This window comes from Dryobates pubescens, chromosome 6 (genome assembly GCF_014839835.1).
Source record: "Dryobates pubescens isolate bDryPub1 chromosome 6, bDryPub1.pri, whole genome shotgun sequence".
In the NCBI taxonomy this organism is placed as follows: domain Eukaryota; kingdom Metazoa; phylum Chordata; class Aves; order Piciformes; family Picidae; genus Dryobates; species Dryobates pubescens.
This window is the reverse complement of record NC_071617.1, coordinates 34,348,538-34,612,581: the sequence shown is the minus strand read 5'-3', so window position 1 is coordinate 34,612,581 and position 264,044 is coordinate 34,348,538. Positions and strand designations below refer to the sequence as shown.

General features: G+C 38.9%; 1 protein-coding gene across 1 annotated transcript; it reads right to left on the bottom strand.

Annotated features, from left to right (window-relative positions):
• Positions 1–25,824: 25,824 nt before the first annotated feature.
• On the bottom strand, positions 25,825–219,403 carry CHRM3 (cholinergic receptor muscarinic 3). Its single transcript, XM_054162488.1, has 3 exons — positions 219,291–219,403; positions 152,937–153,039; positions 25,825–27,737 (listed from the first exon to the last, which is right to left on the bottom strand). The coding sequence occupies exons 2-3, from the start codon at positions 153,032–153,034 to the stop codon at positions 25,916–25,918; spliced, it is 1,920 nt and encodes a 639-aa protein (XP_054018463.1). The 5' UTR covers positions 153,035–153,039; positions 219,291–219,403; the 3' UTR covers positions 25,825–25,915.
• Between the last annotated feature and the right edge of the window lie 44,641 nt (positions 219,404–264,044).

Here is a 264,044-nt window from a genome sequence, read left to right as displayed (position 1 = left end):
ACTTCTGCATCTTTCAAAAATCACTGCATGTTCCCAAGTTTCCCCTTCTTGGCTCCTTCTCTGATACCTCCTTTAGTATACCCTCAAACTAGTTTCTGTCCCAAAGCCTCAGTTATTTGTTCTTCCGCTTCTTGGTTCTTGTTTTTACTGTAAAAGAGTTGTATTTTTCTGTTAAAATTATATGAAATAATTCATACCTGGAAATTAATGTGAAAAAACTGCAGGGTATGGTAACAGGACTGTTGAGAAGTTATAGTGTTTTCAAGTGTCATTTGGGTTTAACAGGGAAGAAGACTGTGAAAAAATGACAATCTTTTACTGCCAGGGCAGAAAGAAACAGATTACATAGGCTAGAGCTTATTAGTTTTTGGCTGAGTGGAACCTGAAGAACAGCAATATGTAAAGAGAAATATTTTTCCAATGAAAGCACTTGTACTGGGGACACCCCTCCACCCCCCTGCCCCCCATCTTTCTTTATGTCAATGGCCCACATAAAGGATGCACAGTCTCAGAGACCCAAAGCCCTGTAGTGTGTTTCAGGGAACCTACTTAGTCACACACCAAGGCTGCGGTGAGGTGAAAGCTCTTGCAAATGACAACTTATTGTCCCTCCATGTTAAGCAAAACCTGTCTACATCCAACAACCAAAAATCCTGAAGCTTGAGATTACATTTCAACAGATTCCAGTTTCTGAGGCAGGTGTGTCTGTATACTTGGCATTCTCAGTATCAGGTCCTTCAGCCCAAGAGCAACTTTCTAACCAAGAAGGAAACATGTAAACACAAGACTTAGCAGTGATTAAACACACATGAAACATAGTGAGGGTCCAGTTCCCTGCTAAAGAACGGCATGAGCTGGGGAAATGGGAGGCAGCCCCTGCCTGCTTGCCGAGACTGGGGCATGGCCAATCAGCACGGGGAGTTGCAAAGGGTGGAAATGAAAGCCATCAAAGGGGACTCTGGATCACTCAGCAGCATGGATGCAAACGTAGAACTTGCCTCCCAGCCTTTGCTCTGAGAGTTGGCAGGATGCTGTAGGAGGATGCAATAAGATGCATGTATTTGCTCAGAGTGGAAAACTATGAGAAGGTACTGACCCCTTACGATTCACTCCTAGATGTTCTGCCTTTGAAGAGAACACCGGAGAAACAATCTTAAGTAGTTCTGTTACAGGTTTTCTTTTTCATTGTTCACGGAGTTGTAGGGATGTCTTGGAGAGTGACGCTCTGCTTGCCATTGCACTCTCAAATGGGCGTGCAGTGCCACCTACTTGTTGCTGCTGAGGTTCGCAGAAAACTTGTTCTTTAATAGGCTATTAGAGAATTAGTGAATTAAAGATTCATTTCGTTTGTAGACAGGGAGGGGGATGGAGTGCTTCCTCTTCCCTCTTTTCCCCAGGAATATGTTATTCCAACATCATTTGGTTATAGACTATTTCAAAGTTTAACCATTTTATTCAAAATTTAGAAGGCATAAACTCCATTTTTATGTAAACAGCACAGAAAAGCACCAAATATCTATCAAACAGTTAAGAAGTGATGCTTGAGAAAAGCAGTTATTACGGATGTAATTAACTACAGGAAAAATAATTTGCCCCTATATATGTCAAGATCTCATGGAAATAAGAGCAAGAAGTAGCTTATGCTGCAGTCCAGGAGTGTAAGTATGCATATAAGTGTCAGCAACAGTAACAGAGTGGACTGGGGTTGCTCCTGCAGTTAACAGACATTCTTCAATTCATATCTGGATTACAGAACAGTAATGGTATGGTCAGCTTCGGAGCAGGTATGATATAACCATAAAAATACCTTGCCTGGCTGCTTTCTGATTCTTAAAGTCATGGTTTGGCTTCTCACAGTTACATGGGAAGCTTTTTCTCTTTCTGTAGATCTGTATCTCAAGTACTTATGTGGTAATGTAAACTTTCACCTAACCAAATCAAAGCCAATCCAAATGAAAACAAACATGATTCTAGCACTTAGAGCTGAAGAGCAGAATTTTAAACCACAAACATCAAAAGCTTATAAATTCAAATATTAATTAAATAACTCCTCCTACCTCCTGTCTTTCTTTATAGATAAATATGTAAATAAATAAACAGTATTAATGCACAACTTTGCCTTGTGTATCATGGAAACTGATTTCATGTCTTGGATCATAGCACTTTCCTTTCACAGAATAGGTCTCCTTGTGTATTTACAGCCTTTCCCAAAGAAGTGGTTTTGTGCAGGTCTATATATTGCCCTCTGGGTGAACTCTATAGCACATAATAGGTTGGAACAGTGGTGCATAATATCAGCACAAATTCAGGTCCTTTTATATATGAATAAGGGCTAATATTTTATAATCAGGGTTTTCAGTTACATCTGATCTTTAGATTTTTCTTTGATAGTTGAATTCTTGGAAGGTGAGTATCAGAAGGTGTCTAAGTAACACAGGTCAGCTTCCTGCAAAAGCCCTCTGCAGGTGTCTGGATGAAATCTGTTAGAAACCTCACCATGCTAAACATATATCTATATATAATATATCTATATTATTTATTGGTATATTCAACAGAATTCTGTTTGTTTGTTTGGGTTTTTTGTTTGATTGGTTGGGGTTTTTTAAGTGAACAATGTAAAGACATCCTTAAAAATGCTTTCAGGATCACCTGTTGTGTTAGAACATCTTTGTGTTTTGCGTGAGAACAGTGGATGGCACTGTTGGCTTACAGGTAGAGAACCATCTCGTAAATTATAAAACCTACACAGATTTTAGGATCAGATGTATATTGATTTATGTTTGCCCAGCACTTTCAGAATTTGCTGTATTTAAGCAAATCTACCTAAAGTCTATTTCTATGCTGAAATCAAAACTGCTGATTAATTCTGGTGTTCTGCAGGAAATATGCAATAGAAACTGTTTGGACACATATGTTAGACTGAAAAAAGTCATCCCTACATTCATTGCAAGTAACATACAAGATCTTGAAACACTGACATGACTGATTTTACCTTTTCAGACTCTAAGCACACAGCATGAAGACTTGGTTTACTGAAATCTTGTACAAATGACACATTTTTTAAACCTATAGGGACTTCAGGGACTTATCATCTCATTCAGGCTCTGGTGACTCTGTTTATGAGAGCTCTTAAACATTCTGAGCATCTTTGAAACAAAGGATCCAAAAAGGATGTTGCTGGGAAAGCGTGCTTTGGTCAGGTATGCAGACAGGTGATGCAAACCCAGTGAGAAGACAATTGTCTTCACCGGAGCACAGCATGCAGAGCTTTTTTTAATGCTTGGCAGCATTTATTCTGCACTGCAGCTCAAGCGCTACATGCAGTAGGGAGTTGGGGATCCCACAATTTTTACTTCTTCAGATCATATGCTTGGCAGAAGGTTAAGGACCTGCCAGGCACATTTGCTGTAGGTATATAGACTGAAGCTTGTATATTTCACAATGGGGTTAATTCTATTAAAAATAAGTGCACTTGAAGGTCATGCCTACATTTTGAATATAAACAAAATCCTAGTCTCAGTGTCAAACTTTATTGACTCTGCACAGTGAATATAGTCTTGCAAGCTTTGTAAGCTTGCTCAGAAGAGAAAGATGAAGACTCTCATCTCTGTGTGATGGGTGGATGGACCAAACACATGGTGTTCTGAGGTGTATTGTGCCTGTGTCGTGAGCTTTGCTGCATGATCTGCAATCAAGTCAGCCAAGGGATCCTCTCCTGAGTGAGACTTGTGTATTGTGTCAATGGCACTGGAAATGTGTAAGCAAAGCTAAACTTACCTTCTTATGGCACTTATCCGCAGGTGTCCTACGTGTGTGACTATGTGGAGCTAAATCAGGAAGTCTAGAAGATTTTAGTAGGCTGTCTGCATTATGATTCTGAGTGTAAGAGAAATAACAGCCTGAGGGTATGAATCATTATGTGCTAAATAGACTAGAAAGATTCTCACTGAATTCAATAGGGTGCCTTTGCCCTCAGCCCTAAATTCCAGCAGGAATGGAAAGGGAACCAAATCCAGAGGGAACACTTCTTCCTTTCCTTCCTTTCTTCCCTCTTTTCCTCTTTCTTTCCCATTAAGATTTCTGCAAAGACATTCATGTTGTTACATTTCATTGAAATCGAAATTTTAAAAATATCTGCTATTTTGAGAAAAAAAATTTTTGGTTTAAACTGAGTGCTGTGACTCTAATATACTAGTCAAGGTCCTAAAAAGTGGAATGCAGACAGAGATTGAATAAAGGTGTGGGGTTTATGTGTTTGTTTGGGTTTTTTTGTTTCATTCACTTGCCTGGCCCAGGAGATCACTTTGCCCCTCTTGGATTAAAAATAATGTCAGTTAAAATAGCACCTAAGGGACTTGGGTTTTCTACCTCAAAGGTCTTAAAGCAATATTTTATCCTGACAGAAAATGTATTTCTGGCATGTCTGTTGCATCTCCACACTTATTTTCTAGGCACTCACTGTTGCCATGGCTACGGTATCTATACTCTGAAAAATTGTACTAAATAAATAAATAAAACTCCCTCTTTCAGAGTAAAGGAAAATTGTATTTGTTCTGTGTATGTGATAAGTAGTTTTCTGCACCAGGCATATTTTAATAGTAAAACCAGTTTTCAATTAAGATAACTTTGTTTAAAGTCCAGGTTTATTCCCACAAATTTGAAGATGAAATACACTGAGTCTGTCTAGACAACAATCAAGCTCATGGCTGGACACTGCTGGCATAATAAGTAGCACTGAAACCCTGAAATATATCAGGATTCAGTGTCTCTCCTCACTACCCTGTGAAGGGAAATCTTCCCCAGACATGTGTTACTTTTTTATGCAGAAGGGACAACTCTTACTCCATGAAGATCAAACATTTCAAGACGCAGGTGGCAAAAGATTTCTTTAATGAAGTAACACAGGCAATGGAGACAGAGTCTATGATGTAGCTCCATTATACATGGAGAGAGTCAGCTTCAGGAATACAATTAAAATGGCGTGTTTCTAAATGTAACCTTGAAATAATCATGCTAACAAGATGATTTTGCTTGAAGCCAACTCTTCTAGCCTCAGGGACTGAAAATAAATAGCACAGATTTTTAATTCTCTTACTACTGAGTTCTATAAAGCTAATGCAGCTATGGAGTGACAAAAAATATTTTTATTTAAGTTTCAGGAAAGCATTGTGCTTTATCACACAAGGCAGACACTCCCCACCACCTCACTTTTGTGAAACTCAGTGTGCTCTCCTTGTCCTGTCTTCCTTCCCTTAGAGCTACTTATTGAAGTACTTTATTTGATTCCCACAGCCAAATTCTCATCTCAGTTGTGCTGTCAGTAAACAAATTCCTTTACTGTGGTGCACAGGCATCACTACAAGTACGGTGTACAGACCAAACAACTTTTTTTTTTTTCACTTGTTACCATTCTTCTCAAAAATGTTCAGAGGAAGCCTGCTTACATCACTGTGTGGCAATGTTTCTATAAGGTTAAACTTTGGCTTCCATGGTGCTTGTATAGATTTCTTCCTTTAGGAAATGCAATAGCTCCTCTGACTGGTCATGTATAAACACTGTTGCCCTGGGTATTTTCATGAATGTCTGACTGAAAGATTTCATTTCTTTTTGGCAAGAGCAAGCCTACTTGCAAATGCAATTTAGTGAGGTTTAATGACCCTTAATGGGAAGGTCGTGAGTTCAAGCCTGCAGTGGGCACTAGTGTCCTCCCTACTCTAGTCATGAGGTCTGTGGTGACAGGTTGGACTCGATGATCTTTGAGGTCTCTTCCAACCTTAGTGATACTGAATTATACTGAATTACTAGATTAATCAGTGGCACCAAACTGCTCGCAGAGCATCTCCCAGACATCCCAGACATACGTTTCCCACATCTGATAGGACTTTTCCCAAGGCACATGCCATTTGTCAAGGAAGAGTGTGATGTTGCCCCTTAGCAAAACCTGTTCTGTTAATGCACGTGTAACGACGTTTCTAATGCTTTGTGAGTAGGAGTGCCTAGCCTTAGTAGACACAAATATGCATTAAATGATACCATAGGCTTTTGAGCTACCCTGCACAAAAATGTGTGTGTGTGTATATATATATATACACATGCACAAAATTTTCCAAATATGATTAAAAAATGAATACCTTTTCTTTTTAAAAACATATTTTTTACCTTGCAGCTCTCTGTTAATCAGAGGAAGTAAAAACAAACCAAACCAACCAACCACAACAACAACAACAAACACAAAACAAAACAACCAACAGAAAAATCACTGTTGTGGTAATATTAACACTGAGAAGTCCACAATACCTAGGACCAAAGAATGTGTTATAAAGCTGAAAAGAAACATTTAGAGAGGATGGAATTGCTATAGGTGGTGAACACGTTCAGGGGAAAACTGCATTATCTGCCCAAGAGCCTTTCTGAGCTCAATACTACAGACTACTTCCAGCTGATTGGTGATTTTTGTTTCTTCTGGACAAACTGCAAGTTCTTGCCTTCTGGTATAAGCAAGAATACAAGACCCAGAGCTTTTTTAAAAGCAGTCTTTCACCTTCCCTGTGATAACCAATATGCCTTTTCTTTTGCCTGACTTTTTTTTATTTTTGGGCTTTTTGTTTCATTTTGTTTTTTTTTCCCCAAAAAGTTTAAAGCACTGCCTTCCTCACCTTTGCTATGCAGCATTTCTGCAGGCTGTTGGGAGACTGCTGTTGGGTCCACACTGTCCTCTAAGTCCAAAAACTTGGGATATTCAGCACTATATTCTCTAGTATTTCCTCAGGACCACAAATTCTGATTTTCTACAGCTTTCTGGGGTTTTCCTACAGACACATATTACAGAGTACTTTGTACAGAGAGCTGCACTCCTGCTCAGTGATTTTAATAGAAGGAACACCACTGTATTTCTTACTAGGAAAATCTCATCCCTGCACTTTAGTCCCCAGCAAGGACCACAGTCTCTTATTTCTTCCTTCACAAAACATCTATTGTACAACCTCCAAAGAGCTGCATCACTGTGTCCCTACTAACCTGGCATGCATAACTACATTCACTTCCTTGATTTAGGATTCTGTACAAGCTGCTTCACTTCTGTGAGATGTCATGTATTAAACTGGAACCATCTTTGAGACCACAATAGCCCTGCACCACCTCCCACGTAACTACTGTCAGCAATTAACTAACCTGTATGTTTATGAGATTAAAGGATCTGGTTTCTCTTAGTAGGTCAGTTTACTCTGTTGTAATTAGCCTTATCCTCTTCTTGCATTTAGTCTCACACCAAAGCCCCAGAGCTTAGTATCACCCAGACTTTGTAACTGATCAGATTTGTACCCTAGTGGTGTACCTGGAAATAGAGTATGTAAACTTGTACAACCTCTGTGTTCTACTTGTGTATATAAAAAACACTTGAAAATGGTAATTCATGCCTGAGTGTAAGAGTTGATCATAACACAAGGATGCTGAACGCGGCAGGTGAGATTCCAGAGAAACATATGCCAAGCACTACTACAGGGGAGGAAACAGCCCAGTCCTGGCAAACCTAAGATTCATGTACACTTCAAACTCATCAGTGAATGCTTGGCAAAGTAAGTGATTTTAAACTGGAGCTCCTTACAAGTATTCTAGAGAGGAAATAGCCTTAACATATGGCAATTTCTGGCATTACCATTTAACCTCACCAGTAAAATTAATGTTGAGAAGATGTTAGAAATAAGGAAAAATGTATTTTCTCAAGTGTGCAGTGTATATTTTCCTCATATGGTATGTATGTAGCTTGGGAATGTAGAGATTATGACACTGTTAATAGACAAATACATAAATTTAATACAAACATAGAAATTTGGTGTATTTCTACATTATGTAATGTTGTGTTATGCAGATAAATTAGCAAATGTCATATGATTTTACTTCAGGAGCAGTTGTCTGAGTTTCAAGGCACTGTGAGGAAGAAAAAGGGTCCAGAATATATGTTAAATTAAACTTTAATAAGAAGACACACTTATATTATTCTCAGTGTTGGGAAATATGGTAGGAAACACACAAGATTAAACATAATTAAGTCTATAATTTTGGAGGATCCTGTGTGATCATAGGCCAGTGGGATGGATCTGCTCCTCTTTCTGGAAAATTGGTCCAGTATATTTCTGAGAATTATGGACATTTGAGCACTGTTGGTGTAGAAGAGAATAGATCTGGCATTATCAAGCAGTTATCAGCTTCATGTCTGCATTTGAAATTACAAATCCTTATGTCCCACAACTGATTGTTTCCCTAATAGAAACAAGGGCAAGGTTTTTCTGTTGGTTTTTTTTTTCATTCCCTCCCCACTTCCTACTCCCATGCCCACTAATCTGATGAGTTCAGAGCTACCTAGATCTTGTAATCTGGTAGAATCAGATAAACTAGATTATGGCACAGTGAGATCTCTGTGTATACCAGTAAATTAGAATTGATACACCTGGAAGGAAGGGAATTTCCAAACACAGACCAAGACTTTATCATAAAGTGAGTTATTAAATAGAAATTTGTATCATAGAATTTAATTACAAAAATGATATTTCTCATTTCCTTGTCTAATGGCATCATGCCTGTCCACCTCTCAGTTTTCAGTAGTCCATGCTATTTCTCCTTAGGAAATTCCTCTGCTCATTGGCTCCTCTTAGCCATCCAGTGCCAGGTAAGCATATTCACAGTGTACCACAGCTGAATGACCTACCTTCACTTTATCTAGCAAAGCTAGCTAGGTATGAGAAAGGTCTGATTTGAAAGCAAATATGCCATCAGCAAAGTTTATGGATTTGCTTGATCATAGTCATACCTTAACTGAAGCCATCTAGCTTTCAATCTAGAGGTTGCCTGGAACAAGTAACTGCTGACCTGCCTACTGTAGAGTGCCAGGCTTATTTGTGCCTATGGGAGCATTTGCAACAGCAATTTAAGAACACAAACCAATAGGAATTGCTTCTGGTTTGGGTAAGCAGGGTTTTTCACTCTCTACAACCTATGGCAAGATGAATCCTAGCTTTAAATTTGAAATACCTGCAATGGCTATACTAATCTGAGCTAGATGCAAAGAAGCCTCCTGTAGTCGATTTAAGACAGCTTCTTTCATGAAGGCCTCTATTAGGTGTCCTCATTAGATAAAGCATTCTGTTACAATACAAATTAAGTTCTCCTAAAGCGTAAAGCATACATAATGCAACAATTTACATCACAGTTTACACCCTCAGTTCTTTGAACACCCTAGTGGATTTTAGCTGGAATTGATTGGTGTGTATTCTGTGTAATCAAAGGCTGCATCATGATCCCAAGCAGCTTCTTCTGTACTGCCAGCTAAGCTATTTGATTCAGTGATCCTCAAGCTTCACATATTGCTAACAGAACAAACAAACAAACAAACAACAACAACAACAACAAAACCAGCGCTGCTTATACCCATTCTTACTGCTGTTGTCTTCAAAATCAGATGGAGATATAAAACCTTGGCTGCAATCCCTGATACTGAGTAATTTATTACTTACCTCCTCTCATTGTATAATTCTTGACTGTATTATTATACATTCCCCAGAAGTTAAACAACACCAATAAGTTATTTGATGGGCTGGACAGATGGGCAGAGTCCAACAGCATGAGATTTAACATATCTAAGTGCTGGGTTCTACACATTGGCCACAACGACCCCATGCAGTGCTACAGGCTGGGGTCAGAGTGGCTGGAGAGTGGCCAGGCAGAAAGAGACCTGGGGATACTGGTTGACAGTAGGCTGAACATGACCCAGCAGCGTGCCCAGGTGGCTGAGAAGGCCAATGGCATCTTGGCCTCTATCAGCAATAGTGTGGCCAGCAGGAGCAGGGAAGTCATTCTGTCCATGTACTCAGCACTGGTTAGGCCACACCTTGAGTACTGTGTCCAGTTCTGGGCTCTTCAATTCAAGAAAGATGTTGAGTTGCTGGAATGCATCCAGAGAAGGGTAACAAACCTGGTGAGGGGTCTGCAGCACAAGCCCTATGAGGAGAGGCTGAAGGAGCTGGGGTTGTTTAGCCTGGAGAGGAGGAGGCTCAGGGGAGACCTTATTGCTGTCTACAACTACCTGAAGGGAGGCTGTAGCCAGGTGGGAGTTGGTCTCTTCTCCCAGGCAACCAGAACCAGAACAAGAGGACACAGTCTCAAGTTGCACCAGGGGAGGTTTAGGCTGGATGTTAGGAAGAAGTTCTTCATAGAAAGAGTGATTGGCCATTGGAATGGGTTGCCCAGGGAGGTGGTGGAGGCACCATCACTGGAGTGTTTAAGAGGACACTGGCTGGGGCGCTTGGTTCCATAGTTTAGTTGATTAGATAGTGTTGGATGATAAATTGGACTTGATGATCTCAAAGGTCTTTTCCAACCTGGTCAGTTCAATTCAATTCAATTCAATTCAATTCAATTCTAATTGCTAGGGATTTCACATTGATCTACCAGTCATGATTTTATCTCTGTAAGTATTGTTCCTTATGACAGAATAACAGTTTGTGTAGTCTATATACATACATAAAGATAGCATACACTTGTTGCTGACAATAACAGATTCCAACCTAAACCAGTTCCTTCTTTATGAGAGAATGGCTGCAGAAGAGCCAGGTCTTTTTGTGCATTGGGTGCCATCTGAGCTGGCAGTTGTTCTGTGAAGCAAGGCATCTCCCATTCTGATTATTGGGCTTTAATTTTACCTTGCAATTTGGAACCGCTGTTGTACCATCACTGTTCTGTTTTACAGAAAGCAGCTTCATGTTCCATGAAGAGTGTCCCAGGCATCTTCAGAGAAAAAGAAAGAAGTCAAAACTTCTCAGGATTAATTCATTTCAGTGAAGTCTTATTCACAGTATAACTAAGTATCACAGTATAACTAAGGTTGGAAGAGACCCCAAGGATCATCAAGTCCAATTCCTCAACTCCCTGCCTTTTGACTGTCCTGCCTTTTGACTGTCCTGCCTTTGACTCTACCAGCTTAAAATATCTCAGGATTATTAAATATTTTTGTCCTGTTTCTGTCACTTCACAAAAATAGTAGATGAACTGATAGCATATATAACTTGCCCATAATTTGTCTAATCCATTGGTTTATCCCTTCTATCACCAGTATTAGGCTGCTGTGTAAGACCTAAAATACCTGGAAGCCAGTTTAAAAAGACAGTTTTTGAAGACAGAAATCATATGCAGATTACATGATCTGGCAGTCAGGTAACTGCCTTCTGATAGGTGTAATGAAGAGGGTTATTGATTTATTATTATAAAAATTTGAAATATGAAATATAAGTTGTATTTATATTCAAAATTATTAATAACCATTTCTCAACATTTATATGCAGATTCTAGTACACAGTTGTGAATATATTGTCCCTAAACTGGTACAGTAACAATTTTGAACCCAATTAGAAAAACACAAAACTAGTTATTCAATTAAGACCAAAGGTTGCAATTCGGCCATTTATCCACCAGATGGCGACTTAACAAGACGTTTGGCAGCTACTTTCACAGCTATGAGATAGTGTGTCAGGCATGTACAATCAATGAACCTTTCAAGAGACTTCAGTCAATTACGATCACTAATTATGACTCCAGGCACTGCTGGGAGACTGCTTATACCATAGGTTGCAATACCACGTGAGCTAAGTGCAGGTATTTAAACAGAAGCTTAGCTGGTGCTAAACACATGAACACTGAAAAGATACAGTGTTACTTGCTTGCAGCTTAACTAGCTGCTAAACTACGGCTATGCTGGCTTGCCGCAGAGACTGACTCCGGGGAAAAGTGGACCCAGTGGGGCTGCTGTGGCTGGTTGCTGCTGAAGCTCAGGGGCTTCAGGGATGGTCTCCAGAGAGGGCTTCAGAGCTGGCTCCAGGGATGGTCCCTCTGGACCTGGCAGTGGGGGCAGCTTTCTCCTCCTGCAGCAGCCAGGGTGGGGTGTGTGGTGGGGGTTTGTGAGGTGTAGACTTCTGTTGATCGGGCAGGTTCCCTTGGACGGACTTGGGAGGCTCCCTTGGGGTATGGTTCCCTCCTGGAGCTGCTAGTGAGTGTGGCAGGGGGTAGGCAGCGCAAAGCCACACAGCTTTTCCCCTGGCTCAGGTTAAAATGAGCAAGCGGCCGATTCTTGTTGGAGACTGCTTCGCCGTTTCTAGAGTTACAAGGCAGTCCTTAGTGAAACTGTACAGGATGCTCACAAGTGCTCCTATCTCTGAATTGCCCTGGGTCAGCTTTTGACTCAGAGGGCTGTGGAGTGGCATGGGTGGTGGCTCCCTTCTCCTGCACCTGTGGGGTCACACAGGATGTGGCTGAGCACAATTCCTGCTTTGTGAGCTGGCACACAAAGGCTGCTTTGGCTCGCAGGTCTGTGGATTATGCCTGTAGCAGATGCTTGAAACTGCTGAGGTTCAGACTAGTTCCCTCCCCATAAATCAAATCTTTCCGAAGGGGTCTCAATCCCTTTAAGGCACGGTGGCAGCTTTTTCATACCAGCAGGACTGGGAGATACAATGCTAGGCTGTGGTAAAGAGAAGCGAAGGACTCTTTGAAGGCTTCTGGATAAACTGAAGCTTGGCAGATCTTCCTGGGTTGCTGGCTTCTCTCCAGACTGCAGAGGCCAGTAGTAGGTGTGCATATAGATGGGGCTTAATAGCCAAAGCAATAGCTTAACAGCAAGAGCAAAGAGTGACTTGTTTACAATTTGAGGAATGCTGATACATTACTCAGCCTTGAATTTGGCCAGTGGTCAACCTTGATTAGACCATTCAGCCTATGAACAAGCGTGTGGCTAGAATTATTCCCAAACCTGGAAGGAGCATGGGCATAGCATGAACATCCCATCAGGTAGGTATGTGGTATTGTTTACCCCAAAGAAGGCAGGTTGGGTTGTTTACCGTGCTGGCCAATGTCATGGCCTTTTGTTTACTTGGCTCTGGGCTGAGCACCCACTCCAGAAAGAAAGGGGAAGGGGGGATGTAATCAAAACATGTTGGAATAAGTTTTGGCAGTTTCTGGGGCATAATTCTGGGCACAGGCACCCTTTATGACAATAGGTTAACTGTTGTTATACCTAACCAATGAGCCTGGGTGGTTTTCTAGAAACTACTTAGCAGCAGCTGACAAATTTGCCTATGAACCTGTTCTCTGGAGGAGGAAGGGAGAGATGTTTGATGGCTTTTATGGCTCTCTTCTTCTTTTGTCTGCTTGGTAAAGAACATTCCCAACAAGGTTAACAATACCCTGTAGGTAGAGAAAGGTTTCTGGCAAAGAATTTCAGAATCTTCACAGCCTGGCACTCACAGTGAAAAAGTTAAAAGTACTGTTTCCACAGCTTCCATAGCCTTTTATTATAAAAGACAGGAGAAGTAAGATGCAAGTATTTAATTTCTACAATACGTTGATAATTAATAAATCCAATGGACTCTTGCTACCAAATTGTATTTATTTGCCATATCAGAGCCACAAGTCTATGTAATTAAGTGATAGTGCAAATCCTTGCTGAAGCAACTGCAAGAAAGTGGGTGAAATTTGAAGGAACAGACTGAGTAATATGCCCTCAGATTATTTTTGAGTAGCATTAGGAGCTGCATTACTTTTTCTTTGACCCCCAACTGAATGGAAGAGACAGAAAAATTGCTGGGAAACATTTTCAATAAGCCAACGACTTCCTGTGTTTTCTCACTGACTTACTACTTCACAGCAGAATATGTAGCTTCAGAGTAGATACAAACAACTAAGATCTACATCTAGTTGCACTAAGCAGCACACTGAAAACCTCAGGTTTATATCAGATGGATGACAGAAAAGCTGAAAAATCAGCATATGGATATTTGCACACTGAAGCAGAAGTAAATTTCCATTTTAAAAGCCTCACCAGGAGATGGCTGAAGAAAGGGATTAGTGCTTTTATATTTTCCTCTTGTATCAGTCAGATGTATTTAGCTGCCAAAGTGGCAGACATTACTCTGGTTACAAGCCATGGGGACAGATTTTATTTAATAAAACATCAGCACAGAACCTTTTGCATTAAGAAGGATTGAGGATGTTCAGAGAATTAGCAATGAATAGGTTTTAAGAAATTGTATTAGGGCTTCTGAACTGGAGCTGGACTACACGGTTTTCAGATGCATGTATCAGAAGTTTGCTTTAGTCTCAATCCTGAGTTACTTTAAAATACCTTCAAAACCTTTAAATCTTTAAAACCTTAATTCAGGATTTTAATTTATAGCTACAACTGGTTTGGCCCTAGTTGAGGCACCTGGTGTTTGAATGCAGCAGCAATGATTTCCATGACATAGGGCTGGCATACCAGCCCATTTCCCAGCTACACAAGCTGCTGTGAGGAGGTCCCAGACTCACAGGAAACAGCAACCAGCAGCAGCCTCCACATTGCAGCTGACGCTTCTGTAACCTCCATTTCCTTTTCCTCTCCTTTTCCCTCCTTTCTCCTCCCCTTCCCTCCCCTCTCCTTTCTTTTTCCTTTCCTTTTCTTTCTCTTCCTCCCTTCATCTCCCCCTTCCTCCCTCCCTTCCTCTCTCTTACAGTGTGAATGGGTTAGTTTGTATCAGCTGAAAAGGCATTCTTCATCTGGGTGGAGAGTTAATGGTTTCAGGTGGTGACCAGTAACTGTCAGTGTGTCTTGTGACCCTCCCAAGCTGGCCCCAATCTCCAGAAATGTCACCCTCAGCCACTTGCTTCATCCAGCTGCGCTCTGGCTGCCTGAGTTTTTCTGTGATCCACAGTTCATATTCATTCCCAAAATGTGACAATAAAGCTATTCCATCCTGGAATGCAAGGAAGGACGATAGAGGGGTAAAATTTGATAACGATCAAAAAGAAAGGCTCATCACAATCAGATATCAAAAGGACACCCAACAAGAAAACAGTCTGCCTTTGTAGTAACTGTACAAAGCAAACAAACCCACTTCACAACAGACATTTTTTTCCCCCTTTGACGTGTGGTCGATGTCCAGGGTCTGCCTTTTGATTTTTAGAATTTGTGTATCTCATCTAATACTCACTTCAGGTGCCATTGTATAAAGCAAAATTTATTGTTTCTAGCTCTCTGTACTGTCAATATTAACTTCCATATTTATGTTCCTCAGAGAAGGAAAAGAAATTGAATCATCACGGGAAACTCCTCCATCTAATCCTCAGTTACTCCTGTTTTACAGTGGCTGTAGATTATTGTATTTCACAGCAACAAGTGCTGCTTGACATAGAGAAAATACATTTGCCCTCTGTTCCACACCTAGCCTTTGGGTTGGACTGAGGGAAAAGCTTGACACAACCACTCCATATGGCTGAGACTTAGAAGTACTAAAATGAAGTAAAAAATATACACTGGATATAAAGACAGTGTGACAGGAAAATGAGAACAACTTTCATGTTTTTATTGCTGCCTTAGAAGCAATTGATAAACAGTACACTTCATATATAAATGAGCATGTGTCAATATATGACAACAAAAATAAATTACAGTGACATAGTATTTAACTTTACAAGGTTGTACAAAATTTCCAAATATGAATAGATTTCAACTTAAAAATTTGAAATAAGTTAAAACTGTTCTGAAGACCTGAAAAATATACATACAATTTCACTCAATCACATAATTTACAGTATGATTTTTCTTAAGCTGTTTAGTTTTACACATCCATATTTTTTTTGACTGTATTAGCGGAATACATCCTGTTATATGCAGCTTTACTATGCTGGGATAGTGAAAGGGGTTCCCTGAGGGCACAGAACAGGCTTTGAGTGTTTATATTTAAAGTAATTTGATTACATTTATTAACTAGAAATACAAACCCAAAGCATTATTTATCTGTTCTATAAAAAGAGACTGATTTATCTGCTCTTGCTGTAATTTCCATTGATGCTAATGAGAATTTTGAAGAAGGCTTAGCAGTAGGACTGAGCTAAACTAAGTCTGTTCAGCCAGGATGAATTAGACACATTATTTAATGAAATATTTGAAGAGTATTTGTTTTGTGTTACATTTTAGTACAGGCTACATAGATAGTCATGGCTATGCACTGAGATACTTGCTTCCATAAATAATAGGAAAATGTACTTCTTATGATACTTTAAACTTAACCAGATGGATTATGTATTGGTATATTTAACACCTAAATTATATGTACTTGAATAATTTATTGAATTTTATGAAGACAAAACATTGGACCAAACCTTCTTGTCTGAGAGCACATGATAATTGAGAATGTCGAGGGTCTAATTCAAGCTGTAAAACAAGGTAAGGTGGAGGAGATTCATAATGCAGCTGGATTGCTCTCAGTACCTTCGACTGTCTTAATCTAAAGCTGGTCAAAAGCCTTTGGGCTTGCTAATTCACAAAGCATTAGTAAGGAAACAGACTTGAGAGATTTGAACTAACTGGCATGTGAGAAAACTGCTCAATTGTAAAAATACAGGAAGACACTTGTGCAGCCAGAGGTGAGTCTTAAACTGTCTGTGATAAATTTGATAAGACAGGAAAAAGAAATCTGAGATCTCAGTTTGAGCAAATACATTGTCTCTTTTCTGAACATGCTAAAATATCTATCAGAATACATCATCAGTAATCTGCAGCTTTACCCCAAGCAAATAAATATTATATGTACATCATTGAAAAGAGAAAGAAGGTAAAAAAAAAAAAAGTAGTCATAAATGGGCCAGATGAGCAATCCCTCATTTCCATTTCTCTCTAATGCCATTGGGAATAAAGGCCACTGCAGTTTACAATTAAGCTGGAAAAAATTTTAGAAGCCACTATTTTAGTTGCGTGAATATGCTGTCATTGGACAGCAGGGAGGAGGAAGGGAACTGTAAAGAGATACATGGCCACTGATGGCTCGTTATGCATGCTCTATGTTCTCCCAGAGTATTTCTTAGTAGGCTCACTTCTGGTGAAAGGAGGGTGTGGGCCAAGCAGGCAGAGGTCTGGGATGAAGAGGGGAGGCCACACCGTGCAGCCCTATGCGATGCAGAGGTCAGGCTGCCTTTTACCTGGCTTGGAAGAAAAGGCGCATTTCAGAAGCACAGTGGGACTCTTCCCATCAGCTGGATGTTGAGCTTGGATGAGCTCCCAAAAAAGGCTGGTGTTGCTGCTGCTAAGAGAGCACAGAGCAATTTCACCAACTGTGTCAGTAAGTGAATTGATAGCAGCCAAAGAATATTGTGGCACAAGAACGGAGTCAAAATTTTCTCCTACAAATCTGCATCTAAAGAGTCCTACCACACTGAGGGAATGACAGTTTCCCCAAAGGAAAGCATTTACATGAGGAAGACTTTCAAACACTTCCTCTACATTGATCTGTGTTCTGCCACTGTACTGAGTTCAGGGAGGGAAAAAAGAACATATCTCAAAAGTTCAAGCAACATCTAGTGGTTATGTAAACCTTACCTCACCAACTGCTTGGCACACAGTGCATTATTTTATGATCAGATACGACTTTTATATCACATAATTTACTTTTTATCTTAACTAGCAAGCCATTCTATGGTCAGCAACTAAAGAAATGACTTTATCAGCTTATATTAATGCAATTGTTATCAGGGGCATACAGGGTAAAAGTTGTTTGTAGATTACAATAATATATTGCAAGGAAAGTTCCACAGGGGAAGGTGACACCTGATTAGGATTATGTGGTGAGTTATGAAAAAAAAAAGGTTAAAGCATCTTGGCAGGAGAAAATCTCTCAAGAGCACAATGTTCCAGTGTGATACTTCAGTGGGAGCCAAGTTTTGACAGCACATTTTGGAATAATACCCATGCAGTAAAAGGAGAAATGTTAGTGCTTGTAGGACATGTGACCTGGGCAAACATGTTCATTTTTCTGCCAACACATGGCCATCCAACTTCTGCCCTCAGGATTGCAGTGCTGCTCATGATTCCAGGGGAGGACACCTACAAAAGCTTTGGAGCCTTTCTCTTCATGTCAACTCTTACTCTTGTCTTTATTATCTTAGAAATGGAAGGTTCCCTTAAAATATTGCTACCAAGGAAAACAATTCCTCTCCACCACCTACCTCTACTCTTCTAATTAATGTGCTAGTGTTTTGCAAAGCACCATCAGTAGGAGCTAGAACAAATCATTCTTTCCAAGAGTTTACCAGTACACAGAATTTAATTAGTTAGCAGGACTGCTACACAGTAAGGTAGCTCTTAGCCAAAACAAAGGCCAGTTGGCCAACAATTTAAACATTTTGTATAGTAATGGAATGGATGGCTTCAACCACAGAAATAGATATCAGACTTTGAGTGAATGCTTAAGCACTATTTTCTGTTTTTTAATGAAGCAGAAGGTGATGGTCTCCTTTCTACTGCTTCCAAATTATTTAATCAGTTTATTCAGTTCCAGTGGTTTTGGATGAAGAAAATCAGTGTTTGATAAGGAGTAAAACTATAAATCCCTTTTAATGAAACCATTCTCTGAGCCATTTAATTATTGGATGCAATTTGCCCATGACCTTCCAAATCAAAAAGAACCAGGAAAATGTCTATTTATTTAAAATATTCAAGCCTTAAACATTTTTATCCAAATATTGTCTCTTGAACTTGTTTTGCTCCATAATCAGAGGAACGGCACTGAAAGCTTTCAAGTAATAGGAAGAGAAAAATGTATCAGGAAACACATAAAATATGTTCATCAGATTCTTGTAATGTTATCTCTATTTCTATCATGAAAATACCCACTATCTCCACATAGACACAGGAACCTTATGACTCTTGTAACAACTTGAGTGGTGTGGCCCACACCCTTACACCAGCAGGGTGGAAGAGACAGGAGCTCACTTCCAGGTTTCTGCTAGGCAGGGAGTCCCGTGACTGTTGGTGGAAGACACTGTGATCAACACTGAAGCAGGAAGAATCAGAGTACCAGCAGGGTGATAACCTAGGGATAATTCATGTGAAAAAAAGAAAGAAAAAAAGCCTTCTTCACTGACAACTTCTAATGTCTACAGATTAAAACTGCTAAACTTCTATTTAGAATTTCCTTAGTTCTTGCGGAAGGCAGTGAATAGCAACTCATGTGTTTTTTTAAGCTTTAACATTTGAATAGGCACTTTTGAGTACTGAGTATATGGATTCCAACGATCCTTTCTTATTTAGCCTGCTTATGAGAGCAGCTGTGAATCAATAGCTTTACTTTATATTTCTCCTCTAACAATGGATACTGTGTTAATATGCACCATACAGAGTATTAAAAAAATGGCATGTGCATATCAGTTTAAGGTACTGTTACATTCAGTGGTGTGGTAGTTCTTTATACTGATATAGTTTATATAGTTCCTGTCTAAGAGCAGGGAGTAAAACACATACAATTTTAAGTCTCCTCAGTTATCTATCAATAATTGTGGGGAAATGTGCAGCTACTTAATGTAGCTATACTATTTTTAAAACAAATCTGAGAGGACCCTCCCATGATATTCAGTGAAGTGTACGGGCAAAGAAGCAGCTAAAACCTGTTCTGTCCATATACACAGAGGTTTCTGTTTGGATTAGGCTATGGTCAAGAAACCACACTGATTCTGAGTAAAGGAACCAAGTATGTACTCAGAGATACTTCCATGGCCTAAACAGTGGAAAGGTTTTGTCCTAATATCAACTATAAAATAAACATTGTAAATGAAGACATGAGGCAAGCACATGGAATGTATTACTGAATCAGAAAACTTCACATCACTGGAGGAAAAAAGCTGCTTAACTCAAGCTACATCTCATTGCATATAATTTTGCAGGTACTAAAACATGGCATACTTCTGTATCAATGGTATAAGGTACTGAATATCTCTATTCAATAGATAGGTATTGAATAGGTGTATTCAACAGGTATATTCAATAGTAGGGAACTGAATCCATATGAAAAATAAAAGTAATGAGCAGAGAAAAGTACCAAGCATCAGGAAATACTGTACAGGTCTGTTTCTTGTGATATATCCACGCAATGCAAGTGCAGCACTGTGTAAGATTCAAAGTAAATTGGGTTGCCTTTTTTACCCTTATCATATTAATTAGTCTGTGCCATAATAATGATGATGATTCTTAACGTGGACTGATTAAGCCCAAATTAATGAAGGCCATTTCCTTATCCCTTTTATATCTCTAGACTAGGTAGCAATTGAGGAGTGAGTACAGCTGCCTTGTTACCCAAAAATTTCAGTTCAGAAGCCAGATAGTCTCAAGAGGACTGGATATTTTATTTCCATTAGAATGTAAAAGTTTTCCAACTTTTTGAGTATTTTAAGTAAATTAACTATGCCTTTATGAATGATTTTTAAAATAAGTTTAAGTTTTCTCTGTACAATAACATCCTGTGCTTTTCTGGTTATTAGCCCCTGTCAAGAAATGATTACCAGAGCATTTCAGACACTCTTTTATTTCAGAGAGTGTATTGAAAAACTTTTGTCCTAGGGAGAGTAAGAATTTCCTATTACATTCCTGACAAACAAATCCTGTCTTCATAGTAATGTCTAGTTATTTACTCCTAGACTGCTAAAATAGGATCTCTTCATAGGGGCCTGAGTGAGATGTCAGGCTGCTATGCCAGCAGAGTAGCTAATGGTGATGCTTGCTTTTGGCTTACAGAGTCATTCATACATTGAACTTTTTTGGGCACTGTTTACATGTGTTTATTCACCCTTATGCAAAGAGGATGTTCATGTCTATAAAAAACTTTGCCAAGTTATATAAATTGTATAGCTCCACAAGCCTGGAAAAAAGTTAGCTCTCCTCACCACAGTTGCACTGAATGGTTTTATCACCATTTTTGGAAGACCTTCTCTGAGACCAGCATCATACATCCCAGTTAAACTCAGTCAAGGCCTTATTGTTTTTAAAGATTGCACAATTCTGCCTGTGGGACTGCCAAATGAAAAGTATTTTTCCACACAACAAAAAGGGCAGAGTAATACAAGAGGATGAGAGGGAACGTTAACTTTTTCCTCTCATTTCTGAAGGGAGGAATGCTGTTCTTACCTGGAATAATACGCGCTGGTAATTTGCTTTATTTTGCTTTTATATATTAGGGACATTTGCCCCAAACTGTTGTAATAGTGTCTGGATTCCTGTACCAAAGCTGAGAAGCTGATAGTGATGTTCACATGAACATAGGAGTCTCTCTTATGTGAACTTAGAACCGGCCTTTATTTTCCTGTTTAGGAAAGCCAGTGATTTTGGTTAAGTTAGTGGAGTTAAACCTAGAGCGGTAGTGATGCAATAGCTCAGTAAGTAAAATCTCGTCATGCATTTCTAAATTTTGGGTAATGTCTGAAAAGCCAGCTCAATACACTGAAAACACCACATTCAGAAAGAAAGACAGGGCAATTGGAAAAATATGCACTAAGAAGAACAGATTTAAACACAGTTTCACTGTCCAGTTACAACTGATGACAATGTTTGCCATGGCTGACAACTTCAGCAATAAATTTGTATATACATCCGTATACATTGCTCTGGATGTGTGTGCCTCTCTCTATATGTACATGCACACTACTATGTCATACATATGTTATCCTTCTGGGATATACACAGTGCATAAAGATGTATAGCTACAATATTCATACCACACAATACATGCTGGAGTAAGCCATGAGATAAGTAGAACTTATCTAAGTGTTATCCTGTCTTACCTGTACTCCTTTCATTAAAAACCCTCTTAGAGGGCTAAGTGAAACTCCCTTGAGCCATTTTAATATTTAAAATTAGGCAAAAAAATCCTCAAGCACATTTGTGAAGGTATCTGGAGATACAACAACATTTCTTGAGGAAAATTATTACAACCAATGTTATATTTTGAATATTCAATGTAGGTGATTAAAAGTAGTCAAAATGCTGAATGCCATTGTGGCACAGGTAATGAGTTTGCCAGTTAAGATTGTGAAGACCTGTCAGTGACATCAAATACTGGGATGGTCAATCTCAGTCAAATGTGGTGCCACAGTGCATGAAATAGAATAAACATAGAAGTTCCAAACATCACTATTCATACTCGGCTCTTTCCCATAAATTGTATGACTGGATTAGCCTCATCCTGTCTGCTTATTTTAAAAGTTGAAGTACAAAAATACCCAACTATCAGACATTACAAATTAGTACTTTCCTCAATATTTATCTGGCAGCTCCTAAAAGTAGAAGTAGAACAGTGCAGAACCAACAAATGATCTATGCCTGACACAAGGAAGAAAATCTAACTACATAACTTCTTTAATTCTATGAAAAACTGAATGTTATACATGCTTCATCTATGCTTCCAGACAGACGTGCTTGGGTATAATGGGAGTCCAGTTCATGAGACCGAAGATTATGAACACCTCAGCTCCATCAGACACCTGTACATATCCCTTGGGTTAAGAAGAAGCAATCTATAAATATGTATCACTTTGACCTGCTCCCAGAAGCAAATGTAGTGGTATTTGCACGGGTAAATACATAACATATAAAAGATACATATAAAATCATGGAAGATGGAAATAAGTTCTAAAAGGGACAGTAGAGCTAAATGGGCTCAAAGAATATTGTCACCATAATGAATACAGATGTTTTTAGAAATTTTCAAATACATTAAAATATGTCATGATTCGTGAACTGGATGAAGTTCATGCTAGTGGGGGCTTGGCAGAGCATCTTTAGGGGCAGGTTGTCCCAAAATACCCAAAGAAGGTCAGGCTTGGTGAATAGACCATTTATTCTGCTACAGACCATTTCTGCCACTAAGGACCTTGGCTTATGCAGATCCTGCTCCAGTGTTAATAGGACTGAACTGTCTCTTTGCCCTCAGAATGATGCTTTCTATCATGTTCCTGACTTATTCTTCCCCAAAGTAAATGAAATATTACATCATTTGTATTTCTTAAAAGTAGTGCTGAGTCATATTGTATCTTTGTGGTCTTGCATTGTTCTTCCTTTGCAACCTCTCATGAGTGCCTGTGTTCATACACAACATATCCACATATGTGCATAAAGCTATGAGTTTCGTGTGTGCATGGATTCAAAGCAAACACAGAGACATAAAATACAAATTAATTTGATCCCAAATGTACTTACAGCCAAATTCTTCATATTTTATAGTGCATATTCCATTAAATAAATAATAACTAAATTGATCTACACTACAATATGTGTATACATACACATTTTATGATGCCTGTAAATAACATTTTAAAGCCTGTTCACACATCAAAAGACAGGTTGTTTATTTCTCTGTTAAAACAATTCAAGGGTTTAACTCTTACTATTATGTAAACAGTGGTGGCAGTTGCTTTCAAGGAAGCTTAACTTCATTAAAAAATAATAGTTTCTCATGTAAAATCAATCCTAATATACCATAAATCCCCCTGATGAACTCTGGCTTCCTTACATGCTCTCACATTTTGTGTATTAGGGGCACAGCACTACTCTAGATATCAGAAGATAATAATATGGCAATATATATATATAGACAGATATAGCGATATATTTAAATGTTAAAACATTAGGTCAACTTGAGTAATGAAGATATTTAAAATATATGATTCTTTCTAGAAAAAAAGGTTGTTAATTTTCTTCGCAACATGAATGCCTTATAAAACCTTGATTGCGTGTGGCTACCACACCAGTAAACCAGTTCTGGATATTGTTAGCTCAAAATGCACTTTCAACTTACAGATGAAGCTTTAACTTTTTTTCATGTTTTTTACTAAACTTGTACTTGCAGTAGACTTGCAATACCATTTACAAGACTACCTTTAAGTAGACATTCAAAACAACTTACGCAAGAGAATGATTTTTATGTTCAGAGTGTTTGTTTTAGTGACAAGAAAGCCAGGTATACTCAATTCATTTCTCAAGCAGACCCATATGAATCACTTTAAAAGGACACTACAGCTGAAGACTGAAGAGCAATATTTATCAACATTAAATAAAACATTTGGTGAAGTATGTATAAATATTTCTTCATATGAACATAACATGAAATTAAATAGTTCAGATACACAGACACCATTTATTATATTTCCACTGTTGTCAAAATCATCTGTAAACACCATCTCACACTGAATACAAAAGCAGCTTTAACATCAGTTCCGTGTTCACAACACTGATGCCCTTTTGTAAAAGAAGATACTTGTTTTGTTTCATTTTCAGCAAAATAAGAGTCTAAGCAATAAAAAAAGTTTTGGTCAGTTCAAAGGAGGATACAAAATTATCTTCCAACACGTAACTAAATCAGAGTTAGAACAATAGTCTGAAGTACAATTCTTTCCCCAGGGGATCTCTAACTTTTATAAATTACGTTTGGTGCAGATCACGTCACAAATACCAGGAAATACTGGTCATGTCTAAGCTATAAATATTAAAGCCCTTTTAAAATCTTCTTTATCAAAAATTGCCAGATTACAAATTGGCAAGATCACGTTTTTCGCAACACCAAATGACATGGCACTAAGCGGATTCAGGTGCACTTCTCCTGATGATTTTTGTTAAAAAATGGTTCTGGAAAAGAAATGCTTTTTAGTGAGTTTCCTTCATGTGCAAAAATAAAGCATTTCTTTTACACAAATCTTTTGCATCTGAAGATCACCTGGGCAGACAGCGCAAGCAGGGGGAGCTTCACCAACAGAAAATTACAACTTGGACTTCCATTGGAAGCCACGTGGATGCTGTGCATCGGGTCTGAGCTGGCTCTGAGGAGGGTAGTGCATCCACACGATGCAATTCAGAGCAAGGTGTCACAGCATCCATGCATGCCCTGACAGCAGTGTTGCCACCCGAGCATGAAGCAGGGCTTGTGCCAGTATCTGTATCTGCCTGGTTCCTGAGTAACTCCTTTTGAGCATCAGCACTGTGCAGCCCAGATGTGGGCTCTCATCATCCTACACTCTACAAAGGTAACTTCATACTCTGCCCTGAATGCAGCCTTCAATTCCTTTCACTGTCATATCTTTTTAAAAGGTGTGATCACTTTGGGGAGAAATACTGTGCTCAGGATTAAGGTTTTACTGTGCATGTGCCTCATTATAAATCTCTTGAGATTGTTAGGCTCACAGGCTACACTTTCATCCTCTCCATTTGAAATGTGGACACTGTGTTTTGGTTTCAGAGATAGACTTGAATTTCAGGTGGCAAATAATGAGATACATATTTAAAAAGTGATTTTCTCATTTTTTTCATTTTTGTATATTTCACTCACATGTAATTGTGATGGGAGGCTCTGTAAAACCTAGATCAATAGATCACCTCTTTCCTGGTATATGTGTATTTTAGAGGTGTGAATGTATGTTGGCATACACACACACTCACGCACACATATATACAACATGAGCTGCACACAGATACTCGGCAATCAGGAATCGGGGGTACAACTAACAATATGTCAGAAGGTAAGTAGACATGAAGCTCTGTCTGGACAAGAAGAAGCAATTTTGCAACCTATACAATGTTTCAAATAAATTCATAATCCTGTTTTGCTACATCTGAATGTGACTTGAATTGAAAGTTGTTGGATTCCTTGGAAACAGAAGAGTTGGGCTAGCTAGATGTGCTTACCTGAGATCCCAGAGTTGATATAATCAAAGAGCTGGGCAGATCTGTAATGGGATTACAACTGCTATACAGCAATTCTTGCAAATTTGTAGGAAAACTTTATTAAGTCTTTTATTCCTTAGAAAAAAGGTTGATGTTTGTAAGTTTTTGCTGAATGAAGATTTGATTCTTCTATTAAACTGGATTTATTAAAAGGATACATAAGTCTGGCAGCTGCTTTCATGTCTTGATTTTAAAATGAACGAGCACCCTGGAACCACCCTCCCACCCCAACCCATCCCGTCCCGTCCCATCCCTTCCTATCCCATCCTGTTCTGTCCCATACCACCCTGTCCTGTCCTGTCTCATCTCATCCCATCATGTTCCCGCTTTGTTATTTTTTAAAATTGTTTAAAAAATACTATTCTAGGAGGCCTCCCTAGGGATTCGCTTATGAAAAATGACAGACTGCCTTTGCTGATACTGCTGTTTGCGTCGTTTTCGCTTGTCACACTGGCACAGCAGTAACATCTTGAAAGTGTTTCTGAATGTTTTGTTACACAGTGCATAGCACATGGGGTTCACTGTGCTATTGATGTAGCAAAGCCAATACCCCAGGTTCCAGAAAGTTTTGGGAATACAGCTGCAAAAGGTGTTCACCAGAACCATGATGTTATATGGAGTCCAGGTAATTATAAAGGCAAACAAAATGGCACTGAGTGTCTGTGCTGCTTTCTTTTCTTTGATAAGTGACATACGTTTTCTCTTTGTGATCTGACTTCTGGTCTTCAAGGCAAACTTTTTTGCCAGAGTTGCTTCCTTGAAGGACAAGGGCAGGGCTGCAGATGCCTTGGTCACTGATGAGATGTCATCAGAAGTTGTGGTTGTTTCTGCTGATCCTGGCTGAATCGGAAGCTTAGAAAAGCTCTTTTGGAAATTTCCACCATCCTGAATGCTTTTGGAAGGATGCAACTTTTTAGGTTTCTTTTCTCTTGATTCTGTGTCAGATTTCTGCAGTTCATCCCCTGACTCATGCAAATCTTCTGAAGAGGGTAGTTTTGTGGAGTTGAGAATGGCGCTGTGACCAGGAAGCTTCAGCACAATTGAGTAGATTGCTCTGGTCTCTGCAGCAATGTCGTCTTCATCAGAGGAAGCTGAATTTTCAAGAGAGGCAGCAGCATCATTGTTGTTCCAGCTGTCACTGCTGCTGTGTTCTTGGTCCCCCTGGTCTGTGTTGGGTTCCCAGCTCTTCATTGTAAGCCAGAAGTGGCAGCGTCTGTATTTCCTTCTGGTGGAGCGCTTCACGCTCTGCCGTTGCAGCTCATAGCTGCTACAGCTCCGGGAGCTGCCTGTCTGGTGTATGAAGCGTGCTGCCTCTGCTTCACTGCCTGAAGCCTGTAGCCCTGCTAACTCTTTGGTGCGTTTCTCAGTCTCCTTGTAGATCCTCCAATATAAAATGCTCATAATAGTGACTGGTAAGTAAAAGGCAGCTATGGCAGTGCCAAAAGTGATGATAGGTTCACTTAGAAACTGGATGAAACATTCATCAGGAGGCACAGTCCTCTCCCCAACAAAATACTGCCAAAACAAGATGGCAGGGGCCCAGAGAACAAAAGAGACGATCCATGCCAAACCAATCATCACGGCAGCCCTTTTGGTTGTTCGTTTGGCTCTGTACGTAAGTGGTCTAGTGATGGAAAAATACCTGTCAAAACTTATGACAAGGAGATTCATGACAGAGGCATTACTGGCAACGTAGTCAATGGAGAGCCAAAGATCACAGGCCAAGTTTCCTAAAGCCCAGTGGTCCATGATGATGTATGTAGTAAAAAGATTCATGGAAATAACACCAATAATCAAATCGGCACAAGCAAGACTCAACAAGAAATAGTTGTTGACAGTTTTCAGTTGTTTGTTAACCTTAAATGCAACAATCACTAGGATGTTTCCTATGATGGTGACCAGTGCAAGGATCCCAGTGAGGAAAGCAATCAAAACTACTTGCCAGACAGTGTGTCCACCCAGAGGGTCTTTGCTTGTAGCATTTAGGGACATGTTTGTTGATTCCACAGTAGACAAAGGAAAACTCTCTGTGGTCTGAGGGAAATCATAGCTGCCAATGAGTGATGCTGCTTCATCAAGGAGTCCCAGCTCATGTGAATCTCTCTTCCAGAAGGAGCTCACATTTGAAAACACGGGCGAGGCTGAACTGTTATTTTGCATGATCATTGTGGCGCTCTGACATAGTCTGCAGCAAGGAAAAAACAAATAAAATCAAGTTAACAGGTGAATGTGGTAAATAAACAACTGTCCTCACGTTCATACGTAAAATCCCTTTAGCACTTTGATAAATGTCTTTAAAAAGCCAAGATGCCTGTGACGCATTCCAAGTCGAATGCATATGCAGCACCAGTCAGTTTACAAGTGTGAAGAATCTGTGCTTTCTTAAAGTAATCACATAGTGTTTCTTTAAAGCCATTCAGTCACAGAAGAACCAGAATCCCAGCAAAATTTGAACCCACAGTAGTATTAAAATGTACCCTAAATCTAACTCTTAATTAAAACAGTCCCTGACAGTTCTGCCCTGAACTCTGTGTCTCAACAGTCCACTATCCCACAGCCTTCAAAAACTAAATGCCAGATACATGTAGGCACAACACATTCAAGCTTGAATCACTGCTGGTCCCGTTGCTACAGTGGCACTATCAAAACATAGCCCCAGCCTCCACAGCCTCCAGCTACAGCTAACAACAAAGACATTGCCCTGTATTTTCCTTAAACTAAAGATAGAAGACAGCATCATTTCACTGTGTCAATCTGTGAGGCTGAAAAATTTCATTTTCATCTACATTTTGGCTATCTGATAAAGGTATAAAGCTCTCATTAGTAGCCTTTGCACATGCCACTATTCATTTTTCATGCATATTTTTATACTTGGACTAAGAATTTTGTATATCTAATGACTTCAAAATGTCTTTGGGGCAACACATGTTAAAATTTCCTTTGAAATTATGACCTCTAGAGTCAGGAAAAATGTTTGGCAGATGTATGTTAAAGTAATCATCAAATACTTTAGGAAAAGAGGAAAAACCATGAAAGGGTTCATGATGAAGCCCTAATCCTTTTCCCCGAATACTTCTATAAAATGAAGATGTGGTCAGAATAGGAGTTTGCATTTCCATGATTTCATTAACTTCTATGGTCAGCTGACTAGATTCATTGTAGCAAATCAATGATATCATCAAAAAAATCCATGCATGAAAAAAATCCATCACTAATAATAAATATTGAACAAAATATACTGTAAAAGAGTAACATTTTTCTTCTGTGAATCCTTCCACAGTCAATATATTATGGAATAAGATAATGGTAAGTATCACAATGCAGTGGTATTACACAAATATTTGCCTGGAAGAGGAGGCTTGGGTTCTTTGGTTAATTTCTAAGTTTGTTTTCCCTTGAACAGTACTTACTTTTGTTATCAAGCCACAAGACACTGTGGTGTAGTTTCTTTCACATATGCAGTAAACAGACCAACAATTCCTTCCCTTAGCTCATGTGCAACAGCGAACACAAACCCTCTCCACATTTTCATATCTAGCATTAATGAGAAATTATTTTTTCTCTTTATTAATAGGAAGACAAGATTTCAATAATTCTGCCTTATTCTAATCTCATTCAATCCACCTTAAATGCATTTATCACCGTATCACACAGGGTGTGAATGTAGTAATAATAGTAAATAATGCCCTGGGAAATCGCATGGTAAAATTTAACTATTTCTTGAAAGAAAAACTCAGCATTTGAAGCAATGCAAAGAATCAATAAAAACAGTGAGATTTTTACAGATTTCTAAGACAACATTGATAACATTTTCAAAATTGAAGTATATTGAAACTACAAAAAAATTGACATTCCAAGTTTTCTTTTCTCTGCAAAGTTCATATGAAAGTAATAAGCAGGTTTGCTTGAAATTTGAGACAAAAAAGACATACCAAAAATTTGTCAAGATGATCACCTAAAATTTTCAATATTTGTTACCATTTTAATTATTTCCCAAGAAAACCTAAATAAACTTTTCTGAAACAATTTCACTTTGTCTTTGGCCATCTACTAGAGAAATTGTGGGACACATCTCTTCTTTTTTTTCCCTACAATATGTAGTACTTATGCCTATGAAGCTGGAGTAGCTTAGGCCACCGACTGTGTAACATCCTCACTGATTCCTCTCACACCATTTCAAAGAAACCAAAAAAGTGAAATCTGCACAGCATGAAAGAGAGGCTTACTCTGCCTACACTAATGAAATTAAAGTCTCCAGAAAGTAATTTGCAAAAAGGCAATTCTGGATGAGAAGCATGCTATTCCATTTTTCATTCACATGCCCTTAGGCTCACTCATAGCAGCTCATTGCCTTGCCTTGACTGAAGACAACATTCATTTACATATCTATAAAATAAAGGAAATCCCACATATTCAAAAGTTACAAATGAAGGCCCATAGAAGCCCAGTGTACAGTAACTTTCTTTTGACAAACATAGCAAAACATATTCAACTTTGGCTTGCCCCTTCCAATGTGTGGGTAAAACAAATACATGGTTCACTTGTGAGTAACCACTTAGGCAAGTGTTGACCATGTTCTTGCCAGTTATTTACAGGTCAGAGTGGTTACAGTAAGAAAAAAAATCTTTGACTCAATCAGGAGTGCTGAAAGCCATCTTTCTTGCAATGCTTTACTTAGGAAGCAGACATCTGTTCCAGAGCTGTCAGGATGTGGTCAAAACCAGAATAGTATGAAAGATCTGAAATAATGATATTTGCTAAACACATGCCAGAAATTATTAATGTTATAGAGCGCAGATCTTCCTTCACTACATTAGGTACAGAGAGCAGAGGATGAAAGCCAGAAAGCTACAGAAACACACTTGTTAAACCTCTACAAGGTAATAGCCAACACAGTCAAGTATTGATTGAGAAGACTGATAGGTAAGTTTAGATGGTAATCACAGTATCACAGTATCACAGTATAACTAAGGTTGGAAGAGACCCCAAGGATCATCGAGTCCAACCAATCTCCACAGACCTCATGACTAGACCATGGCACCAAGTGCTGGACCTCAGCAATTTAAACTCCTTGGAGTTCAAAAAGGGACACCTAAGCTCATATTGACTGGACTACTTGATAAAATGGAAGTGCTAGCAGGATGATGAGTACAGTCTTTTGCTATCCTGGCTCTTCTACAAGCTCCTGTAATTGAACTGTTTAATTCAATACAAATATACTACCCGTATGGTCATCTGCATAGAAAAAAACTATCACTGCTATCACCATCATAACATAACAGATTGGTGCAACTATTTTGTCTTCTCTTTAGGAAGCCAAAGCAAATTAAATTATCCACAGTTTTCCAAAACTGTCACACATTTTGTACTTTCCCTATAGGAAGTCCTAGAGGGAAGTAACATTCTCCTGGGTTCAACAAGACAACAGCATGGTATGCAGTACAGACTGCCAGTACCTGCCCAGCAAGCTAACCTCAAAGACAAGATGACATGCAACCAAGTGGGAAAGCAGCTACAAGTATTTTGGTAAAATGAGCAGTGCAGTACAGCCTGAGTAAGGCAAATAAACTAAACTGTGTAATAAGTTTATATACCAGGATAAGAGTTTACAAATCATTGGCAAAATATGCTACATTACAATTTCAAGCCAGGGAGTAACAAATGAAACTTTTTTTAGCATGAGAATATATAATTACTTGCCTAAGATTACTGCTATGGTATTGACTGTGGTTTGGGGTTTTGTGTTCTTGTTTATGCTTTTTAATAAGTACAGGCACAGGGAATGTCTACAGGGAATTCAGGGAAGGTGTAGGTCTAGTACAGGCAATGGTTAGATAAACTTCCACATACATCCTTCTCAACGTTTCTTTGCTCCCTGCCCTATTGGAAGGACTGAAATTTTAGGTATGTCACTAAGATCCATAGGAAGGGAAGGAGAAAACAGCTATAGATATGGTCACTAATAACAATAAACAGGTATAGCACAGATTTAAAGCTCTCCCAGGCAGCCAGTACCAGAACAAGAGGACACAGTCTCAGGCTGTGCCAGGGGAGGTTCAGGCTAGATGTTAGGAAAAAGTTCTATACAGAAAGAGTGATTGCACATTGGAATGGGCTGCCTGGGGAGGTGGTGGAGTCGCCATCACTGGAGGTTTTCAGGAGAAGACTTGATGGGGTGCTTGGTGCCATGGGTTAGTTGTTTGGGTGGTGTTGGATTGGTTGATGGGTTGGACGCGGTGATCTTGAAGGTCTCTTCCAACCTGGTTTATTCTATGTATTCTATGTATTCTATGTAATTTTTGGTGTAGCCTTCATTGCACGTTGCTGTAAGTAGAATGTAGGAACAGTTCTGTCACACATTTTCACTGCATTTAATTTCTCTCTGTTTTTCTCTATTTCAGCGGTTTTGTGAATACTTCACATTCCAGGTTATCAATTATTTTTCCTTTCATGCACAACCTCCCTTTTTTTCAGAAGTCTGTTTTCTTGCTCCAAGATGCATTTTCCAGGAACTCAGACAGCACTCTATGGGCTTGGCTATATGTGAGCTCAAAACTAGCAAACTTTCACGGTTGAAGAATTTAACATCTCATCTGTTTGCACAGACAAGAAAATTGCTTACCTTATTTTCCCATTTTCCTCTGCATTGCTCTTGTAGTCTAAACAGCAGAGAACTCTATGCAGTGAACTATAAAACTGTTTTCTAAAATGAAGAAACCAAGTCTTCAGAATGCTTAATGCAGTAACCTAAAGTAGTACATGAACTTCATTCCAAAACCAGTATTTGGCAAAATGAAAATATATATGAGTTTTAGAGTTTTCCTGAAATTATTCCCAAGATTACATCACCCTTTTTTCAAACTGTATTTTTTTCCTCCAAAATACAATAAAGAGTTTTTTAAAACCTGAAATCAAAACAATGAGTATGCAAGTATTCAAAATAGCATTAATGGGTTTATATTTGTATAGCAGCTCACATCAGTTGCAGCTAGTGTAGCACAAGATACAGGATTCCTTAGGAATGTGTATGTGATAACAGCAAGTACACTGTAATTATCAGTGAACAGAAACTCAGATTTACCATGACTTACTTATACTGATGATTAGTAAAGAAGAGATTGTGCCCCTCTACTTAGCACTGGTTAGGCCACACCTTGAATACTGTTACTGGAGCATGTCCAGAGAAGGGCAGTGAAGTTGGTGAAGGGTTGGGAGGGCAAGTCTTATGAGGAGTGGCTGAAGGAGCCAGGACTATTTAGTCAGGAGAGGAGACTGAGGGAAGACCTCACTGCTCTCTACAGCTACCTAAAAGATGATAGTAGCAAGGTGGAGGTAGGTCTCTTATCCCTCTCATCCCAAATGATAGAATAAGAGGAAACAGCCTCAGGTTTTGCAAGAGAAGGATTATATTAGACTGGATTTAGAAAAAAATCTTCACTGAAAGGGTGGTCAGATGTTGGAATAGGCTGCCCAAGCAGGTGGAGAAGTCACCATCTCTGGAGGTGTTCAAAACACATATAAATATGGCACTTTGGGACATGGTTGAATGGCCATGGTAGTGTTGACTGTTGCACTTGATGATCTCAGAGGTCTTTTCCAACCTAAACAATTTTGAAATATTAAATATACTACACACAATATAGTTTTGCGTCTTTGCAGAGAGCAAATATAGAACCATAGAAATTGATCTCATTATGAAATATTCTGGCCACTGTCTTACACATTCACAGTAGATAAAAATCACTTGATACATTCTTTCATACATGTCTACATATACTTGTACATATCCACATAAGAAAATATACATGCAAATATATATATATATATACAATGTGACAAAAGTTGTAAGTTGTCAGAGTCCTGAGCATCACAATTCTTTATTTTCTATGTTTAACTGAACCTGTGTCTAATACAGGTTTAATCTTTCATCACAAAGTAATGCCTGGAATGAAAGCAAGTCAGAACATCTTGCCTTTTTTAGTGTGTATGGTCCTTACTTGTGTATGGTTCATTCTGTTCAAAGGCAGAATTGTTTATTTGCTTTTACTGGTCAAGATGTATTGATGATGGTGACAGGGAGGATGTCTAGCTGAACTTGCATGCAGATTTTTTCTGGGGACTCTCTTCATGCTTTCACTTGAGAAACAGCTAGACCAGTTGATGTATGGAAAAAGTTCTCAGGTGTCCAGAGAAGGGCAACAAGGCTGGGGAGAGGCCTCAAGCACAAGCCCTATGAGTAGAGGCTGAGGGAGCTGGGGTTGTTTAGCCTGGGGAAGAGGAGACTCAGGGGAGACCTTATTGCGCTCTACAACTACCTGAAGGAAGGCTGTAGCCAGGTGGGGGTTGGTCTCTTCTCCCAGGCAACTAGCACCTGAACAAGAGGACACAGTCTCAAGCTGTGCCAGGAGAAGTTTAGGCTCGAGGTGAGGAGAGAGTTCTTCCCAGAGAGAGAGATTGGCCATTGGAATGTGCTGCCCAGGGAGGTGGTGGAGTCACCATCCCTGGAGGTGTTCAAGAGGGTATTGGACGTGGCACTTGGTGCCATGGTTTAGTCATGAGGTCTGTGGTGACAGGTTGGACTCGATGATCTCTGAGGTCTCTTCCAACCTTGGTGACTCTGTAAGCATTTTTGTGCTTACAGGTTTGGCTATTCCAAGCTATCAGTGATTTAAATGATGAAATGATGATGAAAAGTATGCCTATATATAGATGCAGATAAAAGCACATATATCTGCAACTATATATACACATATGTGTGTATATGTATCTATGCATATGTGTCCATACACACACTCATATATCTGTGGATAAATATACACACACTTTTGTTACATTATTCCAAATAATGTTATGAGAAAGACTATTTATTTCAGTAATTAGCTATAAACTTGATATAGATAAAGCTCAATCAAACATATCCCTAAGTATGTATTGCATCTGCATACTAAAACTACCTAGATTTAATATTGACACTTTTAAATTGCTTTTGTGATTAATGAATTAGATTTGCCTGTTATTTGCTTACTATGTTGCTACAGTCAGTGTGTGAGGTCTAGCATAAGCAAACTAGGAACTACTTTCTTTAATCACAGCTGTAACTTTCATTACTTTGAGAGTGTTTAAAGAACCTAATTTACAACAGCAAGATGTCTGATATGCCTCCCTTGCTACCCTGCAGCCAGCAGAACTGAGACTCCTTCCTGGGGAGAAGAGACTAGGGGACGATACCTTCAGTTTTCCTGCTGGGATGCATAAGGACATTGCACTGGGAGTACTTGACACTACCCACCTGAAACATCCAGGAAATTCAGCATCCAAAGATGGGACATGGGATGAATTTCTTTTAAGCCTTTATTTGTCCATTACTTTCACCAAACACCTTCACTTGCACTGAGAGGCTTATGTTCATACCACCCAGCTGCACCTGCACCATCCACTGCCTTGCTTGCTTTACTGTGTGCTTTTACAGCATTTACTCTTCCATACACTTTATTTCATGCGGTAAAAACCCCTCACTGAGGGCTTTAAAATTATGCTAGAAATGTAGTTTTGAATAAGCTTATTTACACATCTACAAAAGTGAGTATAAATACTGTTACCACTAGGAGCAGGAAAGAAAAAAATCTCGGACATACTACATCTGCTGCCATTTCAAAAATCTAGATGCCCATTTCTGATTCCTTGCACTTAAGACTCCTCCATTTAAAACTGAATTTCTTACATAAACAGTATAATTCTCTTGCATAATTTTTCTGATTACACCATATATCAGAAGCAGACATCCTAGCCTGCACAAAAGGACAATGAATGTAAGATACTCACATTTACTGAGTAAGTGTTTCTGTGCTGTTTGTTATCTATTTATTCTTCAGCCTCTGTGACCGACTACTCATTCACTCCATGACTTTTACTTTCAAAATAATCCTGTCTTGAAATCCTCTAAAATGTTTCCAGGCATAAGCTTCAGAAATGAGCTACTGAATCTCAGTTGTGATATGGCCTAGGGGCAGTGAAAGTTTATCAGGTGTAGCAGCAGCAGATGTGCTGAAGGAATGGTACTTTTCTTTCTTGGACAGCTGCACTTAGTGGTTGTTGTCTGAACAATTCATAAAGAACAAAGCCAAACCTTCGAATGTCTGAGCTTTGATCTGTCTACAATTTTGAAATGCTTAATAAGAGCAGATCGGGTTCTGCTTAATTACAGTTAAATCTATGAGGTGTGTTCTTATGAAGAGAGGAAACTATTTAAATTCCAAGCAGTTTCTCTATCAGAGAGCTTTGTATTGTATTCCATCTGTCTAATTGATATTGGAGGAAATAAGCACATAGTCTGACAGTTTTACCTAGTTTGACCAACACACTGTAATTGTCCTCCTAGATGTTGTTCAATGCCAGAATACCTTGAATAGACATGGAAAAAGATTTGCCTAAAGAGGAAAAAAAATTTCAAGCCTTCTAAGAGAATTTCTCCTCTTTCACTAAAATGTCATCCTTCTCTTAAAAAAAAAAAAATAAATGAGCAAATTAATATCAGGAAGAGCTCATTACCAAAGCAAGACATAACAAGTAAATTTCACTGTATTTGTAAGCCAATCCTACTTTTAGTAAGTCTTGTGTGGATTTAAAATCCATATTTAATGTGAATATTACCCTTTAAGAACCTATACAAGGAACAAAAGATTGCATTAATAGACCTCTTTACTATCTTCAATAAAACTGCTTCAAAGTATTCAATTGATAATGTTGCAAAAATAAACACATTTTTGATTTTACCTGCAAATGCCAGTGGGGAAAACTGGAAAACTGTACAAACATTTTTCAAATATCAAAGAAGACAGACAGACAATGAGTTTCAGACAGACAATGAGTTTCAAAGAAGCTCACCTGACACACTCGTCTCAGTTTCATCTGTCTACAAGAAGAAAGGAAAATGACAAAATGCTGTGAAGCCTTGAAACCAGAAAACGGAAAATATTTCTTCCTGGAAATCCTTTTCTTGGAGGGAAAATAAATACACCAAACTAAAAGACATAAAGAAATCTCTAAACTCGGTTTTTCTTTTCTGCCTTTTCAAGAACTATGTGTTTTTCTTCCTTTGGAAAGGATTTTATTTTTTTACCAACTTCAAGACAAATCTTGGATATTTTGGACAAATGCTGCTGAAAGCAGATGAGCTCCACATTGTTATTTGCTTTGCAAAAATAATGAAAAGTGTTTGTATTTACATCAAGGTCTGGCAAAGAGCTAGCAAAGCCTCCAGTCCAGATGTCATATTTACCTGCTGTCAGGTCCTGTTATACAAAAGATGTTTAACATGCACCATTTAAATGTGTTAAATAAATAAATAAATAAATACATAAATAAAGTAATTTTGAGTCTAAGAGAATCCTAAAACGTTCCAAAATTGTACCATTTCTGACATCTACATTTTCTACTGTATTTAGGTCATTGCATGCAGCTCCTAAAAATGCTGACCACCTACTATAGCTTTTGCTGCTGATCGACAGTTTGGCAATTTTGTGTAAGATGTGATTTTAACAAGTTAGGAAACACTCTGTTAAGAGAAACTTATTGTTATTGGCTTTTGTGATTGATATATTATTGCTATCTACTGCAGCAAATCTAACACTCCCACACTGGACAGATGGTTTACTTAAAACACTGAAAGAAGAAGAAGAAAAAAAAAAGGCCTGTTGAAAGGTTTCAGCTAGAAGAGAAAAAATGTTAAGAAATAGCCATTTAGCTAAAGAAATCCATGTAGACATTTGGACACTGAAGCTATGTAGATATTTTTGTAAGAGAAATTTTGTCTCAGCACCTTATGTTTTTAAACGTATTGCCCTGCCCCCCCCAATCCTCCCATTAATTAATGTTTTAAATCAGGCAATCACAACAATGTTTTAAAGCATTTTTAGTTTGGTTCCAAGTGAAAATTGGCATAGGTGGTCAGATAATATTATTTTAAGTGTGTTTTATTTATTTAATTGTATTACAAAATGGAAATTCCTAGCATCTGAGGTTTGGGGCTATCCTTTCATACTGGTAATTTGAAATGTGCTAGGGATTTATTAGTAATAGATTCATGGCAGCAAGGTGAAGACACAAAGGAAAAATGCTTTGTTTCAGCATGTCACTGAAAATATTTCTATAAATGCTGTTTCATTATTCAACGGTAAATTTGAAGTCAATCTTTCCATCTGCTTCAAATTGCAGTTTAATAACCACTAGGTGGCACAATAGTTATTCAGAAGCAAAAGCTAGACTTTGTGACAAATTCTTAACTAGTTTCTCATAAAGCCTATGTCTCATACATGGAAATTATAAATAACCAAATTTATTTCTTGATAGGGACAGCAGCTGAAAGAAATGCATGCCATCCAAATGCTGGTCTGAATCAAAGTAACAGCCAAATTACTGAAAATTGGTTTGTGTTGCAGCCTAACCTCTTACTTTTTTGTGGAATAGACATCTTAATGTCCTGGTGGAATTCTGTAACTTAATCAAAATGGCCCAGTCCAAAGCCTGACCCCTTGCAGGCATGCTGCCAGGAATTTGTAAAGTCTCTGGGAAATCAGTGGTAGTAAGCACTGCAGTATTTAATGCATGCATGTAATTGTTCTTTACTCAGACACAGACAAGTAATTAAATAATGCTCCAATTACATTTTTTTTTAGTTTGGGTTTGGTTTTTTTTGAAAACTTGAAGAGTTGGGTTGGGGTTTTTTGCTTTTTTTATGTTACACAGAAAGATATATGAAGATATGCTGAATGAAAATGGTCCTGACAGAGAGGGAGGAGGTGCCAATGAAAAATTTATTTTGATTTATTCTTCAGAAATGCCTGTTGGTAATCTTCATGAGAGGGCCCTTTTCCTACTAGCATTTCTCTATGTTGCTAAATATTTGTTTGGATATATGCTTTTTCTTGAAATAAATTTGAAGAGTTTTAAGGTTTTGAAATATAGTCTTACAAAACCGAGTATAATTCACAAATTCACAAAGCAGTGATTTTAGTCAGTGTACAGAATGGACCTGCCACAGCAATTTACTGCAGTTACACAACACAGCATGGGTTTCTTTAAAAGCCTTTTGCCTTATGGTTGTAGGAGGTATGCAGTAAAGAAGGCACAAGGCTGAGGAGAAATGAAAGTATTCACAGTTAAGCAAGTTAAATGGGGAATTCAGGTGTACTCCTAATTCTGTCACAGTGCTTCCACATACTACAGGAGGAGTGATTTGTACAGATAATGAAAATAATATCGCTTTACCTTGAAAGGATACTGCAAAGCTGAATGTAGTAATTTACAGACCTTCCCTAACTTTTTAAAGTGTAGTCTTGCAAAACCAATGATCTCGAACTGTATCTTTGCAGGTTTTGGTCTGCATGCTCCTAAGATGTCAAAATCATTCCGTCAACAAAAAAGACCAGCTTTTAATTCAGCAACTCTATATTCATTTACTGCATGACAAGTTTTTGACTCACTAGCTAACACATGGTATTCTGCACTCTCTCCTTGTTGCTGTTTCTAAGGATTCATGAATTCTGACATTGCAAATAAAAAGATATTGAGATATAATTACATTACCTAGAAAGCTTGCTCTCCAAGTAACAGGATTTTGCTTAAAACATAGGAATGTAATGTGGACCCATTATTATTTGCATTTGCTCTTTCAAGCTTCTAATACCTGAATTCTGCAAGCCTACTACAGTCTAGGATTATCAACAAAAGATTTAAAATCAAGAGTCCTAGCTAAATTAGATGGAAAATATTTCTCCTAGCTTTGACAGGGTGGCTCAAATGGAAAGCAGAATATGTTACAGAAAGTATGTGGAAAGCTAGACCAAAGAAAACACTCACCTAAAAAGTATCTCGTGCCCCACAAGGTCAGAGGAATGTTAGTGCTTGAACTAAGAACAGGGATGAGTGATGCTGCATGTGGTTTCACCAAGTTCCACTGCCCCCCAAAAGAAATATTAATCCTTCATTAAAGAATAAGTATTTCCTTCCATTCACCTGCCTTTGTCTTCCAGCTGCCCCTCTTCTATGCTTTGTTTTGCCAGTGAACTGTATTTCCATGTTGCTGTCTATCTGACTGATTATGTTTTAGGATCAGAAAAATATTCCCTATTTGTTTGTCCTTTTTTTTTAAACCTTTCTTGGCCTGTAGTGATACATGTGGGTAAAAGCTCTTAGGACTAAGAAGTATTAATTAGGTAAGTATCTGCAGCAATCTGTGGGCAAACTTCAGATGAGGTAGACGCTGACAACACCTAGCTCCGTAGTGTGGTCAGTGTGCTGGAGGGAAGGAAAGACATCCAGAATGACCTTGACCAGGCTTGAGAGGTGGGCCCATGCCAACCTCATGAAATTCAACAGTGCTAAGCACAAGATCTTGCACCTGGGTTGAGACAATCCCAAACACAAACATAGGCTGGGCAGAGAATGAATAGAGAGCAATTCTGAGGAGAATGACTTAAGGATGCTGGTGGATGAGAAGCTCAACATGAACCAGTAATGTGTACTTGCAGCCCAGAAAACTAATTGAATCCTAGGCTACATCAAAAGAAGTATGGTCAGCAGGTCAAGGGAGATGATTCTCCCCCTGTAATTCACTCCTGGGAGACCCCACCTGGAGTACTGTGGAGTGCCCAACAAAAGAATGGCATGGAACTGCTAGAATGGGTCCAGAGGAGGGCCATGAAGATGATCAGAGGGCTGGAGCACCTCTCCTATGAAGAAAGGCTGAGAGAGCAGGGATTCTTCAGCCTAGAGAAGAACAGGCTCTGGGAAGACCTTATGGCAGTCTTCCAGTGGTTGATAGGGATCTACAGGATAGCTGGAAAGGGACTTTCAGTTTGAAATGGCATGTAGTGATAGGATGAGGGGCAATGGCTTCAAAGTGGAAGAAGTTAGTTTCACTATGAGGGTGGTGAGGCACTGGAAATGGAGTGAGTGTATAGTATCATAAGTCATCCATAGACACAAGGAAAATGCACTGTATGGATTTATCACATGACATACAAGTGGAAGGAAGTGGAGCTGGCTGCTCAAGTGGCTCTGTGCTGTAATATGGTAAGAGGCTGGTCTTCGCATTCTAACTGGCTACTTAACTATTTTTCTTCAAGTGACATACATATTTTAGAGATAACTAATTGTTTTTATGGGTCAGTTCAGAAGTGACATGCAAGTCATATAACCATGTTATTATGAAAGTGAATGTGTGACTATTGTGTCAACATTTCAAAAACCTTGGTCTTCTGGAGGTCAAAGACTATTGCATCACATAATTATTGCTAGCAATAGCCAGGCTAAACAGTAGAGGAATGTGCCTGAGCTGCTGTAGTGAAGCACAGTGTTTCTAGCAAAGTGTTGGTTTTGTTGTTGGCGGTGGTGGTTTTTGGGGTTTTTTTTACTCCATGTAGCTACAAGGATCCTGAATCCTGAGTTCTTCTGTGCACTTCAATTTACTGTTTTTAGACATACAAAAAAGAAACTACAACCGCTGCTCCCTGCTTTGCTTCCTTTAGTAATGTAGCAGAGCTCAAAGTTGCTTATACAGAAAAACTTCTATGACATAAAACCTTAATAACTCTACAGACAATGAGAAATGTCACATCAGTGGTCATCTAAGACATCATGTAGCCCTTATCATTCTGTCTACATTGTCTCAATAGTATGAGTGTTCAAAGAAGACATATTAGGACAAGTGCATTCAGGGGATATATTGTTGGCACTTGTAGCTCAAGGTTAATTTGAATTTATAACAGTAAATTGAATAGATATGAATAGGAATACAGGACTCGTGTCACTATAATATAGTCTGACCAGAAGGGCATGGTGCTGTGATGGTGTTACAGCTGGAAGCAATCTTTGTATTTGCGGTTTTTTTTGAAGATAAGGCAGCTGGTATCCCCATACTACTCTTAGGTGGATCCATAACCATAGAATCATAGAATGGTTTGGGTTGGAAGGGATCTTAAAGATCATTTCATTCCAACCACCCTGCCATGGGCAGGAACACCTACCACTAGACCAGGTTGTTCAGGGCCCCATCCAACCTGGCCTTGAACACTTCCAGGAAGGTAGCATCCACAACTTCCATGGGTAACCTGTTCCAGCATCTCACCACCCTCATGGTGAAGAATTTCTTCCTAATATTCAGTGTAAATCTACCCTTCTCAAGCACAAAGCTATTACCTGTCCTTCTATCACTACAAGCTCTAGTAAAAAGTCCCTCCCCAGCTTTCTTGTAGGCCCCCCATCAGGTACTCAAAGGCTGCTACAAAGTCTTCATGAATCCTTCTCTTCTCCAGGCTGAATAACCAACTATCTCAGCCTGTCCTCATAGAGGAGGTGCCTCTGCACTCTGATCATCATTGTGGCCCTCCTCTGAACCCACTCCAATAGTTCGATGTTCTTGTTTTGGTGGCTCCAGAATTGGACACAGTACTCCAGGTGGGGCCTCATGAGAGTAGAACAGAGGGAGAGAATCACATCCCTGAACCTGCTGGTGGTGTTTCTTTTGATGCAGACCAAGATATGGTTGACCTTCTGGGCTGCAAGTACGTGTTGCCAGCTCATGCTGAGTTTTTTATCAACCGACCCCCTCAAGTCCTCCTCCTCAAGGCTGCTCTCAAGCCATTTTCTGCACTGTCTATGTTTGTGCTTGGGATTGTCCCTGATCCATAATCACCTGCTGCTAACACCTTTCAGAGACCAAATACTTAGACCAGATGGACCTCTCTGCTTAGGACTGAACAGCCAGGGAGACAAAAAAAAAAATAATATTAGCAATTCCAAGCAGAGAAAGAAGAAAAAACACTGCTCTGGCCTCTCAATACAGGTGTTTTAAAACAATAATGTTATGTTACTTAGCATCCTTAGAACATGCATTATTTATTAATTTATATATGTTTTAAAGGTGTATTTGGGCTGCATTAGGTCAGAACAAACTACCATGTGTATGGATACCTGCAGCAGTGACAAAATTCATCATATCAGCTTTGAAACACTGCTGGGGAAAAACTAAGGTGCTAAAATGGCATCTAAGGGTGCTTTTATTATTTAGTTTGTGTGCACACCACTGAGTATGAAGTATTTAATTGAATTGCTCTATCATTAATAAAGCACACAGTAGGATTTTTTTTCCTGCATTGTGAGTTTATCATCAAAATAGTTCTGCATTTTCCTGCCATTCTCAATATTGTGTGCCAAAAATACATTTTCTAACTAAATATTTAATGAAAATTGAAGCCTTGGGGTACCTATCCATTACTGAGTAGTACCCATGAACTTTGAATAGGCACGTAGTATCCAGTGTCTCTACCCTTAATCAACAAACATGGCCCAATTTCAGAGATTCAGATTATATGCGCTTCTAATGTTGTTAGCAAAGTGATTCATACAGGAATTCCAAGATTTTGAAGGAACTAATACTAACTTAATTATTGACTCTTAATAATATTAATTGTTGTCAGAGAATTAGTAAGATTTCAAAAGGGAAAACGAATCTACAAGAGACAGTTCCGAATCACTGTCACCCTTGTATTAATATTTACCTTAGCTTTTGAAATGGAGAGTAGTGCTTACATCTCACTGAAGCCTGTTTTGAAAAGCCTTACTTTTCCAAATCAATCCCTCTTGCTAATCTTTACTGCGTTCCTAGCTGAAAATGCATTCATACAGTCAGCACCCTCCAAAGTCTGGTTTATTAGTGAATACAAATAAGCTGTGACCATGCTGGATGTGCTCTCAACTGCATGAGAAACATTCCATGTCTGCAGCTGCACCATATTCAAACTCAAAAATGAGGGTTTTGATGGCACTTGCACATTTCTGCCCTTTCATCTGTCCTTTATTACTCATTTGCTCACATGAGGAAGTGACTTTTCCTGCCAAGGTAGAGGTAAATTGTGTCAGACAAGGGCAAAAAAGAGACAGATTCATTAGTGTACTAAAGGAAACAATTTCTGTGATGCCAAGTGTCAGCAGAAATAAGCGTTTCTACTGTTTCACTCCCATGACCTTATTCAAAAAAAGCATAGAAAACCACAGAGCTGTTTGCTATTAGAAATAATTTTCAAATTGTCAGAGCTAGATGAATTGATTTTTTCACTAGAGCCCACTACTCATCAGCACTTGTTTTTCCTTTCATGGAAAAAAAAAAAAAAAAAAGAGGAAAAAATTTTATGAGAAGTAGAAACAAAAATGTGTGTTCTACTTGTAAAAATGCGTGAGTTGGGAAATAATACATGCTGACATAACTGGAAATATTGTCCTTAATCCCAATGCTGCAAGATCTCACACTGAGTGTATTTCAACACACTTATTTGCCATTTGAACTTTGGTTTTTTCCATTTGAGTAATGTACCACATTTGCAAAGCTTCTCATTCCTCATTTTGTCATGTGAAAAAAAAAAAAGATAAAAAAAAAAGATGACTAAACCAAGCTTTAATATTACTGCAGGAAGACAGACTGGAGAGATGAAAACACATGCAGGTGAGAAGGTCAGATGGAAATGGGAAGCACACCTAACCCCTAATATAAGAAGGAACAAAGAGAGATTCTTTTATCAGAGAAGGAAAATAGAAGACATTAAAAGCTCCAGCCATGACATGGTCTCTAATACAGTAGAGATTCAGGGAATGATGGGGATGTAGTTTATAGGGAGCTCACAATCAGAGATTAAGGGATTTTGCACCTTATATAGTGAACAAAATCTTAAGAGCTAGTAACACGTTTCCAAATTTCCATTACCCCACGGAGATGTATACTTGGGATTTTACTGTCTGTGTGCGTCACCAAAACCTCTAGCAGGTGTAGCCATTGTGGCTGGGTCTCAGGCGTGCTAGCTGGATTCCAAATTTCTCACGCTAACTTTGCTGTGCTTTCAGTTGCCTGAAATTTGTCCAGGTGCACTGCTTCACCAGGATGTTGTGCAGTAAATCACAATTTCACAAAGCAACTTCCCAGTACCAGCCCTCACAACACAAGTCAGAGTTCTCTTGAGACTGTCAGTGATATTTGCTAGGTTTTCTCAAGTACTCACTGAAAATTCTAGTCAGACATTAAGGCAGCCAGCAGAACAAGAGATCAAACCCAGAAGTCATGAATCTGCATAACCAAACCTCAGGTGACTGCACTTACAGTGCCCTACTCTAGTCAGAGGCAGAGAGCACCAGCCATGATCTAAAGACAAAGGTGAAGAATAAAATCAGCACTACTGACAAAACATTCAGGGATAACTGATATGCAAGTGCACAGGGTAGGATTCTGGGATGTTTCCTTCTCGCAGTAACTGAATGGATCTATGCGGTTCTCCCTTTATGACACTTCTACTTCACTATTACTCATTTTTCCTAGCTGCATCAAGTACTGGCCATTTTTGCACTCTGAGTTATAACCCTATTATCATCTTCACTTATAACTGTTTTTAAAAAAGCTCTACATCAATATTTTAGAAGAATATCTTTTTGCAAACCTAGAGAATCTACAAAAATAATTTCTCTATTAGAAGATTTTCTTCAAGGCAGATTTTTCCATTAAGTAAATGTCACTGAAATGTCCACTTTAACTGACAGAAGTGAAATACAAGCCAACTCAGACCACTTAATGGTCTAGTAGGTACATATTAGAAGCGGATGGCAACCAGCTGCTTCTTTCTTTAGGAATTAGGAAGTTAACTTATTCTTCCTAACATGTAAAGACATTTCCAAATAGCTTGACCAGCCATTTTGATGCCCTTAAACTTATAGAAAGCAATTCATAATTCAACATTTCCCAATATAAAGACCCATTCAAACACCTTCCCTGTACATATTTAAGCTCACAGTCCCCTGCGTGTGCATGTGTGTACACACAGATGCAATGCTGCATGATCAGAGAAGTCAATAGACTACACTGTTCCTGACAGGAGTCACTGTAATTCAAGTCACTTTAATCCCTCATTGTCATAAATAGGAATAAAATCAGGGAACTGTGATGTTCAAGGCCCAACTGAATTATTATGTAAGACATATTAATTCCTTCAGAAGCAAACTCCTTAAAGGTAACAGGAAATAGCTAGCAGCTATTTAATTTGACCTTTTCCTTAAAGCCAGGTAAATATCAAATCTTAGTTTACATGTCTAGATGAAATGTGATTTGAGCAATCCAAGTGGAATAGTGATACTTTCACTGCTCTTGAGCTCTGATTTGAATAGCCACTCAACAGGACCCCAATATTTTGCTTCTTCTGCTCATGTTCAATAGCATGGACATGGAGAGTGCAAGCAAACAGGTTGGGGAAATTAATACCATTCATCATTGTGAAATGTTGCTATCAAAAGGAACAATAAATTGGAACGTAGCAGCTGTTTCATGGGACTTCTCAAGATTCTTCTCTTTGTGCAATAAATCCTGAAATCTGATCTGCAAGGGATTTTGCATGGGAGAGTACCACTGGCTCTGAGTGTAAACAGTTCTGCATGTTGAAAGGCTTCTTAGACTGACTCTTCTGCCCTCATTAGGCTTCTATTAGGCAAGTCAAGTTCTTCACATATAGGCTGCTATGCACTACCACCCTCTTAATAGATTGGATGTAGGCTTTTAAATAACAAACAATCCTGATTTGCCATAAGATCTGTGCCCTAATCTTTTCTAAATATACACAAACTTGGGAGGTTCCTGTGTTATTATAACTTTCCTGAAAATGTGCATTAACCTCTCATTTTGCTTTCAGCTCATTTCTATCTATGCAAAACAGGAATAAAGACCTACTGTTCTTATTTGTGATTTATTCTAAAAGCTCATAGATGCAAATTAGTTCATAAAGTGTAAAGCAGCAAAGGATTATTTTCCACATTTCTTTTCTGTAAAAATTATATTAAATCTGGCCCATAATAAGGGACAGTATTTATATCAAAATGTACTCAAAAGGAAACAATTGTTTCAAATTATGCTTGCTTATATAGAAGTTTAGAACTGCAGTTTACAGAATGGATTCTAAAAAAATCTTTAATAAAATGCATCAAAACTGCACAAAATAGATAATGCACCAAAAGAGTTTTGGCTATTTTCCACATTTTAACTACCCCGTAGGAAAATAATGATCTGCAAGCTTGTTATTCTGTGTATGCTTGGGTGATATTTGACCTGTGTGATCCAAGATCTGGGTCAGTGTGGGATATGCATAACAAACATTTTTTTTCCTTAAAAGAACTGGTAGCATATACCCTTTTTTCTTTTTCTTTTTCTTTTTCTTCTTTTTCTTTTTTTGAGAATGGGGACAAGCAGTCACAAAGCAATTCACCACTGGACAAATACAGATTGTTTAATTCTGAACTACGTGTAGCAGTTGGGGATTAGATAGATGATAGTCTAAGTGCAGAAAACCACTTGAAAATTTTTAGTTCTGCAGCTTGGCCCTACAAATGCCCTCTGCACTGGCTGTGAGCTGAAGGTTCTTGGACCCTCACTACCATTCATACACTCTCCATGAGTCAACAGGAGCTCGCTCAGTCTGCCTAACTAATTTGATTAGTTTGCATGGAGGTCTGCTACACAGCTGTACTGCATATAAATATAAACATAAATAACACCCCCCCTGCCCCAAACTAGAGCTTAACTTTGGTTTCTTGCCTGGACTTGCCACTCTAAAGACATTTCAAGTATTGTTAAAAAATAAATTCTTGTGTATTGCTCACCAGTTGTCTGCTAACCATTTTTGACAACTTCTTAGTTTCTCACATATTTTTATATCTGTGGTTACGTTTGATGTTTGGTAGAATCATTGCAGTAACTCAGGGAAGACCATGGATTGTGCATGTGAATAATCATATTTTTATTCAGAGGAACTGTTTCTTTTGTAGTTTTGTTTTTTTCTTGGCATGAAAAGTTCAATTTCAGAAGTTGAGGAGTTTTATTATTTGGAATGGAATGGAATGGAATAGGATAGGATAGGATAGGATAGGATAGGATAGGATAGGATAGGATAGGATAGACCAGACCAGGTTGGAAGAGACCTTCAAGATCATCGTGTCCAACCCATCATCCAACAACATCTAATCAACTAAACCATGGCACCAAGCACCCTATCAAGTCTCCTCCTAAACACCTCCAGTGATGCCAACTCCACCACCTCCCTGGGCAGCCCATTCCAAAGGGCAACCACTCTCTCTATGAAGAATGTCTTCCTAACATCCAGCCTAAACCTCCCCTGGCACATCTTGATACTCCAAGAACATTTTAATTTTGACAATGTAGAAATATTTTAGTTTCAAAATATTTTGCTTTTATAATGTCATGCCATAATTATTATAATTTTTAAAAATATCAGTAGTAAGTTAATTAGTAGTCTACATAATACATTGAGATCCTTTCACATTTAAAATTTCTAAGTGCTATATTCCAGAAAGACTTCTGTTTGTTGAAAAATGCATTTGTCGGTAGGCATTGCTGTATCTGAAGCTTTCTGGCCAGCTCTATCTGTAAGGCTTATAGACACAAAGTTACCTGTTACTCCACTGAGGTGCAGGCACATTCTCATTAGGTATATTCAAAGCATGAGTTTTTCTGAGTATTTTTTAAAAGGCTTTGTATCAAGAATCAGATATTTTTCCATCAAGCAAAATTGCAGCACTGACCTAAAAGGCTTTATAGGAGGCTCAGGAGAACAAACTGAATTACCAGGAGACAGTGAGTCTCTTTTGTTCCTCTAAATGGCATACATGCCTAAACTGAAGGATCCAACAGGACTCCATCTGAAGACTCACAAGAACCATCACCAAAATAATTAAAGCTGCAACATTCCAAAGATGATATGCAGGATGCTGCCCAGTTCCATCAGGAATAGTGTGGCCAGCAGGAGCAGGGAAGTCATTCTACCCCTATACTCAGCCCTGGTTAGGCCACACTGTGTCCAGTTCTGGCCCCCTTAGTTTAAGAAAGATGTTGAGTTGCTTGAACGTGTCCAGAGAAGGGCAACAAAGCTGATGAAGGATTTGGAGCACAAGCCCTATGAGGAGAAGCTGAGGGAGCTGGGGTTACTTAGCCTGGAGAAAAGAAGGCTCAGGGGAGACCTTCTTGCTCTCTACAACTACCTGAAGGGAGGTTGTAGCCAGGTGGGAGTTGGTCTCTTCTCCCTGGCAACCAGCACCAGAACAAGAGGACACAGTCTCAAATTGCACCAGGGGAGGTTTAGCCTGGATGTTAGGAAGAAATTCTTCACAGAAAGAGTGGCCATTGGAATAGATAAAATAGATCCATATGGATTGAAAACCTTATTATAAAATTTGGCAGATTTATAACAAGCGCCATCATAGAAGTAATGGATCACCTTTTGCACCGAAGCAAAACATTACATGGCTAACCTTTCAAAGTAAGTTAATACCGCAAATACTGCAGTATTTTGGTTTTTTAACAGCACATTTTCTACAAAGGGTAGCTGCCCAGGTCCTTGAATTCCCTGCCCACTCATGCTTGGCAACCTTGCCAGCTTGCCAGCTCATGCTGTTAGAGCTCTGCTTTATATCCAGGCGGGAACTTGTTCCTCAGACTGCCACATTTCTGTTACTCCACTGCTATAAGGCACCCCTGTGCTGGTGTCTGGCTCTCTCTGTTGGTGGGAAGCAGCACAAAGCTGTCCCTTTATGGCTGCTGTGTAGCAGAAACAGGTACCTGAAGTAGAACAGGCATATCTTTACCTAAAGGATGAAGGTATAATGCCAGCATGTTATGCATGTAAGCATGACTGGAGATGGCAGGGCTGAAGTAACATGAGTCTTTTGCAGACAAGAGGGGGCAAAATTGAAAAACCCACAACCATACTTGTGCTAGCAGCACCCTGCCCTGCTTCTGTAATCTGGAAAAAAACTGATGGAAAAAAACTAGATTCAGGCAGTCTTACACTTAGGTAGGATTTGGGCCCAGTTCAAAGGTCATTGGAAGTTTCTAAGAGCGTAGAGGCAGTTACAACTGACTGCTTGGTTATGTACCTACACAGTATCTTCTCTCTCTCCCTTCCCTCCCCCCCCCCCACCCCTTTAATTCTTTGGTGCTAGGTTTAGTTTCTAAGTTTAACTAACTTCAAACTCAGCATGTTTGAAAATGTGAACAGGTATTATTAAGGTAGCAATTTATTTTGAAGGTTGATCTTATATATAACAATTCCAAAAAGTGCCAGATGATCTCCAGAGACTGCAGACTTAGTAATAATGCCCCTCATTTCACCCACTGCTTTAGTGAATAGACTTTGCAAGACATTTCTCTAACTCTAAAATAGCCCAAAACCTCAAAAAACTTGGTTAAAAATAAACCAGCTTGCTCCTAAGCAATACAAGAAGGCATCATTCCTCAGCAAAACCTATTCCTCCACAAAACTTTATCCTTCACTTTTTCAATTTGGCAGTATATATATATATATAAAAGAGATCATTAGTTTGATCCTTGCCAGGGATCAACATATAGTGCATTTATGCGCTTATATGAACATACAGACACATTCCAATTTGCTTAAACAAATCGGTTTGGGAAAGTTAAAAGTACAACATTACAGGAACAAAGAGAGGATAGCTTAAAATACTGATTATGGGAGTTAATTCTACCAAAACCACTGTAATGTATATTTGCATTTACAGAAACTCTTGGCAAGATTGCCTTTTTTCTCTCACACCACATCTTTGACTCCTGCTAACAGTAATATATTATCAGGGACAGGTTAATCAAGGCTAGGCAAATCAGTTAGGAGTGAACACATGGATGTGAGATGTCTATTCATATGCGCTCATAAATAGACAAGTCTTCTTAGTGATTATGGAATGTTCACGAAACTAGAACAGAAAGGTTATCATATTTTTTATGGCTGGCATATTTTTATTGCACTATTTATAAACACCAGTTTGTTTTGGTTTGTTTTGTTTTTCACAGACATTTTTTACAAGACACAAGTGAAATGGGAAATAACTTGGAAGAGAAGTCAACAACTCCAAAGATCTACTGCATGCAGTCATCCAACTACAGATATTCTGTAAGCAGCACAATATAAATATATCAGTAAAATTCTACTATGACATTTATTAGTTTTCTTTGTCTTTAAATGAAAGGAATAAATTCTTTGTGATGTAAGTGCTTTCCTGTAGTTCAGGTTGCTGTCTTTCCTCCTGAGGAGGCAGGCTGAACTGAGATTCCCTATTTGCTTCCTGAGAAATTGTTCCAGAGAGTACCCAAGCAGAAGTGCATCAGTTATTGAGAAATAACTAGCTTTGCTCAAAACTTGTTACTTTTCCAGTGATTGGCACCTCTCTTGGTGTGAGTATTTAATACACCTAACTCAGAGAGAGCAGCAGCTGGAACTGCATCTCCCTGCACAAATTGGAAGGCACCAGCTTTTTGCACTTTCTGTCCTTTCTGCCTTGAGCACCCATGCAAGTACTCTAATCTTGAATACAACTTCAGCAAGTCTGAGGAAGAAGCAATTTATATCCCCAAATTCCTCCTTCACACTCAGGCTTGCAATTGCCTGAGTTGTCTGATTTTACTGCCCCAGCTGTACTACTATATCAATCAGAACCTACAGTCCCCAAAATACCTTCTGCTTAAATAAATTAGGGTGCTGTAGATTTGCCATTCTCTTCTTTCATAGATATTCAACTTATCTGATAAGGATTTTATAGGCGGTAGTGGAAATCCTACATGCAAAAGCCAGAAGGTTCCTGATCCCTTTAGAGAGTGTCAAACAGTAAAGATGTTTGCTGGAAATCAAGCAATAAGAGAAGTGCTGAGAGTGACTTGCTCCCTTCACTTGAACACTCTTCAATAGCTGACAGTTTCTCCTTTCACTTTCTTCTGGCTCTGTGTCTCCATTTGTGATACCTATGGGCTCCTCAGCAGAATCTCTGAAGCTTTTCAGATCTTTTCCAACCACGGAGCTTTGCACAACGTATTGCCTGGCACAAAAAAGAACCAGCCTTATACAGCTAGTTTGGCTGGGCTTCTCCTGGTAACTGTTCCCTTGTACAGACAAAATTCTCGGACTGCAATGTATAGGTAGGTCCAATAGCTGTTTGGGAGTAAAAATGTTTACTGACAGTCTACAAAATTTTAAAAGATGTTTCAGCAGCATATACTTTGTATTTCTGTCACACTATCTCATATGACTCACCTTCGCTTGCAAGTTAAGCAACCAGAAACTAAAGGCAAGTGAAATGTGACCTCTCCTTTCCTGCAGGAACTCTGACATTCCCATATTTAATTTTGGTCCACCATTAAAATTAGACTGCAAAGACTTAGAGCAATTTGCATCTATATGAGAGAGTTATGCCATGCACTATTTCTGCAAGTTCCTTTTTAATTTCTGGCTAGGCTACAGCTGTTGCAATATTCAGAGGCAAGAAACTTCCAGGACACACTGAGTCCAGGTAAAGATAAAATTAACCCACTGCCTCATTAGTAAAATCCACCTGAAAAATTTATACTGATTTTTGCCAAGAGAATAGTCCTGAAGAAAGTCCTCGTGCAAATATTTCTACTTCTTCAAAAGTATGTATTTTAAAAAAGCCCAAATATATTATTAGCACCAAAGTTCCTAACCTGCCAGGACACTACTCAGATATTAGTTATTTGAATTAGAAAACTCTTAAATCCAAACTCATAATAAATGTATCAAATTTGGTTTTGACAGATACTTGGAATGGAATTACATAGCCAAACAATTCACTAGAAACATTAAGGTTCTTTTGTCCCATTTGCTAGTGGGAATCCTCAGAATCCTCAAGAGCAGACAAGTGAATTGTGGGCAAAAGCTAAAATAATGGAGACAAAATGGATACTGAATCATTGCCAGGGATATTGCATGGGATGACCTTCTTTAACATATTTGTGCAGGAGCAATGGGTTGTCCCTGCACAATACCAAATTGCTTTCCAGGAGCTATTTTTGGAAAACTCACTGGTGCTGGTTAGTGAAAGTTACTATGCAAGTATGTGTGTAACTGACTATGTGAAAAAAATTGCTTATGCAATTGATTTAGATTTCATTAATGGACCATTACTTGCAAATCTGACAGATACATAACCAGAGCATACATAAAAAGAAAATTAGTGGAATAAAGTAGCAAAGAATCACAAACATCACCCATTTAAGAAAGTTACTTTTACAATATTGATATACTTCATGGTCATATTAATTTGAAAGATTAATTTGAAAGATTAATTTGAAAGTTCATAATATTAACCCTGATTTTTTTAGGTTATGAATATAAATTGTTTTTATGACTTTCTTTTAATTCTGAATTTATCTTATTTTAGTAGCTGTTTAACAGGTGAACGGAAAAGTTCACAAGCAGGAATAGATTTTTGGGTTTCATAACTGATTCTACAGCATGTGACATCCCCTACCACTTTAAGCTTACTTGGGAGCTATATGCCTCACACCACTTCAGCAGTATTAATATCATATGTTGAAGCAAAAGGAGAAAGCCTTTCAAGGTTCTGAACTGAAATTTCACCATTTGAATAAAAGATGTTTACCTTAGACATCTCCATGACTCATAGCTTTATGTGCATTGATGTGATACTTCATATTGAGAAGACTGAGGGCTGAAAGATACATTGTTGGTTGTACCACCTGGTAACAGGTAGTTTTATTCCATCCAACTTGATCTGTACAAGATACTTGCAAACTAACTAAAGATTAAAGAACAATAGTAGAAAAGTTTGAGAATTAGGAGTCCTTGAGTGAAGGGAAGAGAGTGAAGAAACATATTGTTTTTGCAAAATGACAAGCACAACACTTAGCATGTTGAAGGGTACGAGAACAAGTGAGACCTTATTGTTGCAGGTTGCATCTATATCATCATGGAAATTATTCCCAGTAATGAAGCACAAGTGTCTCAATAATAATCCATAGGCTGATGGGGGGGGCTGGGGTGGGAGGGGGAGAGAGAGAACAGAAAGGGAGACTTATATATAGTGTTGTAAGAAGGATATATAATTTTATATGATCAGGAAGGAATGTTTCCTGGCACCAACTTTAGGGTAAGTCTGACTAAAGTGGCAAAGCAAGAAGTAAAGCACTGTAAAGAGGAAACTCCTATTAGCAAGGAGATGGGCTAGACGGTCCAGCAAGTTTCTATAAGTTTGTGAAAAAGTACAGTTTTTAAATTTAATCTGAAAGAAGAGTTTATTTGACACCCTGATGTTTTACAATGGAAGAATCTGGTACTAGAGAAATGAAAGGCTTGTTCTCTGCTGTTATAGACTCTAAGAACACATTTACCTTTCCAGATCAAACATGTGCATCAGGAAAAAGCTCACTTCACGACATACACACTTCAGGTTTTAAAGTGTATCATCTACTGAAGTTCACTTACCTACAATAAAAAAAGGTTTAAGAAATCTTTTGACACATGAAACACCTTTTTTCTTTTTTTTTTTTTGGTATCCTTTTGTGCTTGTAGGGTCTTGTAGGTCTCAGTTCCAATGAAAAATACTTCCTTTTTTTTTTTTAAATTCAATTATGGTTTGCTTGGAGTCATTCAAAAAGTACTCAGAACAGTAATTTGAGTGATCATTCCCACCAGTGATGACTTACTGGTCATGGACTCCATGTAACATAAAAATTCCTGTTGCTTTGAAAGCTACAGATGCAGTCTGTACCACAGGATGACCAGGATGAAACATGCAGCTCTGCTGAAATAAGAGCTCAACAGTGATAATAATGAAAGTATTTCTGTACCAGGAGTAGGGACATTTAGGCACAATTGTTTCAGCCTGTGTCTACTGATGGAAGATCTGTATGTAATAATATCTTAATTCCACACTCCCTCAATTTTTTAATTCTGAGCCTGTCTGTTTCTCCCACTTGGGGCTGAGCAACAAAATAGCTGTGCAAATCTCCTGAAAGCAAGAATAAAATATATATAATTTTATTGGACTGTTGGAAGTGGGAAGTTATTACAGTACCAGTATCACAGTACATTAGAGGTTGGAAGAGACCTCAAGAGATCACTGAGTTCAACCACCCTGCCAAATCAGTATCACTTTGGGTAGTCCACACAGGAATGCATCCAGGTGGGTTTTGAAATTTTCCAGAGAAGGAGATTCCACAACCTCCCTGGGCAGCCTGTTCCAGTGCTCTGTCACCCTCACTGTAAAGAAGTTTCTCCTCCTGTTGAGATGAAATCTTCTATGTTCAAATTTGAACCTGTTGTTTCTTGTCTTATTAGTGCACACAACCGAAAAGAGATTGGCCCCCTCCACTTGACACCCACCCCTCAGATACTAAATGCACATTCATGAGATCCCCTCTCAGTCTTCTCAAGACTAAACAGCCCCAGGGATCTCAGTCTCTCTTCATAGGGGATATGCTCAAGTCCCCTAATCATCCTTGTGGCTCTTTGTTACATTCTATGCAGCAGATCTGTCTTGAATTGGGAAGCCCAAAACTGGACACATTATTCCAGGTGTCCAGTAGAGTAGAGAGGTATAAGAACCTCCCTAGACCTGCTGGACACACTTTTCTTGATGCACTTGAGGATATCACTGGTTCTCCTGGCCACAAGGGCACATTGTAGTTCCATGGAGAACTTTCTGTCCACTAGGACTCCAGGGTTTTTCTCTGTGGAGCTGCTTTCCAGCAGGGCAACCCCTAACCTGTATTGGTGCCTGCTATTCCTCCCCAGATGCAGGACCCTGCACTCATCCTTACTAAACTTCATGAGGTTTGCCTGCACCCAGCCCTCCAGGTCTCATCAGACGGCCCCTCAGGGTGTCAGCCAACCCCCCCAGTTTTGCATCATCAGTGAACTTGCTGAGGGTACTCTTAATCCTCTTATCCAGGTCGTTGATAAAGATATTGAACAAATGTGGACCCAGTACTGATCCCTGGGGAACACCACTGGCCACAGGCATCCAAGTTGACTCTGTGCCACAGAAAACCTGCCACCACTTCATAACCCCAAGAAAGAGGTGAAGATGCTAGCTCAGAAAGGGTTGAAAGGTCTGCCATTACATCATCTCAGTCAAATGATAGCCCTCATTCCACAGTGGAATGCACACGTAAAAGCTGTAATTCTGGACAATGAAGATCACCTGTAATGTCTTCTGTGAACATGGGACATTCAGATTACATGGGTAGGACCCACACCTGAGATGTGATTTCATGTCTGAAAAAAAAATGGTGGAACTATCCAGTAAGACCAAGTGTTTTTACCTGTGCTGTAGTTCTGTTAGTCTGTCAAGACAAAGATTTAGACGACAGACTAATTTTAGTTACTAGTTGTTAAGTTCTTGTTTGGAGAGTGTAATTTAAATGACCTTTGCAAATTTAATCAAGAAAGAAATGCTCCTGCCAAGTAAAGAATAATCAATAAAAGGAAATAAAAGGTAATACTGAAACTCCAGGTGTATCAGTCCTATTTCATGCAGTTTATCTTTAAAACCAAGCCAAAACAATACCGAAGACAATTGCTAAAATGCACTTGCATTAATAAAACTACTGCATTAGTGAGAACTTTATGAGCTATTGTATTCTGTTGTAAATGACAGCTGAATACAACTATTACTATTTGCAGCCAGTCAGTAAAAAGTTTTTCTGAGTTTGTACTGATTCCAATAAGAAAACAATCTACTTAAAGGGATTACCTCTAATTGCTCATAGTATACTTGTTTCTAAATACTACGGAGATGAATTTAGAAACTAAGAAGGAAATGTGTTGAGTGTCAAGGTAAAGCCTCTATTGTGTTTTCTATCTAAAAATTATACATGCTGTTAATAGATATTGCTGTAATGACTCATTTTAAGGAAAGCATTTTAATCCCTAAGAAACCTCTGTGAACAAGAGATTTCCTGTATTAGCACAGCCACAGACAAAATTCTAAGCATTTTTTAAGTGTTGCTAGCCCTTCACTCTTACCTGCCAAGTGTTAGAAGTATGACATTACAGCCTATCTTTAATTGTTAAACTTTAATATCTTTAATTGTTAAACTTTAATATCTTTAATTGTTAATCTTTAATTGTGGTTCTTCTCAGTAAAATAAGAGATGCCTTTAATGAAAACATTTATTCCTAGTTTTCAGGTTGGTATTTCTTCTTGGTATATAGAAACCAATAATCACCAACATGTTGGCAAATACATTTTTTACTTTGTAGGCTGCATACTTAGGGCTTTATATTTATGACCAAATACTTAATAAGATTTTCTTCCTTGCAGAAAGACAATTTTTTCTTTTGTGACAATGTTTGTTGTCAGTTTGGTTAGAAACTTTGATCCCAGACATCTTTGACACATTCTCTTCACAAAGTAGAAATGGATTTATTCTACTGAAAATGACATGTCTCTTTTATCCTGGAGTATAAACAAACTGCCAGACTAATTGGAAATATCCTTCAACATGAAAGTTTAAGATTCAAAATCCCTGCAGGAATCAATTACAAGAGAAAACTAATCACAAACAGAAGGAAAAGGACAAATCTTATAAGACCATGCTGCTAATCGTGATGGCTGTTTTGTGTTGCGGTTCTTTTCCCTCTCTACAACTATCTGAAAGGAGGTCATAGACAGGTGGGGGTTGGTCTGTTCAATGAAGCAACAAGTGAAAGGATGTGAGGAAACTGTCTCAAAATTGTGCCAAGGGAAGTTCAGATTAGGTATTAGGAAACACTTCTTTACTGAAAGGGTTATCAATACAGGAATGGATTGCCCAGGAAGTGGAGGAGTCCCCACCCTTGGAGGTAATGAAAAACTGTGTAGATGTAATGCTTAGGGATGTGGTTTAGTCAAGGACTTGTCAGTGTTAGGTTGGCAGTTGGACCTGACCGTAAAGGTCTTTTCCAACCTAGGCAATTACGTGATTCTGCAGAACACTGGAATCTGCTTGTGGATACTAGTCACAAAAATATGCTCAAGATTGTTACATTTCTAATCCTCTCTGTTAAAGCACACTATTTAAAAATATTTTCTATTTATCTTAAAGTTTAGTTGCGAGAGAAAGAGGAATGTCTTTTGTTCACTAACAACAGTGTAGGGTGTTAAAATATGTGCAGGTTAGTCTACGCAGTTATGTTGACAGCAAGAGTGAAAATAATTGCTAGTGAATTACTTTTAAGACTGTCATTGTCACATGTAGCCTAAACTGTAATGGAAAACAATGAGCAGACTGATGAGATGACATTTTTTTTTCTCAGAGATTTACTAGGAGATAAAATATGTTATGAATGTAATGTTAACATTTGCCTGAATCTAGGGGAAGCTGCTGATTTCACCTGAGTTTAAATGCAATACATAAGAATTGGACCTGCAATACCTCCCAAAGGATGGTCAAACAATTCACTGGGTTTTCAGAAAGAAAAGATGGAAACCATTGATTCATCACATCAGCAGTGACTCTCTTCACTGTGAGAAGACAGCAGTTGAAGGAATGAGAATTGTTTAGTCTAGAGAAGAGGATGCTGAGAGGAGACCTTACTGTTCTCTTTGACTATCTTAAAGGAGGTTGTAGGTGGGTTTTGGTGTCTTCTCCCTAGCATCAAGCGATACCATAAGAGAAAATGGTCTCAAGTGTCACCAGGGGAGGATTAGATTGGATAGTAGGAAAATTTTCTTCACTAAAAGAGTGGTCAAGCATTAGAATAGGCTGCCCAGGATGGTGGAGGTGATGGAGTCACCCCCTCTGGAGATGTTAAAAATCATGTAAACATGGCACTCTGAGGTATGGTTGAGTGGCTATGGTGGTGTTGATGGTTGGTCTTAAGAGGTCTTTTCCAACCTTAATGATTCTATGATTCTGTGTGATTCTTCTGCAAACTGCAACCATCTTCATTGCCAATGAAGGGTAAAATACATGCTTTAAAATTCTGCTTATTGCTGAAACAGATATTAGAGGATTTTAAGTGTGTGACTCATTTCAGTAAGGTATTAGTAAAGCAAGAATAGGTCTTCAGGATATGAAATGTTTAGGGAACAGCTCACAACCTAAAATAGAAGATCTATCTCACAACATCTTACCGTTTCACATGAACATACTGCATTATTTTTTTATGGCTTTATACATTCAAAACCAAGTGTTTCTCATGCTTTGTCCTGCTGTCCTCTCCACCCAATAAACCATTCATGGTATAGAAAAGCTAGGCCTGAATATCAGCTAAAAGCATTTGAAGAGAGCTACCTGCTTTTTCCTCAGGCTTAATTGCCTTCCCTCTTTTCTTGTGAGCCAAAGCTGGATATTTTGGTTTTAGAAGTCCACAACACCTCAGAATAACACAAATCCTTGTATCCAATAGACAGTCAATTGCCTTTCAATTGGATGTGTCATCTGCACAGTTTTCACCATACTGTGTGGATTAGGTAGTAATTTTCCATGTGTAACTGGTGTCGATGTAGCAGCAATCAACGTTGTGCCCACCAAAAAGCAGTGAAAATTAAAGAAGGTACTGCTTACATCAACAGTGCTGCAGAATTTCTGGCCATTTACAGTTTCCTGTCTCAGACATGCACGTTCTGCACTAATTCCTATTGGCTCACAGCATACATATGTATATACATTTCAAACGCCAGAATACAGAGTAACAGAGGTGCCACATTTGAGTGTCAGGGACATCTTACCAACAAAAGTTGGCAAATGCACAAGAACTGAGGAATTATGGGATTCCATGACAGAATTAAATGAAAAACATAAAATATCAAGACACATATTTAATTAATCTTCAACAGGTTTCTCAGGAAGAGAATAAATGTGAGAGACTGAAAGAGAGAGGTTTGTGAGCACAAGTATATCAAGTGAAATGTTTTTCTAGACCTAATGAAACAGTATTTGTGTGGTTACTAAAAATATTCAGCAAACATCCACAACAGACACAATCTTCAGCCTTCCTACTGAATTTGTATAGGGTCTCTGCATGGGCATCACAGACCATATTCTCTGTAATAAACAAAACTAGCAATTGTTCATTCATGAGATCCAGATGGATTTGGCTTGGTATGAGGTTCCTTTGTGCATGTTTTCCTGAAAGGGACATGCATTCAAACAATAAAATTTGGTTTCTGGCTATTTTAGTATAGAACTGATAGTAGCACATGATATTTAGTATGGCTGGCTAGATTTTCTGATTATACTCAGAACTGGTTAAACGCTTTCTATTAAGAGTAAGCAAAATGAAGTTATGTGGAGAAAGTTGCTGGGGATAAATGCCAGAAACAGATAAATTTGGATGTGTTGTGAAACCTTTCTCCCTGCAATCTAGTTTAGTTGCAGTAGACACCCTGGGATTTTTCCTATGGACTTTAGCCTATACTGATGGCATAATTTGTCTGAGATTCAATTACATGGTGTCATAAATCCTGAGCACCACACGGGGGACTTACAGAACCTGTGCCCACAGCTAGTGTGGAGATGGGCATCCCACCTATGCAGAATGTGCATTATGAAGTGGAGGGCGCTTGAGAAGATAAAGAGGAAGATACTTCTGCATTCATCCAATTTAAATCTAGATCTGTATATTGAAGTCAGGGAAAAAAGCACGGCCAAGGCCACAAGTGAGAAATTAGTTCACAATCTGTGGAGAGCAGAACTGGGGAAGTCAATGTCTCAGTTCAGGGAAGTCCAATGCCTGTGGTGGTCTTTAAGCACAGTACTTCCTACCATGGACTGGCAGAGGCTCTAGAACCTAAAGCAATAGGGAGGAACAGAGCTCCAGCAGATCTGGAATATATTTTTTGGGAAAAGTGGAAAGTGATAGCAGCCAAATCCTAAGTTTTCATGCAGGTCTTAACACAGTGGAATTTCATACTCAATGCCAAAACTCAAGCATCTGCAGTAACTTCAGGCACAATTGTGCCTTCAGTGTACAACTGACTTAACACTTCTATCCAAAGGAAAACAAACTTCCTGAATCCTCCTGGTGCTTCTCCAAGACAGAAGGTGGGCAAACCTGTCGTCTCTGCTTTTGTCTGAAGTGCAGAGAAGGCATAGTTACACATTTCTGAGTTCAGGTTTCAAATGTGGAAAGACAAGTCTCCTGAGCTGTGATTAGAACTGATTAACCAGTTTAATCTTCTGAGAAACACGTATTTCACTGAATGCCTCCTGCATCCTCAAGCACACTTCCTTAAGACATTGCAATGCCTCTACAGAAGCAACAGAAGATTAAAAATAAAAAACAACCCATTGTCTAGCAAACTTAAAATGTTTCTATGCTGGCTTCATTTCCCATTATAATTATTAATTGCCACCACATTTGGGTCCTGTCCCTGACCTGGCCTAACCCTAACCTTAATGACTCAAACTCAAAGCTCAAATTTTACTGTAAAAGCTGTTTTTTCTCTACCTGGTTATTAGCAGGAGGTGCTAAATAATGCAAAACCTCCTTTATTATCATTAAATGTCAAATCTCACTTTGCAAACACAAACATAATACATTAGATTATCTAATACATCACCTAACTTTAACTGCCAGCTCTCTCTTAGTCATAACTTATTCAAAGAAAGGAGGCTATATAGAAGACATAAAAAGATTATGTCTTCTATAGACCTACAGAAAGCATGTAATGAACTGCGTAAGTGGCATATATCAATTGGCAATCCATCATACTTATGCTTGATGGTCAAAACCTCATCAAAATGTTTAAAATATTTAATGTTCTCTTTACTGCTATTATTTGAACTAACTGTGCGCTTTCACAGAAATTTAGGAACTGAACTCACAGAGCCTCTGCTTAGTTTGCTGCAAAGTGGTCACTGCAGTCTGGTAAGCAGTATTTTTTAGTATCTGATTGCAGAAACTGAAATAATGTGGCTGAAATTGTGATTCCAAAACCAAAATAGCAATACAAAACCAAACAAAAATTAATTAATTTCTCAACTGAGAATAAATCTCCTTCAAGAAAAGCCTCAAAGCAGGCATCGTAACATTCACACTGATTCTTTGAATTGCATTTTAAATTTCAAGGTAGTGTGGAGAAAAGCTTTGGAATGATAAAACAAGTTTTAAGAACTGCAAATCTCACGGACCAATTCATTTTCTCATTTATATCTGCATAAACTCTGAGCAACCACACTACAAAGTCAGGAGTCACTCCAAGCTTATGCTGATGTAAATTAGGATAAAATATAATCCATTAACCTTTCCTTAAAGAGCAGCAAAGACTTGATCAAATTAAAGAAATTACACAGTTACTTATATTTTAATACATTGTGCAAAGTTGTTATTTTATAAAAGAAAAGAGCTACCATCAATTTTCTGCTCTGCCTAGAAACCATTCAGAAGACAAGTACTAGGAACTGAAGAATAATCATTCTTCTAAGATGATCAGCCCTTGAACTCTTGAGATGAGCATGAATAGTCACAGCTAAAGACATATGAATATACACTTAGCTGTGGATATATGCACATCTACGTGCCTTTGGAAGATGGAACAAAAAGACAGTAATCCTGCTTAGCATGGCCTTGTTTGATTATCAAATTGGGTGATAAAACGACTGTTTCCCTTACACTTACTGCAACTTCCATCAGCTCTATTTTGAACAGACTAAGAATTGCTCCCTCTGATATAAATTAATACTCAGCAATGTCAAGCCTTGCCTGCATTATCAAGTATAAAATACATTTTATAGTTGCTGTGATAAAGTAATAATTAGTTTTGGTTTGTTACCAGAATCATTCATCAGTAATACATTAAGGTAGTACTGCTGCCTACAGCTCCACCCCTCCAACCACACCCTACACAGTCTCCTCCCTGAGCTGAAGTTTGCTTTCCAAACTCAGAAGCATACTCCTAAATCCCAGGTATTTGATTTTGCAGCTTTCATTTAACCAAACTGCAAGCAAGGACACCCATACAAACCCTAATGCCTTCTGCATATACTCTTTTCTGCCTTTCTCCTTCTCTCACTCACAGTTACATCAACTCTCCTGGGAAGAGAAAATTTTAAAGCTGTTATTATTATATACATGTTGTGCTGGTTTAACACAGTCTGTTCAAACAAGCAACCCCACCCCTCCCAGATCAGGAGGGAAAGTAACACAAAAAGTCCTGGCTTGACATAAGGGGTTTAATGAAAATAATAAAATGCACAAATAACCTAGCTATTTCACAGAAAAGTATAGCAGAAGCAGCAGCAGAAGCCAGTAACAAAACAACCCCAACTCCCCAAGCCCACAGCCAGCATGGCACTAAACAACCAACACCCCAAATCTGGAAACCAGAAGCAGCAACCAGAATGTGAAACCTCTCATATTATGATCCAAATTACAAGCCCCATGATGCTTTGCTCCAGCCAGCACTTTCATTTTAAAACTGGCATGACATCAGCATGGTATTGATTACTCATCAGCAGATTCAACTGAACCCATGACACTTATATAAACAACTATGCAAGCAGCTTCGGAAACATACAGTTTAAAATAATATAGCCTTTCTTTTCTAATTTTAATGGGTTATCCAATCACTGTGGAGTAATATAAGACAGGTACAACCACTGTTCTGACTATAAACAACAACAAGAAATATGGACCTTGAACCTCCTTTCATTTCCAAAACTGCACTTTCAGCTCTGGTGATAAAGAAGGACTGTTTGGTATTAACATTTTCCTTTTCTGTCTGCCAAAACAACAAAGCAGGTTATGATAGATATTTTTATGGATAAATGAACTTTCTGTCACACTGTAGCATTCAAAACCTGTGATAGCTACAGGTTGGCAAAGCAAACGAAATAGAATATAGAAACTGTACTTGAGGCTTCTAAAGAAATTTCATGGAGTTTTGTTCAAATAAAGAAAGATCCTATGGTTATTTGCATTGGCATATTCCAAGAAGAATTATTTTTTTCACTTTTAGTTATGAATTCTCTTTGGGAACACAATAGGAGATTTGGTATTTTTGTTCCTTATTTCTTTAAGCATCACGTGCAAAATTGAGAATGACAGTCCAGACTTCTATGTAATTGCCTTTTAAATGCAAAAGCTACACATGAAGAGTCTGCCACACAGAGAATACTAACGTCATTATTCATACCCTACCCTAGACAATAGTGCTTCTGGTCGCAAAAAGAGACATTACAACATCTTTAAAATTAGTTCTGATATATATTATTGGCAGTTAAAGTATAAAGCACATTTCCTGGCATGACACATGCAAGTCCTGTCTCTTCTGGCAGTGGCACTGAAGTGCTCTGTACAAACACTGCTTCAAGAAACAGAGACTTTCACTTTCTAGTGCATTATGGCTCAAAAAAAATAAAACCAAAATGACCCCGTGGATGACTTTGAAGTATTTAACTATGCTGCAGAGATTCCTGCCTCCTTACTCCAATTGATCAGATATCTGTGTAATGTCTACTCACACTTGTAGGTTAGTTTGTAACCAACAGGCATGTCAATATTTTCCTTGGAAGGCCACGGGGAGAAGACAGACTGAAGGGTCTGCAGGCATCACTCCTCCCCTGATACTGCCTCACTTCTTTTCTTGCCCTTCTCTTCCCCAGAGCCTCCTGGCAAAGGGGTTGGAAATTTACCAGCACCCTAGAGGCACTGCACTTCCAAATGTGCATGATAGCAGACAAACCCCTAATCTCGGATTAGGACCTGCAGGACCTATGTGGTGCCTTTATAACCAAATTACTATCTGCTATCTTTGATGCATTGATCCCAGTTTGTCAATAAGATCCCAGTTGTCAGTAAGTTTGGAAAGAGTTAAGCTGCTTTTGAAATACCTTAAGAGGAGCTAAATTTTGTTTCTTAAAAAAAAAATTAATTAAATCCACACTGTGCCAGTGTTGTTTCAATGCTTAGATGATTAGTTTTGACCATCAAACAACAGTACGACTGCTCTCCTTGACAGGAAATTTTTGTTTTCTTTCAAAACAAATTGAAAAATTAAAGCAGAACAAGAAGCAGTGTGGAGAGGGCACACTGGATGATGAGGCTGGGGGAGAACAAAGGGAATGAGAGCAGAAGAGGTGAGAAAGGTTTTCACATTTCAAAGGAAGTATTCTGGTCAACCTTCCTGGAACTGCTCTTTGCAGTGAAGTTGTCAAGAATCAAGGCTATGTATCAGCATGTGCAAGCCACTTCAATTTTGACATTTCCTATTTTTGCAGAGCTTTTGATATTGGAACACTAATAACGGACCTTTCAACATGAAGTTCAGCATGTAATTCTGATTTCTAGCTCTTTGAAGATCTAAAGTCTGAGTTGTTTTGAGGAATTTTTTCATTAAGGATTCTTTCCTGATTTGTACATACAAAAATGTATTTATATTTATATGCTGCATTTTCTACATACAGCTAGTCTGAGTATATTGACCTGTTTGCCATTTTTGGCTAGGCACACAACAGTCATACATTGTGATTTTAATTTACTGTAAACTTACTAACAAACTTAACTGACAACGAATAACTATATATACAAACAGTGGGAGTCAAGATGACTAGGGAGCAAAAAGCCTGCAAGAAACCATACTGATTTCTGATAAACAGTAATAGCATTAAAATCTCTTTCTATCTGGCATTTGGCTGAAAGTTGAGTATTGATTGTACTAAAGTGACTCCACAAAACCTTGCTGAGACAGGGAGTGTTAATCAAGAAAAGAAAATGAAAATCTTCAACAGGAATTTCATCTTTTCAGAAAAAGAACAGTAAGATTAATGTTCTTCTACAAGCTTTCAATTATTTCTAAATTATAAGCAGCCTTTTGACAATGAAGGAGGTGTATTATAGCACCTACTCTACATGTAAAGAAAAATATCTTTGCCAAATGAAGGAAATGTGCAAGCCTGCACTGAACACATAAGACGAAGACCATGTTGTCAAAAATGACAGAGCAAATTAACTAGTTTGATGAAACATGTGACAGCTCCCAGGATTTGCTGACTTCTTTACTTATGTAAAGTAGTCTTACAATAGCTCTTCAACAATGTCACTCTTCATAGATCATTTAAGTCATTTTCCCAAGGCACATTAATCCTTGTCTCTTTTCCGATTTCAATCATTTACCTCATTCCTATTTACTTAAGTTTACTCTTTTTTCCCCTTACCCTTGATAATTACCTACTGTTTAATGCAAGGCAGCGCTATGAATTCATGGCAATCATTTCAAGAAAAGAGAAATGTGAACCTCCACTTACATAAATATTACATGCAAACCAGCAGGCATGCTGCTGTGCTCTTGATTGCTGAGGAAGTAAGGCCATATGACAGATTTCCAAAACTGGACACATAAAGCTATGCATCTAAATGTATAAGCATAAATCTGAGCTGCTGCTTCAGAGTCACTTTGTAATTGCTGGACCTCTCAAGGCACACAGAAAGCACATGGAGTTGAAATCCTCATCCAGCTCAACTTAGGCACTGCTACCCCTATCGCCAACTCCCTTTCCCAGCTACACTGAGTTAATCTTCTACCTTCAAAGTAATATGGTGCTGGTATTTCATGTAGCAGCATAACATGTCACAATAGGAATGTACCTTCCCATTAATTCCCAAGAAAAGGTGTGGGAATACCTGGGACTTCTTTTGCAGTATTTCTGGGCCACACAGCCAGAGTACTCCTGCTTCCTGCCTCTTGACAATCATTTAACACACTAGGATCCCAATACAGCACGATTTCCTTTCAGGTTATAATTACCTTGGTTCTGGCTTTTTTCATACCTATCTCAAACAAAAGATGACTTCTTGCAAAGCAGTCATTCACAGCAATACTGTGTGGTGAAGGACTTACATTCTCCTTCTGCTTGTCTAGTATTATGTGCAAAGCAAAAAGAGAAGCTGCAGCAGAACTCCACAGACTAGAAGATGTTGTATAAAGGCTAAAAGCAAATACTGAAAATTTTTAAGCCCAAATGTAGTATTACCTCAAAATTATTCTCCATACTAGTTGCCTAGATTTATCACAAGTTCCCTTTTCTCATTCAAATGCCTCCTTTTTCAAAGCCACAAATTACTGGCTAAACTTTCTTTCCTGGTTTGTAATTATCCATAGGCTGGGAACTTCATAAAGCAATATAATTAAATGGCCTAGTTTGGAACAGCCAGGTTAACCTCATAATTCCGTACATTAAATCACAGAAAGCCTGACAACAGAGAAAGACAAAGGGGTGAGTAGATAGAAGCAGGTTTCAAATAACTCTCTCAGTATTCTTACACATTATCTTGGGTATGATCTGCATTGTTTGGCACCATAAACTGCTGTCTAAGCTGTCAGCTCGTGGCTTGGACTGCAACACTCTGTGCTGGGTTAGGAACTGGCTGGAGGGCCAAGCCCAGAGAGTGGTGGTGAATGGTGCCACATCCAGCTGGCAGCCAGTCACTAGTGGTGTGCCCCAGGGATCAGTACTGGGCCCCATCCTCTTTAACATCTTCATTGATGATCTGGATGAGGGGATTGAGTCAGTCATCAGCAAGTTTGCAGATGACACCAAGTTAGGAGCAGATGTTGGTCAGTTAGAGGGTTGAAAGGCTCTGCAGAGGGACCTCGACCAACTGGACAGATGGGCGGAGTCCAATGGCATGGCATTTAACAAGTCCAAGTGCCAGGTGCTGCACTTTGGCCACGGCAACCCCATGCAGAGCTACAGGCTGGGGTCAGAGTGGCTGGAGAGCTCCCAAACAGAGAGGGACCTGGAGGTGCTGATTGACAGCCACCTGAACATGAGCCAGCAGTGTGCCAAGGTGGCCAAGAGGGCCAATGGCATCCTGGCCTGTATTAGGAATGGTGTGGCCAGCAGGAGCAGGGAGGTCATTATGCCCCTGACCTCTGCATTGATTAGGCCACACCTTGAGTACTGTGTCCAGTTCTGGGCCCCTCAGTTTAAGAAGGACATTGAGACACTTGAACGTGTCCAGAGAAGGGCAACAAGGCTGCTGAGAGGCCTTGAGCACAAGCCCTATGAGGAGAGGCTGAGGGAGCTGGGATTGTTTAGCCTGGAGAAGAGGAGGCTCAGGGGTGACTTCATTGCCCTCTACAACTACCTGAAAGGTGGTTGTAGACAGGAAGGGGTTGGTCTCTTCTCCCAGGCAACCAGCACCAGAACAAGGGGACACAGTCTCAAGCTGCACCAGGGGAGGTTTAGACTCGAGGTGAGGAGAAAGTTCTTCACTGAGCGAGTCGTTTGTCATTGGAATGGGCTGCCCAGGGAGGTGGTGGAGTCACCGTCCCTGGAGGTGTTCAAGGGGAGATTGGACGTGGCGCTTGGTGCCATGGTCTAGTTGTGGGGTCTGTGGAGACAGATTGGACTCGATGATCCTTGGGGTCTCTTCCAATCTTAGTTATACTGTGATACTCTGATACTGTGATAAGCAACATTACTGGCTTTCCTGACAGAAATCCCAGGGCTCAGAGATCCTGCTAGTCTCTTGTTATATGAATTGCTGCTTGAAAATCAACTTCCTTAAAGAATGATGATATAGCAAACAAAGAAACTATGTTAAGAATGGTGTAGTGCTGAAGACACTTGTAGTTCTTGTCATTGCACCTACAGGGATTTGGAAATTATAACTGTGTGCTGCATTGTAGAGTGGTCTCCTGCTGTGGCTGTTCTTCCTAATGTCTCAATAAAAATGTGGGCAGCACACATTATAGCAGAAGTTGCACCAAGTGTTACATTTTTATCACTGAAACTACCACATACGTCATGACATAAGGGGTTATAATTTCGAACATCATAGAACAACTTGAAAATTAATAAAGATTTCTAAAATATTTTCCAAATAGACTAAAAGTTCAGCTCCTTGCTCAAAAATACACATTGGCTGAGGGGAGACCTCATCACTCTACAACTACCTGAAGAGAGTTTGGAGCAAGGAGGGGGCCAGCCTCTTCTTGGACAAGTGACAGGACTAGAGGATGCATCAGAGGCGTTTCAGGCTGGATGTCAGGAAATACTTCTTCACAGACAGCGTTATCAAACATTGAAATGGTCTGTCCATGGCAGCAGTGGAGTCACCATCCATGGAGGTGTTTAAGCAGTGTGTGGACCTGGTGCTTAGGGACATGGCTTAGTGTTGATCCTTCAGTGCTGGGTAGAGGGTTGGAGTGGCTGACCTTTGAGGTCTCTTCCAACTAGATGTATTCTGTGATTCTGTAAATAATTGTGCCTAAATTCCCTTGATGTGACTGTCCATAACAGGCAATTTTGACAATCTCATTTGCTTATTACATCTGTTTTGCTTATTTTGCTGTGAAATTGAGGAATTTTATTTTTCTTACACTCTAGATCACACTGCCGTATTTCACTCCTTTCTGTTATTTTCTTTTATTGCTAACTGTGCTGGGTCACACCATCCTGGGGCTGGGTTGCGAGAGCCCTGCTTCCCCCAGGGGACAAAAGAAACCTGACCCAAAGTGGATGTGTTTTATCCCTCCAGGGAGGAGGGGTCTCCCAGATCTAAGTTGTTCTGTTCTGCTTCCCCTTCCTGTGCAGCAACACTATAAAGGGGAGGGTGTGGCAGACATTTTTCCCTTTGCTCCTGCCTTGCCTGTTTGAAAGGACCAACAGCTGCTGCTGGCCTCCTGGTTCTGCCATGTGGTTGGGCTTGATCTTCTCCCTGCCGCATCCATGCTTCTCTAAAGGACTGAAATCCACATACGTCGAGGGAGATAAAAGGCCATCCAAATTGGGTTTTGTATATTCTCCTATTCATCCTTATTCCTTACCTTTGTAAATCCTTCCTGTTATTGCTATATATATATTTTGTTAAAAAATTTACTTCTCCTACTTACAAACCAACTCCAGATTATTTTTTGGTAGATTAAACTCCAGTTAAGGCTCAAACCACCACACAATAACTTAAATAAATAATAAATACAAATATGATATGAATTTTGTCTGAATACTTCAACAAAATTTCTACATAATCATTCACTTCCTGGCAGTATTTCTTTCTGGCTCAGAGAACTATTCAGATTAACTTTCCTATCTTTAAACTAATAAGATCTTACCTGTTTTCCAGCTACAGGTAGAAGAATAATGTTGGCTTGCTCAACAGACAAAACATTGACACTTGATTAAATTCTGCCACCATCCAGATAAAGCTCCAAGAAGCCTCTGATGTCTTACTGCAAAAGCACATACCTGTGCTCATCTAAAGTACTTCATACTTCAAGATGGTAAACAGATCCATTCAAGATAAAAGATTTCCATGTTAACATAATACAAATTCAACATTTTGTTGAATTTGTCGCCATTATTGTCTTCTTAGAAACTAATTTAGGGACTTTTCATAGTGAACAGAGTTCCACTGAAAAATACAGGCAATATTCTTATGGGTATCCCAGTAAACAAAGCTGAAGACATAAGCAAAATATATTTTATATAAAGATAACTATTTAAAATGGGCTTTCACAATCTACCAGGGAATTGCTAAGCGAATCAACTGTCACTGTATTTTGGCTTTCAGCTATTCTCACCATGTTGTTTAAGTATTATAATCAGTCTGCATCTCAGAGCACAAATTGTAAACTTTGTATTTACAAGGAAATGAAATGTGGGAAAATAAACAGGAAATGGTAGAGCAAACACATCCATCTGCAGAAGGAAACTGCCTCTCAGAATAAATTTGTTTAGAAATGAAAAATGGATAACAGAGTATGACACTAATGTAATTCACATTGGAAGCTAGTTAAAAGGGGAGAAAAAACACAGGTTAATTGCTTTATGTTCAAATGTATGTATCCTTTGAGAACACAAAGGCTGTAGGTATGAAAAGGGTACAAAACAATGTGCATCTGAAAGCTGACATACTTTAATTTTGGGCATTCCTGTATAATCCTTCATAATTTCCTGATTTTACAATGAGAGTTGCCTTGTATCTGTTTACTTTATACCACATCCAACTCCATTTGATATCCAACTTGACACCATGTTCCACGACATATTTAATCTCACATTGTAACTATGTGCCTCAACAACACTTGCTTCTGGGCCAGCCTCATCCATCCTTTGCCTCCAGGAATAAATTAAGTCTTGGGACTGCCTAGTGGCTTCAGAGTGGGGACGTGGGAGATTCACCCTCTGAGCTCCAGAACACATTGCAGGAAAAAGGACACTCTCGATAACACAGTCATCTCTAAACTATTGGTTTCCATCATATAATCAACCCAAAACATAAGCCTGGAAAATTAGTTAGCCTTTGTCAAGGATGGATGCCCTGAAGCACTAGGTAGGGCACAAATGCTGTCTTTATATTCAGCAGGCCTCATTTCAGTCTCTGCTGTGCATGTGCTGTCATCTTGAATTCATAGTGCCGAAACTGTATAAAAATGCTCATTCGACAACTAAAAACATTTTTACCAAATGTACTGCCAGCCTTATCCTCTTGAATTTGAGCATATAGTGTCTTTATTGAGGTAGACAATACTTGTTCAATATTGGAAACACTGCAAACACCATAATAATAAAAATAAGTAACTTTAAAAACATCAAATATGAACCTTACCTGAGGTCATTCTAACATATACCATTAATGATTAAATTATTGCAGTATTTATAGACTCAGTAAATTGCTTGTTGAAGTCCATTACCATTTTCCTTTTTATTTTTTCTGACATTTTGTCATTTATTAGTACGATGAAAGGTCCCAGAATATCTAACTGCTGTTACCTGTATCTTAATATGTTTTGACTCTTTTACGTTTATCTTAAAACCTGAGTTTTAAGTTAATGACAACATTGTTGCTTTACATTCTCAGTTGCAACCTCACCTCAATTTTGTTGTGAGTGTGTGTCTGGAAAGTGAGTGCTTTCAAGCTTCAGTGGCATACTCAATGAGCTCTCTCTTGAATTAGAACCTACATAAACAGCACTGAGTCAAACTTTAACCCACCAAGACAAGAATTACACTCTCATTCATAATCATATGAGGCCATGTCCTGTTGTGGCAGCCTTCACAGGTGGCTGCGCAGTGCTAATTTTCTGAACCCTGAAGAGGGAATGTGGGACATGAGTCACTTGAAAGAACAAGTCTTCACAGTGAGAGCTACAACAAATCCATAGCAAAGCAGCACAGAAGTGGTTCTGAAATCCTGTCAAATGCTGATTGGCATCCTGTGGTGCTTAAAAAACCTGGTTGTCTCACTGCAACTCCCAGAGCTACAAGAGAAGGAAAATCTCTTTTTCTTCAGTTTGTTCTACAAGATTTATGCTTTTTTTTTTTAATGGTTTGTTTTTCTTTTTGTTTGGTTTGGTTTTTTTCCCTTTTCCAGAACAACTCTCTGGATGGACTTGGACAATTATTTTCATTTGTCTTTGCCAGTGTCTAGCTCAAACTGGGCTAACATGGCCAGGAAAACCAAGTTATATCACTGCTGTATACCTTGCATACATACCATATAAACAAGTCCCTAGAATGTGACTAAGGAGAGCAGTCTGAATGTTGTCCCTACATGAGGACATGTCCTACAGAGGTGAGAAAACTGGCTGTCAGACCGCTGGTTGCATCCGGACAGCAGCCAGTTGTGCAGTTCCAGAATAAGCTCCTCTACCTGCTTGTCTGTCTGCATCTCAGTCTGCAGCTGAGAAGTCTTAGTTGCTTTACTCAGTCTCTCTAGCTGCTGACAACTTTTCTCTTCAATCCCAACTATGCCTTCCAGCCTCTGCCTTGTATCAGCATTAGGATTTGAGCTATTGTAGAAAAACTCCATGTCTCTATCTGGAAGGTGAAGCTGTGGTTGCGTCAGGTCACTGAGACACTAGAGTTTGGCCAAAGGAGGGAAAGGAAGGAATGGCCTAGGCTATCATACTTTTGACATTCTGAGCATTGAATGAGTCAATAGTCAAAATGAGTGGACATCTGCAAGCTTCTCCAAGATGCTGCACAGGCTTCCCTATCCCTTGGATCATCACAGCAACCAGCATCATTGCACAGGTTCCCACCATCAGGACTAGCAACAATGCAGGTCACTACTTAACAGAAAACTGTAGAACATAGCAGGGAGTATTGCATCTGAACAGTGACAGCTCAAGACTTTGAACAGATCAATCATTAATGTGATCTACTTAAAGCTTTATGGCATGACACTTATTTATTTAAACAAACTTTCCTCAAGAAATATCCAGATTGAGGACTTGGTAACCTGAAATCATCTATCTTGTTTCAAACTGAATAATAAAACTAAATATACTCTCTAAAACAAGAGTGATCAATCTTTCTGTCCAAAGACTACAGCAGCTGCATTAGCATACTCACATGCTCCTGAAACAGTTGAAAACCAGTAGTACAAGAATTACGTACATAAATGAGACAGTACTTGAAAATCCAGTAGGAAGCAGCTAATACATGTATACTGTTGTCACACTCACTTTGTGGGAGTCCCTCAGGATTTCAATCAGAGAGTTTTAAAGGTTAGGTGCTGGTATCTTCAGTTCTCAGCCTAGAAAGAAATGCTTGCAAGTTTACAGTGTCAGCTAAAAAAATGGTAACACAATTCTGAAATATTATAGGACAAAAACAGCACACTTGAAGCTAAGCCATTTCCATCTAATAATGCCACTGCCTTACTTTTTCTTACATCAATGACATTGAGCAAATGGCTCACTCCTGAAGTAATCATCGACCTTTAAAATATACTTATATATTGGAATAAATCCTTAGCTGACCTCACCCTCAGCCCACCCCACAACAGCCCAAAGCAGGGGCAGCTGGAACAGCACGTGCAGCCTGTGGACAACAGAGGCTGCAGAATTTCTGGATTGGATACATTTTCCCTCATAACTTACTCCTTCATTTTAATCACACAGCCCCTGAATCATCATTTATTTGATTGGATTTGTTTGCTTTGCTTTGTTTTTCATTTTTAAACAATTCTCAGACTAAAATCTTAAAATATGGTATATTCTACAGAATTCTTTCTCTAAATTTTTGAAAACCTGAATCCTCTTCATTTGGTTTTCTGCATTGCTTCTGCAGAAGGCCTGAGCTGTCTTAGAAGAAAGCACTACTTAAGCTTTTCTTAAAGCTTTTCAGTCAATCTCAAAGCCTTTGTGAAGGGTTACAGCCTCAGGAAGGGTTACAGCTCATTGCTAGAAAAACACCCTTTGCAACCAAATATATTCCCAAGTTTTCCCTGTTAATGAATTGAATTTACGAGCTGATAACATAAGAAGAATGTAGCAACTTAACTACAAGTTAAGGAAATCCTCCAAGAAAACACTCAGGTTACTTAGACCTTTATTAATTGTCTGTTCATAGATCTGATTAAAAGACTTTCCTGAAATATCGATGAGCAAGCATTATGGAAAATTTTATTGTAGTCTCAAATTTCCCTTTCAAAAATGGTCAGCTTTTCATCTAATGAAAATTAAATAGGATAGATTTATAAAGCAGAGTAATATAGAAAACTCAGCTGAGACCATTTGATTTTTAACAGCTTGCTCCCTTGTATCCAAGAGCTTCCATTTTAGCTTTTTGATTACTTTGGTTTGGGCTGCTCTGTACTCTTGGAACCAGGCTTATTGATTTTGTGAGAAATTCAATTTCTGGTTTTCCAACAGCCTATAAAACTGTCATTGTCCATAGAATGAAATTCTTAATGGCATTTTACATATTGGTCTTGTTTCTCCTTCCTTCATTCCCTTCACATGCCCCTAGAAATTTCCCTGAAGGCACATTTTATCTCTATACAGCCCTTCTGCACCAGCTCTCAGAACTGCCAGGATGTGATCCTGTGGCAGGCAGGAATATGGGCAAGTGCCTTTCATTGTGCAGTTTAACTTACGCAGGATCCTTCTTGTCTTGGACAGCTAAAGGAAACTGTGCTTTTGGGATCACAGAATAAGGATCAACATTTCCTCGATTTAAAATCATACCAAAGACTAGGAACAGTTTTGTTAAAACTCCTCATAAAAGCCTAAAACTCCAGATACCAAACTGGGCCTGACTGGCTCACACAGTGACAACACATGCTGTTTTCTCAGATTTTACATGACAGCCCCATCCCCAGCACAAGCAGCCCCTGCAGCAGCTCCAGTTTGAGAAGGACCTGAACTGTTTAAAGCTGCTCCAGTCATCTCAGTTCACCACTGGCTATTGCTAAGGCTGCACTTCACCTAGGACCATTTATATTAATAAATAGTGTTATGACCTATAAGGAAAGGACTGTACAAAGTTCATTGATTCCATTGGATCTCACCTGACAATACTCACAGTAGGCACTTCTTACTCTCTAGTGCATATTGACATCTCTCTTGGGTATCTCCAGCACATAAGCATTTCTAGTATTAAAGCAGGGGAAGAATATTTAGCCAATCCTGAGTCTACTAGATCATGGAATGGTTTGGGTTGAAAGAGACCTTTCAAGGTCATCTAGGTCCAACCACCCTACAGTGAGCAGAGATGTTTTCAACCAGATCAGGTTGTTAGAATCCTGTGCAATCTGACTTTAAAGGTTTCCAAGGATGAAGCATCTACCACTTCTTTGGGCAACCTGTTTCAGTGTTTCAGCTTCCTCCTCATAAAAAATGTCTTTCATGTATCTAGCATAAATCTACCCTCCTTTAGTTTTAAACCATTACCCCTTGTTCTTTCACAACAGGCCTTGCTAAAAAGACTGTTCCCATCTTTCTTATAGGCTCCCTTTAAATATTGAAAAGATTCAATAAGGCCTCTCTTCTCCAGGTTGAACTACCACAAGTTTGTCAGCCTTTCATCATAGTAGAGGTGTTCCAGCCCTTTGATCATTATTGAGGCCCTCCTCTGGACCTGCTCTAACAGGTTCACGTCTTTCGTGTGTTGAGGACGTTGGAGTTGGACACAGTACTCCAGGTGGTCTGACCGGAGTGGTGCAGAGCAGCAGAATCACCTGCCTTGACCTTCTGGCCACAACACATTCCCAAGCTTCATCCTGAAGCTTCTATCATTTTAATTTGAAATAAAAACTAGGGAAGGAAATAGGAAAGATTCAAGAATATATGGGAAATATGTCCTGTTTCAGGAAATCTGGGCACCCTAGTTCCAGCTAATTTGGAGAATATCCACAGGTTGCCATCTGTGCTCCATGCCCAGGGAAGATAGGGACCTGGCCAAGTGGACTTGGCTGGCAGTGCAACAGATGGAGAAGAAAGGATCATCTTTCCAAAGGACAGTACAGCTGCCTCTCCTGTGGGCACTCACTCCAGACCCTTGAAAGGAATTCAGCCAGAACTTCTGCCATGGACTTCACTGCAATAATTGCAACCCACCCACATTAAAAAAACCCACTGCATTAAGCACTTATCCAATCCACAGTTTAAAAGAAACTGTGTGGGAACTGGAGTCCACAGAAGCCAGCATAAATTTTCTTAGAACTTGAATGTAATAGATTCTCCATGCTATTAAGTTAGTTCTTTTATTATCATTATTATTTTTTATTGCATCAACAAAGTAAGTTTTGCAATTTTTATTCTTCTCATAACGTGTTCCTAGCTGGCAAAAGTTGGAAGGCATTCAGAAACTGGATTTCCCCCAGTTTCTGAATGCTGTCCAGCTTCTGCTAGTTAAAAAGTAAGAAGGCTTCTTCTAAATATTTGGAAAATCGTCACAAAGTCTGAAAGTTTATTAATTTATAAATTAAAATTTCCCTATTTTTATTTTAAATTTGAAAAATCAACAGAAGAGACTGAAATTCTCTATGAAAAAATTAGTTTAGCATAAAAGTAAAGAAGGAACCTCAGGTGCCTCTGTTCATGAGTAGAAGGCTGGCTGCATTCTGCAGCTGTTTAAGCAGCAGCATGCACTGAAATATGCCTCTTCTGGTATTGGTAGATGTTATAAATGGACTCTTTATAAAGCTTCTGACAACACTATCACTGAATGTTTTTTTCATATATGTTTTTAGCCTATCAGTGGAGTATTTACTGAAAGCAGGATGTATCTTCTGCCTGGGACCACATAAATCTGATTCATACACAGCTACTTGCTTCATGCTCTGCTTTAAATAAACAGAAGAAGTTTGAATGATTTTCCCCTTAAGACTTATTTCTAAGCACTCTAGGGGTGTTCCACAGATGCTGCAAGGCTGAATGTATTGACATTAACACTAAATAAAGGTGCACTTATATGCACATTTGCAAAACGTAGTGTCAGAACCACTTATGTACTGAGAAAACAAATGTGAATTTCCTTGAGTTACATTGATCCTAGCAATAGAAACAAGAAATGTAGACTCTGAAACAAGCCCCTGTATGTGTGGTTGAGACTGCTTGTTTCTCTTTTAAGTTCTTATTAACGAATTATATAACCTGAGGTTGAATCTCAGCTTTTTTTAAATTTAACCTCCTGCAATGCACAACACAAAGAGAAGTTGCCCTATGAATGGCCTGAGAAATGCCATACTATTATCCTTGGTCTCCCTGTGGCAGAGGAGGTAAGAGGAAACACAGGGTGGCAAACAGCTAGCACAATTTCCTCCACAATGAAAGCAGATCAAAGGCCCCAGACAGCCTCGGAAAATATCCTCTTTGTCCATTCTGGTTTTTAACTAGGTAGGTTGGTCTTTTTGTCCTGCAATATGCAATTCAGACAATAAATGTAAATGATGTACCCTTATTCCTCTGCAGGCATGTACTTGCTGACTCACAGGCCACTCTCTTGATAAAAATAATAACAGTTATTTTATTTAGCTTGAGTAGCAGCTCAGTTGGACAAAATTGAGTAACAATATTTATCAGCCACCTAAATGCATGGTCTACTAAAAAAAATAAATCTTAAAACACAGCTGACATCTCTAACATGTTTTTTCACCTCATGCAGAAGATTTTTATTTTATTTTTTAAAATTTAAGCCAGCTAGGGACTAAATTAGGAAAATAATTAGCTGACTCATCTGTAATCATCTTAATAATTCCTGAACAATAAGAGTAAAAATCCTTATATAGAGAGAACCTTTCAACATTGCGAAAGACCCTATGGAATAAAGAAAGAATGAGATGCTGGATCTCAAAGGCACTATACCACCATGCAGATGACTTTGTAGAAATCCATTTCTAAAATAATCTGCTATGAATATTAGAATTAGGAAGTTTGGTAAATTTATGCAACTTTATTTTAGCCTTCAAGGCATGGAATCAACATATTTCTCCAATATTTTCATTATTTTCAGATAATCTCTCTGACCAGAGCACAGATTTACCCCACTGGTTAGAGCAGATTTATCCCTGGGGTTTGGCTGTGAGTGTTTTTTTCCACTCAACTCCTGAAAAATTTGGGCCCAACTGGAAATAAACAGGCTGTGAGCTTGTAGTCTAACAGTTTTCCATAACTGATTTTGTATGGCTTCTTTATAAATGTATGAGAGAGAGAACTTGCAATGTTATGAATTTTTCTGACCATACACTATATTCTCTTCCAGAAACCCAAAGGATGTGGTTATCAACCTCTTTCACAGATAATACTACGCAGAGCTCAGCTGAACCCAGAAGAGAGCAGAGGCATTGCTTGCTTAATACAGATGGGGAAAAAAATCCTTCTGGTCCATCAGAATATATCTTATATTTTGAAGAAGGGGAAAACCAATCTAAATGATGGCATAAATGGAGACTCCTACCATTAAAGCAATACCACCATAACCAAAAAGACAAAAGTGATAGAAATGAGAAATATCTGGAGCTTTCCTTGTAAAATGGGCAAAACAACACTGCTTATTTGTGTGTTAGTTAAGAAACGCTGACATATAACACTGAATAGAGGCACAAATAATAAACATTTTGGTTGTTGTAAATTATTAAGTTCTCCCCCTACTAAATGGGATGCAGGAACGAACTTGTAACTGTTGAAAAAACAGTACTTTCAGTATTGTTCACTACTCACAGAAATTTTGCTGCTGAAAGAGAGCCCAAGAAGTTGCAGCAACAATAACCCGAACCTCCTTCCCTAGGATCCTACCTGCATATGCCTATTTTCCAGAGAGTTTGCTCTCCTTTCCCTCCTGATGGGGTATGGGCAGTTGATTACCAAGGGTGTATTATTCACTCTACTTTTGAAAGCAACACATTAAGTTTCTTCATCTATAAAGAACATAGATGTTACATAGTCTACACTAAATGTTGTTAATCTATCAGGTGTTATGCATATCTGGATTTTACAGCTATAAAACTTTCTCCTTAGGAAAGACTAGACAGAATAGTTGCTGTTTGATGTACAGGTTGGTGTTTTGACTAACGATGTCAGTATAGGCACAGTTGCAGAACTGTGGTATGGCCAAGAAAGGGAAATGAAAGTGTGCTGCAGCTGTGGAAGATGACAGGAGTAGAATGTTCACCAGATATTAGAAAAGAAGTAAAACAGCAAAATAGAAACAAAGTGGAAAACAAATTGAGGGGGTGGTCAAGAAAATATGTGATAGAAAAGAGAGAAAATATGCTCAAACCTGAAGTAGGGTTACACGTATATACTACAGAAAAAGTAGCTGTACTTCTTTTGTTGAGCAAAATATCTGCAACTGATGTCGTTCACCTGGACCTGAGCAAAGCCTTCGACACTGTCCCACACCACATCCTGATCTCCAAACTGGTGAAACATGGGTTTGATGGGTGGACCACTAGATGGATAAAGAACTGGCTTGATGGCCGCACCCAAGGAGTGGCTGTCAATGGGTCCATGTCCCAGTGAAGGCCAGTGACAAGCAGAGCCCCACAGGGATGAGTCCTGGGACCAGTCCTGTTCAGCATCAAACATGGACAGTGGCATTGAGTGCACCCTCAGCAAGTTTGCTGATGACACCAAGATGTGTGGTGCAGCAGACATGCCGGAGGGAAGGGATGCCATCCAGAGGGACCTTGACAGGCTGGAGAGGTGGGCACAAGCCAACTCATGAGGTTCAACAAGACCAAGAGCAGGGTCCTGCATCTGGGTCGAGGCAACCCCAGGCACAAATACAGGCTGGAAAGCAGCCCGGTGGACAGGAAGCTCAACATGAGCTCTCAATGTGCACTTGCAGCCCAGAAAGCCAATCAGATCCTGGGCTGCATCAAGAGAAGTGTGGCCAGCAGGTCAAGGGAGGTGATTCTCCCCCTCTGCTCAGCTCTGGTGAGACCCCACCAAGTTCTGGAGCCCCTATTACAAGAGGGATATGGACATGCTGGAACATGTCCAGAGAAGGGCCACAAGGATGATCAGAGGGCTGGAGCACCTCTCCTATGAGGACAGACTGAAAGAGTTGGGGCTGTTCAGTCTGGAGAAGAGAAGGCTCTGAGGTGACCTAATTGTGGCCTTCCAGTATCTGAAGGGGGCCTACAAGAAGGCTGGGGAGGGACTTCTCAGGATATCAGGTAGTGATAGGACTAGGGGGAGTGGAATGAAGCAGGAGGTGAGAAGGAAGTTCTTCACCATGAGAGTGGTGAAGCCTTGGAATGGGTTGTGGATGCCTCATCCCTGGAAGTGTTTAAGACCAGACTGGATGAGGCTTTGTGCAACTTGGTCCAGAGGTAGGTGTCCCTGCCCATGGCAGGGGGTCGGGGGTGCAGGGTGGTGGAAGTAGTTGATCTTTAAGGTTCCTTCCATCTCAAGACATTCTGTGATTCTATGAAGCTGAAAATTTGTAAAATGTGACCATCTAGGGAAATGAAGAAGGTCTTATGATGTTTGAAACCCTGTCATCTCATACTTTAAAAATGCTTTGAAACTCAGTAGCTTGGAACTGACTTAATTCACAGCTACAACAAAAGAGGTTTCACTTTGTTTAGAGCTGTAAATCCTTCTAATGGTATTTAACCACTTGAGAGAATGGATTATTTCCACTCAGAGCTGACAAGTACAGTAAAAGAAAAAAACAAAAAACCCAAACCCAAACCAAACAAGTTAAATTGGCTGAGCTCTGGAGGCATGAGCACTATCACGCACCTCAATGCAGCATTGAGCACACAATGTTAAGGCAGGACACCAGCCTGGGTGTGTTTATGCATTTAAAAATTCACAGACAAAGGGGAGAATTGCAACTGATGGACTGGGGTCCTTTTTTGGCATCTTTTGATGACAATGATCACAGAGATGTGTACAATGTTGCAATTAGTGACATAATAATGTAGTGGGGAATCAGGTGAGAAAACCCAATCTCTTTTAGGAGAACAATCAATAGCCCCTGAAACTGCCTTCTAAAAGAAGCCTCAGCTTCTTTTAAAGAATGTATCTTTCTGAATGTTAGAGCTGCAAATTATTTTCCCAGTTTGATGAGTTGACACAAAAACCACCAATAAAGAAAAGAAGCCCTGACTCCTCTATCTGGAACTACTGAGATGTAGGACTCTGAGTTGGATCTAGACCACAAGTAAATTTTCTTTGATCTGGACAATACCACATGTATGTGATGTCTCCCATGACTCTCTCCTTCCCAGTCTGTCTAAGAGCAGCTATGGTTTGCCATCACATTTGCTGGCTATGAAAGTATTTTGCTATGCCTGGTTTGCTCTACAGAGATGAAGCCTGTGTCCTGCTTCATGCAGAATAGCTCTTGGCAAAACCCCCCTAGACTTAGATAGAAATTAGCAAGTGAAATAGCTAAAAATCTGCTGGGTAATTCTACCTTTCACTCTTCCCCTGCTATTTAAAATGCAGCCAGTAAAAAGATGCTATTAAAAATATAGCCAGTAAAGACTCTTGGCTTGCATACAAAATCACATGCACAAGTCTGAAAAACTCGATACTCAAAGGTGAAATTTTATCACGGGCATGACCCCCTTCACTCAACCCTCAGCACAAGAAAAAGCCTCAAATGAAAAATGTGGTTAGTGGCCTGAAGCTTGGGTTTGCTGAATGAGAAAAATGGTTATTCCTTTTCAGAGAACTACCATGTTCTTTCTGTATTAGCTAAAGAGTTCTGCCTTGACATTTTTAAATTTTATTTTATTTTTTGTGGGTGCAATCACTGTAACTTATCACAGCGACAGAAGCAAACATCACAGCATTCAGATCACAGTGGATGCATCACACACTAATTGAAATGATCTCTCAGCATTGTATCTCCTGGAAATCAGTATGAATTATGTAAAAGAAATGTCATGTTCCCCCTACAAGAAATAATGCTTAATAGCCAGAGCTGGTTAGAGAAAAAAAATAATTGATAGAAGATTTTTTCATTAGAATATGTCAGACTTGAAATGTTTTGCTGGCACATAACTCTTTGATTACATCATTGGAAACATTTCAAAACAATTAATTTCCAACATATAGTATTTAATTTTGATCATACTTGCATTCGGCTGATACAATACATGTAATAAAGTATATATGATATGTTATAATAAAGAGTTTACTCCTGTATGTTTTACATATTTCATTACTTATTAAAATTCTATGTTACAGTAAGGCCACATTAATTCCAAGCAATAAAATAATTAAATGCCAGTTTTGATTGGTACACATGGAAGCCAAATATCAAAGTATCAGGTTTCCCAGAAATAACCTTTGCCCACCAGTTCCTCTGAGAACACAAGACAGGATAGGTAAGACATTTTATGAAGTCCTGTCTGAGACCTTGAATTTCCAAAGGAGAGAGGGGGAAAGAAAGAAGAAGTGAGCACGACACACTGATAGTTTGTGATCTGAAGTAAAAAAAATGTTCCTAACATCCAATCTAAATCTACTCTTCTCTAGTTAGAAGCCGTTGCCCCTCGTCCTATCACTGCAGGCCTTTGCAAACAGTCTCCATCTTTCCTGTAGACCCTCTCCAGGTACTGGAAGGCTGCTATTAGGTCTCCCAGAAGCCTCCTCTTCTTGAGGCTAAACAACCCCAGCTCCCTCAACCTGTCCTGGTAGCAGAGGTTCTCCAACCCCCGATCATTCTCGTGGCCCTCCTCTGAACCTCTTCCATCAGGTCCATGTCCTTCTTGTATCGAGGACTCCAGACCTGGATACAGTTCTCCAAGTGAGGTCTCACCAGAGCAAAGTGGCACAATCACCTCTCTAGATCTGCTGGCTACACATCTTTTGACGCAGCCCAGGATGCGACTGGCCTTCTGGGCTACAACTGCACACTGCCTGCTCATGTCCAGCTTCTCATCCATTAGCACCAACAATTCCTTTTCCACAGAGCTTCTTTCTATCCCTCATCCGCCAGTCTGTACTGATAGTGAGGACTGTTCTAGTTCAGGTGCAGAATCCTGCACTTACTCTTGTTGAACCTCATGAGGTTCACCTGGGTCCACCTCTCCAGTTTGTCCAAATCCTTCTGGATGACATCCCATCCCTCTGGTGTATCGACAGCACCACTCATCTTGGTGTCATCTTCAAACTTGCTGATGGTGCGCTTGATCCCACTGTCTATATCATTGATAAAAATATTAAACAGTACAGGTGCCAGGATGGATCCCTGAGGGATATCAGTTCTCATTGCTCTACATCTGGACTTCAAGCCAGCACCAGAACAAGACGACACAGTCTCAAGCTGCACCAGGGGAGGTTTAGGCTGGATGTTAGGAAGAAGTTCTTCACAGAAAGAATGATTTGCCACTGGAATGGGCTGCCCAGGGAGGTGGTGGAGTCACCATCACTGGAGGTGTTTAGGAAGAGACTGGATGGGGCACTTGGTGCTATGGTTTAGTTGATTAGATAGCATTGGATGGTAGGTTGAATGCAATGATCTCAAAGGTCTTTTCCAAACTGGTTAATTCTAATTATATACAGAGCTAAAGGTGGCTGTGAGTCTTGTAAAAGTATCAGAGTAAATAAATAAAATTTTGATTTAGTTCATGATTTGTAACATAATTTATGTGACTGAATCTGTGCAAGACACCTGTCTAAGCTTGGACACCCGTCTTTCTAAGGTGCTTGGAAATCATAAAACACGAGATGGGAGCCAGGCTCTTCTCAGTAATGTCCAGTGATAGGATAAGGGCCAGTGGGTGATAAGCTGCAGCATAGGAGGGTCCATGAGAACATAGGGAAAAAAATTTTTCACTGCGAGAGTGACAGAACACTGGAACTGGCTGCCCAGATTGGTTATGGAGTCTCCTCTGGAGTTACTCAAAACCCAACTGAATGCATTCCCATGTGACTTACTCTAGATGATGCTGCTCGGACAGGGGGGTTGGACTTGATCTTTCGAGGTCTCTTCTAAGCCCTAACAATCTGTGATTCATCCTGAGGTTCAACTCATTGGATTACTCTAAATGACTTGTTTTCATTTAATTGTCTTTGGTCTTGAGTCTTTTTTATGTTACTGAAAGGAAAATCTCATGCGATTTTTCCTTCCACTCACAGACAGAAGAAATTCCCTTTTAGAATGGAACAAGGGTGGCTTCAAACTAAAGGAGACCATATCGTAAAGAACAGTTGAATTTGACATTACTTGCATATACTTGCACACTCTCCTCCCATGTTTCTGTCTGAAACATGGACACAATCCATACAGAAAAACAGACCCTGAAGGACATGATTACCTGCAAATTATGCAGGTAAATATAACAAGCCCAGTTGTGCCATGACCTGCTCTTACACTTACCTGCAGTCTCAGTATTACCAAAATCAATTGCTTTTCTTCTCTGTTGGAAGAGAAGAACATTCTTAGTCAGAACATTCTCCACCACGAATGAAAGTTTTTTTTCAGAGGAGACACAGCAGATTTCTCTTCATAAATCCAGTCTTAATTTGATTGTAATTTTTGGTGCAATCATGCAGATGATGCAACTGACAAATTTTCTAAAATCTTGACAACTGCATGAATAGAATTAGTAGTAGTAATGTAGTAGTAATGAAGTGCTTACTAAGAGAAGTTATAAAGAAGCTAAGACGTCCTTCAGAGAAGGTCATGATTTCTTCTGTGAAAGGTCAGTGATATACAACTGTGCAAATATCACTCCTGTGCTGACAATGGGAAATTTGAGAATTATTTTTAGAAGAGCTGGGCCACCTTTGACACCACAGAGACATTTATTTTTGGGTACCTGCACTCATTTGAAAAGAGACTGAAATTTCCCACTTCTTTAAAAAATTAATAAGTTATGCCTTGATGTAATCTTGCTGCTTGGTCAGTCACACTGATCTCAGTCATTGTTACAGAAGATTTGACTGTAGGTCTCTAGAGTTTAGATTCACATGGAAGTAACACAAAGTGTCTTAACTCGCTTTCTATTTAGATTATATTTCTACACGAGACCCATCAATGACACCTTTTTAAGATTATTTGCCTGAAGCAGGAAATTCTCTGGGTAGGTCTTTGGAAAATTTTGATCCCTCTTCCTAAAGGCTTCTTGTTGATTGATAAGTGAATGCATTTTCCAAATATGCTTTATTACTTTTTTCACTCCTTTCCTTCCTTATTTCTGAAAGGAAGCAGTGAAGGGGAGAAATGGTCTGTAAATGAGGCACAAAAGCAGAGACTTACTGAATGATGAGAACAGACTCAAGGGGCATAATATCATCTGACCAAACAGCTCCTACTCCACCACCACCATTTTTGCACCCATCCCAGAACCAGGGGCAAGACCCTCACCAGCCAAGATACCACACAGAGGAGCTCAGCCCCAATAAGGCAGCCCAGCCAGCACCTGTGAACATTATAGGAGGGAGCATCAATCCTCTTCCTACCTTACCGGGGGGCCACCAGGCCCCCCGGCCTTTGTCACCACCACCATCACCCCATGCATACCATGGGAACTCACCAGTGGTAAGAGGAGGATCCTCCAGCCCAGATGGGCTCAGCTTAGGGCTTCTGCCTTTCCTGGGGGGGTTAAAAAGGGGAGTGGGTGGGGAGGGCCAAGTGGCCACACCTGGGGTGGGAGGACACTCCAACAGAGCCCAGGTGCTCTGGGATTTGAGGGGAAAAAGGGGCAGGTGAGGGACTTTTAGGGTGTCAGGTAATGATAGGACTAGGGGGAATGGAAAAAAAAATAGAAATGGGTAGATTCAGATTGGATTTTCAGAAGAAGTTCTTCCCCATGAGGGTGGTGAGACACTGGAATGGTTTACCCAGGGAGATGGTGGAAGCCCCATCCCTGGAGGTTTTTAAGGCCAGGCTGGATGTGTCTCTGGGCAACCTGATCTAGTGTGAGGCAGTTGGAACTGGATGATCCTTGTTATCCCCTCCAACCCCAATAATTCCACGTTTCTAAAACAATTTTGCAGTTTAGGTTGAATGTTAGGAAGAAATTCTTCACAGAAAGAGAGATTGGCCATTGGAATGGGCTGCCCAGGGAGGTGGTGGAGGCACTGTCCCTCAAAGTGTTTAAAATAGGTCTGGATGAGGCACTTAGTGCCATGGTTTAGTTGATTAGATAGTATTGGGTGATAGATTGGACTTGATCTTGAAGGTCTTTTCCAACCTGGTTAATTCTGTGATTCTGTATTAAGCTTTTCAGGTGAGCACTCTACTAGTAGAAATCAGATGGTCAGAGCTACTGCTTTCTGCATCTCTGGAGGATATAACATTGTACATTATGCTAATACAGGAATTTTCAGTGATTGTCTAGAATCCAAAGTGTAATTTTTGCCTTTATTTTGGTAAATACCATGATCCCTTCTGTGTATGTCTGCCGAGTCTTTCGTGTGAAGCATCAGGCTGTCTTCCAATTATATTTTAATTTCAGATATTGAATTTCAGTTTACATTCCTGATTTGGTTTCACCAGAACAAGCACATCTCAAAAAGTGAAATTATTGTCCCAACTCTATAAGCTTCAAATTTTTCTGGTTGAAAGAGCTGCCACTATAGTAAGGAAACAAGTCTGCAAAATAAGAGCAACACTTTGATTACAATTGAGATGCAAATTTGTCTGCTTCTTAAGACCACTTTTTTTGTCTTAGAAGTTACTGGAGAAAGACCATGACAGCTATGACTCACTACCAGCCCTCCTTTGCATTGTGGCAGAGACATGTGCACAGCGGGCCTATGAGGAACATGGTCAATAATACGGGGTAGTTAAAATGGTGGAGCTGAACTAATAACAGAGATCCTGTGGACATAAGCACTCTTGTGCTTGAGGGTAAGGAAGCTGGTTTGCATTGCAGCTACACCATGCTGGGTAACAACGAAGGCCTGAGACCAAAGCCTGAGTGCCACAACACTTTAACTGATCAGACAAATAGAAACATCACAACATTTCCATAATTCTGGACTTCACACTTAATAGCCACAACCAGTTTTGGACTGAAAATAATTTTACAAAAGTTGAGCTCCCTGGATTTGTTTTCTAGTATGTCTCAACTGAATATTATATAATACATGCAACTCTTTGTTCTCTTGGATAGCATACTGGTAATAAATAATTTATTTATCATGTAGCGTGAGTTCCTGATCCCCAGAAATTTAAAGTCAGACCTACAAAGGATAGCAGGGCTCATTTTAATTTGGTATTATGTGGTACTATACTGAGGCACAGATGTAATATTAAAAAAAAAAAGACAGTGAAGTATAAAAAGTTCATTTGTGTTTCAAATATTCCATTGTACAGAGATATTATGAAAAGCGATCAAAAAGCATAAACAGAGCAGAAGATTTGAAGAATCAGAAGTCTTCATTTTAAAATCCAGGGAAGAAATGCAAAAACTGATTAGCAAATTGAGAACAGTTTGCAAATGTGATGGACCAAACATGGAGCTGTCAGAATAAATTTTCATACAAAGATCTGAAAAAAAAAATTAAAAATCTGCTGTAGTGGGAAAGCTGTCTCACTAACTTAATATGATGTGGGAAGGCATGCTTTGGCAATTAGAGCAAGTACTGAGAGACAATCCAGGAGTATTTCCACAGGAGCAATATTAAATATATTAGCACTAAGCACCTACTTCTAAGGAACGATGTCACCTGTAATTATGATTTTCTTCTTTTTCTCAGAAAATTGTCTGACTCTCCATTAGCTTGTACCAGAATAAGTGAGGACAGAATATATCAGTCTCAAAAAATTAAAATGCCATAAGTCTTGATAATGAACAAGAGCTTATTAGGTAGTTGAGTCAGGTCTCTTATCTCTTATCCTGAATTTTTGTCCCACCTTGAAGTACCTACAAATGTCTTCTCTGAGCTGAGAGTTCTCTTGGATTTGAAATTCAGACAGACCCATCAATATATTTATATGGATAAATGAGTGCTTCTCTCTCTCCTAACTCAGCAAGAAAATCCAGGCTTTACCAGGTCCAGTAAGGTAACAGCTGTACAGCTTGCTTTTGCACAATGTCCTGGTGCTGATTCAAAGACAGAGAGAGGTGGGCTCTAGATGCTTCTCATGCTTACACAATTTGGACCTAAATCTTCTTTATTTTGACTACTCAGAACTCACAGGGCTGCTCTAGTACCTTCTACCGAGAAGTTAATTAGTCAGGGACATAAATTTATCAGAAAATAATCTAATTACTCCTCTGCCTATATAAAATTTAACATATTTTTAACTTTGATTCAAAACTTATATGATAAAGCTCCTATTATTTGTGTAAGTGGACTGTTAAACAGCTTAAATATTTTATAGCTAAGAAACTTCTTTTCCCTGTCAAATTCAAATAATTTTCACCTAGCCACGTCCATTTGGAATATTCTAGTAAGTTATTTTCAGGTTACATCCCTCAGAATCACAGCATTGCTTGGAAAGGATGTTTGGAGATCATCTAGTCCAACCCCTCTGCTAAAACAGGTTCACCTAGAGAAGGTCGCCTATGCATGTGTTCCGGTGGGTTTTGGAAGAAGACAATGACTCCACAACCTTTCTGGACAGCCTACTCCAGTGCTGTGTCTCTCTCAAAGCAAAGTTTTCCCTTGTGTTCACGTAGGACTTAAAGTCTTCCAGTTTGTGCCCACTGCTTCCTGTCCTGTTGCTAAGCACCACTGAAAAGAGTGTGTCTCTACCCTCTTGACACCCACCCTTTAGATATTTATATGCATTCATAAGATACCCTCTCAGTCTTCTCAAAGCTAAACAGCCACAGGTCTCCGCCTTTCCTTGTAAGAGAGGTGCTCCAGTCTCCTAATCACCTTTGTAGATCTCTGCTGGACTCTTTCCCATAGTTCCTGGTCTCTCACGAACTGGGGACCCCAGAACTGGACACAATACTTCAGATGTAGCCTTGCTAGAGCATAGTAGAAGGAGAGGATAATGTCCCTCGACTTGATGGCCACCTTGTCTTCTTAATTCATAGCACGATACTCCAATAAATATTTAAGTTGAAGCTAAATACCACAGGATGGTAATCCCCTTGAATCATTATGATTTTGTTTACTAAATTCCTTTGGTAAATTTGCAAATATCCATGCTGGATGATTGTAAGATATGATATAACACACCAGCAGCTGATGAAATAAGTATACAAACCAAAATGAAAGGAGATAGCAAATAATATAAAATTAAATCTAGAAGGCAGAGTTATACAGTTAGGAAAAAACCCATAGAATAGAGGTGAATAGAGTAAGATAGGATAGGATAGGATAGGATAGGATTAGGATAGGATAGGATAGGATAGGATAGGATAGGATAGGATAGGATAGGATAGGATAGGATAGGATAGGATAGGATAGGATAGAATTAACCAGGTTGGAAGAGACCTTTGAGATCATCGTGTCCAACCTATCAACCAACACTATGTAATCAAGTAAACCATGGCACCAAGTGCCCCATCAAATCTCTTCCTAAACATCTCCAGTGATGGTGATTCCACCACCTCCCTGGGCAGCCCATTCCAATGGCCAATCATTCTTTCTATGAAGAACTTCTTCCTAACATCCAGCATAAACCTCCTCTGGTGCAGCTTGAGACTGTGCAATAGCTACAATTTTTAGGAAAGACAGTATATATACAGCTGAGAAAAAACCAACCTGAATATAGCTACATGGAATATGGATATATCATCATCAAAAAGCTCTGTTCTCTTACTTTTTTTCTTTTTGTTAGACTTCCACACCTTCTCAGTTTACAGAAAGTTTCAGAAGACTTTTATTTTATCATCTGTGTGTTGCTTTGCTGGGTCTGGTAATAGTCCAACTAATGTGATGCTTGAGATATCTTTAAAATTCATAAATGTGAAAACAAACTAAAAATATGCTTGAGATTAATTTTCTACTAATGCAGTGCAGCATCTATCAGTTTGCACGTATGCTATTCAGAGTTGCTATTATCCTCTGAACAGAACAATCATTTAAGTTTAGAGATGTGATTTTTAAACTGTTCTGCTGGGTTATCTCAGTGAAATGATTTTATCTTGAGAAAAAAACAATACTGAAGCTAGGGAAAAGACATACAGCCTCCCTCTATTATTTGAGTTAAAGCCCAGCCAAGAATGACATGTGATGTTATCAGCAAGTATGACTGCTCTTCTCTGTAGGTGGCAAACAATAAGAGCATTGGCACCTTAGCAAATAAACTAATGACAATTTTCAAATGCTGTAATGGAAATTCCAGGGCAATTAAGGAAAGGTCAGTAAAGCACACACACACTGGCAAGGAGCCTAATAGTCAGAAAATAACCTGAGAAAGAAATTACAGGGGTACTACTCACTTGGAATACATTGTTGCTGAAGAAAATCATAACGTGATTTTTAAAATGTATGAATACATGCATACATCCATTTATGCATATGCATAGTTATCAGTCACAGGAATATTTCAAGGATCAGAATATTGGTTATATTTTCAAAAACAAAGGCTTCCAACATGAAACTATTTGCAATCAATTTTTAAGGCTCTGTATGCTTTTGGCAGATGTCTGCAATTGGCCAAAGAGAAAGATGGACAAAGCTAAAGTTAATAGACCCTTGATTCTTTAATTGTGGATCTAAGGATGGTGTTGGAGATCAGTGAGGAGGAAAATGACCTGGGGGTCCTAGTGGATGAAAGGTTGACCATGAGCCAGCAATGTTCTCTTGCAGCCAAGAAGGCCAATGCCTTTCTGGGGTATATTAGAAGGGGTGTGGTTAGTAGGTCAAGAGAGGTTCTCCTCCCACTCTACTCTGCCCTGGTGAGGCCTCATCTGGAATTTTGTGTCGAGTTCTGGGCCCCTCAGTTCAAGAAGGACAGGGAACTGCTTGCAAGACTCCAGCACAGAGCTGCAAAAATGATTAAGGGAGTGGAACATCTTCCTTACAGGGAGAGACTGAGAGAGCTGGGGCCCTTCTAAGAGGTGACTTCATTAATGTCTATAAATACATAAAGGGTGAGTGACAAGAGGATGGAGTCAGCCTCTTCTTGGTGATGCCCAATTACAGGACAAGGGGCAATGGGTGGAAGTTGAGGCACAGGAAGTTTCATGTAAATATGAGGAAAAAGTTTTTCACTGTGAGGGTGACAGAACACTGGAACAGGATGCCCAGGGGGTTGTGGAGTCTCCCTCTCTGGAGATATTGAAAACCTGCCTCACTGTTCCTGCATGATCTGCTCTAGGTGATCCTGCTCTGGCAGGGGGGTTGGACTAGATGATCTTTTGAGGTCCTTTCTAACCCCTAACATTCTGTGATTGTGTGATGGCAAGATTTTATACTGATTAAAGCATGCTTTGCTCTATCATACAATCATAGAATTGTGTAGTTGTTTTAGGCTACGCCTTTAAAAAATTTCACAGATCTTGAACAGAAAGTAGTTGGAATGTAAGTAGATCACTATTGGGTGTAAAGAGGAAAATAATGATAGCTCTAAACAGTCCCATTGGAGAGTTATCTACCATAAGAATTCATTTGGTAAATTCTCTCTCTTTTAGCTTCTTTGCTCTGGGTGAGATTAACTTGCTTCTGCTTTATCTTGGCTGCATTGTTTTGGCTCAGTTTAACAAAATGCCTCTCTGCTCCTTTCTCTTGTCCCTTTTGTGTGCAAGGGGATAAGGGAGGGCAGGGAGGGAGAAGCTGTTATCTTCCCCTGGTCTTTGGCCAGGGGGGTCCTTTTGCTGTTTATTAATTGTAAATACCTGTAAATATTGTAAATACTGTATATTTTGTATTTTGCATTTCATTGCAAATTGTAGTTTTGCTTGTAAAATACAGCTTTCATTTGCTTCCAACTGAGCTGGTCTGGCAAATTTAATGTTGGGGGTGAATTTTCAACCCACCACAAATTATTTGGGTCAGAAAACACCTCTAGGATCATTAAGTTCAACCATCGACCTAGCACCACCATGGCCATAAGACCACGTCCAAAAGTACCATGTCCATGTTTCTTTAACACCTTCAGGGATGGTGACTTCACCATCCCCCTCAGAAACCTTTTCCAATAGCTATTACAATAACCATAGCTAGTTTTGAATCAAATCCATCCCCTCTGGCTCCTCACACACAACTCATGATATATTTTTCTGTCATATTGCCTATTTTCCTAACTTATCCACAGGTGGGAAGCAAAAAGGGCATGTGATAAACAGACTTTGGAAAGCAGGTAGAGGCATTTTCCTTTGGTTCTCTGGTTCCTAGCTGTGGTGCCACTGAAGCCAAAACCAGGGACAGCTTCCGCATCCCATTCCACCCTATGTTTGGAATGCTCCTCTTTTCCTCAATTGATGGATGAAGCATCTCCCTCATCACTATACATGTGCAAAAACCCCTTCTGACTTGGCTTCTCTTCTTACTGTGGACTCGTCCAGCAGACAGTAAGACTCCAATACTGTTTTTAATAAACAGTGTCAGCCTTTACTCTTTTGCAAATACAGCGTAAAGCAGATATTACCTCAGGAATACCTCAAAATTCAAATGTCCCTGCTCCAGTTATTCAGTTCAGTGAGTACTCTGGAGTATAGGTTTCACAACAAACATCATAATGAAATAAACAAATGAATTCACATTTTAAAAAAGCCTACAGAAGTCCTCAGTAAGAATGTTGCTGTGATAAAATGAAATAATTTTCTTCCTCATTGTTCCTCTATAAGTTTCAGGTTTTGTGAAAGGAAACCTCACTAATTTTGCATATCTGATAAACAAGAACTGAAATAGTTAAGCGAAGAAACATTAAGGATACAAACTGAGTAATACCTATGGCACATGTGGTGTACAGAATAAATAAGACCATGTGGTGCTGTAAATGAAGACATGAGGGGATCCTACAATTTCAAGCAGAAAGAACAGTTTGAGTGCTAAAGAAAACATTTTCATCTACCAAATCTACTAAATTAACTATCCACAGTTTACTTAATCCATTCCACTGTTACCAACATTTTGTATAGCATTAAAGATACATTTATAGTATTAAAATACTCAGTTATAACATATACTGATTAAAATGTAGTGATCCTCAATTTGGCATTATATTTGGTTTTGATATTTTCATTACATGACAAATTATAAACATCAGAGTCCATAAACATTTCAGATGATTTTGCTGAAAAAGTTCAAAGGTAATTTTATTTTTACTGGGTTGTATGGAGGAATAGAGGCCCAATTCTAATATAAAATGGAACTACATTTCAAAGCCCTCAGAATTCTTCAAAAGCATGATGTTCTGCCTTTCATACAGCAACATTTAAACATTGCAGTTGTCTTTGGACAGGCGTTGAATCACAGCAAACTTTTTAGCATTCTAGCATATTTAAATAGGAACTGTCTTACCAGACAAACGTTGTTTTCAAATGGCTATGGAAAAGAAAGAACTACGAAACAGAAAATGAAAAGAAATGGAGAATGTAATGGAGTATGAAGAAAGAAGAGCAGTGGTAACAAACAAAGGACAAAGTAGAAAACATTAAACCAAAAAAGGGAATTTAAGTGGGATTTTCAAAGTTATTCATTGTTAAAAGTACAAGTCCAACATAGAACTCAAACTGATTTTGCAATTAAAAAGAGCAATTAAAATAACATTCTTTTAATTTTCATTAATTGTATATTTTTGTTAAGGATTGTGAGAGTGAAATACATTTACCCTTGCACAGTCTGCAAGGAAAGACCCTGACCACTCAGGGTAATGTACTTGGAAATCAGATTTAGTTTCTACATATCCGCATAGCAGATAATCTGCTAGACAGGGACAGCTGCAGATTGAGCAGGGAAAGGGGAAAAAGCCTTCATGTGGGAGCCACACAGCAAGGACCCCCAGCTGCTCCCCTTCTGACCACCTGGACAGTGCTGCAAACTGCCCAGCTATCATCTAACCTTTATCTTCTACCCAGTAAACATGTCACTTGCTATGTTTCTGTTTCTAACAGAAACAAGGAACCAAATAAATCCTAGAGCAGACACACAAAAATGCATCGATAGCAGAATTGGATTAGTAGCTGATGATAGGAAAAGTAATTAATTTCCTATTACTCACCTTACGCTAAGAACTGAACCAATACTAATATGAAGTAAGCTACTCCAGACGTATCCATTACTAAGTTAAATGTTTACAGTATGTGAACACAACTGCAATCTACTGTGAGTTTATTTGTGATGAGAAGTACAAGTAAAGATTGTGAACAAGCATAATGTATTATGAAGCTAAGAGTTCACAAGAGATGTTTGGTACATTTGCATATCTTTTTAGCAATGGGCAAGGTACTCAATACATTTTGTAACAATGAATCATAAGTCATCTGCAAAACTGTGCTTTAAGGCTGCCATTAAAATAAAACACTGATGTCTCTAATATGGATTGAAATATAGTATTTATTCCATACAGGAATTTTTTTTCTATTCAAAGCCCTATTTATTAAAAAACTAATTTTTAATTTTGATTATTAAAATACCTGTTCTGTTGCAGTTATGATATAAATATAGGAGGGAAACTGCCTGAAGGCACAGGTAATCTGCTACTCTTCTAACCTTCTATTATACAAGTTACAATAGTTAGGAAAAGAAGACAACTATTAGATGCAGGGTTGCACGATAAATTTTCCTTGCAAGGAAGTCAGCACAATAAATATCCTATCCTTATACTGCAGCTCCTCACTACCACTGCTGCAATGCCAATGTCAGGGACCACATCACAAATTTTATCATTAGTGTAATCTCAGTAAAATACAGGAAAAGTAGTGAGTTTGGTTTGGGGGATTTTTGTTTTGTTTCTTAAATGGGTACACTGACACAGTTCAGACATTGTAAGTAGCTGCATTGAAAAAAGCTGAGGGAATGGCAGAATATGGTGCTGGGACAGGAGTGAGTGAGCACAGAGGCTGTTTCCTTGCGGAGATTCAGTTTTGAAGTTCTCTCATCCAAACTACTATGAAGAAGCAAAATCCCAGGTTGGACCAAGTCAGGCACAAGAGTCTATAGCTTCAATTTACAATGTTCTTCAGTTATTTGTGTAAAATAGGTAGGACAATTTAAGGTCAGAAGAACTGATAGGCTAGGAAACTTCGGGACACAGAAAGAAAAGAGTTCTTGATATCCGAAATCAATAGATGTGGCAGCAGAAAGACTGTCAGAAAACATAACTACGAGGTCTTTGCTGAATCCATTACTTTTTTCTAACTTCTACTAAACGCTTTTTATATGCATCTCATAGTGATGATGATAGGGCTTAACCTCAATAAAAGTGATTATCTGGGGGGAATTAGTCTTCAACAGTAGCTTAGTATTTTTATTTTATATTAGTTATCTGTATAAGTCAATTTCCTGTGCAAGTCCATAGGTGATCATAATTGACATTTTTCTAAAATTTCCAAGAGGGCATTGACAATTCTAGATGTAGTAGAATCACTTTGATCTGAGCATTTGTAGGATCAATGGATTGAAAACATTTTTTTTATAGGGAGCACATGTGTTCACTGATTTTGTGTCACAACTCTGGTGATTTAATTCACTACCTAAGCAACTAAATCAGCTAAACTAAATCATTCTTTAGGCTTTGCTGACTACTGGCAAGTTCACCACTGGCCATCATGGATTACCTGCTTGATATGAATGAGGACATCCACCCACAGACACCTACATTTATGTAGTGTTAATCTCAAACTGAAACTTAGAGAAACTGTGCACTACCTGAACATTAACTATGCTTATCATCATTAAAAGCATTGGTGTCTTAAAAGCATGAGTGGACATGCCTCTTGGAGAACTGTACAACTGGATGCCACTGAATCTGACACCGAATATCAATGACAGTATAGGAACACCATGCAGTGGTGGGGAGACCACAGGCTACTGATTTAGCTGTGCACACACAGTGCATGGAAACACGTGGCAGGGTAAAAACCTTTGAGAAAGGGTTTTTTCTGTCAAATTGACATGATGTGCTGCTATAACTGAACTACCCATTGTGCCATTCTGGGAAGCCTTAGCAAGCAACCAAGTTAAGTGTGAGTTTTAAAACTTTGTTTTTAAAACACAGACTTGTATGGAAGAGTGAGACTTTAGAGAAGGAAGTTTATATTTTCCTGATAGACTAGCTACTTTTGTTCTGAAATCACTGAGAGCTAACAGAGGCTCATTATGCAATTTTTGAGTTATTTTCAGCACAAAAACTCATTGTAATTGGAATCATGTCTTTAATTAGCTTCTTGATATGATAGTTAGGATTTCTGTGAATTAGAAGAGAGATTAAAAACTACTAATGCTCTTGCATGTAACCTTCCCTCTCAAATTTCAGTGGCCTCTCTAAGGGACAGAACAAGGAAATATGAAGGTGAGTTATATATTTGTGGAGATTCTTTTTTTGAAGTACAATTATTCTTCCTACTTACAGTATTTATTTATCAGAATTTCCCCATTTTCCCTCTACAGTGGTTCTGATTTCTAGATCACAGAATCAAGGAATCACACAATCACCAAGGTTGGAAGAGACCTCAAAGATCATCAAGTCCATCAAGTCCAACCTGTCACCACTAGATGCAACTTTATGTAAGAACACGGATCTCGGATTCATCTTCCAGATCACAAAGTCAATGTTACGAAAAAAAATAGGGCAATTCATGAACATATCGAGCTCCAACCCCATCTAATTCCTCCCTCCCCCTCTAAAAGTAAAGCCACACTGAAGCCCTTCACATTTTCGGGCTATGAATGATCTTCCATTTATAGTTCTGGCACCCTGAAAATCTTTCACATGCACAGCGCACTTCTGCTACACCAGTCACCTCCGCATGACTTCGGCAACGTCATTCACATGCTAGCTAACAGTCCTGAGCATGGAGGAACCACAGAAATTAAGTTGTTGACTTTAAATCTATAATTAAATTTAATTTAAAAATTAAAATTACTGTCATTGTAACAAGAAGGACACCAATTCCTATTCCATTCCAAAAGCGCAGTGGGCAGCAAACCACATTTAAGACAGATCAAGCAGGGCTAAAGTGAAACTAACGTACCATGGACAGCACTGGGCTGCAGGCAGAATGCAAGTTTCTTTGTAAATATACAATAAAATTAATGCAAGGTTCAATTTGACTAATCTTAAGGTCAAGTAAATTCCTTCTGAACATAGTATCAGTATCATAGTATCATAGTATCAGTCAGGGTTGGAAGGGACCACAAGGATCATCTACTTCCAACCCCCCTGCCACAATGCAAGCAGTTTCCCTTTGAAATTCCCGCTCATTGCTCAGTTGTCACATTTAGAAGTACAGAAAAAATCCCTACCATTATTTACAGCAGACTTTTTGTGGGCAATGAACCACTTTTATTCTTCTGTGTCTATGTGATTATTTTTTAACTCTTGTCAATGAATACACTGCTAAATAATCTGAAGTGAGCAAAACTGGTCATGTAGCTAATAAAAAAAATTGTTTAAGTAATGACTTCTCTGGAGAATATACAAGCAAGATGCAAATGTTTAAAGAGAAAAGAAGAGAATACAAGGACTTCAGAGGCATAGTTTTAATGAAATTTAAAAACCTATCTATATAAAGAGGATTTGCTTTAAAGTTGTAAGTAAGGCTTTCACTTTCTGATCTGTCAAATGTCTGTGGCTTTCTGATTAAATGGGATTATTGTAGAATAGAACAAACCAGGTTGGAAGAGATCTTTGAGATCATCGCGTCCAACCTATCATCCAACACCACCTAATCAACTAAACCATGCAACCAAGCACCCTATTGAGTCTCCTTCTAAACACCTTCAATGATGGTGACTCCACCACCTACCTGGGTAGCCCATTCCAATGGGCAATCACTATGTGTAGAATTTATTCGTAACAACCAGCCTAAACCTCCCCTGGAGCAGCTTGAGACTGTGTCCTCTTGTTCTGGTGCTGGTTGCCAGGGAGCAGAGACCAAACTCCGCCTGTCTACAACCTCCCTTCAGGTAGTTGTAGAGAGCAAGAAGGTCTCCCCTGAGCCTCCTCCTCTCCAGGCTAAACAACCCCAGCTCCCTCAGCCTCTCCTCACAGGGCTTGTGTTCCAAACCCCTCACCAGCTTTGTTGCCCTTCTCTGGACATGTTCCAGTGAGTCAACATCCTTCCTAAACTGAGGGGCCCAGAACTGGACACAGTGCTCAAGGTGTGGCCTAACCAGTGCAGTGTACAGGGGCAGAATGACCTCCCTGCTCCTGCTGGCCACACTGTTCCTGATGCAGGCCAGGATGCCATTGGCCCTCTTGGCCACATGGGCACACTGCCGGCTCATGAGATCTTAATGAACTTTTTTATTATGAAGTATCAAATAAATTATTGGATCACTATTGTTTTTAATTTCTTCAAAGATATTGTATGCTTTAGGTATTTTTCTTCTAATGAAACAGATCTGTTATTTTATTACCCTTCATTTCCCTAAGACACATAATAGTTAATGTAATATTACATAATTGGTTTTCTCTTTTTGAATATTCCCAATTTTCAGGGAATAACCAATTTCCTGTGAATTTTACCATTTTCTAAAATATTACCACCATTGCATTTTAACTAAGGTTACCAATTAAACTTTGCACTGAATTAAATAATTACAAAATTAACACATTTATTCATCCCAAGTAAAATGAGCATGTCCTTATGAGAGAGTACTTCAAAACTCCAAAGTGGCCCAACAGCTCTGTATTCTATGTGCAATATGAGGTGAAGTTTTGCAACAGCCTGCTATCAGGCAAGGCTCTGAACCACAATCCTAGTGCATCAGTTCTTTTTCATTTGGTCAGGACTAGTCAAGATGCAGGAGGCTCTTCACTTCCCAAGTCAGATGTGAACAGTATATATAGTACAAACATAAATACATTTATGTAGAGGTAGAAATGACTCCACTCACATTTACCAGAGGATAAACCAGTCTTTTGACTGGGGGAATTTTCCTTGAAATCTGCCTTCATTCTTTAAATTTGTGTTTTCCTGAATCTTTTACTCATCTTTCCTAGCATATTAACAGCTCTCCAGGATTCTCATAGAAATAGCTTTGCTTTGAGCCTACTTGCTTTACCTCGCTACCCACTAAGCCAACACACTCACAGGATGAATGCAAATTAAATTCAGACTATGTTCAAAGGAAAGGGAGCAATTTTTGGCACTGAATCACCAGCATAAATAAAATTGTATGCAAGTGTTACATTTTAACAAATATTTTGAAAGTAGATCATGGAAGCACTATATGGAAAACCAAACCAATACAAGTAAGAATCTGAAAAATACATACATTAGTAGTGACAGCTTCAGAGCACTATTCAGCCCTCAGAAGAGGGAAGTTTCCTTTAAATTATTGTCTGAATCCTTGAACTTTTTTCAGTTTTGTCACCTTAACCCAGCCAATGAACATGTAGAATATATCAAGTATCCCAAGTGATACTTAAGTGTCCCCTCTGGGAACACATTGGTATGAACCAAAACTTTAATATGCATCATTATTGGCTGAATCAAGGTTCAGTAACTTTTCTATTGTCCACAGTAACTCTTTTTTTTTTTTTCCCCAGTAAAAATGCTTTGCAGGTTTTTATCATATTATATTTCACAAGCCTACCACAGCATTCAATATTGCTATTGTTACTACCCACTTTCAGTGAGTAGTTTAGGTGCCCTGCCAGAGGAAAGTGAGGTGTAATTTAGACACTCTGGTTCTAACCTCTGATATGTGGGACATGAAAATAATTCCCCTTCCAACTGCATGTACATACCCCTTGCTGTATGTACATTCTCATGATCTCTTTGTCTGCCTACAGGGAAACAGAGCAAAACACTGCACCTTCCTTGTGATTTATTCAAAGCCATGATCAAACTTTTAGCATGTGATCTTCTCTCAATATACTTTCGTACAGCTGAGTCCCATGCAAAGTATGGCCCCAAAACCAGTGCTCCTCCCACTTTGGCCTGAGTTCCTTGTTTGAGAAGTCCAAGCAAAGGCAAACTTGCCAGAGTGCACAGACCTATCTTCACAGGGTGATAGCTATCACTGTCCTTAGATCTTACTTGATGATTTATAACTTTTTTCTTTTTTTTACTTTTCCCACCCCCCTTTTTTTCTCTGTTTCTAATGAACCAGTCTCCAACCTTTTATTGTAATAGGCTTAAAGTGATAGATACACTACCCTGCCATGTCAGGGCAGAGCCTTTCAAAGACAGGCTGAATTGCTCAGTCTAAACACAGTATCACAGTATCACAGTAACTAAGGTTGGAAGAGACCCCAAGGATCATCAAGTCCAACCTGTTCCAACAGACCTCACAACTAGACCATGGCACCAAGTGCCACGTCCAATCTCCCCTTGAACACCTCCAGGGACGGCGACTCCACCACCTCCCTGGGCAGCCCATTCCAATGACGAATGACTCGCTCAGTGAAGAACTTCTTCCTCACCTCGAGTCTAAACCTCCCCTGGCACAGCTTGAGACTGTGTCCCCTTGTTCTGGTGCTGGTTGCTGGTTGACAAATCAAAATGTCAAGATTTCAGCCCTTTCAGCATGGAACAAAAGGTGTAACACACACATATAAAACAATCACTTGTAAAATTCATGTTCCAAAAGTATCTTACTTTAGGATTTCAATAAAACAACAGATGTCCTAGCGTAAGTATTTTCAACTTAGAACAACTATTTCTATTTTTTCATGTGCCACTAGACGTGCCACTAACGAGAAAAATGCATTAACGTGTTTTAATTTGTGAAGTAGAGCAGGAAAGTTCCCCAAGTATCTGGATCAGGAAGCGATTGCTTTACTGAGCACAAAACGCAATGTACGAAAGAACTTTTTTTTCCAAATGGAAACAGTGATGTGTAAACGAACTGCTAAGGCTCACCAGTCCTTTCCAAATGAAGCATAGTAAGTTTAAAGTAGGCAGAAATTATTCCTGATCAGAATGCTTTTATCCTATCTGTACAGTGTAATACACTGACTGTCCCAGCCCTCAGCCCCTCGAGGTCTCAGTCCAAAATCCTTTGAAATGCAAGCTCTGCACGGACTCTAGAGGGGTCAGAGCAGTCTGTATCTACCACACAGTGAGCAGAGATCCTGAGGGTGATCTTTAAAAACACTTTATTCATACATGCCTAAGTGTATTTGGCTACAACAGCGTGGTCTAAACTGCATTTTTCAAGCATAGTATCTATATGAAATTGTTTACTGAACAGAGTTGAGGTTTTAGGAAAATTTAAGACTTCACTGATGATCTTAACATCAGATTCACCTCCCTTTTTCAGATGTAAATCAGTGTAATTAATTTTCATCTGATTCTCATTACAGTTCCAAAAGAAAGCTTTTAAAAATCAATTAAGTTTCCTCTTGGGAATGCATCACATGGGGAGTGAATGAGTAAAAAAATGCTAATTGCTAATGGCACAAAGGAAAAAACCTCATCAGAAGAGATGGAAGAAATTTAAAGACTACTATTCCAACAGAACCCCCCAAAGTGAGCTGTGGAAACACCAGCAGTGCTGCTCCTGACTGATCTGGTTTACTGGGAGGAGACTATAATCTACACATTAAATTGCTTTTAAATCACTGAAAGCAAAATACTGGATAAAAATGAACATAAATAAGCATGCTGTCAGGAGATGTACTCTTCTCAGCATGACTTGCATGCTGCATGCCCTTCAGCACAGGATCCTACACAGAATTGAACTGTAAAACTGTTAAAGGAGTGCTGGTTACCAAACAAGCACTCACAGAGACAACACTACTGACATCACAGAAGTGGAAGATGGACGATTACAAAAGGTTTGACATGAACAGCTCTGTGCAGAATTGTAGTACTACCAAAACTGCAATCCTGAGCGTGTTGCTCCCATGACTGTAAACAAGGCAGCATGTACTGATTCATGAGAAGAGTCAGTGACTATAGCCCTTAACTCCATTTAAGTGCAGAAGAATGAAGCAGTATTTTAACAGATACTCCATCCCCTGCAGCCTTAATCCTCCATACATTTCCAGTGAGCAAGGAGCATATTGGCAGGACAAGAAGGACAACCACTTCTGCCACTGCACCACAGTCTGTTGTGGTATAAATGGGTATGCCCCCCAGATGGATAAAGCTTCCGCTAAAGTAACTTCAGTAATGGCAGGTTTTTTCTCATTGATCCCAGCCCATTTATCCACAGGCTAGGCAGAAGTAAATCTGCCATACCTGGCACTGAAAGAACTGCACACATTTGGGTGCTCTTTCAAGCTGTTGGGTAGTCCTGCACATAACTGGGTGTGGCTGTATATTAGGCTGTCCCTTTTCCACAGTAAACATGATGTAAACAGGCAAATTACTACATGTGAAGCTGAGCCTTTGGGGACTTTTCCATGTTGTTCTGAATTAATTTATTCTGAACAGAGATCACTGTGTTGCTTACAAGGAGGAATAAATTCTTGCATAACTGCAATGGCTGTGCCTTGCAATCCCTCTGGGGGTCATTTTCAACGCACCTTTAGCTAATCTCATTAGGGCTCTCAGGAGAGTTCTGTTCCTATCAACTGAGAAAACATTATAAAGACAATTGATTAGGAAAACTCATTCCAGCACATCTCTGGCAGGAACAAAGTTATTTCTACTGTGTATTTAGGCCTAACCTCTTCTTTCAGCATTATTAGCACTTTGACAGCAATGGCCAGGTAGTTGAAATGATGGGTAGCTTGATATAGGTGGGATACAGAGTGTCCAAAGATTATTTGTGGACTGGATGACAGAAATTATGCACTTTTCCACTACTTCTTCAGTGAATGACTGTCTGCAGTAACTTTAGGGCTCAGATTTTCCAGGATGGTATGGCATGTTTAGACTGTTATTTTTCCTTCCTTAAGGACTGACCATACAGTCATTCATCAACAGTCTTTCAGCCAGCAAATTTTCTTCTTTGATGTCTCATTATATAAATAATATTATTTATAACATTTATACAGTAACTGTTTTACTGTGTTCACCTTCAATATAACAAACAAGTTAAAATAGGCTGTACTAGAATACAAACAAGAAATGTCTGAAATGCAGAGTCATGCAGCCTTGACACTAATGGGCATAAATTCTGCCTTACTTCAAAGTTTTCTGCCTACCAACTTTCGTTCCTAAGATCTCTAAGAATTCAATCAGGTCAGCTCAGAGTCACTGTTCCTCAGTTAGTATTTTCTGAGTGTTGAACCACAGTGACAGAAACCAGGCAGAGAAAAAAGCTCAGAGAGTTCTTCATCATAACTTTTAATATATGGAGAACCAGCTCTATTGCAACCAACACAGTGAACTGTGTTTTCAAAGGTCCGCAGTTATACCTACCACTACAAAATACACATTGAGATTTGGTGTCTCTCCTAAGGGAATAAAGCATAATAAAGAAAACAAATGTAGGTGTCACTGTAGCCAGCAGACGAATCACCTAGCAGATACTACTTTTCTTAAAAGTTGGCAGATATTAAAACCTCTTTTGGTTCACACCTGGAAATAACAGCACAACTCCTGTCATGGGTTGAATGTTCTCAATAACTGGAAACTCACCTTATTTTTGCAAAGCACCTTGCTGCCACTTTGTGTAATATTGACCAGCATATTCAGGAAATAAGAGAGAATGAAATAAAGGCTGTAGAGGTAATGCTTCTCTGCATCTCTTTGTCTCTAAGCCCACACACCTGTAGAATCTAGAATGTGTGGTGCTCTTGAGGGTTATTTTCTCCCCCTTACATATGTGCAAAGAATGAACAAGGTTCACTTGCAAGGCTGTGGTTTTTAGTTCCCTAATGATCTTAGTGGCCTTGTGCTGGACTCTCACCAGTTCTTTGTCCTTCTTGAGCTGGGGTGCCCAGAACTGGACACAGTACTTCAAGTGAAGGCTTAGCAGCTCAGAGAACCTCCCTCTCAGCTGTTACTGTCTCAAATGCAAACCAGCAGGGCAAGTACAGTTATCTAGATGCTTACGTACAAGATATTAAAGATATTTCTTACAAGAAATATCTTTAGGATACACAAGAAAAAATGTTGACATAGCATGTTAGTAATCTCCAATGAATGCTGCCTGACCTTTTAGCAGTCACCACTTAGTAAAACATGTTCATCCAACTTTCCCACTCAAATGGGCACCAGCCACACTGATGCAGACAGTGATGCAGGGTGTCCCAATGTGCTGGAAGATGAGGTGCCAGGCTAGACAGCCAGCCTGGATGGGCAATAAGCTTCTGAATGAAAGGGAAAAAAGGGAGGTAACCCAGGAAATGTTTAGGGATGTTGCTAGGTCATGTAGGAAAAAAATTAGAGAGGCAAAAGCCCAGTTAGAACTTAGACTGTCCACTTCTGTGAAGGACAACAAAAAATGTTTTTATAAATATATTAATGACAAAAAGAGGGGCAAGGACAACCCCCACTCTTTATTGGACATGGAGGGGAACATAGTAACAAAAGATGAGGAAATAGCGGAGGTACTTAATGCTTTCTTTGCCTCAATTTTCAGTAGTAAGAACAAGTTGTCTTCAGGACAACTGACCTCCTGAGCTGGCAAGTGGACTCAGGGAGCATTATAGTCCCCTTGTAATCCAGAAGGAAGCAGTTAAGAGACCTGCTCAGCCACTTGGATTCCCACAAGTTTATGGGACTGGATGGGATCCATCCTAGGGTAATGAGCAGATGAGCTCACCAAGCTGCTCTCCATCATTTCTCAACAGTCCTGGCTCACCCCATGCAGTGCTACAGGCTGGGGTCAGAGTGGCTGGAGAGCAGCCAGGCAGAAAGGGACCTGGGGGTAGTGGTTGACAGCTGGATGAACGTGAGCCAGCAGTGTGCCCAGGTGGCCAAGAAGGCCAATGGCATCCTGGCCTGTATCAGGAATAGTGTGGCCAGCAGGAGCAGGGAAGTCATTCTGTCCCTGTACTCAGCACTGGTTAGGCCACACCTTGAGTACTGTGTCCAGTTCTGGGCCCCTCAATTCAAGAAAGATGTTGAGTTGCTGGAATGTGTCCAGAGAAGGGCAACAAAGCTGGTGAGAGGTCTGCAGCACAAGCCCTGTGAAGAGAGGCTGAGGGAGCTGGGGTTGTTTAGCCTGGAGAGGAGGAGGCTCAGGGGAGACCTTCTTGCTCTCTACAACTACCTGAAGGGAGGTTGTAGCCAGGTGGGGGTTGGTCTCAAGCTGTGCTTGATCCTAGAAAGAAGTTCTTCACAGAAAGAATGATTGGCCATTGGAATGGGTTGCCCAGGGAGGCGGTGGACTCACCATCCCTTTAGGTGTTTAAAATAAGACTGGATGAGGCACATAGTGCCATGGTTTAGTTGATTAGTTAGGGTTGGGTGATCGGTTGGACTTGATGATCTTAAAGGTCTCTTCCAACCTGGTTGATTCTGTGATCCTGCGGTTCTATCTGTGATCATGCCACCGTGTGAACTGTATAGTAGGACTGTCATGAACGGTGCATAGGCAAGACTGAGATGTGGAGTAGGCTGTGCTGGTCATTAGCATGAGATAGAACAATTTTGTGGAAGGATAAACCAGAGTCAGACCTTGAGGTGATCTCACTGAGGTGACCTCAGTGTTGTAACAAAACCAAACCAAACCAAACCAAACGAAATGATTCATGGTCTGAATAGCTCTTTTCAGTACTGTGTTATTTTGGCAGTGAAAGATTCTTCAGCAGGAGGTTTCCCAGCAGACATATAGAGGTATTTAGGCTTTGGATAAGAGAAGTACAGTGTTAAGTGGTGTGCGTAAGAGGTAAGGGATTGGATGATGAGGTTTATAGGCTACAAAATTTAGCAGACATTATGGTGTTTTTTACATGGAACAAACTCTTTTCAGGGAAGATGCAACTGTCTAGTGCAGTTCCAAGGAGTCTATTCTTTTCATTTCTAACAGAATACAAAGAAGAGGGTAGAGATAAGGTGAAAAGAGGTGCGCCTGAGGCTTGGCTAATAATGAACTGGATATTCTAATGATTTATTTTTTCCACTAAGTGCTGTAGTGAATTACCCCCAAAAGATGGCAAATACAATAAACATGTATTATGTCTAAATAGTTTTGTGTGGCACTGAATGCTCTGGAAATACCCTAGCATTAAATATTTGGAGATGAGAGCAAAAACTAGGATTCAAAAATTAATTTTCTAATTAAGACTGCCTCACAGATTCCATTCTCACTCCAAAATTTCTAAAATCACACATACATGCATATTGACTGTACACAGTAACACAAGGAGATGGGCTTGAGGCTAGAATGCCCAGAGAAATAAATATTTTATAGACACTGTAAAATTAGAGAGAATAAAGATACCTAGGCTGGTGACACAACAGTGAGCTTGGGCTGTATTTCTAGCTGCACCACAAGGCTTCCTGGTAAACCCTAGGTGAACTTAAGGCAAAGAACTGTTTTCTCCTTTAGAATATATTCCTAGTTCCTTAGAATATATTGGAATAACAATGACCCATAAACGTTGTGGCAAACAGCTATAAGTGGAGTACAATAAGCTCTGGCTACACATCCACTGATGTTATTTGCTCACAAATATTTAAATTGCTAAAAAGCTCAGAGATCCCTTATGTCTAATGTTTTGGCTTTGAACTGCCACAAAGTGGAACAGCTTGCAAAATAATGTCTGTATGCTTTGGTTCCCTAAATTGCACAAAACAAGCTTAGGTATAGCTTTGTTCTCTCCTTGCAGGTTCTTGCACTCCACTTAACCTTTCAATCTTAGGTCATAATGCTGATATCACTGAGGATGACTGATAGGAAGATTTGTATATGCCTTAATTTCAAAGCAACCATTTGAAAAAATAAACTAAAAGGAGGGTTTTGAAGCAATTCCTGTTACTGCAAAGTACAGATTCCAAGTTGTTAGCAAAATAAAAATCTATCTGTAGGAATGGCAGGAGTAGCTAAACACAGACGTGATTTTCAGCTGTGGTCAGGAAAACATCATCAGCTGAATATAACAGAAACCAGGGTCTCCTGAGGAATTGAGATGATACCAACATATGAACTTTATAAAAGAAGATGCACAGGCTTATTTCTCTAAAGATAATGAGAATCACTGTCTCATCAAAAGTGTTAAGATGGAATGGGAAAAAAAATCAGCCTGGTGTGGATTGCAGATAGAAGATGACTTGAGCTCAGAAACAAAGAAAAGTCTTCTCAGAATCTAGACACTGTTAAACAAAGGTAAATTGAATTTAGCAGTGGCATGGAGAAAATTATGTAAGAGATCATTTTTATGATATACACCAAGACATTTTTCTTTGTCAGATACTAGAATGTCAGAGGAAACAAATAGATAAATTATTTCAATTTACTTTCCTTTTATTTTTCTCTTACGTTTATTTTGAATGCATTTCCTTTGTCTGCCACACATAAAAAAATACCAAAAGGTATGTTTCTGCTTCTTAGCATGTTGCATGCTATGTACCTGATTCAGTGAGACAGAACACAGGTGTCAGCTAATACAGAGGGGAAAAACAACTTCAACAAAATATTTGCAAGAAACCTCGCAACAATAAAGCGAAGGGTAGAAGGGTATAAACGGGGTTATTTAAGTTTACTGGTGTAATCGCTTCGTTCAGTATTCAGATACTGCTCTGCTTATCTGCCATAAATGTTTTGCATTAGTCTTCAGCGCTTCTTGCTGTGAATAGGTACCTTAGTCACTTGCTTTCTACAGAATCCGCATGTTACATAAAATTCTATTCCAGGACTTTTAAGGGATTTACCTTTATTAACAAAGAAAATAAGATGAACTTCAGCTCAAGGCTTCTGTTGATGCTTTTTCATTTTATTGAGCCTGTTGCTAAGATGACTACTTTGGGACTTCTGAGCCCACACCCTAGATTCTATCTTTTCAGGCAGCCACTTCCCCCTCTTATATCCAGAACTTATGAGTCATCTGCCTCACTGAGCCAACAAATGCCTCTTAACCTTTTCCAGGCCTGAGAGAATAATAGCAGAAGGAGTTCAGGCAGATTCTAATGACCTTTAAATCAGAAACCCTTTTAAATCTGAAAACACACATTAGAAAGTAAATGCTAATTGATCTGTCATTTGAGGAAGTATGGCACACTGAAACACTGTTTGACACTATCAAGGAGAATAGTTTCCAGGTCTAAACCACGCCAAACAGAGTGAAGGTTCTTAAACATTGTTGTCAGTGATTTACTCCAGCATGCCCATATCCCATTACAATGTTTCAGTGTGAGTGTGATCTTGCAATCCTCTTCCACAGATGAAGGCAAGTCACTTACCCGTCAGAAGGCATGAATTCTAGCTAAGGCTTTGAACATAATATGTATTTTCATTTTGCTGAAATGGCTTTATTCTAACACTTGCAAATGTTCAGAAACTTTCTCATAAACATGGGGCTGCTCTTGCAAGAAGCAAGAGACCCTGTAGCCGTTCTGCAGCCAGTTGGGGGTTCTCAAAAGCACCACAGGCAGATCTTTTTTTCAGAAGCCCTGACTATCAGTATACCTGAAAAGATAGAAAGTATTATTATGCTAGATAAATATTTTCATACTGCACTGGAAAAAAAATATTTCTCATTAGATAGAAGGCAAGGACGTTTCTATTACCTCACAATACAATACAGAACTATGAGGGTAAGAGAATGTTGTCTTCCCACTGAGTATAGAATGAGTATAGAATGAGCTTTAGCTGAAAAGGATATCAAGTAATGGATCCATGGTCTAATTAGCAAGAGAGCTTTGGCACTTTCATTAAAGGATGCAAATTTAGTTCAAAACTGACCAACCAATATGATCACCTGACAAAAAGGTACTTCTTTTGAGAAAACATACAAAATCCAGCATCAAGCATGTCAACTTAAAAAGAACATGATAGTGTATTTATTATAAAAGCTTAGCTGCCAAAGTGCTTTCTTACACAAGGAAAAGGACGTCAATCCTGAACACTCCATTTTTCTTAGGTAATTGTAAAGTACCTGTGAACTACTTCATGTTTATTTTACCTCCCCCTTAACACTACAAAACTACTGAATAATCAAAGATAGATCTCTTTTAACACAATAATTAGTATGTTTCAGATATGCATACACAATTTTAATCTATCAAATGCAACAAAAAATATATTTGAGAGTCTGTTAGACTCAGAGTGTAATGATTTTCAAAGGCAAGAAAAAGAGGACGTGGGTCTCTTACATTTAAGCTCACCACACTTTTCATTTCAAAACATTTCCACAAGGTATCAAATAATTTTTTTTTTTCTGCATTATTGTAATGGAAAATAAATGTGAAGATTTTTGTTTCATCTCAGTCCCACCACAGTTCTGAGAGCAAAATGCTGCACACTTTGTTTAAAAGATGCAAAAAAAATCTATATCCATCCCTAGTCTTAACCCCCACCGTATTCTAGAATAGAATAAACCAGGTTGGAAGAGACCTTCGAGATCCTTGTGTCCAACCTATCATCCAACACTACCTAATCAACTAAACTATGGAACCAAGCACCCCATCAAGTCTCCTCCTAAACACCTCAAGTGATGGCAACTCCAGCACCTCCCTGGGCAGCCCATTCCAATGGGTAATCACTCTACCTATGAAAAATTTCTTCCTAACATCCATAGAAGACAACTGAACTCCCTAAATTGGTTTTAAGGGAGTACTAGATGACATTTTCTGAACAACCCTGCTCTCACATAGCTTGGGCCAGGACTTTAATCTGTCTCCACAGTACTTGAAAAAAACTCAAACAAAAAAAGGAATAATACCAGAACTGTAGAAGAGTGATGATGTTAATGAAAAGTTTTAAAACTTTCTTTAATGTCAATAACAAGAATCCCATTAAAAAATAGCAAAGTTTAAATATTTAGTAAGGCAAAAGAATTTGCAACACATTTCCAAAAGTGTAAGAACTCATACCTTTGGTCTAATTTTTTCACTTGTTGAAAATTATGAAAATGGTTCCCATTCAGCATCAACTGTATTTCAGCTAATGGGTACCAGGTGCCCGCTGATCTGTTCCTGTATTTGTGCTCTTATATATAGAGATGATTATGTCACAGAAGATCAGTTATATGCAATTTTGGGCCCTGGAACTGAAAAATAAAGCACATATGACACCTGCCTTAAAAATTACACCAGCCATCATTCTTTGATTGAATCAAATCAGCTCTGCAATCAAAACAAAGTAAAATTAGGCACTTCATTTTTTTAACAGCCTTTACTTTACTCATAGCAGTGTATCTCAAATAATTAAGATAACTGTCACTCATAATGCAGCTTTTCTGTTCAATATTTACTGACGTATTTTCTCTGCCCTCAGCACCGAGTGAGGATGCAGTGAAAATCAGGCTGCATAAAAATTCTTTCAAGAAAGAGCAATGACAGCTGACAACACAAAATTAGTTAAGTGTTGGTGATAGTGTGGTGGTTTTGTTTTTTTTCTTCCTTTTGGTGCCACCAGATGAATTTCACAGCAGAGAGGCAAAAGGGGCATATTATACATAAGACCTTGCAAATTAAAGGAAAATTACTGTTCCTGTAATCAACTGCACAAAGGAAAATCTCTGATCATACAGAAATCTGTGGAACTCCTCTGGGAGAACATTTGCTCTGGAAGGCTCTGGTTTCAGGATCTGCATGACAAATTACTTTATAGGACCATTAAATGATAGAGTTTAAGATCCTTAAGGCATCAAATAGAATGTGACAGAAGCTCACTACTCTAGATTTCAAGAGAACAGGCTTCATCCTCTTCAGAGATCTGCTTGGCACAGTGTCATGGTATAAAGCCCTGGAGGGAAGAGGGGCCCAAGAAAGCTCCTCAGTATACAAGGACCATCTCCCTCCAAGCCCAGGAACAGTACATTCCAAGAGGGAAGAAGGCAGGCAAGAGTGCCAGGAGGCTGGTGTGGGTGAACAAAAAAGAAGAGTCTATAAGCAATGGAAACAAGAATGGGCCACATGGGATGACTACAATGAAGCTGTCCAAGCAGCCAGGGATCAGGTTAGGGAAGCAAAAGTTCAGATAGATTTAAACTTGGTTAGGGACATAAAGGGAAATAAGAAGAATTTCTTCAGGTACATCAGGGACAAAAAAGTGGGTAGGGAAGATGTGGCACCTCTCCAAAAGGAGAATGGAGACCTGGTCATGACAGATATGGAGAAGGCTGAGGTGCTCTGTGACTAGCAAGGGCTCTAGCTGTATTGTCCAAGCTACAGAGAACATGGGTGGGGAGTGGAAAAAGGAAGATCTGCCTACTGTAAGTGAAGAGCAGATGTGAGACCACCTAAAGAACCCAAAGGTGTGTAAGTCCATGGGGCCCAATGAGATCAGGTCCTGAGGGAATTGGAGATGAAACTGTCAAACCATTGTCATAGCAATCTGATGAAGCCCCTGCTGACTGGAAAAGGGAAAACATAACCCACATCTTCAAAAAAGGGAGAAAAAGGAAGACTCTGGAAACTATAGGCCAGTCTGACGCACCTCTGTGCCTGGCAAGATGATGGATGAGGCCTTGAGCAACCTGGTCTACTGGAAGGTGACCCTGTCCATGGCAGGGGGGTTGGAACTAGCTTATCTTTAAAGTCCTTTCCAACCAAAACCATTCTATAAATCTATGAATTCTATGAAGAGCTGCATTTTGCTTACTGGGCAAGTAAGCACTCAACCTATAAAGCAGTAAACATGAAGAAGTCCTACTGGGTCAAGCAGACTAAGACATGCTCATAGAGCAATGTTTTCATAAAAGGGTTATAAGACCAATAATGCACATGAACAAGAAATATCATAGTAACAGTCAGGGTTGAAAGGGACCACAAACATATATAAGAAGGAAGAAATTTTACCTCTCAAGATGAAATTGTGAGAACATCAACAAATACATGCAATTCTGGTAAAAATGTTCTAAAAAGAAATACAAAATTGTGAATATCTGCAGAACAGATTGATTGGCCATTGGAATAGGCTGCCCAGGGAGGCAGTGGAGTCACCATCACTGGAAGTGTTTAAAAAGAGACTGGATGGGGCACTAGGTGCCATGGTTTAGTTGATTGGATAGTGTTGTCTGATAGGTTGGACTCCATGATCTCAAAGGTCTTTTCCAACCTGGTTAATTCTGTATTCTGGACAAGAGGACTGAGTCCACCATTAGTAAGTTTGCAGACAACACTAAGTTGGGAGCAGGTGTTGATCTGTTAGAGGATAGGAGGATTCTGCAGAGGGACCTTGACAGGCTGGACAGATGGGCAGAGTCCAACAGCATGAGGTTTAACAAGTCCAGGTGCCAGGTTCCACACACTGGCCACAACAACCCCATGCAGTGCTACAGCTGGGGACAGAGTGGCCAGGCAGAAAGGGACCTTGGGGTACTGGTTGACAGCTGGGTTGGTCTCTTCTCCCAGGCAACCAGCACCAGAACAAGAGGACACAGTCTCAAGATGTGCAACAGGAAGTTTAGGCTTGATCCTAGATAGAAGTTCTTCACAGAAAGAATGACTGGCCATTGGAATGGGCTGCCCAGGGAGATGGTAGAGTCACTGTCCCTTGAAGTGTTCAAAATAAGACTAGATGAGGCACTTAGTTGATTAGTTAGAGTGGGATTATCAGTTGGACTTGATGATCTCAAAGGTCTTTTCCAATCTGGTTAGTTCTGTGTCATTCACAAGCAAAGCCATTGAAAGAAACAACAAATCTCCTAGCACTTACTCAGAACGTCACTTTTTAATTTAAAGTGGTTTAGGTAACAGAAGAACAACCTGGCTATGTTCAATGGTTTCTGAATATTAAATGAGAACATACGTATAGTAAGTACAAAGAGAATCAAGTAAAAAAGACAGATACACATGGCTAATTTCTCTGACACTTGAGAAAGGTCTGTCCTTCAAAGAGTGACAGAAACACCCAGTTCCAGCAGCAGTGTCCCTGGGAGTTCCCCAGTTCACCTTCCACATTGTTTTTTTTAATTTTAGCTTTTTTAAAGGAGATTCTCTTGCCTTCTTTATTTCCTTCTTTCTTTTTCTTTTCTCTTCTCTTCCTCTCTTTTCTTTCTCTCCTTTTCCTTCATTCCTTCCTTCCTCCCTCCCTCCCTCCCCCTTCCTTCCTTCCTTTCTTTTTCTTTCTTTCTCTTTCTTTCTTTCCTTTTCTTTCTCTTTCTCTTTCTCTCTCTTTGTTTTTATTTCTCTCTCTCTTTCTTTCTCTCTCTCTGTATATATATATTCTTTGCTAACAACATGTTTACTGCCATCTTCAAATGCATCTTTTCTTGCTGAGGAAGAGTAGAATACCAAGTGGAACAAGACAACACTCCATAGTTTTGAAAATACTCTTTTCTGAATCTGGTGCCAATGTTCATGTGTTTGCAATCAAAGCAAATTAATATGGAATTAAATATTACACACCTTTAGATGGGGAAAGAAAAGCAATGAAGCTACTTAGGTGCACCCAAGTAAATAACAAATACCAATCTCACAGCCACACAGGAACAGTTCCTTGGCCTCATCTACTCTATGACATAACTGCCATGGTGGAGGACAGATAAGGGAATATTAAATCTTTTAGGACTTTGGGAAGCTGGTGTAGCCAGAAGAATAGTGAACAGTCAAGCTTTCTAGGGCAATGACAGCAAAAGCTATCAGCTTGACTAGGGATGTTATAGAGAGCTTGAAAGCAGGAAAGATCTTTTCTCCTTGTCAGATATGGAGCGAATAAACTTGGGGGGACTTATGTTCTTGTTTTTTCTTACCAGCTTTTGTAAGTCAGTCATATGCACAAAATCTTATTGTTGTGTGACCTTCCACTTGCTTGTGAAGGTTAAGCAATAAGTAATGAAATATGAATAATTCATAATTAATGAATAAGTAATTATCGTTTTCAGAGTGACTGGGATTCACTTGCTGATCACAGTATTTCAGAAAAATAAAGCTAGAAGGGAAAACAGAATCATTCTGTTCAAAGAACATGAAGAGAAAACACATGGATAAAGAGCCCTATCATAAAGCTCTTCAGAGAGAGGTAGAGGAAGGTTTATTTCTAATGACTATCCTAGAAGCATCTCTGTGGGGAATAGGGTGTTCATTACAGTTTCAACTCCCAAACTAAAATGTCAGTTCCTAAGACTGAAGACAGAAATTTTGTTCCTGCTTCCTTGGAAAAAAAAAAATCTCTTCCACTTTTCTTGGAAACCCTCCAAAAAGGAAGTTTGCAGAAATCACATGCAAGGAGTCCTGAATAGATGCAGGTCCCAGTGTCATTGTGGCACCTATGCCTGTGTAGACTTAGTAATGCCTCAGGCTGCCTACGCATGACTGGTACTTAACGTCACTGCTTATGTTTATTAGATTTCTGTAATGTTTACCTTCAAAATCAATACTTTAAAGAGACTTGACTACATAGCATCAATAGTGTGGGATTAGAGGAAGTGCCACTAAACAAACATCCTCTTCAGGATTGAGGACATAAGACAAGCACAATAACGGATCTCCTGTACTCGTGTCTCCTATTTTCTGCTCTGACAATGTGTGCTCCCCTTCCTCCTGCAATGATGACCTGAATTTTTTGTTTGGTTGAAAAGACATACTATTTCCCCCTCCAATGGACTGAGAGGCATTGCTTATCTCACAGACAAGCAGCACACATTCATTTTCTGGCTAAAAGATGCTTCTATCTATTGGAAGCAGTGCTCCTTTGTTCGGGCTTCTGTGGGGACTCAGTAAAAATCCTGTGGCTGCTATGCTGATGAACTTTTGCATTATGTCAGCAGGCCAAGTGGCGCTCTGCTTTCCACTGCAAGTGAGCAAAACTAGGTCACTGGCACGGGCTTCATCTAGAGAGGCTAATCATCCCTGTTGTAGAAACGCATGGAGAGGACATGAGGTTCTTCACATATGCTTAATTTCCTACCTGTATTAGTTCTGTCCATGTGAGATTGGATTTTGAAGCATGAATTCAGGCGAGTTAAGAAGGGTTGTAAACAACTGCAAGTCCATCTAACTATATGAGTATTTACTTATCTTTCTCTAGCAGTTGTGACAAGTATTGGGAAAACATGCAGTTCTGAAGGTTTGCTTGAATAGCTCCTCACTGAAACTGAAGATACCTTGCAGCCTCTGCAATTCTTCCGCTGCTGAATTTACCTTCCCTCATTTTCCTATGTGCTGAACCTTGACAGGGTGTCCACTGGACAATTAGTCTGCACTGGACTCTATGCACATTTTGCATGATGAAGTTAAATGATAATGAACTCATGACATATGAAAAATGGAAAATAGGTAATGGATTTAACTGTGAAACAAACTCCATGGGGTGCTAGTTTCAACATAACATCTGCTGTGTATAAAAAAGGTTATATGCTGGGTTTATTATATCCTTTTTTAGAGGAAAGTGCATAGTCCAACTGATAAATTTCCCAAATTTATTTTACACATGTGTTTTTAATTTCATACTTAGAGATTATATCTATGTATCTATTTTTCTTCACATCAAATGAGAGAAATTAAATATGTATTATATTAGCATGAAATACATTTTCCTTATATAAACTTTTTCTGTCCACAGTGACTAGGGTGGCAGCACCATTATTGTTTGTTGTTCCCACAGTTTATACTTTTCTGCTGAAATCCAGATTTGTTTTTGTTAATTCAATCACTCTAAATAAGTTTTGTTGGTACTTATTTCCAAAAAAATGTTCTTGAAAACAGAGATGGAGTCCTTCGCAATGTCCTGAAGGACCTCATTCAAAACATTTAAAAATAGATAATAATGTGAAGACATTTTCCCACTCTTTCTTCCTGTCAGTGCATTTATTGTACCTTAATAATTTCAGTAGAATGAAGTATCACTAAATGTACTGCAGTGAAACAAAAGAAAAAAGTGGATTTTACTATAACTATCAATTCTGGATGCAAAGCTTTACTAGAAACAGCATCTTAGCAAAGTACTAGTACATACATGCATATTATAGAGAAACTGACTAATAAGTCCATTTATACTTACTTTCTGCACAGAGATCTACCAATAGCACAATCTTGCTAAGAGTCAGGGTATCTACCTGTGACCTAAACTGTACAGGCTTAGAAGAAAAAGCAGGAACTGAAGCAGGAATAAGGGGTAGGAGAAGATGCTCTCTTGTGACCATTTGATGTTACAAATTCAGACTTTTTATGATAACTGTTAGTAATAGGGTATTAAATATTATTCCTTTATTGAACATAAAAGAAATGCAGTATCTTTTTGAAAAAAATAATAATCTGAGGATACATAATTAAACATGTTCATCTCCAGTCACTTGTTCAGAGTACAACAGTATCAATAGCTTCATTATCTCATTAGTTAATAATGTGTTTATTAACAAAGGAATGTATATGAGGTTCATTACTTGGACCCTTGTAAAGTTATGTGTCCACTGCATGATAAAGATTTAGGGTTTATTTTTATCACAAAATTCTTACAGGGTTTCTGCTTTTTGACTGAGTCCATACATTTTGTCAGTGTATCTTCACATAATGCAAATAAACACTTAGAGGTTACTTTTCTATTTTTCTATGCACACAGAAGGAACAGTTTTAACATTAACTACCTTTATATGAGGACAAAATAACCTCCTCTCTCCACCAAGATTACTGCATGCACATCTGGCATACCAGTTCATGCTGAGAAGGCAGTGATGTTTTCCTCTACCAACAACCCAGACTCCGAGGAGGGCGAGGAGGGCTAGGAGGGCCATGTACCTATCACAAACACAGCCCTGCACAGTTAGATATGATGGCCATGACCTATTAGGGACTTCCATAAATGTCTGTACACAGTTACCAATTTCTTTTGCCACTGTGTGCGTGTTAAGGGCTAAAATGCCATCTCTGCAGACCATGCTCTGGCATTTCTGTCTCGGCTCTAACTGCTGGCCTTCTAAGCACATTTTGTCTTTGGATGAAAGTGCTGAGGACCCATCCCCTCTTACCTGAGAGAGCCCAAAGGCATAAATCCAGCTTTCAGAGACACATAAATAATTCTTACAGAGTAAATCTACATTTGTTTCATAAACTGTGTTTCACAAGGTGCTGCAGAGCTCACAGCTTGAGGTTCAAAGGAAAGCTGCAGCTCGTTGTATTAAATGGGTATCAGCTGAAATACATGGCTACAAGCTATGAAATGCACAATAAAGGGGTTTGAAGTTGATCTCACCAATTTATGTTTTATTACTACTTCAGTGCAATATGGCAAGTAACACTCTATCATAAAGTCAGTGAACATGGTTTATTCACATCTATTTCACTTTCATAATGTAGTGTGCTTCAGTATCTTAAGGAAACTCCTAGATAATTAATGTTTTTGTTTCGTTTTGTTTTGTGTTTTCCTTCCTCAGACTAAAGATTCTAGGGCATTTTACTTTATAGAATCATAAAGTCATAGAATTGTTAGGGTTGGAAGGGATCTCAAGGATCATCCAGTTCCAACCCTCCTGCCTGGGCAGGGACCACTCACACTAGATCAGGTTGCCCAGAGCCACATTCAGCCTGGCCTTAAAAACCTCCAGGGATGGGGCTTCTAACACCTCCCTGGGCAATCTGTTCCAGTGTCTCACCACCCTCATAATGAAGAACATATTCCTAACATCCAATCTGAATCTACCCATTTCTATTTTTGCTCCATTCCCCCTAGTTCTATCACTACCTGACATGCTAAGAAGTCCCTCACCAGCTTTCTTGTAGGCCCCCTTAAGATACCAGAAGGCCACAATTAGGTCTCCTTGGAGCCTTTTCTCCTCCAGACTGAATAGCCCCAACTCTTTCCATCTGTCCTCATAGGAGAGGTGCTCCAGCCCTCTGATTATCCTCGTGGCCCTTTTCTGGACATGTTTCAGCACGTCCAGATCCTTCCTGCAATAGGGGCTCCAGAACTGGATGCAGTACTCCAGGTGGGGTCTCACCAGAGTGGAGCAGAGGGAGAGAATCACCTCCCTCGACCTGCTGGCTATGCTTCTCTTGATGCAGCCCAGGATGGGATCGGCTTTCTGGGCTGCAAGCGCACTGATGGCTCATGTTGCTCCTGGAGCTCTACATAATATTGCATGGTTTACCATGACTGATACTGCCTGTTACAGTCAACCTGAAGACATAGAATATACACTCCTTTCTCAAAATGTGATATAAATTTTCAGAGGATGTTTTAAAGTTACTTCAGTGTAGGAAGTACACTGCAGATCTTGTTCTATGTGCTTTTATTACTCTATGGACAAACTAAACTGTCATCTAAACACCACTTTTAATAATTCTTCCAGTATCTTGGGAGGGTGTTTGCACTACTTCACCTGCAACTACCTCATTAGCTTTTTGCGAGGCATTTGGAAAAACAGAAGAGTTAAAGTGACACACCAGTGGACAAACTTAATCAACTTAAGGTACTAAATCCACTTAATTGACTTAAGGTACTAAATCCACTTAAGACACTAACAGTGAGTTTCAGGCTATAAGGGTTGTAGAGGAGGAGATAGCCTGCAGAAAGCACCCATGCACCAAGCCCAAAGAATACTGTCATTAGAGAACAAAACTTAAGGAAAAATTACCTCACTGGCTCTGTGTACCAGAGAGGATTACCTAGTACAAATTCCACCTTGCACTCTTCTGAACATCAAGTGAGTCTCAAAATTTAACAGATAATGGTTTCAGGTTAATGGAAGCTCCTGAATTAATCTATGCAGCATTAATTGGAACAAAATCTATCCTAGATATTGTATTAAAAATGATTGCATCAATCTAACAATTAAAAAGAAATTGAAAGAATTTAAGAACCTGAATTTCAAAAGCTTCTGCTTCCTTAAAGAGGTGTTCAAGGACTGCACTCAGGATGAGAGCTGAATGGAGTTTTTATTCTTCCCCATCTCTTTCTTATGGTAGGAGATCTGAATATCCCTAATAAGAGTAACAAAACTAGCAATCAGTGCTGTCTAGTCATTCTTCCTCTGAACTGGTGACTTGACTGTCACACAGTTTATACTAAAAAACACAAACATAAACAAACCAGTTAAAAAAAATATGTTATTTTTCACCTGTATTTTGAGTTCCACTAGACTTATTTGTTTACTATGTTAATATGTTTACTATGGATAGTATGTACAATTCTTCTTTTATTCTCAACACTACTTAGACTTTGTGCTTCCATTTGAATCTTTACAAATAAAAGCAGCATAAAATCCAGCTAAACCTACTGAAATGTAAGTTATATTCAATTATATGTTATTGAAGCAAATAAAGAATTTTTTTTCCCCTTTTTTTAAAAGTAAAACCTGGAAATCCTTATAAAAAACTCCTTTGGTCACAGAGCATTCAAGTACTTTTTAAATAATTTACAGGATGTCCCCCAAATTTATGCTGGTTTAATGTTGATGTTATCGAACTTCCCATTGAAGGCAAAGGATAATTGATGTAAGTTTACTCTTACTACAATAGTAACCACAATGGGCTATTAGAAAAGTAGAAAGAATCCATAACTTCATAAAAAAAAGTGCTGTATTAATTTTGGTGTGCCAATATCCACATCCCTATAAGATCATGCAAATATGTTTCTTCTTACCATTTTCACATCACAAAACCACTGCAAAAGAACTTCATTTTAGAATATCACAAATGAAATAATAAAAACTAATAATCAAAAGCTAACAAATTAATTTTGGTTTATCTGTGGTTTTCTGCTAAAAATGAAAAGTATTTTGCAAATATTAGGTGTCCCTCTAACTTGACTGTTTTAATTATTGACTTATCTAGGAGAATTGAAGCAAGAAAAGTAGCAATGATTGCTGAAAAGCAAATAGAAAATCAATGACAAAAAGGAGTATTTCAAATTCTATAGTCCTGATTATCCACCCACAGCATTAATCACACAACACTCTCTCTTTGAAGACAAGATGATTTAGCACCACTGTTTCCATAATGAGAATATTATAAGCAATTATAGCTGTGTTCAAGGAATAAATCACAGTATCGCAGTATCACAGTATATTAGAGGTTGGAAGGGACCTCAAGAGAGCATCAGGTCCAACCACTCTGCTAAAGCAGGATCATTTAGGGTAGTCCACAGAGGAATGCATCCAGGTGGGTTTTGAAAGTCTCCAGAGAAGGAGACTCCACAACCTCCCTGGGCAGCCTGCTCCAGTGCTCCATCACTCCCACTGTAAAGAAGTTTCCCCTCATGTTGAGGTGAAATCTTCAATGTTCAAGTCTGAACATGTTGTTTCTTGTCTTATTACTATGCACCACTGAAAAGAGCTTGCCCCCCTCCACTTGACACCCACCCCTTAGATATTTATACACATTGATGAGATCCCCTCTCAAGACTAAACAGTCCCAGGGATCTCAGTCTCTCTTCATAGGGGAGATGCTCAGGTCCCCTAGTCATCCTCATGGCTCTCCATTGGATTCTCTCCAGCAGTTCTCTGTCCTTCTTGAACTGGGAAGGCCAAGACTGGACACAGTATTCCAGGTGTTGTCTCACCAGGGCAGAGTAGAGGTAGAAGAACTTCCCTAGATTTGCTGGACACACTTTTCTTCACAGTATCACAGTATCACTAAGGTTGGAAGAGACCTCAAAGATCATCGAGTCCAGCCTGTCACCACAGACCTCATGACTAGACCATGGCACCAAGTGCCACATCCAATCTCTTCTTGAAGACCTTGAGGGATGGTGACTCCACCACCTCCCTGGGCAGCCCATTCCAATGACTAATGACTCTCTCGGTGAAGAACTTTCTCCTCACCTTGAGCCTAAATTTCCCCTGGTGCAGCTTGAGACTCTGTCCCCTTGTTCTGGTGCTGGTTGCTAGAGAGAAGAGACCAACCCCTTCCTGGCTACAGCCACCTTTCAGGTAGTTGTAGAGAGCAATGAGGTCACCCCTGAGCCTCCTCTTCTCCAGGCTAAACAATCCCAGCTCCCTCAGCCTCTCCTCATAGGGCTTGTTCTCAAGGCTTCTCCCCAGCCTCGTTGCCCTTCTCTGGACACGTTCAAGTGTCTCAATGTCCTTCTTAAACTGAGGGGCCCAAAACTGGACACAGTACTCAAGCCAGGATACCATTGGCTCTCTTTGCCACAAGGGCACATTGTTGTTCCATGGAGAACTTGCTGTCCACCAGCACGCCAAGGTCTTTCTCCGTGGAGCTGCTTAACAGCATGGCAGCCCCTAACCTGTACTGGTGCATGTTGTTACTCCTCCCCAGATGCAGGACCCTGCACTTGTCCTTCTTAAACTTCACGAGGTTTGTCGGCACCCAGCTCTCCAGCCTGTCCAGCTCTCATTGGATGACTGCACAGCCCCTCAGAGTGTCAGCCACCTCTACCAGTTTTATATCATCAGCAAACTTGCTGAGGTTACTATCAATCTCCTCGTCCAGGTTGTTGACAAAGATATTGAACAAAACTGGACCCAGTAGTGATCACGGAGAACACCACTGGCCACAGGCCTTCAAGTTGACTCTGTGCCATTGATGACAGCCCTCTGAATTCTGTTGTTGAGCCAGTTTTCAATCCACCTCACAGACCAGCCAGCTATGCCACATCTCCTGAGCTTTTCTATGAGGATGTTATAGGAGACAGTATCAAAAACTTTACTGAAGTCAAGGTATATGACATCCACTGCTCTTCCCTCATCTACCCATTTGGTCATAATGTCATAGAAGGCTATCAGATTAGCCAGGCAGGATCTCCCCTTGGTAAATCCACATTGGCTACTCCTGTTAACCTTGTCTTCCATGTGGTTAGAGATGACCTCCAGAATGAGCTGCTCCATCACCCTTCCAGGGATGGAAGTGAGGCTGACTAGTCTGTAGCTGCCTGGGTCATCCTTCTTGCCTCTTTGGAAGACATTTGGTTTCTTCCAGTCATCAGGCACTTCTCCTGTTCTCCATGACTTTTCAAAGATGATGGAGCAGCTTTTCCAAGATGATGTTCAGCAACAGCATCAGCCAGTTCTTTCAGCACTCATGGATGCACCCCATTTGGGCCCATGGATTTGTTTGTCTTTAGTTGGTATAACAGATCTCTAACCTGGTCTTGACTGACCATTGGAATGTCCACATCTTTCCAGTTCTGCTCCCTTGCTTCTAGAGACTGAGATTCCTGAGGGCTGGTCTTAGTAAAGACTGAGGCAAAGAAGGCATTCAGCAACTCTGCCATCTCTGCATCATCAGTTACCATATCTACCGTATCATTCAGTAGTGGGCCCACCTTTTGCTTGCTCGTCCTTTTATAATTGATGTATTTAAAAAAACCTCTTCTTCTTCTCTTTCACCCCTCTGATAAGATTCAGTTCCAAGAGGGCCTTCACCTTCCTTGTTGCATCTCTACATTCTCTGGTTATATCTCTATAATCCTCCTAATTGACCAGACCTTTTTTCCACATAATAAAAACCTCCTTTTTCTTTTTGAGTTTTACTAAGAGTTCCTTGCTTATCCATGCAGATCTTCTGCCTGCCTTACTTGATATTTTTTTCAAGGGAATACATTTCCCTTGAGCTTGGAGGAGGTAATGTTTGAATATTTTCAAAGATTAGAACCAAACCAAACCAACCAAGCAAACAAATAAAAACAATCAAACAAACAAAACCAACAATACCTCTCCACATATTCATCTTATCAGGTTGTTACAAGTCTATTTATTAAATCCCTGGACCTGTATGGCAAATTTACTAACTGCTTCTGCACTTGTAGAGACTTTAGTCCAGTAACACTTGTGAAAACTTTGACTTAAGAAATTAAGTAATTATGATCCCATCAATGTGGACCCACAAACTGAATTAACCACTAAAGTAGCTTTATAATTTACATGTATCCATCACTATCTGCATTCTGAAGCACAACACACTGGAACAAAGTGTCTGCCATACAAGGGTTGGCAGCTGTATTTTGCACAAGGACGTTGAGACAGATTACATTGAGTTCTCTTTGGCAGACGGGAGAATGGTTCATAACACTTCAGGCTAATCTATACGAACCTTTCGTTGCAATAACGCGAGACTGGCTCTGACTGTAAATGGTAAGAGAAATGACAAATACAAACCATTTCTTGAATTTCATAATTTCATTACAACCATCTAAAGGGGAAAAACATGTGGGGTATTGTGAGAAATTTTATTTTACTGAATTTCACTGCATTTCAGTTTTAGGTGTTTATAATGCTAACTTTTTCCTTTAGAGCTGGCTGAAAATAAACAAACATAACCAACATAAATTACCAGGGGCTAATGGAGACAAAGTCTCCATTTTTAACACAAATGTGTGAAGCCCACCTTTCAACTTTTGGCTTGAAAACCTCCTGTCTTAAAAAACTACTAATCAAATGCAATCAAGAAGATAGATGCCCTAGATTTATCTGTCATTTGTTGCTCTAAGTAGTAATAGAGCAACAAACGTAATACAAAGGAAAACTGACAAACACTTTGGCCAAAGAGAAGTTCTCCATTGAATCAAAACTTTCTAAGGAGCTACTGAAGACTCCAAGTGATAACTTTCATCAGACTTTAAAATTTACTTTCTACAGTTTAATTGTTATAGTTACCTTTGAACTCAATGAAAACAGTCTAAAGTCTTTGGCATGACTCACATGTACACTATTAACCTGCAATTTCTCCACCATCATCAGAGCCTATTTGCTGAAGAACCAGTCCAATGTGTAGTTAATTCACGGTTAAGTACAATGTATACACAGAGAAGTATGTAAGAGGATATCCAAGGTAAATCAGTGATACAAAAGAAGACAACATACAGTGATTATAACCACACAGACTTTACTTGTACTGCATTGTTCTTCCTTTCCATTTGTTCTTTATTGCCTCATATTTAAGGAACATGTAATGTGACTCCTAGCTCCAGGGATTTCAGCTCTGGGGAAATTACTCACACAGACAACCCTGAGAAAACATAATGAGGAATCTCAAGAGAATCAAAATTCAAATGTGGTTTAACTGGAAAAAAAAAAAAAAGAAGCAGATCTGAGGAAAACTTTTTTTTTTAACTCAAATTATTACAGTTTCTGCTATAAACAAAGATGAATGTTTCTCAAGCTTTAGCCATTAATAATGTTGCTGTAAAGCTAAAGTATGCAAAGCAAAATTAAATAAACAAGACTGATTCATGACTATACCCCAGTTGTTTCATACCGTTCTGGGAAAGCTGTAAATCCAGAAAAAACACATAGTTAAACTAGCTTCATGGCCGTTCTGCATCCCCAAAGTGGCACAGGTAACCCATCACAACCAAAGAAATTTGAAAAACCTCTTCCTATTCCTCACATACCTGTCCTCTTTCCTCTATGAGCTATTGTTTAGGTACATTTTGTGAAAATTAGCTTCAGGTAGCCATCTGAACAGATCTGCTGGAGGAACAGCTCAGGCACTTTATAATGGATTAGATGCTGACAGAGACACATCTTCCCTTGGCACTTTCACAGAATTAAGTGAGTTCACAGGAAGTGAGTTTCACAGGATTGAGCTCACACAAGTGAGTTTCACAGGATTAAGTGAATTGTATTCTAAATGTACTAGTTTTCTTCCTGCTCCTTTGGCCCATCCTGTACTCAGAGCCTATATGTCATTGCTTTCATGCTGTTACTCACCCCTGAAGCAGATCCACAATATAAAGCTGGTACTTACTAAAGATGATTGCTAACCCCGACTCCTGTCCCACAACAGTGCTTGACTGCAGTCTAGCACAGAACCAGGGCAGTGAATGGGATCAGTGAATGAAAGCTATGCAAAAAGATGAACAAATTGAATGATGTGTTACTAACAGCTATAAGAAAAAAGGGGGACAAAAAAAAAAGAAACAACAAATGCAAAAGCTCTGGAAAACAAATGGGCCTATGATGCATACCTGCAATTTGGAAGATACTGCTAAGCAAAACACATTGTCATCACTTCTGTTTCAAATGAAACACGAACACTTCAGGACAGTTTCTGTATGTTAAGAAAGAGGGACCCACTATGCACAGGGGGGTGAGAAAAGCAAGTACGCAACAGAAGTGACGGGAGCATGGCCAAGGTACTAAATGTACTTTAGGCCCCCTTCATGCATGAGAAACTAATCCACAGCTGCTCAGTTGCATGGAAGTGGCTTCCCATGTTATACTTGTGTCTGGCTGGCTGCCAGCCCATTTCAGAGGTGGGAGGTGAAAGTGAACCTCCACATCCATTTATTTTCTTTAGAACAGAGAAACAACTTATGACTGGTCAGGAGATAACAGTGTAGCCTCCCATGATGCAGCTCTGCAATTTCACCATCTTACATCCCCTTTAGACTTGCACTTCACAGCATCTCTCTGCTTTGGCTGTTCATGGCCACAACCACAGCAGAACTGCAAAGTCTACATTTCCTTACACTAATACAATTATTCAAGCTCCAAACAAATTTAATCCCTGTTATCAACTGATATGCAGGTGAAAGAAGGAAATACCTTGTATATCCTTTATCTTTTGTATTTCCAAAAGACTAACAGGAGAGTTGCATTCTTAGAAAATTCCATTGGAGACTAAAAGGCACAGCTATAATTTCAGAAGGAATAACACACAGCAAGATTTAGATACAAACATGATGGTCTAGAACCCCATATAAAGAAAAAGTTCAAATTCACTGTTGTAAAGACATAAAAGTCATCCACTTAGGTTATATTCCAATGCAAATGGATGAGTGGTGAAAACCATCTTTGACATATTTAGCAAGTAACACTTAACTCAGTAGAGGTCATCTGCAGACACATAAAATAAAACTCTCCAGTGTTTTACATCTATGGGATAAACTACAGATGGGAAAATGAATAAATACAGGTACAGAAATGTAAGTATGGAGAAAGCTGATGTCAAATTTTGAACAACCCAGCTCTCTCTTATGCCACCACAGATTGCTTGATACTCCAGGAGATTTGTCTGAAGGTTCCAAGCCACTGAGGTAGAATTTTCATGATATTAAATAACTGATTGTCTATTCAGTTACTGGTAGCATTTTCAGCTGAAACTGGTAGATGAATTCTACATCAAATCTGAAAGGCATTTACATGATTTTCAGGAAAAATACACACACATTCCCTCATGCCCTCTTCACCGGATGTGATCATACCCCTTTGAAATGAGATAAAATTAGGAGTGTATATTTGTTATTAACTTTAATTAGCAAACACCAACAAATCAATTATTAAATCAGCACCTAATTAGCAGTAATAGTAAGCTGTGAGCAGTAATCAGTGAGAGAAACTTCAGAGAGGGATGAAAAAACAAACAGCGTCAAGTTAGCATACACACAGAACCCAGCGGAGCACCACTGAAGCAGTACCGAGATGCGGTCTAGGAAGCTCTAGCCTGTCTTCAGTTGAAGTCATGAGGATATTCAGTAATTTCTGTAAAACTGCAGGTCCCCAGGCTTTACTGCAAGTACAAGCACAAAATAATGGAGTTGCAGCACCCAGATGTTGTGCTACTGCCCTGTGCCCCTCCACAGCACACTAGCTCAAGAGTTTAAGCAATTTTATTTTCTATTTATTTTAATAACACTGCATCATATGAAAGAGACTTTTAGCAATAATCTAGCAGGTTACAGAGACAAGAACATATTTTACTACCCTGGCCTCTCTGTTCTTTCCCTCTTTCATCTCTGTTCCACATCTTGGCTCAAAGAAATATCAAGAGGATTCAGTGGATAGGGCAGCCAGGCTATTGGTACTTTCTTTTGCTGAAATGGATGGTTTCCTTGCAAGAATTCATAGGATCATAGAATGCATCAGGTTGGAAGTGACCTTCAAAAGTCATCTTGCCCCAACCCCTGCAGTGAGTTGGGACATCTTTAACTAGATCATGTTGCTCAGGGCTCCATGAATATTGACCATTAATGTCTCCAGGGATGGGGCTTCCACCACCTTTCTCCACAGCTCATTGTAATGAGCTTCTTCCTAATGTCCAATCTAAATCCAATCCACTCTCTAGCTTAAAACCATTGCACCTTGTCCAGTCACATCATGTCCTTCTAAACAGTCCCTCCCCCGCTTTCTTGTAGGTTCCCTTCAGATATTGAAATGCTGCTATATTCCTAGGGCTACAATTTTGGCTGGTAATATCATAAGTCACAGGCAATATGATAAGGAGGCTCTGAGCTGGGCTTCATTCTGATCACACGTTTTTAATATTAGAGAACATACACCATAAATCACTCCAGCACGGGAGGAAAAAATGTCATTATAAATTCCTTTTAGTACCCAGCTTACTGTAAGACAATATGCATCTTGTGCTATCCAGTGGTGTAGGTGCTGGGTTTGGAACACAGTACTTGGACTCAAGCACCATTCAGGTGATTTGGCCCCGACAGTAGGTATCTTGCTCAGTTTCTGGAGAAAAAAACACGCCTATGCCTTTGGTGGATAGGGCAGTAAAGGAATTGCACGTCCCATAACGCAATTTAATCTGCAAATATCTAACAAGAAGGAAAATAATCCAAACAACCAGCCAAACATGATTCCACTCTTTTTGCCTTCCTCAGATAAAATACCTTGCAGAACAATCTTTATTCACCTTCTTTCCAGAACCACCATTTAAAACATTCTTTCAACAAATGGGAAAGCACTACCCATGTAAGTAGGAGTTCTGAAAATTACAATGTACAGTGCTCTTTACATGAGAAAAAAAATCATTTATTCTTTTAACATGCCATGAATAGAACAATTCCCTTAAGTACTAGTGTTTCTGACTCAATATGAATTTGGCTTTCTCTCGCCTCAGTTTTACTTGTAGAAGCACAAATGGCATTACACAATTTACCTTACAATGTTTCCAATGTGCTTCCACCACATATTTCTTTCTATGCTTTAGAAAGGTAAATGAAAGGAAAATTGGGAGTCTTTGGAAATCTTTATAAAAGAGCTTAATATGCCATAAGAGGAAAAAGTAAAAATATGTTTTTTAAAAGCAAGTATCTAAGAATCCTTGGCCTAAAATAGAAGTTTTAGAAGAGATCCAAAGCCAGACAGCTATTGTTATCAAGACCATGAGGCACTGAAGACAGCCACTGAGGTGGTCAGGGTAGTGAGCTGAGAATTTCAGTACCACTTACACTTTCTCCTTGACCACAGTATAACAGTATAACTAAGGTTGGAAGAGACCCCCAAGGATCATCGAGTCCAACCTGTCACCACAGACCGCATGACTAGACCAGGGCACCAAGTGCCACGTCCAGTCTCCTCTTGAACACCTCCAGGGATGGTGACTCCACCACCTCCCTGGGCAGCCCATTCCAACGACGAATGACTCGCTCAGTGAAGAACTTTCTCCTCACCTCGAGTCTAAACCTCCCCTGGCACAGCTTGAGACTGTGTCCCCTCGTTCTGGTGCTGATTGCCTGGGAGAAGAGACCAACCCCTTCCTGGCTACAGCCACCTTTCAGGTAGTTGTAGAGAGCAATGAGGTCACCCCTGAGCCTCCTCTTCTCCAGGCTAAACAATCCCAGCTCCCTCAGCCTCTCCTCATAGGGCTTGTGCTCAAGGCCTCTCAGCAGCCTTGTTGCCCTTCTCTGGACACGTTCAAGTGTCTCAATGTCCTTCTTAAACTAAAGGGCCCAGAAGTGGACACAGTACTCAAGGTGTGGCCTAACCAATGCAGAGTACAGGGGCACAATGACTTCCCTGCTTCTGCTGGCCACACTATTCCTAATGCAGGCCAGGATGCCATTGGCCCTCTTGGCCACCTGGGCACACTGCTGGTTCATGTTCAGGCAGCTGTCAATCAGCACCCCCAGGTCCCTCTCTGTTTGGGAGCTCTCCAGCCACTCTGACCCCAGCCTGTAGCTCTGCATGGGGTTGCCGTGGCCAAAGTGCAGCACCTGGCACTTGGACTTGTTAAATGCCATTCCATTGGACTCTGCCCATCTGTCCAGTCGGTCGAGGTCCCTCTGCAGAGCCTTTCAACCCTCTAACTGACCAACATCTGCTCCTAACTTGGTGTCATCTGCAAACTTGCTGATGACTGACTCAATCCCCTCATCCAGATCATCAATGAAGATGTTAAAGAGGATGGGGCCCAGTACTGATCCCTGGGGGACGCCACTGGTGACTGGCTGCCAGCTGGATGTGGCACCATTCACCACCACTCTCTGGGCTCGGCCCTCCAGCCAGTTCCTATCCCAGCACAGAGTGTTGCGGTCCAAGCCACGAGCTGACAGCTTAGCCAGCAGTTTACTGTGGGGGACGATGTCAAAGGCCTTGCTGAAGTCCAGGTAGACCACATCCACAGGCCTCCCCACGTCCACCAGGCGGGTCACCTGATCATAGAAGGAGATCAGGTTGGTGAGGCAGGACCTGCCCTTCCTAAACCCATGTTGGCTGGACCTGAGCCCTTGGCCATCCTTCAGGTGCGCAGTTATTGCCTCCAGGATAATCTGTTCCATCACTTTCCCTGGCACTGAGGTCAGGCTGACTGGCCTGTATTTTCCGGGTTCCTCCATCCGACCCTTCTTGTGGATGGGCACCACATTGGCCAGTTTCCAGTCATCCGGGACCTCTCCAGTGAGCCAGGACTGGAGGAAAATGATGGAGAGCGGCTTGGCCAGCTCATCTGCCAGCTCTCTCAGCACCCTAGGATTGATCCCATCCGGTCCCATGGACTTGTGAGTGTTCAAGTGGCTCAGCAGGTCCCGAACCAATTCCTCATGGATTTCTGGGGCATCACACTGCTCCCTGACCCTATAACCTGTGCAGCAAACTTGTCTTTCTTCTTTTCCTTCATATTATTTCAGAAGGCTACTCAGAAAAGACCAAGAGCTAAAATTTCTAATGACCTCAGAATGAGCTATAAGGATTAAGGTGCTCTGCATTTCCCAGGCTACAGAACTGACAAAACCCCATGGAATCTGTAAAATGAAATCTTCTTAGTCTTCTTGTAGTAACTAGTCCTTTCTTCCCGAGAGAGGAGCATCACAAGGTTAGCAATCAATTATGCAAACCGTGTCCTAAGTTTCAAAATCTATTCTTGACTTAAATCTTTATTAAGGCATATAAGGAGGTCTCTAATGCAAAAGCCAGTCGATGAACTGACTACCTTAATCTCTAATTGTAAAGGATTGTCATTCTGAGTTTCCTGGATGATGCAATGCCTATATAAGAGCATGAATTTGTGCTGGAACAGTTTTCTGCAATCTGGTTTTGCTTATGAAGTGATGCTTCCTACAGAGGACATTATTTTTTTCAGAGGATGAGAACAGATTCATTGTCATATTGTTGCCTTGATCAGATTTTATTTTTCTTGCTTTATGTTGCACCAAACTGACAGGTCAGCCAGGCAGAATGTCTGTTATGCTGGATAAAAAAATACTCTTTTGTTTGTATTGATAATACAAACGGTTTATTAAAAACCCCTACTACCATCAGAAAAGAAAGCAGGTGGAAAAAAGATTTTTTGCTAAAGACATGCAACTGAAATCCCTTTCAGGCTTATCTGCTTGAATTGAGGATTATCTACTCCTCATGGAGCACTAAAAATGATAAAGAATCATTTACCATGATAAAAATGATACTGCCTTGTTTCACTACTCACGCTAACAAAAAATACTGGGTTTTGAGCCGAAATAAAAGCACCAAGAACATAGAGAGCACTGCTGCTACTAAGTATTTTGTACCAACAGGGAGTTCTTAGTTTTGCCTGGCTAAAATGCTCACAGTAGTGTAACATATTTGAGGAAGAACCTGTCACAAATTTCCCTCTGGATTGAAGGAGAACAGTGTAATGACAACAGCATGTTTTCTACACAAAACCAGTACGATGCCATCACAGGCCCACATGGTTGCTTCCTACAAAGCCTTAACAAATCCAGAATGAAACCAGAATGAAATCCTCTTATTCCATGTAAAAGTTCTTAGAATTTCTTTTTTTTTTTTTGGTACAGAAAGCAAGTGTTTCCCTTTCTTACCTATAAGAGGCATGTGCTAAAAGAATATTTCTAGACATTTTTTGGTATGCTGGTGATAGAGGAATCCCTGGCTTAAATATGTCTGCTGCCATAGTGCAATAGTAAAATTGTCAGACAGTCATCAGAATTACTCAGTGGCTTGGTAAAAATCAGCTTACTTCAGATCTAATCTTAAGACTGCATACAGAGAGCTGTGTATTAGAGAAATCACAACTATAAGAGGCCCAAAAGGGTAACTGAAAAACAAGCCATGAACTCAGAACCCTACACCCACTGCTTTTACTAGTATAGAAAATGTAATTTTATTGTTTCTGAGTCATACAAATGAGTCCTATGAAATTTTAAATATTCAGCATCACGCTTTGAACAACTCTAAAAGTAAATACAATTATTATTAAAGGATTGTCATCACTTTACAAACTTTCTCTCCTAAGAGAAATATAGCAAATGGACTTTAAGTTCTCAATCTGAAAAGAAAACCTATTTACTCTGTTTGATATTTTCTTACCTCTTAAATTTTACAAAATAAGGAAAACATTGTACATGAAAAAAGGACCCTGAAAAACACTTCCGTCAGTTTAGCCTATGGATCAACAAAATTTACAACAATCTCTAATGAATGAACACTGTCCAGTTCTGGGCCCCTCAGTTCAAGTACAGGGAACTGCTTGAAAGCGTCCAATGCAGACACAAAAATGATGACGGGAGAGGAACATCTTCCTTACGTGGAGAGACTGAGGGAGCTGGGCCTCTTCATCTTGGAGAAGAGGAGACTAAGGGGTGCCCTCATTAATGTCTATAAATACTCAAAGGGTGAATGCCAAGAGGATGGAGCCAGGCACTTCTTGGTGATGCCCAATGACAGGACAAGGGGCAATGGGTGGAAGTTGAGGTATAGAAAGTTGCATGGAAACATGAAGAAAAATTTTCTCGCTGTGAGTGTGACAGAACACTGGAACAGGCTGCCCAGGGCGGGTTGTGTAGTCTCCTTCTCTGGAGATATTCAAAACTCGCCTGGATGAGTTCCTGTGTGATCTAGTATAGGTGATCCTACTCTGGCAGGGGGGTTGGACTAGATGACCTTTTGAGGTCCCTTCCCACCCCTAACATTCCGTGATTCTGCGATCACTTCCTTGGCAGAGAGACAAAATGAAATTTTCCCATGGTCACTACTGAGAAATCTGCTCAATATTCACTCTCTGCTGTGGACTCTTTACTGGTTTTGCATTAGTAACCTTGTAACATGCAATGGTTCTGCAGATACTTATTAATCAATAAAAAAATGATGATGAGATTGAGTTTTGGCACTCTTCTTTTAAATAGAAAATTAAGACAATCTAAAATTTTGTAGAGATTTTGTAGATACAAGTCAGACTCCAAGTCAGACCGAAGAGACTGAAGAAGTGCAGACATAACCAGAAACATATGAATACTTTGAGTCGTGACACAGTCACATGCAATGCAGTTACTATCACTTTTACTCTATACTCATATACAAACAGATGTTTGTCTCTGAAACACATCTAGCAGTAATATTAACGGTCCTCAGTGAAAGTCCAGAGCTTCATATGTTCATTCAGCCTCAGTACTCTAGATTTATCAGGAAGAAAGGATCCTCCATTCTTTCTGGAGTGTGAAAAAAGAAAAGAGGCGAGACACCAGTTTTAATTGCTATGGTCTGTGATACATCCTGCACAATGGAAATCTACCTCTACTTTTAGAAATTAAACAAGGGGTAAAATATGTTACATTGCTTTCAACCTTGGAAATAGGCAAGGAGAATGTGGAGGGTTGAAGTTCCCCCCCCAGCATTAACTTTGCCAGACCAACTCAGTTAGAAGCAAATGATGCAGCAGACCACTTGGTCTGTTAGCCTTCTGTAAATCCAGAATATACATTTCTAGCACAGTTGCACAGCAGCTACAATTCATTTACATCAAGGCAACCATGGACTTCTGGTTCCTCAAGTCACTAGCCACATACCCTAGTTCTGTCACTGTAAGCAATACTGACACCCAGAAGAGAAGCGAACTGGAAACTAATCACTGTTCACAGGAGTGCATTATCTTTATTTGAATGCAGAGTGACTCCTAGCTTACTTTTTGAGGCTGGTATTATAACTAGTTTCAGCCTTAAAGAGTTATCATTCAGTTGTAATTCAGAAGGAAGAGTCATCTCTCATTGTAGAGCTGGATGCACAGGGATTATAAAAGCTGTGCTCTCTTGAAGCTTAAAATGGATCTCTGACCATGCAATGTTTTGTGTTTCTAAGCTGAAAGAGTAGGACAAGGCTAGCACAAGAAAAGCACCTCAAAATCCCAATTTGACACTTAAACCTGATTTACTCTCTGTGAGTAAATAACACAAGCAGAGCTGTCTTTAAATTCACTCCTCCTGCATGAAAAATCAAAGGGTCTTCGAGAAACGCATGCATGGGAAAGAACTGCACTTTCAGGGAAGGGATGAAGCAGATGTAGCCCAAATTATCGAGCAGTTTAATCAGTGTAGGTTGCTGCAGCATCCACTCCTCTGGCATGGAATGATCAGCATTCAGCCTGGTCAGCCCTTTGTAGCCTTTTTAAGTCTTGCAAACGGTAGGGCCAAAGTGAGTAGCTCTAGGGCAGGGATGCCCTCACCACATTAATAATCAACCTATGGTAATTAAGAAGGAGGTTTTGATTTTCTACAAATGTTGAAATGTATAGAGAGTGGTCTCAAGAGAGAGGTAGGAGACATTATTTCTCAAGAAGAAGCTAACATAAATAAAAGGTGGGAAGACAAAATTCTTAAACTGGGAAAAACATGTATTTCTGACCAAACCCATGAGTGCCAATGACTGATAACATCAAATGCCAGGACGCAAGAAATCTCCCTCCTGCACACACCAAAGTCCTTCTACCACAGTCAGCATTCACTTCAGCAATGCTTCCTGACACTTCAACATGCAATGATGTCATCAACCTTAAAACTCTGCAGAAACAAGAGGCTTTTTGGGGACAAGTCAAATAAGTGAAATATTGACCATTCCCTAAACAGAACTTCCACCTCATTTACTGAGATTTTGAGTTTGGTATAAACTTACTTACTGAAACAACTCATGGAACTTTAATTGTAAGGATTTAAATCTCTCTTCTCTCAGTTATTATGCTGCTGCCACTTCCACTTCTCTTCCTTCTCTCTATGAACAATGTTGTATAGGGATAATACGGTCATTTGATAAAAAATACTGATTTTTATTGAGAGCTGACAAAGCATAAAAATCCTTCCAGTACTGGAAAAGTACCAACCATATTGACATTTGAAAATGAAAACAGTTTTAAAAATAAAATAGTAACAAAAATCATTTTCCTGAAGACCTGAGAGGATGAAATCCTTTAAACCCTTTCATATTTTGGCATCAGTTTCCGGTTTTTAAAAGCACACTTGACTGAAGGTTTTCTTCATAACATTGAGTTATATAGACACTATACAGAATTCAATAATTTTACTAGATGCCACTTAATTAAAAATGATGTGCTAAAGGGGGAAAACCACCAAAATTCACAATTCCCCTCAAACTCACACAAAACTGTCCCCCAAATAAACCACCCCCTAAAACATGGAAAGAGAGGGAATAACATGCAGCATTTCTTTGTCCTTCTCTGACACCTTGCCCTGGGGTCAGGATTTGAGAGTTCTCACAAAAAATAGCTGCAGAATAAAACAGAGGTAATAAAAACTGTGAATCTTTGCATTTACATAAAAATATTCAAGTTACACGGAGGGGAGGGGAGTCCCACAGTCTTTGAAGGTCATGGTACTCAGCTCTGCAGGCACTGCTTAGCTTTGGTGCTTTAGGCAGCACTTCTGGGAGAGCCCAAACAGTAGTACTTCATCCCTGTTGCTGGGACACTCTCTGGGAGCAGGAATCACTACATGATCTTCCTCAAACCTTGGTGAATGCTTTAATCAATAAGTAAAAGGTACTTTTCTTCTTCCAACTACAGTGTGTGACAATGGATGCTGACTAAGAAAATTCACAAGTACAAGATGATGTTTCATTCTACACTGCATGAAAGGTGTGCCACAGACCTCATCTCACTCCTCAGCATTTCCTGGTGGCTCTTTTGAACAGATTCCCATATAGTGGTGCCTTTTTAGGTGCCATTCTTATATGCCGAGGAAGGTACTTGGTTGACAGTTTAAGTTCTCAAAAGAACAGCACCCAAAAATGCATTTTGCAATAGTCAGTGTTCTGCAGTGAAGAGTTAGTTAAGTTTTAATATGCTAGAGCCTGAGTCCTTGCCAGAAGATTATAAATAGAGTCTGATTTAGAAGTCAAGAGTAACTATTTCTTATTTAATCCATTTGAGGCAGGAAGTATTTTATATCCATATTTGATAGACTGTAGTTGGTGCAAAGTTAAAAAAAAATACAAAAACAACTTTTTTGTATCATATGGCCTTTAAAACCACTCAGTGGTTATCAAATAGTTGGTCGACAATAACTTGTTTCTGAAAACTACAGTTTTTCCCCAAGTGAAAGATGAAAAGATAGAATTAACTATGAGTAATCCCTAAATAACTTTCTTTCAAAAACATTTATCTGAAATATATACATCGACATAAAGCAGTTCATCACTAACTGAAAGGACATTAAGAGGTGGATTTAGAAAGATAGAACTCTTCCATATTTTTTTTCTTAAGACTAATTTTAACATCTGGAATATATTAAACGTAAGTTGATAAATCTTTATTATTACAGACAACATGCAATCTTCATGAGTTATTTGGTCTCTCTTTTTCCATATAAAGCAATACCTGTTCAGTTTCAGTGAAAAAAAGCTTTCATTTATAAGCATAGGTATTACTTGAGAATCTACCACAGATTAGTGTCTTCAATGCATATATTCACTTTAATCGTGTCATGAATTTCCTAGGCAGGAGGAGAAATGAATCTGCCATACTAAGTAAGATGAATGAATATAAAACTAAGGAAATTTGTGAGTGTTGATTATAATGTTATTTTCTTGCTCTTTTGTTTTTTCTTTTATGTGAGGAAAAAAACGTTGATAATAATATAAACTTAATCACCATGTAAAAAGCAATGGTGGTAGGAAGTCATATCAATTGTAAGCCCTGCAGTGATTTATTATTAGAACCAGGGATGAGCTTCTATAAATGGCTGTAATGGGTTGGGGCAAACCCCCTCCCCACCATGCGCAGAAATAACGACTCAGACAAACTGATTGCAAAAGTAGTGGAGAGTTTAAGTAGAGAACAGTGAGTGTGCACAAAAAAGAAAACATAGTGACAAGAAAGAAACCAAAATAAACCCCAACCCCACCTGGGGGTGCACCCAAAACCCCCAGGGCTCCTCCTTCCCCCCCCCTACTATTAGGCTGGTCTCAGCTGGCCAGATCTGAGACTGCCCATCCCCCTGTGGCCTTGGGCCCAATCAGGCCCATGGCCAGAAGATCTCTCCCCCAGTTACCAAGTCTCGGAGAGGGAAGGAAAGAGGAAGCGCCAGACCCCTGCCGCAAAATTTATAAGTGGTGCAAGGGATTATGGTAGAAATACCTAATTTCCTGCGTCCACCCACTGGGCTGGACTTCTGGACACAGGAAACACCCCTGTAGCAGAGGGCACCCAGCCCAAACTACGACAATGGCTCACAGAATATCCTATACAGTAGTTTGAACATGTCTGTAACATGCAAAATCCTGTAAAATAACAACATTACTTTGTACCTCAGAAAATAAACACAGAAGGCAAATAAATCAAACACTGATGGTTTTCTAATTTGAAAAGGGCCATACAGGAACTCCCACTTATGCTGAAGCTCATCTTAACCATATCACAGTATAGGATTATGAGGGGAAGTCACAGAGAATTTATATGCCCATGCGACTGCATATATCAAAAAGGAACATCTTCTTCCAAAGAGGATGAAGTGGAGGTAGTGAAGATGCAAGGTTGCTACTTGTGCATGCCAATCACATACCAAACTGCAGTCCTCATCACTCAGACAGATAAGCAACCAGTGCTCACATAAAAGCCAAAAAGCAGGAAAATAAATTACTCTGGAGGTGTCTAAGATCACAGAGTAACACCCTGCTGCAGTCCAACTCTGAATTGTGTTAGAAGGTGTGGTTTCTGTAATTGCTGCTTAGTTGATTAGCTGTCTAAATCAAGCTTGGAAACTCCAGAAGAGCCATCTTCTACTCAGCCTGTGCGTCGTGCTGGAATAACTCAGATGTGCTCTCTGGACGGGGATAACAGTTACTTTTCTGTAGAAGTATATTATGGCTATGCTCAGACCATAGATGCATTATATGAAAGAAAAACATTAGGCCTTGCTATCTGTTCTCTGAGCCAAAGAAAGGATTAAAAATGCCTGCAAATACTTCCATGGATTGAGAAACTGCAGAATAATCAACATAATTTCAAATTCAATATGGCCAAAAGGAATCCAGAGTATTACCACGCTAAAGACTCGAGACTTGAGGTATAGCTATAAAATTTGAGATTAACAAAGATATGCAAAAGTATTTCATATATTTTCCAGTTCTTATGTCAAATATGAACAGTAGCTGCCCAATTCCACTTGGCCAAAATCCATCAGTGAAATACTGAGCACAGATGCTCCATAAAATGAATGCAAATCAGTCCTGACAGTTCATTTCATATTCCCTGTTCAACTAAAACTCTAGAAGCTTTAATAGTTACATGGGCAAAGAGACTTTAATTTGATGATACTGAAGGTTAATGATGGCTGTGGCAACACAAAGCCCAAGGTCATTTAACACACTGACTCCACACCCTGTCTGAAAAGTAGGCTAGATATGTAGGCTGTTAACTAGATCTGAACTCTCTAAATTATCCCAGATCCAGCAATTCTAAGCCAGGTGTGAGATGTTTATATGAAACACATTACTGTGAGTGACCACATTATAGATATAGCTATCAATTTATCATAGTCTGATAGATAAAAACTCCATGACCTGTTTTGAAAACAGATTGATATACATTTTACAAGACTTCTCATGATACCACTGTGTTCACTTCAACTTGCTAACTGAAAGCCAAAAAGTAAACACTTGTAATTAAAAAACTGTAAATTAATCTTTGAGATTAATTTTGGATATAATCTGTATCAATGTTCTCATTCTTTTATTTACCTTAAACATCAACCAGAAAGCTTGGGAAAATGGAACCAATTCATCTCTAAGCAAAGATCAAATGTAAGGATGTCCTCACCTATGCAGTGACATTGCTGACTGCAATTATTTCCTGAGCGGATGGCACTTCCTGGGAGGCCACTCTTATTCTCAGTACTGTCTCTGAGGCTCTCCTAAGTAGTTTTCATTCCTCCATGGAGCTTCACACAAAGAACATGGCAGGGAATTATTGAATTAATGAACAACTCTGACCACAAGACTAGGAACCAGATGTCCCAATAACCCCTGAAAGCTGGCTTTAGGCATTTTCTAGCTCAGCAGTCATCTGCAGTACCAGCAGATGTCCCTTACATTCTTACTTCAGACCTTACAACATAACAGGAGTTTATGGCCCTCTTCAGATGTATTTGCAGGTGGCAGGATGGAAGAATTGCTCTCTTTCCCTTGGACCTATGAAAGATACGTCAATATTCAAAGACACAGCTGCAACAAAATGACAACAGCAGCCTTTCACCAGTCTTGACAGTTTCTTTAGAGATGGAAATGCATAGTTTACTCTTGTGAAATATTATAGTTAATTCTGTTTTTTAGTAGGTTATTGTGGATTTTAAGAAAACCAAAACCAACAAACAAAACCCCCACAAACAAAATTCATAACCACTTTTTGCCTAAATAACTAATAATAATTCAAAAGCCATACTTTAGTGCAGGAAACGGAAGAGTCACCTGCATGACAGAACTATTTGACAGGAACAAAAGATATGCTGTGCTGCATTAGACTACTAGGCATTGAGTTGGATATTTTTACTTTGATGAAAAATACTAGATATGTGTAAACTGTAGCTATTTCAGTTTGCAGCAAAGTGTCACTAAGTTTCTTCCACAGCTTTGTAGAGTCCAGATCTTTAGAGTTTCATGTGTAGGACACAATTACTCCAAAAATCCCACAATGGACAATTTTACTTTGAGCTGAAGCCTTGGAAACCAAGCTTTGTTTTGGAATTTAGCATATATAATATATCTACTCCTGTGACCTACAGATGATTATGTTGTCACACATTAAGTTATTTCTTCCCATTGTTTCCCATTAATGACTATTACTGCAAATTTGCAAATACCATTCATTAGTAAATTATAACAAAATTAGTGTAATACAAGCATAAAGGCAAACAATATTAAATAGTGGCTAGCTACAAAAGACAAGAAATAAACCAAGAATTCAAAATAATATGAAAGCAAAGTGGATTATTTTTTTTTTCCTGGTAACATAGATCACTGTCATTTTAAACTGTGAACTTATTTAGAATCATAGGTTTATCCTAACTGTCCCAGTTGCCCCATGACTTGGAGACCTAGTTCCCACTATAGCTGTTCTCCTTTTGGATATTTTACTTCAGACCCTCAAAAACATTAATTCCTGAAGAGGTTTAATTCCTGAAGAGGTCAATGGCAGCAAGGAGAACCCAAGCCAGTCATGTTCATTCAGGACCAAAAGAAATGGAAACATGTACTGCTCAGAGGAGATATAAATGGATGGGCAGATAAAGTGTAAATCAAGAATGAGCTGGAATTTAGCTTTCTCTGGGGGTTCTGGCTTGGTATACAGTAAAACTTGAGTTTTCTTCAGTTCCTCAATGTCTGGAAGAGGTTATGCTGCCCAAAATATCAGAACTTCAGCATTTTCAGCACCTGTTTATGCTAAGCTGGGGGGAAACCAAGACAGTTCCTCACTTTCTTTTTTACTCCTCCAAAATTGGTCATTGGATCAGTCCTTGGTTCAGCTACTTTGATTAGGTGCTGGCATAATGTATTATTTAGGAAAAAAATTCACAGTCATGGTTCAAAAAGTCTACAAAAATAGTTTAACTGTTATCTAAATTAGTTGAAAAATCACATGGGAAATTAATCTGGAAAGCAAAGTATGTGATAGGCTAATCTAATCACTGGTATAACTAGCCTGGAGGAACTGTCCTCTTGCTCCTGGCACATCTATGCAAGCATAGAAAGATAGAATCTGACAATGTTTCAAATAGTTCTATTTATATTTTTAAAAAGTCTTAAAGATTAAGAGGCAAACTTCTTCACAGTCCCAGGCCTCTTGCTCATTATTTCCTTTTAATTTTTTTTTACCACCAAGCCCCCACCCTTCCTTTCTCCCCCTTCCCCTCCTTCCCTCCTCTCTCATCCCCCCCATATTTTTACTTTTTTCTTTTGGTCCCTGTCTCACATAAAGTATTGAAGTTGGGGTAGGTTACTGTATATAAGATTTCTTTTAAAAGGGTAGTGACTTGGGAATAAGATAGCAATAACTGTGCTAACTTTATTTGCCAGTCATCTCTGTGGCTGACAGATCTGAAACGATGGAAAATAAGGCTGAAAATATTTGCTGCAGCAGGATATCAATATTCTTCACAGAGCTCCAGATACATAATTTCCCCTTTGTGAAGGTTTTCAGTTGTAGTCAGCACAGGCTAATCCATTTAGTATATCTACATTACAAAGGTGAAAGACAAAAGTAGGAACAGAAACAGAAAAGATATGAAATGCTAAGATATGTTTGAAACACAGCCACTGGTATTTTTGTGGGTTTTTTTCCTAGTGTAATAGGAATATCTGTGCTTTAGATGGGCATAATAATGCAGACTTAAAACTTTATCTCACGCCCACCTCTGAAAATTTCAGTGAAGGTCTTGAGTTTAAAACCTTAGCACATTAGGGGATTTCACCACATTATCTGCGTACAGCATCCTTGGTCCATGAAAATGTACAAAATGACTCAGAAACAGAGTAACAGGAAGATATAATTTTGTATTAAGAACTCACAAAGCATCTATGAAAATTACCTTAGCCTGGGGATAAAGCACACTGGTGATTACAATGATTCTCCCAGAAGATAAAATGGGATGCAGGTGAAAATCATTACACAAGTCTAAGAACAGATCTCTTAAGCAGAATTAGGGTAATACAAGCAAATGTAGAAGTATATCACAGAATCACAGAATGTTAGGGGTGGAAAGGGACCTCAAAAGATAATCTACTCACCCCCCCACCAGAGCAGGATCACCTATACCAGGTCACACAGGAACACATCCAGGTGGGTTTTGAGTATCTCCAGAGAATAAGACTCCACAACCCCCCTGGGCAGCCTGTTTCAGTATTCCATCACTCTCAAAGTAAAAAATAAAAAAGTGTTCTCATGTTTATGTTTCCATGGAACTTCCTATGCCTCAACTTCCACCCATTGCCCCTTGTCCTTGGCATCACCAAGAAGAGCCTGACTCCATCCTCTTGGCACTCACCCTTTACATATTTATAAACATTAATGAGGTTACCCCTTAGTCTCCTCCTCTCCAAATTAAAGAGCCCCAGATCCCTCAGTCTGTCCTTGTAAGAGAGTATATGACTCAACATTCTCTGGTGTTCTCTAAGAGTTCATAAAAAGGTATTACTGTGTTGACTCTTCAAATCAGAAACATGGGAAAATAATGTGAAATATTCTTTCCTGTGCTGACACCATCTTTGAAAATAAAAATACACACTCCCATAGATCTTATTGGAAAATGTCCTCACATTCTAAAACCAAATATCTGAGAGAACATGGTTGTCATGAGGTGTGAGGTAATAGGTTGGACTTGATGATCTCTGAGGTTGCTTCCAACCTGGTTGATTCTGAATTGAATTTTTACATGACAGTACGGAAATACTGATTCTCATTCTCTGCTTGACTGGTTTAAAGCACAGGCAGTCTCCTGAATAGAATCACAGGATGGTTTGGGTTGGAAGAGACTTTTAAAGGTTATGTAGTCCACACCCCTTGCCAAAGGCAGGGACATCTTTCACTAGGTTGCTCAAAGCCCCATCCAACCTGGCCTTGAACACTCCAGGGATAAGACATCCACAAGTTCTCTGGGCAACTCTATTGGGTTTGGCTGAGATGTAGTTAATTCTTGCCAGAGTATCTTTCCAGTGCTGTGTTTTGCAGTGTTGTAGCTGGGTGTTGATGATACACCAGTGTTTTGGCTACTGCTGAGCCGAGCACCTAGGCTGTGCTTTTCCAACACTTCCCTGCCCCAAGAGTACATTGAGGGGTGGGCAAGATCTTCAGAGGGAAAATAGCCAGGCAAGCTGAACCAAACTGACCAAAGAGGTACTCCATGCCATAAGATATCATCTCAGATATATAAGCTAATAGCTGGTGCCTGCCCTCTGTGTACATGTGCCCTCTGCTATGTGTATTGAAGCCCTGCTTCCCAGGACTGACCAAAACATCATCTGCTTGTTGGGAAGTAGAGAATAACATTTCTATTTGTTCTTGCTTCCATATGCAGCCTTTGCTTTTGCTTTGCATTATTGAAATTGCTTCTATCTTTTTATGGGCCTTTTGTTATGTTTTCCCCTCTTCCCTGTTCATCTAAGAAGGGAAGTAATAGAGCAGCTTTGGTGGGCATTTGGCCCACAGCCAGGGCCAAATCACCACAGTAACCTGTTCCAGTACCTCACCATTCCTTATATAGTAAAAAAAATGTCTTCCTGATATCCAACCTAAATCTACCCTCTTTTAATTTAAAACTGCTACCTCTTGGTCTGTCACTGTATGACCTTGTAAAATGTCTCCCTCCATCTTTCTTATAAACGCCCTTTAAATATTGAAACAACACATTAAGGTCTCCCTGAAGCCCTCTTCTCCAGTCCAAACCACCCCAGTGTGAGTGTTTTAAGCAAATGTTGGTTGTTTTTGTTTTTGTTTTTTTTTTCTATAGCAGGCTAACTTTTTCTTATTCCTGTCAGCACTTTCTGAATTTGTACTCCCACCCTCCTACTGGTGTCTCCCAGAAAATTTCACTGAAACCAAGTAGTTCCCACTTTTTCCGACAATGCCACCATCCACTCACTAGCTACACTGCCTACGTAGAATTAAAATTGTTCATAATGGTTTTCTCCTTTATGTGAAAAATATAAATCTGTATACACATATATGCTGAATAATGTTTCATTACAGATTCCTAGCATTTGAAGGTATGAAGCCTCAGATACGTCTGAAACACAGTACATTAAGATTTCTTTGGTAGCACCTGTGAAAAGTATAGGTACAATCAAAGATTTCCTAAGTAGGTAATGAATAGTAATTGATTGACAGTAAGTTCAAAGACCCTCAACTACAGGTGATAAAGTTTGAAAGATGAAAGTAAGGAAGAGATAGAAGGAAGCTTATTTTGCTTACCCGAACTTTCAAGGCTGAGGTCAAGAGATGGCAATAGTCTTTTGGCTTAAGGATTGACTAAAAGTGTTGTGCAGATTCACAAGATACAACTATGATACCATGTTGATGATGCTTTTATGAAGGTTCTTTTTGGACTTTGTTTCATGTTCAAGAAATGGAAAGCCAGAATTAGTATTTTGCTTATTTAAAAGGTGACCTGGCTCCAAAAACAACAGCAAGAAATAGAACTGATATAAATGTAAATTCTCTGGGTTTTATAAGCACTATATTCCTTTCCTAACTCATCAAAGGTTAAAATACAGTGGAAAATGGCTTCCTAATGTCTGGGTGAGTGGCAGCAGCATTTCTAGTATATCAGAGATTTTTCCTAGACATGTAAGAAATCTTGAGTAGGGTGGAGATTTCTGATGCCTCTCATTGTGTGATAGCCATTCCTTCATTCAAACTATCTCTGGTGAGTTGAAAATTCCCCCAAATATTGAATTGCCAGACCAGTCCAGTTGAGAGCAAATGAAGCTGTATTTACAAGCAAAACTACAATCTACAATGAAATGCGATGAATATGTACAATATAAACAGTCTTTATAATATTTATAGGCATTTACAATTTATAAACAGCACAAGAATCCCCCTGGCCATGAAAACAGGGTAGCCAGCAACAGCTTCCCCCCCTGTCCCCTTCCTTAACCTTCTGGATACAGAGGGACAAGAGAAAAGAGCAGAGAATCGTTTTGTTAGACAGCCAAAACAAAGCAATGCAGCCAAGGCCAGCAAAGAGCCAGCAGAAGCAAGTTAATGTCTCCCAGTGCAAGGAAGCCAAAGAGAAAAAAGTTTACAGATCTAAATTTTATGTCTGTTATCTATCCAGTGGGATTGTTTAGAACTTATCATTTTCCTTTTTATGCCCAATAGTGATTTATTTACATTTTATCACTTTCTGTTCAAGATGTGTGGAAAATTTTAAAGGTACAGCCTAAAACTACTGCACTATCTCCCTCTTGCATGCTCATGAGAAGCAACTGAGCTCAGTGTGAGTTAACCTGTTTGCTCACTAGTTTCATGAAGCTTTTCCACTTTGATAAATTCCCTTAATTTATTCCTATTTGGAAAGACTAGGAAGGAATAGATAGGATAGCAGAAGCTTTGTTTTTGAAGAAAAGCCTGCTTTTTGAAGGAAACTTTATGCAGAACAAAAGAGAGAACTTCAGTGTTACATGGCATGTAATAGTGAATAGAAAAGAATACCACATGATCTTTTCAGCCGCATAACAAAACCATCACAAACACTAATGGCAGTGTTACTTATTGGACATGATTACATTTTGTCAATACATTGTTCAGGCTGATTGATCTGGTAGTGATATTCAAATTGTCCTCTAGGGACTTTGTATTTTCACAAGCCTATGACTTCACCTTTCTGGCATGATACAAATTTATACAGGGATACTGTTCACCTGGGAAGTAGAGAGTTTTCCTAAAAATTAATCAGAACATGAGGAATGAGTTCCCACAAGAAAAAAATAACAAGCACAGACTTGCCTCAACACTTTTCACCCTGTGTGAAGGCCTTAGGTAACCCATTCCACAATGAAACACAGCACCAAATGTCTCTGCATATGGAGTAAGGGATCAATTTGTATCCAAAAGACACTACAATATGGCTGTGGGGAGGATAGCATTAAAAGTGATGGAGAACAGCATCTAGCAAGCAATCAATATATCCACTATAAAACAAGAAGTGCTTTGTGTTTGCAGACCTTACGGCCTACTAGATAAGAGGGTGTATTATGTTCCAAATATAGAAAAGTCTCTAAACAATCTCTGATTATGAGTTTCAGTGTATGTTCTACTGCTTTCCTGTTTCAGCCTTTGTAACAGGAAATAGTTCATTATAAAAATAAATAAATCATACACTTAGAATGACTGATCCTGACTGTAGAGGTCAGGAAGAAGCCTGAGCATAGTATTGTTACTGAAGATTTTTTTTATACTAGTAGCTTTTGAAGAACATTAGAGCATAATTTAGCTTTCAACTATTAAAATGGAATAATTAAATCATATTGGCATTAGACAGCTGTACTTTCACATCATACAATTTTTGTGCTACAGCAACCTTATCCCTTGTATAAACCTGCCAGCTTGCTCTAACACAGTCTGCTCTAAGAAGTCATACGTGGAACAGATCACATGTCCATTGTGTTGATTTTGTAGAATTTCTTCCTTGCAATGCTGATCTATCACAACTAGTTATACATCTTGAAAATTATATTGAAATTTAGATCATATCCATTGCTGCCCACCTGTCATATCGCTCTGTGGAGGGCTAAGCATTGCAACTGATACCTTGATACATCTGTACCTGTGGATAAAGAGAGTCTTGCTTGCCTTCAGACAGCTGTGATCAAGTCTTTGTCTACTGAGATCTTACAGAGCTGGCAGTCTCACACAGTTTATCCATGCTTACTATCCATTTATTATCAGAAACTGAAGCTATAAGTCACCTGTACTATTATGAGATTAACAGTCTCATATAAGTGTTTCCTTGGTCTATAAGCCCATGCAGTCCCTGTCAGCCAGATGCCCACATTTTTCTAAAAGATGTTTGCACACATGAAGGATGCTTGCATCCATAATGTACTTGTTTGTTTTGGATGAAAAATAGGTAAGGTAGGCTATGCTGACCACCCTGTTTTTCACACATCTGCACATAGGTGAGAAATGAACTTTTCCCAGTCTAATACTGCTGCTACTGATACTCAGCTTACTGGAAGTGGGGCAGAAAAATCTTGAGTTCATGTCCCTCTCACCATCACAAAGCTCAAAAATCACATATTTCTCTCTGACCCAACCCTCTCTTAGCTGAGTTTACAACCGTTATTAACATCTAGTAAGTTTGGTATTCTGGATCAGGAAACGCTCAAAAATAATTTATTTTATACTAAAAAACTACGTAAAACTTCTTGCTGCAAGTTTAACCTCCTTTAGATACTTCCAGAAATGCCATACAAAAACCTGGTCTTTTTTAACTGATAATAGGAGACCATGAGCAGTCAAGACCATAAGCAGTCAGCTGTTTTTCTCTAAGTCCATTATTGTATGCCTATTTGAACTTCACAGACATGGAGGGCATGAGGGTAAACGTAACAAAACAAATACATACCTATATAAATACATAGATAAGGACAGGAATCCCTTTGGCTTGATCTGCAGGGATCCTTTAAAAATCTGGTATGTAAGAAATATATATATCTACATTTTGTCATCTTTACACTAGAAACAGAACTGGAAAATCCAAGCCATATTATACATTTGTGCTGCAAGTATCCTAAATAAAATAGGACTGAGCAAGAATAAACCAGTCAAGAACAGTGTTTTTCTGAAATACTCGACCCACAAACCTCTTGCACTGAAGTAATGGAGGCATACAATTGTTTAAAGCAATGGTTTAAAGCAATATATAGCCAGAGAAAGTAACTTTGAGATCTAATCACTAACAGAGAAACACCTAGACTCCCTGGAAACAGAGGCTTCAATTCCGGCAGATTGGTCTCATGCTTTCATTTTTCAGGGCTAGATTAAATTCTGTGTAGCTTCGCATTTAGGGGTCCTCCACAGCACTTTTAGATGATGAAGTCCTATCTCCCTTGTATGTTGTTAAATATAACATCTTTTCTCTGTGGTTTTTTTTCCCTTTAGAAATAAGTCCTAGCAACTTGAGATGATTTTTCTAAAGATATTTCTCTTTTCAAGGCAGCTCTCTACCTTCTTGTCTTGAAGGTTTTTGAAGCTCTATTTCCTTGACTGTCTATTTTAGTTCGTGATAGAAACTCTTCTGTAGAATTGTTCTACTCTGCATGCAGTGTTAACAGAAAGGACCCAGAAGAATACAGGCATTTCTACACAGTTCAAGATTTGCTCTTTTCATTTCTTTAAATGGCTGAAAGCTAATCAGACTCACTGAGATAATTAAAAAAAACTCAAGCAACAAAACAAGGAAACCAAACCAAACCAAAACCAAAAAAGCCCCCTAGACCAAATCAAACCAAACCAAACCTCAAAACTATCTTTAAAAAGAGGCAGAAGCCTCAGCAAATATCCCAGTAATCACTGACCACCTCAAAAAAGTTCCTGTACCTATGGAGAAACTGTCTGAACAAATTAATGACTGTAGTTACTACAAGAGCTTGCACTTAAATTTTTAGAGTTAAAACCGTGGATCCATATTACAAGTAATAATGATTGCACATGTGTTCACTAGGGATCTAATTTAAGCATTTAATAACATCTAATGCGTTACACAACCCTATATATTTTTGGTAGCTATTTGGAACAGCTTGTCCCAAAGGCCTCTTCAGCAATTATAGATAACAAAAAAATTGCTAATAGAGCTCCTGTTAATTCAAAACATGTTGGCTAGGCAGAAAAAGGGATGCACGGATTGGTAGTCATTAGGTTTCTGCAGTTTTGCCAATTTAAAAAGAAGAGTATTAAGAAACTGGATTTGTGAGTACTTTAAATCTTTCTTAATCCTGACTGAGTTTTAAGTCATGTCATCCAAATAGTCCCAAAAAGACAGATGCATACAGATAATGGATAACAATAATTAGTCAACCTTGGCTGCTATTTAGAGGAAATGAAATCACTCAAAATGAATGCACTGTGAAGAAAGAAGAAATGAAGCTCATCAAAGAATCACTGGCTTGGGGGAAAAAAAAAATAAAATCAGAAATTTCAGAGTCCATATCCTCTACCCAGGATTCAGTAGATAGTATCTTGGTATACAAGGCAAAGTATTTTCCATGGCAAAAGGAATAAAACAAGACAGTGTCTTGCAACCAATATTCAACTTGATGTTCTTCACATGAAAGAAAAATGACTGACATGAAACACCTGTTGTTTCTTTCCTCAGGGACCTTTACTATGTAATGTCCACTAATGTTTCAGAAGTGAATGCATACTTTCAAAAATTATTCAAAGTAACACAGCCTAAAAACCTGGCTTAGTACTTTTGAAGACAGACATTATATCCATTTAATACATATGCGACTGACAATTTGTGCGTCAAAACTTTGCTTTTCATCCTCTAGTACCCACTTTGGAGAAAGTTTAAAGCAACAGAAAAACTCAGATCAATTCATATTCGCCACAGTATATTAAATTTGGTGTTCCTTTAGAGTCTGTTACATCTATTATTTAACTACATGCTGACTGTTTATAGTAGGAACGAAAGCTACTTTGAAAACACAGGCAAATAATACTGGAGGAGAAACTAAAAGAATCATAGAAAGGAACAACAAATTTTTCCTAAGGATATACAATGAAACCATAACTTAAGTAAGCCTGAATTAAAATCTTAGAAAATACACTGAGGAAGTAATTTCTTTAGACTTTTGTGACTAAGTGACTACTTTTTTCATAAAACCTTAAGGTTCTGAGTCAATGAAAAATACATACAAGTTTGAGTATTTTGTACTACCTCTTTGCCCCCCAAGGTCTATTCAGTCTAACATGAAACTCTCAGACCAACAAAGTTTTTATTCGATCCAGTGTTAATTTTAATTACTATTGCCTTTTGAATGTGCTCTTTTAAAAATAGCAAACATTTTACATAGTAGAGGAAAATCTGTGTTTGGCTTCTTTCTTTTTTTTATGTTTCAATATTCTTAATATTTAAGCTATGAAGATTTATTTTACCATGGTAAAACAATTTTAATCACTTGAAATTAATTTCTATGTAACACAAAGTTTTCTTTAGACCTTAAATGTGGATTAATTTGATGTTAGTAGTGGTTTAAAGCTGACTCTAAAGTAAAGTGGGAATAAGTATTAAATACCGAACTGGCCTGCTTCTATTTATACAACCTGTTTCACCTTCTGCAAGCTTATACTTGCTTAGACTTTTCTACAGAAATCTATATTGCAAAGCTGTCAATATTAGAGGAGGCTGGCACGACAGATTTACTGTCTTCCATGCTGTTAAGAACTATAACTTGATTTAGTTCAGCCTGTATGGTCTCTTGTCACAAGGTGAAAAATGAATGTGGAATAAATCACCCTCGCAATTAGTTTACTGCAGTTTTCCAATATTTTCCCTCTTCTGGAAGTCATATTATCTTCATGTGACTTAAAGTAGAATATCCCATCAGATTCCAAATGAAACTGAATAGGTATAAATCTATAGCAAGAAAAGAAAGGAAGCCATATACCAGTAAATCACGTGCACACACATGCACAAACATGTATGACCTTAAATCTGTAGATACATAAAATGCACACACATGCACATGAGTACAGCCATAGTGAGACTAATGGATTCTCTTGCCTGTGTAGCAGCCCCTGCTCAACAGTTGTCCCTGCAAGCATCCTGGAAGAGTAAGCTTCATGGTTTGGACAAGCGGATTCTAAAATATTCCAGTGGAAGAAAGCCTCACACTGTTTTTGATTCAGGCTGAGTTTGTGTATGAGTTTGATTAAGTGGAACATGCATAACACAGCAACAGTAACCTTCAGGCACACACTGATGCTCAGAAGGTTAGTCACCAGGAATAAAGCAACGAGTAATGAAGGAAGGCAAGAAAATATAACTATAGTGATTGATTGAACAGAAGGGCATGGAACATAAAAGGATGACTCCTGTTATAATGACAATACTTTAAATTAATATAGTAAATGAAAAAAACCCTATAATAGAAAGAGTAAAATGCTTTCAATTAATGAAAGTAATGTAATGTTAAAACTTAAATGAAGTATTTTTCCCTTGAGTGTTTTACTGTACTATTTTATACAGCTTAATGTAATTTAAATTATAAACAGAATGGTTTTGAAAGCCCCCAGAGAAATGTATTTTATTCATAATGTATTTCCTTTGAAGTGGTTATGGAAATCAAGCTCATCCTGTGCCTGTGTCTCACATACCACCTACTGCTGCAAACTAGTCAACCCTCACAAGTTAAACACAATCAGTCTGGTGAAGTACATGACAAGAAAATCCAAGACTCTTTTAAAACACCAGAGGAAATAGACATTTGTAATTCTAAAACCTAATAGTCTTCCCTCTGAAAAAAAAAAAAAAAAAGGTATTGAAAGGTCTTTGTTTTTTGTTTTAGTTTTTGGGTGGTTTGTTGGTTTTTTTCCAGAAGAAATGGAACCCAGCCATAACCATTTCACTTTAGTTTTTAATGCATATAATGAAAAAATAATTGTTTGCATTATACCACAGAGGGAGTATCAGCTGAGAGTTATTATATTTTGTATATTTAAATATGGAAATATTTCTATCTTTCATTTAAATCATAAATCCTTAAAAAAATAAAATACTACAAAAAGTAAATTTCTTTCAGGTTGCAAATGACAAATCACCAGTTAGTGTCACCTTTTTTTCCTCCAAGTGATTAGAATAATCTATTTACAAATAACTAAGCAACTATGAATGAATAAATTGAACCCCAGTTTGTGCGTTCTCATCATCAAAAGGTACTGCATAGACCCATTTATGTAACTACAGGAAAAGAGGAAATCATCTCTGGAAAAGCAACTTTGGACATTAATCATCTTTTAAAGCATGATAGTATGCTATCCTAATGGATGAACCATTAAGTCAACATACCAGCTATAGATATATAATGATGTGAGCTGTGATGCATCTCCTGAAATAATCATAGAATTGTGTGGCTGGTCAGGCTGGGTGTCTCCAAAAAAGAAGCCAGAGCTGAGACCTCCAGTATCAAGTGTCCAGCCCAGTGGGTGGACAGAGGAAATAGTGTATTTCTACCCATAAATCCTGCACCCTTACAAATCCGGCTGCAAAGTTACTGCCTTTCTCTTTCTTCCCTCTCTGCTCTTGTAGGAGACAGATGTTCCCTTATCTGGTAATGATGGGGAAGTACCCCAGGCCTCTTTGGCCTGAGTAACTTTTTTGTCCCTGCACAATTAGGTTCAGATCTAATGCCAGGGTAAAAAGGGAAGGGCAGTTCAGGCCTGGCCAGCCTGAAACCAGCCTAGCAATGGGTGGGGAAGAAAGAGAAGAAAGAACCCTGGGGTTTTTGGCGACCCGCAGGTGGGGAGAAGGGGAGTGTTGGGTTTTTTTGGTCTGGTGTAAAGGAACTTTGCGTTATTTTCATATGTTCACCACTATGCTTTGTAGTTTTTGTAGTATATGAATTGCTTTTCCATTTATATTTTTCATTACTATCCATTCCATTTGTGTGACCGTTATTCTTTTGCCCCTTTTGGAGCAATAGAGCAACCTGTCCCACTCCAAATTAGATCATTGAGCCCAGACATGATTTAACTTTACCAACTCTGGTGCTAAACCACATCCCTTATCACCACATTTCTGCCTCTTAAACAGCTCCAGAGATGGGTATTTAATCACCTGTCAGCATCTGACAATCCTTTCAGTAAAGTTTCTTCTAATATCCAATCTAAACTCACCCAGGTGCAACCAGAGGCCATTTCCTCTCATCCTATCACTTGTTACTTGGGATGATTAAGGGACAGGAACATCTCTTTTACAAGGAAAGACTGAGACTTGGGACTGTTTAGTTTGGAGAAGAGAAGGCTAAGAGGGGACCTTTTCAATGTCTACAATATATCTGAAGGATGGCTGTCAGGAGGATGAAGCCAGTCTCTTTTCAGTGATACCCAGTGATAGGATGAGGGACAATGGATGGAAACTCAACCACAGGAAATTTCATCTCAGCATGAGAAAATTTTTCTTTACTGTGAGGGTGCTGGAGCTCTGGAACACTCTGCCAAGAGAGGTTCTGGTATGTCCTTCTCTAGAGATATGAAAGCAAATATAAGCATCATTTCAGGAGTCATCTGAGACAACTGTTGTTACTATTAAAGCCATAAAGATTCAGTCAGTATGCTGTGAAAATGCTTTCCTGGGGTGATTTGGTTAGAAACTTTCTCCAAACAGAACTGAGTGGCTGAAATCTCAAAAAACATTCCAGAAACAATCACAATGAACTGTCAGTGCCACAGCCTCTAAGTATATGAGGAGAGCTCTTTTCTGTGCAAGAAGAGTGTACCAGCATGCATACATACAAGCCACCTAAATCACTCCTACGTATGCATGTTTACATTAATTTCCACAAAACTAGAAATGCAAACTAAGGTGGAATTTTTACAGAAATATGCAAGGAGTGTAAAACAAACACCAACTATAACACAGACACAAAAGCTGCAGCCTACCGATTCATGTAAATTATTTTAACTGCTACTGCAACTGAGACATAAAACAGCATAACATACAAGGGAGAAAGCAGTCAAGTGATAATGAATGCTGGCAATTTAATTGGAACAATTAGTTCTTTTCCTAGGTTTACTCTCACAGAGGGAAATGACTTGAAACTAAATCCAGTTAGCATATCAAAACCAGAAGGGAAAAAGTACTTTTCAAGAAACTAAATTTAACTTGTTGGATTTTCATTTCTGCTGTAGCAAGACGAATTATCCTGTGGGGAAATCCTGGAGGTGGAATATTAGCTACATTTTTTTACTTTTTCTGAAACTCATTAAAAATGTGAAAACCTGTGCAGAAGCACAAGATGTGCAACTGGAATATCCTGAAAACATCTTTATCCTGAGTAAAAACACCACGATACTGCTCTAGTCTTCTTAAGGCAAGTATAAAGGTTCATTCATCCAAGCTCTTACCCTGGCTAGTTCTTATTCTGTTAGCTGTGCAGTTGTAACAACAAGAAGCTCAAGGTTTGCCAACCACTTGAGAATTTATTTGACTTCTCTGCTGGGTTTTGTGCCTGAGCTGAAATTTGCACCACTGTATCTGCTATTAAAGTTAGCACAGGTACGTCTACAGGAATGACAGACACTACAGTGTTGCCAGCATCCACGACAACTTAGATATGGCAAGAAAACCAATCACATTGGTGACATATGATGGTCCACAGTTGCATGTCCATTGATGATAAAACATCACAAAGTTGGAGGACCTTAATAAATTATTTTGCAGACCATAAATTCCAAAAAACTCTCACTTTGCCAAGTCAGCACTGTCATCAAAAGTCAGCTGTTTCCCAATATGTAGAATACTTGGAAAGATATCCCATAATATGTATATTTCTTTGAATTCTACCTACATGGTCCAGTGAGGAACATCAAAGCAGCTCGTTGAATCAGGCACTGTGTAGTTCTGTGAACTCCTCTTTTGGAAACAAAACTGGTAGTGTGTCAGCATGTAAGCTGTGAACAAAACAGAATAATGATTAAATTAGAATATGGACGCATGGGGGAGGCACAGACATACCTGTCACAAAGACTCCTTTGGACCTAGAGAAAAGAAAAAGTACTGATACTTGCTGTTGCTGAATGGTATTAATTTTTTTTATTTTTACTTTTTTTAAATCTTAGAGACCTAGATGAAAACAGAATTAGTCAAGCATCTATGTATCACAGAGATCTGGAGCAGTAGTAATAAGATGGTACTGACAAGCCTTTTGGCTGCTCACATCTACCCCCAAAGGGCTCTATATGATCACAGTATTTTCAGATGATTTTTTCAAACTCAGTGATCAAATTGGAGTGAAGAGAATAGTTTCTCCAAGACAGCACAAATAAGCCTGCAGCTGAGTCAGCAAGGGAGCTTGGCTGGCTTGTGCCTGGAAATTGTCACCTCTAGACATAGAAAGAGATGGGATGCTGAGCCTTCCCAGACCCCTGAGTAGCTTGACACAAAGGCAGAACTAAGAACTGGTCTTTCTTTTTCTTCTCCAAAATATGCAGTCTCTAAAGTTAACCAGTATAGAAAGCTGGTTTGGAATATAAATTTTCATGTAAAAAAAATGTAAAAAGCTAGAATAATAAACTCCCTAATGTATTCCATATATTATATTTTCAGCTGCAATTAATATACTGTTGCTTTTAAAAGCTGACAGAACTACACACAAAGCAAAAATACCAAGAACTGAAAACTTGAACATCACACTTTTCTCTGAAGTCAGAGATGTAGGAGGATTAACTACTGACGACCATTTTCTATTTCATTATATATAATTAGTGCCAAGCAGATCCATGTGCCTTTATTACCCCATTTATTGCATGTCATAGCAGCCTAAAGCCTCAAGACCCCTTTGAATAATTTAAACACAGAAGAGTGATTTTAAATAACAGATGCTCCATGTGTTTGTTCAGTGTCTCAGCCTTTATCAACATGCCAGAGGATTTCACTCCCAGGTGTTATAAAAAGGAGGCAGCAGACCAGAGAGAACTCATTGACTATGCTGGATGCTCAGTTCCTCAGGTGAAAAAAACCCAAACCCACCAAACAAACCCAGAATAACAACAACAAGACTAAGATTATGAACAAATAAGCCTAAGATTATTTTCCAGTTCATTATCAGAATGGAAGTAAAAAGCACATTTACTACACATGTACCTTGCTGTACACCAACACAGCCCTTCTAACACGGCTCTGATATGCCATTAATCACAAACGTCTCTCCTCTGGTAAAACTCTTTCCTGGAACACAGCCATTCCCTCCACTAACTGCACAGTCAAGAAGAGTAATGCATTACAGTGGAAGCAAATCTGAACACACCCTTACATCAAATGATGACGAGAGAGAATGTATTTGCGAGAACATGTGCAGATCAGATGAAACACAGCCAGGACAGAAGGAATACACAATTATTTGTTGTACAAACAGTGCCATGCAATTCTTAACTGAAAGGAACCTGGAGACATCATTGTGGCAAACCTTTTTGTAAGAGCAGGCTCTGATACCCCTGATACCCTCTGATACCCCTCTGATACCCCTAGATCAACGCTTAGAGGAGAGACCATCACTCCAAATCCACTTCCTTAAGCATTTCCAGCATGCCCATTCACCACTACTCAAATGCTCATTCCTCCTCCCAGACAGACAATGCACAGGAAGTACAGCAGGAGGAAACACAGGTGATCAAGCATCAAGTCATCAAGGTTTCAGTACTTTACTCCAGTGATGCACCAGTGAATCCACACCTCAGTAATCCAGTCACATCTACTAAAACTACAATTTGCACAGCATGCACCAATTACTACTTGAGGTGCTTAAAGATCCTTGGTGGAAGTCTTCCATACTTTCATCTGTGAATCAACAATGATTACACTTGAAAACACCTCTTCAGAAATTAACTATTTAATTATTTTTATACAGAAAGTATAAAGGATTAAAAATATTTCTGAAACAGACTACCAAAACTGAAAAATAATTTTTAAAAAGTCTCCCTTGGGACCCAAATCAGTTTTAAGTCTATTTTGAAATTTTAAGACTGCAAAACAATTGAAAAGGAACTCTCTTTTTATTAGCTAAGCCTTCTCTTAGTTGAGGAATTAGTTTCTGACAATTAAACCAGGAATGTTTATAATGCTTAATAATTTCCCTCTTAATAAGTTAATATGTTTTTAGTTAGTAATAAATGACTTTATTATTACATTAGTTTTTCAAGCTATTCTTGATAAAGAAATTTCATCCCAGTAATTTTCTACTATATTTTAATTTTATGCCATTCCATTACTATAAAGAATCCAGCTTTACTTCCCTAACAGGCTGTGACTCAGAGCTTTGGCTTTCACTGCCCTTATTTATGATAAAGTAAGACTCCTCAAATAAGTTTGTGCTGTTTGTAAACCAAGCTGCAAAATTAGTAAACTTTACTCTTTATGAAAGCAATTAAACCCAGTTGACAATTCAGTTCATGCACAACATCAAGCTCTACTTGAAGCAACCATGTCAAAGTTTTACCCCCATACCTCTTTCCACCTCAGTTCAATTTGACTCCTTCAGAAAAGGAAGAAAGGCCGTTAACTGACACAAAGCATTTGAAGGTAGATGTTTATAGTTAATGTGAGGGTGGACCTGTAAGAAACATTATAAACTGCAGCTGCTAACTACTTAAGTATGTGGGATAAAATCAAAGAAAATGCAAAGCTGGTTGATTTGTGTTTTGCAACTGGGAAACAACGGTTTGACCCATTTTTGTGTGTGGACACAGTGCATTACTCTTCCTTTATTGCTTCTGGGACGCTTGTCAAAAAAAACCCCAGCCAACCAAACCAACAAACCCCTCAAAATCCCACCCCAGTTATCAGTCTGAGCCCACTTCTGATCTCAACTGCTAGCTCTATGCTAGACAATTTAATGTTCAGGGTGTCTCTAAATCATCAGCACCTGATCTGTGTTATTACATTGTGAGACCAGTCTTAGCAGGATTTTAGCTTGGGCATGGTTTGAGAAGCAGCATGACCAAGGATCTTGAGTTAGGCTCTGTACACATGGGTATATTATGAAGTGAAGAGGAGTGAGATTTATGGTATTACAAATACATCTGTGATTAAGATACCATAAAAGATACTGCTGTCTGGACAGGCAGGTGTTCTGTACTCCAGGTACAGAACTGAAGATCAGATTTTACAACTTGTATGATTCCTTTCCTACATTAATAAGCATCCTTATTTAAAACAAGAAATGTACCTGTGTGCCATCTTTAAATGTATTTTTTATAAGAAAACACTTGAGAATAGAGTGTTTGAAAGGCCTTTAAATAAGAGAACTACTTCTGTGAAAAAAGAAACATCTGGATACAGCAATTTCAGCTTTGTTTACTGTGACGGGTTGAGGCAGACCCCCTCCCCACCATGGGCAAAAATAACGACTCAGACAAACGGATTGCAAAAGTGGTGGAAAGTTTAAATGGAAAGGGGTGAATGTTTACAGAGAGCCAGAAGCTCAGTGACAAAAGAAATCCCAAAGCAGACCCAGAAACATCCCATCCCCACCTGAGGGTACACCCAAGACCCTCAGGGCTCCTTCTTACCCCCCCCTGCTAGGCTAGTCTCAACTGACCAGATCTGAGACTGCCCATTCCCCATGGGAGACATCTTCCCCAGGTTACCGGGTGGAGGAGAGGGAAGAAAGAGAAAGTGCCAGACCCCGCACTGGATCTTACAGTGGTGCAGAGAGTTATGGTATGAAATACCTAGTTTCCTGTGTCCACTGGGCTGGACTTCTGGACACAGGAAGCACTCCCCGTAGCAGAGGGCACCCAAACTGCTACATTTACATGGTAACATGAATCTGTATGCATTGATTCTGCACTGACGAATTGAGGTCCTGTGTTTATACAGAGGTATATCATGAAATATTTTTCTCACTATCAGAAATAAATGTCACAGACAAGTAAAATTTCATAAATAATAAGGTGGGTAGAAGGCTTCATCTTGGTTTGACATTCTGAGTACAGTAAAACAAAATCCAGTGACTGTTTTGGAAATACTGAATCATATCTGCTCAGCCTAAAAGCGTTCAATTCAGATAACCTCATGTACAAAGCCTCTCATAAGTACACTATAGTGTCTGAATATAATCTGTAGCACAAGTAGTTAGGAAAAAGGAAATTAAAATAAACAAACAACTGATTATTTCAGTTTATTTGCTCTTTATCACTTATATTTTCAATGGATCTGATATATATTTACAAAAGCTTCTGAAAATTTGAGAAGTGATTAGACTTAGGTTTTTTTTTCTTCAGGTGGTTATTGACACCTATTTCTAGCACTTCACATGATCATAAATGGGTAACTGTACTAATCTTTTTACAAATCCCTTTTATTCACTTTAATCTATAAATATTCTGACCCATCCATTGATTTAGAGTGAGAATATACTCCACTATATACATATATGCATTAAAAAAACACACATACCCTTTCTCATGAAAGACAAGCTTATCTGAAAAAGAGCTTCTGAGGAAACACAACACGCTGTTTGTTCCATACAGTTTCACTATTAACAGTTGCTCAAAAGATGTAAGATATTCATGACACAGCTTTTTCTCCAGCTATCACTGCAATAGAGAAAGATGCTTTTCCCTGCTATGCTTTTCAGTGTCATTGATTACTCTACATAGAAACAAACCAGACAAACAAACAAACAAACCAAAACAACAACAAAAAACCCCAATCTCCCAAAACAATACAAATTTCAATATATCAGGAAATTTTGGGTGTTACATACATGAGATATGTATCTGGTGTATTAAAGAGAGTGGAAAAGCATAAACAAACTTTCAAATTATCATATGAGGCAGTTCACTGTGTTGTGAGTAACATGGTGTTTTATTGGTTGGAAGCAGATAGACTTTCCTAGAAAGGGATGACAAGTCTGTTAATGGAAATGTGCTGCCTCTTTACTGGGTACCCAGGTAGGCAATGTCCCATGATTTGACCTTTCCTAAGTATGCTTGCTAGGCAGTACAGGGAAATTTCAGCAACCATGAATTTCCTTCTAAACTCCATTTCATATCTAGTACACACAAAATTACCCAACAAATGTGTTAATGAAACTTCTGATGAGAAATTACAGGGTTAATGATGATGTTCACAAATAAACTGTTGGCAAGTGGTACAATAATCCCCCTCACTCTCCTACAAAATTCACCCATCAAATGAAAGTTAACAGTATGTATGTAGACCCTAACCCTCTAAATGAACTCAGAAAGTGACTGCAGGGCAACTTTTCTATTCAAGCATAAAAACCTGCATCTGGGCAAAGAAAACCAACTACAGGACAAAGAAAAAAAGTGGTGAAATATTAAGTGCTAAACTCCACCCACACCCAAGATACAACAGTTGTAATTGCATCTATTGGAACTAAAACTCTTTATCCAAGAAGTTTCACTAAATCTATTTGTGGAGCTGAAGAAATCACTTTTTTTATTTTCTCATTTAAATTAGAGAGTAATTTTAAATCCTTATGTTGCAAACGGTCCTTCTCCCTGCAAAGGGGAGGGAGATGCTCCTGCATACCCTAGGGACACCAGCAAACATGGCAGCACTGATGCAACCTCCAGTATAAAAGTCACTTTAAACAATGAAATAAAACCAGTTAACAGGCCTTAAATTTACCTCTGTTTTGGGGGTCTGTGCCCAGATGCTGGTGTGACAAGCTGCACAGTAGCCTCTGTGGGGAGAGGCTGGTGCTGCCCTGTGCCAAGCATAGCCAGTACCAGGCAGCTCCAATGTACCCACTCCAGAGCACAGGCAAGCCTTGCAGCCACAGGCAAGGGCCTCAGGGAGAGTGCATTTAGAAAAGAACAAAGCACTTCTGGGCAGTCCATGCAGGAGTAAGTGGACATGCCCTGATAGACCTGCAGTCTACAGGGAGCCCAGGTTGAGGCAGGTTCATCCTGAAGAGAGTCAGCCCATGGAGGTCCCAGGATGGAGCAGGAAGCAGCACAAGTAAAAGAGCAGTGGGAGGAGCTGGCATAGAAAAAACACACACCCTGTCCCTGTCTCCCTGTACCACTATGGAACTGACTCTGCAACAGCTCAGCTGCTCCAGCCCACAGAGCAGTGCCCCAGAGTGTTGCTCTTTGAGCGGACTATGCTCTAAACGTACTTCCACAGGCTACAGCTCCAAATGGGACAAAAGACACAATGAACTGGCAAGGACCAACAACCCCAGGCTTTATGAGGATAATTCACCATCCAGCAAAGGCAGTACTGTTCTGGGCTCCTCAGCTTAAGAAGGACATTGAGACACTTGAACATGCGCAGAGAAGGGCAACAAGGCTGGGGAGAGGCCTTGAGCACAAGCCCTATGAGGAGAGGCTGAGGGAGCTGGGATTGTTTAGCCTGGAGAAGAGGAGGCTCAGGGGTGACCTCATTGCCCTCCACAACTACCTGAAAGGTGGCTGTAGCCAGGAAGGGCTTGGTCTCTTCTCCCAGGCAACCAGCACCAGAACAAGGGAACACAGTCTCAAGCTGTGCCAGGGGAAGTTCAGGTTCGAGGTGAGGAGAAAGTTCTTCACCAAGAGAGCCATTCGTCATTGAAATGTGCTGCCCAGAGAGGTGGTGGAGTCACCATCCCTCAAGGTGTTCAAGAGGAGATTGGACGTGGCACTTGGTGCCATGGTCTAGTCATGAGGTTTGTGGTGACAGGCTGGACTTGATGATCCTCGAGGTCTCTTCCAACCTTGGCGATACTGTGATACTACACGGTCTGGCAGTTGCTGCTCTTCAGTGTTCAAAGAAACAGGCTGCCCATGTTGGGTCATGCCCATGTTGCACATAAGAGAGCACTCACTGTGGGGGCATACCCCTGACCCTCCATGGAGGACATCACAAGTAAGCTTCGGGACTGCAGCTGTCAACCTCTGTACATCACTTGCAGTGTGGCTTTCTGTGAAGCTATAGTTAAAGATGTGCTGTTAATTTTGTGTTGGATTAGTACACAGAACTTCAGTACCGGAAAAAACAGCTCAGACTTTCCTCTCCCTACAATACCTTGTATTTTGTTTGAATGTTTATACAAACTAAAAAACTAAACAGCTTTCAGATGGTGAGGAAAAGGGATGAAGAATAAAAAAGAAAGGAACAGTACATGGGAAGACATGAAACCCCTGTGTCATGCCACATTCTGTCATTAAATTCACAATTTAATTAACAAATCAGATTCCCAAATTTGCAAAGAATACTATGTCATCCTGATGCTAACAATTTGCTAAAACTAGACAGACAGCCAAGGGGAAAGATGTTAATGGCTTTCCTATCATAGTTTAACTATTCTGCTCAGGCAACACAGGTCTGGCTTTGCACAGGGTTTATTTAACTGCGTATTGGAAAAAGCTTGCAACCGATTACTACTGAGGGCAGCAGAAATCAACATTTGCTGTTGATATAGGTTTACTCAGATAAGTTAATGCGAGAAAAATACTAAATATAACTCCAGGAATACAAAAACTCGGTGATATACGAGATTAAGCTCTAATGAGGTGTATCTATGACAGAAACAGAATGACCTATACCCTACCAAGACAGGGAATCAGCGTGGACCAGAGGATCTGTGCACTGTATGTAGGCTTTGACTTCCAGAGGCAAGAACAGGCACTTCTGGCCAATTCTCTATAAGCAATCCTGTGTTTCAGTGATGCTTTGCTATTCTGTGATTTTACAAGTTATTATAGTAAATGGAAGTGCTGTCATCTAGACAAAATGTAGAACTACACATTTCCCTTGAGAACTGATAGCAACCCCAGCTGGGATAACCATGCTTTTTGCCAGTATACACTTCCTTCTCTCTTTGTAATCTTGTAAGAGCAGAAGTATTGTTTCTATACATTCACAGTAGAAATGACGTGCCCTAAAGCATAATGATTCTGTTTTTCCTGGATATACAGTTTTCATAGTGATGGTTTCAGAGGCAAAGAAAATGATGGGGCTTTTTTGATAAGATGACTTGAGGCAACATACATTTTTAAATGTTTAAGAAAGATAAGGTGAAAGTACACCAAACCCCCATTTTCTTCTCCAAGGAAAGGTTACCCATATCAGACCAATCTCAAAGCGATCTAAACCGATGCTGCCAGCAATACTAAACTTTTGAAGTACCTAGTAAGGTTCTGTAAGGAAATTAAAATAATAATCCATCTTTAAGCCAATAACCAAATAGGAAGGTAAGAAGAAAAGTCCGCAAATCAGATTGGCAAGGACTAATGGCTTTGATTTTGTTTATTATTACCTCTCCCTGGAATACAGCATACAGCATATTTCCTGCCAATATGTTTTATTTAACATACTTTCCACTTCTGAAGGCACTTAGGCAATTGGCAATGGTCTTAAATTTTTATATTCTGTTTCTGAGGCATGTTGTAATTGTGGCTTTTGACCTTTTATTGTAAGTAATAAATTATATGTAAGGTCTTTACTGGCCCCCAGGAGCATATAAGCATAACATTTTGTGAACCTTCTGAACCAGATATTTACTGAGCAACCGCGCTGTTAGAAGATAATCCTTAAAAAGACAGGTGCTTTCATTCCTATGCCACTAACCACATTAGCTTTGTTTATGCTGAACTAATGCAATTCAAGATTTAATAACAGTATTAAATTGCATAATTAAGTTAAAGGCATTAAAGCACACCAAGATGTATTAAGACAATTAAGATCTTCAGCAACATTGCCTTATGACAGTTGCTGCCTCTGGAAGGCAACACAACATTAGCATACAATTAGCCCAACCAATGACTCCCACTGGTATAAGATTTTAAATTACTTAATAAAGACTTCACAGACAAAAATTCTGTGATCATCTTCATTGGATTCAAGAGTCCAGTAAGGTCCTCATTTATTATAAGCTAACAATGAAATAACAGAAATTATGAATCTTGCTGACATTACAGAAAATGAGACAGAAAGCTCAGCTATTTTTCTAAATGCAGTAAGAAGAATAATATCAAAGCTGCAGTTAAAACCCGAAGGCTGAGCTCAGATAGCAATCTTCTGTTAATACAAAGAAACGCCAGTGCAGAACAACCAGCAGAACTATGTTGGGTTTTCTTCACAGAAAATGCGTCTGTATGAGTAACTTCTGGATTAACTGACTTCAGGAGGAATAATGCCATTCCAGTGTTATGAAAATGACAACCCCATCAAATCTAAAAGACACTACAACTTCTTCTTCAGCAATATCCATATGGCTCAATTTCCCAGGACATAACAAATATTGTGAAGAGTGTTATTGATACTTGCTATGGCTTGAAGCTCATGCTTTAGCCTAGTGTCTTAAATTATGAACAAGAACAGGAAAATTACAATATCACAGTATCACAGTATCGCCAAGGTTGGAAGAGACCTTGAGGATCATGGAGTCCAACCTGTCACCACAAACCTCATGACTAGACCATGGCACCAAGTGCCACGTCCAATCTCCTCTTGAACACCTCCAGGGACGGCGACTCCACCACCTCCCCAGCGTTGTTGCCCTTCTCTGGACACGTTCAAGTGTCTCAATGTCCTTCTTAAACTGAAGGGCCCAGAACTGGACACAGTACTCAAGGTGTGGCCTAACCAATGCAGAGTAAAAGGGCACAATGACTTCCCTGCTCCTGCTGGCCACACTATTCCTAATGCAGGCCAGGATGCCATTGGCCTTCTTGGCCACCTTGGCACACTGCTGGCTCATGTTTAGGTGGCTGTCAATCAGCACCCCCAGGTCCCTCTCTGTTTGGAAGATCTCCAGCCACTCTGACCCCAGCCTGTAGCTCTGCATGGGGTTGTTGTGGCCAAAGTGCAGCACCTGGCACTTGGATTTGTTGAATGCCATCCTGTTGGACTCTGCCCATCTGTCCAGTCGGTCGAGGTCCCTCTGCAGAGCCTTTCTATCCTCTAACTGACTAACATCTGCTCCCAGCTTGGTGTCATCTGCAAACTTGCTGATGACTGACTCAATCCCCTCATCCAGATCATCAATGAAGATGTTAAAAGACGATGGAGCCCAGTACTGATCCCTGGGGGACGCCACTGGTGACTGGCCGCCAGCTGGGTGTGGCACCATTCACCACCACTCTCTGGGCTCGGCCCTCCAGCCAGTTCCTAACCCAGCATAGAATGTTGCGGTCCAAGCCACGAGCTGACAGCTTAGCCAGCAGTCTGCTGTGGGGGATGGTATCAAAGGCCTTGCTGAAGTCCAAGCAGACCACATCCACAGGCCTCCCCACGTCCACCAGACGGGTCACCTGATCATAGAAGGAGATCAGGTTGGAGAGGCAGGACCTGCGCCTCCTAAATCCATGTGAATCCTAAATTCAAGGTGTTGTTTCTTAATTGTATATATATGTATATATATTTTGTACATATTCACTGCATTTTATTTCTAGATTTTGCTTGCTTTGTAAATATAGCTTCATTCTGTTCCTAAATCAACTGAGCTAGTCTGGTGATTTATTTTGGGGTTAATTCTCCAGTTTGTTGGAGGGTAGTTTCAACCCACCACAATACCATGCAACTTAACCACCTATCTTGGTCTGATGCAAATCTTCCCTTGCAGCTGCCTCTTTCCACGATCATAGGAAAAAACCTAATGGTTAATTTACATTAAACATCTAGACAGATAACTTTAAGCAAATTAGAATCCACTCAAAACTAAGACAAGAATCTGAACGAAAATTTGGCCTTTTCTTTCTTATAAAGCAGTAATACCATCAAGATATGAAGATTTCCCGAGTTAGCAAGTATCACCCTTTTTACAGCCATCTGAAAATGGTCTGAAATTCATTGATTGCTAAGCTAAACTTCTAAAACATCTATGAAGTCTGCTAAAGCAACATAGCTTTAGTTAGCAACATCTCTGAATAGAAATGCCCACACTAGGAACATAAAACAAGAAAACAAGTTTGTGTCACATACAGGCATAATGATTGTTTTCTATCGTAAAACGCCCAGCATTTGTAAGCATGTCTGTGGAGAAATCAATTGGTTTCATGATTCATAACTAAACTGTGTTTTTGTCATGAACTCTGCTGTGGACAGCACATTGTTGAACTGAGCCCCGAAACAGAGTGGAGAGCAAGGTATTGCTCTGCACATCTGCTCCAAAGTCCCTCCTTATTCCAAAGATATTCTGTCCCTAAATCATCCTTATCCATAGGAAAGAAATTGTCCTTGCGTTGACCATATTATTCTGAAAGTACAAACCTACAATACCACCCACTGCGCACCACTCATACCACCTTTCTTTCAGCAGAGTGGTCTTGGTGGTCCTGCAGACATCTTCCCCTCATCTGCACACCTCAGTACAGACAGCTGTACAGACAGCTCCAACAGCCATCAAGTATTTCATGCCCTCTTACTTTTATAAACAGTCCTGTAAGCCAAGTAAATATATTGTACTAGCTGCTTCAACTCTGAATGTTATCATATTTTCATAGTTACTCATCTTTCTGAAACAGCCATTGTATGTATGTACTTTTTTCCAGTTTAGGAATCAAGTCATAATCTCATTCTGCATTGTCAATGAAGGAAGTCCACTGTCAATCACCAGGAAGCAAAAACAATGTAAAATGAGAAGTAAGCATTCCTCATTGATCCATATTGACCCTATTCTGGAAGAAAGTTTGGCAAAGTACAAAGGAAACTGCCTCTGTTATCATCTATTCCTTTGAGTAGTACAGCTTTCTTTTGGAAAGCCAAATTAATGAGAATATCAGTTCAAACTACTAGGTGGTAACATTTTAATAGCTAGCAATTTTCAAGGACAGCCTTTCTATCTTGCTGAAGATAAATTCCACCTACAAAACTTTTTTTCCCTTCAAACTAGCGACCTTTTCATGGCACTGTTATTTGTACTTTTGCACAGTACAAGAATAGCTCTTTCTCAGCCCAGAAAATAAAAGGAACAACAGAGAACATTTTAATAAGCTGGTAAATTTAGAAAAAAAGTCTGAAATTATGAAAAAGGTGCTGATGCCTCAAACATTTATATATGTATTACATGTAAAAATCTTATAAATTAAAAGGATACCATCCTGTGCTCTGAAAGAAAGCAGAGTAAGGAAACATATGACGGGTCCAAAAATGCAAGCTCGCAGGTGGAATAAGCTTTCAACCAGGTGGAACAGTTTTCTTATTTCAGGTAGAGAGTGGTTGCTGGTGGTTTATTTGCAAATTTAAATGAAATGCATTTTAAAGCAATAGAGATTTGCTTTAGTAGAAGAGAAAAGAATTTTATAATTGACATTATTTTTACAATTGCTGTTAAGAAGTCTATCTTTTCACAACTGCCCAGCATTCAAATGACTTGACAAACCCAGGATATTCTCTCCAGTAAGTGAATGTGCAACCAACCCATGGCTCTTTAGACACAACCTTTTCTCTTAAGATTATATACTTTAATGAAGAAACATTATATACTTTAATGAAGCAGCATTATATACTTTTAATGATTTCCCCCCTTCTTTGGGAGAAGGGAGAAACCGCACTCTGAAAAAGCATCTTTCAGTTTGTTTATGGTCTTTCTAAGAGTCTTGCTGTCTTCTTACTAAATGACAGGGCAGATTTGCTGGGCTTTACTCTTAGTTTCTTCTCACAGATCTGAGATTATTAAAAATCTTAAATTCACATGAGGTTACTAGAAAAATAGCTTACCACCAACATACTCTGTTGCTCTGGAGTGACAGGTTATTGCCTGCTACTTATATTTATTCACTGTAAGATGATAATTTTTTTTGAGGAAAGTGGAAAAAAAAATCAACCAAAAATTGCCAGGAATACAGTTCAGGATGATCCTGAATTTGCATTGTACTGTTGGAAAGGATTTGTAGGCTTTGTTGAAATAATGCTGCTGCACCAAGAACTCTGCAAGCCTTGGTGCCAGTTGCAAAGCATGACAGTTACTCTGAGCTCCTCACAGTCTCAGTAAATCTCATGCAAAGATTAGTTCCAGAGCAACAGAGGAAGCAAATAGGTGCTCTAAAATAATGTGTCATGAAGAAATTTCCAGCTACTTTTTTCTTTATTTCCCTTTCATTGACTTTCTTAAACACAGGAACATTTCCCCCCATAACTCACAGTGTATGATCTATACACTTTCCAATTCACCACTATCTCTTGGTTTAAAAAAACTAATCTGCTTAATTTTTCCTACAAGAATTGGTAAGATGAGAAGGTTGATACACACTCTGTAGTGTGTCACATTCCAGAACAATGCACTGCAAGTCAAATATATTGAGCTGTAGCAGAGAGTGAGGCAAAGAGAAATGCTGGGACCAGCCTGTAGCTGATCAAAGGGAATGTGGCTGACAGAGAGGTGCCAGGAGCCCCAGCTCCAGGCAGGTGATAGTCTCTTTCTCCCTCAGGTGAACTCTGAGTACTACACAGGCTGGCTGGACTACTGGGGTGAGGCACATGCCAGCACCAGGTCAGCAAGGGTGGCCCAGGGCCTGGAGGACATGCTGAAGCTAGGAGCCAATGTCAACATGCAAGTAGTCAGCTGAGGTTGTGATGCTCTGTAGCTCATTCTCTAGAAGGAAATCAAGTTTTTCTTCTGCAGGAAACCACTGACATTTGTTATGTCCAGATTAATTGTATTTCCTAACTTTAATTTTCCACCCACAGGACCAGAAGATCAGCTACTTGGGAATTCTGTAAGAATTTAAAATAAAAAGGGCCAAAGAAATATTTTCAAAATATCCAATATCAAGAGTAAAATACAGATAGAAAGCAATGAAGTAAAACAAACAATCACAAAATTAAAATTTTTATCATTATAAGTGTTTTTTCTATCAGACCAAATGAAAGTCTAACTGAAGTCGTGTGAACATTTTAATAATGAAAAGCTTCTTTTGCTAATATATAAAAATTCTTTCACTTGTTCAGAAATTAGAAAATAGCAAATTCTTACCTCGCATTGGCATACATTCAAACACTGATATTTCAGCAAGAAAACAAACAAAAAAAAAAAAAGGCAATTAAAAAATGGTATAATTCTTCCTAATGCATTATTTGTAACTTTTCTGATTTCGTATTTTTCACTTCATCACCAAAGCCCAAGTTCCTCTTTACATTCTTACATCAGTGTACTGGTAATGTCGACACTTTGAAGGTTACTTAAAGTTCTTTTCATTGTCAAAGGAATTCAAAGAATCCAGACAGATGCAGTTCTTTCAATCCTGGTTATTTTTTCAAAGAAGAGCACAAGCAGAAACTGCAAGTATTCTGGTTTTATATCCTTATTCAAATTGAAATTATTTTTTTGAGCTTTCGGAGTTTTAGCTACAATCAGGTATCAATTTATGCAGAAAAGGGTATCATTATGGAAAAAACAAACAAACAAACATATAAAAAAGCCATATTTTGGAAAACAGTTGTGCAGGAGAGATGTGGTTTTGTTTTTATTTCTGCTTTGTTTGCTTGGTTTTTGGTTTGGTCTGGTTTGGTTTTTTTGTGGTTGGTTGGTTTCACTGTTTATGGTTTGGGTTTTTTGCCTTTTTTTTTTTTTTTTTAGTTTGGTCGGTTGGTTTTGTTTTCTTTTGTTGTATGGGGGGGTTTGTCTTCGTTGTTTTCTTACAATTAGTTATCAAGACAATTATCTTGATTCTCTAAGACAATAATCCAGGATAAAAAAACAGAAAGCAGGTATTTTACAACTGACTGTCAAGTCCACTTGTAGGGTTAGGTAACAACATTTCATTTAATTGACAAAGAGATATGGTCTCTGTTTAGGTTTCCTGCTACCATTGTTAACATACTAGGCTAGCACACACTTTGGGATCTTTAATATTAAACATTGCATTCACTTGAAGTTGAAACTCTATACTGTAGCAAAAACAAATAGACAAAAATAGGTTGCACTTGAAGGTAAATCTTTTTCTTCTGGGATGCCTGAAAGCCTGCTAGGCTATAAAGAGCCTCTAATTATCTGTTTGCAATACAGAACTATAGCCTAAGTATACCTCCCAAAATGAGAACATTAGGTAAGTCACATAAAGTAAATTTTTGTTTCTAATAAAAATATTTACATTTTCTTTCCCTTTGCCTCTACTTTGAATCTTGTTATTCAAAAAATTCTTGAAGTTATTTACTACAAATTGAGTGTCTTGGCTTTTCACATGTTGATGTAAAACACAACAGCCACCGTAACAGACTATCCAGCTATCCACATGCCTTATGGTGATGCAGCACATTCAATTTACACCATGCATTTGCAGTTTCTGGCTGTATAATCTGCATCTTGGGACTCTGACAAAACATAACATGCAGATCATTTCATATATGAAGGGCTCTTGGAGGTGACACTGGATTTAAGAGACCAGTAAGCCACTTCCATCGTAAGAGCAGCTCAGAAATTCTTTCAGCATGTCTAGCCCAACTGCCTGAGAAGCCAATCAAAACGCAGATATCAGAAGATATCTTGCAAGAACTTGCCATTTTCATCCTGTGATTGCCATCCAAGAAGGAAAAAAGGAAGAGGAACCATCTGGCATTACAGAATAGCTAACAATCCCTGCAGAGTTGTATCCTGATCAAATGATTTACAAGAGTGTTTGAAATAAGAGATAAATGATAGACAACATGTCTGCTGACAAAATCTAAACATTGTTTAACAAGGAAAATATTTTTTTTTTAATCTTGCCAATCACTTACACCTTTTTGCAGCAAGATGAATGTAACTTGCTTGTTACCACAGCAAGACAAATTAGCTTAATTCTGGAACACTATGAAGAGATGGGATGGTAAATGCAATGGGAATAATTTATGTTTCCTTAGCATTAGTCTCATACAAAATTAACAAGGCTGGGTGTTTTTCTTGCACTTGTGCTGGAGGATATAAATCTATACTGTTCACAAGATTGCTTACCTAGTTAGCAAGCAGTGGGCAGGTTCATAATATCTTTTTAAAAAGCTTTTGTTCAACTATCAGAAACAATAGAATGTGTAGACATAGCTAAACTTCTACTTTTTAAACTATATTTTTTAATCTCCCTCCCCCCCATTCTTCACAACATCTGTTGAAAGGTAATAAAGGTAGATATTTCTACAGAATTGCTTCTGATTCCTCTTAGATCAAAAAAAGCAGTTTGCGTAAAATTGCTTTAAATTCATTAACTATAGAAGAACCTCATTCATTCATGCTCCTGACAGGCACATCTATTGCAGAAAACAAAAGCTGAAGTAAGCAAAGATCCCAGAGTAATGAACAAATTATTGTCAGCCCTGTGTGGAAATTAGTACATTTCTCTTTTTTTCCACACCCTCACTCCTCCCCCATCCCCAAGTGCATTTCAGTCCTGGACAAACTAAGCCAAACCAGATCTACAGTCTCAGTTATAGAAAACTGGATCTTAACAGCATTCTAGCTATAACCTCTGTTCTACTTCTCTTGTCCCTGTAACTGCCCTGAACATCACCAAGTGAGAGACTAATCACAGAGAAGCTAAGCACAGTGCCCCATCTGTCCCAGGAGCATCACTAGCACAGAAGCACCCTTTGTTAGCTACATTCACACAGTATCAGCTGTGTATTAGCTCTAGCAGATCCAGGTTGAAGGAAGGTCATTGCCTCAAAAGCTAGTAGAGATAAATGGAGAAAGTGAGACAGGCAATTGAAAAAAAAAAATAAAATAAAAAAGGCTTTGCTTTTGGTAATTTGTCTTGTTACAAGTTCCAAGAGATATACATGGAGCTCAAAGTAAAAGATGGTCCACAACCCACGTACTTTGCTTGAACCAGCATTCCCATCAATATTTTACTCCTCTTCTCTAAACAATCAGATAACTTTCCCTTTGAATTGTGACTTCAAAGCAATCAAAGTTTTGGATCTGAAAATGTTTTTGTGATTATAAACTTAATCTAATAAAAAGTAGCATGCAGGATGATTTACAAAGTATTTTCCTATAAAGGATGACAACTTCTTTGGATTTTTTCCTGTTCCAAGCATCCCTGGGATGATCATTAAACCCTGGCAGCTTAAAGACTGCCTTGTGTACGTATCAAACCTTGCTCATGCTCTTACAAGATAAGATGAAAGGATGCTGTTATGAGCCAGGCTCAAGAGTTATGGCAGTCTAAAAGGCAGAGCACTATACTTGATGATAGATTTTTTTTTGTTTGTTTTCTGTTAGTATAAATTTGAATGGGCTTTTGTTGTAGTTGTGGGTTTGGTTTTTGGATTAGGGCTTTTTTCCTCATCTTTTACTTTCCCTGAAGTCATAAAACAATGCAAGTAAATGGAAGAGGACAGCATTTTCTTAAGAGACAGTGAAATGGTCCAGTAGATGTCAGAAAAAAAGGAATATTATAAAATGCATTAGATGGAAAAATCCTCTCTAATTTTTGTACAAGGGTCAATATAAAGCATAGCTGACATAGCTTCCCACCCTTGTGAGTCCTTCAGACTATTACCCAGTGCTGTTTTTTCAGGTAGGTAGTGATGATGCATACATGCTGGAAGGAAGGGATGCCATCCAGAGGGACCTTGGCAGGCTGGAGAGGTGGGCCCAAGCCAACCTCATGAGGTTCAACAAGACCAAATACAAGTGGAGTACTGCATTCAGTTCTGGAGCCCCTACTACAAGCAGGATCTGGACATGCTGGAGTGTGTCCAGAGAAGGGCCATGAGGATAAGAGGACTGAAGGAGTTGGGGCTATTCAGTCTGGAGAAGAGAAGGCTCTGAGGAGATCTAATTGTGGCCTTCCAGTATCTGAAGGGGGCCTACAAGAAAGCTGGTGAGGATTTTTTAGGGTGTCAAGTAATGATAGGACATGGGGGAATGGAAAAAAACCTAGAAATGGGTAGATTCAAATTGGATGTTAGGAAGAAGTTCTTCAACATGAGGGTGGTGAGACCCTGGAACAGGCTGCCCAGGGAGGTGGTGGAAACCCCACCGCTGGAGGTTTTTAAGGCCAGGCTGGACATGGCTCTGGGCAACCTGGTCTAGTGTGAGGAATCCCTGCCTATGGCAGAGGGGATGGAACTAGATGATCCTTGAGATCCCTTCCAACCCTAACAATTCTATGATTCCATAGAGTAACACAAATGCAGTAACAAATTCTGTGTTTTCTTTCATCCTTTACCTCTTTGTCTTGCTTCCCCTTCCAATTCTGTAAACTGTGATTTCAGTATTTTATCTTATTTTTTCTTGATCTGTAGCAAGTTTAAGTGGAAATTTAAGATATTTAAACAATGTATTTTGAATTGTTTTGTCACAAAGGTGGAAGCACAGGCAAGTAAGCACTATAAAAGATATGGAGACATTTTGTAAACAGCAATCTCAAAACAAGAAAGCCCAAATACACTGCTCTTCTCCCCAGTTTCCACTGCCAGGTGCCATTAGAAGGGCAAGAGATGACCTTTAATTGTCAGGACATAGAGACTGACAACCACCTGTCCAAGGGAAAAAGAGCAGAGAAGCAGCCTGCCTTTGCCTTTAAGGAGAGAGAGCATGGAAATGCATTACCTCTATTCTAATTTACTTTTCCAGTGAATGGAGTGTAATTATTTATCTCTGCATGTATCCTCTATAAAGGGCATGAACCTGGTGATGAGGCACCCTGTAAGTTGTGAACTACAACTATGAAAGACTTTATAGAATAAACATAGGAATCAGTGTTGGTAGAAGTCCAAGAACTGTGAAATTTATACAGGGATGTTTACAGATTAGTAATATTTTATAATATAATACATCAATAGAAAACTATATATGCTATTTACTTTCACACACCTATAAAAACAAAAAAAAAGTAAAAAGTAAAAAGAACCCAAACTTTCAGTCCCTGGGATTTATTTTTTATTTATTTTTTTTCCTCAGTCCTGTTTGGAAAATTAGTAATTAAGACAAGGGGATATAGTCCAAGTTGCAGAGAATGCATGTGCTTTCTCAGATAATAATATGACAACTCTTAACAAGATTTCTAGCTTTCCAAGAATTCTTCTATATTCACAGAAGGGTGGAAATTATAAGTCAGTGCCTCTTGGCAAGTAAAGGCTCTTCGGCAAGAGCTACACATCCCAACGGATCACAAAGAAGTACCAGGGGTCACTGAAATGTTTAAGATTTTTTTTCTAAGGGAAGTTATAAAAATCCGGTGAGTTCATATGAAAACAAAACCAAAACCAAACTGCTGTAGAATCAGACACAGTAGAAAGCTTTCAACCAGACAATGGCCTAGCTGACAATTTCTGAGAGTCTTCTAACATTTCTCTTCTTGTTTTAGGCCACTGATTTATACACTTATGCCCTTGGGCAAATATTTCAATATTTTACTCATTAAAATGAAAATAAAGCTTGGCCTTGCAGCTCTAGAGAAGTGCCAATCCAACACATAAAAAAGATAACATTATTTCTGTTTTCTAATTTACAAAGCCAGCTCTGTGACTTTGAGGGGCTTGTTTCATTAGTCTGGAAAATTTAAGCTAATACACTTTAAGGAATTCATAGAATTAAAAACATCAGTCAAAAAAAATAAATGCTTGAACCTTGAGATGCAAGAAACTGCTTCTAAATAGAGGGGAAATAAATATTGTTTTATATCCCATCCTGAAGTCCCATCTGCTGATTGGAACAGTGCTTACATGGACAGCAAGGTAACATCTTTACTAACTTCTAACCACTACAGGGAATTTAAGGAGTTAGACCATACAGAAAACCAGAAAAGTATATTAAGTCCATTCAGCTCTTTCTAGCTATTGCTATTGCCAGCCTTTTGGATGGTAGTACTGCTGGCAATCAAATATAAGAATATAGTTAAACAGATTAAAACCATGCAGCTTTATTGTTTTTTTCAGAGAGAGATATCCTTTTTTCTTCCCCCCCATCCCCTTTCCTATTTTACTTAGGATTTAGGTGCTCTGACCTGCTTTAACCAGTCTATTTAGACGATGAATACTCCACGTAGCTTAAACGCAGTAGACTTTAACTTGTAATGTCTGCAAAATAAAATTCATTCACAGGCCAAAATAAACTCTCTGACTTTCTGAGTCTATCCCAAAGACCTTTTGGTATCTCAACTACATTAGAATCAGTGCTCTTATCCTCACTTTGCACATTTTACTTCCATTACATGCAATTAAATATCCTACAAAATAAAAAACCCCAAACAAATGAACAATCATATCTGCCACAACAGAAAATAACTAAAAATAAATAAAAGCTCCCCAAACCCCCAAATAAACAAAAACTCTCTTCCCAACCATATCTAGTGTAAGCAGCAAGGCAAATCCTGTGCAAAAATGATTGTTCTATGCATTAATCATTAATGTTAGTTCCAGAAGCAAAAAAATCAACATTCAAATTCTGAAATTTCAATGGAAATGTAAATTAAGACATACAAGTTTATCTCTTAAATGTTGTTTTGACACAAGCAAGTCTGCGTCTGGTATCAGTGGACTGAACTTTTTGCATTTACAGTGGACTAAACTTTTTGCATTTAAAGTGGACTAAAGCACTTAATCAGAAGATACCAGTGATTGAAAAAGGATATATTACTTTTCATCTGACAGCATGAATTGATACTATTGTTATGATGACTTTTTATGAAAATGATTGATTTTTAATTCTTAGCATCAGCTTTTAAATCCATTTCCGAAGATTTATTCCTCATGTACCTTACTGGCCCATATTAAATCTCTCTATATTTCCCAGCACTGTGTATGCCAAGGAGCATATTATGAAAACACCATCTTCCCTTTTAAAGATTTCATGAAGGTTAAATACCTGTTCTGCTACATATTCTGTCAGAGTGAACCACTGGTCTCTTATTCCAAGTTCTCCAGAATGGAGAACGTAACTACAAGTAGCAGCTTCCCCATCTTTCATAGATTAACAACATCACTAGAACTTTGCAGGAAAAAGGCATGATTGTAACTTGCTTTCTGAAGTGGGATCAACAGGCAATTGCCAGCTACAACAGATCATGGCGAAGTATTGAAATGAACCCAAGAAATACATGGCACCGACACAGCTCGCCTTAGCACCCAGCCCTTACTCCACTGCAACAGCCAAGTACTATTTTTCTCTCTCACATTTCATGCAGCAATCTTATGTGGCTTTCTCCAAGCTATGTGTTCCATTCTAACTTTTGCTTTACAGCCAATTCCACAAATGCTGAGATGCTCATTTCTGGACTAATATGTTTAACCTTCTGCTTTCACTTCTGTGTTTCTCTTTGCTTCTACATGCTGGCTGTACTGTGATGTACAGAAGGATAGAGGTGGTAGAAACTCCCTATCACGTGCATCAATAAATTCAATTAGAATGAAAGAAAAGAGTTTTGCCTTTTCTTAGTGCACAATATACCAGTATTTCTGGGTGATCCTGTAGGGCACAAATTTATTATTACTGACTATGGAAGTACAGTCTGAGATGCTGAAGTGAGAAATATCTTTATCTAATAATAGAATATTTGCATTATTTATTTATTTTTCTTTGTAAAACAATGTGCTAATTTCTGATGCCTAAATATTAATATTTTTATGAACACTACAAAGCTTTGAATGGTGTCATTCACTTCCACTCTTGCTGGTAACATTTCATGTCTGAACACAGTTTACTGTTCATTGAGTTAACAGCTGCTTTACTATTAAGCAGAACTTTTTACTATTAAGCAGAATTATTCACAATGTGACTGCTACACCTTTGTATCATAGCATTTACATTTGTATCATAGCATTTGTATCATAGCATTTTTAACTTTACGTTATTCTGCAAAATGATTCTGAATGATGTTTTAAGCCTTGTAACTTTGCTTTTGTCAAATTGAGGTTATAACCAGTAGGCAACCTCTACACAGAACAATTTAAACTATAGTTTATGATATAAAATGTTAGGCAACCTCTTGGCAGTATCTTCCTTGTTCTACCTCTCTTGGAATAATAAAAAAACCTAATTCCATTTTCCAGTCTGTTTCACCACGCAACTGCACAAATAGTTTTGTGGTAACACAGGAATGTGTGACAGAGAGAAGCAGCAAGACTTCAGCATAGCTGGATATCCATATTTTGAAATACAGGATTAATACTACTTTGAAGTTGTTGGTGCTTCTGTGACCACGGAGTATCCTTGCCTTCACATGACATTACTGAAACAAAAAGGGAATTATTCGGAGTTTAAAATATTCACCATCTATCTCTGCAGAAACAGAAACTGCACAACTAGGAAACAAGGCAGAAGCTGCTTGCTTAGATGATCTATCCCTTGTTTACTGTATTAACAGTTATTAACTATTGTTAACGATCATTAATAACTCATACTGACATTGCAAAACAGTTACATTTAGAGAAAATGGAAATAGCTAAGAAATAGTGAGCAATTGCCTAACCATTGTTCACAATTAAATGCAAAAGAGAATTAAAACTCTTCGAATCCCAGGTGGGGTTAGTAGTTACAACAGTTGGAAGAGATCCCTATGTTAATAAACTATAGATATATTTAACTGGAATTCTTAAATATCAGACTTTATGTGAGCTTTACCAGGACAATTTCTATGAGAAGCATAAAGGACAGGTTTTATAACTGGGAAAATATCCATGTGTGATAATTTCTCAATCAATCTAATATAACCCAACTTTTCAGTTCAAACCAGACGGAAGAAACCAATTCTCTTTTTTAATCAAGCAACAATGCTAACTTTATGCCTTTCTCATAAGGGAAAAGATTTTTGTGAGTTAAATTGTGAAGCACTGTGTTTTATACAGTGCCATTTGGCAATCAAGAAAGGTAGTATCTGAAGACTGTCGTAAACACTAACTCTAAAAAATTTACCCAGGATACTTCTCAAATGACTACTGAATCTGTTTACTGATTGTCTTAGGTTGAGCACTTGAACCGCCTTTTTTGGACACTAAATGCTGGTCTTGGCTCTGTTGACTTGTAACATCGAATTCAAACACTAAATGCCATATACATGGAAATAACCATTTAGAAGAGTATTAAAAGCTTTTCTTTGAGTTGTGTTCGTACAAGGAAGCTCATAGCCAAGAGGGGACAAAAAACCACCACTTACTCTGTTAGAAACTAATCTAACAATTATCATGCACATATGAGCACCAAGAGCCATGATAATAATTTTGTGTTGAAAGTTTTCAATGCCCTGAGATTGGACTGCATCACTTGCAAGTGGAAAAATATTGCAGGAGTGATGAGAATCACATGAAATAAGAAATTACAATCTTTACATTACCTTAAATTTCATGGCCAATTCCTTTGTCTCTGCTTCACCATTTTCAAGAGAATGGAAGGTAACAAAGTTACTATTGCAGTAACACTGTATCTTTACCTTCCCTAAGCTGAAATATCCCAGTTCATATTTCACTCTTTGGACTTGAAACTAGCATAACTGTTACATCAGCCAGAAAAAATCAGAGCAAGTCACAGGTTTGTTCTAAGAGACGATTCTTGGCTGCATCTGAGCATAACGACGGATGGAAAGTACTTACATACATCTCCTCAGTATTCCAACAAATCTCATATATATGTCTCTGGATTAAGCTTTTAAAAACCATCAACTACATGATTTGTCTAATATTTTCAAAACCAACACAGTTGCTAGTCACCTGAATCTATCAAACTGTATTAGGTACAAATATTTAGTAATATAATATTTACTTCAGAATAGCATATTTTGCAGTATACATTATCTAAGACATAGAATACATTCTATAGTTATGAATGCACTCATAATTTTTAACAGCTAGGAAAAATTGCAGTTCAGCAAGTTCTTCCATTTCTGTTGAAGTTTATTTTATATAAAAACTTAATTACTGCTCAATGCTTCAGTGATTACTGTTGCATTCAATTATCACCTCAACTTTTTTTCCTAAAACTGTGAAATATAATACATGTTATGCACATAAATCACACATAATCATATATGTTATAATGATGTGTTAGTAAGAAGAAAGTCTGATCATAGCAATTTTTTGCAGTGATAAAATGATTCATTCTCATTTCCTGTGCATCTTTTAAAAAAGGCATAAATTAACATCTACAAACATTCCAATTACCTTTACTTTTGGATTTTGTGAAATGAAGCTTAAGCTGCAAACTCAGTATATTAGCACAGAACATTAAAAACAATGTGACAAATTCCTCAAATCCAAAAGCTATTATTAACAGGCATTTTATACTTCAACTACGTTGGTATTTGGGTATTTTAAACTGGTGGCAACTTCTACCTTGGCAAGACTACACAATTGCTTAGGTATTATAGAACTTTAGTCACATGACTAAAGCCCTTTGAAATAGATAATAGGAAGCTGTCTGTTAAAAAATATAAATACAGAACACCAACCACAACCCCAAACCATACTGAATGATTTCCACTTTCAATTTGCTGGCAGAAGGATTTGGGAACAGAGTGCAGTAACCAAGAGGTGACAGAGAATAGCTCCTTAAAACCAGACAGGTGATGTAATTATCATATTTAATAGACATTTAAGACTTAGTTTGAAAACACCTCACTATTTAGATATTTCTGTATGTGTAAATAATTTACTAACTCTGTTCTTCACACGCCTCTGTGGCAATTATATTTCAAGCTGTTAATGCCGCCCTAACATTTTTTCATGTGTAATTGGACTGCAAGGCTACATCTCTCTGACAATGTGCAAATTCCCATTAATGATGAGGGACCTCCAAGATATGAAGAATTTCCCAACAGTAATCTCAGCAAAGAGAAAACTCAGAAAAAGAGAATTACCAAAAAAATCATCGCCATTCAAAATGCTCCTTAGAACAATTTTTCCATTTTATCAGAGCTGGGAAAAATCTGAAGCTGTTAGAGTAGATAAGACAAAAAAGCATCATTCCCCACCTTGATGTTGTTTTCCTGTTGACATCCTTCCCCATGTTCCTAAAGGAGACACATGATCCTGTCACTAGACCCTCTATGTCCTTGCAGTGCTCTTGGTTGGTTGCACAAGAGGAAAATCACACAAGACAGAAAGAACTGCAAGTTTTGGGAATAGCTACAGAAATCAATTATATATTTGAAAATAAAAAAATTGAGAAACACAGAAACAGTATCTGAGATTATCCTCTTGATAGGATGGACACCGTGCTCTCAGTGTACCTCTGGACTGATGAATTTCTTTGAAATGACAGCTCTTTCTATCTTCCTGAACTTTAGATGAACTGAAGCAGAGAATTCACATATTTTCTCTCTCCCTTTAAACACAAACATGGGATGAAAAGTTATCATAGAAGTAACAGTATAAATCAGATGTCATCACTTGTCATCTTTAATACTGGCATCACTTTTCCAAAACAGAGGAATTGCCTTGAGGAAGTGATCTTCTCTTATGACATGACTTAATGCACTTTGCTCCTTCCTATTTTCTCCCATTTTCAGTTGCTTTAGCAACGGCTTTAGCCATAAAGTACACTCTAACAAAACTTAACAAATCTGGATTTCATGTTCTTTTAGCAAAGCCAGCAGGAGCCCCTGCATTGAGCTGTAAAGAGGGTAAAGAGGGGTCTGGGGAAGAACTAGCAGATGAGGAGCCCCAAGATGCCAGATCATTCCCCACTTCTGCTGCTGCTGCACCAGAGCAAATTAATCATCTGGTGAGTTGATGCAGCTTACTTTTTGACTCTTTATATTAGTAACACCTTGCTGACTACAATGAATTAACATGAAAGACTCTGCAGTGTATGTTGCATACCTAAAAGGACATATTACACATCTAAAAGCTAAATATGACACGTTAACACTCCCATATATATGAAAATAATAATTATTTCAGAAGGCAAAAAGACAACATAAATTCACATCCACTAGAAGGAAGTCAGTGGGTTTACATCTTCTAAAGAATTCAAATGGAAGAGCTTAGAGTCCCACCTGTTCTTTTCAAAGAATAGAACAGAACAGAATAGACCAGACCAGGTTGGAAGAGACCTTCAAGATCATCACATCCAACTTATTATCCAACCCACCTAATCAACTAAACCATGCAACCAAGCACCCTGTCAAGTCTCCTCCTGAACACCTCCAATGATGGTGACTCCACCACCTTCCCGGGCAGCACATTCCAATGGGCAATCACTCTCTCTGTGTAGAACTTCTTTCTAACCTCCAGCTGAAACCTCCCCTGGCACAGCTTGAGACTGTGTCCTCTTGTTCTGGTGCTGGTTGCTTGGGAGAAGAGACCAACCTCCACCTGTCTACAACTTCCCCTCAGGTAATTGTAGAGAGCAATAAGGTCTCCCCTGAGCCTCCTCTTCTCCAGGCTGAGCAACTCCAGCTCCCTCAGTCTCTCCTCACAGGGCTTGTGTTCCAAACCCCTCAACTTCACTCTGGCTAATGTCAGATCTGTGAGAATTCTGAAAAAGCCAAATGAATAAACATGTATGAACATAACACAGACCATAATCTATTCCAGGATCTTCCTGCACTGACACAAATAGAAATACTAACAGTTTTTCAACATAAGTTAAGGGTATTATGGTAATAGTATCATTTAGCATGTTATATCCAAATGCCACCTTTAGTTCATATAAATGTCACCTAATTAGTTCGTATAAATACTTTTTGTGAAATTTCATCAGCCACAAAATTTTAGAAAGGTCAGAATTGGTAAGCAGAGGAACATACATTCTTTCTGCCCCTATTTACACGTAGATATTTTTGTCTTTGGTCTGTAATGTAAATAAAATGCTCCTGAGACAGTGTTTTACACAGATGAATACAGAGTTGTGAGATACACCTCACTCCGACCAAATCTTAGAATATGAAAAAAAAAACAAGTGATTTTATACTCTTTATTCACTATGCTACTTACTCACTATCCTCATTAGAAATGAGAAAAAATGAAAACATTACACCAGTTTCCACATTGATCCTTCCTTTAAGTGCTTTGACTTCTTTCGCAAATACCTAACATTTTTCCTAAATAAATCAATATTTCCATCATGGAATCAAGTGATTATTCTTTCTCCCCTTTCATCTGCCTTGTCATGTCCCCTTATTTACATTCAATACATTAAAACATTTTAGGCTTTATCATCTTGAATTTTAAATCTGCTGCCTGAAAGTAAGCCCAGAATGTGGAGCTGTATCCCAACACTGCATCCATAGCAAATGATGATAAACCATTATGGCAACAAGCATTTCTAATCCTACATATATTATATGGAAACTCCAATAAGAGGTTTTATAGTCTTTAATCCTGCATATATCAGAACTTAGATAAGAGATTTTGTTGTCTCTGGGTAAGATTCTTCCAGACTGATTACAATTTTTATTTCTCTTTCAACAAGGCTTGAACAATTGCTCACATAATTGGTTTTCAGATGGAGTAAATCCAAAATTTCACCACAAAGCCAGTGGATACAGGGAATAAAAGTACGTTTATGATTTCAGTGTCTCATAATTTTTTATTTGTTTCTTTCCAGACAACAGTACTCCAAACCCCCAAAAATAAAGACTGGGAATCACACTGTTTGGTTGTTGGGGTTTTTTTTGGGGGGAGGGGTTGTGTTGTTATTGGTTGGTTGGTTGGGTTTTTGTTTTGTTTTTTATTAGATTTTCTAAAATTAAAGGATTCATAACAAGGCATTCTGAATATTAACATGAAATTAATCTAGAAATAAAAAGAAAGGCATTAGAAATATTTTTTAGTTCTAATTAATCCTGAAAATTATCCAAAGAATACAAAGGTCGGAGAATCTAATTTTGCTTTCTGTTACATTAATATAAGCAAACTTCTTGTGATGCATTGTTTAAAAAAACCAAAAGGTTAAAAAAAGAAAAAAAGAAAAAAAGGGAAAAAAAGAGTGAGCGAGAAGAGGTAAATAAGCCTGGATCAATACTAATGTTTGTGGGGTGTTTTTTGGTTTGCGTATTGTGGTTGGGTAGGGTTATTTTCTAAATATCTTTGTGTTTCATGTGCTGATCACCACCTAGAAATACTGAAAATATCTTACATTTCATTTTGGACCAACCTCATGCCAACATAAGGATTGCAAATGCACATCAAGTGTTATTTGATTCATTGCTCAGCGAGGTGATTTGAAGCCACAAGTTAAAACATTTCAACAAAGAGATTATATGAAGTACTGCATTTTTTCTATAGTTCACTTTCACCACATGCATTTATTTGGCATGTGCCAATGCATTCATTTGGCATTCAAACAAAATTGCAGATAAGGAAATTTGCTTTGAAGATTCGCTCAAACTAAACTAAAACTCCAAGAAGACCAACGATCACTGAAAGGACATGCTTCATTTCTGTCAACCATCCTCCTCCTACAATTATGCTTGGATTATGAAAATGTAAACATGATATCTGTGTATATATAGTAAAATTACATATGACATTTAAGTCAAGAACATTGCTGTTATGTGACTGTGAGAACATACTTTATACAAACTTGTTCACAGAAAGCTACTTGAGAAACAATGAGAAAGACTGATACTAATTTCAAAGAACAGAAACAGGGTTTCCTTATTGGCAAGAAAGCACATTTACTTTCTACATCTCCTTTATTTCGTTCTATAACTTGGAAGAAAAAAAATGAACAAAATATTCTAAGCTAAAATGTATGTCTTTGTTTCAATGGCATGTATGCTTTGACCAAAAATGGTCATGCTTCTGTAGGCTCATGAGAAAATCTAACGTGTGTCTTGTCTATGATTTGCTGAAGATCCTTATTTAAGATGGAGTTTAAAAATTAAGCAGATTTTTCATCTTTGCTCATTTTATTTCTCTCATGGTAACATTAGCACATATGGACAAAAGTAGTGAGCTGCCCTATTGATGGCCTAACATGTTGGAGCAGGTCAGATTTAAAATTTCATTACTAAAAATTAATTTTAATTCTTAGTTGGATTAGATAATGATGTTTGATTTGTCTCTTAAAGGAGGAGGTATCAAAGCAGCAGCTACACAATTTTGGAAGAGGCAAGACACTCTGAATCTGCAACAGCAAATACTTGTCTCTTGAGTCCAAAAGAATGCAACTGTAAAAACAAAACAGCCACTCAACCTATGAGGATGTCAGTGCTAAACAAGTTTTGCATAAGTAACCAAAAAATTCTTTCATTCATGCTGCCCTTGATCCTCATTTCCATGCCTTCCTCCCTCCTGTCCCCTCCATCTTCTGCTTAAATCTATCAGACAAGCTTGACAAGCACAGCTGAACTCTGAAGTGATGTAACTGCTGTGATTGGTTAAAATGCAGTAAGGATCCTTCTGTCAGGCCAGGAAGTCTAGGAATAAGAGACTGAAGTATATTAAAGTCAAGCCAGGTGTTAGAAGGATTTGAAGGCATAACAAATAAAGCACACTCTTGTAATTCAAGGCCTGTCCACCATATTTCACACTGTATGAGAAGCAAACTTGGGAGACAGATCTCTGCTTTCCATCCTTTCATCCCTTCATATGCTTTTTAAAATTCTTAGGACATTTGGACAAGTAATTTTGAACAGCCATCAACAAAAAAATGCAGATACCAATGCTGGCATTTCTTGTCTTCAGGATATAATACTTCCTGATAAAACCACTGCACACAAATAAGGAAAGTTAAATTTTAACTCTGAATGTCAAGAATATATTTTTTTGTTTTCTTTTTCTATGTTCATATGCCACTAAGTAGGGGGATATGTAAATGGAAGGATGGCCAATTCCTATACACACCCCAACCTGTTTCACAATGCATAGTGATGCAATTTCTCATATAGAAAGATTGTTCTAATAAAATGCTGAACTTTCTAGCTCCATGCAATTTCTTTAAATGAGGCATGAGAGGAACTACTCTTTAGGATAAGGAAAGCACTTATAATTCTCTTCCTTACAATTTTTTTTGCAGGTATCTGACAATAAATACAATTGTTTTGTTTCAGAGTAACAAGACACATACTTTTAATTTTTCTTTCTCTTTCTTTGTAATAATCTCCTCATACAAAGATACTTCCTAACACAAAGATCGTATTATATCCTTATAAGATTAGGAAGAAGTTCTTCATAGAAAGAGTGATTGGCCATTGGAATGGGCTTCCCAGGGAGGTGGTGGAGTCACCATCACTGAAAGTGTTTAGGAAGAGACTGTATGCAGTGCTTGGTGCCATGGTTTAGTTGATTAGGTTGTGTTGGATAATAGATTGGACCCAATCTCAAAGATCTCTTCCAACATGGTTAATTTTATTCTATTATATTATAAATGACAGACATATAACTGTGTAATTTATATGCAATATATAAAATTATAAAGTTACAATATATATTTATAGCCTACAGATATAAACTTCATTTTTAATATATAAAGTAAAAATAATATCTATATAAGAGAGCAGAAATTAAAAGCATGTTGGAGAAAGTCAGTGGCAAGACGTATGTATTTACAGAAACATTCTTGCGATTTCCGCTGCTTGCTAAAAATTGTCAAATTAAAGTATAGGGAGGAGCTTTTTGTTTTGAGATTTACATGATAGAATTCGTGTTTTACTACTGCTGGTTAATTAATACAATGCTATAAAAAATTATGAGGGTGAACATTGCATGAAACTACTAGTAGTTCTTTATTACATATGTATATGTTAACTGTATTTTCCGTAGCATATGTAAATATGGAGACATACCTAAATATAAATTCTAATATAATCCTACAAATTCTTTAAGTAAACTTCTACATGTATTTAATATGATAAAATAACAAAAATCACCTATAAAGTTTTCTATAGAAAGGACATGGAAATATATGTGACAGAAGCAAGCATACATAGCACGATCAATGTAAGGAAAACCTATGCAACCCCTATGCACTGAATAATGTTTCTCCAAATGAGAAATGAGAACTGCTGAATATCAAAGGCTCAGTGACAACATACACTATAAGCACCAGACAACTTCAAAAGGAGTCTAAAAAGTCTAGATAAGAGCAGTTGTTCTGGAAAGCAGTCCTCTGTGTGTCCTTTGCCCTGGTATAAATAACTGTGCAATCTAGCAGTACAATCAGCTCTTTCTTCTGCCCGTACTATTTGTCCTGCTCTTGCATAAGAAGAATAGGCACCTCAAATCTAATGAGTGAACTAGGGGAATTTTATCAGACAGATGTAGAGAACAACATAAAGAAAATAGCTGTTAAAAAGGAATGTAATAAAAGGTCAAAGGACAAAATGAAACATGCAGGTTGTTTGGCTTATTTCCTAAAGGAACCAAAAAAACCCGAAACTGTCATGACAATTCACATGAATTATGTCATAGTGCGATAAAAGTGAATATCCTGAAATAATTAATATTGGGTATTCTCCAGGACAAAAGAGGTTTTAAATATTTTGCCTTACACTAAGACATCATGCTCTTTACCTATTTTCACAGACTCTTCTGTTATCTCAGAATAACTTCATTGCTTTTTCCTTTCTTTGCTTCCTTTCCTATAACATTTCTGCTGATTGTACTTAGTACTTCTTGGTTTGCTTAATTGAATTATAGATTAAATAATCTTGCTTACAAGCCCTCACTGTGAATTTTGTTTCTGGCAACACAAAGTCCTCCAAACTTCTTACCTATATAAAATACCAATGACTTTTATTTGACATCTAAGAAACAAGGAAGTTTAAAGTGAAATATTGCTCCTGTTAAACATGTAGAGGATCTTTAAGGACACCACAGCTATTTAAAATCCCACACAAAAAGGTATCTTTTCAGGTAAATTTGACACAAGTTTGTAGAAGACATTTTTGAAAGTTGCTATTTTACTCCCATCTCTTCTATGCATCACTCTCTTACAAGAAGTTAATGGGATCTAAGGCTGCAAGTGCAAAAAAATGAGTTGAGATGAAGATTCAGCATTAATCAGTAGTGGCATGTCTCATACATTTCCTCTCATTGCTCTGCTTTTGAGATGCTTATTCTTCTAGATTTTGAATTTAGTCAATTTATCCTTTCAAATCAACTGCTAAAGTTATCACGAGACCATATAACGGCATTTCTGAGCAACTGTTATATACATTTGCTATAATAGAGGTTAACTGTGTTTTTAATCTCAATTCGAGATTCATTTGTCATGGAAACTGAAGTTACCTTACAACCCTATAAAAGGAATCTCTGGTATGCAATTCAACATCTGAGGCTTGTAAGATTTACTCCACTAAGGACATTTTTTTTGTAACCACGTAATAGCCAATAGTTTATATATACTTTTAATAATACAATTATATACTCAGATTAATTTTTTATCAACAGTTAAAAAAATCCATTATTTAAAACAATCCCAAAATATTTTTAAGTAAACATTTACACTGACACAACAAAAGGCTTTTTCTAATCCATTTTATCCTTATATTTAGTAGAAATCACTGTTATCTTAGTGAGCAGATTAATTTTGCAAGGTAAAACAAATTTTTCAATAAAACTGTGATCTAATACAAAACATATTTTCATTCCAGGGAAAGATGTTCAACCATTCTTAATTACAACATTTAAAAGCAAAGCTTTTCAAAATGCCCAGTGCAATAAATTGCAGATACTAAAATTACAAGGCAACTTACTTACTTACTTATTGGAAAACACTCAAGAAGTCTATAGTCACATCTGATGACATTTTGGCACAGTACCGATAATTTGTTTGGTTGGTTTGGTTTTAACACAAGGTGCTAAGTTACTTGTGAGGATCCTACTGTACAGTGCAATACAAATACACTTAATGTAAGAAGGTTGTAGCACTTCTCTGAGCAGATAAAATTACATGTAAGCATCAAGCCTCTTTCCAACCTATCAACTTCAAATTTCTAGTCAAAACACTCAGACAACTGCAAAAGGAATTGTCCACACTGTTAATCATAGCTAGTAAGTACAGAAACATTTTGTATCAGAGACAAATGTAAACTTTTCCATAATTCCTTAAATAGCAAATACAGTATTTTTGTCTTCTCCACAAGTTACCACTACAGGTGTCTCTTTTTTCTGTATTAATTAAAAATGCACCAGAAATCATACAACCTTTGCAGGGTGAGAACAAGGACAAATAACTAGCCAAAGAGAAGAGTAATGTGTACACTTCTCAAACACTTCAGAAAACTTTGCTAATAACACTTCTGGGGGTATGCACAAATGTTACTTCCAGTTGATCTCCCCTTGTGCCACCCTGTACCTGTGCCACTGCTCCATTCCTTTTTCTTCTGGATGCTTCCACCTCTTGTTGCTTCTCCCATGTGCTGTCCTTGTCTCCCTTTGCTCTGCCTTCTATACATTTTTAAAATGTTCTTACCACCCTTCCCTCAAGATAATTAAAACCTACACAAAGCAGACATCTACTTCAGTGGCCACATTAAAAAAAAACCAAACCCACAACCAACCAACTTAAAAAAAAAAATCACAACCAACCAAACCAAACAAAACCCAAACAACAACATAAATAAATAAACAAACTAATAAATACACACACCACCACCCCACAAAAATACCCAAACAAACAAACCCCCCCCAAAACAGGAGAAAATAACAGTCTTCTAGAACTTCAGTTGAACTATACAGGTGTTCAACACTGCTGAGACAAGTCATTCGCATTACAGCACAAACAAAGTCAACAGATAGCCATAAGCGGTATGCACCTACAAAAGTATTGACTACATCATAGATTAAATGATGTACTTTCAGTTACTAGATTAAAGTGATTTGCTGGATTAAAGTAATTTGCATCTCAGTATTGAGGTTTGGGACACATAAGGCATTACTTCTTTCCCAGTATAGCAACTGTTTTCACGCTTGCAAATCAGTTCTTCCTTTACAGGTTTTGCCACAACTTTCTCATAGCTTAATGTGTATGAATTCTACTAAGACATCTTCTGGATGATAGAGGGCCAGAATGAAGCTCACAGAAAATTCAGAGCATTGGATTTGACTTTTCTAAAGTACAAATGCAGAGATTCTGACAATTACCAATCTGTTTTTTCCCCTGTACTTCCCTCTGGCCATTCACTAAGTGGACAGATGGAGGCTGTTCAATAGCTCACTTACCCTCTGTCATTACACCCATAGAACAGATTATGGGTACACAGTACTAATGAGACCCTCAGAACAAAGTATTAAACATCAGTCACCCTTGGAAACACATAGCAAATTAAAACTAATTTCATGTGTACACCACAGAATTACAAATTGATTTTGACAGAACCAGAGTAAGATAAAAAGACTCTTACAGAAAGCAGGAGGATCTGGATTTTATAATTAAATAAACCACAGACGCATGTTATAAAAAATAACCCAGCTTGGTGACTCAGCTACATCTCGTGGGTACTGTTATGATGAATGAAGATGGCTGCTGGATCAGTACAGAGTTCTTACTCAGACACTCTCCAAAATCAAATTACAAGTCAAAACAATAGGAAAGTGCCTCAGAATAGCCTGTAGCCGGATGATTACAACAAACACTGAGGCGTTTTGATTTCACCACATCCTTTTACATTTACCTTCCTCTTTTCTGCCCACCCCAAGGATGTCTAGTAGGCAAGAGGTCCTTTCACCTTGTGCTATCCTCAGTCTCCTGCATCAAACATCACTGGAAACGTTCAAGTCAGGTTGCATGTAGTTTGAGCAACCAGGATTTAACCAGGATTGGACTAGATGACCTTTAAAGTTCCCTTCCCACATGAACCACTCGGTGATTCTATGATCCATGGCAAATACTGAGGCAGGTTGCAAGGAAATTCTCTGTACACCCATACATTGCCTGCACTTCAAAGATTTGGCTTTTCATATGACAAATACAAATCCAGCGTGCTCGACAGCCTCCTGAATGCAGCCCATAAACTCTCTGATTAGCAGCATCACCAAGCAGATATTATGATACACTTTTCTTGTCACAAAATGGAAGGCAGGGAACAGTTTCTACTCTCAAAGCAACTGAATGTGCTTCAGACAGATCCTGCACTTCACTGCCCCAGAATTATAGTGGTATGACTACACCAAAATAAGACTATATTAAACAGAGTAGAAACACAGATGACTATCTTTGCACTCAAGTAGCCTTATCACTTGTATTTCTTTTATGGAGCTACTGGTGGGTATTCTATGAGGAAAATTCACTCTTTTCCATTATGGTAGTACAAATACTACTGGAGTCCTAGTAAGACTAATTTTAATAGTTTAATGGGACTTATGTGGCTTGTATGCCTTACATTATCACTGTTCAAAAGAACATTTCATTTGAAATGCATAGACTGAGTGGTCTGGAAAATCTGTTAGTTCTTCTGGAATATTTTAAGCTATTTCCTCACTCTTCCTGAAGAGGAGGAAAAGTTCTAGCACATCATTTTTCCTGAAGTTTAAAAAGTATTAATGGTCATAACATATACAAAATGAGGGCTTCTTAAAGAACAGAGAAGAATAAGATATCAATTACTTCAAAGATCATGTAATGCTTTAATTAGAACTCTTCATCTGATCTGCTAAGTGATAGAATTGATCTAGATATCATTACAGAAATGGGTAATTCAAAAACTCCTCCAATTTTGGTATCAAAGCAGGAAACATAGGATTCTTTTGTTTCCCAGCACCACAGCCTGGAACAGGAAGTCTTGAAATGAAACCATTGTTTGTGTTCAATATAGGTTTTCCCAAATTACCCCTTAGGAAAAAATCTAACACTATCTGTTTTTAAGACTTGCAACATGTTGCAATGAAGTGCACACAACCAGAGCTGAAACAGTAACTTTTCAGCATTCAAACACCAGTTGTAAGGGGAAAGAAAAATGGAGAGGAAACATAACAGTAAATTTCTCAACTTCTTTAAAATCACTGAAAAAAACATAGATTCCAAATATTTTCAACTACCGTTAATCTGTTCAGCATGTTTCTAATTAAACCTTCCCAGCAATCCAAAGTCTACATGTGCTTAGAACAATTAGCACAAAAGATAAAATGATATGCAGACCAAAATATCAAACCACAAAATTACCCAATTTTCAGCTTCTTAGGACTCCTAATTTCTCTCCTGAGGCATGACTATTTCTCTTTCTTGAATCTTACAGTTTCAAGGCATTCTTTCAACAGCTCATGATTTCAGAACAAAGTAGCACATTACTGGCCTTCTATTCCCTTCCTGCAACACTGCCCTTAAATATTCAGAGCCTAGGACATCAAAGGAAACTGTCACTTCCTCAAACCAACCCTGACTATGAACCATTATGAAAAATATCATCTCTTCAAAAGCTTGTCTCATGTGATATATTTGGGTTTCCATTCAGCAGCATTTTATAGAAATTGCTTCACACTCTTCAGCTTCTAGGAAAAATGGGGGAAAAAAAAAAAAGAGAAAAAAAAAAGAGAAAAAAAAAAGAGAAAAAAAAAAGAGAAAAAAAAAAGAGAAAAAAAAAAAAAGAACCTTAGAAATGTTGTTTGTCTCCAAGTGTATGAATATAACTGTCTCCAAAGAGCAATCAGAAGCTACACCAGTATCGGTTAGTAGTGTGGCACACAACAGCTGGCACAATGCAGTAGAGCAACTGGCACTGTGAGTAGGGCACGTGCAGGCACCACAGGGCTTCTGCATCACACCACTCACCCCATTTCCTTTGGACCCACTCAACAGGTGGTATGCAGGAGCCCAGACCAGCCACCCTAGAAGCATCCATTCCCATCCAGGAAAGCACATGCTGACAGCTCTCTCCATAAATGCAAAGCAACAGCCTACGAAAGAAATGCTAAGAGGAAGCAGTTCTTTTGAAACACAACTTGTTTTAAGGGTGAAGAAAGACATTTTTTAGTGCTGTGAGTGGAGATGAACCCTGTCCACGTAAACAAAAACCTCAGCCACAAGCACTAGCTGTGTGAGAGAGAAGTTTGGGCTTGGGGAATTTAAAAAGAGGAACTTTTTTCTGCCCCATCACACACCTCCCTCCCACCATGCTGACTCACAATACAGCCTAATCTAAGTAAGGCATGTGCTGGGTTAGAGGCAGACCCCCTCCCCACAACAACCATCCTCTGCTACCAAGAATGTGCTGGGCTGAGGCAGCCCCCTCTCCCCACCATGGGCAGGAATAAAAACACTCAGACAAACGGATTGCAAAAGTGATGAAAGTTTAAATAGAAAGCAGTGACATGTTACAGAAAACCCAAAGCACAGCGACAAAGAAAAGATCCCAAAGCAAACCCAGAGACATCCCATTCCCACCTGAGGGTACACCTGAGACCCTCAGGGCTCCTTCTTCCCCCTCCCTGTGCTGGGCTAGTTTCAGCTGGCCAGGCCTGAGACTGCCCATCCCCCTGTGGCCTTGGGCCTAGCCAGGCCCAAAGCCAGGAGACATCTCCCCCAGTTACCGGCTGGCGGAGGAGGAAGAAAAGAGAAAGTGCCAGACCCCGCACTGGATCTTATAGTGGTGCAAAGAATTATGGTAGGAAATACACAATTTCCTGTGTCCATCCCTCTGGGCTGGACTTCTGGACACAGGAAGTGAACACATCAGGGGGCACCCAGCTCAAACTGCAACAAGGCACAAGTCAAGACTTATGTCTTATGTCCCTGAGCACAAAGACCACACAATGCTCCAAACCAACCACTTTCATTCCTGTTCTTCCAAACAGAATGCTTACATGTGTAAGAGAACACCCTCTACAGCGATTTATTAAATTATTTCTTACTAAATATGTGTAAATAGCTCAATCTAGGTACACATTATATGAAAAAGGATAGATTTCCCTCAATACACACATATTTCCATGGTTCCCTCAGAGCTGCTCTTTGTAATTCTATTCTAATAGTAAAGCATTTTTTAAATCACAGTTTTAATGTTTAATGTGTTTCAAAAGTCTGCTTATTTGCATTAAAATATGTTTCCACCAGATAAAGCTTTTCCCCTTTAAGACAAAAATTAAAACAAAAGCTAGAGGCAAGAACCCTAATTCCCTAGCCTCCAGGGAGACACACTAAATTTTCTTCTCAAACAAACAAAAACCGCTCAAATGAAACCAGATTACCTATTAAAAGGCTGGTGATGCATGCTATGCAAGTTATAGAAAGCTTTGTCTTGTACCACTTTGCACATTTAACAAGGCTCCATAAGCATTAATTCTCAAAAGAAATGCATAAAAAATTACTCTAGAAAATTAATAGAGAATTTCTACTATAGGTAAGGAAAATTACAAGGCAGATTAAAAAAAACCAAACAAACCAAAAACAACCCAAACAACAAAACACCCAAACCCCCTATGACAGAAAAAAAAAGTCTGAATTACAACTCTGACTTAAAATCCATCCGCTACGCTTAAGATGTATGGGACCAGCCCTGATTTACTGCTCAGCAATAAGCACTTAACCCCCTGAGGCTTTGCACCCACCAGCTCAGGACCAGGACAGCACAGCTGCTTGATGTGATCTGCTAAAGGTATCCAGGAGAGAGTAAGGAAGCCTAAACAAAAGGAAGGTGTGTGCACTGGGAAACAGCCACAGGTAATCGTGATATCTTTTGCCTGCAGGATAGAGAGTTTTCCCAGCAATTCATTACCAGGACTCCAGTGAGAGCTTGCAAGAAAAATGTGCCCAGAGAGCCTGTCGTCAGAACAAGTTCAGTTCCACGCAACAAAACAGAAGTTCTGTCTCAGGGCTTCAGCAAGGCTTGAAAGAAACGAGGGCACATTGCTTCCAGTGACTGGTTTGAAAGAATAACAAAGAGCACTAGAAAACATGATCAATAATGTAAACAAACAAACAAACAAGAGTGGTATTAACCCACTTCTTTTTCTGGCCCAAAATGAGGGAGATCATGGAATCATAGGTACTAACTTGCCTCACAAGATTAGTTTTAGCACTCTTGGTGATTCTCTCAAGAAATTATTCTCACTGTATGTGAAGTTCTCAAAAGAGAACAAGTATCTAAAATTACATAGTTAACTACATCACCCTCACCTACCTTGGTCAGCCCAACTATCTAAACTTATTAACAACCAGATTGAGGAGCAAAGTGATTTGTTTGCATGCAGGTGGGTTTTTTTAATTAGAAAACAACACTCAGCCTTGTCATCCCAGGTACAGACTTTAGCATGGGCATGACATGCAAGGTGGTTTGTCTTCAAAGAAGTTGGACAATATGGTACTTCACTAAAATCCATAGAGATCACCACCAACAGGTTTAAATATCAAAATCAGCTAGAACAGGGGAGTATAAACTGTATTCCAGAAGGGGTGAAAAAAGTTTCTCCAGTTTAGCTGAAATTAAGTGAGGATACTGCTACAACCTGAGAATTTGTATGATTTCTGCACTCCCCCCTAACTTCAATCTATGAACGATCCTCACGTTCACTTGGAATGCAAATAAGGATATATTGTACAAGAGGACTTTTTATTGATTATTGCATTTCATTTTGCAGGAAGATGTCAGAATGAAACTTGGATCTCTGAAAGCTAACAAAAAGTCTGTCTTACTTTTCTAAAGGAGATCTTGTTCTGTGCTCATTATTCTGATTCTCCAGAAGTTATATTTGAGCCTAAGTGATGTACTGGTGGAAAAGTATGCAAGACATCATCAAGGTTGATTGTTAACATTAAATTACTTTAACAATTTATTTACTTTTTAATCAAAACTCCACTGTTCAGCTCAGCTAGAATTTTTAAAGCTGCACTATTTCTCCTGATATTCAGACCTTGAATAACTATCTAGTCTCTCAGTATTTTATGTGCTGTGTTAATAGTTCTCTAAGGTGTTCTGCATAGTTGCAGGCCAATGTTTCCTAAGCAACATTAAGAACATACATCAGGCATACAATAGATCTCTCAGTGTTCAGAAATTATGCAAGTAGATGATGGCCTTCTGCATCCCTTTTATTTTCTGCACAATTATCCCTATAATAAATTATTAATATGATCCAGCATTTTATTGACTCCTTGGTGCATTTATTTCAGGATTGGAGATATAACACTTGAACAGTTTAATGCTGTAAATCATTGTCATTGCCTAGAGTGAAAATTTTTGTGAATTATTTCTCATGACAGCCACACCTAGGAGGATGCACAGCAGTCTCAAAGAGAAAAGATGAATGCGCTCAGGTACTTTTGAGATTAGCTTTGCCACACGACAGGTCAATATATTTTTTCTTTTCTTACAAGGATGCTTGGTGCATATCACCAGTGCAATGCAGAAAAAGTCTCAGGCTGTGCCAGGGGAGGTTTAGGCTGGAGGTTAGGAGGAAGTTCTACACAGAGAGAGTGATTGCCCATTGGAATGGGCTGCCTGAGGAGGTGGTGGAGTCGCCATCACTCAAGGTGTTCAGGAGGAGACTTGATAGGGTGCTTGGTTGCATGGTTTAGTTGATTAAGTGGTGTTGGATGATGGGTTGGACACGTTGATCTTGAAGGTCTCGTCCAACCTGGTCTGGTCTATTCTATTCTATTCTAAATATTAGCAAGTTTCAGTTATTAACTTTGCAAGATCAGAAAGTACCTACTAAGCTGGTGACTGGGATTCCCAGTTACTGCAGACACTGTATTACTCAAAATTTATAATGATAATATGATAATTATCTTTTGAATACTACTTTCACAGTTTTTTGCAGCAGACAAATCAAACTGCATATGTAACTGGAAAGAACTGAATAAACCCTAATAAAATCCTGCTATGATGCAAAACAAAGTGAGCTAAAAGTCTAATGCTTAACTCCCAAGGAAGTAATAAAATAAATCTACAATAATACAATAGGCCATGCTTTAAAAGAAAAAAAAAACTTTTTTTCTTTTTTTAAATTAAAAACTAACTCACATAAATTATTCCAAGAGAGATCCAGGACCACTGTGCCTGGATGTCTGAATAAATGGTCACAGAGACTGTTTGATCTTCCCAGGATACTCCCTTCTACAATTACATTACAATAAAAATATCTGTACTGTCTGGCAGAGCTCTCCAACTACCCAGAGAGGTAAATTAAAGTCAGGGATGGCATCCAGCTGAAAATCAGCTTGGGTTTTACAGACTGTAGAGAAGTATCCAGGCACCACTGGAACACTGACAAGGTGCCTGGATTAATAGAATAGACACCAGAAATCAGTTCATGACCTCAGTGGCAGAAAGACAAAGGCCTCAAGGAGGTAAGGGGCTATAAGGCAGCTCTTTTTGAAAGGAAGATGTTTCTGCAAGACAGAGATGGTGCTTGTCTGTCTGGCCTATACTTTTCATCACTGGCATTCCAGAGAGAGCCTGCTGAAGATCAGAGGGAGCCTTGGAAAAAAAGGCTATATACACAAATAAACACAACATGGAAAAGAAAAACTGGCATGGAAGAGCACGTTTGCTTTCTAATATCATGTTAAAAAGCTGGAGCAGAGAGTTAAAAGACAAACTTGATTTTTAAGTTTGTGGCTGACAGATTACCTTTGATTGATGAAGAAGACTGCAGCAGAGGTAAGGGATGAGAAAAGGATGGAAGAGAAAACAATTTGTATCAGTCAGCCCGACTCTTTGGTAGAAAGGCCAAAGAGCTACTGTTTTCTGCTATGAGAATGTGAAGAGCAGACTTACAGACTTCCCTCTGACCCTGCCTTTATTTGTTGTAGATCCTTGCACATTGTATCAAGCAGCTGTGCAAGGCTGCTCCTGTGTGATGGAATCCCCAGGGGCATTGGGTGAGTGAGCCAGTGGATACCGAAGACCAGCATGTGGCTGCCCAAGGCTGGTGGCTTTAGAGCTTAAGGAAGTGAAGTGCTAGTGGCTGGGCTGAAAGACTGAATTTTAAGCCAGCATTTATATCCAGACTTCCTGGCTGTCCTGGGATGGTGATCTTGCATCTCCCTCAATAGTTTCCCTTGCTCTACAGTAGAAACAGTCTATTGACTTCCTCCAACTTTTCTATTTAGAATTATTTTTATGGAGTTGTGTTACCTATCCATATTGGTATGCAAGGACAGGCACTTTTCATCTGTAGAAGTTTCACTGAGCTGAATATTCTTTCTCCTCCTCACTTTTTTTTCAATTGTACCCAAGCAATATGGGCACTTCTCTATATTCTCCAGAATAGAAGTGCTCCTGCAATTAGTTCCCAGATTTCAAGTGCTCTCTATACAGCCTCACTGCTGTAACACACTGACTTGTATGAGACCTGAGTCATCTTCTACATTGTTTGACAGGAATGGAAATTCTGTCATTATGTGGTTCTGCAAGAATTCAGGCTGAAGCTGGAGTCCTGACACATCTCCTTTGTAGCAGTTTTAGGCCAAACTACCACACTCCTTCCAGGCAGCAACAGCTTTCCATGTCTGAATAATTCTTCACCAAGGAATTAGGGTGGTTTTCTGCTGGATGCCCAAGCTTCTGCTCAGTATCTCATTTCAGTGTGATGTATGTACTCAGCTCTATGTCATGTGAATGTATATATACATCTACAATCATCTAAGGTAACAATCATGCACAGAGTTAAAAGCTTTGAATTCTTTGATCTTAAGCAAATCTCAAATTTTCCATAATGCTTAGTCCCAGGCAATATATTACCCTGATCCCAGCTCCAGACTGCAAGATTCTCATTAAAGATGGCATGCCATGAAAAGGCTACATAAACATTCACCACTTCATCAGTACTTACAGAACCACAAAAGCTTGTGGAAAACAAAGAAAACTTTCATTGCTGCTACTTAATGTTATCAGTGTCTTCTGTGCTGTGTGGAACAATATTAGAAATATTTTTATTGGTTGGTTTTACTTTTGGTTTAGATTTTAGCACTGTTTTATTTAACAAAAGGAAAAACGTAAGTTCTGTAAAGCAACCACATCACAAGCACTTGAACGAATAGCCTCTTTATCAAGGGCTTGTATTGAGTCAGACTCTCAAACTTTAATGAACTATCTCTTCACAAGTGCATCTCTAGTATCACTCCAAATCTTAGGTAAGATTTCTCTTTTCTGTTGCATATCCATACCTCTTTTCCCTCTGGAGGTAAGGACATCACCCACAACCACTGTGAGGAAAAAGCAGCAGGTTTATGGCCATCACTGAACATACAAGGACTGTAACCTGCTGAAGTGCTCTGATGCAGAGAAACAATAAGCCCCCTTACAAATTTCTGCAATTTTTACTACAAAGTTAGACTACTGCAACTGCTTTCTGCCAACACCCCTGCAAGGGTGATTAACAAGGGAACCCTTGCTCATGCCAGTGCAGAACAGGTACCTAAAATTATTCGAAGTGCAGGAGACAGCTCATGATGTGATTTGCTGGGAAAATTAAAAAGAACATTGGTCCCAAAGCACCCAGAGTTATTAGTAGATCCGAGCTGTCTTTCCAGTACAGACAAAAGGGGACTTAGGCTATAACCATGCATTTAGGTGGCCACATAGTATAATAATCTGCTCCTACAATGACTCTGCCCATGGCCACCAAGGAAGAACATCCCCTGGAAGCATCCCTCTTCCTTCTGAGAGAAAGGCCTTTCCCTGCTGGCAGCCCTGTCCTCCCTGGGCTCAGCACACTGCCGTGCTATCACAGAGAAACCCCAGAGACGCACCACATGATTCAGCAAGATGCTTTCATAAGCTTCATCCCCTACAGTTTGACAGAATAGATTGAAACGTGTACAAAGAAATGTAAGGATTTAGCAAGATTTGAAGGAAATTCAGAAAGGAGACAAATGTGACATGAGCTAATCGACCAGAAACACAAACTGCTTTCTGACATTGTTTCTGTGGCTGTTGAGCTCCTTCAAAGGGAGCTCAGTGGTAAACATATCCCAAGCCTATCATTATGATCCATAAAAAGAAGGCAATTGGCAAACCTCCTAATCAGTCTTTTGTAGGATTACTTATATTCAAACACATTAGCTTATTCTTTCTCAACAATATACCCTGCAATGGTAATAAATATTGACTTTTTAAATCATAAACTTCAATACAAATGAAAAAGCTTATTTTTCGTTATACTATGTAAAAGTACTACTGCAGTACTATGTATCCTAAAATATCTTGTATAACTCAGTAAGAAATAAATGTATTTTAGTAGCATGGTACTACAGTGAGTTACCACAGCTTGTGAAACTGAGCAATTTTTTACTATTGGCAGAAATAATGCACTTAGCAAAGCCATACTACTAGTAATTAGAAAGCTCTGTTTTACATAGTCATATTTTATTACAATCTTGAAATACATCACTTAACACAATTTACAGTATTCTGCAAAGACCTTCCTCTTCAGAAAGCTCTTAATCTCCATCATAATTAAATAAGATGAAACTGTTTCCCCTCTGAAAATCACAAGCATTGCTCTCTAGCAAGGCAGTAGTGTACTACTTCCAGATTTTAATCAAGGCAACACCACTTCCTACTACAGGTAGAAGAAACCTGTTTATTTAACATACAATTCTGCTTTTCAAATCTTAAAGGCATATTTTAATTCTCTCATCTCCAAGGTGCTTGTATTTCTGCATTCTCCATCTCACAAGTTTCAATACACTCCACAGGCAGAAGCTGACATGTCTGTCTGCCTCCTCCTGGAGGTGCTGGTTGCCAGAGGAACCTGGCAACACCACAGGGGAACAAGGAAGTTGAGCAATGACAGAAGCCACCAGGGAGAGTGGGAGGCCCTCCAAACTGAGTGACTGAGGCTCAGGGCACAGTCTAGTCGAACTATGAAGTTAGCCCTGATTTGAACAGTGTAGACTAAAGAAAGTACCTCCAGAGCTCTTTTCCACCATAAAGTAACCTCTGGGGTTTTTTGTTTGGTTGGTTTTCTGTTGTGGTTGGGCTTCTTTTGCTTTGTTGTTTGGGTTTTTTTGCTTGTTTGTTTGTTTGGGGGTTTTGTTTCTTTGTTTTTCCCACTGTAAAGTGCAACTGTCTGAGCATAACATCATTACCTCTTTTTGGTTTCTGCATACTTCTATGCAAACTCCTCCTCATACTGAAAATAATACCTTTTAAGGCCCATTTAATTATTATCCTAGAAGCATACATGAATGTGTTTCTCTGTTATGTCCTGCGCTGTAGATTTTGGCATGCACAAAATTCACGTATATCCATCAAGCAGCATAACATCTAATACCCTTCTGGAACTTTCACCTGTTTTAGATTTTCACCCATTTTTCTTCATCCTTCACTTTTTTAGAACCCCTACAATAAAAGTTTTCTCATGAGATCGCTGCAATTGATATGACTTTTTTTTTTTTTTTAAATCAGTTCAGTGAAAATAATAACAGTAAAATAATTGTGGAGAGAAGGCATTTGATCTCTGATTTTTAAAAAAGTGAGAGGGAGAAAAAGGCAAGTAGGAGGCTTCAGAGTTACTGTGGAGAAGTAGGTATTATTGGCAAGTACATAAGGTTGCAGAGGACACAAAAAAGCACAAAAGGTAATTTAACAGTTTTACTACCTAAAAACCATCTGAAGAGGCAAATAACATGCTCCATTTATTTTCTTTCACCATAAGCATTTTAACAGAAGCTAGCATATGTATTCACTAGAAATACAATTAAACCTGCTTAGAAATAACAGGCTGCGACAGGTAGGAGAATAAAAGATTGTTCAGCAACTTCACACCATCTTACAGGCAGCACTACTACCCACAATCTATCAACTACAGCAGCCAAGGCAAGTTTAAGAAACCAAAATGTTCAACCACATCAAAGTTCATTTGAGGACTGAACTGTAATTGTGCAAGTGGGAAAATAGTCCCCTGCACATAACAAAACCCAGCTGTGATTCTTATACAGAGAACCCATTGCAAACACTCTGAATTGCTAGATTTTTGTTGATTTTTTTGGTTGAGCTGTTTTGAAAAATCTCCAGAACACCAGGCATTCAGCTGTGGCCCTCTGCTATGTTGCATTCAGTAACTCCAAGCCCCAGGCATGCCCCACTTCCAGTAACCTTCTTATACATTTTAGTTTTCATATTTGCAAGCTTTACTAGTTCCACACACTCCATTTATTCTACACCTGTAATTTTGTACTCTGTTACCAAGCCAAGAGAGTCCCCGCCAGAGTTTTATTCCATGTTTTATTGACCCAGTACACACAATTCCTGAATTTTGCTTGAGTAGCGTTTTAGATGTTCCCCCAAGATTCTTAAGCACTGCAGCTAACATGTTCACCCATTTGGATTTGACACAGAGAAGTACTGGCAAGCATAAGAAATAAACTCTGGAAACCAAAAGTTTTAAAAAGGCTCTTCAGTATGCTACCTATATGTAAAAGAAAGTAGTTGATCGAAAAAGAAACAGGCGAAACAAGGTAAGAAAAAAAAAGAAAAGAAAGAAAAGGAGGGAGAAGGCATAGCCTAAAACTACCACAACAGGATGAACAAGTTCATAAACGGTGATGAAAAAATTAACTGACCAACGCATTAGCCACAAAAAAAGCACCTCATTTGACAACTTTAGAAAGCATTATGTGACAGACATTGCTTCTTTCCCACTTGTATTTCCTAGGATCCTGATCTACCCTCCATGAAGCAAGGCACTCTCAGAATCCTCACAGTTCTGTGACACTTCCTATAGAATTAATCCTGACTTATCCTGGCCTAGAGAGTACTATACAGTAGAGCAGCGAGCACTTAGGGCTCAGTACTGAAGCATGTTGAGTGCTCTGGCCGTTGGCCATCAGAGCACTTAGGCACATGCTTTATTTTAAACACATGAGCTGTTCTGCTGAAATTCAGAAAGTCACAGTGTAGAAAGAGCCAGATTATAACCCAAAAATGTGAAGCTGTATTAAAAATAGAAGCAAAGTACAATTTAAAAGACAATTGTTTCAATGGGTCAGGTAAATCCATCCTTAGGAGACAAGTTGTTCTAGAGCACATTAACAGGGTCAGAGAGGTCTCTCAGCCCACTCATGGCTCAGGTACACTCCTAAATGGGCCAAGCACGAGAAAATTATTTCACAGAATGTACTGTGAGAATTCAAAGGAAAGTTCAGCAATAACATTCATTGCCACCAAAGTGAGGGGGAGGAAAAAACAAACAAACAAAAAAGGGGAGAAACTAAACCCTGAAGGATGTCCTCAGTTCTCATCCAATGGGCAGGGTTCTGTGCCATGAAGGTCACGTGAACACTTCACAAAGCCATTCAAGCTTACACTGCCTTTTAACAACTACTCAGGTCTGACAGTCCTTTTTGACAGTGACATAAACAATAGAACTGTATGAATTGTTTCTCGGTTTCAGTGTTAAAATTACACTGTGTCAAGTTGCAAACAAAGAAGAAAAGCTGTATTAGCAGAACACTGAAAATTTCTGTACATTCAGTGCTTCTAGGATAGGATTAAAAAATATATTAAAGACAATTTTTACTTGTATCTCTAAATATTAACATGACTTTCAGATAAGAAAAATTAAACTATTGTTATATTCTATCATTGTGATCAGATATTCTGAAATGTAAATCTTCCAATGCACTGATTTTACTGAAAAAGATGTTTTTTTCAAATTTCAAGATTACAAATTAGTATTAGCATATTTTATACCTCTTGCTCAAACACAGCTGAAACCATGTCCCTCAGTACTGCATTTTTAAAATACTTCCAGAGATGGTAATCCAACCACTTCTTTGGGCAGCATATTCCAATGCTTTTGGTGAAGAAATTTTTCCTAGTGTCTAATCTAAACCTCCCCTGCCACAACCTGAGACTGTTTCCTTTTGTCCTATCACTTGTAACTTTGGAGAAAAGATCTGCACTCACCTCTTTACAGCCTCCTTTCAGGCAGCTGTAGAGAGCAATAAGCTCTCCCCTAAGCCTCCTTTTCTCAGGCTAAACAACCCCAGTTCTCTCAGCCACTCCTCCTAAGACTCTTTCCCCAGGCCCTTCACCAGCTTCACTGCCCTTCCTTGGATATGTGCTAACATCTTCAGTGAAGGGCTCAAAATTGAACATTGTACTGCAGGTGTGGCCTCACCAATGCTGAACAGAGGGGGACAATCACTTGCTTACTCCTGCTGGCCACACTGTTTCTGATGCAAGGAGGATGCTATTGGCCTTCTTGATCACTCAGGCACACTGCTGACTCATATTCAGCCAGCTATCAACCAACTTTGGAAAAAGGGGCAGGTGAACCAGGAAGTGTTTAAGGATCTTGTAAGGTCATGTAGAAAGAGAATTAGAGATGTGAAAGATCAGTTAGAACTTAATCTGGCCAATCCTGTCAAGGATAATAAAAAGTGCTTTTATAAATACATTAATAGCAAAAGGAGGGCCACGGACAATCTTCATTCCTTATTGAATGAAGGGGAAACATAGTAATGGAAGACAAGGAAAAGGATGAAATACTTAACAGCTTCTTTGCCTCAGTCCTTAACAAAAAGATTGGGATGGGGAGCAGCATATCCCTCATGCAATCCAGAAGGAAGTAGCTAGAATTTAAGTGGTGCAGCAGGTCACTAACAAGTCAATGGGTCCAGATGGGATTCATTCAAGGGTGTTTAGGGAACTGGCACAAAAGCCAGCTAAGCTACTCTCCATCATTTATCACCGGGCCTGGCTAACTGGGAGGTCCCAGATGACTGGAGGTTGGCCAGTGTGATGCCCACCCACAAGATGGTGTGAAAGGAGGATCTGTGGAACTGTAGGCCTGTCAGCCTGACCTCAGTGCCTGGCAAGGTTATGGACTTTAGCAAAGCCTTTGACACAGTCTTCCACAGCATCCTCCTGGAAAAGCTGGCAGCCCATGGCTTGGACAGGTGCACTCGTTGCTGGATTAAAAATTGGCTGGGTGACCAGGCACAGAGAGTAGTTGTGAATGGTGCCGCATCCAGTTGGTGTCCAGTGACCAGTGGTGTCCCCCAGTTCTATTCAACATCTTCATTGATGACTTGGATGAGGGGGTCAAGTCTACCGTTAGTAAAGTCACAGACGACACCAAGTTGGAGGACAGTGTAGACCTGCTGGAAGGTAGGAAGACACTTCAGAGACCTGGACAGGCTGGATCCATGGGCTGAGGCCAATGGAATGAAGTTTAACAAGTCCAAGTGCAGGGTCCTACACTTTGGCCATAACAACCCCATTCAGCCCTGCAGACTGGGACATGAGTGTGTGGAGAGCAGCCTGGCAGAGAGGGACCTGGAAGTGCTGGTTGGCAGCCAGCTGAACATGAGCCACCAATGTGCCCAGGTGGCAATGGCATCTAGGCCTGTATCAGGAATAGTGTGGCCAGCAGGACTAGGAATGTAATTCTGCCCTTGTAGTCAGCACTGGTGAGGCCTCACCTCAAGTACTGTGTGCAGCTCTGGGTCACTCCAAGAAAAAAAATGAGGTGCTGGAGTGGGTCTGGAAGAGAGCAGTGAGACTGGTGAAAGGACTGGAGGGAAAGTTCTAATGAGGAGAGGCTGAGTGAGCTGAGGTTGTTTAGCCTGGAGAGGAGGAGACTCAGTGGGGTCCTTATCACACTCTACAACTACCTGAAAGGAAGCTGTAGTAATGTGAAGATCAGGCTCTTCTCCCAGCAGCTTGTGAGATGAGAGGGTATGGCATGAAGCTGCAGCAGGGAAGGTTGAGATTGGAGGTTAGGAAGCACTTCCTCATGGAAAGGGTAATTAGACACTGGAATGGACTGCCTAGGGAGGTGGTGCAATGGCCATCCCTGGAGGTGTTTAAGGAAATATTGGATGTGGCACTTAGTGACATGGTCTAGTCAGTGTGGTGGTGTTAGGTCATAGGCTGGACTTGATGACTTCAGAGGTCTATTCAAGACTCAATAATTCTGTGATTCTGTGAATACCCCCAGGGCCTTTCCTGCTGGGCAGCTTTCCAGCCACTCTTGTCCAAGCCTGTTGTTTGAAATAGGTTGTTTGAAACCTGTGGAACCTTATACCATTGGCCTCATTGATCCATCCTGTCTAGATCTCTCTGTTGAGCCTTCCTACCCTCATGCAGATCAGCAGTCTTGCTCCACTTGGTGTCATCTGCAAACTCAATGAGGATAAGATTTGCAGTGCCTTACCTGCTGCAAAAGAAACAACCACAAAGGAACCTCAAGACATATAAGCACTCCTCCAGATGTGAGAAAGAACACAGCAAAGGCAGAGGGAATAATTTGTTAGTGCCCCATCAGGATGAAAGAAAAGCTAATGAGTAAATTAATGAATTGCCTCTATGAATTGCATTCAGCTGGCAGTCTCATGCTACAGAGAAATGATCATTTGCCATGGCTGTAGGAGTGCTTAGAGTTCAGAAAGCTGACAAATCTTGAAGTGGGAGAACACAGACTTCAGGTTAAAAACGAGTCTTGAACATTCCATAGCTTGAGAAAGAACTAAAGGGAATGGGGAGGGGAGAACTTAAACAAAAAGAACAGTCAAAAATAGAAAGGTAACAATTTCATCAGTGATGATCAATTTAATACATTTGTCATATTCATTATATATGAGAGTCACTGCATAGTTGAAATGCCCTAGTGACTAAGAGCTTCCGCACTAAGTCCTAAATTACATTTATACATAGATTATACCATTTGATCTTGTATAAAATTTACTCTTCTGTTTAATGAGGGCTGGCCTTCATGGTTGTCTTTCAAGCCTAGTAACAGCAAAACAAACCAACAAAAACAACAAACCAAAACAAACAAAAAGACCACCAACAAAACCACATATAAAACCAGCACCTCAATAAAAGCCAAAACAGGCTGAAAAGCAACTGGTGGCATCAAAGAAAGCAATAATCGCTTTTGAATCCATAAATAACTCCATCAGTAAATAGTAGGGAAAACACATCCTGCAGTCTCTTTCACAAGGAAGAAGAAACAAGTGCAGTAGTGACTGAAAAGGTTTGTATAAAAGAGACACAGATAAAGCAGACACTTATCCAAGCCATCAGAGCTTAGTCATGCCACTGCAAACCTCACCTGAACATCAGTTTAGTCATCAGTTTGCCAAATTGCTACACACCGACAGCAAACAAAACCTGAGCCCAAGAATAACTTACAAAGAATACTTGAAGTAACTACTCTATTGTTACCACTGAAAACTTTGCCCCTTTCCTACTGACCAGGGAAGGCTCTGAATGAACTGGGGAGTAAAGGATACAAACAATCAGGAATTCTTGGCAAACAGGGAGCTGCACTGCAAAGCAGTGCTAAGTCTGGACAATATCCCCTCTGCACTATATCTGCCAGTGCCTGGAAGACATATCCCGGACATGCCATGCATAAAGCCAAGTTATAAATCATGCCTTCAAAGCACCTTTTAACTGCTGCACTGGCATTGCACAGTTCAGGACTGGTTTGCCACCCTGCTGGGTTGCTGGGTAACACTGTGGTACCTATCACTGCCGTACAGGATCAGATTTTGGACAGGCACACTAGCAGACAGGTGATCCCAACTTGTTAAGTAAGGAGATGGTGGGTTGAAGTAAGATAACCAATCATGTCAGCAGAATAGCCAGTGCTTTCACTTTGATAGTGCTGGGACAGGCAGAGATTTGAATTCCTAAGAGTCATAGAATTGTCAGGGTTGGAAGAGACCTCACCTAGTTCTAACACCCCTGCCATGGGCAGGGACACCTCACACTAGATCAGATTGCTTGGAGCCACATCCAGCCTGGCCTTAAAAACCTCCAGGGATGGGGCTTCTTACCATCTCCCTGGGCAACCTGTTCCAGTGCCTCACCACCCTCATGAGGAAGAATTTCTTCCTAATACCCAATGTGAATTTACCCATTTCTAGGTTTTTTTCAATTCCCCCTAGTCCCATCATTACCTTACACCCTAAAATGTCCCTCCCCAGCTTTCTTGCAAGTCCCCTTCAGATACTGGAAGGCCACAATTAGGTCTCCTTAGAGCCTTCTCTTCTCCAGGCTGAATAGCCCAAACTCTTTCACTCTGTCTCCATAGAAGAAGTGCTCCAGCCCTCTAATCATCCTCACGGCCCTTCTCTGGACACCTTCCAGCACCTCCAGATCCTTCCTGTAATAGGGGCTCCAGAACTGGACACAGTACTCCAGGTGGGGTCTCACCAGTGTGGAGCAGAGGGGGAGAATCACCTCCCTCGACCTGCTGGCTATGCTTCTCTTGATGCAGCCCAGGATGTGATTGGCTTTCAGGGCTACAAGTGCACACTGCTGGCTCATGTCGAGCTTCTCATTCACCAGCACTCCCAAGGCCTTTTCTTCAGGGCTGCTCTCAAGCCAGTCACTGCCAAGCCTATATTGGTGCTTGGGATTGCCTCAACCCAGATGCAGGACCTTGCATTTGGTCTTGTTGAACCTCATAAGATTAGTGTGGGCCCAGCTCCCCATCCTGTCAAGGTCCCTCTGGATGGCATCCCTTCTCTCCTGCATATCTGCTGAACCACACAGCTTGGTGTTGTCGGTGAACTTGCTGAAGGTGCACTCAGTGCCACTGTTCATGTCACCAACAAAGATGTTAAACAAAACTGGTTCCAGTACTGATCCCTGAGGGACTCCACTTGTCACTGGCCTCCACTTGGACATGGACCCATTGACAGCCACTCTTATACCACTGGCCTGTCTAGATCTTTCTGCAGATCCTTCCTACCCTCATGCAGATCAGCATTCCTGCTCCATGTGGTGTCATCTGCAAACTTAATGAGGATCAGATGTGCAGTGCATAGAGGAATTTCAGCTGGGCTGGCCATGTCACCCTTTTAGGTGAATTCCTCTTGATTCTCTTGGGGTGTCCCAGTGCTTCATCCTTGGCTTGCCTCAGGGCAACAAGAGGAGAGCCCTTGCTAGCACTCCATCTCTCTGCCTCTGGTGAGGTGCCCCAGTGTTTCCCACAGGCAGGCATGAGATTAACAACACTTTCCCACTTTAAATCTATTTTGAAGTCCTATCAATGAGCCCTGCCAACTTCTGCCCTAGAATCCTTTTGCCCCTCTGGGACAGGTGCATCCCATTGGTTGCAGATATCTTCTGCTACTTTTCCAATTCTTTTTTGCAAGCAATATAAAAAGAGTTAATTTCCAGAAATAAAGGTTACATCTAAACCAACTTTCAACTGATTGAGACAGTGCAAAACACCTTACTAAAGTTAGTAACTGCTCTCCTGACCTTATTAGATCATTTTCCTAGATCAGACTGGACATGGTTCAAAAGTCAAATTGTAAGGAACATCTTTACAGACTTTTATAAAGAAGAAGCCAAATAGCTGCATAATTTAAAGTATCTGCACATTACATGTGATCTAAATTTGATGAACTGATTACAAGTTTGATATACTGCCAGTCTCTCTCCCATTTAACAAAGCCCTGAAAATCACTAGCAATCCTTATCAGTCCACATATGTTTTACTTTTCAAATTAAACACAATGATAAAATCTCCATGTTGAAGCACCAAAAATTGACACAAATACCACCAGCCGGGGCCAGATAAAGCAAGCAGAGTTAATCAAAGTAGTTTGCACATTTCACACTATCACCAAGGTTGGAAGAGAACTCAAAGATCATCAAGTATGAAACAGAGCTCAAGTGTATCAATATACATAGTAGAGTCAACTGCTTTGATTATACTTCACATGACCCACAAGCTGTGTCTAGAAGATACTCGCTACAGGAAAATAACAAAGAGAGCTCAGACCACTAATTAATACTGCTAATACCCTAACATGCCACTTACTGTCATCTGCACTCTATCCAGGAGTAGATGATGACAGTTCTCAAACATAACTAGCAAATGGCTTTTAATTTTGTCCTGTCCCTCATAAACAAAACATCATAGTGACAGAAGCTCCTTGACCTATTTTCTAAGGTAGAGATATCCCAAGAAGCATTCCCCACTGAGAGACAAGTAGCAAAAAACCCCTGAACAATAAAAATTTCTGACTTCCAAACAAAAAGTGGGTTTTTAAATTATTTCTAACTAAATAGGGAGGTCATTCTCCCCCTGTACACCGCACTGGTTAGGCCACACCTTGAGTACTGTGTCCAGTTCTGGGCCCCTCAGTTTAGGAAAGATGTTGACTTGCTGGAACATGTCCAGAGAAGGGCAACAAAGCTGGTGAGGGGTTTGGAGCACAAGCCCTGTGAGGAGAGGCTGAGGGAGCTGGGGTTGCTTAGCCTGGAGAAGAGGAGGCTCAGAGGAGACCTTATTACTCTCTACAACTACCTGAAGGGAGGTTGTGGACAGATTGGGGTTGGTCTCTTCTCCCAGGCAACCAGCACCGGAACAAGTGGACACAGTCTCAAGCTGTGCCAGAGGACATTTAGGCTGGATGTTAGGAAGAAATTCTTCATAGAAGGAGTGATTGGCCATTGGAATGGGCTGCCCGGGGAGGTGGTGGAGTCACCATCCCTGGAGGTGTTTAGGAGGAGACTTGATGGGGTGCTTGGTTGCATGGTTTAGTTGATTAGGTGGGTTGGATAATAGGTGGGACTTGATGATCTCAAAGGTCTCTTCCAACCTGGTCTATTCCATTCCATTCCATTCTTTCTCTCTTTGCATTGCCTCTCTGTCTCTCATCCCTTCCCCCAGCCATTATTCCTATCTCTGCTCTATTTTATTTATACTTCCAATATGGGCTAGAGCAGGCCAACCAATTTTCTTCCTGGAGTTTGAATTTTAATCGATCCGTACAATTCATAATTAGAGGACAAACTCCACAACTGCACTAAGAACACAGACAATGTTAGTATATCACTCATAACAGTGAGTGACAAGACATGAATTTCCTCAGATCTCAGGGACTGGCACAACTTGTAAAAGCAAAAGAGCTCTGACAAATTTTCTGGGGATATAAAAAAGTTAATTAACCTCCTGGAAAAGTCTGCTTCTCTAACTTGTAAAAGCAATTTATCACTTGAACTGGGTGGAACATGAAGACCCACACCATAACATCTAGTCATGGATAATAGGCAAGTCAGAGTGGAATGTCTACTCATAATAAATGAGGGGAAGGGTGATGGGTTTTTGTTTTTAATTGGCATAAACCAAAATTTCCCTTTGGGAAAAATGCCAGAGTTTAAAGTTAATGTCTTGGAAAAGCAGCATGGATTTAACTAGTAGAAGGGGGGAAAAGTATTAACAGAATTTAACTTTATTTTGGGCTGCTGGTAAAAGTTAATATGAGTTTTTTAAAACTCACAAAACCATCCAATTTAAAAAACTTCCCAGAACCTCCAAGTTCCTAAGAACTGATAGGGATGGGCAAAATATTGCTGGAAGTTAGTGATATCTCTACTGACTGAGGATCAAACACAGAGGAGGAAGAAAGGCAGACTTTGTTCAGCTTCAGTGCAGAATAAGCCCTTCTCAAATCTAGTGGTTCAGTGATGTTCTGGCTGGGATGGCCAGTCATGCAGTCACAAAAAGATTTCTCCACTTAGCCAATTTTCACCTTATACCATTAAGAAACTAAACCTTTAAGGATTAATCAAAGTCTTTGAAAATGTAATAGAGTTACATAGTTTATCACGTTTGCAAAGTGTCCAGTTACTCCAATAAATTAGTTCAGACTGAGCACAGGAAGCTTTTCAAGTGTATTATATCATGTACCTTCAGTGACTTAAAGCATTTTTAGCAACAGCATAACCAGATAATGACAAATGTCCTTGCTTTTGCTCTCTTCTCCTACATGACTAATTTAAGAAAAGGGAGAGGAAAAGCAGAGGAATAGTCAAAGATTTTTATTTCAGTCCTTTAAATAGTTAGGAGCTTATCAGTAATCAGACACCTTATAATCATGAATTCAATCCAAAGTTCATAGAACGCTAGTAGCAAAAATAAAAGTCAAACATAATCAAAACCTCTGTCAACAATGATAGGGCTCACAGAAATGTGGTATGAAAGCAGCTACACAAAATAGAGTTTACAAGCAAGTTATATAGTTTTCTTTAATTAACCAAATAGAAACCAATATTAGCAGTGCCATAATACTCGGTGAAGCAATGATCATATGACAGTGTTATTTATCCTCTGAAATAACAATGAGTCTTCAGGAACAGCTGAATTAACCCTTCTCTTAGTAAATACTTAAAGATTATAGACCTAAGTAATGGCAGAAGATGCACACAGTCTCACACATAAGTTATGAGCTCCTTTTTCCTCTCATCTATGACACCCAGAAAAAGCTGGGAGCACTGGACATCTCCCCACATGAAGTCATCTCTTCCCAAAGCCACATTCATTTAAAAATGGCCACCAGTTCTCCTTGTCTTTTGTCCAACTACATTACACCCAAACACAATGCACAAGAAGTTCCTACAACTTGCAAGATTTTGATTTTTTTTCTTTTTATTTTTTAAACTTTTTAAAGAGTAACACACCCTGCTTATTCACAATTAATAGACTTGTAAAGGATTTAAATAGTCCTCTACAAATACTCCAAGGTTTCCATTTATCAACTTACTTGAAAGAAATATTCTTCCTCATTGTGCACATTATGGAGACCTGGAGAACTTATTAAATTGGGGGGAACCAAAACCCACAACACACCGTTTTGACTTCTTTCTCCTTTGTAAGGCTCTAGTTCTTCTGGTTTTAAAATTTTGTACTAGATCTTTAACAAATACAGTGAGCTTGTACTTGAATCAGCTCAGGTATGCAAATTTTCCAAACAAAAGTAATCTAAGAGTATTCCTGCTCCATAGCTGACTCACATTAAGAACTAAATCACATGCATGACTATTTTATGACCTTGCTTGGAGTCAACACAAAGTTGCACTGCAACTTAAATTACCTCCAAACTTCTTTTGGCAAGAACAATTCCTTGATAGTAACTAGCACAATTCTTTAGAGACCTGGTTTTCCAACACCAACACCTGCATTCATTTAATCTGAGCTTTTCAGAGTCATTGGCATTACCTCCTATAGATGATAATGTGTTGCTTCAGGCTCAGTTGTTCAATGCCTCAATTCTCACAGGATTCATCACTTTGAGGCTGATTTCTCACTTCCTCTCCTGAGTATAATCACATTCAGAAATCCTCTCTCTCGAAAGCCTTCAGCCACTCTTTCATAGCTACATAGCTGGGCATCTTACAAAGCAATGAAATTATCTTCCTAACATGAAGAATACTCTCTCCTTCTTCTGATGTAGTAAAGCCAAACTACCAGCAGTCTTTCAGGCAGGAAAAAGTGGACCATGAGGTATTTTAAATACCTCTTATATGTTACCATGCTGTTAGCTATTTTTAAGGGGATTTTTCTTTTCCAGGCATTTGAAGTAAAGCCACCTGGAGGAGGAAACACAGCAGCTTCTGAACTGTACCAATCTACAAAACAAGCTAAAGGAAAAATTACAGAGTGACAGATTACATAATTGAAATGCAGTTAGAAGGTTATGCAGCAAAATGTTATCAAGCTAAAATTTGGTCAGGAAAACCTCAAATGGCACATTTTCTTTTATTAGTACAAATGGCTGAAACCTTGCTGTTATCCAAAAGGTTTCAGCTGTAATGCATGGCATTGATTAATTAGTTCTATAAAAGAAGGTCTTGTGCAACACAGTTCAGCCAAATTAATTTAAGGCTTAAAACATAACTCAGATTGTTAGAATTAAGTTCTGAATAAGGTTATATATTCTCCAATATGGGAAATAATTTCCACACCACTAAAATGCCCACATGGCTGTGGTAAAACACTGACTATTTACCAGAGCATCCCAACACGCATTTCACTTAGGAAAGGAAATAAAGTTTCTCTAAATCTATGGAAACTTACATGTGAGTAAACATGTTAAACTGGCAAACTTTTATAAGATAGGACTTGGCAAAGACATTAGGATTAAAAAAATCTTTGGATAAAAGCTACCATAGGGAGCAGACAAGCAAGACTCTAGTTTCACACTACACAGAGGCATTGCTCGACTTTTATAGTTGATCCTACAAAAAAGACTTTTGTTTTTTCAGTTAGTACAGGCAACATGAAAGGGAATAAGCAGCATGAGCTTGTCTAAAACAGAAAACATAGTAAAAGACCAACAACAAATAATAAAGCAGACTAAGATTTTCCAGAAAAGAAGTGACACAGGATTCAATAAAAGAGAAACTATATTGCGCAAACTAGTTAAATGAGTATTATTGATGTACATTATTTTTTTCCTCTAGAAAACAGAAAAAGTCAAAAACAGAATAGAATAGAATAAACCAGGTTGGAAGAGGCCTTCAAGATCATCATATCCAACCCATCATCACAAGCCCTATGAGGAGAGACTGAGGGAGCTGGGGTTGCTTAGCCTGGAGAAGAGGAGGCTCTGGGGTGACCTTATTGGTCTCTACAACTACCTGAAGGGAGGTTGTAGACAGGTGGATGTTGGTCTCTTCTCCCAGGCAACCAGTACCAGAACAAGAAGACACAGTCTCAGGCTGCACCAGGGGAGGTTTAGGTTGGATGTTAGGAAGAAGTTCTATACAGAGAGAGTGATTGCCCATTGGAATGGGCTGCCTGGGGAGGCGGTGGAGTTGCCATCATTGAGGGTGTGCAGGAGGAGACTTGATGGGGTGCTTGGTGCCATGGATTAGTTGATTAGGTGGGTTGGATTGGTTGATGGGTTGGATGCAATGATCTTGAAGGTCTCTTCCAACCTGGTTTATTCTATGTATATGTATTCTATGTATATGTATCATCCAACATCACCTATTCAACTAAACCATGCAACCTTCAAAAAAGTCTTGCTTCTCCTGATTTTATTTGTTTGGCAAACAAAATCCTAATTTTGAATAAATTTAATATTCTGCTTACACACAAAAAAGTGGCAGGTAGAATATAGCACAGCAAGCATGTCATCTGTATCTTCCACCCTGAAAGTTTATGTTCCTTTTAGAGAACCCTTCTGTATTTTAAAACACAGAATCCACTTGAACAAGTGTGGTCACTCCAGAGATGCAATTTCTATAACTCTAACAAAATTTAAAAAAAAAAAAAAATTATATGAAGTATTGACTTATTCATGCTTTTCTTGGCCTGATTTTTAAATAGGAAATAATATTGCGCACACAGCCAACTCCAGAGGGGAATATATGCCCTTCTAAGGCAGATGTAAGAGAGGGCCTTGGTGGCAACTGAGAGACACAAAGAATCGTACCTTTATTATAAAGATCTGTGCAATAAGAGATGCACAATTCAAAACACACATAAGGCATGCAATTGAAAACCAAACACACAAGAAACCCTAAACAGTGTAAGTTTTATTTTGAAGGAAAGCAATTACTTTCCAAGCTTGCTCATGTCTCGCAAGAGGCTGATGCTTTTTCCCCATAACTCTTTTTAAAAGTGTTTCTTTTTTATATAAACCATACACAGAAAGAAAGTTAATGACAAGAGTGAAATGAGATAAAACAGCATATATTCTTAGAATAATGAATATCATGTCTTAGTAAGTCAGTGGTACCAATTATTGAGAATCAGTATTCAGATACACCTAAGCTATTATTTACCTAATATTAGCATGGCAAAGAACTACTTTTCATACAGCATTTAAGACAGTAATTTAGCAGAAAAAAAAAATGTCAAGAGAAATGCTTACAGAAATTTGTAGCACAAATTTTACCACTGTAAAATGCACTCAATTCACACAAAATGCAGTCAAAAGACATTTATGTAAAGCTGTAAGAACAGTACAACACAAAGAGAAATAAAATGAAAGGTGGTAAGGGGAAGTGTTACATGATTTTGTGAAAAACAAACCTTAAAGTCAAGGGTACTAAATATTAAGTTGCTGCTAAAAACAACTCCAGGAAAGATGCCCTTTAAGACTTCGAATATTTTATGCTGATTAATTCCAACTTTGCTAGTTTCCTGGTGAAGAAGGGTATCCAACAGTATTTCATAGCAACCAGAGTCTGAAGGGTAAACCTTTTCTACCAACAGGAATTACACTATCAGAAGTTATGACTGATCTATTTGTAAAAATCTGCACTGATCTACTTTTCTAGCCACAGTTCTGATCAAAATGAAATAGTCTGGTGCAAGGTAACAAATTGCCAATATCTACATGCTTTTACTGACAACAATAGAAGTCAGAAAAAAGTAATCTAAATTTCTGAATTAATTTATTCAGATTTAATATACAGCTCACCAAAAAGTGATGAATGCATTAAACTGTGGATGCCTGCTCTAACAGAAAGAATAAAAACTTATGAATCTAGTTTTTCCCCCTTTTTCAAACATTTCATTAGTCTTTTCAAAAGCCTAGATTCTGTTTCCCAGAGCTGGTTTTCCTCTTTCCCTCATTTCTCCTTTTGCTGCTACTGGCTACAGGAATAATCAAAGCTAGATATAGATATACCATATGCAGTAGAACATTTAGAAGTCACAGGAAGTGCAGTGATTCTTATCTATGTTGTGCTTTGCAAAACTACCTTTGAATGTCTTTAAATTATTATACTTTGAGCACATGTCCTTATAACAGTTCCCTGCTACTAGGTAATTATATGCATGATAACATTGATATGTTGAAAATAATTAAAATTTTAAAAAATATAATTCATTCCTCCATGTAAAGGTAAACTTAAGTGGCCTATATCTGTGGTTTCATCAGTGACCTGCTGGTTGCCAAAGAGGTTCCATGGCAAATATGCAACTGACAGTAAATAAGAGGAAGTGCTGACATGGTTGATGGAAGAGTCTTTAGATTGAAAAACCTTTATACTCTTGAGGTTTAGGCCAGAAGAAACCTCATGATGTTCCCAAGGTGGGTTTGTGGCACAAAATAACCCTTAACATGAGTAGGAAGCAGGAGTGGAGGGGCTTGACAGAGAAACCCAGCAACGGCAGAGCTGCGACTGCCCTCATCTGAGTGGGCAATGGTCCCACCTGGAGTGTGAGGACCCCCCCAGAAGGCCTCACAGCCAACATATTCCTGAGTTTTATAAATGCTCATGAGTATTCCAATTATTTAGCTGATTGGAAAAAAACCCCATACAATTCAATCTTTTTGAAAACACCTTTATTTGGGACCACATGGCTTTTAAATATCTTAATATTATGTTATTTCAGATTAATGCACATATAAAAATCCAGTCCCAGCATGTATATTTATGTACCATAAACCTTCAAAAGCTCTGAAACAATAAGCATTCAGAAAGGAACTCTGCCTGCTAACTGAAAGAACAAAGGAATTTATTTATTTTTTCCTTCTCACTCAGGTGTCCCCACTGAATCCAGGGAAAGCAGACAAGAGATGTGACAGTACATGTGGTGATGCCACTTGCTTCCTCCTGCCAGCCCTGCCACCCTGAGAAACAGAAAAGGAGCACACCTGGCAACAGATCTGCCTAAAATTTACAAAGGCCGAAGTAAGCAAAATTCTAAGGTGAACAATCCAAATATAGCAACCATTGGACCCTGTATAAGATAGCTTTCCCAAAACTCATGTTACCACCAACCTAGAGAAACTCCAGAGAAGTGCTGAATGTGCAACTACTGGCACTTCCTAGCATCCAGACTTGCACTCATATGATGCTGGACAGATCATCCAGATGTGTATTTCAGTGCTGTGAGAATTCCAGTGTGACAACACAAATGAGTAAAACCAACTTGATTACATATTATCTAAAACAAAGCTACTTCTCCCTTCAAAAAGCTCTCATAGTTAGTTGCACTTACTTGCTGCAGTTCAAGATCTAACTGTGAAGGGAGGAGCTGGTGCTAGCACCAAAGGCAGTTGATCAAAAGAGTTGATATGGCTCTCCTAGATTATATGGCATATAAACCATTCAAGCTTTTAAGGATCCTCTTCTATCAAATTGACAATGGATTGGATATTTCTATACTGTAGCTTGGCTTTCCACTGAAAACTTTATCTTCATAGTAGGGGAATAAATAACTCAAACAGATCTGAAACACTCGAAGTATATTCTATCACTAATGGTTAAAAAAAACCACACCACAGAACAACACAAACGGAAACAAAACAAGGAAAAACCCAAAACAAACGAACAAACGCAAGCCAAACCAACCAACCAAAAAAGAACAAGAAAAAACCCAAGATCCAAAGTTAGATTAACATTCTAAAGACAAAAAAAAATTAATTGGTTTGCTTGTATTTGCATGTGGTGGGTTTTTTTTCATACTAATAAAACTGCCAAGCCTTTAGTCATTCGCAGAAAATGTCTGCCATTGCTCTAATTTTTAGCTTTTCTACTATGCTACCATAATAATTATTAATTCATTGGATACATTTTCAAGCCTGCCAGCCAGGGCTTTAAACCCAGCACTTGCTCTAGGAGCCCAATACAGTCAAAGGGTATAGAATTCAAACACAACAGTAACCTTAACAGAGCCAAACATCTTTACTCATTTACTACTTTTTGTAAAATGCAAAAACCCCACAGAACTAGTTACTTGGCACACATACCTTACACATTCAGAAGAAAACTATGCACAAATTCAAATGTATAGAAAGTGAAAACAGTACTCGGTTTCCATCCAGATAAAGAAATTGTTTGGAGCAGTGCATTTAAAGGCAAATCCTATCGCACTCTAGAATGGCACACTTTAAAAGCGAATAAAATGACAGAGCTATCTGTTGACTGGCACAGAAATCAGAACATGCTGATAGAAAACCACTAGTCAAGATGCCCTACTAATAGAAAATCATTAGCAGACAGCGCATCTGCAGCAATGTCTCTTCGGTTACTTAGCCTTCTTTTAACGAATACCTAACTATGAGGCTAGTTTCTCTGTGCTTTTGAAGCCTCTGTGGCATAATTTGTTCAAGACTCTCAACATAGCACATTCCTTCTGGATCACAGTTATCAGCTTGAAAATTAAGTACAGAGTAAGCATGGAAATAAAAGGGCAAAGGGGAGTTCTTACTTTACTTGAATATACTGCTACTTCAATATACTAAGCCATCATTAAAACCCCTAGTCTAAACTCATACAAACCATAAATTTTCTAGACAAACACTAACAGTTATTCCTTTGTTTCTGTTTATTAGCCACAGGCATCACAGTTCAGGATATATCTCAGTAGAATTGTGATTACTGCCATAAATAATGCATGCTTCATTTTGATTCTCACAGTGTACCTGCTATGCCATTTATTCTGATGTCTTCAGGCAGCCTGGCTATCAGGAGGACTGGCAGGATAGACCAAGATTCACTGAATGCATCTGTAAGAACTCTGACTGAGCAACACTAAGCACAAAGCAATGGCATTCTAGAGAACTCTGCATTTTCACAAGAAAGACAAAGCATGGAGATAAAAATTGACTGATTTTAATACTTATTAATCACAATTTACAGTTTAAATGGAGCACTTCAGCTACAACTGCAATAAGCTGCAGGGAGGCTGAAACAGGGGTTCAGAAGCAGATACATTCAAAATGCAAGCACACTATTACTTAGTGTTTATAGAAGAGGTTTCAGTACACATTATTTTGACAGACTGTTTTGAGTTGAGAAACTGAGATCCAGGGCTAGACATTCTCCATGTATTCTTCCTATCTTCTTGGGATTTTGGTATTGATTTTGGGGGGGTGGGGAGGGGGGTGGTTGGTTTATTTAAGATTGGGTTTTTTTGCAGGGTTTTTTTGTGTGTCAGGCAATAGAACTATAACACTACCTGGTATGATCCTCTTGTGTTGTCCATGGATGTCCTGACCTTTAGTATTTTATTTATTCTGGGTTTATTATAAATGCCTCATAAACAGCACCTGTCTTCTACTCTTTATTGTTTCTTTGTCATCTTGTGATGACTTTACATATTCACTATCTTTAAAAGAATCCTTTGAATATTAAAGTATCATACGAAGTTCCTTAATATATAGAGGACAACTAAGATTTTCCACTTCTTGTTATTGGGTTAGGGGTTTGTTTGGGCTGTCCAGGGAGGTGGTGGAGTCACCATCCCTGGAGATGTTCAAGAGGGGATTGGGCCTGGCACTTGGTGCCATGGTCTAGTAGGCATGAGGTCTTGGGTGACAGGTTGGACTTGATGATCCTTGAGGTCTTTTCCAACCTTGCTAATTCTATGATTCTAAGATATGCCACTTCCCTTTTGCATAAGTTCTCATATCCCACCATCTCTTCTAAGAGCTTGACTTCATCATCTTAATATCTCTTTCTGTAATAGATTTCCCTGGTCTAGCTAATGGAGTACAGGATTCAGGATCAAACTAGAACTATTATCATTGTTGTTATTTTAGGGATTCTAAATGCATGCTACTGTTTCAAATATTGTTTACTCTCTCATTCAATTTGACAAGTAATGCTTATCTAGCCTCCAGATATCATTCTGCTAAAGGTAGAAAATTCTCCAGATTTCACATCATGTGTAGTGACATTCAGTAATCTACTTAGAAAGAGGTGATGTGGCAACTGCGTTTTGAGAGCTTACACATGCCTTACAATTCTAAGGCCCTTTCACACACAGTATTTGCTTGAAGAGCCTGACTGCAAGAGGAACAATTCTGACAAACAAGACTGCCAAAGCAAAGCAGTGTTTTTTTAATTGTCAGGGTAACATAAAACATCACTTCTTAAACAATTTAAGATGTTATCACACAATTTTTTAAATCTTTTTTTTAGTCACAAAGGAAACACTGCAAACTGGACTCTGTTCTCCTGCTGGTGGACACAGGGAATAATGGCAGTATAATGCCATGTAACAGACCTCTGAAAAGGAGACAGAAGCCTGCAGTGTTTGCACATATTGTACTGACATCCTTTTCTCTGTTTAAAGAAGTTAGTTCTTCCACCAGACCTGTCACAAAGCCCTTATTTCATCATGAATCAGCGCACATTCAGGATGCAAGAACAGGCTCAGAAATATATGGCACACTGCTGATAAGGAAGAGGAGAAAAGAAAAGGTCACGTCTTTGAAGCAAAGCAGCTAATTTGGCAAATAAAAAGCCTGGTTAAGGAACAACACAGAACTGAACGAGCACCCAGGGAACTGCCTTACAGAATCAACAGGTGCTAGATAACCCATGAAACAATATCTTTCCCCTTCCCCCCACAATAATTTGCCAGCAGAAACAAGTGAGGTAATGTTTTCTTTGCTATTTATCTTGACTTTCTGGTTTCAGAGTTGTATGGCTAGTACCTGGTAGACATATTTAAAATGCTAAGCCAGCTGAAATGCAACAGAGAGGCAGGAAGAACATGCCTTCCAAAGGATGTAAAAGATGTGCTGTATATCTGTCCATTTCACTGTGTAAATACCAACTTCCACCAAAAATAATAGTAACTAGTTTTGCTGGCAAATATCTCTATACATTTATATGGGATATTTAAACACATCTTTCTATTATTAAGTGCAAACATACCTCTGAAAATTGTATTGCCTCTTAGTTCATTACAGTACTTAAGCATATCAGAAGAATGGCTTTGACCCTTACTTTGCCTCTGTTATTCTCAACGCTTTCAACTCTCTGATGTTGTCACTACTTCTGCATCCCTCTAAAGACTAAAACACAGAGCAGGAATAGAAAAGTTACCTTTCATACTGGCATGTCATGTTTTTTCTAACTTGAACCCTAGAAGCAGACATAAGGTAATACACACTTACAGGCAGATTTTTAACAATTGCTGCACAACTATTCCAGAAAATTCAATACCATTCACAAATACACTTTAGCATAAGAGCCATGTTAAAACCCTTATAGAGAAGAGCAAGAAAGAAGAGACTGTAACCTCGAATGTTTCAACCTGGTATTTGGACAGGAGACTGGACTGCTATTTCTGGTCTGTTAAAGAACAGTCAGTGGAACATTTTGATATCCAAATTTGGTTGGTCAATGTTTTAACCAAATGAACAACCCGTGCTTTGGATCTCATTATTGCATGTTTGGACACTGTAAATCAGAAGTGATAGTTCAGATATACTATGAGAAGCCTTGCTTTTAATATTACTGTTTACACAAAATTTATCATTGCTCACAGATACTGTAATCAGATTAATTGCAGACAAAAAAAATAAATAGGAACAGTGGAAAAATAAGTGAAAACTCTTTCAAAATATTCTTCATAATTTATTTTTTCCCTTCATTTTGAATTATATTTTTAGCATAGTTGCAGTTATTTTGTTCTTAAATGCATTGTGGTACGTGTCATACTAATTGAATGGAATATAATTTTGAACTAAGACACTCCATACAGATGGGAAGATACTTTCAAGCTGAAGGGAAAGACAATACTTCAAGATGTGTATTAGAATCACTTAAAAGAGAAAAAAAACAAAGTGTGTTTACTTTTTGAGCTTAATCTTTCTAAGCATCATCAAACAGCTTACATAAAATAAATGGGCTTTACGTAGTCAGCAAATTAACAACTCTAAGCTAGTCAATATGGAAACAACAGGAGCAACATCCAGTGCAAGTCACTGCAAGCTTTTGATTTCTTCTCTGAAGTCAAACATTTAATAGGTATGAGCAAGAACAAAACTTACCAAGGTCAAAGAAGAAGGGAAGTATGTATCATGTTTCAGATGACTTTAAATCATCCAACTGGTAACCCATTATACCACACGTTGATGAAAGATTTTGCCATAACCATCAAGATCCTAAAAAAACCCACAACAAACAACAAAAAATGAAACACACAAAAGTTAATCAGACATTGAAGTAGTGAAAATTGAGTTTCAAGTCAGGGTGGAGATTTGGGCAGGCAGAAATTTAATGAAGTTCCACAAGGGCAAGTGTAGAGGCTTGCACCTGGGAAAGAACAACCCCAGGTATCAGGATAGGTTGGGGACTGACCTGTTGGGGGACAGTGAAGTGGAAAAAGGACCTGGGGGTCCTGGTGGATGAAAGGTTGACCATGAGCCAGGAATGTGCTCTTGAAGCCAAGAAGGCCAATGCCATTCTAGGGTGTATTAGAAGGGGTGTGGTGAGTACGTCAAGAGAGGTTCTATTTCCCCTCTACTCGGCCCTGGTGAGGCTGCATCACATTCAGTTCTGGGGCCCTCAGTTCAAGAAAGTCAAGGAACTGCTTCAAAGAGTCCAATGCAGAGCCACAAAAATTATTAAGGGAGTGGAACAGCTTCCTTACGAGGGAAGACTGAGGGAGCTGGAGCTCTTTAGCTTGGAGAAGACTGAAGGGTGATCTCATTAGTGTTTATAAATATATAAAGGGTGAGTGCCAAGAGGAGGGAGCCAGGCTCTTCTTGGTGATGCCCAATGACAGGACAATGGGCAATGGGTGGAAGTTGAGGCATCGGAAGTTCCATGGAAACATGAAGAAAAAATTTTTCACTGTGAGGGTGACAGACCACTGGAGAGGCTGCCCAAGGAAGTTCTGGGGTCTCCCTCTCTGGAGATATTAAAAACCTGCCTGGATGCATTCCTGTGTGATCTGGTATAGGTGATCCTGCTCTGGCAGGGGGTTTAGTCTAGATGATCTTTCGAGGTCCCATCCACTCCCTAACACTGTGATTCTGTAAAGCATACTTTTTAAAAGACAGACTTCCACATCATTGCAAGAGTTTCCTCTGCCACCACTGCCACGTATTTTGCTCAGATACTTCATTCACAGTTCTTTCACAGGGTTTTTTGGCCTTCATCTGACTTTTCAAGATTCAGATCTTTTATTTACTGTCATTTAATTACAATAGTTCTATGTATCAGCATTTTCCTCAAACCAACATCTTTAGATGCTACTTTTTTTCCTTTTTTTCCCTTTTATGCAGGACTGCATAGTGCACTGTATACAAAAACATAAAACCTACGCTCCCAACATTAAGTACTAAGGTACGCAATGGGGAAGAGAGCTGCATGCAAGCAGGCAGCCTGGCAAGGCCCACAGACTGGCACATGCATTGGCCGGTGGCTGACAACACCAACAGCTCTAACACAAGGTACACTGCTTAACTTGGGTTAGGAGTGTACACAAAGCAAGGAACACCCACCATCCCATCAACGGTAACATACTCCTATTAATTCCTTGTTTCTACTTCTGTAACCCTGAAGGTCAGCGATACAAAGCTCCAAGTTACATTTTTAAATGCAGGTGATCAGTAGAAAGGCAAGGGAGGCAGACTCCAAGCTGAGTGACTATATAGGACTGAGGTAAAAGCCACTGAGATCAAGGTTTTTTACATTTATAAAAACTGCAAGGAGACTCTCCTAATTAATTTTCTTTAAAAGATATAAAATCAATGTGAAAACTCCATGAGTTTTTCCCACTAAAGCAGTTATCTTCCCCAAATTTGTCCACAAACCTCACGTTACTTTTCCTTGCAGTGTGAAAAGCTGTAGTATGTAGAAAGCCATCAATGTGCACAATGAACAGGTCCTGGTCAGATAAATTCTGCTGTCACGTTATAATTTCTGAATAACTACACCTTTGCTCAAATAATTACACTGTCATAACTTGAAGTAAACTTGTGGTTAAAGTAAAGGCACTCTGTTTGTATGTCAATGGACTAGTTACACATACGTGATCAATCACTGCATCTCAAATGTAAAGGAATTGATTTATTGCCATAAAGTGCAAAGTTACTAAAACATTTTAATGGAAGCCCCTAGCTATTATCAATTATATGACTGAGGGTTGTCTTGCAGGACTAGATTCTCAAGATGCTCTTAGGGGTGGCTTTAGTGACCAACTAAAAAAAGCTGGAAATGTTTGCATATTCTGCTGATCGCCTTAATCCTTCAAGAAGCTATCTGCAGAGGGAAAACAATACAAGTTCTGACCTTTCTGTGGCATTTTGACTGTCCATAAAATTAAAAGCAACTAAAAGACTTTGATGTTTTCAAGTATTTTAAGAATATGAAAGAACAATAAATCTTGCAAGGCATAACTGCAATTTTAGGTTTTTTTTAATAAGCACAAACCCAAATAAGATAGCATCCACAATAGAAAGGCTTTTTTAGGGAAGCTACTAAATAGGAGTGAAAATTACAGAACACCTGAAATGCAAACTAAAAATTTCCTTATTGTAGTCACTCTCTATATGTTCCCAGCACTTAAGTGGCACAGGAGGACAGTATGAGTTTATTTGTGACTTCACTGCTGGACACAAAACCTCTGGTTAGAATTAGTTATGCATACAACTGCATTCCATGTTCCGGCAGTCAGCCCCAACAAGTTCAGCAGTACCCCAGCACAGGTACCGGGACTGGCACCAGTAACTACCCCCAGCACAAACGGCAGCCTGTTCCAAGAGCAGAAGTGCTAATGTCAGTAGAATACAAAAAGACAGTATCTGAAGATGGAGTAAACATTTTATCCTGGGTTCAGTTCTCAGAAATATGGAGACAGTTTTAGACTGTATGTATTGCCTCTCCACTATTATCTCCACAGAAGATGAGTATCACAAAGGAGACCATTCTGTGTACCTGTGCCTCTAAATCCTAAGAATAACTCTTGATCCTTGCTCTTTATTAATTAAGCCTATTGTTACTACCGGGTTTAATGTAACAAAAAGAAAACACAAAAGTCCAACAGTGCCGCCAGATACACACTGTGCAACCCAGGATGGACATACTGTGTAAATGTATACAGATGCTAAAGAGTTTTCATGATAAAAGCACTCAACATATATCTTGTTTTAAATCATTGACTGTATTCAAACTGATTGCTACCTATAACAACTTTTCTTTATTTAAATTAAGCCTTCTCCACTACATTTGGTTATGCTAAGAGTTGCATCAACAACATGCTAAATGCCAATTGATTATTGTAGCACAATAAAGGGTAACAAGATGCTAAAAGTTTATAGCAGGAAAAGGAACTGGATGCATTTGTCCCCTTATAATGAACAAACCTGGCTCATACCCAAATGACCAAACGTTTTGGCCCTTAGCAACTATTGTAACTGCTATTTAATAATAATAATAAACAATTTGAATATGTAATATTTTAAAACTGTGGAGTAGCGTAGTATTGCCTGCAACTCTCATTTGTCTTAACAGTGGGACCTTAAAACCACAATGTCTAATGAGTACTGATAAAGTGTTTTTCAGTCCTTACGCAAAATCTGCTGGCAACTGATTTATTTTGAAAGTGCAACAAATTAAGCTTACATAGACAACAAAAAGTCTAGTACTTGGAAGCCAAAGAACACAATTCTCCAAAAATAAAGTAAAAAACAAAACAAAACAAAAAACACACGTAACAAAGCTGCATTTGGAGCAGAGTTAACTAAATTTGCATCTGACAGCAAAAAAGAATTTTCATGAACAATTGATGGACAATAATTTTTCAGACCATTTTCAGTCTTGGGAAAGACAGACTATTCACCTGTGATCTGTGAACAGTGAATACTTCATTGTTTACACTCCTCTCATATCTTTCTTTGGGTTTTCTCCCTATTGATTCCCCACCAATATTACTACATTCTCTTTCAGTGTCTGAAATTATTTAAGGTTATTTGTCTCGGTATTTCAGCACTCTGATGTATAAAAAATTATTTATGATTTTAAAGTCATTTATTTTAAAATAAAATTTCTAGCTATCAATTACTGATGAAGAGCATCAATTTGGTTTAAAACTTATTTAGGGCTAAATGTAATCACTAGGATCCATTATTTTTGTTGAGCATTTTTTTGAGTATTCAGGTGAATGTTTTGTTGCAAATTTGCCATTCAAACCACGGCCTTCATTTAGGATGTTTACTTCACATGTGTGTGAACCCTCACAATGCTACACCAATATCTGTCTGCAGATATTTTAAGCAGTTTATGGGAAAAATACCCATTTTGCTGCTGTAAGGGCACAGAACAGAGGAACTGACGCGTCTGGGTATTAATCAAAAGGTTCTGAATATCACTTCTATGCATAGTAATAAATTGAGCATTTAATATCGCCTGAGAGAAATTCCTAAAAGCTGTGTAATTTTAAAAATACTTTCCTCCTAAAAACATTCCATGAGCTTCCCTTATTACCCAGTCTCTTCCATTAGCATGACATCGGAAGAAGAAATAGGGCTAATGTATTTCCAGTCAGAGAGACTGGTCCTGAGCAAGTATGTCATGAAAATGTGACATTCATGCTACAGTGCTACAGTGCACATCTCTTCTATGATGCAAGATTAACTTTCACAGCAGGTTTCTAACAGATTCTTGACAAAAAGACACCAGTAGCAACTATGCTCTGCTCTTGTCAAGTGCCTGTGTCTTCTTTTTATGCTAGGGAATAGCTTTCTATATCTTTTCCACCTTGCAGAAAACAGTTGATCACCCAGAATATTTTTACGGTATCAGCAACAGAAACAAGATGTCACATGGAAAAAGTATGTTTAAATTCTGTGCACAGCCACTGATACAGCTTGTCAAAGAGATGAATATAGTGTGATGATTTCTGCAGATATTCTACCATCTAGCAATAACAGTTCATTAAAAAAAAAACAAACCAACACAACAAAAAAAAAAAAAAACCACCCACATATTCTTATCCAAGAAATAACCCCTATGCAAGACTGACTGTGGATAACCTGAAAGCAGAACTAAGTTCCCTTGGTCAGCTTACTCTCAAACATCAGCAAAACAGTTGTTCCTAGCATGTGCCCTCAGAGCTAATCCTTTAATGAATAGTATTAATTAACAACAAGTCTCTAACTATAACAGCCATACCATTATTTGGGGGGGAGAGACTAAAAATAAATAAAGCTTGAAACACCACGTATATTGCAAAAAAACACAACAAAAACAACCACACCCTGCCAAGAAGAAATGAGGTTGAAACAGCTCCCTGGCACCTCATCCTTAATATGTCAGCACCAGCAAAGTAGACTCAAAAGTGAGATGGGACTGTTTTTAACCTCCTCCGAAGGGTCATTCATCCTCCTCTCCACTGGTATGTAGGACACTCAACTTGGTGCAGCAAGTATCCATTACACACATTAACTGGGATTACAAAATACAAAAACAATCTTGGTTTCTTGGAAGCAAAGATAACATTTAAAATGCGGGGGAAAGAAAGCAGACTATCTCAAAGTCTGTAGATTACAACACAAAGTCATACTATATTAGGTTATTTAAGCAGTCAGTAATTGACCATTATGCTGTGCACAGATTGATGTTAACCATGATCTATTAAGTAAGTGTTCAGCTGTCTTTCCATTCATGGCCTTCCTGTTAGTTAACATCAGTTGTCCCCTCTTAGCAACTTTTTGGTATCACATGTTTGTCTAAAGTTTATAAATTTTGATTCCCTCACGGACATGTACTTGAGTTGCTCTAAGGCCAGAATGTACTTCAGAACAGAAAATAACTGGTTGGGAAGAAGATTAAAAGTGTCAATATTATACCTCTCCTACCTTGTACATTTCAAATGTTCCTTTACCCTGAAACTTGTTAGTAATGCTCTAAGCAATTCAGAGGCAACCTGTTTAGAGGAACAGGTTTGGGGAGAAGGAAGCTTAGAACCTCAAGTCTGGTTATTGTGTTTCTTGGGTAAGGGAGCCAGCTGGCCTATTTCCTCTGAGGAACCCCAAAAATAATGAACAGACCAAAGGTAGTAAGCAAATTTTTTCTCATTGTTAAATCGGAATGGAAGCAGCATACCAAAAGCGGGAGGAAAATCACAAGAGATGAGGAGAAAGACTTTAAAAGTTTCATTACATTTATTTTTCTGTGAAAATACCATACAGCAAAATCATTATGGAACAAGTACTTTTGTTATAATGAATAAGAGATACAAAGTTCAAATGTCTTTGAGATAACCAAGAAAGTCCATCAGTTCACAATATGTAGGTCTTCAAATTGTTGAGATTAGTTCAGCAGATATTGTCTGGTTTAAGGCGTACATACATATTGTACAAACCCTAGGTAGTCAAGTTATATTACCAATAATCATAAAGACGATAACCCCAATGTTTAAAATACTATTTTTACTGCTGTTCTTACTATAACCTAACACCAGGCACCAAAAAAAAGAGGAAGAAAATTCAGCAACCTTTTCTCCCCAAATTAGCACTGCTTCCCTGACCAAGATGCTGTTAGCCAAATCTGAGTATTCTCTTTCCAGATTACACTTGTCCTGTGATACCGTAGTGTCTGGAAAGGGCCTTTTTGGGGGCAAATGAGAAGAGAAGGGCCCTATATTTTTCTTCTAATAAGACACAAATAAATAAGACAAAGAATTCTAATACTACAAGGATGTACTGTACTTTACTATGTAGTAGCTTTGTTAGTAATAACTTAGAACAAGTTACACACACAAGTCATTAAGGAGAGATTAAAGGCTTATGCTAAACCTATAAAAGCTATGACCTAAAGGCTAACCTGCAGATATTAAAAAACAAAGATTCCAAAAGGCAAGCAAGAGCAGGCTATATATGGAAGGATAATCACTTCATAAACTTTAGGTAGGTGTCTGTATAATAATAGCATTCCTGTTTATTTCATTAGAATAGGGATTATACAAAATTGAAAGAGAAATAGTAGTTATCAGTCTGTATAGACTTCAGTAGAACACCTTCCTTTGAAACTCTTCATTATCTCACACCTTCTCTTTGGATGAAATGGATACAAACACTTGTGCATGGGAGACAGCAGTACTTGTGCAGTCAAAATAAATAAAAAAAAAATTAAAATCTCTCCTCAGTGGATTGTAACTTTGCTAATTCTACCAACTGGGTTATAGGTTTCCATGCAAATGAACCTTTTCTGCTTTCAGACAGAAAAAATGTTTTTGTCAGTGCAAATTTGTACTTTGACAGAACTCCAGAATATCCAGCCCAAATGCTGACTTTATTTCACCTGGTAGCCAAGCTTGAAGAGTTCAGCATGTGGCCCCCATGCTTAGAAACAGCCCTGTGAGCACAGAAGCAAAGCCTCACTCCTCCTGCATTAAAGAAATCAGGTAGTATGTGAAGAAAACTGTTTTAACTCATGTTTTAATGGTAGGCATCACTTTTATTTTTACTAAAAAGTGATTTCTATTTCATTCAGCATGTGGTACCTTGAAACTTGCAACTTTCAGAGAACAACATTTTCTTTGAGATGTATTTTTTGCTCAAGGGACATCCTCTTCACATGGAAGATTCTTAACCACATGGTTCTATCGGTTCTAAGCTTTTTTAAAATATTAGAGGATTTTGAGAAACTAGTCTGAGTTTTGAACACACTCAAAACAGATTTGTTTTTGCTTCCAAAACATTAAAAGGGAAGATGGGGAGGCATGGGGCTTTTAATATAGATTTGTTTTCTGTTATTTTCTGTACTTAAGAAGGAGCTGAGTCCTTGCTAGAAAGAAATCCAGTAACTAAAGATGCCTTATAAATATTTCATTTTCATTAGCATTTTGCTGCCACTGATGATGATGTGCTTCCCAGACACTCTTCACAAAAACACTGTCATACTTTCTGTCCACATTCATTTGGCAATTTGCTTCCACATAAGCTACACAAAACCGAGATTTCAAATACTACAGCATTTCATATCAATAAAGCAAAACCAAGATCATCTCGAAGAAGAGCATCAAATTACCCATATCTCCCCTGTAAACAATTATCAGGTTACATCTGAAATTCCTGTAGATCTTTTAGGCAATCATGGAACATGTATTTTTGATGGTATCAAAATCCAAGTTCAGTAGTAGATTTTAGGCATTTGAAATAATAGAAGTATCATATCAAGCTTATGAAGTTTTCAACCAAAATACCCAATGCAAGAAGATTACTGCAGTGACTGAGTTCAAGTCTTCTGTTTTCTCCATCCTATTGGAATATACAGTAAACTTGACAAAACTAGAGACTGAGAGAAAACGCAGATTGAATTATGGCAAAGTAAATTCAAGAGTAGGCTTAATGCTTTTGATTGGCAGTGATCAGACTTCACTACACAGTTTTTTAGTTTTAAAATCTATAGTTCAAAATTAGGCAGAAGAAAGTATATAAGGGGTAAATAGCATGAAATGAACCTGAGTGATAGGACCGCTGCCTCAAAAGGGACAGTTTCAGTGTAACTACCAAAACAAGCCAAGGAGTCTTCTACAGAAGAAGAGCCCTAATGCAGTGAACTGTCAGAGAGAGAGAGGAGCTGAAGATGGTGCATTCTTTTCTAAAAAGACAAAATAAATAAATAAAAATTGTTTTTAAAGCAAAGTGCTCATAAATTAATGAAAACAATGAGATACTCAACAATTCTGAACAAGGCTGACGAGCAAGTACGTGCCAAAACCATAAGACCCCTAGGGATACCTCTGAGACTAGTATCTACAGGGAAGATGTCTTGAGGAAGGAGGAACAGGAAAGGGTGAGGAAGGGGTATTACTTAAAAATAAGTAATTTTTTATTTAAATAATAATCTATTACTTATGTGAATTTTCAAATTATCCATATTCATTCTAGAACAATCAAAACAATCAACAGCTGCAATTGCAACAGTATATGACAGTTCTGATAGGAGATCTCTCACTGACATTTCTCTTAAGTAGAGCTAACCAGCAGCTCCTCAGATTCTCTGATTAATTGGAGCTATGTTTATATTTTAAACTATGACCATAAGTCAACGAACACTAATAGTAAAATAAACTATTTCTGTTTCTCAAAGAGTTTCTAAAAGACAGTAATTGTAAATGCATGATTTGAATCTCAACTTGTGGAATTTGTGCTGAAGTTCACGCTGTACAGCCAGACAAAGTAAAGGTTTTCCTGCTCAGCAACCTGAAAACATTTGATGCTTCCAAAGATTATAAAATCTTCCTTGATAAACCAGAGCATAGGCCAGCAAAGTGAGACAGTCAAAGACTTCCTAATAAGATATATAGGCTTACACAATTTAACTCACATAAAATATGAGCCACATCAAAAATTCTCTATACTATAGTTATTTCTTCCCAAGTAGAATTTATGCATGGGTGGGTGTTTGGAGGATTTTGTTTGATTTGTTTGTTGGGGGAGGCTTTTGATTTTTTTTTTCCTTTTCATATTTTTCCTTTCCTTAGTTCTCTGTTATGCTTGAAACAGCTTTTCTGGCTTTTTAAACACTTTGTCATTTCAGAAACTTGTAGGAACATAAGAATGCTGCACTGCCTCAGAAAGGAGCTCAACAAGATCAGACTGTCACTTCCAACAGTGGTAAAAAGCAAATGTCAAGCCAGTAACATAAGTGATCCCAAAGTATACTCCCCCTTTCTCCCATCCCTCAGAAACTTGACAAAAATTACTGAGCCACAGGTGGTAGTGGCTTCTGTGTATGGTATCATCTCCATCTCCTACAATCCCTGTGCAATTCTTTAGTTTCCCTTACTATTCCAAATAAGCTTACACAGTCAGAATGCACTGCCACTCATATGGCCTCAACAAAATATATGTTAATCTGAATATTCTAATATCAAGTTAATCAATTTTTGTAACATTAGTTACAATGAAATCACAATAATAATTCAATGGAGCTGCATCATGCCTAAGTGCTCACAAATGTGCAGGAAGTTTTAGAACAATACAAACAAGTAAATGCTAAATCCCCAGCTGCAATTCTGTAGCCTAACTCTTAAATCCATGGGAATCTCCCTGATTTCAAAGAACTGACAGCTCCTTAAGCTAAGGGACCTTAAAAATTAGCACACTGAAGGCAGGCAACAGAAAATGCAAGAATAGATACAAATGGGCAGGAAGCAACCATGTAGTAAGAGGGGAGAAGGATTATGAAGTGAAAGGCTGTGAACAGTAACTAATCAGATTTTATGTGTTCACCTCCACAGGTCTTTGAATTAACAAAAGTAAAAACCAGTGCATGCTTCAGGGTGAAGGGGAGGAGACATGGATGCTGCTGAGTAGGCACCCACACCCCAGCTGAAATTCAGGAAATTTCCTATTGAATACAGAGACAGAATTTGTCACCTTGTACCACAGTTGGCAACTGTTCTGAATAAGATGCGCAGCCACTACCATGGAAGGCAGAAATTACTTAAAGCTCTCAAGATCAACAGCTCAGTACTTATACGGTATTTACAGGGAAATGCTGCCAAGACATTGACCTCCAACAAAGATGAGTGTGTGAATCCGTGATACTCAGCATAATCTCCTCATAAAATCTGACAGTGAGTCACCAGGCACAAATAGCTTCCTGCTCGTTTTGCAAACAAGGAGAAGGCAGGAAAGGGATGAATGAATGAATGAATGAATAAATGGTTTGTATATTTCTTTTCTCTGAAACAGTGTCTCTTAAGAGGACAAAGGCAGAAGGCAGGCAGGATTGGTACAAGCACAGTAGTTGCACAGGGATAACACATATGGAAAACAGCAAAGGAAATGGTCACAGTGAAAAACTAATAAGATGCGGCTCCTGGAAAGAAGAATATTGCTCTCTTAAAAGAGAATGATTCTCAGACATGTTTTCAGCTTAAGCATTGCTTATAATTCTTAGACTTGAACAAGCAGTGTCTACATCTTTTCAATGTGAAGATTTTAGTCTTTCTTCCCTAAAAGATACATAGTTTCTAAAGCGCAGCCCTGTATGGACTTCAATTGTACTTCCCTATATATGAACAGGAAAAACAAACAAAAGTAATTAGTCTGTTTCCTAAAAGACAAAATCCCCAACACAAACAAACAAGCTAAATCAGAAAGGTCTATAAAATAATTTAAAATTAGATTTTGATGTGAAAAGTACCTACCAGTAATTCACATACAAAGCCACCTTCAATACCCTGTGAAAAAGGGAGTATTGTAAAGGATTTTTTTTCCCCTACAAATAATTGAAAACTAAAAACTTTCCTTAGAGTTTGTGCCAAGTAGGCTGAATATGTACAATTTTATCTGAAATATCCTAACACTTCACAGGTAACTCACTTCTTCTTCAGCTTCTTGCTTGGCTAGATACCTAAATTAAATCCAGACATGTCACATCCTTGGAGTCACCTTAATATAGCAGGAAAGTGTCAGGAATCAATTTGCTTTCAAAGACAATAGCAGCATATGTCATCATGATTTTGGTACCAGATTAATTTACACCAGGAAGATCCATTCCTTGCTTCAACATACCATTCCTACAAGGTCTTAAGAAAGTTCCTTAACTACTTCATACTCCACCTTGAAAGAATTCTGGTATGAGAGTCTATAAAGTTATAGGAACTATATCAAGAACCCCTTTACACCTGGATTCAGATTCATCAACTCTCCCTAAAAAAGGATTCCCAATTTTTAAACACTTTGACTTCTGAAAAAGGTGGAAACAGATTAGGACAAGAAAGCTGGGGAGGGGTTTGGAGCACAAGCCCTATGAGGAGAGGCTGAGGGAGCTGGGGTTGCTTAGCCTGGAGAGGAGGAGACTCAGGGGAGACCTTACTGCTCTCTACAACTACCTGAAGGGAGGTTGTAGCCAGGTGGGGGTTGGTCTCTTCTCCCAGGCAACCAGCACCACAACAAGAGGACACAGTCTCAAGCTGTGCCAGGGGAAGTTTAGGCTGGATGTTCGGAAGAAATTCTTCATAGAAAAAGTGACTGGCCACTGGAATGGGCTGCCCAGGGAGGTGGTGGAGTCACCATCCCTGGAGGTGTTTAGGAAGAGACTGGATGGGGCACTTGGTGACATGGTTCAGTTGATTAGATAGTGTTGGATGATAGGTTGGACTCTATGATCTCAAAGGTCTTTTCCAACCTGGTTAATTCTATTCTATTCATCTTTTTAAATGTTTATCATTATTTTTTACTGTAAAACTGTTGATTGATTCTGAAGCACTTTAAATGCTTTGGTTTGTAGCCAAAAAATAGGCAAAATTAGATTTATGGTTTTGTTGGGTTTTTTTTTCAATTGTCAAAAGGAAAGTTTTTTTCTGGCTTATTTTCTGGGAATAGCCAGTTTTACAAATCACAGGTATCTATAGAATACTCATTTGTCTATTTAGAATTCCCTTGTGCTCCATAAAAGGTAATCAAAGTAAAATTTCATGTTAAGATGTCTTTATCTCATCAGATGCATGGATGATTCATTTCTGCTTTATTACTTAGATGTCCAATTGGAATGAACTAGGATTATGATAGCAGAAAGAACTAAAAAAACAACAACAAAAACAACTGGCAAAGAAGGGGAACGAAGGGACCCAATCCTTTAGTCTCAGAAATGCAGGTGTCTGCTAGCATCCTGGTTTGAGCTACAACAGAACTAATTCTGTTCAGTGGTTTTAATTTTCACTTAAGTCTAATTGACTGCACTGTTTGAAGTTAACAGCGTATTTTCGCAGACAGTATCTACATCTAGAAATGATAGAACTTGGTGCTTACAGGTATTACTAAGGATCAGTATGCAGAAAGGCTGTTGCATATATTTGCTGGTCACTGTTAATCTTGTGTGCCACTTCAAAGGTACAGTAAGACATCCCTTGTGACACTAAACTGACCAACCAGGTATTCCATTCCATATATGTCATACGCAGTATAAAGCTGAGGGATCACAAGGATTAAGATGACTTCTTCAATGGACAGTGTCCAAGGAGGATGCTGTCTGTTCTGCCTTTGAACACAATCTCTGTGTTCCTCAATCCAGTTCCAGAATCCAGCTCCTGAATCCGGTTCCAAATTTCCACTGAGTCCAGTCTGGGACTTTCCCAGTGCCTGCCCACAGCATCAGTGGTGATGGTGACTTAATTGCCATCAGGGCAGTAAGGTTCAGTATTGGTTTTGTATATATTTTTATGTATTGCATTTTATTATTCTCATAAAGCAGTTTTAGTTTTCTTTTCCGGTCCATAAGTCTCTCTTATTCCCTTTCTCTTTCCCTAAGGCAAGAGAGAAGGGTTAAGATAAAGCATTTCTCATTTGTCTACTAGCCAGCCCATCCCTAACCCATGACACTGAGATACAGGAAGCCTTCACATATCAAATCACCTTTAACTTTTAATGTTTTTATCAAAAAGTCACAGTGAAGAGACCACAGCTCCAGGGGCAGAAAGCAAACAAAACATAAAACTGGTCTGTGTCATTCCAGTGAAGGAACTTATGGAGCCTCCAGCAGCCTTTTATAACCATAGCAATTTATGGTGGAGAAGCTGAAGTCACAGACAAGAATTCCTAGACTAAAACCATGCATAAAAACACTTTGAGTTTGGAAAAAATAAATGTCTATTTGGTGAAACTGCCTGTCTGACTGCCAAGGTAGAGAGGTGTTCCAATCCATCCATATACCCCCAGATTTGTACCAGTGTAAGTGATGTGACAATGCAGAACTATTTATTTTTTTTAATGCTTGTTGGTAAAGCATGGCTTCTGAGTCTCAAAAGAAAATAAAAGAAAATAAAAACCTAAAGGTGTTTCTCATTTGCAAGAAGTCCCACATATTATATTTATTGCTTCATTACCTGACCGGCACTTTTATTACTACTTTGCACTTGGTTATTTGTAAAGGAGCAATTAAACACAGTGAATCAGTTTTCTCTCACTCCCGAAAGCACCTAGAGACATCAGTGTTTGATGTACAGTACACAAGAGGGGGTTGAGCCTTACAGTCACAATAGCCAATGGAGTTTTCTGTCTCTTTACTGTGTAATGTTGCATTTCCTATCTATTTTATTTTTAATCATCTTGCCTAGTCAAAGACTTTTTCTCTTTTGTCCCTATTTTCCTCTCTTTTTCTGTTATGTATAATACATTATAATCCTTTCTGCACAGACTTATGCCAGTTGACTTGTCTCTAAGCAGTAATATGAGAATATTAGTAATAGGAAAATAATCTAATTTTGTCAGAAGTTCCTTAATTACTCTACTGACATTTATGTTTTGATTCAGAAGGAGAATGGTGTGTGGTAAGAGCATAATATGATTATTGTTAGTGGACATTATATACTGGACATGCTTTGGGAACACTGAACATTCATTCCAGGTGTACACTGAACTTTGTGAACATAAACTGCAATTCTGCATCTTATCTGGCCACTCTAGCACCTCATTACCCTGCCAGGGGATGGCTGAACACCTAGGAAGAAGAGGTGGAGAGGTACAGGAAGCCGAAGATTCAGCTACAGTGACACATGGACCCAGAAGCTAACAACCTCTCCCAGGTCCTGCAGGAGCCTATGTCTGCGTTACTAACAAATACTCAGCGCTGGCTTTCTTTGAACAAAAACTCTTGATGCTGCCTGAAGGAGAGAGTAGAAGCTGCAGAAGAAGCCCAAGTAGGACACTACTTCAGCTACCTGGTTCCCTCATCACACAAGAAAGTTCAGCTGGCCATACAGATGGGATATTACCAGGAAACACGTTTACTAGAACATAGCAATACCAACTCTGTCATCTCCAACAAGCTAGAGACAAAAAGCAGCCAAGCTCAAATTATATATCAACGACAAACAAGATTAGCAAATCCAGTTTAAAAATATTTGTAAAGCAGAGAGAGAATCATATGATGCTTATTGAAATAAAGTGTGCTCTCTCCCTTCCTACCCAGGCCACAACAAATAAAAGCCCTAAATGCATGCTCTAATAAACTAGACACCACACAGACTTATTCATGCACTTGGAAATGCCACTACTCAGCAGAGAGCAGACAGGTCAGAACTGGAACAATTTTCTTATTTCAGCTATCAGTTTACAACAACTGAAGGGTAACATATGCACAAAGCAGTGCAACAGAGAGGCTACCCACCTGCTCTGATGACAAGGTGACTCTGACATCCTTTCTGAAAAAATGGCATGGGTGTTGCCCATTTCCTACTAAAACAAACCATTGTTGGTTTTTTTTAATAGTTTCATATTACTTGTGTCTGATTTCATGCTATACGTGCACATTATCCCAAAACACACATGGGTTTGCTTGCTTTATATGACCAGATGACCACGGTCATCAAATGTGTCAAAGCCGTGTCCCTTCCTGCTTCAGAACTTGTGGAAGGTTTCTAACTGCTTCTTCTTTTCAAAGTGCAACAGGGATAAAAGACAAAAGGAGCCATAAGTCAAAAAAGCAAATCCAAAAGACCACAAACAAAACCCTCAGGTTTTGTCCCAGTAATCATAGAATTATGGAACTGTTTTGTTTAAAAAGAGCTCAGAGATCATTGAGTTCACTCACTGACCCTCCACCACCATGGCCATTAAACCATGTCCTGAAGTGCCACATTTACATGTTTTTTGAACACCACCTCCCTGGTCAGCCTATTCCAATGTTTGACCACTCTTCCACTAAATATTTTTTGTCCTACTACACATTCTAAACCTCCCCTAGCACAACATGAGCCCATTTCCTCATGTTCTATCACTTGATACTAGGAAGAAAGACCAACACCCACCTCACTACAATCTCTTTGTAGGTAGTTGCAGAGAGCAATGATGTCTCCCTTCAGCCTCCTCTTCTCCTGGCTTAACAACCCCAGTTCCCTCAGCCACTCGTCATACGACTTGTTCTCCATATGCTTCACCAGATTCATTGCCCTTGTCTGGACACACTCCAGCACCTTAATGTCCTTCCTATAGCAAGCAGATCAAGACTAAATGCAGTAGTCAAAGTGCAGCCTCACCAGTGACAACTTACAGGAGCACCATCATTTCCCTACTCCTGTTGGCCGCACTGTTTCTGATATAGGTCCAGATGCTGTTGGCCACCTGAGCACACTGCTGGCTCATGTCCAGCTGCCTGTCAACCAGCATCCTCAGGTCCTCTCGTACCAGGCAGCTTTCCAGCCACTCTTCCCTAAGCCTGGAACACTGCATGAAGTTGGTGTGACTCATGTGCAGGACTTGGTACTTGGCCTTTGTTAAACCTCATACAATTCACCTCAGCCCATCAGTCCAGCCCATCCAAATCCCTCTGCAGAGCCTTCTGAATCAGTACAAACTGAAACTTCAGTTTCCAATTTTTAAAATATGTAGGCAAAAATTTTAAAAAGGTCCTTCAGAATAGTTTCAAGCAATCCCCTACTTATATACATACTTTAAAAAAAAATCAAATACTTGCCTGTACCCCTGTGAATTTTAAAGAAAACATTATTTTCTTTGGAAGTGCTTTCCTCATAGAAGGAATACCTCAAAATTCAGCACTCAGAAAATGCTGTAAGAAAAACTACTAAAATACAACCAACCAAACAAAATACTCAAAACATGATTAATTGAAATACTAATTTAAAAGCAAAATACCAAGGTGGAAAAAACAAAACTAAGAAGCATAATTCACTCATGTTTTCCATCCTACCTGCCTTAAAAATTATTATAAAACAGACTTAAGATTTCAAACAACTTTATAATCAAAATAATGTAATTATCCTATATAAAAAAACAACAAAGATAAACTAGATGTGAAATGGGACTTCTGGTTTAATTTCCTCTGAAAAGCTGCCAGTTCACGCTTGTCAAAAATAGGTAATGAAGCAACATTCTCTAAGGAAGCAGTAAGAAGGGATCAATGGGGAATTTGCATTAAAACTACACCACTGATCAGAAAGAAATACTAAGCATATGCAGCCTGTGATGGACAAAAGGAATGAGATATTGAAGCAGAAAATTTTTCTTTTCTTCTCATTAAAAGACAAATGCTAAAGCTATGAAGAAAGTAATACAATCCTTTGTTCTTTAAAGAAACTGATTTATATAGAATCAAGTTAGCATTATGATTTACTTTCTTTTAGTTAACATTTGAAGAGAAGCTAGATACCTAGCATTCTGTTCATACCTTCTAACTATAATCTGCATCTCACTGCAGAGAAGAAAAATTTCAGCATACCATGCCACAAGTTCTGCTGCATGACTATTTATGTGGACCAGATAAAGGCATGGGATCAATATTCTTCAGATCAAAATTCACAGAAATTGAAATATATAACCTGAATAAGAGTAGTTATTAGATTTTCACGTTACTAAATGTTATCAAAGTAAATTGTTTAAACAATCAATCTGCCTATAATGAACAAAGTGCAGCATCTAAAATTTCGTATTTGTCAATCCACCCAAGCAGCCGGATTTCTAAGATAGCTGGGCTCCTCCGATCTGCTTTGATGCTCAGCAGAGTCGCTAGTTAAAAAAAATTTTAAGATAAACAATTCATTTGAGCCAACTCATTTTGAAAAGCTAAAATATTGTTCCTTCGGTAAAAAAACATAAATCAAAACAAAACACAAAAGAACCCACAAGCCAAAACAAAACAAAGACCAAACAACAAAGCAGAGCTGACAGAGTGAAGCTCAAGCAAGTCAGTCACAAACCTACTGGCTTTGAACAGTCCCACAAGGGAATGAGACAGTCACATCTAAATGAGTATGCTCTGACTTTTGAACTTGTTTTTTCTTAACTGTTAAACTTTCTTATAGTTTTTTCAACTTTGTCAACTTGCTGTAACTGCTGTTTCATTAAATTAAGCACTAGTTGCAATATTATCAACTTCACACTTTATTACTCATAACAAAACACTCTTCTTTAAAGATCTACGAGACTTATGTTTGTGATCCAATGCTTTTTTTCCTGTTTCTTCTCAGAGAAAGGATTGCCTTCTTTTAGTAAAGAAATCTTCTAGAAGCTTTACAGTTTGAATTTTATAAAGAATGGGTTTAACTGAATACATGAGGGTAGATTCTTAGAAAGTAAATTATTCCTAAATGTCACTTGAACAATTGCCATCCTTCTATCATTCAGGACACATTAAGACTTATGAACCAGCTTTGTCTGAACTGCAATTTGGAGCAACAGACTCAATTACCAAGCCTTTTAAAGAAGTTGTATTAGTACATAGTAGTTATGAAGGCTACACACTGAACAGTGTTACTACAGCAGTTTACTATAGCAAGGAGATGGAAAACATGCCACGTACTAACAGTGACTAAATACTTAACATTCTTTCAAAAATAAATGTTATTTTAAACACAGAAGTGCCTCTTAAAAGTAATTATGTGGGAATAAGAAAGTACTCCTGCTTTGGGTAAATTGATAGAAACACTGTATGTAATACTTTTCCCTGTTTGTCTTCTCCTTTCATTAAAATAATTTTACAAGTATCTGATGATCATTAGGACTTTGATTCTCTCTCAGGTGAGTACATACATGAATCACACTATGTACTACACCACAGGAACTGAATAGCTTTCCACAAGAGAACTTTTCCTCTTTCATTTTCCTGATAAACATTAACTGCCATATATTAAAAATGAAAACCCAAATGTGAAGGTTGCTAAAGTGCATTCACTGGGCAATGCCAAACCCAGTTTTAAACACCACTTTTTCCTGATTATTTTGGCAGCTTTGGACCTTTTAGTAATATACATCTGGATCTCCAGAATTTCAATAATTTTCCTCTACCCCTCCAGAAGAAATTCATTACAAAAATTTTCTCAATTGCCAAAAATGGAAGTCTTTACAGAAACTGTTCTCTTGAAGAAAGAAAATAACTTCATGCCAAACTTGTAAGCCAACCTGATTTCCACAGTCCTTCCCACCCACAATCCCCTTAAATTTAACATGAACTTAAGTAGTTACTTTAATGAGTTATGATAAAAATATTTTTAACTCATGCATATCATCTTCAGCTTAATTATCCATCACAGCTAGCTTAATTGGTAAGCCATTATAAAGGTAGAAAGCTGAAGAGATTCAGCCAAAATACATATGGAAATGTCATGCAGAACAGCAGTACACCAGAAGGGTGATAAGTGATGATGCTGAGCAACAGGTTTTGGCATGAAAACGTTTTCTTCTGCTGATGGTATAATTCAAATTATCTGGCTGCATGAAGAAGCTAAATATGTAAAAAACTATTAAGCTACTGAAACCGTAGCAAATATTTGCATTTATAAGCATAAGCATTAGATATTGCTACATGCCATAAACTAGTGTGCCCTTAATACAGAATTTGGAAAGACAGACTTATGATCTACCACCCTTTTTTATAGCTACTAGGACGACTTTAAGCTGTTAGCATCTTCATCACATGCCTTCCCAAAGGATGGATACAGACCACTGTTACTGAGCCCCTGCATACATAGCATTATAGTTGTCAGCGTTTCTCCAAGACAACCTTTAAGATGAAGAATTCTTTGGTGTAAGAATGGGTGTGATACCATGCCTCTCTACTACTTTTAGGAAAATTATTTTCTTGCTCTAAGTCTCTCTTCCACTTCTAGTTGCTATCAAGCTAGAATGTACGACTCTTGCTCACTCCTACATACATTTTCCTAGTATCTCCAGTTTATCTAACATATGTTGTATTTTACAAAGAGTGTCCTTTGCCCATTAAAATGCCATAATATGAAGGATCAGCAGAACTCTTCCATTCATCCAGAAATGCAGCCTCTGAACAACTTTGGACCATCACAGAGAAGGAAACTGTGAGAAAAAGCATTCTTCAACTCTATAATTTGACAGTACGTGAAGGTCACTGTGCATATAGATGTACCACGAGTATTGCAGAAAAGTGATCTCTCAGGCAGGAGAACCGTAACAGTATTTTTACTACCTGCCTTTAAGGTAACCAGATGCCACTTCCTATAACTATATTCTCAACAGGTATTGTAAATTATTTTTTTCCCCTTAGTACTTATGTTTAGCAATCAAAGCAAATTATACCCTGGATAAATAGGTTAACAGAAGAATTATCATTTGCTGGTATTTTCCAGAGGCAAAGGACCCATTTGCAATAAACACTGATCTTTCTGATATACAGTAACTGTAAGAATGAAATTCAGGCAGCTGTAAGCCATAACTCCTCCTGGAGAATCATAAGACTAAATTGATAGTTTGACGGTCTTTAGGCTGGTACTTGTCATTGATCCCAGAGGTATCAGGCAAATGGTGCTTTCAGGATGATTGGTTAAATGTCAAATATTAATCTTTATTTAAGCACTGTTTCTGTCAGTTGCTTTGCATGTACAAAATTAGACTTCAAGTCATTTGAGGCATTTGCTGTGAATGACCCTGGTCCCTGAAATCTGAACCACAAGTGCAGTTCTCATTGGTTTCATGACATATCTGAGGAACGAAGAGCAAGGAGCTAGTAATAGTGATTTCTTTTTTTCCTTTGTCATTTATTCAATTATTTGCTTCTTCCCGATGAAAGCTGCTGCTCCTGATGCTGCAGGGCTCTCAGACTCCTCCCTTCAAACTGGCAAAGTTATCTCAGACCAAGTTTTTAAAACAACATGTTTAGGCTCAATTTCCAATTTCAAAAGATACATTTTGTTTTCAGAAAATGTATAACCAGCTTTAAACTTTGTGCATGTCTATACAGTAGATTTCTCAGGAACTGTTCTCTGTCATGTTCTCAGGTGTTAAATAATAAAATTACAGAATTAAATAACACATCAAAGCTAAGAAGTAGTATTAAGATGAAAGGTAAAGAAGATATGTGTTTTTAAGTCACATTTGGAAAGAAAATTCACTAAGAAGTTAAATTCATGGGGCACTGCACACAAATGAGGTAGAATAGAGGGAGATACCACCTGGTGTAACCTGCAGAAGTGTATGCCATTATGAACATAAATACAGAAAAGGGACCCGCCCAAAAAAAAAAACCTCCAAAGGAAAATAAAAACCGAAACACACAACAACCAACACCACAAAAAGAAACCATACCAAAACAAACAAACAAAAAGATAAACCAAGTAGAGGAAAAAAATTAACTCAAACCAAAAGAACACTACTGCACAGAAGTACTGTTTTCAGGATTACTATTCGTACATTTTGCACTTATGGGAAAAGAAAATTTTGAACTCTTTCAGGAAGCTGAGGAAGAAAATGCAGCCAGACCAACATCTCCTTCCTACTTCTTGCTTTCCCAGCAGAATACAAGGTAGATGATTTCGGCACATCTCCCCAAGAGACAGCCACTTTACAAGCACTTAACTGGGTAGCAGGATGCTGCTTCTCCAGATGGAGACAAAACGAGTTCGCTCAGCTTCTCAGCCAACACATGACACCACTTCTCACAGATTTTCTTTCAAATAGCCCAGTTTCACAACTGATAGGGGTGTGCTAGCAAACTGCACTAAGGCAAGCCTTTTTTTCTTAACAAAAAGTGTCAACATAATAAAAAAAAAACAAACAAGACAAAACAAAAAAACTCCAGAATGTTAACTAAGAATTTGAATCAATTGTTCTAAATGGAGTTTGGAAACCATCCTGCCCAGATATTTATTCTTTTTGCTTGGCCTTTAATTTAGAAATGGAAATTAAAGGTAACTTGTATGAGAAAATCCCAGAGTTGAGTATCATCTGATGAAATGGCACAAATTCATCGAGTTTGGAGATAAATACAGCTGAGATAAATGCTTTTAGAAGATTTTTACTATCTGGAAGATAAAACATTTGGAATTATGAAGCTGATGCATATTAAGACTGAAAATTACATCATACAGTTCAGAGTGCATCACACTAGTCTACATCTTTCCTCATACATATGCCCATCTTGCAAATTAAATTAAGACTTATTTATATGCCAAGAAGATACTGACTATGCTCATCGAAGAAAAAACAAAAGGTAAACCAATTTGAGTGTTGTGCTATATTTTAGTGTTCCAGAGTGCTCAAAGACACAGGGAAAAAAACAACCAACCAACCAGTTATCATAACTAGTCTAAGACTTCCTAATCATAAATATCCCCTTGTTAGCAAGGATACCTGGCAAGAATGTTTCCATTTTAACAACGTTCTCCAAAGTTTCTGTATAAACTCTAGTCACTTTGGTGGCCAGAACAAGAGATTGAAACACCTCCTGAAAGTATAATGTGTACACATGCCCCCCAAAAGTATTAGCCTTGGCACTGCTGCTAGGGCACTCTAGAAGAGCAGAGCCAGATGTGATTGTGGGAAAGCATTACTCTAGAAAACCCAGATTTTCTGAAGAATAAAGGAAGAAATTTGGTGGGGAAACAAATTAAACTCAGAACAAACTATTCAAAGTGAAAACCTGAGGGTTTTTTACACACAATGCTATGGAAAACAATTCAAGAGGATAAGTATGCGGATGGTCCTAAGGCAAAATGAGACAGTTCTTGCAAAAGAAATGCCACACGTTTAAGAAGAAAAAAAATAGCAAAAAAACCACACAGAAGGTAAAGATTATGTTTACAGTAGCTACTAAGCCTTAAAATAAGAGTTGCAGTATCGTTTAGTATTTAGTGTTTATTGTTGTGGATGGAAAAAAAAACACAAAGGACTTTTAGTTTCATATGAGTGACATTTTTTCAATTTATTATCTTAAATGTAAATAAACAAACTCAACACCAATGACATATGGCTAAGATTTTTCAAGATTTGTATCTTTTAAGGGACAACACAACATCGCCTAAGTAAGCACCATGTATGGCTTCCCAGCCTGTTTATGTTTTCAGAGAACAAAGAATGATTAGCTTTCTTTGGAAGAACATCTAAGAACATTTTCTGAAATAAGTCCTTTGATAAAGAGAATACAAGTAATGGTATTATAAACAATGTAGGTGAAATAGAACTTCAAGCCCAGTCTCTTCATATGCAATGTGCACAAAATAAAAACCACAAATGATTAATGTGTCTACATTCAGACTTAAGCTCACAGTTTCTGCTAATACCATAATACGTCTGACCTGACTTCATTTTTACATGTCTGCACAGCATCGAAACAATTCCAGATGGTTAGATGCATCATTGTATTTGCACCCAGTTTCACACAGCATGCACACTTACAGAATAGCATAGATTCGTGCATTTACATGCACTCTGGCTTATCACCAGTAAGAAGTGAGAGTAATAAATCTTAACAATCATGCAATCAGTTCTGGTATTATACATAAATAATGTATGTGTTCTGGTGTTATTTGTGTTATAAATACAGTTTAGAGCAAGTAAAAGACACCAACTTAACTGAGACAGAAAAAAAAAAGAAAGTAACTCTTCCCATTTTTGGCTGTGGTGTCTCTTTCAGAATAAAAAATTGTGTCCGCCCTGGCTGTCCGAAGGAATGTATCCCCATGCTGCAGTCCAATTCTATGTTATTGTAGTCTAAATAGTATGCTTCCTTTTTTTCTTTCTTCCTTTCTTTTTAAGTTTCTGACAATCATTTGTATTTAATCAGTTATGCCTTTTTTTCCCTAGGTATTATCTGCTGCCATGATGTTGCCTCTCCAATTCTGAAAATGCAGGTTCGAATGAAGAACGTTCAATAATTTATTTTAAACATAGTAATGACAATAATATTTAGCACAGTTGGCCAAGTAGGGCTCATTTTTCTCAGCTTTTAATGCAAGATGAATTCTTCTCTGTAGTTCAGTTCAAAATCCTACTATAAGCGATGACAGACTCTTAGGTGCTCCAAAACTCATAGCCACTTTGCAATGACAGCTATCTTGCTTCACCAGACTGCCCACGAGCTGCAGTGCTTCATGCATGAGGTTATTACCAAAACACAGCCCCACAAACTGAGTAATACTTCATAAGATTGAAAAACTCAGTTAATGTTTTTCAAATGCAGAAACCAGAACACAGTCCTGCCTTTGACCACCTTTAGACAGACTCAAATATAACACCTGGGATCTGAAAAAGTACTGACTTTGCCCAGGTAGAGGCAGAAATCACCTGTAACCATGCAGATATAATAGGGATCAAGCACCCTGTCAGTCCTACCTATACTAGAAGTTGTCAGGAATCCTTAGCAGCCAAAACACCTGAACTAGGGTCTGGCAGAACCTGTGCCAGGCTGGATAAAAACCATGAATCCCTCTGAATGGGAAAAAATTCCATTGAACGCCAAAAAGAAAAATGGCAAACAAGAATCAAAGATGAAAAGGGCTGTGAACAGGGGAGAGGCCTGCAGTGGGTCATATGATGGAAAGAACCAGGGAAAGACTGCCTACCAACCCCTCATACACCTCTTCTCTAACATGTGCACTGAAACCAGGGAAGAGGGATGAGGAATCTGCTCTCTGTGAGCATCCAGGCTCCTTCTACTATAGCAGGAAACAAGAGACACCTGCTCAAATGTCCTTGGAACCACTCCTCCCACTTGTGTATCCCAAAAAACTCTTCCCTCCCTGCCCTCCCACTTTGCAAAGAGTACAATAATGAGAACAGTATGACCTGCAGAAATTATGAACACTGCCAACTGCAATCAGCCTTTAAAAACACCTAAATTTCCTCTAGCCTCACAGTCACTGCTCCATCCGAGGGAGGAAATACCTTTCAGGCAGAGGAAGGAACCGAGCCCATGTTACAGAACTATTTTATAAAAAGACGACAATTACTTAATCTGCAGCAGTTTTCTTAACACATCCTTCCTTTTCTGTTTCTTTTTTTGTAACCAAAGAGGCCGTTAGTCACATTAGCTTTATAAAAGCTCTTCTAAAATAGCAATGGCTTCCTTAAAGAGACAAGAGCTTAGTTGTAGATTGGGGAGGGGAAAAAGGTCAACTGCATGGCACACACTAGGCCTTCAGTCTTTGCTTAATGTTAGAATCTGCATATAAGATATGGTCCGGATCTTTGTTTTCTGATTAGCTCTATCATAAAATAGTCCCTGTACTTCCACTAATGACCATAAGACTCCTTTTATTACAATTAAAACAAGAGTTAATTAGTAAGTTAATATAATTATCATAGGTGTCAACTTGACTACTTCTACAAAGTTTAAGTATATTCTTTCTAATTGAAAGCAAAATCAGTTAGGAAATAAACTGTTAAAAGTCTTGTTAATGAAAAGTTATGGTTGTCAGCCATGACATAGTCTCTTCAAATACCTGATTTTGTAATAAGAGAAAAATAGATCCAGCAAATAGAGTTTACTACCAGAAAGTCACTTAACAGTAATACTTTAATAAGGACCATAACATGCACAACCACCTACAGTCATCCATTAGCATTCTCTTGACAGCACTAGACCTGTGTCAGAGAAATATAATTGCCACCACGCACACTTCATTGTGGATAAAATCAGATTTAATTTCTATTTAGTCACAGAAGTATACCAATTTAGAGTAACAAAAAGATAATTTGGGACTTAACAGTAAAAAAAAAAAATATTTAGGGGCTTATATGACAGAAGAAGAAAATGAAAATCTTACTTCTCAAGCTATTGAAATTCCTGAATTGCAATGGGCAATCAATGGAATTTACTGGAGGGGGAAATCCAATCCCTTCCATCCTCTCTCCAAGATCCCAAATCCACCCCTCAGAGAATACATCCAGTTGGAAGAGACCTCAAAGATCATCCACTCCAAGATTCAACCCAGCACTGAAGGGTCAGTCCTAAACCATCTCCCTAAGCACCAGGTCCGCACACCTCCAAGGATGGTGACTCCACCACTGCCCTGCACAGACCATTCCCGTGTTTGGTAACCCTCTCCATGAAGAAGTATTTTCTAACATCCAGCTTCCCCCCTGGTGCAGCTTGAAACTATTTCCTCTGGTCCTGTTGCTTGCCACCATGGAGAAGAGGCTGGCCCCCACCTTGCTCCAGCCTCCATTCAGGTAGTTGTAGAGAGCAATAAGGTCTTCCCCTCAGCCTCTTCTTCTCTGGACTGAACAATCCCAGCTCCCTCAGACTTTCCTCATAAACCATGTGCTCCAGGCCGCTCACCAGCCTTGTTGCCTTTCTCTGAACGTGATCCAGAACCTCAATGACCTTCTGTAATAATGGTCCCAGAACTGAACACAATACTCAAGGTGTGGCCTCTTCAGTGCTGAGTACAAGGGGATGATCACTTTGATATTCCTCCAGGTTACAGTGTTTCTAACACAAGCCAGGATGCTATTGGCTTTTTTGGCCACCTGGGCACACTGCTGACTCGTATTTAATCAACTGCCAACCAGAACCCCCAGGTCCCTCTTAGAGTTGCAGCTTTCTAACCAAACATTTCCAAGTCTGTAGCTTGCCACGGGGTTGTTGCGACTCTGGTGGAAGACCTGGCCCTTGGCCTTGTTAAACATCATACAATTAGCCTTGACTCATCAGTCTAACTTGTCCAGGTCCCACTGCAAAGTCTCCCTACCCTCTAGCACCCTTTCCAACAGAAGAGAAAGAATGGCATGAACAGTCACAGTGAGCAAGGTAAATCCAGTGTGTTGAAAAAAGACACAGCTGAAGAGAACATACATGCAAGAATGAACCTCCCTGATTAGACAGTGTCACCTGAAATAAAACAGAGACACTTTTAAATTGTGTCCTCTGCACAGATGTCAATTTCTTCCTGTGTATTTTAACCAGGAAGACAACTGGTTCTACATATGCTGTCACATTACTTAGTAATCAGCTCACTAGCATCCATGGAAGGGGGAACCAGATACACTTACAGGAAGGACCTGAAAGACGCCATCTACCCTCTTGGCTCTTTATTTTCTTTCTGTAAACTGGTAGATAGTTATTCCTTATATGACTTCAATGCCTCGGTCATCAACAACAGCAGTGGGCTTCAAGACTTTCTGATAGCTATAATTATACTTTGTGTCATTAGAAAACAATGTTACAAGTACAGAATAACAGTGAGAAAGAACAAAGATTAGTCACCAGCAAATAAAACATTGATCTGTTTTGCTTTGTGAGTTCAGATAATACAAACCACACTTAAATGCTTCATTACATCAAAGTGCACAATAAAGCTGTAAAACTAAACAAACTGCCAATACAGACTAACCATTTTATGTTTACCTAAGATGGTGGCAACCAACAAGGCTATTGAATTGCAAAACAAACTTACTAATTAATGCTAAGTAATTTATTTCAAACTGCAAGAATGCACCTATAGTTTATATTTCTACTGTAAGTCCTGAACAATATGAGCAAATGTGAAGCAATGCAATTATCAGGTCAAGTAATGACCAAAGTAAGTTAGGAAGTTTAAAGCAGATTAATACACAGTGGAAGCCAAGGAAAGGTTAATGAAAATGCTCATTTTCATGATTCTGGGGATTTGTACGATGGGATGATTTGTAACTGTATTTGTCCTCAGGAAGAGTTTAGCTTAATGTTTCCTTTTCACTTAAAATGATCCCAAGAAATAAGAAATTTAATGTGGAAAGATAAATACTAAAGATGTACTAAGACAGCTTTTATATATTTCAGCTTTAACCTGCCGTATCCCTGACACTCAAACTAACTCAAGGAGAAAATGACTTACTTGGAATTAGAATTATTAGAATTAACCAGGTTGGAAAAGACCTTTGAGATCATCGAGTCCAACCCATCATCCAACACCATCCAATCAACTAAACCATGCAACCAAGCACCCATCAAGTCTCCTCCTAAACACCTCCAATGATGGCAACTCCACCACTTCCCTGGGCAGCCCATTCCAACGGGCAATCACTCATTCTATGAAGAATTTCTTCCTAACATCCAGTCTGAACCTCCCCTGGTGCAGCTTGAGACTGTGTCCTCTTGTTCTGGTGCTGGATGCCTGGGAGAAGAGACCAACCCCCACATGGCTACAACCTCCCTTCAGGTAGCTGTAGAGAGCAATAAGGTCTCCCCTGAGTCTCCTCCTCTCCAGGCTAAGCAACCCCAGCTTCCTCAGCCTCTCCTCATAGGGCTTGTGCTCCAAACCCCTCACCAGCTTTGTTGCCCTTCTCTGGACACGCTCCAGCAAGTCAACATCTTTCCTAAATTGAGGGGCCCAGAACTGGACACAGTACTCAAGGCATGGCCTAACCAATGCAGTCTACAGTGGCAGAATGACCTCCCTGCTCCTGCTGGCCACACCATTCCTGATACAGGCCAGGATGCCATTTGCCCTCTTGGCTGCCTGGGCACACTGCAGGCTCATGTTCAGCCTACCATCGACCAGCACCCCCAGGTCCCTCTCTGCCTGGCTGCTCTCCAGCCACTCAGACCCCAGCCTGCAGTACTTCATGGGGTTGCTGTGGCCAATGTGCAGAACCCGGTATTTGGATGTGTTAAATCTCATGCTGCTGGACTTTGCCCGCCTGTCAAGGTCCCTCTGCAAAAGTCACCAATATGTAGCTCCAAGTCAGACAATACTTATTTGCTCATAGGATAACATGTTAAAAAGAAGGCAGCTACAAAATGGTACTTTTCATCAGCAAATTCAAACTACTATCTTTCATAAATTTTACAGGACTTAGCTACGAAGTACTCTATACTTTGAACTGACACTTGGAATTCAGCCATGCTTCCAGAAGACTGGAAACAAACAAGCTATGGTACCAAAATTTCATAAGGTTAATGAATAAACAAAAACAAAATTTAAAAAAATCACAGGTATTATGAATTTACCAGAAACAACTGAAACTGACAAATTAATGAAGAGTAGTAGTGGAAGTAAATAAAAAACTAATTTTCATTCAATGTAAAGGTTTGGAACATTGCTTTCATCAAATTCATAGGATTGTACACTTGGTTAAGTATAATACCACTGTAGCCTTGTTTGTATTAAGACCTAGTACCATGCAGCATCTTGATTAAGAAGTTAATACAACAAAAAAAATATCACAACTCTCACTGAACTGGTTACAAATTTGAATTCAGTAGTCCCAGTAGTTACTCGGAAGTTTCCATTTATTTGTTCTTTCTTTTGTAACTCGCTTTGTTTAGATTAAGACATAAGCTGAATTTTTACAACTTACTTGACAATGGAGGAAGAAAAACAGATATGATGCTGTAAAATGGTAGTTCGTGATGGAAAGTCTTGATGAGTTCTTGATTTCAAAAGTATTTATCTCTTTAAATAGGTTGTAAAGAGCTATTAATTTTACATTTTTTTGCCATGGTCTTTGTAACATATCCATGATACAACTGGGGTCCTATTAGGATGTTTAATCTCCTAATAACATTGTGAAAATAAACATTACAGACCAGAAGTGAATGACTGGCTACTACATGACTTTAATCAACTTTTGTTCTCAATACAGAAAAAGTTGAATGTTTACTTTCCTAAATACAAATACTGTGGTTATAGAATACTGGCTTGAGAGCAGTCTCGAGGAGAGGGTCTTGAGGGTGCCAGTTGATGAAAAATTGAAAAACACTCAACATGAGCCAGCAGTACAGCCCAGAAGTCCAACCATATCCTGGGCTGTATCAAAAGAAGTGTGACCAGCAGGTCCAAGGAAATAATTTTCCTCCTCTACTTTGCTCTCATAAGACCACAGTACCTGGAATCCTGTGTCCAGCTCTTGGGTCCCCAATAAAAAGAGGATGTTGAACTGTTGGAGTGGGTCCAGAGAAGGGCCACAAAGTTGATCACAGGGCTGGAGCACCTCCTCTATGGGGACAGGTTGCAAGAGTTGGCACTGCTCAGCCTGGAGAAGAGAAGGCTCCAGGAAGACCTTATAATGGCCTTCCAGTACCTGCAGAGGGCCCACAATAAAGCTGGGGAGTGACTTTTTACAAGGCCTTGTAGCAATAGGATGAGCAGTAATGGCTTTAAACTGGAAGAGGTTAGATTAAGGCTGGATATTAGGAAGAAATTCTTTACAGTAAGGGGTGAGGGTGGTGAGATAGTGGAACACATCGCCCAAGAAAGCTGTGGATGTCCTCATCCCTGAAGTGTTCAAAGCCAGGTTGGACAGTAAGTATTAGCAATAAATTTTAAGTGATTGGTTGGATTCTGAATGTTAAAAGTATGTAAACTGCATAAAAACATATACTTTATTCCAGGATACACTTATGCCTCCTCAAAATGCTAAGCTCATATAAAAACCTCTAGACCTTTCTTGGAAGTATGAAAGAAAACAAGATTTGCACAGAATTGGAAATAATGCCATTTGGAGAACATTTTCCTGTAATTACAATTTAGACATCTCTTAGGTCAAGCAAATATGCATACTAAGAATCTTCTCCTCTCCAAGATTAAAAATAATTTCTTCAATGCTTTGTACAACACTTAACTCAGCTTGAAGTAATTTGCAGTAATGCCAGGAACCTTGGCATGCACAACATAGAGAAGTCACATTAAATACCTTATTCACTTATTGTAATTTAACCTCACTATACAAGCAGCACCTACAAAGAAGTGCCTCAGAAGCAGTTGTCTTTAACTCAAAGGAAATTTAAAAACTACTTTGCAACTTCCCAAAGCTGTACTACTGAGATACAGCTATTGTTCTTTCAGCAGGTTTATTACTCATGCCTTTTTTAAAAGAGCTGTTAACACTGTGAGAATCTCATTATTTTCTGTGGACTGGATAAAAAAAAACAACCACACACATCAGAAAGTGTTGTCAAAAAAAGAAAGTATGGGCTGATCACAACTGAGAAAGTGCAGATCTCTGAAAGCAAGACATCTGGTTACTAAGATTGACCCACTCATTCAGATTAAAAATAAAGAGAAGATTATGAAAAATCTGGTCTCTGATTCAACAGCTATACATATTCCAGTTATCCTCCCAAAGCTAATGGAATTACCCACTTAAAAAATTAGTTGTGTGGTCACAGATGATGCCGAAGGAGAGACTGGAGGTGACTTTAGGGAAGAAAAGGCAGGCGAAGCATTTCAGGGGGTCAGAAAGCACACCTTGTATTGAAAAGTTCTATAAGCCCCCTGTTTCAGAAAATAAGGAGATTTAAGCAGTTTGCAGCTGACTTCCCAGTTTTCAGACAAGCAATAAACCTCATCAGTGCAATGTTTATTTCCAGTATCACCTAACAAATGGCCTAAGCAGCCTTGCTGAGGGATAAACAGCAGCAGAGGTTTGAAAAGGAACAGATGGAGAGAGAAGTTGTTAAGCAACTCCAAGAATCCTTCCTTTGGGAGAACCAACAAGTTGCAGACACTAATTTTCTGTATTTTTCAGGATATGTCAAGCCATGATTTACTAACAACGGATACTTTTTGCACACCTTTTCCTCCTTAGGAACAGCAAAATATGTGTGAACAACTTGAAGAATTAAGCTATTAACAATTGCTAAGGGAAGATTAAAATACACACACACAAAAAAAGTTAAAAGCAGTTTACCAGGAAAATAAACATTGGAAAGGAAATTAAGCAATGGCATGCTGGCTAATTATTCAAGGTTGCAAAATAAATCATTATTATTCCTGTTTCTATTATGGTGACATTTCTATACCTTGGAAAAAAACAACACATCAGAAATAAGATAGTTTGGAAATATTTAAATAACCTGCATATTTATTGCATAATAACTATTCCTTCATATTCTAGATAATTTCTTTCATTTCCATTTGTTAAAATAACTTAAAAAAAATATTGCAGAATCATAGAATGGTTTGTGTTGGAAGAGAACTTTAAAAAGTCATCTGTAGTCCAACCCCTCTGCAGTGAGCAGGGATATCTGCAACTAGAGCAGCTTGCTCAGTATTCAATGTATGAAACAGTGACTGCAAAATTAAGTGTGACATACAGAAGATTATGTACTGCTAATATGTCATGTCACAAAGTAACATGATGAAGGAAAACTCAAAGCTCAGTCATTAATGTTAGGCCACAGCTCCTTAGGTTCCTCATAACTGTGGCATCAGTACCCAGCTGAGAGCTGGGATTTGTTACAGTTCACACAGGACGCCTGCTGCACGCCTACAGTTCACACAGACGTCATGCAGACTGCTGCTGGCTCTAGCGCATCTGCATCCCAACATGGTGACACACATGGCCAATTCCCACACACTTGCAAGAAGATTCCCCCATGGCCTTTAAGAAAATCATCAGCTAACTTACATAAGCATAAGCGTTGCCACTGTTTATAGAATGGAAGAGACCTTTAAGATCATCAGGTCCAACCACCAGAACCATCAGCTCTGCCAGGTCACCACTAAAATGCATCCCTCCCATCTACACAGCTTTCAAATCCCTCAGGGTAAGGGATTCCAACGCTTCCATGGACAGCCTGCCCCAGCCCTTGACAACATTTTGTTGTTCCCAATATCCAAACAAAACCTCCCCTCACACAACTTAAGGCTATTTCCTCCCATCCCACAACTTGCAACTTGGGAGAAGAGACCAACCACCACCCCACTCCACTCAAAACTAGCTGCTGCTAAAAATTAAATAGAATATAAAGCAATATTCTCTTGTGGGATGTGTGTTTCAAGGAAGTTGAAATGGATCTCAGGAAAGCATCATAAAACATTTTGTTGAACTATAATAAAAGTTCTGTGGACATATTCAAAGAACTGCACTGAATCAGGTTAGGCTGGAATGAATTTTCATTTTTCATCCAGCAAACTTGAAATTTATCAATAAAAATATGAAGAAACAGAACATTTAGTCATACATTATTTCAGTGGAAATAATTAAACAGCTTTCAAGAGCATGGAGGCAGGAAAATCAACAAAAGGAAAAGAGCACTTCCAGGAAAATACAGAATTGTCAAGCTATTTTCAACCACTGAAATTATATTAGCTGAAATTGACTCAAACTGATGTCAAACAGGGCCATCACTCACAATTCCCTTAATCTACAGAGAGAAACTTCAGTAATTCAAATGTTGCTATTTTCCTTATTTAGTTCATTCTATTATAATTTGCAACTAACAGAATACAGGCATAGAAAAGCTCTACTCTTGCTTAGGCTGCCTGTTCAGTTGCTGACCACTATTTTCCATTATTACAAAACATTAACTTACCTAGCTTCCTGCTCTTACATGTGCTTCTATTTAAATTGTTTTAGTTAGAACAGAGTAAAAACAAAAAAAATTAATTGCCTACTCTGATACTTAAAAGCTTAGGAGCTCCTCAGTACCCAACTTCGAAGTAACACGCTACTCTGATCTTCAGTATATGCTACCTCATTTACCACTGAATAGGCTAACAAACCAAATTGATAAACTTACAGGCACTGTCTCCTATATTCTAATACTAAGCAGCCTCCTTCAAGGTACATCTTCACAACTAACTTCTCCGTCTGCAAGTTATGATGTCAAGTTTACCCAGGCTGTACTTTCCCTTTGTTGTTGCAAAGGATTCAGTTTAATAAATTGGAAGGAGGAAGAGATTTTTAAATAAAAGGAATTTGAAAGATGATGTTCAGGACTCACACCTTGCCCTGTTGTTGGTCTGAATCCCTTGGCCTGCTTCTCTGTGAAGTACAGAAAGTTTTGCTGGAAGAACGGAAAACATGATTGTGAAAGGCAAAAACAACACAAGAAGGTGTTGAAACATATTTAGAGTTTATATATACACATGGCTTGCAAACTGCGTTTGAAAACAGTATTTCTTCACTTGATTTCCTATGGCATACAACATGCAGTGTCCGCATGGCCATCAGGGTTGCAAAGCCCTTTCCCACCAGCAGCTAGATGGGCATGAGGCTGCCATGCCACTTGGCCATCACAGTGCTCAAACCAGTTCAAGCATCTGGGACCAGGGCGGGTAGGCAACTGACAAAGACTAAAAACACCTCTGTAAAAATGTGTATTCTTAGCCTCCAGCCATGCCTCACATTAGTCCATTGCACAGTTCCACAGGCTAATCTGCATCACAACTGAGGCAACTGCACACAGGGGGTAAGCATTTTTCGGGAGGGAACATCTAGCTTAACCCCACTGCTCAACTAGAGCAGATAGTCTAGGTCTGTGTCCAGTAAGATTTTACATATCTCCAAGAATGGAGGCTCTACAGTTTCTCTGGGCAACCTGTGCCAGAGCTAAGTCACCTTCACAGTAACAAGATGTTTCTTGATGTTCAGATAGGAATGTCTGTGGCTTAGTTTGTGTCCATTGCCTCTTGTCCCGTCACAGGGCACCACTGAAAAGAATCTTGATCTTTCTTCTTCATTGTGCCTCTTCAGGTATTTGTACACATTGATGTGATCCCCTTGAGTCCTCTCTTTTCCTGGCTGGACAGTCCCAGGTCTCTCAGCTTTTTCTCATAAAGATACTCCAAGTCCCCTAATCACCTTTGTGGCTCTGTGCTGGCCGTGTTCCAGTATGTCCAAATCTCTTTTGTACTAGGGAGCCTAGAACTCAACCCAGGACCGCTCACACAGTCTCACCAGTGCTAAGTAGAAGCGAATGATCACCTCCCTCACCCTGTAGGTAACCTTTCTAATACAGCTCAGGAGGCCTTTTCCTCGTATTATTTTCAGTTCAGACTCAAATTGAAGATCTCTTAGTTCTTTGAGGCAACCATAAGGGCACAAAAATTCCATATATAAAGCAAATAAAAATAACAACAGTTTGCCTCTATGATGAGCCACAGAGGTCCTGGTGCTTCACCTGCCAAAATGCCTTTAGGCTAATCATTCCCTCCTACACTTGAATTTGGGTATGGTTCAATTATCCACTGTGGAAAAGTATATGCCAATGTGATAATTTCTAACTCTACAGACCAATTGGAACTGTCTCCTGTGTATAAACTGTATGTAAATGGGGAAGGGAGGAGTAATGAGAAAATGCAACTTTCTAGCCTCATGGGTAGATTAGTCACTTGGGAAATGAGACATCTGGTTCCAGTCCTTGCTCCCCTGAATGTTTAATTTTGTATACAAAGCAGCACAACAGACCTTACTTCTGAGTTACTTCTAGCCTGGTTAACAGAGCACTGTCTTCAGAGAGAGGAGTTGTGTGTTCCAGTGTCCTTAGACAAAAATGTCAGTTGAATATGGGTTTACCACACCTAGTATGACCACTCACATCAGTGAGATAATAGTATATAGCATGCCATCAAAAGCAGTTTACAACCACTTTTTTTCCCTTTTTCCCTATTTATTTTTAATTTTATAAATAATATATATTATTAAAATGGGGAAACAACAACAAAAAACCACAAACAAATGAAACAAAACCCTAGTTGTTCTGCTTCAGATGAATGTCATATTTGACATGATTTTTCTCTTTTGAAATTTGACTTCTCCCTAACTGGGTGCATTTGGTTCATTAATTTAAAAAACTTGTCATTAGATAGCTTTAACATTTGCTTATTCATTTTGTTGAATCTTCAGTGGACTCAATGCAAAGGATTTACAAGACAAGGGACCTGTCCTCCCTGAACATTACTACCCTGTCTCCCACTAGCCCACAAATCTAAAGCACACCTTTCCATGCAGCGCCTCCCCACTCTGTTCTTGTTGCAAGGTTACACTTGCACCCAGACCTCAAAGCCTACCTGCTAGCCATTTTCACAGGTCACGACAATGAACAGGGAAAGCCCTGTCATATGCAAACTGCAGTTTCCTAGAATGTTGATGCAAAGAAAAAGCAATTTATCCATATATAAAATAACAGGAGTATATGTTGTTGCATCAGATTAGAAATTCGTGGTAAATGGTTCAGACTGATTCTAGATGAAGCTTAAGGTATTAAAAGAATATATATACCAAGGAACTTGATAGGATTAAAAAAAATATACAGGCATCATGAACAAACCAGATATGTCAGCAAAACGACTTCTAAAAGACTGGTATGTAGTATACAGACAGCATCATCCTTCAGAGTTATGTGATTACTATTTTATGTAGAACAATGAGAACCCACTTTACTTCAGCCAATAAGAAATTACTATTTAGAGAAAGTCTCTTCCCAAGAAACATTCAATCACAGCTTAAAATTCTAAAAGTGGCCTAAGATTCTGGCAGCCAAACCCCATTAAAATGTACATGCATTTGTCACTTCACTCTGAAGCATCCCATCTGTAAATGCAGGGACAGCAGCAGCCTTCAGGAGCAGTGAAGCCACCCACAGCTCCTCCTAGTACTTCGTTGATAATTGCACCCACAGGCAGCACCTTCCTGAAAACAGTTTCACATGATCATTTGAGGAGAAATGGGAAAGGTGACTTTTTAAGAACTGTAAAAAGTAAATAGGTGACCTGTCTAGCCCAATGTTGACAGTGGAAATATACAAAGAAAAGAACAAATTTTCTTATAAAAAAAATCAGACATATTTGTAGGTAAAAGTTCTATTTCTATAACGTCCTCTAAGGATTTTGGATGCATGTTCACTTTTAAACCCACTTATTTTTTTCTGTATTATAAGGTGTATTATATACCACAGAACTCCAACAAAGTCAGATTAAGAGAAAAAAGAAAAAAGGTTATCTCTCGTCCAGACAGGAATCAATAATAGTACCTAAAAGGATACTTAAATCATAAAAAGTTTCTTCCTCTGGTACCTATATGTGATTCAAATGCAGTCCACAAGATAACACTTTCCCTTACAGCAGAGATAACCAAAATGGTAAAAAGTGTTCCCCATCCCCCACCCAGCAGACATGTACAAAGAATGTCTCTGCTGAACTACTACCACAGGAGCATTCTTAAGTTAGTCATAGGAAAACCTTTACAGGAATTTCATATATTAACACTTTTGTTATTTGTGTTTTCGCCCTGTCTAGTTCCCAGTTTAGATCACGAACACTTCTTTTCAGTCCTCATATCCCCTGCCTCTGCTCTCTGCACTGGAAAGGAGCATCCTGGGCTATCAACATGCTCTATAAGACATGAGGGTCCTCATAATAACTTAGTATACAGGGAGAAGTTGAAAAGCAGTAGTAAGAGCCCTGGATGAAATTAATTTGAAATGAAACTTGAATGTTATGCAGCAGGACTACAGAATAGCCAAAATAATTTTAAACCATATTAAAATCTCATAAAGTATAAAAAATGAATATTTGATGTATATTAATCTCAACCTCTGCTAAGATAGCTGAAGATTGCGTCCATTAGAGATATGTCTGGAGAATTGCAACAGATAGGTCAAAGAAACAAAAATTGAGCAAGGTGATGGAAAAATTTACTTTGAAGAGCAATAATAAAAAAAGCCAAACCACACCAAAACCACCCAGCATACATGCATATACACACCCTACTAGGATAAAGGAAAGCATATTCTAAAGTCATCCCAGTACAAGGAAACTTCTCAAGTAAGTAGTGACGGTTTGATACCAATAATAATGAGATTCAATGAAGTAATGAAGAATTATGTAGGTGTTTTTTTCTCCCCCCATTAATGCCTCTCATAGGATCAAACCATAAGACAAAGCAGTGAAAGAAAAACCTATACACAGTATCACAGTATCACCAAGGTTGGAAGAGACCTCAAATATCATCGAGTCCAACCTGTCACCACAGACCTCATGACAAGACCATGGCACCAAATGCTACATCCAATCCCCTCTTGAACACCTCCAGGGTGTATACACATGTATATGTCAAAGTACACAGGAGGATGCTGAACTAGATGGGACATGCCCTAGGTAAGAGTTTATCTGTGTTTTCACATTGAGGACAGAAACTGCAGTTCAACTTTTTGTCATTACAAGGGAAAAAAAAAAATCAAGGACAAAACATCGGCAATAAGTCTACAAAATGTGTTCACATTGAGAATCAATAACAGCAAACTTAAGCTTGTCCAGTGGCTTTAAAGGAGAAAGAACACAATTATTCTTGCTTTATGCTTTAATGAAAATATCACTCTTAGTGCAAGGTCCACTTTGAGATTTCCAAACCTATATTTAGGTGATAAACATTTAAGAGCCATTATATTACTGTTTAATTATAGTTACCTGATGTTACCCAAGGAAGTGAGATATTGCCCTGGGGCTTTTGGAGACGTCCTGGACCAGAATAGCCCTCTGCAAGGGCTGGAGAGGCAGGCTTGCTCATGACATACTGGTCCAACACCAGAAAACTAATTTTTGTACATGACTTTTACAATGGCTTCTTCTATGTTTGTCAGATTCAGAGCTTTTTGTAAGCATTATCTGATAAATGCACAAAGTCTTCCTACAAGGTTTATTAATGTTTTGCCAAATAGCAATGAAGCTATCATTTGCCTTTTGCCACACAGCAATAAAGTACCAAGTCCTGCTTTCAGTTAGGTTTTCTACTGGCAGAGGAACTACAAAGAGAGATCAGGTAGCATCAGTTTATATTTGAACTACAGTTTACAGAGCACCAGACACACTGCACAAATCATTTCAGCTCACCTTCACCAAAAATGGCAAAACAACAGCATTTTCTAATAAAAATTCAGATTAGCAGCAACTGCTTTCAGATAACGTGTGATCTCCCAGTTCAGTCCTTATGTCCCAGTCAGAATGCCAAAACCTACCTTCTTTCCCTTGTATGAACAAGAAAACATTTCCTTTAACAAACACTTCACAGTATTGCTGCAGTAATCAAATAACTTACTTCCAAAGTGCTTTCAAACAAAGTAGATCAACTAAGTTAGAAAAGTTTAAATTGCTTTTCAGAAACATCTAAATTTTCCCATGAGATGAGATTTACTTTAATTTATCAGTACTGTTTGCAAGTTTTTGTTCCATTGAAACATAATGGGAAGCGCATACTGGAAAAAAAATAAATCAAAAACCACAACGACAGGATCAGCATTTAAGCATTGAGTATAAGGTTGGGGGAAAAGCCTGTTATAGAATTGCAAGCATATTGCCCCAGCTGACTGCTCCAGAAAAGAACATGAAAAATAAGAGAAGGAAAAGCATATGAAAATAGTTAATAGAAGTACATTTTAACACTGATCTGCCAGAAGGCATAAGAGTAGTGTCCCTTCCTGCTCCCAATCCCTCTACTTAAAGTTATAGTAGTATCTAGAGATTTTTAAATACCAACACTTTCTAAGGGTGTTAGTCCCACCTACTCTGCTGTCTTCTACAAGCATTAAAGCAAACCTGAACACTGGAGGAAATTCTTTTAGAACAGACTGAACAGCACACCAAACCTTGAAACTGACTGCACCACACCACAGATGGACAAGACAAAGTTGTAACCAAGAAATGCATCCGAGATGGACACAAAAAGCAAAGTTTAGATTGCAGCACAATCATCTGAGCATAGCAGAGCTGGCATTCCTCTTGTGCTCTTACGTATACTACAAATAAAAGTATGAATGCGTAAGTCAGGTATGTACTTTTTTCTGTAAGTGAGGGAGCTTCTGCCAATAAAAGGGCTGCATTACAAATCACAGAACAGTAGAACCTGGAAGGGACCTCATGTACCCCAATCCTGCTGCAAAAGCAGGGTCACCTAAAGTAGGTTGCACAAAAACATGTCCAGGCAAGTTTTGAGTTCCACCTGAGAGGAGATTCCACAACCTCTCTGGGCAGCCTGTTTAACTGCTCCACCATCCTCAAAGTAAAGAAGTTTTTCCTCTTTTTCTTGTGGGGTTTTGTTGTTGTTTATTTGGGTTTTTTTGTTTTGTTGGTAATGGTTGGTTGGTTTGTTTCTGTTTGTTGTTTTTGTTGGTGGTGGTTGGTTTTTTTAATTTATCAAATAACTGTAAACCCTGTGAATGCTTTAGCGATATAGTTTATAATTTCAAGTGATACTGGAGTTGGTGGCTCAAAACACTTCATGGCATGTGCTCTCAGGAGGGGGACTTTGCCATATGGTGTCTTGCAGAGGAGTTAACTGTGTGCAAAAGTATCATCCCTCTTCTCCCAGGGTCCAGGCTAAACTAACAGCCCCTGATGAATGGGAACTGAATCAACCAAAGGAAGCAATTTTTACCAAAAGAATAGGTTACTCTGTGTATTTTACCAAACAGCTTTTAGTGAACAAGAGTAGAAAGAAGAGCTTATCTCCAAATAATTAGAAACATTTGAAATTAATTCTAGCAGCTCTATACTTATATAAAATCAGATTATACATGACTTTTTTTTTTTTTTAAGGAACAGGTGTTCACAGAAGGAATTATACTTGCATCATGTCAGAAGTACATATCTTAATGAAAATATTATATAAAAACAGACAGGACTGTGATGTTCCACGGCCTTTGTACCTGGAGTGCAGACAACATTTGCTTCTTTATCTAAACAGAAATACTTCTTCCCCACCCTCACCCCTCAATTTATCAGCCCTGCAAATCATCCTGGGACTGGAAGTTCAGACTCCGGTTTTCCTTCACAACTCATCTATCACAACCAACACCACAATTACAGGCCAAATCATTCACTGAGATGCGCCTGTTCAGCTTGAGCAAAGCTGAGGTATAAATTCACTGACTTCTGAAATACTACATTTGTACAACATGGAAGATCAAACAGTCAAAGCTTTGTGTGTTACTGTACTGGTTCTTTTAGATTTATTTAATTTTGTGGCTGTTCATCTGTTATTGAAGGACAGGAATATATTTTATAGGGTTATTCAATATTGTTTGCAATAGCTTTGAACTCTAAACACATATTTAATATTTGTCCATCCTTTAAGTACAGGAACAAGAAGATAAGACTCACTTTCATCTATTTCCTTTCTTAGATGGTAGGTTTGATGATGCCCCAACACAAAATTTTATGTAACTACTTCAAGCATATATGCTTTAAAATATTAATGTTTTTCAGTTTGCAGAGATAAAGTAAATCATACTGTCATGGGATCCCTTAATTTATTTGTACAGCAAAACTGTAAATGCAGCAGCAAACAGCTTACTGTAATGTAAATAAAACCTTGCATGCAGTGTTAACAGGACAAGTTTATTTAATATAACATATTATACTAAGTCATCATTGCTACCTTTCAGTTTATATTCCTATGGTAACAAACTTATAATAAACAGAACCTTTGTGCTATATCCAATACAGAGTAGCAACACTTTTCAAACCTTACACATAGCTTAGTTCTTTACTCTTAACTTTGTAGTTTTAGTTACTAAGAGTTAGTTCAGTTACTGAAAAGAATAGTTTAGGTTACATATACTAGTAGTCTAGTTTATTTTCTAAAGAACTAGTAATACAAAGTTCCAATTGAATTCTTATTCTTAAACATGGATTGGCTGTAAATTTAATGAAATTTGACCATCTCTACAGGTTGTGAAACTCACAGAAAAATAATAGAAATTAAGGCAGATTTATATACAAAACCCAGAAAACAATAATGCTCAGTATATGTTCAGGTATTCTGAACTTATGCTTGATTCTGATACTGTTGTATTCTGCAAGTTCAAAAAGGAAAAATGAACACAGAAAAAAATACATTGTTGGATTTCCAGACACATACAGCATTTAATAGCAGGTAAAATAAATCCTTTAAATAAAGCCCACAGAGTACTCAGTACTAGAAGCACCAAGGTACTTAAACAATTTTTGGAGCTCAAAGGCTGATAGTTCTGTTCTTTAGGAACTTTTTTTGTAAAACTGGCACAATGGAAGGAGCCACTAAAGAAACTTACTAATCTGCAGAAGCTCAGTTTGTGACCCTTTAAAAAATAAAAAAAAAAATCAATAAACTAGCTAAACTCTCAAGTAAGAGCTATGAAATGCTAGCTGTTAAACTAGGTCCAAGAATTCAGTATATTGGAGTACACCTTCAACTATAGTTAAGGCATCCTTTTGCACCCTGTACCTTCTTAAGATTCTCTATACACAAGTGAAACACACACCAAAAAAATAGTTTCTTTTTTCCCCTCAAAGCAAGAATTGTATTATATGAAGCCTTCAGTACAGATTAAAATGATGAGGCAGGGAAGGAGGAAAAAGGCCACAGAAGGAAAAACCTCCCAAGGCAGAGCATGGAGGGGAAAGGCCATAGCACCCACACCTCACCAAGCTGTTAGATGCATTGCTTCACTCACAGGCACTGCAGAAACTTTAGCTTGCTTCTTCCTAGATCTTCCCCAGTTCCTGCCTTGGGAAAATACCTCCACAGAGGCTAAAGCTGAGGGAACATTGGTGTGAGAGGACCTACAGCTCACAGCACACCTCTCTTCATTAGACTTTGCCTCCACATCGTGTGTGAGCATCTCCTCCCACTCTAAGCCAATGAGGCCAGGCCCCTCCAAAGGACTGCCAGCTGGCCTGTGCACCTGCACTGGCTCTGCAACCAGTCACTTAGAAATAATTGGGGTGTTTTGAAAGTAGTTTTGCTGTCAGCATGCAAAATAAAAGCAGGAAAGAGAAAAACAGAGGGGAAAGAAAAAGATAAGAGACGGAGAGAAAAAGTGTATGGCTGAAGGTATTATAATGTGAGAGAGGGAAGGAAAAAGAAAGAAAAAAAATGTCCAGGTGTTTTCATTCAAGTACATGAGACTCTTCTTGGGATTTATTATTCAGACACATCAGACTTCAGCTGTTAAATAGAACAGCTGCAGAGCTTGTTCTGCGTTTGCTCCACTACCTGTAAAAAGGGAGGGTCATGCCCCACAGCCTCTGCTTGAGGGAGAACAGCAAGACATACGATGACTTGAAGGCACAGAACAATGGGAGTGAGGAGAGGAATGTTGTCCAGTTCAAAGGAGATACAAAATTGAAGGGGTTTTTCTTTTCCCTTCCAGGAGTACCTGCAGGTCAGAGGACTTTCTCCTGCTCTGCTGGGCTTTTCCTTGCATGCTTCAGACTGAAGGGCATTGAAGCGTCTGCTGGGACAGGCTAGATCAATTCGGAGTGGGCAGGAAAAGCAAAGCATCAAACAGTAGTGTCAATCACACCAAGAAAGGCAGCCACCGCCGGGAGGGGGCATACACACTGCCTGTGCAGGAGAAGGCTCAGCTGATGGGGAGGTGCTTCAGACAGACACCCCAAGGTGTCAAACAGCTGCCCTACCATCTGCTGCTGGGTATCATGAGCAGAACCACTAACCACCTGCTGTGCCCACCCTGCTTAGTAAACACATCTCAGGTGAGATCACTGATCAGCAAGGTTCTCCTCTGCTCCTGCAGGCACCCACCCAGCCACCCCCTGCCCTCAAGAAAGTCAACAGAGAGGCTCAGCCAAAAGGGAGTTTTCCCCAGGGAACCAGAGTGACCACTGCAGTGCAACAGATCCTACTGTGAATGAAAACACCAAAACCCTTGAACTGTAGGTATCTTTTCCCAATTTCCAGCCCTGGAGACTAAGAACAAGCAACACAGCACCAGGCAGGGGTTTCTGTGTTATTTCCCTCCCTCCCACCCTTTTCCCTGGGCTCAACAGAGCTTTTCCAAGTCCTTTCCTCCCCCTAGGTGGGTCTCTGGATGTGCCTGAAGGTGCTTCCAGAAGATTATGACACTACTGATCGCAGTTTGGGGTAAGAGAAGAAAGCAAGGTGCCCAAAAAATGAGGAGTAAGCCCAGCCCTTTTGATTACAGCAGACAGTCAACTAACCAAAGCTATGGGACTACTTGGCTAGTAAAGATCATGGTTGCAGCAGAGGTGGGGCAGATGGAGGGTTTCCTCATACCCCAGACTCTCCCTGCTGCCTAGGTACCCTGCAGCAGTTAACAACCAAGGCTGAGCCCAAGAACTAGACAGGCAAACCACAAGCAAGATCAGAACCTCAGCCCCTTCCAGGGGCTTGCAGAAAGAAGTGAAAGCTTCTTCCCTACAACATTTACATCTTTTCTAAAACTCTGACAACACAGTTTGAGCTGCTCAGCACCATGCACCCCAAATATTATTTCCTAAATAGCAAGACAGAGCCAGTTATCTTGTTTATATTTGTCTTGTGTTTTAAAATTACTTCTATTTTGAGAATTAAGTTGTGAATGGCCCTCTTGACAACAGGTAACTCCTTCTCGGTGGAGAACATGTATGTTATATGCACACCTAGGTACTGCACCTAGCCTGGTCTCTGTTCTTCATTCTTGAAAGCCAGACAGATTTGCTTGGGAGTTTTCCATTAACATTTCACCCCCCCAATATATTTCCTCAGAGAACTGCAAAATTTTAGTCAATGACCAGGCAAAAACAGCAAGCTGATAGTGACCTCCTTTTCATCAACAGGAAACACGCACACTTGTCCTAATTTTACATTCAGTATTTATGGGTTTTAGCACCAATCTTTAGATGGCATATACAGGACAAATAGGTCTGTGTTTTCTTGGGGAAACAGCCCAGGATGCAAACAGTCTCTGCATTTCTCAGTGCAGTTCTCCTTCCTTTCGAAGACATTTGCAACAGCCACTGAAATCACTGTGTGAAAAAGCAGAGGCTTTTTGTGAAGGTGGGCCTTGGATTTTTAGAAAATTGGTAAGACCCTATTGAGCTTTATGGTTAGAAAAAAGTATCTATTTTTCTCTGCAACTTTGAACCATAAAAGTTCACCAGCTGCAACACAGAGATTAATGTACAGTAGGTACTATGGTACAACTTCAGCTTGAAGTGCTCAAGATAACCAACATTAGTGCTTGCCTTTACTCCAAAAGTGGTTTGCATGAACAACCGGGATGCTTACCCCACCTCCTTCAGTATGAGTCAATGAAACTCATACTGAAGAAAGCAGGGAAATTGGGCAGCAATCCTTTACTTGAAGCTTCTCAGGAAAACCCAGTGAAGTACAGGCAAGACCAGAGGTAGGTTTTACAGAGCTGAAACGCTTACCAGCATTACCATGTGCAAGAAAGGCTGAATTGCTGTATTCTCACTTAGTGGCACAGCTCTGTCACACCTCTCCAAATAGTCTAACAGTATTCATTAGGAATAATCTGGTGCATTTTAATAAACTGATTTTAAAAGTGACTAAGTCCTAGAGAATCTCAATACATTTTTGTTTTTCTATACCCTTAATAACAAAGATTCAACTGGTATTGTGTATTGTTGC

Bases quoted from the DNA above. Each gene is read 5' to 3' on its own strand.
- CHRM3 (XM_054162488.1), bottom strand. From the start codon at position 153,034: ATGCTGACACACTACCAGTTTTGTTTCCAAAAGAGGAGTTCACAGAAC. The intron at 27,738-152,936 runs GTAGGTAGAATT...TCCTTGCTGCAG, and splicing joins GATGTTCCTCACTGGACCAT to ACTATGTCAGAGCGCCACAA.